The following is a 287,025-nucleotide window of genomic DNA, read 5'->3' as shown; positions in this document are numbered from 1 at the left end:
GCAGTGGTGCAATCTCAGCTCACTGCAACCTCCACCTCCTGGACTCAGGTGATCCTCCCACCTTAGCCTCCCAAGCAGCTGGGACTACAGGTGCGCACCACCATGCCTGGCTAATTTTCGTATTTTTTTGTAGAGATGGGGTTTCTTTTTTTTTTTTTTTTTTTTTGAGACGGAGTCTTGCTCTGCCGCCCAGGCTGGAGTGCAGTGGCCAGCTCTCAGCTCACTGCAAGCTCCGCCTCCCGGGTTCACGCCATTCTCCTGTCTCAGCCTCCCCAGTAGCTGGGACTACAGGCGCCCGCCTCGTCGCCCGGCTAGTTTTTTGTATTTTTTAGTAGAGACGGGGTTTCACCGTATTAGCCAGGATGGTCTCGATCTCCTGACCTCGTGATCCGCCCGTCTTGGCCTCCCAAAGTGCTGGGATTACAGGCTTGACCCACCGCGCCCGGCCGAGATGGGGTTTCACTATGTTTCCCAGGCTGGTCTTGAACTCCTGGGCTCAAGCGACTTGCCCACCTCGGCCTCCCAAAGCCCTGGGATTATAGGCATGAGCCGCTGCACCTGGCAAAACAATGTTTTTGATAGCTCACCTTCAAGCCCATTATTTGCATAGATTTGGTAAATATTAAGGAAATTCTCTTCTAGCCTTATGACACGGTTTGGTTCTGTGTCCCCACCCCAATCTCATGTTGGATTGGAGGAGGGACCTGGTGGCAGGTGACTGGATCATGGGGTGGATTTCCCTCTTGCTCTTCTCATGATAGATGAGTCCTCGGGAGATCTGATGGTTTAAAAGTGTGTGGGACTTCCCCCTTCGCACTCTCTCTCTCCTGCTTTGCCCTGGTAAGACGCGCCTGCTTCCCCTTCCCTTCCACCATGATTGTAAGTTTCCTGAGGCCTCCCAGTCATGTTTCCTGTTAAGACTGTGGAATTGTGAGTCAATTAACCTCTTTTCTTCATAAATTACCCAGTCTCAGGTAGTTCTTCATAGCAGTGTGAGAACAGACTACTATACCTTAGTTTGCTAAGTTGTTTTTTAAATGGTGAAAGAATACTTACAATGTTTGTGCTCACTACTTTATTGTTTCACAGTAACCCATGAAATGGGTGCAATTATCCTCACTTTATAGAAGAGGCATAGAGAGGTCACACCATGGGGGTGGCGAAGCCGGGGGTATTAACCACTGCACTGTGCTGTCTCTCTACAGAAGGAATAAAACGAACACAAAAGTAGCAGAAATGGCAACAAAATTCAAAATCTAGATCTCTGAAAATATTAATTAAAGAAGCTTTCACCAAGGCTTCTTTTTTTGAGATAGAGTCTCGCTCTTGTTGCCCAGGCTGGAGTGCAGTGGCACGACCTCGGTTCACTGCAACCTCCGCCTCCCGGGTTCAAGCGATTCTCCTGCCTCAGCCTCCTGAGTAGCTGGGATTACAGGTGCCCAGCACTAAGCCTGACTAATTTTTGTATTTTTAGTAGAGATGGGGTTTCACCATGTTGGTCAGGCTGGTCTCGAACTCCTGACCTCAGGTGATCCGATTGCCTTGGCCTCCCAAAGTGCTGGGATTACAGGTGTGAGCCACTGTGCCTGACCAGGCTTGTTAAGCAAAAACCAAAGGGACACCAAGAAGTAATGCTGGAAGGGTGGAGGGCAAGACCAAAAATACAATTGAGGCAGTGGCATTGTGAGAAGCTATTATGTTCCTGCTAGTGAAAGAGAAATTTAATAAAGAAAAAAATAGAGAGTATAGTAGAGGAGAAAGAAGAAACGTATAAAAAAGAAACTGCTATGAACAACTTCATACGACTGTACCTGGAAAATCAGAAGAAATAGATTTTTAAAGGAAAAATATGTTTTCAAAGTTTTATTTAAGGAGAAGCGGAATATCTACAACCATAAAAAAATAGCACAAGGCATTTTAGAGGTGAGTTTTAAAGCATCTTTAAGTAGCAGAAAATCTCCACCTCACTTAAACTTTCAGAGGACAGAAAACAAAGCTGCCGCCTCATTTGTGGAGGCCTATATACCCAGACATCAGACCTGCATTTGGTGCAAGAAAAGGCAAATTAGGACCAGATACACACACACACATGTATCAACTCTTTTTTTTTTTTTTTTTTTGGAGACAGAGTCTCGCTCTGTCGCCCAGGCTGGAGTGCAGTGGCCGGATCTTAGCTCACTGCAAGCTCCGCCTCCCGGGTTTACGCCATTCTCCTGCCTCAGCCTCCCAAGTAGCTGGGACTACAGGCGCCTGCCACCTCGCCTGGCTAGTTTTTTGTATTTTTTTAGTAGAGACGGGTTTTCACCGTGTTTGCCAGGATGGTCTCGATCTCCTGACCTCGTGATCCACCCGTCTCGGCCTCCCAAAGTGCTGGGATTACAGGCTTGAGCCACCGTGCCAGGCCCTCAACTCTTAAGTGAAGAATCAGCAAATTAAATCCAGCAGAATATACGAAAATATGTTATGTAAAATCAAGATTTACCCTAGGAATATAAAGTTGTTTTAGCGGCTGGGCGCGGTGGCTCATGCCTGTAATCCCAGCACTTTGGGAAGCTGAGGTAGGCGGATCACAAGGTCAGGAGATCGAGAACATCCTGGCTAATACGGTGAAACCCCATCTCTACTAAAAATACAAAACTTAGCCAGGCGTGGTGGCAGGCACCTGTAGTCCCAGCTACTTGGGAGGCTGAGGCAGGAGAATGGCGTGAACCCAGGAGGTGGAATTTGCAGTGAGCCGAGATGGTGCCACTGCACTCCAGTCAAAAAAAAAAAAAAAAAAAAGGTTGCTTTAGCAAAAATTACATCCATGCTGTACATGAAACTTCTAGATAGATCGAAAAAAAAATTTTTAATGTGGAAAACAGAATGATTAGAAGAAAACATATGAAACCCAGTCTGGAACCTCAGGGTAGGAAAATTCTGCATTGGGGTACAGACAGAATAACTCATACAAGACAGAGTAATGGATTTGATTACACCAAGCTTTAATTTGTGGAACAAAAGACACAATTGAAGATAAACATCAAGCCACAGACAGAAGAAGACATTTATAGCATATAGAACAGACAGAAGATTAATGTCCAGAACACAGCTTATAAATTACTGCTACAGCTCAGTGAGGAAAGAGGCTAATGACCCAGGAGGAAACAGAGAGAGGGTCCAGAGAGAAGAGTCTGAAGAGCCAGTGGACCTATAAATGCACAGAAAGATGTTCAGGCATCTTTTACATTGACTCAGCTGCCCTGGAGGGCAATGTGGCCTTCCCCAATGACACGGCAGGGTGTAGCGTCCCAGCTCTTCCCTCCCAGGTTGACTCAGCCGCCCTGGAGGGCAATGTGGCCTTCCGCAATGACACGGCAGGGTGTAGCGTCCCAGCTCTTCCCTCCCAGGGATCCACGCAGAGGGACCAGGGGACTTGTGCCAGCTCTGCTTCTTATGGTAAAACACTAGGGCTGGGTGCAGGGTTGCCCTGGGTGTAGGGGCTCTGTTTGCCATAACATAACTCCTTGTGAGGCCCAGGAGTATGCATTGCTTGAGCTCAGGAGTTCAAGACCAGCCTGGGCAACATGGTGAAACCCCATCTCTACCAAAAATACCAAAAATTATCTGGGCGTGGTGGTGTGCACCTGTGTTCCCAGCTACTTGGAAGGCTGAGGTGGGAGGATCACTTGAGCCTGGGAGGTAGGCTCAACATCAAGCCACAGACAGAAGAAGACTGAGATTGCACCACTGCAGTCCAGCCTGGGCAACAGAGTGAGACCTCATCTTAAAAAAAAAAAAAAAAAAGATTGAAACAAAAATATGTCTCTAAAAAAAAATAATAAAACCATTGGAAACAGCCCATGTGCCTATCAGATGGAATGGATAAATTAAAGGGAGTTGTTTTTACAGGAAGAAATGCTGCAGTGAAGTTAAAATGTTCATTTTACATAAAATTTTACACCTACAATGCAATACTGTTGATTATTTACAAATACCTACATATATAGAACAGAAAAGCAAACTGCAATGAGAAAGAGCAGTTAGAATACACAGCAGAGGCCTTGGGGGTGGACAGAGGAGAATGGGCAAGGGCCATTTTAACTTTACCTGTGACTTTTATTTCCTTCATTTCAAAACATGCAAATATAGCCAGGTGCAGTGGCTCGCTCCAGCAATCCCAGCACTTTGGGAGGCGAAGTGGGAGGATCATTTGAACTCAGCAGTTTGAGACCAGCCTGGGCAACATAGTAAGACCCCATCTCTACAAAAAATAAACAACTATTTTTTTTTATAAACAGCTGGGTGTTGTGGTACGTGCCTGTAGTTCCAGCTACTCGGGAGGCTGAGGTTGGAGGATCGCTTGAGGCCAGGAGGTAGAGGCTTCAGTGAGTCATGACTGTGCCATTGCACTGCAGCCTGGGTGACAGAGTGAGGCCTGTCTCAAGAAGAAGAAGAAAAAACCCAAACAAACAAAAACCCATGAAAATAAAAATGATAAAATGTGAACATTTGTTGAACCTGGAAGTTGGGAACCTGGGTGGAATTTTTTCTCCACACTCTTTTGTGTTTTTAAAATTAAAAATATATATACTGAAAGAGAAAAGGCAGCAGGGATGAGAACAGAGGTGGGGAGGAGAGGAGGGGGAGAGGGGCCGGCCTGCGAGGGCACCTGGGCTTCCCGCGCCCTCCTGGAGCCGTGACTCACCAGGCCGCCCAGCCAGTGGCTCCGTGCGGTTCTCGGGTATTGATCGGAGATTTCACTCTCTGGCCGCAAGCTCCCTGGGTGATATCTGCAGCAGTAGCTTGGATCATGAGAATTACCACAGCCTAGAGTAAGCCAGGCAGGCTGTGCAGAGATCAACGGCTGCGAGCCTGCTCCTGGGGCCAGCTGCACCTCAGACTTGTTCCCTGGCCTTTGTCACAGGCACTTTGTCACCCACGTGCTGGCAAGGAGGGTCTGGCTGACTCTCAGGACAATTCTGAGGCCCCTGGGTGACTTCATCACTGCATGCATCATTAGGAAGCTGAAGAAGACCTCCTGGGAAGGGCGCATCCGCTTGGGGTATTTAGGGATGAGTAGGAGTTTGCAAGACAAAGCAAAGAAGGTCGCTCCAATCTGAGGGAAAAGCATAGACAAGGAACATAGGCAAGAAAGGCCCAGCAAGTTCAGGAGGTTGTGAACACACCTCGTTGGCTTCCCCACCCTTGTAGGTGCTCATTACCTCCCACCTGTGATGCTGGCATCTGTTGCCTCTGGAGAGAACCCGCTTGGTAACTGTCAGGAAACCTCACCCAAGATGGCATCTACAGCCTCTATTTTTAACCATCTCCCCAGCCCCAAAGAGGTGGGGGGCATTTGGGATGGTGTAGACCCTTCTGAATCCTGCATGGTTTTCTCTCTGGGCTCCAGTATGAGAGAATAACAAAACCATCCACTTCCCAGAGATATACAGCTGCTGCCAATGACAGCCAAACCAATGCTGCCTCCTCCATTATCATTCTGGGCCAAATCAATATCAAAACAACCGAAGTCTAGACGCATAAATGTCAAACTATTTAACAAGAAGCAGTTAGTGCAGAAAAAACACTTAAATGGCAATTGAGGGGGTCTGATGAGCCTTAAAGTAACTTAGGAGGATTTATGGAAGATAAAAACAGTTTAACTAAGCCTGGAGCCGAGCCCCTGGTGGCCTAGCGCGGGAGGCCACGTTTTATCCTCCCTGCTAGGCTGCCGAACCGGCTGCTTAGTTGGAGAAAAGGGGCCCTTGTTTCTTCCGGTCATTTCTGCCCCAGTCTGGGCTTCAGGTTGTGTTTTTATTAATGATAGCATGACGTGATGTGTGGACCACACAGTGCCAGGCTGCAGAGAGAGAACCACAACTCTGTGTTTCAGTTACCGAGCACCCTCCCATCCATTCTGTTTAAATGTCACAATAGCTGTGATGTGTTGAGCGTGTTCCAGGCACACACACGACTGCATGCGACCTCCCCCGCCTGCCAGCGAGTTGGGGTTTTCATCTCTGAGTTGATGGAGAGGAAGTGAGCACCCCGAGTTGTTGCTGAAGGTCACTGCCGGGTTCGTGTCTGGACTCCTCTGCCCTGGAGCCTCTGCTCTGCCTGCCTGGCTGTGCCTCTGTGCCCAGACGAGGCCTGGTGCTAACCTGCTCCTTTAGCTCTGCTGATCCAGTCGGTCCCCAGGGATGGGGGGCGGGCTTTGACTGTCCCCAGAGAGGAAGGGAGGTGGGCTCCCATGAGGACCCATCTCAAGTGCCCTAAACTGCCCACTTGCTGTTTAGTGGGATCAATGGTGGCTTCTTAATTGTTGGTAATGACTTTGGGCCCGTCCAATTATTACCGCACTTAACAAGTCTGTAAATCACCTTCAGTCGCATAAGATCGGAATTTGAAAGTGACTCAGGTTTCCATGGGCTGCACGCCACCCCTCCTCCCACCTGCTCCTGTGGTAAATCAATGCTATCCTTCAGAAAGACCTCCTGCAAGCAATGCCACAATCTCCAGGATGCATCGGTGCCTTCCACAGTCACGACCGAAGTCCTCTCTAATGGAGCTAAGGCCAAGCGTGGCAGCTGTCCATGCAGTTCAGCCACAGCCTCCAACTGTGACCTGCTTGCTGCATCGTTTTTGGAGCGACCACAACCTCAGGTCCCTTCTGCCTGCTGCCAAAGCCTCAGACTGAAATCCAGGCTGCAGCTTCCATGGCTCACGGCCACCCTGTGAGTGTGTTGTGGCTCTGCCTGCTCCTCACTGGACTGGGGAGCCCTCTGGGGTAGGCACAACACCCCATATACAGTAGGTGCTCAATGAAGACATTCTGACGAATAAAGGGATTTTTCTTTCTTTGAAATTAAAGGACCTCCTTCTGGCAATATAACAATCTAGATGTCTGGAGAAAATAGCCCATTTCAGAACAACTCAAAAAGTTGGATGAAACAAATTTGCATTATACACCTATTTTATATGTTTCGTGTAAAAATTTTAAGATATGCATCTGACTAGCAGCAAAGAAAGAGAAACCCTCGGTGGCCAGAAATGATGAGAAATGGAATTCTGAGGATTGGACAGACACCAGAAGACGGGGCTCATGGGGAGCTCTCCCCTGTCTCTGGGGACCTAGAGCAGGGCTACAAGAGGCCCATGCAATTGGGGGACAGGAAACAGACTCAGGGCCAAGCCACTCATAGGTTGGGACAGAGACCCCTACATGAGCCAAGACCTCTGAAATGGCACAAGGAAGACATCCACCCCGCAGAGGGAGACAGTGAGCCCTGGGGAGAACGGAGAAAACCCTCCACTGGGAATTCCTCCCCACCCGGGTCAACCCCCATGAGGACCCCAAATCACACCGCTCAAGTGCCCATTCCTCAGCCCCCTTCACTCCAAGAAAAAGGAAAGGTGAAAAGCTGAAAGTGGTCCTAGGATACTGGTGGCTCCAGGTGAAGTAAAAGCACATCTATCCAGGAGACATGTAGACAGAGTCTGGCTCTGCCTCCAGGCTGGAGTGCAGTGGCGCGATCTCGGCTCTCTGCAGTCTCTGCCTCCCGGGTTTGAGTGATTCCCCTCCCTCAGCCTCCCGAGTAGGTGGGACTACAGGCATGCACCATTATGCCTGGCTAATTTTTGTATTTTTCTTTTCTTTTTCTTTTTTCTTTAGAGACAGAGTCTTGCTCTCTCAGGCTGGAGTGCGGTGGCATAATCTCAGCTCACTGCAACCTCTGCCTCCCAGGTTCAAGCAATTCTCCTGCCTCAGCCTCCCTAGTAGCTGGAATTACAGGCACCCGCCACCACACCCAACTGATTTTTGTATTTTTAATAGAGACAGGGTTTCACCATGTTGGCCAGGCTGGTCTTGAACTCCCGGCCTCAGGCAATCCACCCACCTTGGCCTCCCAAAGTGCTGGGATTACAGGTGTAAGCTACCGTGCCTGGATGGGAGAAACATTTACACCCAGGCCTTAAACAATTTCTGCAGAGTAACTTACAATTAAGATAAAATTACAATTAAAAATTAACATCTGTGGAGAAGTCACAAAATTTAAAATCGATAGAATTAGGTCCATGAAGACTGTGACAATCGAATTACCAGATAATGAATAAATATGTTTTACATATTTAAACAATTAAAAGGTGATGTTGACAGTTTAGCCAAGCAGAAGAACTATCAAAGTTGACTAATGTTACTATCACACTGGTCTTCAAGAAAAGAAGAAAATAAAAAATTGACTATACTGATTTATTATTTTTTGGAGACATGGTTTCACTTGGTTGCCAAGGCTGGAGTGCAGTGGTGTAATCATGGCTCACTGCAACCTCAAACTCCTGAGTTCAAGCAATCCTCACACCTCAGCCTCCTGAGTAGCTAGAACTCCAAGGAACATCACTATGACTGGCTATTTGTTTTAAGAGATTGAGTCTCACTATGTTGTCCAGGCTGGTCTCAAACTCTTGGACTCAAGCCATTCTTCTGCCTTAGCCTCCCAAAGTGCTGGGATTACATGCATGAGCTACCATGCTCAGTTATCTAATCTGATTTGAAAGAACAAATATGAAATTCTAGCAGTAAAAAATATAAAAATTGAACTTAGACAATTAACCAACGGAGTTGATATAGCTAAAGAGAAAGTTAGTGAAAGGCAAAAGAGACATGTAGAAATCATCCAGGCTGTGACACAGTAGAGAGTGACATAGAAAATATGAAAGAGAAGTCAAAAGTACAGAGAAAAGTGTGAGAGGCTCTATAGATGTCAGAGATTGGAGCCTCAAAAGAAGAGAATGGAGGGAGTGGGGAAGAGAACATCATTGAAATAATCAGACAAAGGTAAAATGCCCAATTAAAAGATAAAGATCAGATAGGATAAAAAAATCTGTGTTAATGAAAGACACATTTACAACATAAGAACAGAGAAGATTGAAAGAAACATGATGATAAAAGTCCCTAAGGAGATATTAGTTAAAAAAACCCTAGAATATCTATAATAGTATCAACTGAATATACTTAAAGTAAAAGCATGACTACAGATAGAATTATTGAATTTACGTAAAGGTTTCAATTGGACTGTGATTCTAAACTTGTTTACACCTAATAACTTCAAAATATATAAAGTAAACTTTGTCAGGTTACAAGAAGAACTACAAAAAAATTGAACAAATGCTGTCATAGAGGGATATTTTAAAATACATTTTGTAGTGACTGAAGTAAGGAGACAAACAATTATCATGATGGTGTAGAGTAGCTTTCCAACACAATGAACAAGCTTCATATAATAAGCGTGTAGTGAAAACTGTGCCCAGCAATGGGAGGGTTCATATACTTCTCAAATGCCCATGAAAACATTAAAAAATAATACTAGGTCATAAATCGAGCAAGCAACAATAGATTTCAAAGAATGGTTGTCAAAGAGACCACATTCTCTGACCACAATGCAAGTAAATTAACATCAATAAAACATCATACATGGGGAAACTTTAAAGCACACTTATAATTAGCTCATAAGTCAAAAAAGAGATTATGAAAATTGAGCATACTAGAAAAGAATGACAACAAAAATAATAAACATCAAAATTTGTAGGGAGCATCTATAGCAGTACTTAAGAAAAAATGTATAACCTGAAGCTCTTATGTTAGGAAAAAAAATGTTAAAATTAATTATCTAAGTAAACCCAAAGAAAAGAAGTCATGAAGATAAGAATAAAAATAATAAAAGAATAGAATGAGTAAATTTATAGCACAGAATAAGAAAATGTAGATGAGATGCCTAGATTTCTAGAAAAATATAAGTGCCAAACCTGAGTTAAGAAGAAATAGGACAATCAAATGATCTCATAAGCATCAAGGAAATTGAATCAATAATGTAAAATATTTCCAGAAAGAAAGCATAAGTCCCAGTGTTTACAGGTAAGTATAATCTAACATTCAAAGAACAAATAACCCCCATCTTTCACAAATTCTTTGAGATAATAGAAAAATAAACATATTCTAGCTCATTTTTGACCTAAAAATTAGATCCATTAAGGCAACCTCACTATTAGCATAGATGCAAAAATCCAACAAAAAACACAAACAAACCAAGTTCTGTAGTACATAAAAGATAAGAAGTCAAGATTACTTCGTGTTTATTCCAAGAATATAATATTCTTGACTTTTTAAAAATTTTGAGACCGAGTCTTACTCTATCATCCAGGCTGGAGTGCAGTGGTGCAATCTTGGCCCACCACAACCGCTACCTCCTGGTTTCAAGTGATTCTCGTGCCTCAGCCACCTGAGTAGCTGGAATTTCGTGGTGCACACCACCAGGCTCAGCTAATTTTTCTTTGTATGTTTTAGTAGACATGGGGTTTTGCCATATTGGCCAGGCTGGTCTCAATCTTGTGGCCTCAAGCGATCCACCCACCTTGGCTTCCCAAAGTTCAGGTGTGAGCCACTGCACCCGACCAACAACATTCTTACATTAGAAATGTTGTTAACATAATTCATTACATAGATAAGAAGAGAAAGTATTTGGTCATCTCAATAGATATGGCAAAAATTCCATGAAAATTTGTGATGAAAATCCATTAAGAAAACTTGCTGTATTAGTAACTAGGGTTAGAATGAAACTCCTATAACCTGATAAAGAATATCTACACAACAAAAACAAAGAAATTCTACTTCACACATTATACTTAATGATGAAGTAATAAAATAAATCACTTTAAAATCAGATTCAAAACAGATTCCCAAATGCTACTCACCTTGTACTGGAGCTATTAACCAATGGAATAAGACAAGACAATGAAATAAGCAGTATAACAATTTCAAAGGAAAAAGTAGAACTGTCATTATTTTCCTGTTTTTTTTTTTACACAGAAAAACCTAAAATAATCTACGAGAATCTTCCAGAATTGATGACGGAATCTAGCTGTTTTTAGATATAACATCAATAAACTAAAGTGAAACACATTTATATTTCAATAGTAGTTAGAATATGTAATTAAGATATTATTTATAATAGCAATGAAAACAAAGTATACAGGAATACATCTAACAAAAAATGTATGGACTCATCAGATGCAAAATTATAAAAATAAATACTACTGGAAAATAACTGCAAAGACCTAATGGAGAGCTGTATCATGTGTATGGATAAGAAGATTCAGTATCATGAAGAGGTCAATTAGTACCCAATTAATCTATAGCTTAAACACAACTCCAAATTCCTGACAGATTAAAAAAAAATAAAACCTAGTAAGCTAATTCTGGAATTTAAGTGCAATAACAAAAGGCCACGATTACTCAAGATACTGATATGGTTTTGCTGTGTCCCCACCCAAATCTCATCGTGAATTCCCACATGTTGTGGGAGGGATCCAGCAGGAGGTAATTGAATCATGGGGGCAGGTCTTTCTCATGCTGTTCTTGTGACAGTGAATAAGTCTCACAAGATCTGATGGTTTTAAAAAGGAGAGTTTTCCTGCACAAGCTCTCTTCTTTTGTCTACCACCATGTGAGACATGCCTTTTGCCTTCCACCGTGATTGTGAGGGCTCCCCCGTCAGGTGGCACTGTAAATCCATGAAACTTTTGTGTTTTGTAAATTGTCTAGTCTTGAGTATGTCTTTATCAGCAGAGGGAAATGGACTAATACAGACACTTATGAAGAAGAAGGTGAGGGTGGAAGGAATTCGCCTACTAGATATCAAGAACTATGAAAAATCTAGACTAATAATGGCAGTGTGATATTTGTGCATAGGTAGATGATAGTTAAATGCAGTGTTAAGATACAGATCACACAACATAAGTTGTGTGATAACAACTTATGATACTGTACTGGTGGGATGTATATGGACAGAACTACTTCTCAGCCTACTCCAGATCTATGGACTCAGAAACTCCAGAAGTGGGGCCCAGCAGCCTGTTGCTGCCCTTTCCAGAGCAGTCTCTTGGGCAATGGTAAAGCCAGGAGACCGGGGAGGAGGCTTTGGAATGGTCTCGCTGAGCGACTGTGATGGATCAGCTGGGGAAGAGCAGAGGGGAAGGTGGAAGGGGAAGGCTTTTGAAGGCCAAGCTCCAGGACTTACTGGCAGCTTGGATGTGGGATGGGAGGACAAGATAGACTTCGCGGTGACTCTGGGATTTATTCTGTACATCTGGAAGGATGGCAGAGGGCTGCAGGCTGAACAGGACTAGGGAGGCTAGGAGCTCAGTTTTGGACCCACGGGTGATAATGTCTGTTGGGAACGTGGACAACTGCCCTGGGGATTGGGAATCTTTGGCTAAAAATCAATGAGACCACCCAGAAATGCTCCTCCAGATAAGACCAAAGACAGAGGTCAGGAGAAGAGGCAGAGCCAGCAAGGAGCTGAGGCAGGAGGACTAGAGAGCTGGAACCTTGCACCAGGGCAGACAAGAGGCCACGTCACATGGATACGATGGGGGCTTGTCCAGGGCAGTTTCTGGTTGTGGCTGAGGGGATCCCACCCGGGCAGGAGAGAAATCAGAGGCAGAGACCTCAGATGTTGCTGTAAAGAGAAGTGGAGAAATGAAGTCAGAGGTAGGGCAGCAGGTGGGAGGAGGGGCTGCCCAGTGGGGAGAGGGGATAAAAGGAGGATGGTGCCATGATGCTGTGCTCTTTGATGCTGGGGACCAGGCTGGGTCTCAGCATTCACCAACAACTCCCAGCCACATTTCCAGCAGCTGGGGATGGGAGTGGGGGGAATGGGGGAGGGTGAAAGGGGTGGCTGCCACCAGGTGAGGAGATCTAGGGAACAGCTTGGTGGGGTCTCTGAAGCAGCAGAGCCAGGATCACCCAGGCACTTGTTGAAAATGAAAATTCTCAGGCTTGGGCCCCAGACCTGCTGACTTGGAAACTCCAGAGTTGGGGCCCAGCAGCTGGTATTTTATGCACTCTCCCAGTGAGGCTCCCCAAGTTTGAGAACCTCTGCACTGCAGGATTGATTGCCCAGGACCCCCTGTCACCCCTCAGCCTCGGTCACTTCACAGGTGGGTGTCAGAGGTCAGGGAGTCTCAGGCGGCCCTGCACGCTGCTCACCTGCCAGACGCTGCCTGCTCCACTGGCTCCTAGCCCAGGTGCGTTAGTGTCCTCAGCCCCTGTCACTAGGGACCGTACCCTGGAGGCTCAAATCCAGGTCAAGTCTCTCACGTTTCTAGAGGTCAGATGTTCAAAGTCAGGGTGTCGCCAGGACCTCATCCCCTCCAAAGGCTCTAGGGGAGGCTCCCTCCTGCCTATTCCAGCTTCTGGTGGCCCCAGGTGTTCCCTGGCCTGTGGCCACATTGCTCCCGCCTCCTCTTCTGTGTGTCTGTCTCTTCTCTTCTTATGAAGACACTAGTCATTGGATTTAGGGTTCACCTGCTTAGTCCAGGACAATCTCATCTCTTGACTCTGACCTTAATTATATCTGCAAAGACCCTATTTGCAAATAAGGTCAGATTCTGAGGTTCTGGGGGACATGAATTTGGGGGCCACTATTCAGTCCACCACCCCAGCTCTCCTCTTACCACGGCATTGATCTCATGAACATCCGTCAGAGGCATTCCCTCCCGCTGTGCCATGAGCCCTTGGAGGCAGGGGTGGCCTCTGACTCCTGACTGCACCCCTGGCCCTGTGAGAGGCTTTTCCCCACCGCCCGGGGTGGGTTACCTGGCAGGCACTCGCTAAACAGGGCGCAGGAGGGTTGGGTGTGGTGGCTCACACCTGTGATCCCAGCACTTTGGGAGGCTGAAGCAGGTAGGTTGCCTGAGGTCAGGAGTTTGAGACCAGCCTGGCTAGCACAGTGAAACCCCATCTCCACTAAAAATACAAAAAAATTAGCCAGGCATGGTGGCATGCACCTATAATATCAGCTACTCGGGAGGCTGAGGCAGGGGAGTTGCTTGAACCAGGGAGGTGGAGGTTGCAGTGAGTGGAGATCACGCCACTGCACTCTAGACTGAGCAACAGAGTGAGACTCCATCTCAAAAAAAAAAAAAAAAAAAAAAAAATGGAGGGAGCAGAGAAGAACAGACTTTGTATTCAAAGGGGCCTGGGTCTGACCCCAGCTCTGCCGTGTCCAGCCATGTCCCAGGGAAGCTGTGTCACCCTCTGGGCCTCCGTTGGCCCATCTCCAGACTGGCAACAGCATTTTAGGGTTTGTCTTGAATGCGAAGACAGAGCCGACCCCTCATATATGTGAGTTCTGCATTGCAGATTCAAGCAACTGTGGATCCAAAATACTTGATGAAATAATTAGGAATTATAATACAGTACAATATATAGATAAAAATTGAACAGCTGTCTACATAGCATTTACATTATATTAGGTAGTATAAGGCATCCAGAGATGATTTAAAGGTATGTGCATTCCATGCAAATACTATGCCATTTTACATCAGGAATTTGAGCATCCTTGGATTTGCAGGACCTTGTGAGTCCTGGAGTCCATCGCCAGGCATTCAGCGCATACCCACATAAATGCCAACTATCCCTCAAACCGCTCATGTTTCTTGATTGAGTCCAGCAGATAAGTGGAGGATCTTGGAGCCAGGGAGCCTAGAGCTGGAAGGGACATCAGATACCACAGGGTCCATACCCTGATGGGTGAGTGGGCACCGAGGTCTTCCCACCAAATCCCTGTGATGAAGGGAGATGCTTCTTGCAAGGAGAGGGGGCAGAGGCAGAAAGCAAGCTTGTTTCAGAGCACACTTTGCCCACCCATTCCAGGAACAACCTGTCAGAGATTGATTGTGGGGGTGATGCTGAGGAATTGGCTGCTCCCCGTCCTGCTCAGCTGCTACCTGGGCCACCCGTCCCACCCCTGCTCTGAGCTATTCTGGTCACCAGCATCACCTTTCTCGTCAGAAAGAAAAGACGCTTGCCTACATTTAGAAGCCTTTCTGGGAAGAGAGGGCACAGTGTGACAGTCAAGGGAGGATGACGGGAACGTCCCCAGACCCATCACCTCCCCAGCCACACCGCAGACACTCACACAGCTCATGCTGGAGAGATGGGAGGGCGGAGGCACAGTCTCCTCTGCCAGCTTCTTCTGGGAAAGGGGCGAGAACTCGTGGGGTGGGGCCCTGTGGGGGTGAAGCAGTGAGCCCAGCCTGAAGGAGGCCAGCACAGGCCCCCTGATGAGATGATGTGGGTGTGATTATGCCTGTTCTGTAACTGAATATCCCCAGCTCAGAGAGGGTGGGGACGCATCTACAGTCACACAATGGATGCAAGGAGGAACCTGGATGGCAACCAGGTCCCTGCTCAAGCCTCCATTTGCAGCCCCTCTTCTCTCTGCAAAAGAGTGAGGTTATTTCTCCTGTTGACTGCCTCAGGGCCCACGGCCAAGGCCTCTGCTCCACAGCCAGCCTGGGGTCCTCTCTCTCCCTCTGGAGGTGGATGGTCAGAGGAGGAGAAGAGGGGAGAAACCTGCCAGGCCACAGCTGGGCCTCAGCTTCCAGATTCGCCAAAGGAGCTTCCAGATTTGTCAAGGGAACTTCGGCCACAACAGGCATGATGGAGCTGTCTTCGGATCAGGTCTAAAGCTGAGCCCCTGTCCCCAGCCCCATGTTCTTCTCACGGTGCAGGGGCTCTTGCCTGGGATGGGGTCTGGTCTTGCAGTCCCTATGCAGTTACCTCTTCAATCAAACGACCTTGAGGTCCCTCTCTGCACTGCTGTTTTCAGATTCATCAAATGTATCCCATTCCATTTCCCTCCCACTGAGGGGGTCAGAACTTACTGCCTGAACCCCATATCCTCTGAGAAAAGAGAATGTCACTGTCTGATGGATCCTGAGACTGCCAGAGTACATCATGACACAGCAAGAACCAGGAAGGATCTTCCGCTCCCTGTTGAGGGCTGTTGAGGGCTGTTGAGGGCGCCCAGCTGGAGCGGGGGCTGCCGGGCTGAAGTCACTGGGAGCTGTCCCCGGTGCTGACCTCAGTCTGCTTCTCAGCCAACCAGGCACCACCGGCCCAAAGGCTGACCCAGTCTCTGTCCTAAGGAGGCACCGCCCGTCCCTAAGGCTGACCCAATCTCCATCCTAACCAGACACTGCCCACCCCTAAGGCTGACTCAATCTCTGTCCTAACCAGGCACGGTTCCTCCCTAAGGCTGACCCAGTCCTAACCAGGCACCCCTTGCCCCTAAGGCAGACCCATTCTCTGTCCTAACCAGACACTGCTCGCCCCTAAGGCTGACCCAGTCTCTGTCCTAGTCAGTCTTTCAGGCTTTCCCATGTCCCTCACCAGATCAGATTCCCATTTATAACTTCTCATTTCCCTTGTCCAACATGTATTCACCAACAAGTACTGTCACCAGGCACAGTGTTCGCTTGTGTAAAACATAGAGAAATTGGATTTGGCCCTGCCCTCAGAGAGCCTACAGTCAGTGGGGGAGACAGAGAGGTGTGGGAATCGCTGTCCTGGGCCGCCAAGGGTTTGGAGCTTTGAGGGAGTAGGAGGAGTAACTTATGCAGGTGCTCTGGCCCTGGCCACTCAACAGTAGTTGCCGTGCACTTGCTGCACCAGGCTTAATCCCTCTGTGGAGGCTGCTGAGGAACCATTGGCTGGCTTTACTTGATGCTACTTGTGAGTTTTTAAACATTTGAATTTCAGTGTTTGGTCTCAGGCCAAAGGTCCGTTTCCACCCCCAGATGTGCAGCTGATCTTGGGCCAGCTCCTCAAGCCTTGGCCTCCTTCTCTGTGGAGCAATAGACCCTGTTCTGACTACTTCAGAGGACTGTAGGAAGATCAAATACGATCCTACACAAGGAGCACTTGGAAAATAGTGGAGTCCTGTGTACGGGTTAATATTAGTTTTGAGTCAAGAAGTAAAACCTTGTGTACCAAATAATTCCAACAAAATCTATTGAACATGTGTGTAGTATACTGGTTCTTCCACTCCTTCATCCGGGTTCTCGGATCTGGTCCCATCAATGACCTCTCTGCCAATCACATCCCTCATAAGCCTTAGACTCCCATCTCTGGCCCTGGGAAAATAGCATATTCCCTGCAGAGGCACTGGAGAGATACATGGTGGAAATCACTGTCTGTTCCTGGGAACCCCTGCCTCACCTCTTAGGTGATTCCCACAGCCTCTGAACTCATCACCTGGCCTTTGTCCTCCCTCCCCTATGACCTACTCTGCACAGAATGGCTAAGGATGCCTCCTCCAACATAAGTCAGACCCTGTCCCCACCATTGAGCATCCAGCAGCTCCCATGGGACTCAGGGCAGGATTCACAGTCCTCGCCGCACCCACCTGCCAGGCCCCTGAGCTCCGAAGTGCCTCCTTCCAGACCCCGCCACCTCTCATTCTCCTCCCCTCTCAGGGCGCTGCACACACAGTCAAACCTGCTGGAAAGGAAGGTGTCACGGGCATGAAGGTCGCATCAGAAAGACTCAGGCCCTACCCCACACCCACGAGGATGGCTGCTATAAAAAACAGTCACAACAATAAATGTTGGCAAGGATGTGGAGAAATTGGAATCCCTGTGCACTGCTGGTGGGAAGGTCAAACGGTGTGGCTGCTGCAGAAGACAGACTGGTAGTTCCTCAAAAAATTAAAAATAGAATCAACATATGATCTAGCAATTCTACTTCTGTGTATACACTCAAAAGAATGGAAAGTGGGGACTCAAATGAATATAGGTACATTTGTGTTCATAGCAGTATTATTCCGAGTGGCCATAACGTAAAAACAACCCGGCATTCATTCATGAATGAATGGATATACCAAGTGTGGTCCATCTAGGCCTTGGAATATTATTCAGCCATAAAAAGATAAGAAGTTCTGACCCAGGCTACAACTTGGATGGACCTTGAAGACGTCACAGTAAATGAATAACACACAAGGGGACAAATGTGGTCAGATTCCATTTGTAGGAGGTCCCAAGAGTATTCAGATTCATAGAGACAGAAGACGGGTCTCAGGGGCTGGGGATGGGTAAATGGGGAGGGAGCGTTTAATGGGGACAGAGCCTCAGTTTGGGAAGATGAGACCATTCTAGAGACAGATGGTGGCTGTCCAACAATGTAAATGTACTTAATGCTACTATACTGTACACTTAAAAATTGTTACAAGGATAAATTTCATGTCATGTGTATTTTACGACACACACAAAAAGACATTGGAGAAAAAGAAAAAGACCCGGAAGCCAATATTGATGAGGCCCCTACTGGCCAAAGGGAGAGAATTTGGCTTCGCTAAGGATAACGCGGGTAATGACTGCCGTCCACTGAGATGCACTGGAGATGGTCACGTTCACGAGTCTATAAAGATGAAAACAGAAACCTAACTGACCACATCTAGGGGACACTGCTGTGAGCATTTGTGTGGACATATAATTTCTTTTCTCATATGTAGACAAACAGGAGTGGACAGTCACTGGCAAGGACCTGTTTAACTGCATAAGAAACTGCTGAACTGGTCTCCAGAGATGCCAGCCTCCCTGCCAGGCCTCCAGCAGGACATAAGCATTCCGGTTGGTCCACACCTTTGACAACATTTAGTATTGTCAGTCTTTTTAACTTTACCCATTCTCGAGGGAGTGCAGTGGTATCCCACTGTGGTTTTAATTTGCACTTTCCTAAAGACTAATAGTGTTGAGCTTATTTTCAGGCACTCGTTAGCTATTAATAATCTTCTTTAATGAAGTATCTGTTCAAATCTCCTGCCCATTTATTATTTTTTAAAGTTTTTAAATGTTTAATGTGCTATTATTATTTGAGACAGGTCTTGCTCTGTCACCCAGGCTGGAGTGCAGTGGCACAATCATAGCTCACTGCAGCCTCAATCTTTGGGCTCAAGTGATCCTCCCATCTTAACCCCCTGAGTAGCTGGGACCACAGGTGTGCGCCACCACAACAAGCTAATTTTTGTATTTTTTCTAGAGATATGGTCTCACTATGTTGCTCAGGCTGGTCTAAAACTCCTGGGCTCAAAAGATCCTCCCACCTCGGCCTCCCAAAGTGCTGGGATTACAGGTGTGAGCTGCTGTGACCTGCCTGCCCCCCATTTTTAAATTTGGTTATCTTATTATTGACTTGTCAGAAATTTTTTAAAAAATGTATATTTTGGACGTTTTTTTTTTTTTTTTTTTTTTTTTTTTTTTTTTTTTACCAGATACATATTTTTACAAATACTTTCTCCCAGGCTGTGATTTGTCTTTTCATTTTCTTTAAATGCTTGTTTTGCAAAAGCAAATCTTTTCATTTTGGTGGAGTCCGAGTGATCAATTCTTTTCTTTCGCGGTTTGTGCTCGTGCTTTTGTGTCCTGTGGAGAATTTGCCTATCCCAAGTTTATCTGCACTTTCTCCATTGTTCCTTCCAGAGGGTTTATGGTCTTAACTCTGTCATTGAGCTTTATGGTCCACTATGAGTGATTGATGGGTCCCAGGCTGAGAAGGGCCTGTGTGAATCCCATGAGCTCCTAATGGCATTTGGGGAGATTAGAAAGAGCCAGCATTCCAGGTCGGCCATGGACAATCATGAATCACGATGTCACTAATTCTCCCTTGCAGGATTTTACCATCCAGAAATCATTTTCTCATCTGACCTGCACAACATCCTGACACGGAAAGAAGATTGGACAGGACTTCTCCATTCTGTTGTGCAGGTAAAGAGGCTAAAACACAGAGACATTCAGACACCTGCCCAAGGTCACACAGCTGAGCTAGGATTTCTGTCCTGGTCTCTGCTTTTCTGCCCCAGGGCAGACCCCTCACCCCTCATTCACCACAGGTTTCTCACCTGCTTGGAGATTACTTGGTACCTGGGTCAACCCTGCTCTCTCAGCCTGCTGGGTAACCTGGCAAAGCTTGGACATTGCCCCACTTTTTCGTCCCTGTATTTGGTCATGTGATAAACATGGGGACCAATGGATTGGCTGTTGGGGGATGGGTGCAGACCACCTGGCTGAGTCTGGCTCACAGCAGGTCCTCGCCAAGGCCTGGCGAGCCTGCGTTTAACGTGGTACTTGGTCTCCATCAGGGTAGCAAGCCAAGCCAGGACCCTGCTGTCGGCCACACCAGGGCTTTCTGCTCACCCCCCTAACATGGCATTATCAAGGGACTTCCGGTTGTCAAGATACCAACAGGATCAGATGGGACACTTAACACAGGGTGGCAAGAGGAGGGTCTAGTCAGGATGGTGCAGTGTAAGGGGCACAAGGAAGGGTCTAGTGCCTGCGTTTGCTGCAACTGAGCTCTTACCACCTCTAGTCCTTGTGGGACAAGGTGGGCAGGCAATTATGGCAGACAGAGAGATTTAGAGAAACAGAGGAGAGAGGGAGATGGCGAGACAGAGACAGAGAGACAAAGAGAAAGAGGAGGGAGGGAGAGAGGAGGGAGGGAGAGACAGGGAGACACAGAGATAGGGGAGAGAGAGAGAGAGACAGCAGAGGGAGGGACCCTCAGCTGGATGACACTCCAGCTCCTGGCAACCTCGTGGGGAACAGCCAGGGCACTGAGGACCTGACCTTGCTCTTCTCCCTCCCGCTGCTCTCCACTGGGTTCCCTACTGGCCAAACCGGGCTGGAAGGCACAGGTTGCGGAAGTCCAGAGATGCACCCGTGCAGGTCAGCACAGTGGAGCCAGGGGCGGCAGAGGGAGGATGTGGAGAAACAGAAGTGGAAGTGGAGAACTCAAGATACCCTTGGGTTAAATGAGCTACGAGTCACCCCATGATCACTAGACGTATAAGTAAGCATATAGGGGAATCCCCCATTTCCTCCCCAAATGGAGGGGAATATAACTGAATTCCTACTTTGAGTGTGTGTGTGTTGAGGAGTGGAATGGGAGGATATCTGCACTGGGAAGCAGCCTGCCTCCACAGGCTTGCAGGCAGAAGCTAGAGGGAACTTTGGGGCTGGGAGAGACTGGACGCAAGGTGTGGGCTTTCCAGAGAGGCTGTATGGGATGGTGAAAGGTACCCAGCTTTGGATCAGAGAGATCTGGGTTGAAACAACAGCTCCCCAGCTGTGGGATCCAGAGCAAAGACGCACCCCCCTACCTGCATTGAGGCTTCCCTGCCACCTCTACAGAAGGGTAAAGCAGCCTGTCTTCAGAGGTAATTGGAGGGATTATGCTAAGTTGAATGAATGAAGTGCCTGAGAGTTGCTAGTCAGTGCTGTCAACTTGCAGATTCGTGAGAGGCACCGGAGAGGAGGGAGCCCCAGGAGAGCCATGTGACTGGAGCCGCCCAGGATTGGAGAGGCGACAGAGCCCCCAGCTGCGGTGGGGAGGCGTTCCTTAGCAACAGAGTTTTGGGGGCCCAGACATTTGAAAACCATTTCAAGGCATCTAAAGAGCTATGAAGACACGTGGCTTTGCTTAGGCCCTGACCGGAGCCGCCTTTCTTGTGGGATTCAGCTCCGTTCGCTCTCGGAGCCCAAGGAGCCAGGAGGAGAAAATGAAAAACGTTTTAAGGAACTATCGCAGCTTCACTCCTTCCTTGCTGCCTCTCCTTCCCTTTCAAGTTGACAGAAGAGAGCTTCTCCCCCTCCCAGCTTTTGTGCAAATGTGAAATGGAGCATTTTCGCCGTCTCGGGTACCACATTTGATTCCGATTTGCTCCTGGAGAGTGATGACAAGCGCCCTTGGCTGGTAATGGACGAGGCCAGGCTTGGGGCAGGGGAAGCCCCAGGCACCGGTGTTATTAGTCTTGCTGCTGTAGCTATCACCAAGCGGGCCAGCGGGTACTGGCAGAGCCCCAGCCCCGTGGGGGGTGGGGAAGCAGGAAGCCACGTGGCCAGTCCACCCTAGAGGGTCAGGGGTCACTGTGGGGGAGCAAGTGACCATGCCGGGCCAGGTATGGACACCCCTGTGAGTGGACACTGTGGGCATTTGGATGGACCAACAAGGGGGAGGTAAGGCAGCTGCTAGAGTGTCTCTAGCCAAGCTAGTCCGGGCAGTGTGGGGCTGGGAGTCTGGTGATGGTTGATGCACTTGCCTCTGTCCTAGGGAACAAAGTTACCCCATTGTGTTGTAGACCCTGAATCCAGTGCCATTCTTCTCCCCAGGTCTTTGCCCTGTAACCTGGAGGTGCCTTTCCACTCTGGCTCTTCTCAGCCTGTGACTTTCTTTTGCCAATAGAACAAGGCAGACATGAACAATGCCAGTCCTGAGTCCTGGCCTCTGGGAGCCTCATGTATTCCTGTGAGCTCTCTGGCTCCTCTGCCCTCCCCAGGAGCCTGTGCCCAAGCCAGTGGACTGGAGGATGAGAGCCCTCCAGCACAGAACCCCATGCTCCCATTGTCTCAGCTAAGACTTGCCAAATCTGCAGAGCCCCATGGCCCCTGGTTGGTCCCCCAGCTGACCATAGACACCTGAGCCATGAATGGTCATGGTCATACCCTACTGAGCGTGGGCTGGTTTTGTTACGCAGCAAAAGCTACCTGACACAGAGGCCTGCCACAGGCGAGTACCCTGGCGGTCACCTGCTACTCCTTTGTTACCTGTTCACCTTCTCCATCAGGCTGAGGATGCTGATTACCTCCAGGGCCCTTCTATCCCAGGACATCCAGACTTTCCTCACCCCAACTTGAATCCACCCCAACCACAACAGGGCAAGAAGCCACATTGAGAAGCAGCACTAGGGACCCACAAGCATACTACCTTTGGAGGTCCATATCCCAGCTCTGCCACGTGCCAGCCATGGGACTTGGGCAAGGGACTTAGGCTCCTGATGGATGACCTGTGGTGTTAACTAGCACCTGCTAGCCAAAGTTGCTGTGCAGGCTACACTTGCCACATATAAAGTGCTGGACCTACAGTTGGCACTCAGCAAGTGAGGGCCCCTGGCAGCAGCCCATTCAAGAGTCAGAAACAGCAGCAGGACCTCAGACGGGCTCTCGTCCAGCCTCTGTGCAGTGTGCTACCTGGCTGGGCCGGATCTTTCTTCCCTCCGGGAGAGTGAGCAGGAGACACATTGCCAAGTGCAAATTTGATAACCAGACACTGGGCTGGGGCTTGTGGACAGCCCCGCCTGCCTTTGATCCCAGGCTGTCTGGGCTGGCTGCTCTCTAGCCGCCAAGGGTCTGTTTTCCATTTTGAGTTCGACTGGGCCCGCCTGTATGGAAGATCGGTTTTCAGGCCCCAGCAGACACAGTCATGGGCAGGAAGGAAAGGCACACCCTTTTCCCTTTCTCTCTGGTGGTTCCCTCAGCTCCCCTGGCCCACAGGAGCAAGAGGAGAGCTGCTGGAAAATTTTCCCATGGGATGGAAATTTTCCCAGATGCTGGAAAATTTGCGTTGGGATGGAGACAAGGGTGCTCTGGGATGGGAGGAGCTCCCAGAGTGGCTCTGCAGGGCCTCAGCACAGTTGAGGTCATCAGCTGCATGGTAATATGCAGAGCCCAGGTGCCGGGTCTCCATTAGGTTTCTGAGAGGTTTGGCAGAGCAGAAAATGAGGATTCTGAGGGTGGGAATTAACTTGGTGGTTGCTCGGAGCATCTTTGTTGAATAAATCCATGGACAGGAAGAAAAATGGGTAGATGGGTGGATAGCTGAGTGGGTGGGTGGATGGATGGATGGGTAGGTAGATGGATTGGTTAATGGGTGAATAGATACGTGAGTGGGTGGATAGATGAAAGAGTGGATGGGTTAATGGATGGATAAGTGTGTGGATGGATAAGTGGATGGATGGATGAGTGAGTGGGTGGATGGGTGGATGGATGCATGAATAGGTGGATGGATAGATGAATGGGTGGGTGGATAGATGGATGGATGGGTAGATGGATGAGTAGGTGGATAGATGGGTAGATGGATGGATGAATGGGCGGGTGGATGAATGGATGGATGGATGGATAGATAGATGAATGGGTGGGTGGATAGATGGATGGATGGGTAGATGGATGAGTAGGTGGATAGATGGGTAGATGGATGGATGAATGGGCGGGTGGATGAATGGATGGATGGATGGATAGATAAATGAATGGGTGGACAGATGGGTGGATGGATGGGTGGGTAGATGGGTGGGTGGGTGAGTGAGTGGATGGATGCATGGATGGGTGGATGGATATGTAGGTGGATAGTTGAATAGACAGATGCTAGATGGATGAATTTCACCCTGCTTTGGCTCTAAAGAAGAGAAGATCATGATGTGCTCATCGACAGAAGGATAGTCATAAGCCTTGGTCTGCTCTCCTCTTGGGGTAAAACAAGGTAATGGTTTGAGAGTCATGTGGGATGACAATGTGTGTCATAAGAAGAAACAGAAACTTGGAATCAGACTTGGAATCTTGGCCAAACTACTTTCTCTCACTGTAGACTTGGGCAAGTCCCCAGATGTCAGCTTGGAGAATGAGGGGCCTTGTCCCCTTGCTCGCCTTTGTCCCTTTGCTCGCCTTTGTCCCTTTGCTCGCCTTTGTCCATGCATCGCTGCCACAGACTTAATTATGTCTTCCTCCCTCATCACCCCAATTCATATGTCAATGCTCTAACCTCCCATGTAACTATATTTGGAGCTAGGGCTTTGGGGAGATAACTGAGTTTCGACGAGGTCCTGAGGGTGAGGTCCTTGCGGTGGGCTTAATGCCTTTATGGGAAGAAAAGAGACAGCAGAGCATGCACTCTCTCTGCCATGTGCAGACACGGTGAGAAGGTGGCTTTCTACACACCAGAAAGACTCCTCGCCAGGAAATGAAGTGGCACCCTGACCTCAAACTCCCAGCCTCCAGTACTGTGAGAATAAAATGTTGTTGTTTGTCTAAGCTGTCCAGTCTGTGGAATTTTCTTATGGCAGCCTGAACTGACTAATCTGGCACACAGTAGCAATAAAACATGCATTCACCGACCAGCACAATCACTCTGAGCCTCCATTTGTTCAAGTGAAAAATGGGAACAGTAGCAGCCACCCCTCTCCTGGAGGGTGTTGTGAAGTCAGCCACGTGAGTGGAGCTGTAATGGCTGCACACAACGACAGTCTTTCATTTCTTTTTTTTTTTTTCATTAAAAAATTTAGAGATAAGGTCTCACTATGGTGCCCACACTGGTCTCAAACTCCCGGTGTCAAGCAACCCTTCCACCTCGGCCTCCCAAAGTGCTGAGATTACAGGCATGAGCCAAAGCGCCCAGCCAAGATGACACTCTTTTCAGCGGGTTATCCTATCATAATCATTAACTAAAGGACCTTAAGCAGCACACAGAGTCAGTAATAACATGCCCGTCTCATAATGGGAGGTACGTTTCAGGACAGGTCTTGCTTCCTTCACAGGATGACTGCAGGTTAGCCAGGTGGGTGGTCTCCGGGTGGGCTAGTCCACTCCATGCTGCATGGGGACCTAGTCTCTCTGATCGTAAGTGCAGCCACCATGTCTCTCCTCGTGGTTCCACGATGGCCACCCCTATGCCACCTATCTTGTCATGCCACAGCGACCGAACAGGAAGCAAGGGGGACGGCTGCTCTGGCCAAGGGGCCTCTCCCTTTCACTGATCAGGAGAGAAAACGTTCCCAGATGTCGCACATCTCATTGTCCTGCCTTGAATCACAAGCCCTTCCGGAAGGGATTGAATTGCCATGACCTGACATCAAGGATCGGTGAACTATTTCTGTGAAGGGCCTGATGGCTCACATGATCTCTGACTCAACTACGAGGTTGCAGCACAAAAGCAGCCACACACCGGTCACACCTGTGTCCACCTGTAGTCCCAGCTACTCCAGAGGCTGAGGTGGGAGGATTGCTTGAACCCAAGAGTTCAAGATCAGCCTGGGCAACATAGCAAGACCCTGTCTCTTAAAAAAAAACAACAAAAAACCAGTCACAGATCATGCATAAATAAATGGATGTGGCCCTGTTTCAATAAAGCTTTATTTACAAAAATTAGCAATGAGTGGGATTTGGTCCACAGGCTATAGTTTGCTGACCTCTGCCTTAGACCAAATGATACTTACCCCTTGGGGCTGGCCAAATTGCAACCAGTGAATCTGCCAGAAGCATTTAAGCCGACACTGCATCTCCTGGATGGGGAGGAGCAGTGGCCAGCGCTGCCTGACCCTCCAGCAGAGGACTTCCCATGCCTCCATTCTAGGAAGCAGAGAGGGATTGGCAGCTGAGTGTGGCCTGGGTGGACACAGAGGTTGCCTGGGTCGGCAGGGGGAGGCAGTTGCTGAGGACGAGCCTGTTGCGCATATTGGGAACAGCAGAACGGACCTGTAGGGCATATCTATGGAGACCCAGGGGCACCGCGTGACTGTTAGAATCACCCTGACGCTTGCCAGTGGAGGGGCGTCCCTGTCCCTCCTCTGGGGGCTGATGCCTGGGCCTACTGTGCATCTGACATCTGCATTTTCACATGCTGCCTCACCGGCTTTGAAAATCAAGTAAATCTGGAAACCCTGGTATGTTCTCCTTTTATTCTCCAAGGAATTATTTGGGACAGGCGACAGTCTCTCTCTCAAAGTTGGGGAATTGGAGGCACGGGGTTGTGAAGGTGCATTCGATCTGAGAATTCACCCCATATGAGTCTGCAGATGGCGGTGTCCACTACCAACCTGGGTGCAGAGTCGGCAGCCCAGCAGTCAACCAGAGCCCTTCTAGAGCACAGTATGGTGTGGTCTTGAGCACCCAGGCATGTTTCAAAGTTCTGGCCCTTAGACCTAGCAATTCTCTTCCAAGGAGCCATTCAGGAAACAGGGATGTGGAGCCAGAGACATCTACATGTTGTTCATGTTTTTATCATGATGTATTTATCATGATTTTAAAATCCTTTTTATTTTGAGATAATTGTTGACTCACATGCAGTGGTAACAAATGATTCAGAGAGACCTTATGTACGCTTCACCCAGTTCTCCCTGTGGTAACATCTTGCAGAGCTAGGAGGAGGTCCATCAACATGCTAGGAGACATTGCTAGGAGACAGTCCATCACCCTATTCCAGTACTCGGTTTTGCATGGCTGTGTGTGTGTGTGTGTGTGTGTGTGTGTGGTGTGTGAGGGGGTGTGGTGTGTGTGTGGTATGTGAGTGGGGGTTATGTGTGGTGTCTGTGTGTGGTGTGTGTGTGTGGTGTGTGTGTGGTGTGTGGGGAGGTGTGTGTGGTGTGTGCGTGGTGTGTGTAGTGTGTGTGTGTGGTGTGTGTGGGGTATGTGTGGTGTGTGTGTGGTGTGTGGGGAGGTGTGTGTGGTGTGTGCGTGGTGTGTGTATGTGTGTGTGGTGTGTGTGGGGGTGTGTGTGGTGTGTGGTGTGTGTGTGTGCGTGGTGTGTGTTTGTGGTGTGTGTGGTGTGTGAGTGGGGGGTGTGGTGTGTGTGGTGTGTGTGTGGTGTGTGTGTGGCGTGTGGGAAGGTGTGTGGTGTGTGTGGGGGTGTGTGTGGTGTGTGTGGGGGTGTGTGTGGTGTGTGTGTGGTGTGTGTGGGGGTGTGTGTGTGGTGTGTGTGGTGTGTGGTGTGTGGTGTGTGTGGTGTGTGTGGGGTGTGTGTGGGGTGTGTGTGGTGTGTGTGGGGTGTGTGTATGGTGTGTGTGTGGTGTGTGTGGTGTGTGTGTGTGGTGTGTGGGGAGGTGTGTGTGGTGTGTGCGTGGTGTGTGTGTGGTGTGTGTGGGTGTGTGTGTGGTGTGTGGTATGTGTAGTGTATGTGTGTGGTTTGTGTGTGTGTGGTATGTGTGTGTGGTTTGGTGTGTGTCGTGTGTGCTTGATCTTGTACAATTTTTTTCACATGTGTAGCTTCAAATGGCCACTGCCATGGTCAAGATACAGGGCACTGCTGTTGAAAACAACCATTTGTAATAACTTGAGTATTTGTCACAAGGGAAATTAATTTAAAAGATTCTGGTGCTCGCTGGGTGCGGTGGCTCACACCTGTAATACCAGCACTTTGAGAGGTTGAGGCAGGCTGATCACCTGAGGTCAGGAGTTCGAGACCAGCCTGACCAATATGGTGAAACCCCTGTCTCTACTAAAAATGCAGAAAAGCTGAGCGTGGTGGCGGGCTCCTGTAGTCCCAGCTACTTGGGAGGCTGAGGCAGGAGAATTGCTTGAACCCAGGAGACAGAGGCTGCAGTGAGCCAAGATCATGCCACTGCACTCCAGCCTGGGCAACGGAGTGAGACTCTGTCTCCAAACAAACAAACAAACAAACAAACAAAAAACCCAAAAAACCAGATTCTGGTGCTGTAATTCAGTTATGCCCAAGTTCCGTTTCTTCTGCTGCTTCTGTGGCTCCTGGCAGAGCAGAGACTCTTGCAACCATCTTACTGAGAAGGAAAAAGGCTCAGGGAGATGATGTCAGGGGCCCAGGGCCACATCCGCTTTTGTAGGGGAGGAGGAACCTGACTGGGGTGGGGTAAACGTCAGCGTGCACCTCCTCCCACGGTGCTGTCTTTCCTGGGGTGGGGTAAACGTCAGCGTGCACCTCCTCCCACGGTGCTGTCTTTCCTGGGGTGGGGGAAACGTCAGCGTGCACCTCCTCCCACGGTGCTGTCTTTCCTGGGGTGGGGGAAACGTCAGCGTGCACTTCCTCCCACGGTGCTGTCTTTCCTGGGAGGATGGCCCGCCAGCGGTGTGGGGAGACACAGGCCATCTCCAGCCGTCCCGCCCACCAGTGTGTTCTGTCTCTCCCGCCTCTGGATTGTAGAGTGTCTCTCTGTACAACACGCTCCCACGGAGGCACGGGAAAGGGCAGCAGCGAGAAAGAATTGCCGAGGAAGAGGCAGGGGATTCTGCGGGAGCGGTTCTGGGGGTCCCTCCTCTATGGCCCAGGTCCTCCTGGACACCGCTGCCTACAGTATTTGGTTCTTTTCCGTCCCTTCCCGGAGGCCTGGCCTGCAGCTCCCCGCAAGGCCACTGCGTGGCGCCCTGTCCCCCAGGCGGGACGGCCGGCGCCGAGCCCAGGATTCGTCCACGCCTGGCGCTGCGGAGCTGATGGGAGATGCGCCACCGTCACCTTTCCCCTCTGGTGACATCTTCCCAGGCCCTACTTTCAACACATTCTATAATTTCTCTAATTAAAAAAAGATTAACAATGGAAAAGCCCCTTAGGAAGAGATTATTAATGAAGAAATTATGTTCACTTTCCCATTCCAGCAATTGCATGAATGTTCGCGTGCTGTGTGGCCTCACGGGGAGGTGCTTTGTCTTTGAGGCACTGGGCCAGGGGTGGAACCCAGGGTCCATTCCTGCTCGGTTTACCACCAGCTGGGTGGCGCCGGGCAAGTCCTTCTCCCAGCTGTGCCCCTGGAGTGCACAGGCCCTTGCTCCGGCTCTCTGCGGCGACTCCCGGAAGGCAGTTTGAGACTGGAAGGAGGATGCAGGAGCCCGGCTCATCCCCAGAACAGTGGCAAGACCAAACCCAACCAGTGACATTAGTAAGGAAAGAGCTACTGCTGCTTCCTTCCCAGGAAGAGCTTGCAATCAAAGGCGGGGCTTCCTGTGCACATGTGTGCAGAGAAGGGAGGAGGCCTCAGAGGGCTGGGTTCATTGAGCTCATGAGTCCTTGAAATAAATTTGATTTTAAAAGACTGGTTCATTCCAAAACATTCGCTGAGGACACCCTATGTGCTGGGCCAGGGGCTGGCACTGGAGGCAGGATGACGAGACAGGCTTCTGCTCCCAAGGAGGTGTTCATCATGTGTAGGGGACAGACAGAAGAATCTGGGATGGCACCCCTGCTGGCAGCGCCGAGGTGGGAGAAAGCATGGTGGGGGTCATGAGAGGCCCCGACCCGTCCTCAGTAAGCCACGGAGGCAACCTGGATACAAGATGCAAATCTTAAAGGATGGCTGAGGGTAGAGAACCAAGCAGACATGGAAGGAAGAAAGAGCATCGGCGAAGGCTCAACAAAGGCTTGCTGGGTACACGGAGCAAGTGCGTGCATTTGGGGTGGAGGGTGGGCTTGGCTGGAGAGACGGGGGCTGACTGCGGGATGCCCTGTCGACTCCTCAGCTCATGGACCCTGGCTCCATCTTAAACAGCTGTGCAACCACAGATTTAATCCTTAATCACCTTGACCCTCAGTTTCCTTATCTGTAAAATAGGGATGATAATCGCTCCCTAAAGGGCTGGCATCTGGAGGGAATGTAAGCCATGGAGTGCTGGGCATGGGGTCAGAGGAGGCCCCAGCAGGGATGAGCCACCTCCTGCTCTCTCCCTGCCCCAAATAATTGTCTGATCTCACCTGAATGGGGAGCAAGATGGTACTATTCCTCTCACAGGCATGGCCCAGCCTACTTTCTCTCTGCCTGGTAGCTATAGCTTGCTTTGTGAATCAGACCTTCCATGGGGGTCACTCCCCTGACTACTATCCTGCCCACCTGTGATCTCCCTGAGTCACCAGCAAAGGCCTCATAGCCACACAGGACCCTGGGGCCCACAGTCTCTGTCCCCGTTTGGAACACTGAAGCGCGCGTGCCTGACCATCCCTTTGCACTGAGAGTGCCAGTGCTCTCCTGTTCTGGGCCCACTGGCTGCACAGGTCGAGTCTGGGGGTACGTTGGGTCACAGAACCAGAAGGCAGGACACCTGGGGACACCAGGCAAACAGTGTCCCTTCTTGATTTGGGCCGGGGTGCCCACATCTGCAAAATTAAGTGGTTGGAAGAGGCCAAGTCTGCAACCCCATGTTCTAGGTGTCAATGTTTGTGTTCAGGGTCAGGTGACACAGACAGACAGACAGACATTGAGAAAGAGAGAGAGAGAATGAGCCCAGATGTCAATCTTCTCAGGCCTGATTGAAAAAAAGAGTAGGAAGCAGGAAGACTTTGGGGTCAATACCTGCTGTGAGAGGAGGGGCTGCTGGCCCCCATGTCTGGAGCTGGACAACTCCCAGTGCTCTTTCTGGTCTCGCCTTCCATGCATTCGGTAAGCGCTGTTGCACCCCTGCTGGGCACTGAGCATGTGCCAGGAATAAGGACACTCTCAAGAACAGGACAGTAGGTTCTGCCTGTGCAGGGCTTGCCTCCTATCACAGGACAAGGGATTGATGAAAACTGCAGCTGCTGTAGATAGGATAGGAAGGGAGGGGATGATGGCAGGAGCCCAGCAGAGGAGTCGGGAGCTTGTGGGCCGGGCTGCAGGGCTGAGGCAGGCAGGCAGGGTGCAAGCTGAGCAAGGACTTCTGGTTGCCCAGGGAGCCACCTGGGGCCACGTGTTGCAGGCAGAAGCAGCAAAGGCCCTGGGGTAGGTGGTGCCCCGTGTTCTGGGCCATGCCAGGGTCTTGTGGCTGTGGGTGTTCTTGCGGGGGTTGAAGTTGAGTCACAGGAACCTGGGATTGGATCGTGCAGGGCTTCAGGCCAACGTGACTTTGGCTCTTTCTCCAAACTCAGGCATGGCAGGACCTTGAAGAGCAGGGATTACTCACCTGGCATTTAGTGACTGTGTGACTGTATTGACAGGAGAGGCTTCCGATGCCCTGCTACAGGGGCTGGAGCTCACAGCTCTGCCACAGCGTCTGACCCAGGCAGGGAGGATGGCCCTGGAACTCAGGCCTGTCAGCAGAAAAGGAACAGGTGGGGGTGAATTTTGGAACAAGCCCTGCCTTGGCATAGAGGACAGATTGGAAACTTTAGGAAAGCTCCATGTGCCCCTGAAGAGCACGAGGTCTGCCGCGCTGGGTGCAGCACTGCGCCGGCATCAATGTGAGGAGCACGGGGTCTGCTGCGTTGGGTGTAGCACTGCGCCCGCATCAATGTGAGGAGAACGAGGTCTGCTGCGTTGGGTGCAGCACTGCGCCCGCATCAATGTGAGGAGCAGGAGGTCTGACGCGCTGGGTGCGTCTCTGCGCCTGCATCAATGTGAGGAGCACAGGGTCTGCCGCGCTGGGTGCGGCGCTGCGCCCGCATCAATGAGTCAGCTTTATGAAGCAGCTGCTCTGCCCCTTCCTGTCCTGGTGACGTGTGCTCTGCTCATTGCGTTGAGTTTTGACAGAGCTGTGCCCAGACACCCCCTACGGTTGAGGCTGGGCTGTGGTTCCTCTCGGTTCTGTGAATTCTTGCTCTTTGTTTTGAAGCCACGTTGTGAAGCGCGCAAATGTCCCTGTATCCCGGGTGGAGCGTCCTGGCAATCGCTGTGCTACCAAATCTTAAAGCCCCAAAGGTTTCCGTCTGATACTAGTATAACTGCACCAGCTTTGGGGGCTAGTGTTTGTGTGGTATATCTTTGTCTATACTCTAACCTTTTCTGGATCTTTATATTTAAAGTGAGGCAGGAGAATAGGGAATTGGGGTAGCCAAAGGCTGGGGCATAAGCAAAGGAGTAGCAGGTGCAGCCAGTTCGTGTAAGCCAGAGAACTGCAGGGGCAGCCGGTTCTCCGCAGGACTGGGCGGCACCCGGGCCACGTCCTCACTCCTGCGATAACAAGACAGAAGTTTCCAGCAGCCTCTGATGGACCGCGGCCCAAGTCTCCACTTCTGCCTCTGATTGGTCACAAGCCAATCCTTCGTAGGGTATAACCAATTGGAGGCCTCTGAAGGGCACCTAGGTGTGTTGCCAAATTCTTTTGGCTTTATAAAAACCCTGGGGAGCATCACAATAGAAGAGGCCCTTGAGCTGCTTCTATTGAGCCCATTTCCACTCTGTGAATTGTACTTTCGCTTCTTTAATAAATCTGCACCTTCATTACTCATTCTTTTGTTGCTTTGTCTTTTGTTGCTTCATTCTCTTGTTGCTTTATTTGTGCATTTTATTCAATTCTTTGTTCAACACACCAAGAACCTGGACAACTCATAGTACAGAGCCATTTTGTTACCATTTGGTAACAAAAGTGTATCTCTCTTTTTTTAAAAAAAATTTTTGAGATGGAATCTCGTTCTATTACCCAGGCTGGAGTGCAGTGGCGTGATCTCAGCTCATTGCAACCTTCGCCTCCTGAGTTCAAGCAATTCTCCTGCCTCAGCCTCCCAAGTAGCTGGGATTACAGGCTCCTGCCACCACGCCCAGCTAATTTTTGCATTTTTAGTAGAGACCAGGTTTCACCACGTTGGCCAGTCTGGTCTCGAACTCCTGACCTCAGGTGATCCACCCGCCTCAGCCTCCTAAAGTGCTGGGATTATAGGCATGAACCACTGCACCCAGCCCAAAAGTGTGTCTCTTCAGGTGGTGTCTGTGTTTGAATATGGTCTGCTGATCCCTGTCTTTTGAGTATTAATCTATTCACATTTAATGTAATTATTGAGCTACTTAACGTCTACCACCTTCACATTTTGTTTTCTGTTTGTCCAACCTGTTTTGTTCCTTTTCCCCCACTTGTTTGTTGCCTTCTTTTAGAGTAATTATTTTAGGTCAATTTCCCACCTCCCATGTATTAGTTATTTAACTCACTGATTATCTTATGATTGGTATCATTCTTGGTTTATCAAAGTCAAATACAAACAAGTGCTTTCACCCCTTCCCTGTCTGCTAGGATTTCAGAACTGGCGACTCCATTTAACCTTTTCCTCCCTTTTTGTTATTGTTATTCATCTGAATTCAGCATGTATTTTAAAAGTAACGATTGTCTGTGCAATCCGTGTTAACTTAGATCCACCTACACATTTGCCCTCTCTGTTGCTTTCATTCATGGCTTTTTTTTCTTTGTTTCTATCTGAGGTTATCTCCTTTCTGTCTGAGGCCTCTGTTTGGTATTTTTTTTTTTTTTTTTAACTGGAGGTTGACTCACAGCGGAGTCTCTCCAACCTGGTTTACTAGGAAATGTCTTTATCTTGCTTTGTTTGTGACGATCTTTTGCTGGGTATAGAATTCTGAGCTTGCAGGGGTTTTTTTCTTCATCTCTTTAAAGCAGACCTTGTTTTTGTTGAAGTCAACTGTCGCCTTTTGGTTGCCCCTTTTGTTGCCCATGTGATATGCCTTCTGTTTGTTTGCTTGTTTGTTTGTTTGTTTGTTTGAGACGAGTCTCGCTCTGTTGCCCAGGCTGGAGTACAGTGGCATGATCTCGGCTCACGGCAACTTTCAGCTCCCGGGTTCAAGCAATTCTCCTGCCTCAACCTCCTGAATAGCTGGGATTACAGGTGTACACCACCATGCCCAGCTAAACTTTGTATTTTTAGTAGAGACGGGGTTTTACCATGTTGGCCAGACTGGTCTCGAACTCCTGACCTCATGATCTGCCCGCCTTGCCCTCCCAAAGGCGTGACATCACGACCAGCTGCTATGCCTTCCTTCTGGAATGGAATGTGTCTGCGTTTAACGTCCTCCCTGTCTTTCGTTATCAGCAGCTCCACTGCTAATGTTTGGCTTTCTTCGTATCCTTCTTAAGGTTTTTTATAGTTCTTGAATTGGTAGTTTGATATTTTTCCTTCCATTTTGGTAAACTCCCCACCATGGTTTCTTCAAATCCTGCTTCTGCGCCCTCTTCTCTTCTGAGACCACAGTCTATGTGTGTTTGGCCCTCGCATCCTGACTTATTATTTTTTTCTCTGGTCTGTATTTTCCATTCTTTTTGCTCTCCTCATTTTAGCCTCAGTATTTTCTTTTATTCTTAGTCCATTTATGCTGTTATTGCCTCAATATTTTCTTTTATTCTTAGTCCATTTATGCTGTTATTGCTTCAATATGTTCTACCCCCAGTGCCCACTCCATTATCGTTTCCTGCTGTGCCCACTGTGGGAACTGGTGAGTCCATCGATCGAGTCCTTTATTTCTGTTTCCAGACTTTTCAGTTCTGCCAGTGCTGCTGACCAGCCACTCTAGATTCCTGTTATCCCCCATCTTGTAGTGGGAACAGGAGCTACTGAAGGAGGAGTAGGACCCGGGGCCCAGATGGGAGTGTCAGGTGCTCTCGGGGGATGAGGAAGGGGAGAGGCGGGGCCAGTGACACCGTGCAGGAAGTTTGGAGTGTCGGCGAAGGGGTGATGCAGGCTGTCTCAGCCTTGATGAATTCGAGGGGCCAGTGGGACACCTGGGTGGAAGAGCCCTGGAGGCAGCTGGAGCGTGGAAGAATTCAGGAGGGAGGTGAAGTCTGGAGAGAGGGTGAGCTGGCCCCAGGTGAGCAGGAAGAGTAGGAGAAGCAGGGAGAGCAGGTGGAGGAAGGGAGAATGAGGAGGAGCAGCGGGGGAGGGAGACCAGGGCAAGGTGGTGCTTTGGGAAAGGGAGGGAGGAGAGCGTTTCCCAGCAGAGGTACGAACTGACAGTGTGAACTGCCACAGAGAGCTCCCCTGAGATGAGGGCTCCCCTCCCCAGGACATGGAATGGGGTGGGCCAAGCCAGGAGCCAGGTTTGAAGTTGGCAATGGTGTCACATGAGAAGGGAATGGCCAGAGGATGGGGGTGCCCCATAAATGAGAGAGCAGACCTGGGGCTGCCCGTGGGATCCCTGAGCCGAGACTACCCAGACAAGGACTCGAGCATAGCCGGCAACACCACAGAGCACTTGCTGTCAGCTCCTACAGATGCTGGTCCTCCAGGGTCCCCTCCTGGCCCAGAAATCCACCCTCTGAGCTGCAGGAGCAGCCCCAGGATCCTGGAAGGGAGATGGCAGTGGAGGCGGGTCACACCTGGTCAGGTTTCAAGGACCAACTTCAAAAGGGCTGAGGCTGGGTGGAGGAGCCGCAGCCCAGGAATGCTGCAGGCAGGAAAGGGGTGAGAGACCCCTCCCTGAGAGTGGCTTTGGCCTCTGGTTGTGAAGTGGTCCAGGGCCAAGGGAAGATTTACCCTGGATGGGGGCAGCCCAGGCGTCTGTGGTCTTACGGCTCCCGCCCGCCTTTCAGCTGCCTCCGTGGGACACCGGGAAGGTGATTTGCTCTCGCCGGGCCGTGGTTTTCTCTTCTCCAAAAAATTGGTGGAGGAAAATAATCTCCAGTTGATCTGCCTCGTGAAATGCCAAATGCAGGAGTCTCCGCCTCTGCTAAGGGCTGTGCTCACGTGCGAAGAGTTGCTGCCACCTGTGTGCAAAGAGTGCAAGAGGTATGGAGACATCAAGGATGGCCGCTCCTAGAGGAGGGAGGGTACGTGTGTTCAGGAGCTTTCTTCCCATCCACACACCACACACCACGCGCACAGGCACATGTGTACGCACATAGATAGCACAGACAACGCACACACTCACTCATACATTCATATGCACAGGTACACACATACACACATTTGCACACAGACCTATACCTGTGCACATGCACACATATGCACACGCCGACACACACATACATGCACACTCAGGAAAGTCTCCTTTCTTTGCAGACACCCTGACCCTGTTGCTGGTCCCTGGTAGCCTGGGCCTCTTCCCCAGTCCTCCTCTCCACTCTTAATGCAAACACTTTCAAAATGAAGGAAAGGAAACATTTTTTTCTAAACCACTTAAAATCCAATTTAAAAAAATCAATGGTCCACTTAATCAGCTGCAGCCCTGGGGTGGGCGGGGCAGGCGGGGGAGAACTTGCATTTCGTCCTGTGCAGCTCAGGCTCTGTGGCTTCCTCCCAAGGCAGAGCCACAAGCTTGGGTTCCTCCCAACACTGCCCTCCAATGGAGGCAGCAGGGGGTAAATGGCCTCCCTAGAGTCACAGGCCTTCTCCCTATTCCCTCTTATCAGGTGGATGACTCCAACATCCCCAGATCTGCTTCCCCAGGGAGCCCAGGTCGAGTACCTCCTCCACCAGGAAGTCCTCTTGGACGATTCCAGGGAAGTCCCCTCCCCTGCACTCCTGGCCAAGTGCTCCTTCCCGTCCCAGGATGACCACACATCCCCGTGCTCTCGGGGCAGGCCTGGTGGCCTGCAGCTGTCCCAGCCTATGTGTTAACAGCATCCCTGTTAGGATGACAGAGCCAATGAACACTCTGCTTCCTCACACTGCCACTTCCTCCTTCACTCTCCCAGGATGTGGTCACTATCAGTGCTGGGCCAGGCTCTGTGCTGGTCTCTGGGCCATGGGGAGGGACAAGACAGTCCTAGGAGACACTCAAGTCCATGGACGATGGCTCTCCCTGACTGGAGCATCTGCAGCAGCCACAGGTCCTGGGCCTGGAGAAGGAGGTTTTGCAGGAGGCCACCAGGAGGGACTCTGGTCTGTCCTTCCATGAGGCCTGCCCACCCCTCAGCCCATGCACCTCCCTGGCCCAGAAGCTCGCTCCCCAGCCAGCCCCATATCTTTGGCACTGAGCAGTAGTTCGGCTCCGCCCCTTCCCAGCTGTGGAACTTCAGTAAGTCACTGTCACCTGTCTGGGCCTCAGCCCCTCCAGCTGGAATGTGGAACGGATAGCAGTGTGCTCTTTAAAGTACAGCAGTCAGTGGTTTTTTTTTTTTTTTTGAGACGGAGTCTTGCTCTGTCTCCCAGGCTGGAGTGCAGTGGCCGGATCTCAGCTCACTGCAAGCTCCTCCTCCCAGGTTTACGCCATTCTCTCGCCTCAGCCTCCCGAGTAGCTGGGACTACAGGCGCCCGCCACATCGCCCGGCTAAGTTTTTGTATTTCTTTAGTAGAGACGGGGTTTCACCGTGTTAGCCAGGATGGTCTCGATCTGCTGACCTCGTGATCCGCCCGTCTCGGCCTCCCAAAGTGCTGGGATTACAGGCTTGAGCCACCGCGCCCGGCCAGTCAGTGGTTTTAGTATACAGCAGTCCCCCTTACCCACAGTTTTGTTTTCTGAGGTTTCAGTTACCCATGGTCAACCTCAGTCCTAAAATATTAAATGGAAAACTCCCCAAATAAACAGTTCACATGTCTTAAGTTGCATGCCATTCCATGCCGTGTGATGAAACCCAGTTCTGTTCTACCCAGTACGTCCTCCCTTTGTCCAGCATCTCCTCGCTGTACATGTTACTTCGCCCAGCCATCACCTAGAAGCCACCTCCATTATCAGATTGAAATCACAGTGTACGTAGGCTTCAGTACCATTCAAAGCTTCCACTGGGGGTCTCGGAATGCATCCCCCATGAATAAGGGTAACATCGCTATATTCACAAATGCCTGCCACCATCACTGCAGTCCATTTTAGAACATTTTCATCACCTCGAAGGGATCCCCCCACCCCTGAGCTATCACCTCACTACCCTCCCCAGCCCCAGCCTGAAGCAACCACTCATCTGCTTTCTGTCTCTGCAGAGCCCCCGTTCTGCTCCTGTCATACAAACAGACCCATATAGCGTGTGGTCTTTTGTGATTGCCCCTTTCCCTTTCCATGATGTTGTGAACTGCACCCGTGCTGGAGTAGGTGTCAGTGCTGCCCTCCTTTTGGGGTCAAATAGTCTTCCCCTCTGCACAGACTGCAATTTGTGTATCCATTCATTGGATGATGGACATTCGCGCCATTTCACTTCTTGACTATTATGGATGTTGTTATGAACATTCAGATACAAGTTTTGGTGTGGAAGTTGTTTTAACTTTACTTGGGTGCATGCCTAGAGCGGAATTGCTGGGTCATAGGGTAACTTTATGCTTTCCTAAGTGGCTGCACCTGTTCTCTTGTTTAAAAACAAAAGTTTTGCAATTAAGAAAGCAATGCTCATAGGAGAATCACTTGAACCTAGGAGACGGAGGATGCAGTGAGCCGAGATCGCGCCATGGCACTCTAGCCTGGGCAACAAGAACACAACTCTGTCTCAAAAAAAAAAAAAAAAAAAAAAAAAAGAAAGAAAGAAAGAAAAAGAAAGCAGAGCTGGAAGCCCTTGGCCTTGTACCCAGTGGGTAAGAGAGGTTAGCAGTTTGTTCCGATCCTTCCTGCTTCTCCCGTTCCTGGGTCCCCTGACCACTGCCCTGGCCTCTGTGAGGCACTTGCCACGGAGCAGGACCAGCTGCTCCTCGCCCCACCTCTCCACTCTCAGGCCTGACTGCCTTCAGGGTGCCTCCATCCCATGGGTGGAAGAGCCTTAGAGATGCATTGGACGCTGCCCTGGGGACCCAGGGAGGTGAAGTGGCTTGTCCAGGGCCACGCAGCAAGTTAGTGACAGGCCCGGGACATGGAGCCACATCCCTGGGCATGTCTGGATCCTTCCTGGGTCCATCTGTCCACACTGGCCTCTCTGCACCCCACAGACTGGCTCCTCCTCAGATAGCCTCTGCTCCAGAGGGTGGAGATGGCGTTTCCTGCTCCTGTCTCCCCTTTGGGGACAGTCCGGAGTCAGGCCTCTGCATGTTCCATACTTTCTGGTCTTCTGGAAGCAGAAACAAGCCTGTGGGGGCCCTTCTGTCTCTTCCAGCCTGAAAACATTGCTGGGTGGGAGAGGGGCACCCACATTGGTCTCCTCAGACTAGTGCCTGGGGAGCATCTCAGACACCTCTTCCTAGATGCCTGGCCAGGCACCGGGCAGTGCTCAGGGACAGCGTGTGCAGGGTGGGGGTGAGGGAAAGGCTAGGCTGAGGCATGTGTCGGGGGCAGGACGGTGGTAAGACTGAGAGGTAGAGGAGGGCAGGGGAGCTGTAGGCCTACTGAGGCAGACGGGGGATCAGTGGCCCTGGACTCCGTTTCCACTCTGGTCAGGAGGGTTGTGGCCATGGGTTAATCCTCCTGTCACTCTCCACATTCCCCCTTCTTCTGATGCCCCTGCCTGTCTCCCCAGCTCAGGGCTGCTGTCCTGCTCTGAGGACACAGATCTGACCACCACCCTCACAGCCCCACCAGCAGCTCCCCTGCGGGGGGGGCGGGCACCGGGAACGCCACTTACACCCCATGCGGGCCCCCAGTTCTCGGACACGTGGAAAGAGGCTGAGGTGGCCTGCATGCCTGCCCCCTGGAGTCCTTGCCCCCAGCCTGCATCCCCACCCCATGCTCCACAGGGTTCTGGTTTCAAGGCAGATCCAAGCTCACCCAAGGGCCCTGGCACATGCTCTGGCCTGCCTGTAGCATACTCCCCCACTGCTGCCTGGCTTCCCCCGAACCTGCTCCCCCTTGGCAGGTTTTGTGACCCCCAGCCCTGGATCAGGGCCCAGGAATGCTCATTTCTCAGCCGCCCCCTTCCAGATCAGGCCCAGGAGGGCTCCTGCCTGCCGACTCCCAGTGAGGGCATCTTTTCATCCATGAGGCCAGAGGTGGGTCTGCCCTAGCACCAGGGGCCCTGGGGCCTGACACAGGGTCCAGGCAGTGTCCAGCACAGAGTGGGCACTCAGAAGAGGGCTGCTGGGTGAAGAGATGGAGAAAGAAAAGGAGGGAAGAGTGTGGGAGGTGCAGATGGCTTGGAAGTTCATTACGCTGCCTCAAGGGGAGGTCTCCCTCCAGGCAGTTGTGGGGCAAGATAAAGGCAGCAAAGCTCTGCCCTAGGAGCCCCCAGCCCAGCAGAGGAGTGTATGACTCAGGAGGCCCCAGCACAGCCCGGGACCAGGGCACTGACCCTCCAAGAACCAGCAGATGTTTCTCAGGCAAGGAAGGTCCGGGCAGGGGGAACAGCAGGGATGAAGGCCCAGTTTCATGGCGCGTGGGCGTCAGTGCAGACCAGCCGGCACGAGCTGAGTGGGTTCCCCTCGCCCAGGGATGGCCTCACGCGGGCAGCTGGGCCTCGGCCCTGAGGAGAGGGTTTACACCACGGACAGTGGCAAGCGATACACGTCCAGGGTTCTCGTGTCCCCGGGTGTAGCTTCACCAGTGTGCTGCTGCCCAGAAATGGAAGGGAGGGCCAGCCAAATGCAGGGCAGGGGGCCACAAAGGGTGCCACTTCAGGGATCTGTGAACCTGCCAGAGAGGTTTTTAGGCTGGGTGCGCGCTCTGTCATTGTAAGGGGTGGGATCAGTTTCCATCAGATTCTCAGAGGCATCCTGACCCAGGGAAGGCGCAGTCGTCGCCCACTGCCAGGCAGTGAGCCCCTCGCTGAGCAGCAGTGACCCGCAGACCTGCCGCTGGGACCCCGTCTCCCTCCCTCCTCACCATTTGAAGCTGCTGGGCCTGAGCCCCTCTTTGGCTTTTCTCCGTTCTGCATCTGGTTGGCACTCCCAGCCTTCCCACCCTGAGAACTTTCCCAGCTGAACTTTGCTAGGGCTGAACTCAAAGTCACTTCAAGGTAGTTTTGATTAAAAAAAAAAAAAAAAAAAAAGCAAGGGTAGGGTGTTGGGGGAAGAACCTGAGCAGGCACTTTGCAATTATCCTTTGAAATTAGAATATTCAAGCAGATGTTTCTATTTTCACCCTGTCCTGCTCTCTTTCCAACCCAGCAAAATTAGTTCCAAAGTCATTATTCACCTAATCACACTAATAGTTTAACATCCGATCTGCCCTCTGTCCAGCCGGGGAGGGGGACGGCCAAAGCTCTATTTTGGCACTTCCTTCCCACTGATCCCTTAATTAACTGGCATCTGTTCTAATACAAGTTAAATATTGCAGTTGACTTTATTTTCTTTCTCCTGGTCCTCCAGGTCCCGGGACAGGGGAGATAAAGTGAAACACATTTGCTTCCCGGGCGGGAGGAAGGGACATGGAGCTGCCTCTCTGGAAACGCGGCCCATCAATCATAAACTGATTACAAATTCGTCACCTTGAATCAATTTCTGTTCACAAGTTCAAAAGGCACCCTGAGCTCGGGGCTATCTGGAACATTCTACATGTGGAGAGGATTAACATTTGGTCCAATGCCTCCTTCTGAGGAGGAGCCCAGTTTGGTGCTTGGGTGGGGGAGGCTGGTTTACGACACGGATCACATTAACCCCACAAAGCCGGCGCTCACTGCGGCTCCTACCCGGCAACCCCTCCATGGTGAGGGCATTGAGGCTGCCGGGAGGGGTCCTGGCACCTCTTTGTGGACCTAACTGGGGGTTGGGAGGAGAGGAAGAGGAAGAAATTATCTTGTCTGATGGCGCCAAAGCACGTTGCAGCATACATTCTTCTATACAGAATTTTCCTTAAAATGATTGTCTTGAAAGAGGCAACTCGTGTGTGTGTGTGTGTGTGTGTGTGTGTGTGTGTGTGTGTGACAGAGACAGGGAGAGAGAGAGAACGAGAAAGAGAGAGAAAGCGTTGCCAGATGAGCATTAGGGAAGGGCCGCTTCCCTGCCGACCTCCAAGTTTGCCCCAGAGTCTCTAACAGATGCCCTTGGGCTTCCTGCCCCCACTCCAGAACCTCAAGAGGAGGCATGTTTTGGGGGAACATCTTGAGGTTTGGTCAGAGAAGTTCGCTTCTGAAGGAGCCGGGCCTCTGGACCACCTCCCTTGACTTTGAGGGGATGGAGTGGAGATGAGGTGAGGTGGTGAGGGAGGGGGAGACACCCCACTTTAGCAGCCCCCCTCTTGACTTCAGGTCAAACACAGCTTTGAAGAACATCACCACGCTTTTCTTAGAAACAAAAGGTCCCTCCCTCCTCCCTCTCTCCCCACCCAAGTGGGGTCCCAGGCACAGGGAGCACCCAGTACGTGCCCCTTCTGCCCATGCGGTCCAGTACCTCCGGCAGCTCCGCTTAGGCCTGGGAAGGGAAAACGGGAGGAGCTGGGTGCAGATACCCTTCAGAGATGGGGACCAGATGCAGCCCCAGCTCTCCCACTCCCTGCAGGTGTGGCCTGGGCAGCTCTGACATGCTGTCAGCTTCTGGAGACAAGAAGCCTCTCTCGGGAGTAGGCTGAGCACTTAGACACCCCTGCAAAGTGCCCAAGGCATGGTGGTCATTGCCCAGGGTTGGAGGTCAGAGGTCAGAGGTCGCTGCAGTGGACTTAGTGCAGCCTTGTGGCACTGCCCAGCAGCACAGCCCCGGGACACATGAGTGATCCCTCACAAACCTCCCAGGGGCAACCCCTGCCCCGAGGGAGCCCGCTGCTGGCCTGGGAGTGGCCAGGGAGGAGCCTCTGCCTCTGAGTTTTGGTTCATTTTCACCTCTGCAGGTGCATTTGTTCTGTCCTCTTTTGGATGAACGTGAAGAAAAAGTTCTGGAGTTAAATCTATGCCTGCAAAAACACTGAAACCCTGCACCATCGTCCAGCATGGGCACTGCCACGCCTGGCTCCACAGGCACCATGAGCAGTCCCCGTGCTAGACCTGGGTTGGAGGAGCCCTGCTCTCACTCCGGGTCCTTATCGCTCAGGCCCAGGAAGGAGGGCTCTCGAACCGCTAAGGCTCATTCCTTGAGCAAGGGAGACAAGAGCTGGCCCCTGACCTCCAGCCAAGCCCCTTTCCTCCTGCCCCCTGCCTGTGGCTGCTGAATTGACAGCAGGCTTCTTGCCTTCTGTACCCCAGATCTCCTTGTCGGATGTAGGGATGTTCAGTACAGCCAGTCTTCCCATTTAACTCCAAGCAGAGCCAGGCAATTTTAGGAGCTAGAGCTCAGTGCTGGGGTCTGGGTCCCAGCTCAGGTGAAAGAGGAGAGGGCAGGAGGAACAGACAGGTAGGGACCCCAGGAGGTGGGAAGGGGCTGCAAAGAGAGGGGAGGTGGAAAGAGGTGGCCAGGAACTGGGAGGAGGCTGTCTTCCTCTGAGAGCAAGACAAGTGTGGGTGAACCCAGATAGGGCTTCAGGACAGGAAGCGCTTTCTGGTTAAGTCTCGCCTGCCAAGTTTCCTCACCAGACACCTGGCCTGCTCATCCCCAGAACACACAGTGCCCAACACACGCAGGTGCTGGGAGAGGGTATGCTGGGCCCACCATCGATGCCCTGGCATGGGCCACACCAGGGAAGCCGAGTGGTCTAGATGTGACCCCCAAGTTGAGACTCAGAAGGCAGCTGGACTTAACAGGCAGGCACCTCCCGCTGGAAGGTGGGGACAAGGAAGGGCAGAGGGAACAGAAAAGCTGGGCCAAGGGAGAGCATGCCCTCTTCCAGGAACTGAGATACGCCCACTGGCGTGCAGAGGCTGCGGGAACAGGTGTGTCACAGGGAGATCGTAGCACCTTCATTGCAGCTGCGGTGGGCAAGCTCCAGTCACCACCGTGTGAGAAGCGATGCTGGATGTTCGTGAGTTCTGGTCCTTTCTTCCTCCTGGGACACAGCCATAGGGAACACACACTGCCTGCCCTCAGCAGCTCACAGTCTGGGTCGGGGAGTCAGACTTGAGCCTGTGGGACAGAAAACTGGCCCCGGGGAGTTGAGATCAAGGGCTGTGTGTCCTCAGAGGAGGGAGGCTGGCGTTACTCATGGCAGAGTCCAAGTGATACCATTGCTCTGGGTGCCAGGCAGGTTCTGGTGGGTGCAGAATGCATTTATCATGGAGGTACTCTTGAGAGGATGACAGGGCCACCTTGGGGGTCTGGCAGTGCTGGTGACTGGAGCAGGTGGGAGAGACAGTCATCTTTGTTCTGCAAATGAGCAGAAAGCTGGGAAGGCGAGCAGGCAAGGAGGGGGTGTTCTGCTGGCTGTAGGGTCTCAGAAGAGGCAGAGAGGCTCCGGGAAGACAGCTCCAGTTACCACCCACAAGTGGGGATGCTGCAGACCCTAGAACACAGCAGGGATAGGCCCCTGGGAGGGGCCAGGTGCACTGAACTGCCCTAGACAGGCCTGGCCTGGCGGAGGGAGACCTGGTGAAGACACCCAGACTGCCTGCACACTTTTCTCGTCTCAGCGTTCGATTCCCTCTGGGTCGATTGGTTTTGTTTTCCCGGTGATGCCCAAGTACCTTTTTCTTCACCAAATATCCCAAATGCCGTCTCTGGAGCCAGCCAGCCAGACAGGGACTTTGGCCTAGTTATGGCGATGCCTCAGCCTTCTCATCTGTATAATGAGAATGAAACTCTCACACCAAATGACTGTCCTGAGAACTGTGTGGGGTAAATTCAGATGCCAGCCTGGCCCATCTCAAGTAAGCCCAAGTGTTTCAGGCCCCTGGGCCCCCGTCTGGGCGAAGCCTGTCTGTGGGGACGTCCCCGGTGAGGTCTGGCAGAGGAGAGGACCCACTGGCCTTGGTTCATCCTCCAGCTGGGAGGTGCGTGACCTCAGCCCAGGAGAGCACACGTGTGGCCGCCTGGCCAGCGCACAGCACCTGAGCCATGCTCCTCCCTGCTCCACACACCTCCTTTCCAACTCACGAAGCGACCTTCCCACCAAAGGACACAACCCCCAGCCCCCTTCCCGGCCCTCCGTTCATTTGCGGAGCCGAGACGGGTGACATTTTTCATGACCAGCGATGGTTCAGACTTTCCCTGCCCTGGTGGCCACCGCCTGGGTCCTGCACCACAGACAGGGGCCTCTGTGTCTCCCGTTTAGATGTCAGGGTCAGAAGAGGCTGAGCAGCTCCTGTTTCTCCTGTGGATGTATTGCCTCGGCTGCTGGGGACCTCAGAGCCACATTTTCAGTTCCCCACTAGCAGGAGTGCGAGGCCGAACAGAGCTTACTGGGGGCTGTTTCTCCTGGTCCTGTTCTTCCGTGGCCTCCACTCTTCCCCTAGCCTTTAGGACACCTCTCCCTACTGTCGTCCTTTGCTCCCTTGTTCTAAATGAGCCAAGTATAGATGTTTGTTGATAGATGGACACAGAGAAAGACGGAAGCAGCAGTGGCCAGCTGCCCGTGGCCCACAGCCACCGGTTAATTTCTTTACAAAACGACAGTAACAAAGCATCTGTGCCCTTCCCCTTGTGCCTTGCAGAGGGGGAAGCCTGGGCCTGGAGTCCACGCAGGGCTGGGCCTGGGACCAGTCAGTGGAGATGCAGTGAGGACCAGACTCAGCCCCTCTAAGATCTCGGCTGGCAGGAGACAGGGGCAATGCGGCAGGACAGGTCCTGTCGGTGAAGGACATGCAGCCAACTCAGGACTGGCATCCGACAGACCTGGCACCACTTGCTGCAGCCTGCCCGGGGCAGGGCGCTGCCTTGGCTACTCCATCTGGGCTGGGCAGAGGACGGGGGCTGGTGGGAGGGGGCCTGTGGGAGGAGTCAGTGGAGGCCATGCCTGGAAAGCCGGGCCAAGAAGCTTGAACCAAAGCACCTTTGGGTGATAGGGACTCTGATGGACATGACATTAAGCACTGACAAGTCTTGTGCCTCAGTTTCCCCATGTGCTCAGTGAGGGGGCCTGGCAGTTCTTTCTTGGCACCTCCCACCTTCCAACACCTCCCCAGTGTCCTCCCCAGACGCTACATCAGATGACATCAGCCTGTCTGTCCTCCCACGCAGCCAGGTTGGTTCTAACTTAATCTTATTTGCTGTTTCATAAAGCACAGACCCTGCCAGCGACTGGTCCCTAGGGTGCGGCGCTGACACATGTATCGGGAGGGGCTGAGGAAATGGCCTGAGCTCAGGCACCAGGGCCCAGTGTGCTGGGTAGAAACCAGGCTGGCCTGGGGCTCAGGGCCCATCCCAAGGTGGCCTGGGGAGAGAGGGGAGCTGGTTAGCAATGTTGGGTTGGGGAGAGGTGGCCCAGGATCCCTGGTAGTCAGAGCTAGGAGTGGCCCCACAGGATTCCCTGTCCACATGAGCGGCTCCAGGGCACTTGCTGGAGGTCTGCAGTGCAGGGAGCTCTCCGCTCTCCAAAGCCCCCCATCCCCATCCACAGATAACTCTGCTTGTTAAAATGTCCTTCAGGCAGAGCTAAAAGCTGCCTTGCCGTAGCTTTCCCCCAGGACCATGCAGGGAGTTCCTGGCCCCCGAGGTCTGCCTCTTTAGCCCCCGACCCTAGCCTCGGTTCCAGGTTCCCAGGCGCCTCTGAATGTGGCTCCCACACTGCATGGGTGGTGAGCTGGGTGCTGGATAAGCCAGGCGGTGCCCCCTCTGCAAAACTTCGGCCTGGCGGGAGGCTTCTTGCGACTTCCGAGGCTTGCCAACAATGTGTGGGGGTCGCCGGCTTTCTGCTGGATTTGCTTTGTAAAGAGGTCTTGGCTTGGGGTCAGCTGACCCCTGTTCCTGTCCAGCCTGCCACCAAGGACTCCGCGTGCCCTGGGGGAGCCACTTAACCCCTGGCCTGTGACGCTGCAGCTCAAAGGGTCTGAGGCCACCCACTTTGCACGCTGCCTGAGGAGTACGCCCAGGAGAGGGAGTCTCTGCAGTCGTGCCAGATGTCACCCAGGTCCAAAGCTGTAGCTTTGCCTCCTCCACCCCGGTCCTCAGTCCCAGACATGGGAAAGGAAGGACCCTAATGGCAGTGGAGCCCCCGAGGCTGCAGCAAGGGGCAGGAAGGTGGCGGGTTGCGGTGTGGGAAGCGTGTTTTATTCTCAGCACCCCTCACTGCCTTCCCCTTCTAAAGACAAGAACACACCCGGATTAAGTGATTTTCCCAGAAAGTTGGGGCATGAGACATGTCCAAGTCCTAAACCCCCATGCCTGTGATTGGAACCTTATTTGGAAATAGGGACTTTGCAGATGTCATTAAGACGAGGTCATCCTGGATTAGGGTGGGTCCCATGTCCAGTGATGGGTGTCCCGATGAGAGGAGGAAAATCTGGAAGCAGAGACCCAGGGAGAAGACCCTGCATTGAGAGAAGCAGAGACTGGAGGGAGGCCTAGGAGGGCTGGAAACCGCCAGGAGCTGGAGAAGAGTGGGAGGAGTCCACCCAGGGCCCCAGAGGGAGCGGGGTCCCAGCACATCCTGACTTTGGACTTGCAGCTTCCAGGATGCATTATTTGAAACCACCCAGTTTGGGGTGCTTTGTTCGGCAGCCCCAGGAAACGAATGCAGTCGGGTTCGGGATCCAAGCTCTGCCACGAAACCGGCTGTGTGTCCTTGCAGGACTCGCTGAACTTCTCTGAGCCTCAGTCCCTGGGTCAAAAACATGTGGATGCAGCACGTCCCCCACAGGGGGCCGTGGGGACAAAACAAAACGCGGAAGGGGCACACGGCTAATGGGTGAGACGCTTTAGGCCGTAGGAAGCCTCCTCCAGCCCCACCAGGGGCCTGGGGTGCTGCTCTGGCTGTGGGTGGGGGTGGGGCGTGCAAGGGAAACGGGGTATTAAGAGGCTTCCTCTGACTCCCTTTGATGTGTACGACTGCCTCTGAGGGCACGTGAAACACTTTGAGCCTAGGAGTGGGGGCAGGAGAACTCTGAGAAAGGCTGCCCCCAGCAATTAGCTGCAGATCAGGTTTCTGCCCGGGGTCCCATGGGCCCCCGTCAAAACAGGAGAAAGCCCGGAGTGGGGCTGCAGGTCCTCGGTCGGCGCGTCCCCCCTGGTTTCTCATGCCCGCCCCTCTCCATGAGACTCTGCTTAGTAAATATTAATTTACCTTCAATTACTGATGACAGGTCGAGGAAGGCCTTGCCCGAGTCACAGGACGAGGCTGTGTCCTTCAAAGCCAGCACCAAGCAATTAGGCCTAATGGTGTCTGCAGCAGGAGGTCCATGTGGCTGGCCCCGTGGCCCATCTCCTGGCAGCTACCATGGCAGTGGCCCTGCTTTCGGGTCTGGAGGGTCACCTCCTGCCTCTCTTCCCAGGGAGGACAAGAAAGCAATGCTGCCAAGTGCCCAGGAGGACCCAGAGCCGGGGGGCCTGAGGACCCTGCCAAGCTGGTGACCGCTGGCAACTAAGAAATGGGGTTCAGCTGTGCCCTGGGATTCTGGCAGCCCACATTTCTGAGGTTTGGCATTGGAACAGGGAGGAATGTAGGAGCCGATGGTGGCACACTGTCACCACAGACGCCAGCGTAGGGAGCTGAGCACAGAGGGCAGCACCGGCCTCACCACACCTTGCTGGCTGACAGCCGCAAATCACTGGGCCTGAGTCCCCTTGGCTGTTAAGTGGGGATAACAGTGCTTCCTTTGTGGGTGGTGGTGAGGACGGGATGAGACCATGGTCTGCTGTGACTCACGGTTGAGGTCCCTAAGTGTAAGCAGGTGGCCGTGTGTCCAAGGAGGCCCGTTCCCATGCCCTGAGAATTCATAGGGTTTTAGAAAAGGGAATCCCCTATCATACACTGAGGTCAGCTGAGAGGGAACCTGATTGAAAGCCTTGGAAAATGACTCCAGAATGAATGAACTTAGGAGGCAGGTGGTGTGGCCTTTGCGCACCTCAGCACCATGCAAAACCACCCAGTTCTTGCAAAGGTGTCAGCTCAGCCTGCTATAACAAAGTCCTACAGACTGGGTGGCTTAGAACCGGCAGACACTTATTTGTCACAGTTCTAGAGGCAGAAGTCTGAGACTGAGAGGCCGGCATGGCCGGGCTCTGGCGAGGACCCTCTTCTGGGTTGCAGACAGCTGCCTTCTCATAGTATCCTCATGTGGTAGGAAGAGAGCTCTCTGGGGTTTCTTTAAAAGGGCAGTGATCCCATTCATGAGGGCCCATCCTCACGACCTGATCATCTCCTAAAGGCTTCACAGCCTAATATATCACTGTGGGGCTTAGATTTTCATGGACGAATTGGGAGGGACACGAATCTTCAGTCCTAAGCAAAAGGGCTGTGCAAGACCTCAGAATTCACCCTGCAGAGGAAGAGCACAGCCCCGAGGTGGGAACCCTGGGATGGGGCGGGCACTGGGCCAGGTCCTGGCTGCTGGTCAGGGTGGCCTGCCCAGTGCATCTGCAGGTGACAGCACTGTCCTGAGGTCCTGTCCTCCCCTCCCACCCATGTCCCACCACGCCCTGCATCCTGGGACCTCAGTCTCCCACTCTCCCCACTGGAGTTCTGGAAAGTCAAGGTCACTGGGTGGGCTTGAGAACGCCCAACTCCTGCTCGGTTTGCACCTGGCCCCTGGGACAGGCATCACTCTCACACCCCTACTGCTGCCACTCTCTGCGCACTCAGCACCTGCGGGAACCTGAACATTCCACCTCCCAGGATGTGGCTGAGCCAGGGCTGGGACCCAGGAGGAGTGGACAGGATTCAGCTTCCCCAGGGGTTCAGGACCCCCAGGCTGAAGGCCAGGCCCTCAACCTCTCAGGCTGGGACAGAGCAGAGAAGGGAACATTCGCACAGGCTGTGTGAGTGCTGGGAGGTGTAGTGTGTTGAATGATGTCCCCCATATATCCATGTCCATCTGGAGCCTTAGAATGTGACCTTATTCGGAACTAGGGTCTTTGTGGCTGTGATGAAGGTGAAGATAGAGATGAAGCTGGCCGGAGTAGGGTGGGCCCAAGTCCAATGAGGGGCGTCCTTCTAAGAGGGGAGGAGGGATTGGGATACTGTGGCCACAGCCTGGGGACGCCTGGAGGTGACAGGAGCCACAGAGGCAGGGAGGAGCCTCCCTCAGCCATTCTGGGGGGCTCTGCCGACACCGTGGTCTGGACTTCTGGCTCCTGGGACTGGAGAGGATCAGTCTCTGATGTTTGAAGCCCTCCAGTTTGTGGTTGTTATGGCAACCCCAGGAAATGAATCCAGGAGATATTGAGGCTGGCATGGGCTCTGCCTCCCACAGAGAAGATTGCCCCAAGACAGAGTCCCCCCAAGATTGGGCCCCCCAGAGCCAGAGCCAAATCCAGAGGTCAAATTCCCGTGATTCCCATCTCCCGGGCTATGGGCACAGAGCCCCAGGTCTGGCACAGGGTCCTCACTCAACTCAGCCCCTCCGTTCCTTTTGGCAAATGGGAATAACTCAGTAAAAATGTAGTCTGGACCCGGCCGGACACAGGGGAATGTCTGTTGCTGGGTGCATGGTGGCTGACGTTCTACCTCAGCCCTTTAAAATGATTCATCAGTGGCATCCTCGCAGCCACTCTAAGAGACACTTTATTATTACACTGTTTCACAGATGAGGAAACCGAGGCACAAGGTGGTGAAGCAGCTTTCCCAGGCCACGCAACTACGTGTGGGGAGCGGTGCCCCAGAGCCCTCCCCTTCCACACTTTCCTAACCTCCTCTCAGCTGAGAAAGTGAATTCGTACTGATTAGAGTGTCAAGCTGTCCAGTTAACTGGCCTGCATTCGCGGAGCTCCTGTGTGGGACGCTGGGGAAAGACGCAGTGGAGAATCGCACAGTGGCCCCAGCAAACCTCAAGGAAACGTGCAGCCAGCGGGATGCCTTCTTCACAGGAAGAGGCAGGAGAGGAGTCAGGGGGCACCTCTAGCCCTCTACGCCTGTGCGGGGAGAATACGAAACGGGCCACAGGCTCACAGGAGGAAGTGGATGTCACTTCACACCCTCCCCAGCTGCCCTGTCCTCCTGGCCTTTCTAGCCCTAACGGGGCTAGCAATTCCACAACCTCTCCCCATTCCCCAGTGCCCAGGAACAGGGTGTGGCTCAGCACCCACCTGGCAGGTTCTCCCCCCAGAGACTGGGTCCTCCAGTGGGCTGGGGAGAGGGGCTGCCAATGCTGGGCTGAGTCTCCTTCCCAAGGCCTGGCAGCACGGCTTTCCTTCAGGTGTGCATGGTGCCCCAGCAGCTTGCAGGAAACTCCTTTTTGCCTAAGTTAATTGGAACCGCTTTCTCTTGCTTGCAGCCAAAATCCTGTCTAGTGCAGCAAGGCCTCCTGCAGGAAGCAGAACCTGAACTGGACGTTCCCTGGTGGTAGGACCTGTCCAGGTCCAGGTCGGGAGGAGAGGAGAGAGCCACCTGGCAAGGGCAGCTGCCCAAGTCAAGGCGTGGGGTGCAGGCATGGGGCACGGGCATGGGGTGTGGGCGTGGGATGCAGGGGCACTGACCGTGGCCACTCGGAGTGAGGAGACCATCTGGGAGGCAGGGCGGTGGGGGTGAAGAGACCCCTTCTGCCTCACCTCTTCCCCCGCAACCCATCAACTCCTGCTCAGTTCAGTGGCAGGAGCACCACACTCAAGAGTCACCCTCCCAGTATGGACCGCATGTCACGTGGATAGTGCGTTGTGGGCAGGAGCCTGGGCTCTCACATCTCTGCATCCTTCACACCAGAGCCCTGCCCAGAGTAGGTATGGGGCAATGCTGGGTGCATGAAAGAATTTCACTGCTGCAAACACAGGAATGATGCCACTGAGCCGTCACTCTCACAAATGTCCAAGACTAATTTACATGGAAGCACACGGCCCATCCCAGTTGATCATGGGATGGAAAGTTGGTCCTCTGTGCCCATGAGAAGTACCAATCCCACTCCTGCAGCCCAGGGGCATTCAGTCCCTGCCAGGAGCAGGGCAGAGCAGAGTAGACAGCTGGAGACCACGTGGACAGATGCGGAGCTTGGCCATTGTTGGAGTGAGGGGAGGTCCTCATAGGAAGCACATATAGACATCATGTGTCTGGGAAATGCCCTCGTCCCAGAGCCGTGTCGGGCCTGTGGTCTGCAGCAGTCAGAGATGAAAGCCAATCCAAACTGTGACCAATGTCCCACTCTAACCACTTGCAAGGTCAGGGCTGGGGCCTCCAGAAAGAGCAGACCCTAAGACCCCACCCTGCCCCCCAGAAGCAGGCAGTGCAACCGGAGAAGCAGGACCCAAGCACACGAAGGGTCAAACAAAGCAACAGATCTGAGAGGCAGCTCCAGGCAGCCACAGAGATGTTTCCAAGACAGGGCATGATGTCAGTGCCACAAAGCCCTCCTGTCCCTTCTGCTCCCTCTCTGGGGCTCCCTCTTCTATGTCCAGACCCTCTCCTCCCCACCGTGGTCTCTTCACCTCCCCGGAAGCATGGTGTTCTAGCCACCTGACCTCTCTGTAATCCAGTCCACACTGCTGCTGCAGGAACTGTTTTCAAAGGCCCCTGGAACATCCGGGTAAATGTTGTAGAGTGGAAAGGACCTGGGCTTCCCCTTCTTAACCAGAAAGCACAGAGAACAACAACAAAACATGAAAACTGGTGAGAGTCTGCCAGCAGCATCCAGGCAATGACTTAGAGGGATAGCTCCCTGCCATGCTTATATTTTCACTGAAGTAAGCAAGGGAAACCAGTCCCCGGGAGTCGTGGCATGGCTCCTGAACACACCTCTGCGTGGCAGAAGTCGTATTGTGGGGAGAGGGCAGGTTGACAGAATCCTGAACACATCCATTGAAGGCTTATCAGCTTTGGAAGTTTCTATTGTCATATCCTTAAGCTCAGAATTCTTTCCAAAGCCATGTCCAGCCTACTAATAAACACATCAAAGGCATTCTTTATTTCTGTGACAGTGTTTTTGATCTCTAGTATTTCTTTTAAATTCTTTCTCAGAATCTTTCATATCTCTGCTTGCATTACCCATGTGTTCTTGCAATTCTTGGTCTGATGGTTTCAACGTTCCTGTCATATCTAACTCTGAGTCTGATGCTAGTTTATTCTCTTCAAACTGTCTTTTGCCTTTTAGTATGCCTTGTAATTTTTATTGGACCTCCCCTTACCAACCAGTGAGTATAGCAAACAACAACAAAACATAAAAACTGGTGAAAGTATGCTGCTTTAAGGTACGGTGAAAAGGGTATGGGTGGACATCCTAGGAAAGACCCCCTTGGGAACAAGGTACACAGGGTTTCAAGAGACACGCAAAGTTTTTCAGGCCTTACCTTACCTTTTTAAATGTCTCTTGCTTATTTGAGAAAATGGCTAAAACCAAGGAATGAGAAACAAGTAAATCAGAGAAAAGAGGCAAAGATGTTGAAACAATCAGAAAGAGGGTAATAGAGGGACAAAACAATTCGAGAAAGGTATTTGGTAACCCTGAAGAGGAGAACTCAACAATGGAACAGAAATTGTATTTTAAGATGTAACAGAAGACAATTTCCTTGATATAAAGGAAAGACTAATTTGCCAAATGAGCAGCAAATAATTTTCCAGGGTAAGGTGATGGAGAATGAGCCACACTGATACAAATCCTGGTCAAATTATTGAACTTCGAAGATGAAGAGGCATTTTCAGCCATCCAGGCAGCAAAAAACAAGTTAGGCCATTATCAGATGACTCCACAGTTTCATTCAATATCACAACACAAACTGTGGGTGGAAAAGTATGACAATAAAAAACAGACAAGTTACTCAAGTATAAAGGCAACAGGCCAACATTCTCAAACATGAACTAATTCTGGGCATGCAGAAAAAATATTTGATGACAAAGTCCAGCTAACCAAAGATAAAAGAAAGAGAAGTTGTGATGAAAGGTAGCATTCAGTTTCAGGAGAGAGTAGAGCAATGACTACAATGGCTAAGGGAGAGAAAAATGTAGCCAAGAAATTCTATACCCCGCTAAGATGGCCATTGGGAATAAAGGCAAAGCACGAGTATTCTCAAGTATGCAAGAATTCACAAAATATAACCTTTATGATTCTTCTTGTGGTAAAGATAACTTTTTGAAAACAAAATTTAGTTAAAAAATGGAATCAACTGAAATGCTCATCAACAATAGACTGGACAAAGAAAATGTGGTACATATACACCATGGAATATTATGCAGCCATTAAAAGGGATGAGATCATGTCCTTTGCAGGGACATAGATGGAGCTGGAAGACATTATCCTCAGCAAACTAATGCAGGAACAGAAAATCAAACACCACATGTTCTCACTTATAAGTGGGAGATGAACAATTAGATCACATGGACACAGGGAGGGGAAAAACACACACCGGGGCCTGTCAGAGGATGGGTAGGGAGAGGGAGAGCATTAGGAAAAATAGCTAATGCATGCTGGGCTTAATGCCTAGGTGATGGGTTGATAGGTGCAACAAACAACCATAGCACATGTTTACCTATGTAACAAAACTGCACATCCTGCACATGTACCCCAGAACTGAAAATAAAAATTAAAAAAAAAGATTAAAGGTTTTAAAAGCATAAGATTAGAGAAGGTGTGGTTAAATAAAAGACTGAGGGTAAGCAATGAATTAAGATGTATACACTTTAATAACTATATGAATTAAGACTACAGAATTCATAAATGTTATAAACCTTGACAAAGTAAAACCAATGATACAATAGATAAAAAAATCCTGGATTTTGTTTGAGATTGCATTAAATCTATAGATTAGGACTAGGCAAACTTTTCCTTAAAGGACCATACAGTAAATATTTTAGTCTTTGAGAACTATATGATCTCTAGCACAAGTATTTAACTCTGCCATTGAAGTACAAAACAGTCATTGAAAATACATCAATGAATGGACATGGCTGTTTTCTGATAAAATTTTATTTACAAGAATAGGCAGTCAGCCTAAGGGTCATAGTTTACCAACCCATACTACGTATCAATTGGAGGAAAAGAGACACTTAACAACATTGAGCCTTCCAATCCATGAATATGGTATATCTCTCCATTTGTGTAGATCTTTAATTGCACTTAGCAATGTTTTGAGTTTTTATAGCTACATAACTTTTATTAAATTTGTTTTGAATTATTTTGTATTACTCTAAATGGTATTTACAATGTTTTAATTTCAATTTCCATTTTTTTAAGTCAACTTCCAAACTATTGTTAGTATGGAGAAATACTATTGAGTTTTTGTATACTGAACTTGTCAGTATATAAATTATATATTTATAATTCATTTATTATAGTCTAGAAGATTTTTGAAGATTCCTTATGGTTTTCTATATAGACAATCATGCTGCTGCAAATAAAGACAACATTTTTTTTTCCTTTCTAAAATGCATGCTTATTTTTTAGAAAAATTCTCTTTCTTGCTGTATTGAATTGGCTAGGACCTCCCATACAATCATAGATACATATGGTGAGAGCAGATCTCTTGTTTTATTCTCAATCATTGTAGGGGGTATGCATTCAGTCTATCACCATTAAGTATTATGTTGTCTATACGTTTTTCATGGACAGCCTTTATCAAGTTAAGGAATATCCTTTCTATTCTTAGTTTGCTGAGAGTTCTTATTATGAATTGAGTTTTGAAGAATGAGTATTGCAGAATGATTTTTCTGCCTTTGTTAAAATGATTATATGACTGTCTCCTTTCTCTGTTAATGTGGTAAAGTACATTGATTTATTTTTAAATCTTGAACCAACCTTGCATTCCTAGGATTAACCCCACTAGTCCTCACATACTATTCTTCTTATGTTTAGTTGAATTCAATTTGCTAATGTTTTGAGTGTTTACATATATGTACATATATATATATACACACACACATATATGTGTATATATACGTATATACATACTATATATATGTATTTATGAAAGATATTGGCAAAATATTTTCTTTTCTTGTAATTTATTTGTCTAGTTTTGTTATTGGGGTAATATTGGCCTCAAAAAATAAGCTTTAAGCATTCCCCCTTCCTCCTCCTCTATTTTCTGTATCTGTGTTACATTTGTATTATTTTCTCCTTATAATATAACTTAATAAAATTCACCAGTGAAACCATGTGAATCTGGAATTTTCTTTGTAGAAAGATAGTTGGTAACAAATTAAATTTTTTCAGTAGTTATCGAGTTTTTCAGAATTTCTATTTCTTCTTGAGTCAGTTTTGATAAATTACGGTTTTCAAGGAATCTGTCCATTTCATCTGTTATCACACGTATTGGTATAGATTATTTGTAATATTCCCTTATTATCTTTTAATCTCAGTGAGACAGAATTAAATTCAAAGTAGAAAAAGGAAGTAATATAGGTAAGAAGAAGTAAATTTAAAGTAAGTAGTAAAAGGAAATAATTACTATCACTCTAAATACCTACATTAGGGAAGGAAAATGGTTTAAAATTTAAAATCAGTGATCTGCTTTTAAACCATTTCCTTATCTAATATAGGTATTTAAAAAATTAATTCCATAGGAGGAATGTTTAGTTATATCCCACAAATTTTGAAATGTTTTCATGATAATTTATATTAAAATATTTTCTGGCCGGGCGCGGTGGCTCAAGCCTGTAATCCCAGCACTTTGGGAGGCCGAGACGGGCGGATCACGAGGTCAGGAGTTCGAGACTATCCTGGCTAACATGGTGAAACCCCGTCTCTACTAAAAAATTCAAAAAAAAAAAAAAAAAGCTAGCCGGGTGAGGTGGCGGGCGTCTGTAGTCCCAGCTACTCGGGAGGCTGAGGCAGGAGAATGGTGTGAACCCGGGAGGCAGAGCTTGCAGTGAGCTGAGATCCGGCCACTGCACTCCAGCCTGGGTGACAGAGCAAGACTCCGTCTCAAAAAAAAAAAAAAATTTTTTTCTAATTGGCTGGGCACGGGGTGGCTCATGTCTGTAATCCCAGCACTTTGGGAGGCCGAGGCAGGTGGATCATGAGGTCAGGAGTTCGAGACCAGCCTGACCAACATGGTGAAACCATCTACTAAAAATACAAAAATTAACTGGGCATGGTGGCACACACCTGTAAGTCCAGCTACTCGGGAGGCTGAAGCAGAAGAATCACTTGAACCCAGGAGGCAGAGGTTGCAGTGAGCCAAGATCGCACGACTGCACTCCAGCCTAGGTGGCAGAGCAAGATTCTGTATGAAAAAAATAAATAAATAAAATAAATAAATAAATAAAAAAGGCCGGGTGTGGTGGCTCACGCCTGTAATCCCAGCACTGGTGGGAGGCCAAGGCAGGTAGATCATAAGGTCAGGAGATTGAGACCATCCTGGCTAACATGGTGAAACCCCGTCTCTACTAAAAATACAAAAATATATATATATATATAAGCCGGGCGTGGTGGCAGGCACCTGTAGTCCCAGCTACTCTGGAGGCTGAGGCAGGAGAATGGCATGAACCCAGGAGGTGGAGCTTGCAGTGAGCTGAGATTGCGCCACTGCACTCCAGTCTGGGTGACAAAGCAAGACTTCGTCTCGGGAAAAAAAAAAAAAAAAAAAAAAAAGGATCTGGGTTGGGTACGGTGGTTCATGCCTGTAATCCTAGTACTTTGGAAGGCCAAGGTGGGTGGATCACCTGAGGTCAGGAGTTCGAAACCAGCCTGGCCAACATGGTGAAACCCCACCTCTACTAAAAATACAAAAAAACCCAGCCGGGCATGGTAGCAGACACCTGTAATCCCAGCTACTCAGGAGGCTGAGGCAGGAAAATCACTTGAACCCGGGAGGCAGAGGTTGCAGTGAGCCAAGATTGTGCCACTGCACTCTAGCCTGGGCAACAGAGTGAGACTCTGTCTCAAAAAAAAAACAAAAACAAAAACTAAATGAATCTTTTCTCCAGTTATTGATGGAAATACTATGATTAAAAGTATAATTATCCTGCATAAAAAGTTTAATAAATGGGATTAACAGCGGTGTGGAGACTGCAGAGAAAAAGTTTAGAGTACTTGAATACAGGTGGGGGAAACCTATCCAACTGTAAAAACAGAGACTGAAAGGATTGAAAAGAAGAACAAAGCATCAGTTCTAAGCAATAGAAATGGTTTAACATATATGCAATTGAAGTTACAGAGGGGAAAAGAGAAAAAAAAAAGAAACAGAAAAAAAAAATAAGGAAACAACAGTTGAAATTTTACCAAATTTAGTGAAGAACCTACAAATGAAGTGAGCTGAGATCTCAAAAGTCTACAGATTCCAAAAGCTTGGTAAGCCCAAGAGAATCACCCCTAAGCATGTTACAAGCAAACAGTAGAAAAATCCAAAAAATCAAAAGAAAACAAGAAAAGAAAAAGTCTTAAAAGCACCAAACAAAAAGTATACAACACTACAGGGAAGCAACGATAAGAATCAATGATGATCTCTCAGTAAATACTGTGGAGGCCAGAACATAAGGGCAACATCTTTAAGGAACTGAAAGAAAGAAGAGAGAGACAGAGGGAAGGGAAGGGAAGAGAAGGGAAGGGAGGCAAGGGGAGGGGAGGGGAGGGGAGGGAGGGAGGGGAGGGGAGGGGAGGGAGGGGAGGGAAGGGAAGGGAAGGGAAGGGAAGGGAAGGGAAGGGAAGGGAAGGGAAGGGAAGGGAAGGGAGAAAGAGAAAGAAAGAAAAGGAAAAAGAAAGAAAGAGAACGAAAAGAAAGAAAGAGAAAAAGAAGAGAGAGAGAAAGAAGAAAGAAAGAAAGAAAAAAGAAGAAGAAAGAAAGAAAGAAAGAAAGAAAGAAAGAAAGAAAGAAAGAAAGAAAAGAAAAGAAAAGAGCTGTGACTCCAGAATTACAGATCCATCAAAAATATCCTTTAGAAAGACATTTGCAGATCAAAAATACCCAAGAGAATTTGTTGCCAACAGAGCTGCACACCAAGGGATGTTACAGAAAGTTTTCTTTTCATTCTTTTTTTCTGGTTGAAGGGAAATTATAGTGGGTGACAATGTGGATCTATAGGAAGAAAGAAAGATCACTGGAAAGAGTACATTTGTGGATAAATAAGAAAGACTACCTTGTACTTATCAATGTCTTTGAAAGACAATGAACTATTTAAAGCAGATTGATCTATGGTAACTTTCTCCAATGATGGAAATGTTCCACATCTGTGCTGTCCCACAGGGCAGCCAATAGCCACAGGTGACCACTGGGCACTGAAAATGTGGCGAGAGTGATGGAAAAACTGAATATTTAATTTTACTTCATTTTGTTAATTTAAATTTAAATAACTACATGTGGTTAGTGGCTATCATATTGGGCAGTGAAGACTTAAAGCAACGAAAATAGTATTGTACTGGTGGGGGCATCACACTGTGTACAGAGTTGAGGTAATGGCAGCATTCCTACAAAGGAGAGGGAAGCTGAATGGACTCGGGCAATGATCAGATCCTTACATTGTACATGAAACAATATAACATCAACTCCAAGTAGATTCTGATTAAGTTAATGATGTATATTGTAATCCCCAGAGAAATCACTCAAAATAGTACAAAAGGACAATTTTCTAAAAGCCAAAATAAAGGCCCGACACTGTGGCTCACACCTATAATCCCAGCATTTTGGGAGGCCGAAGCAGGCAGATCATCTGAGGTCAGAAGTTTGAGACCAGCCTGGCCAGCATGGTAAACCTCGTCTCTACTAAAAACACAAAAATTAGCTGGGCACGGTGGCGGGCACCTGAAATCCCAGCTACTTGGGAGGCTGAGGCACAAGTCTTGCTTGAACCCAGGAGGTGGAGGTTGCTGTGAGCCGAGACTATGCCACTGTACTCCAGCCTGGGCAACAGAGCGAGATTCCATCTCAATAAATTTTTTAAAAAGCCAAGAGAAAAATTAAAACAGAATGCTAAACATGTTTAGTTAGCCCAAAGTAAAGGAAAAACAGAAGAACAACAGAGAAACAAAAAAATTCAATGTAACAAAGAAAAAAATATGACAGACTTAAATCTAACAATATCAATAATTATATTAAGTGTAAACACATTTATTAAATATAAATATAAAAGGTAGAGATAGACTGAAACATATCTATATTATCTGCTTTAGGTTTCTAACATCTGAACCATATCAGGATCTCTTTCTAGTAATGCTTTCTTTTAAATTATAGGTCATAGTTTCTCGCTTCTTTGTATGTCTAGTAATTTTTAATGTATGCTGGACATTATAAAATTGTAAATAATACGGATTATGTTATAAGGGTGTTGAGCATTGTTCTGGCAGGCAGCTAAATTACTGGTAAATCTTTTTTATTCCATGGGGCTTAGCTTTATTATTTGTTAGGGTGGGTGTACTTCAGTTTGATCTTAATTCTAAGGCATGGTCCTTCCTCTAGGGTGTGATCCTTACTCCTAAGGCTTGGCCTTTATGGGTATCAACTGAATGTCCAAGTGCTCAGTGAGTTCTTGGCACCCTAGCTGATCCAGAATCCCATGTCTCCCCGCACTTCACAGCCTCTGGAAACTCAGCATAGCACGCAGCTAAGCACTGGATGGATGATGACTGTGGTGGCTTATGAACACAAGTCCTGTACATGTGCAGCACAGCCCAAGATGAGGATCTGCACTGACCTCACGGGGCTGCTGGGGCTGCTCCTCTCTGTGTCTCCCTCGTCTGATACCCTGCCCCCCAAATTCAGCAGCTCAAGCTCCAGTCTCTGTCTCTTCAGCTCAGTGAGATTTGGAGCTCTGCATGGGCTCCAGGAGGGAGAGGGCAGACAAAGCTCATCTCCTTTGCTCCTCTTCTCTGGGGAACCACGAACATGCTCTGCCTGTTGTCCAATACCTGAGCACAGTGGCCTCATGTGCTCGCTACCATTTCATCATTGGGAGGGAAAATCCAGTACCTGTTATCCCAGAAGTGAAAATCCCAACAAATTCACTATTAACTAAGTTTGAAATTCCTTCTTCTTCTGGAAATGTGTATTTATGGGTCCAATCTGGCACATAGTAGGTGTTTGACAAATTGCATAAATTTCTATTATAATTAACTAATGCTCATCTCCCATATTTTATAATATTCAGTGTTTTCAAAGCATGTTTACATCCATGGCCTCATCCGCACATCGTGATAGCCCTGCAAGATATTTTGGTCCAATATTATTTTCTTAGATGAAGAAACTGAGATTTCAACAGATCAAGTGATTCATCCAAAGTTGCTGGGCGAGTGCAGTGGCTGATGCCTGTAATCCCAGCATTGGGAAGGCTGAGGCAGGTGGATTGCTTAAGCTTAGGACCAGCCTGGGTAACATGGCAAAACTCTTGTCTCTACTGAAAATGCAAAAAATTAGCCAGGCATAGTGGCGGGCGCCTGTAATCTCAGCTACCCAGGGAGGCTGAGGCAGGAGAATCACTTGAGCCTGGGTGGTGGAGGCTGCAGTGAGCTGTCATCGCACCACTGCACTCCAGCCTGGGTAGCAGAGTGAGGCCCTGTCTCAAAAATAAATGAATACATAAAAACAAAGTTGCTGACCTAGAAAAGGCATCTATACGTGAAGCCGCTAGTCCGGTGCCCTCTACGCAAGGGACTACAGCCTTTGACAGACACGCTCTCCTGCTCCATCTCTCTCCTCTCTTCTCCTTGGGAAAAACAAACAAGCAAACGTTCACCATACAGGTTTCTCTCCTGAGCAGTATGAGGGATCTATAAATTGGGAATAGTTAATTTCCCCATCAAGGCTGGTAATATGTGAGCCCACCACACCCCAGGAAGCTATGTCATTAGATTATTCAAAATCTATGCAAGTCGGTCTCCAGGTCAAAGCAAATTAAGGGAATGAAAACTTTGAACAAATATCTATGAATTTAAGTGAGGGGAGTGCAACAGATATTCCAGTTAGGTAAAGCAGGAAGGAAAAGAAATGCATTTACCCCGAACTCAAATACACAGATCCCCAAATAAGGCTAATTTCCTTCCACTTTGTGGACAGTTACCCAGAGCTTCTTGGATTGAGACAGCTGGAAACACCGCAGGAATGTCTCTTTAGTCTCTGGATCCAGTTGGGCAAGATACTGTATTGTTTCCGTGGCTCCAGCTCTTGTAAAAATTTTAGAGGAAGAACTCTTTAAAACGTCCAAAGGTGCCCCCGTCTTGGGGTGTTTCAGAACAGGCAGCACACGGCCCAGATGCTCTGGAGCTGTGCCGAATATTCACCGTCCATAAAATCAACCACTCATTTGTCTTTGTAGCTGGGAGGTTTCCAGAAAGAACCTTCACCAAGGATTCCAGCTTGGAAATTCAAGCCCAGAGACAGTGACTAGACACACAAGCTTTTTTAGCAGATAACACCAATTTGAAGCAGTTCTTTATTTGTATTGATATCTGTCATTCAACAGATATTTTTGAATGGGCAAATAAAGCAGGAAAGAATCAATGAATACATTGAATGTATACAATGAATATAACTCGACTGATTCCAAATGATTTTAAAAGCAGGATGATTCCTATTGCATTTTAAAAAAACAAAACAAGAACAGCTCTTACCTTATATTTCATAGGCTTTCCCTCAGTATTCTTTACCACCAGCTCAGAACTTCAGGGCCAAGATTGGTCCTGTCACCTGGCAGATAGCAGACCCTCAATAAACATTTGCTGAATAAATAGATGAGTGGATAACCTTCAAAACTGCAGATTCAGCAAGGGAGCCCAGAAAAGGAGTTTAGGTGCTTCCTGAAATGGAAATAAAGACTGAATTAAGCAAACCCACACCCAGCAAACTCTTCCCCGAGGAACCCCCTGCGCTGACCTGTCCCTGCCCCATCTCCACCGCTCTTTCCCACGGAAGTCAAAGGTCCCTGTGTCCTCTCACTGGACCTGCCCTATTCATGTTGAGGATGGGGATTTGACCAGGACTTGGCCTAAAAAGAGGCCTGGGGAAGGAGCTACTGAACACTTTAAATGAGACTGTAAAGCTTACTGTAAAGCTTACACTGCAGACAGTGTTACCCATTTCAATGGAAATGTGTCCTGTTTTACAAAATCTAGAGAAGTGAGTGAATAATTTTTTGTAAAGAGCTTTTTGGACCCAAATCTAATAACATACAACATATAGTAAAATGATATCTATATCTATATATAAAAGTATATAAAACAATTATATCAGTTCAAGTTTGTCATACATACATTTATTATTTAACAAATTATAGATTTATATATAATATATGACATATAAATATATAATATAATACATATATAAATATATAACATAGATGAATAGATATACACTATATAAATATATTATTTATTTATTTCCCTCCCTGCTGGGAAAAAGTCTGATAATTGTACCAGTTTCCATTGGTTTAACTTTACTGATTGGATTATCTCTTGTATGTAACTTGAAAATGTGGAACTTAAAAACATTTAACAAAAGACAGATAGTCTTCCTGGATATTACATGTATAGAGGCAAATTCAAAACAGAAAGCCAATACCGAATGGGTATTAGAAACGAATTGCCTGATTAAATCTTGTCTGAATTATCAGGTACATAATAAAGCAAGTGTTAGCTTTGCAGCAGAGCTGAGCCGTCAGTCTGTGTGGCTCGCCTTCATCTAAAAGAGACCAGATACTTCTCAGTGGCAACTGAGAACCAACATTTTTCTTACTTAAGATGATTGGAATGATGGATGCATAAATCAAAACATATGAAATTCCCCCCGTCACTTAGATCCCTTTAATACTAAACATTTGTTCCAATTTCTTGACCACCACTGCACGCGGAGCTACTCACCAGTTACGCCTGTGCCGATGCAGGCACTTTCTAAAATGCTCCATCACCTTGGCCCTCAAGGCGCTGTCTTGAAACTAGGAGGTCAGGATGTAAATGAAGGATGATTGAAAGGCACTGGCTTAATCAACGATAGATGGCATGTGGCAATCATTTCTGGACTTCTTCTAGATGTTTGTAAAGAAGCTACCATGGCTTGGTTGATCATCTGAATATGATTATTTTTGGTGGGCAGGTAGGGAGTTGTTGTTTTGCATTTGTTTACCTCACATTTTCTCAGGGTTGCAAACTGATCCATAACTCTCTTGAAAGACTCTAACTTTTAAGAATATAATTTTAAAAATACAAAAAAATTAGCCGGGTGTGGTGGTGTGCTCCTGTAATCCCAGCTACTTGGGAGGCAGGAGAATCACTTGAACCCAGGAGGCAGAGGTTGCAGTGAGCTGAGATCACACTGCTGCACTCAAGCCTGGGCAACAGAGAGAGACTCCGTCTCAGCCGGGGATACCCTTCCTGGATGGCTCAGCCACGCCCACCCACCTGTTCTCCAACCCTAAATGATGGGGTCACACTGAACTTTGAAGCTCATACCTTTCCACCAGCTGCACCCAAGAACCTGGGGACAGCCTAAAGCAGTCAGAGGAGGACTCACATAGGGGTGCTCAGAGGCAGCCGCTGTGCTGAAAGGAGGCTCGAACTGGTGAACAGTGGGGAAGGGGACAGACATAGGAAGCCAGGAGGCCCCAGGCAGGGCCTGCACCTCTTAATCAGGCCTTCAAGGAATCCAGGAGACAGACACTGTCTGGGGGTGTGTTCCCGATTCCTCTGGGGACTGGGCCTTCAGCTGTGCGGAGCAGGATGGATGATGCCCATTTCACAGGGGCAGAAACTGAGGCTGGGGCAGGGGCTGGCGTGGAAAGCCTTGGTTTGGGTCCCATGGGCGTAAGCTACAGAGCTTATGTGTGCTTTCCCCGTGCTGGGGAACTGGATCAGGTTGCTAAGGCCTTGCTCAGTGTGCGCTGGGCAGCCACTCTCGGGCAGCTGGCTGGAGCGGTGCTAAAGCCAATCTCGTGCCCTGATAGGTGTGGTCACTGCCCAAACCCCTCTCACAAGGGCACACTGACAGCAAAGCCGGGTCCAGCCCGAGATGCCCATCTGTGCCTCAGTTTCCTCCTTGGCAGTGGCCCTTCCTGTGAATGGCGTTCACCCTTCAGAGAAGAGGGGGCGGGGACAACGGGGTGCTACAGAGGAGAGGCCTCGCCGGTTCTCCTCCCTTCTGGTGCTGCAGCCGGTGGGGCCACCAAGCCTCCCTTTTTGTGTGAATCAGGCTGAAAAGAACCGTGGGGGAAGGAGGGACTGAGGCCCAACTCAAATTAGGACTGTGGATTTTCCTTAGCAAGTTGTTCTAGAATGTTCCCAGGACAGAGCGGAGAGATGGAGCAGAAAGACGAAGCAAAGGAGGAGGAAGAGAAGAAGAAATAGAAGGAGGAAAAGAGAGAGCCAGAGGAACAGAGAGAGAGAGAGAGACAGAGAGAGAGAGAGAAAGAGAGAGAGAGAGAGAGAGAGAGAGGAGGCCTGGAGAACAGAGAGAGGGAGAGACCAAGAGAGGGGAACAAAGAGACAGAGACCTGGAGAAAGGGACAGAGGCAGAGACAGAGACACAGAGAGATGGACTGGGAGTTTCGGTGGGGCTGGGTGTTGCGATCCTGTATGTCATTTGTCAGTGGAGGGTGCTGGCAGCACTAAACCCCGTGACGGGGCAGGCGGGAGGGCCGGGGATGGCAGGGGCAGGTGGGTGGCTGGCCCGAGGCTCCAGGCTTAGGGTAGACCCAGGTGGGAGCAGCGTGGAGGTGGTGTCCGCGAGCAGAGCTCCTGGTGACGCTGCCAAGAGAGGTTCCAGTCAGGAGACAGGAGGAGCCACTGGGGGACCGAGAGGCCACGGTCAAGGAGGAGAAAGGAAGACAAGAGGCCACATCTCAAACCCAAGCAACCAAGGGTGGGCGTCCCCCCTCGCCGGCCCCTCCTCTCTGGATGGGTCTTCTGGGATGCCCCTGCTTCCTTAGCACAAGCCCCCCTGCTAAGAGTACAGACAACACTCACATGGGGGACTCTACAGCTGGCAAATTTCCTCCCAATGTGGTTCTCACGGATGCACACTGTTCCAAAGCCCAGAGAGTCTGCGTCGCTTGCCCGAGGTCACACAGGAGGGCAAGCTGGGGTACGATCCTAAGACAAGTCCCACCACCCTCCTCACGCTGAAGCTCACCTGGAGAGTGTCTGGAAGAATGCGCTGTGGACGGGAGACCCCCCTCCCCCTCCTCGCAGGTTCCTGCCTCACCCTGGGGACGGTGCCCTGTGGATTCCAGGCCCTTGGGTTGCTGCGGGATCAATCTCTTTGCCTTCAGCTTCCACCAACGCCGGGTTTGCAGGGAGAGGCAGCCGGGCCTGGGCATGTGGCCATGTGCAGGGCTGCGGAGTCCACTCGCTGGTGCCTGGAGTGTGGTGAGTCCCTCTGCCAGGTGTGATGGCCAGGCTGCCACAGGGCAGCTGGTTTTGGGATGCCTGTGAACCAGAGCAGAGCTAGCAGGAACAAGGCTGTGGGCGCCTAATGAGGGCCAGGTGGGGCCACACCTCGCCTGTCGGCGGCACCTCCTGGCTTTGATCAGTGATAAGGGCCTAAGTGTTCCCAGGACCCCTGCCATCCCCCACAGCCGGCTCCTGGCCTGGCCACCGCTTCCCCTTCAAAGCCACCTCTCATCACCCGGCCACAGGGCAGACAGAGGCAGAGGCGGAGGGGCCCCCTCTGAAGGGGCCAGGGGCGGGGCAGAGGTCCTGCTTCCCTGGGATCCATTTCTGCAACATTACTGCAAAGCCCCACGTGCTCCACAAGCACACAGGCACACCCCAACACCACCCACTCCCAGCCCAGACCTAGAGGAACCTTCCCTCCTCCAGCCTTGGGCTCAGCCACCCACTTGTCCTCACAGGGCTGCCAGCCAGCAGGCCTCCTCCACGCTGAAGCTTGGAAACCCTTGCTCCACGGCCTCCCTAAGAGCTCAGGCATCCCTGTCCGGTCTGGGGAGGATCCTTCACAGCCCCTCCCTCCTCTCTATTTTGTTTTGGTGATTTTTTTTATTACTGAAAAAAATGGAGCTTCAAAGTCCACTTTGCCCCAAAACTGGAGCAAAGCAGTGTGGAGGGACAGCGACCTTGACCCTGGTGTGGGGCAGTGAGAGTGAGGAGGGAGGCCGCTGGCCAAGGCTGCTGAAGCCCCCATGGCCTCTGATCCTTCCCCGCCCTTCAAAGTCTCACGGACGACCCTGGTCCCGTGGACTCCAGGCAGGTGTGGGGTGTCTGCACTGTCACTTGGGGTCACACTCACAGCCCTGTGATGCCTGGGGTGTCTGTCCTTGTCTGCTTATGGACGGGGCTCCCTGCTCTGAGGACACAATATGGGGGTGGAATCCGCCTGTGTTTGGGGGGCAGGTGGGTGCAGGCACAGCTGCTGTGGGGGTGCTCGTGTGTATGGCAACCTCATTAGTAAAGCGGTCAGCACTTGGTCACCAGCAGGGCTTCAGAGCCAGCAACCTGGGGGTGGGCAGCCCCGCCCTGTTGCCCCCAGCTGTGGATCTCCCACTTGCTGACCTCTCCAGGTGGGAAGGAGAATCGAGAGAGTTGATACAAATGAAGCCCACGGAACAGAGCTGGGGCCCCACCACTCAGTTTCTCCTGCTATTATCATTACCATCACCACCCTCACGGCAGCTGCCCAGGAGAAGTGCCAGGCTCTGGCTGGCTGGAGCAGGCGGGTGTGTGTTGAATGACTAAGCAAATGCTCTGTTAACGGCCCCAGGAGGCCCAGAGGAAATAACAGCTTCCCCCAGTGTTCAGCTGTTTGCACCCAGAGGCTCCCTGTGCATATGACAGCCACTGGCAGGAGGCTCAGGGTGAAGCTATCCCCTCCCTCCGCTCACCCTGCACCATCCCAGTGGTCCCTCCACCAACAGTGTGATGGTGCCCAGAGCAGAGGCCACAGCTCCCCTGCCCACAACAGCCCCTATCTCGGGGGTGTTACTCTGAAGTTCTTCCTGGGGCCCAGCCTAGAGCTCATTCCTGCAGCAGCGCACTATGTGTACGTGCACCCTGCCAGTCACAGTCACGATCCCAACGTTTAGAGTAATTCCTGATAAATGATACGTGGCCTGATTAAGATCCAGTTACTATTTGTTGAATGAGTGAAGGAATGAATGAGTGATTGCAGGTTATTCTTACGCTTACTGTCTTACTTAATGTTTACCAAAAGAAAGATGCCTGTGCTGGCAGGTCTGCGATGAACAATCCCGTTTGTTAATTTCCCAGGCTGCCATAACACGGTACCACAAACTGGGTGGCTGAAAACAATAGGAATTTTGTCTCCAGTTCTAGAGTCCAGAAGTCTGAAGTCACGGTGTGCAGGGCTGGCTCCTCGGGGGGCTGTGGGGTGGGGGCGTCACTCCCTGACTCTTCCTGGCTTCTGATGGCTCTGGCATTCCTCAGCGTTTCTTGGGCAGGTGGACACATCACTCTGATCGCTGCCTTCACCTTCACACAGCCGGCTTCCCTCCGGGTCTGTCTCTCTCCTCTTCTTATAAGGACCCCAGTCATTGCATTTAGGGCCCACCCTGCTCCAGTGTGGCCTCATCTTAACATAAGTAATTGCACCTGTAGGGACCCTATTTCCAAATAAGGTCACTTTCACAGGTATTGGGGGGTAGGACTTAGATGTGTCCTTTTAGGGCGGCACTGCTCACCCCAGTGCACCCTGTTTTCTAGGCTCATACAGACAAAGCTGCAGAGTCAGAGGGCTCAGGGCCCTCCAACAGCCCAGGCTTTCGGGAGACAGGAACTGAGAGGTGGCCTGGCCGAGCCGCTTCCTGGAGGTGCTGAGGCCCTGACTATGGCTCTTCCTGCCTCCCTGGACTGCTGGGCAGACACTGGCATGAATTTACACATGGGTATTGCAGCAGGGGCCCCCACCAGCCCTGTTCCCCACCAACAGGTGCAGTTAGCTGCTGACTCGGCCCCCACTGGCCTCCTCTGGAGATTGGTCACTGCTCCCAAAGCAAAGCTTGTGTCCAGTTGCCCATACCGAGGTCAGAAAGGATTGTTCTCTGAACAATGGGTGGGGGCTGCAGGAGCACAGAAGGTGTGACCTCCTGGGTTAACCCCAAACCTGCAGCAGAGGAGGGGCTTTAACAAGGACCTGGTGGGAATGGTAAGCCCAGAAGGCTTCCTGGAGGAGGTGATGGGTGCACCAGTTGAGGCTGGAGGGAAAGGTTCTAGCAAAGACTTGCAGGGAAGAGGGTGGGGTGGTCTGTCCCATTCTGAACAAGGCTGGGTCACTGGAGACAGGCCTGGGAGAGAGGGTCTACACAGCATGGAGGCCTCTATGAAGGACAGAGGGTGCACTGGTTTGCTTTGCTGCTGATGGATCCAGTAGCCCCTGCCAGTGCTGGATTGAGAGGATGGACTTTGAGGGAGGAGGAGTTGGGGGGAGGCCCCCAGAGGCATGGGCTGGTTACTCCACAGCCATCTCTCCTCAGCGCTTCCCTCCTGCCCGGAGCTGAGCATCTACCATGGTGGCTGGAGAAGGAATTTGGGCCGCTTCCCCAGGCTTCGGCTTCCTGTGTGCAGTAGGTGCCTTTGGCTGGTACAGCCTGAGTCCTCAGTTTTGCTGTAGCTGAGAATTTCCCAGGGAGACCATGGAATCTGGGGTCTGTGAACCAGAGAGGGGCCTATGCCTTCACCTTGTGCTCCCCGCAAGAAAGTTTAGGATCCCCGTCCTCCTCTAGGGCAGAGGTGGGTGGAAATGGGCAGACCACAGCTTTTAAATCCATCTCTACCCCATGCCCCAGGTGGCCTCGGGCAGGAGGGCAGGAGATCTTGCGTCTCTGGGTCTCTGTTTTGTCATCCGTGAAGAGGGTGATGCTGGCGGCTGCCCCAGATGCTGTGAGATGGAAGGAGCGGATGCAGGAAAAGCCGCCAGAGTGGCGCTGCAGGCCAGAGACACCCCGGGACGTGCATGCTCCGCTTGGCCTGGCCTGGCCTGGCGGTCTTCATATTTGCTAACTGTATGGACAGATGGAGTTTTCTTTCTTTACAAGAATACAAATGAATTCACTCATTCTACAGAAACCAATCAAGCTCCATTGTGCAGGGTGCTTGGGATGTGTCAGTGAGTAAGGCGGCTGCATCTGCCTACCCATCGCACTTGCACTGGGAGGCGGTGTAGGGGAGGGAGATGGGTGATCAACTACAAAGACAGCAGGCGACTGTCTGCTAGACAGCCAGATGAACACTGGGGGACGGCAACAAACAGAGCCAGAAAAGGGGATGGGAAGGGCTGGGGCAGGGAGGGAGGCTGGGTGCAGCTTCAGACAGTGGCCCAGAGCTCATGGAAGGGGGTGTCATGGAGGGGGGGCCTTATGGAGAAGGGGGCCTTGCAGGGGGACCTCATGGAGAGGGGAGTCTCAGGTGGGGGGGCTTCATGGAGAGGAGGGCCTCATGGCGGGGCTGTGGAAGGGGACCTTGCAGGGGGCTTCATGGAGAGGGAGACCTCATGGAGAGGGGGGCCCTCATGGGAGGGCTCAAGTAGGGGGGCCTTGCACTGGGGCCTTATGGAGGGGGTTCCTGTGGAGAGGCAGCATGAGGGGGTGAGGAGTGAGCCTTGTAGAACCTGCCAGAAGGGCATTCCAGGCAGCGGGAGCAGCTGGCACAGAGGCCTAAGGGGTACACCAGTGCTGGGCTGGGGCAGTGTGAGTGGGGGAGGGAAAGGGAGCTGGAGCCAGGGCTACAGGTCCAGCTCATGGTATCTGGGTGACCACTGCCAACACCATGAGCTTTAACCCCGAGTGGGAGGAGGGGCCTGTGCAGCCTTCAGAGCAGAGGAGGAGTACGACCCGATGACACTGATCCTTTAAGAGGACAAGGTGCAGCACGCTCACTCACTGGGGCTGAGCAGGTCAGGGACCCTATTTCAGATGTCCCCCAAAGACAGATCTACGTTGTAACCCCTGGGACCTGTGAAGGGGACCCTATTTGGAAATAGAGTGGAGGCGGCATTGCTGGCGGCCTGGCTGGGGCATGAGGGCATGGGGGACAATGTTCAGGTTCAGGGCTGGATGGAGCAAGGGAAGGCTGGATACACCCCGCAACCAGACGCAGGCCTTGGGGCAGGTCTCAGCGGGATGACGGCAGCTCAGGTGTGGCTGAGCTGTTGAGTTTGCTATGCGGGCGAGACGTCTGATGGAGAGGTGGAGGGTGGTAGATAGAGACGCAGGAGGCTTGTGGGGGATGGGGCCTGGCCTGGAGACAGAGAGGGGTAAATATTTCGCAAGTCAACACACGAGGTGATGTAGGTGATGTGCCGAGGTCCTGCCCATTTCTAAAAGGAAGGTGTTGAGCAAGAAGCAGCTCTCACGTTGAGTCTGTGACCACAGCAGCACAAGAGGGAGCGGGGGTGGGGTCTTCACGGGTTCTGGAGGTGACTGGGCTGGTGGATGCTGCCGCCAAGCTCTGTGATGAAAGAGAGGCCGGCAAAGCTCCATCTCACACCTTCTCACCTGGTCATCTCCTCAGCTGGCGCACCTTCCCTGGGGTCGGCCTCTGATCTTAGACCAAGAAGAGTTGTGCTTCTTCCCAAAAGGCCTTTTCAAAAACCACAGAGTTTTTGCAAGGTGGATGTAGGAACTGATTCATTGTTCACCCTCTCCCTGGTTGCTAGAAGGCTCCGGGCAAACCCAGGGTCCCTTCATGCGGGTGGGAAGTTGTCAGGGACTATTTGGTAAACTGGGTCATATCTGGGCCAGGACAGGTCCCCTGACTTTATGTGATCTTTGCTCAGACTTCCTTGTTTCATTAAAATCATATATTCACTGTTTGGGTTCTATGACCCACCTACACTAGTAAATTCATTTATGTCTCCAAGTATTGGACTTAATTGCTATCTAACAATGGAGTGTTCCCCTGGCCAGCCCTTATAAGTCATCTGCCTTAGCCTTGTGCCCACGGTGGGTGGCCAGTTGCTGGAGAGAACTCCCAGGCTGCACCAGGCACATTCACCTGGAGCCCAGGGAGAAGGTTCCTGCAGGACCCCTCAGCATGTGGGGAGGGAGGGAACCTGGCGGCATCTCTTGACCATCTCCCATGAACATCACATACATGTTCTCCGTTAAACCTCAGCCAAGCCTGAGAAGTGGGTCTTTTTTTTTTTTTTTTTTTTTTTTTTTGAGATAGAGTCTCACTCTGTCACCCACGCTGGAGTGCAGTGGCGCAATCTTGGCTCACTGCAACCTCTGCCTCCTGGGTTCAAGCCATTCTCCTGCCTCAGTCTCCTGAGTAGCTGGGATTACAGGAACCCACCACCACGCCCGACTAATTCTTCTATTTTTAGTAAAGATGGAGTCTCACCATGTTGGCCAAGCTGGTCTCAAACTCCTAACCTCAAACGATCCACCCTTCTTGGCCTCCCAAAGTGCTGGGATTACAGGCGTGAGCCACCACATCTGGCCAGAATTGGATCTTTTGTCCCCATTTTACAGAAGAGGACACTGGGGCTTGGCCACAACAAGAAACCTGCTCAGGGTCATGCCTAGCACTGACCTCTGAGCCCAAGTCTGCCCAGGTTGAGGTCCATACTCTTGGCCGTGAACACATGAATAACTCACCTGGGAGACAGGTGTGTGTGTCCGAGCAGCACTCCACCAGGAGGCAGCATGGCTGGGCAAGACCCCTGAAGCCCTCCAGGGAGGAAGGCGTGGCCCCAGAGGAATAGCCCCTAAAGCAGTCCACATTGGAATCCAGGAATCTGTGACTGTCTTAGGCTTCATGGCCCCAAGACATCCAGACTTCAAGTCAGTTGGCGGGAGATGGAGAGATGATCCTGGATCATGACACAGGTCCTGCACTGCGGAGGAGGGAGGCAGGAGCAGGGGCCAGAGTGACTTGGTGCAGGAAGACCTCCACCCACTGTGGTTGGCTTTATGGTGGGAGCTCGGGGCCACGAGCCAAGGAATGCAGGCACCTCTAGGAGGTGGAAAAGGCAAGGGATGGCTTCTACCCTGGAGCCTCCAGAAGGAACACAGCCTCACTGACACCTTGACATTATCCCAGTGAGACCCATGCTGGACTCTGAGCTGTGGGACTGTGAGATAATTACTGAGCTGCCAAGTCCGTGGTGTTTATTAAGGCAGCCACAGGAGACGAACACCACAAATGGTTAAATGTTGTTTCCCAGAAGGCTGGGGGAGGCTGAGCTGCCACAAAGGATATGGAGTGTCATGGATGGAGGATGGAACGGGCCCTCTCTCCCTCCTCTTGGTCTGCCTTGGCCAGAGTGGGAGACCTAGGAGTTAGGCCAGGCAAGTGGAGGAAAACCTCAGAAACCAGGCAAAGGCTAAAGAAACTGAGGCCATTGTGTGCAGGGGGCAGGGGCACAGGTAGACCTAGTCACCTTCTCTATGTCTCAGAAGGGTTGTCACTGGCAGTGGAGGCCAAGGAAGGGTTGGCCTCCACATTGGAGGAGGGGTCTCGCGGGCAGTGCCCAATGTAGGGCGAACATTCATGGTAGCAAGCTCCCCAGCACTGGAGACGTACAAGTCAGGGTCAGTGTGCCACCAAGAAGCCAGATGGACAGCTGGCCCGGAGACACTGTCTAGCAAATATTCATGGAAACATCTGGATTGGAGGGTACGGTGGTCGTGTGGAGAAGTGAGGAGCCTGTGGCCACCGCCAGATGTGTCTGGCCTAAGAAGGCAGTCCTACCCAGCAAGCTCTGTCCTATGGTGACCAGAGGCAGCCTTGGGCCTCAGTGCTTGCTGCCTATTCTGACTGGGTGGCCATGGGCAAGCATCACAACCTCTCTGAGCCCATTTTTTTATCTGTGCAAAGGGAATGTTGACACAAGCCCTGCAGGGCTGTGACCTCTCATAGCACAGCTATAGGCTCATCATTAAAAGCCCACGAGTGTTGGGTGCCCCCAGGCCAGGGGATATGGTTTGACTCTGTCTCCCAACCCAAATCTCATGTTGAATTGTGATCCTGAGTGTTGGAGGAGGGGCCTGTTGGGAGGTGACTGGGCTGTGGGAGTGGTTTCTAATGGTTTAACAGCATCCCCCAGTCTGTCTCCTGATAGAGTTCTCACGAGATCTGATTGGTTGAAAGTGTGTAGCACCTCCCACTTCGCTCTCCTCCTGTTGCTCCAGCCAGGTGAGATGTGTCGGCTTCCCCTTCACCTTCCGCCATGACTGTAAGTTTCCTGAGGCCTCCCCAGTCATGCTTCCTGTACACACTGCAGAACCGTGAGCCACTTAAACCTCTTTTCCTTATAAATCACCCAGTCTCAGATAGTTCTTTGTAGCAGTATGAGAACAGACTCATACACCAGGGTTTCTCTTTCACTCCCTGACATCCATCCCATCTTGAGGCCTGAAAATGCCCAAGGGGAGGCTACAGGGATCTGGGATTGCCTGACGCTGGGGCAGCCTGTCCAAAGGAGAAGGGCTCAGCCTCAGCGGGCAGCTGACATCAGGGCATTACAGCCGCTGGCCTTGCAAGGACAGGGCATGGTCAGACCCTCCAGCTGTGAAGAGGAAGGGGACAATCTGTACTCTGCCTCTAGGAACCCATGGGGACCCAGCACCTCAGTTTACCCCAGAGATCTCCTTTGGGTAGTTTTGGGCCTATAGAGCAGGGGTCCCCAAACCCTGGGCCTGGACTGATACCAGTCCATGGCCTGTTGGGAACCAGGCCTCACAGCAGGAGGTGAGTGGCAGGCAAGTGAGCATTCCCGCCTGAGCGCCACCTCCTGTCAGATCAGTAGCAGCATTAGATTCTCAAAGGAGTTGAATCCCATTGTGAACTGTGCACGTGAGGGACCTAGGTTTCATGCTCCTTATGATAATCTAATGCCTGATGATCTGAGGTGGAACAGTTTCATTCCAAAATCATCCCTCCACCCAACCTGGTCTGTGGAAAAATTGTCTTCCACAGAACCAACCCCTGGTGCCAAAAAGATTGGGGACTGCTGCTATATAAGACAGATGTAGGTTTATCGGGGCCTGAAGTTTATATAATGGGATGAGGACTTTTAAGAAAAAGAATACAAGGCCAGGTGCAGTGGCTCACCCCTGTAATCCCAGCACTTTGGGAGGCTGAGGCAGGTGGATCACCTGAGGTCAGGAGTTCAAGACCAGCCTGGCTAACATGGTGAAACCCCGTTTCTACTAAAAATACAAAAAATTAGCCAGGTGTGGTGGCACGAGCCTGTAATCCCAGCTACTCAGGAGGCTGAGACAGGAGAATCGCTTGAACCTGGGAGGCAGAGGTTGCAGTGAGCTAAGATTGCGCCATTGCACTCCAGCTTGGGCAACAAGAGTGAAACTCCATCTTGGAAAAAAAAAAAAGAAAGAAAAAGAAAAAGAATACAAAATTACAAAATCGTAAATACAAATTTAGTTATAAAAGTGAACATTTACTCAGAATGAGGAAAGAAATAACAAATTTCAAGCTTAAAATAGCTTACAAATACAACAAACTTCAAAACTCCAGAAAAATTACATCAATTTTACTGAGGAACATTCTTGCGACAATTTATTTTACACCCACAAGTTTTGGCCACACGCTCGCTCCATCTCTCCATAAGATCCTAATTTGGCAGTATTTTCCATTGAGACAATCTCTCATGGTTGGTCAAAGCTTGTTTTCAAGTGTTGACATTTGAAAGAAGTTTCCCTTTTACTGTTCATTGTCATATTATATAAATTATGAAACAGTTGTCAAATTTGGGGAAACCTCATCAAATTACTTCTATACTTGAGATGTGCAATATCAAGGCATTTCCAGGGCTCTTGGACATAACTCATGTTGAACGCTCCTTGAATTGATGACATACTTCAACCAGTTGGTCATCATTGTCCTTGCTGTGTTGAATATTGTGAGCTTTCTACTCTCTTCAGTGATGTCAAATTGTTTTGGGTTAAATCAACAGGAAATTTAAGTATTTTCCTAGAGTATTCGTGTGACCCATTTATTAATGGAATATCTAATGATCCAAGAGTTTGTTTATTACTTTGATTTAACATTTATTTCTTTTACATATTGCTCGTCTGGTGGCTGAAGGTGCCACCAGACACCTGGGTGTGATCTGCTATGTGACTGCTGCATCTGCACAGCCTGTTGTGAAGCGGCCAGCAGGGAGCACATTACATTGCATTTCTGTGCATCCTTCCTTGGCCCCTTCCCTTTTTCCTCCATCCTCATCACCCTGGGTTTCTACCTCCCAAGTAACGTGTTAGTTCCTTAATTTGTGCTTCTTTCTGTGGGCCTGGGGCTGGGTCCAATGGGATGCCTTTCCCCTGTTCCTGGTTTTCATGAAGGAGAATGTGTCTGTGATGTATTCCTGCTTTTCACTGCTCCAGGAAGGTGGAGTGACTCCCATGATAGGCAGATTTGGTAAAAATAACAGACATCTTGGCCTAGCTGAGACCTTCCCCTTGAGAGAGGCTGCCAGCAGAGGCCAGATGGGGAGGCCTGGCCTGGCCAGGGCTGCTTGGAGCTGGGTAGGCACGTCTTCCTGGACCACCACTTCCTGCTCATTCTCAGCCACATTCACCACCCTGGCCTCCACCACTCCAGAGGTGAGGTTGAGGGATTCCACCTGTTGGCTCCTATTTTATTTCAAAAGTGTTGAGCCCTGGGCCAGCTCCCACTCTCTCCAGGGCCTAGTATGGAACCCAGGGTCTGGAGCAGAGGAGGAGTCCTGGGACAAGGACTGTTGTTGTTGTAACTTGATGACAGCCAAGGAGAGGCTGTTTTGCACAGCAACCCCCAATGCGCATTCTACCATCCCAGGGTCTAGAACCCCCCACCAGAAATCTTCAGCAGGTCCCAGGAAGCAAGAGACCTCAAAGAGCTGGCACACTTTTCGTCCCCTTTGGCCACACCAATCTGGAACCTTCAGAGTTGCTGTCAGAACCAGAGGCACCCCTTACCAGGCATGCTGAAAGAGCCCTTAAGGGCAATTCCACATTGGGCAGTCATGAAAGGGTCTGTCCTGGCAGGGGCCCAGGCCAGGAGTCACTGACAGCGGGGTGTGCATTGAGAAGCAGCCCCCTGGAATGTGCCTCTCGTGTTACCAGGGCCCCAAATGCATGGTGCTGGCCTCCATGGGGCCCCACTCACCTGACCTAGGACTTCGCCTATATACAGCCACGTACATTATTTGGGGGTGATCCCAGGAAGCACATCATGGGGGTAGGAAAGGGAGACAGAGAAGGCAGGAGAGCCAGGAAAAGTGCATTGATAAGGGAGTGGCCTCCATGGACAACTGGAGCTCAGCCTCACTGGGCACTGGGGGTCCTCAGAGAGATGGTGCAGATCCCTCCCCTGACCTGTTCCTACATGGGGCCTTCCTTCACCCAGTCCTCTCCAACACTGATTGAGGGTTGCTCTTGCAAGGACATTCGTCCTAGCTTTTCTGGCCTGCCCTGCAAGTGGGCCAGGCTGACTTCCATGACCAGAGTGAGCTCACAGGCAGGAGCCTCAGGGGTACAGGGGAACTGTTCAGCAACAGAAACTGAAGCCCTAGGCGGGCCAAGGGGCTGCGAGATACACAGACAGCCAGCGTTGTAGGGAGGACAAGAGTGCCAGGTCACCCAGGCCAGATTTCCCACTTCTGGGGGTGTCCCGGGCAAGGGCACTGCTCTTTCCGAAGCTGGTTTCCCCCTGAAAGGGCCACAGCCTGTCCCATTCACTCATTTAGAACCTGATGGTTGGTGTGGGGAAGAGGATGTGGATTTTTCTCCTCTTGCCCCAAAGACAGTTCCCAAGATAGAGCGACTTCTGAGCAGAGCTCTTCACCCGCTGCAAAACTTCATGGCTGTGCGATTCATAATTGGGACAGTCATCTCTGACCAATGCGATGAGGCTGCTTCCAAGAGCTTAACCAACCAATTCGTCCAGGGGGAAGGAAATGAATGCTTTCCTTAATGTGTGGCTATCTGGGAGCCGTGGCTGGGCACTGCCTGTGTTATTAATGGCAACCAGACTGTTATTAATTTATATTCCACCTCTTAAAGGAAAATCTATGTGTGCACAGACCATGAGGGAACACCTTGCTGCTCATTTGCTTTCCAAATCTATCTGAATTATTCAGGCCAACTAATGAATTTGTCTTGTCCAGGGCTCTTTCATATTGTCTAGACAGATTTCAGAGAGTTAATAGCAGAGTAAATCCTGCAGCCTGGCCGGCCAGACAAAAATAGTTGCACATAATTATGTCGTTTCCTAAAGAAGCAATTTCCTGGCTGAGACCTGGGGTGTGTGGCCAGGACGCGTGGACATTTGCATGTTTCTCACCGGAGCTGACACACTGGGCAGGGAAATTCTGACTGAAGTCATCTGCGTGGATTTTTTTTTTTTTTCGAGATGGAGTTTTGCTCTTGTCGCCCAGGCTGGGGTGCAGTGGCGCTATCTCAGCTCACTGCAACCTCTGCCTCCCAGATTCAAGTGATTCTCCTGCCTAAGTCTCCTGCATAGCTGGAACTACAGGCGCCTGCCACCATACCTGGCAAATTGTTTACATTTTTTTGATAGAGACAGGGTTTCGCCATATTGGCCAGGCTGGTCTCGATCTCCTGACCTCAAGTGATCCGCCCACCTCGGCCTCCCAAAGTTCTGGGAGACATCCCCGAGGAGCACAGAGGAGGATGAGAGCCATCAGGTGTCCAGAAACAACTGCAGCAGCCCGGGTTGAGGGTACTTCCAGCTTGGAAAGACGTCTGCTTGTCCTCAGTTTCCCCATCACATCAAACCGACAGGCATTCATTGTGCAGGCACTGGGCTGGATTCTGGGGACGCAGAGGCCATAAGGTGAAGACGCCATCACTGTATTGTCGCAGGAGGTTCCACTCAGGGCTGCCTCGGTATTGGGTGGTAGCCGCATCTCTGAGGTATCCGGAAGCTTGGAGGGGAGGTCAGGATGCAGGAGCCAGGAAGGGCTATTCTTGGCCTCAGGAGCAATGGGACCTGGAATGAGCTTGGGAGATGTGTCCAAAAGGCCCACAAATGTGGGTGTTTCAGGCTGAGCTGTGTCCCTCCAAACTATGCATGTGGAAGTCCTAACTCTCAGGACCTCAGGATGTGACCGTATTTGGAGAATGGGTTTTTAAAGAGGTGATTAAGTTAAAATGAGGTCACAAGGGTGGGCTCTGATCTAGCCTGCCTGAAGTCCTCATAAGAAGAGATTAGGACACAAGCACGCCCAGAAAAGATCGAGGGAGGACACAGGGAGACTGTGGCATCTGCAAGCCAGGAGACAGGCCTCGGAGGAACCAGCAGCTCTGCCTCCTGGCACCTGGACATCAGGCTTCCAGCCTCTAGACTGCAATGGTGCACTCTGTGGCGCAGGCCTCCCCATCTGCAGGACTGTGCCATGGCAGCCCTGGGAGATGCGTGCTGTGAGAATAGGAAGCCCAGCCCTGTGGCCTGGCCGGCACATTCCGCCTCCTCTGTCTCAGCCAGAGCCCTTCGGGCCCACCCAGACTGCAGTTCAAATCCAAGCGTGTCTCCACCTGGACTTATGCCCGCCCTCAGCCCAGATGACTTGGGGGCTCCAGGATGGCGAGACAGCTGAGCGTCTGCCTTCCTCTGCACAGTGTGGTGATTTCGCCCTGGTTGTTAAGTGGAGCGCTTAGCTCCTAATTGCTTAAATGGTGCTCCAGGAGGGCCCTCGTGGTGGGCGGATCAGGTGTGACCCAGAGTAGGCCCAGTGGGTGGAGTCAGTGGCCAGCTCCACCCCCTCCCCGCCCTGCCTGCAGCAGCAGATGAAATACAGCCTTGCCACAGGCCTGCAGGCAGGGCGGAGAGAGTGGGCTGGGCTGCCAGGCCAACGGTGGCCACCTGGCACCTCCACCCAGCAGCCAGGAGGCAGAGGGTCTCATTCACTCACTCGCTCATCCACCCATTCATTCAGGGAAGACACAGGCTGGGGCTGCTGTGAGCTCCACACGCTACAGACCACTTTGCACAGATTGACTCAGTTTATTTTTCTGATGGGCCATGGGGGCATTCACTTCATGTCACAGCTGATGCAAATCAGGCCAAGGGAAGCTAAGTCACTTGTCCAAGATCTCCTGGCAAGAGGAGCTGGGACTCAAGCACTGGCAGCCTGGGTGGCTCCAGACACTGTGCTCCCAATGACCAGGCAGCACAGCCTCAGCCGGGCAGGTGAGGCCCTCTGAGGGCCTGCAGCAGCCCGGCCTCTGTCCCGTGAGGCTGGATCTCAGGGAAGTAGGAAGCGAGGAGGCACCCAGGAGCCATGCCTAGAAGTTCCACCTTCCAGTTCACGGCCCACCTCCTGCATGTTCTCACCTGGGCCCGGGATCTACCGGCGTTCCCAGCCCCAGAGAGGAGCAGCTGTGGAGGGCTGGGCCCTGGGGCTGCACTGGGAGGCCTGGGTGCTGAGTCCCCCAGCGATGGTCCAGCCTCAGGGCCTTTGGCCACGCTGCTTCCCCTGGCGCTCTCCCTGACTGCCCGCTGCAGCACTGCTCCCTCCGAAACCACGCACCCAATGTACTGCTATGTATTTCTTTGCTTACTCATTGCTGTCTTTCTCCTTTCGAAAGCACGAAAGTTCTGCCAGAGCACAGCTGCTGCCTGCCTCGTTCTCTGGCATCATCCAGGCCAGGATGGCACCCGGACCAGGATGACACCCAGCACAGCTGCACGGTGCAGACTCCCGTCCCGTGTGAGTGGTGGCAATGGTCCTAGCTGTAGCACGTCCCACCTTATCCTGACTGACACGGGGTTGCTTCCTAAGGTGGGGAGCTGAAGGCGGTGTCATAGAGCAGAATCTGTACATCGAGAGACACAGTCAGGCTGTCGTCCCCAACACCTTCCCAGGGAGCCGGGCCCTCACCCTGAAGTCCGTTGAACAAAGCTTTCAGCCTCCCAATAGGTGTTTGCTGATCTCAAGCTCCATAGAGCGGTGCTTTCCCCTCCTGGCGAATCATAATTCCTTTCCTAGCACTGTGAAGGCCCTTTGTACAGAATTAAGTGAATAACATACGTGTTTTGAAATGTCTTGGACATCCTCGATGCCAGGCCTTCCATTGGCGTCTCCCTCTGCGCTTGCTGTTAATGAAGCCGGCGAAGTGGCCTTCCAGTGTGGCCCTGGTGGGGCACCCAGTCTCGGTGAATTAGCAGCAGCCGGCGGACACCGTGCCAGCTTCCTGAGCAGTCTCCAAACCGGCATCCGCCTGTTTTACCTCCTGCTGCTGGATTTAGGAGTTTAATCGAGGTTTTCTTTTTTCCAGGTTTTCAGTTACCTCTCCTCATTGTCTCGAGCCTCTAAACAAAATTTAGAGCTAAACAAATTACAAAGTTTTATAAAAAGCCCTTTTTGAACATTCCTAAGCATGAAAGGATGGAGGGAGAAAAGGAAGAAGCACAGGGAAAGATGTCTGCAGAAGGAAGAGGGACCTACGGCCCACAGCACCTCCTGGATGGGCCTGCGTGGGGAAGCCCAGGAAGACCCTGAGAAGGAACCCAGGGGAGCGGGAGTGTAGAACCACACATGTCACCCCCCTCTGAAGAGGCCCCAAGAGTGCACCTGAGCTGAAATTGATGGGGCATGGGCAGCAAGGGTGGGACAGGGGCCGGCAGAGCCCGAGTGACCAACTGCGGGGGCTGGATGGGCCCTATGAGTGCAGGCTGGGCAGGGGGAGGGTGGAGTGGGCTGGGGCCTTGGGGACTGGCAGATGTGGGCTGGGTTCTCCGGTCGCAGGAGCAGAGGGTGGTCCTGCAGTGAGGGCCGAGCCTTAGGAAGAGCCTGCAGCAAGTGCAGGTGGAGCTTCAGAAACAGGGGCACTGGCGGTGTCCTCTGGCCTCACCTCTCCCCAGCTCTACAACACCTTCCTTCCCAGCCAGGTACAGTGGTCCCCCTGCCCCCCACCCAGTCCCTGATTGGGCTGGAGTCCTTTGCAGGCCACGACTCTCGCTTATGTCTGCCTTCCTCCCAGGGGAAGGGAGCGAGCACGGGTCAGGCCCTCTGTGTGCTGTACCACCTGGTAGGCGCAGCCGGCCCCCACAGCTCACAGGGCTCGGGTCTCTTGCTGGAGCCACTGGATCCAAATCCAGGCCTGTGCATCCGTGCCTGAACTCCGACTCCCATCTCGCAGGCGCTCAGTAAAGGCTGAACGAATCAACAGATGCACCAGCAGCGTGTTTTCATGAGGGTCGTTGTGAAAAGCCGGTCTTCTTTAATTAATGACTCGCCCATAATTGCCATTCTAGTGCACTGCGTGCCGCCGTCTGTGATGGGCTTTCTAGACAATTTTGGCGCCAGCGGCCTAATGTGGGCACGCTGTGCCTGCGCACCCAGGGGCCCGAGTGCCCCATCCATCAGCCTGCCTCCTGCAGCCCCAGCCTCCCGGATCAATACCCTCTCCCACACCCAGGCCAGGCCTGCACCCTGAGTCTGCCCCTCATGGTGGGCCACCCTCCCTGTCACACGACGCTCCTAGCTTGTTCCCAAGGTGCTGGCATTTCCTTTGTGCTGGACTAGGGGTCTCAGAAAGGGCCCGCCCTTCGGCCCGTTCAGGGGCCAGGCACATGGCCCCTCTGCAATGTGGCTCTTCTGCGACCTGATCCCCGTGGACGTCCTGGGCCTGCTTTCCCCCAGCCCCCTCCCCTTTCCACTATGCACTCCACCTCCTGCTTGCTGGGCTGCCCCAGCCCCCACAGCTCAACGCTCTGCTCTGTCCCTGGGGAACTTGTTCTTCCACACTCGGCCCCTTTCATTGGAGGTGTCTCCCAGGGAAGCATCCTCTTGTCTCCAAGGTGAGCCCTGCCTTGCCAGCCCCGGAAAGCACTCAGCACTCCCCCAGATGCCTCTGCGGCTTCGGCCTGTCTGGGTCCCCAGTGCCTGGAACCAGGACTCAGTGTTCAGGAATGACTACAGCAAGCCAGTGTGGGCGGGGGTTGGGGTGGCCACAGTCAGAACCCACGGATTCGTCCTCCAGCAGCACACACTTGGCAGGTGAAGGGAGTCCCAGCAGACAGCTAACTGTGTTCTTGTCCCCAAAAGATAATTGTGTCTCCCCAGAAGAGATCTTTAACTCCCTATACGGAAGAATGTGATCTTATTTGGAATGATAGTCTCTGTAAATGTCGTCAAATTAAGATGAGGTCGCACTGGATGGTGTCCTTAGAAGAAGAGAAGAGAGACACACAGGAGACAAGTCCGAGTGAAGGCAGAGGCGAAGGCTGGAGTGGTGCCGCTGCCAGCCAAGGAGTGCCAAGGATGGACGACCACGCCCAGGTGGGTGACATAAAGGAGGAGCCCCCCCACAGCCCGCAGAGGGAGCATGGCACTGCCGACATGGTAATTTTGGACTTCAGACCCTCAGACAGTGAGAGAATCAACATCTGTGCTTTAAGCCATGCAGTTGGTGGTCCTTTGCGAGGGCAGCCCAAGCAGGCTAATCCCCTCCCAGTGCCCCGCCCCAGCCAGGCAGCCCCAGACCCCACACCAGTCCCCTTCCATCACCACCAGCATCACTATACCCCCTCCCAGTGCCCCACCCTGACCAGGCAGCCCTGGACCCCACACCAGTCCCTCTCCATCACCACCAGCATCACTATACCCCCTCCCAGTGCCCCACCCTGACCAGGCCACCCTGGACCCCACACTAATCTCTGTCTCTCAACATCAGCATTACCATACCCCCTGCCAGTGTCCCTGCCCCAGTCAGGCAGCCCCAGACCCCACACCAGTCCCTCTCCCTCACCACCACTGTCGCCCTACTCTGGGCTCTGGTTACTGGCTATAACATCCATCTCTTAACCCAGCAGTCCCCAACCTTTTTGGCACCAGGGACCATTTTCTGGAAGATAATTTTTCCATGGATGGTGGGGAGTCGGGGGGCGGGGGCATGGAGGATGGTTTTGGGATGATTCAAGCACATTCTATTTCTTGTGCACTTTATTGTAATATAGAATGAAATAATTATACAACTCACCATAATATAGAATCAGTGGGAGGCCTGAACTTGTTTTCCTGCAACTAGATAGATGGTCCCATCTGGGGTGATGGAAGGCAGTGACAGATCATCAGGCATTAGATTCTCATATGCTCAGCACAGATCCTTCACACGTGTGGTTCATAATAGGGTTCACATTTCTGAGAATCTAATGCCACACCGATCTATCTGACAGTAGGCAGAGCTCAGGCGGTAATGCAAGCAACGTGGAGTGGCTGTAAATACAGAGGAAACTTTGCTCACTTGCCTGCCACTCACCTCCTGCTGTGTGGCCCAGTCCTGGTCCATGGCCCTGGGGTTGGGGACCCCTGTCTTAACCACGCTCCTTGACTTCACACCTCCTTAAAACCAAAAGTATCTTCCATTCTCCAACTCCCTGGGTCATGAATGCACTGAGTCCCTCTCCAGCCCCATCTCCCCTCACATCTCTTCCTGTTCCTGCCATTTGGCTATGCTTCTTCTGGTATCCTCATCATGCTGTCCCCTCTGCCTGACACGTCCTTCCCATTTTCAACTGCAAACTCCTACTCATCCTTCAAAACCCAGCTCAGATGCCACCTCCTCTGAGTAGAGCTCACGAAGCAGGAGCACAGTCTTATCAGCTCTGTGAATGGGGTGTCATCTCATCATATAGTTTGACGTCCTAATGTCAAACCCAGCAAATTAGGACCAGTCCCTGTGCCCCACTAAGCCTCACAGTCTTCTTAACACCTGTTTAAGGAACAACTGGTTTGAACCACCTGCTGGAAGGTTTTGGATCTCTCTATACTAAACATCTTGATTTACTTCTCAGAGTCCTTCATCCCAGTAATGATTTTAAAAAAATTTAGCCCAACTTTTGAGGGAAAGAAAAGATATGAAAGAGTACATGTTAACATCAGGGGCGTAGTGAATGAGCAGAAACCTACTAGGAAGGATCCTAGGGTGGCCAAAGTCTGTCCAATCCCATTTCTCTAGTCTAAGATAGAAATCGCTGGTTTTGTTGCTGTGTAACTGATATAGTTTGGCTGTGTCCTCACCCAAATCTTATCTTGAATTGTAGCTCCCACAAATACCATGTGTTGTAGGAGGGACCCAGTTGGAGGTAACTGAATCGTGGGGATGGGTCTTTCCCACACGGGTCTCATCATAGTGAGTAAGTCTCATCAGACCTGATGGTTTCATAAATGTGAGTTCTCCTGCACAAGTGCTTTCTTGTCAGCAGCCATGTAAGACGTGCCTTTCACCTTCTGCCATGATTGTGAGGCCTCCCCAACCACGTGGAACTGTGAGTCCATTAAACCTCTTCTACTTTATAAGTTACCCAGTCTTGAGTATGTCTTTATTAGCAGCATAAAAATGAATTAATAAGTTGCAGTGATGATGTAAACTTGAACTTGGCTTCAGTTATTTAAAGTTGGCCCTTGTTTACTTCTTAAACAGGTTTAATAATACTCATTTGTTCAACAAGTATTTACTGGGCACCTATTATATACCCAGTCCTAACATTGGTCTGTTAGTCAGCCATGAACAAAACAGAACTTCCTGCCCTGTGGAACTTGTATTTACTCCAGGAGGGAGACACTGCACAAAGAAATAGGTACCATGTGTGTTCTGTTGGATGGTGACAGGCCAGGGGGAAGAAGAACGAGGCAGGAAAGGGAGGCAGGGCAGGGGCGGGCATGGAATTTTAAGTGGGGTCCTTAAGGAAGCCTCATGGAACAAGCAAGGGAATTTCAGGGAAGCCCCTGGATGAGCATCTCCAATGTCACTGAAGATTCAAGGAGGTCATTTTTGTGAAAGAGTGGTAAACCATGTAAATAAACCAAATTATTGCTAAGTGTGGTGGTTCCCGCCTGTAATCCCAGCACTTTGGGAGGCCGAGGCAGGAGGGTGGCTTGAGCCCAGAAGTTTGAGACCAGCCTGGGCAACACAGGGAGACCTTGTCTCAGAAAAAAGAAAGGGAACGGGAGGAGAGGTGAGGGGAGGGGAGGCAAGGGGAGGGGAGACGAGGGGAGGGGAGACGAGGGGAGGGGGAAAGGAAAGAAAGAAAAAGAAAGAAAGAAAAAAACCCAAATTGTCAGAAACAGTTGGCGCAATTCATTGGCTTAAGCCTATCTGCAGTTTCTGCATGGGGTGGAGGAGTCTGTGGCAGGCCCAGTGCACAGTCATCTGTCTGAAGGCACAGGAATGGCACAGAAGCAACAGGACCAGGAAGGCTGTGATCTCCAAAAGCAGAGGCCTGTGTAATGGACAGGTCACCACCTCCAGCACGTTTTCCCAGGGGAATTTGCTGATTCTCAGCAGAAGCAAGATACTGAGAAGATGTCCCAGGAGGGAGGCTCTGCTGCGGCGGATAGGGCCAAAAAGCCACAAGAGCTTCTGGTGTGTGTGCAGAGGCAGTGACAAAATCAAAAGCATTAGGGCTTCACCAGCACAGACAGTTCCCCAGTCAAACCATTTGCCAGGTTCCGAAGCTGCTTGGGGAGTGGGCAGACAGGCTGAAAAGCCAGGCCAAGGCCTCTGAAAAGCAAAATGGAATTTCCATCATTCTTGAGGTTAAGGAAGCAAAGATTGACCAGGATGAGTGAATCAGTGAACACAGCAAGCTCTCAGGTGAAGACCCAGAGGACTACTCCAGGAGAAAGGGGTGAAACAGAGGCAGACTGAACCTCACCAAATCTGGAACCCAGCCTAATACTTAGCCCCTAAGATGATCCGTTCCACGCTCTATCTGCCTATCAGAGGAAATGAGGAACTCTTTCTGGTAGAAAATAAAGCCCACATGGAACCTCTATAGTTTTTATATAAAATATCTGCCAATAAATAAAAAGTGGAATGATATGAATGAAAGCTGAGGAGGGAAATATAATAGAAACAGACACAACATTTATCCTGATACTGGTGCTGGCTGTCAAGGACTTTAAAGTAACTATCATTAATATATACTTGAAAAGAGTTCATTATGGAACAAAATAGATTTTTAAAGGGATATTTCAAAAGAGAATTGGAATCTATAAAAAAACAAATAAAAATTTAAAAATGAAAAGTCTAAAGTTAGTAATTTGATAGATGGATTAATAGCATGGTAGACACAGCAGAAGGCAGGATTAGAGAAATGGAAGACAAGTCAATAGAGAATACCTAAATTATTTCACACAGAGAAAAAATAACACAAAATGCATAAAAGAGCATAGGGGACATGGAGGACAATATACAGATGTCTCATATACTTGTAACTGGAGTTCCAGAAGGAGAAGAGACAGAGAATAGGTGCTACTGACTAGATTGTCTCCCTGCCCCAGTTCACATGCTAAAAGCCTTAAGCCCCAATGTGATGGTATTTGGAGATGGGGCCTTTGAGAGGTAATTAGATCTTAATGGTGGAGCCCTCATGATGGCATTAATGCCATTATAAGAAGAAACAAAATAAATCTGTCTCTCCCCACCATGTGGCAATGCAGCAAGAAATCAGCCATCTGCAAATCACAAGAAGGGCCCTTACCAGCAATCAAATTGGCCAGCATCTTGTCTTGGACCTCCCACCCTCCAGAACTGTGAGAAACAGATGTCTGTTAAGTTATCTAATTTGTGACACTTTTGTTACACCAGCCAAGCAAACTGAGACAATCATGGAGAGGAAAATTTGAAAAAACATTGGCATAAAATAGAAAGTTAGTTGTAAGAAATAAACTCACAAATTCAAAAGGCTCTGCAAATCCTAACCTTTTTGTTTTGGTATTTCCAGGAGAAATACAAAAGAACAAAATGAAACCAAATACACTTAGACACATCATAGTAAAACTGTTGAGGGGTGAAAAAGACAAAAAAGGCAGAGAAAAATCTTTTTAAAAAATACAATGAGAAAATCTTAAACACATCCAGGAGGGAAAACAATACATTACACACATTACCTTTAGGAAAACAGTTATGAAAAAACAAACTGATGTCTCATAGAAACTAGAAGACAACAGAATGACCTTTTAAAAGCACTGAAAGAAATGACATGTCAACCTTGAATTCGATACCCAAACTATCCTTTAAAATAAAAGTGCAATACTCTTTTAGACAAACAACAATTGTTGTTTTCTTTGTCACTGGCATATTTGCATCAAAAGAAATACCAAGACCAGGTGTGGTGGCTCACACCTGTAATCCCAGCACTTTGGGAGGCCAAGGCAGGCAGATCACCTGAGGTCAGGGGTTCGAGACCAGCCTGGCCAACATGGTGAAACCCCATCTCTACTAAAAGTACAAAAATTAGCCAGGCATGGTGGCAGGCACCTGTGATCCCAGCTACTCAGGAGGCTGAGGCAGGAGAATCACTTGAACCCAGGAGGTGGAGGCTGCAGTGAGCTGAGATGGCGCCACTGCACTCCAGCCTGGGTGACAGAGCGAGACTCTGTCCAAAAAAAAAAAAAAAAAAAAAAGCACCTAAAATAGGTTCTGTAGCCAAAAGAAAAATAAACTGGCTAAAGCACAGAAGTGTTGGAAGGAATGAAGAACTAAAAAAAAAAAAAAAAAAAAAAAAAGAGTGGGGTGGACTGAGCACAGCGTCTCATGCCTATAATCCCAGCTATAATCCCAGTACTTTGGGAGGCTGAGGCAGAAGGATCACTTGAGTTCAGGAGTTCAAGACCAGCCTGGGAAAGTTGGTGAGACCCTATCTCTTCAAAAAATTTAATAATTAGCCAGGCGTGGTGGTGCACATCTGTGGCCCCAGTTACACAATAGGCTGAGGCAAGAGGGTCTCTTGAGCTGGGGAAATTGAGGCTGCAGTGAGCCATGTTTGTGCCACCACACTCCAGCCTGGGTGACAGAACAAGATCCTGTCTCAAAAGAAAAGCATAATAAATATGCTTATGAATACTGACTGTTGAAACAATCATAATAGCCCGGGGACAGTGGCTCACGCCTGTATTCCCAGCACTCTGGGAGGCCGAGGTTGGCGGATCACTTGAGACCACAGGAGTTCGAGACTAGCCTGGCCAAATGGTGAAACTCCGTCTCTACCAAAAATGCAAAAAAAAATTAGCTGGGCATCATGGCTGGTGCCTATAATCCCAGCTACTCTGGAGGCTGAGGCAGGAGAGTTGCTTTAACCCGGGAGGTGGAGGCTGCAGTGATCCGAGATTGCACCACTGCACTCCAGCCTGGGTGACAGAGCAAGACTCTCTCAAAAGTAAACAAACAAATAAACAAAAAACCCAAAAGTAATCATAATAATTTAGTATAGAGTTTTAAACATATATAAATAAGAGGCAGAAAAGTGATCATGTAAAAGATGGGAAGGGTAAATAAAACTAAAGTGTTTCAAGGCTCTAACAGCATCAGGGAAGTAGTAAAAGGAATTATTTCTATTGGATTCTTATAAGTGAATAACATGTATCTTTATCTCTAGGTTACCACCAATACTAGCAAGTTAATAGAGGAAAACAATATAATATTTTTTAAAAGATTGATTCAAATAAGGCATGGAAAGAGAGAGAAGGGAGGGCAAATAGAAAACAAGTAGTAAGTTGGTAAATATAATCCAACTATATCAGAAATTACATACAATGTAAATGGACTAAATTTTCCAACTAAAAGTACAAGATTGTCAGACTGGATAAAACCCTTTACAAACCACATATCCTGTATATGACATAGGATATAGTTCCTCTTCTTTAGCAGAGATGTCAAGTTCCTGCTTATTATGGTCTCTTTCCACCTTAAGTCCTCCATAAGACCCTACCTTCCTTGCACCTTGTGCGCCAGAAACACCACAATGCTCACAACTATGTAGAACATCAGGCCTCTTTATCTTTACTCATACTGTTTCCTTTGCATGGAATATCCCCCTCCCTGACTTCCACCTGCCTCCAAATACATCCACATACACTCCCATATCCCTTGCCTGTTTCATGATTTAAGGCCCAGATGAGGAGAGCACACACCTCCACAAAGCTTTTTGTCTCCCTCCTCTGCTCCGCACCACCCCAGGCTTGCCTTCCCACAGCCATGACACTGTTGTCCTGGTCTGTTTGCTCTTCTCACTGTGAGGGCTGTGAGGGAGCTCCTCAAGAGAAGCGACCACAGTGGCAACTCCCTTCCTGGGATAGCACTGTGCAAACTCGACAGACACCATCTCTGCTAAGAACAGTACCAGTGACAACCGCTAACATCGGTGGGCCCTAGCTGGTGCCAGACACTTTACTATGGGCTTCTCATGCATGATTTTATTTAATCCTCACAAAGGCTCTGTGAGGTAGGGGCTATTCTCCTGCCATTTTACAGATAAGGAAACTGGGGCTTCCAGAAGTAGCCTGCCCTGGCCTCAAGGCTGGGCAGCCTTGGCAGGGGTGCACAGTCAGGTAAGAAAGACATGGGCAAATGAAGGGAAGGGGGATAAGCAAAGTGTGGAGGCTGCAAGGGACCACATGGGGACACCTAGTCCAGCCTTGGGAGTCAGGGGACTTCTCTGGAGAGCAGCATTGAAGCCGTGACCTACAGGAGGAATGAGCAGGAGCCAGAGAGATGAGGGTGCAGAGCTCCCAGGTGTCAGGAGTGATGTGTGTGGTCCCAGCACAGGTCATGCTGCAAGACCTATGCGGCCAAGTTCAGGAGGAAGCGAGGTGGTGCCCCCTCCCTGGAGTGGAGTCTCAAGTGGAGATGAGAGAGGAAGGCACCATGAGTGTCCTCGCACCCAGGTGCCTGGCACATGGTTGGTGCTCTGTAAATTATCTTTCAGCCAAATTGAACTCGCTAGCGAGTGACCTAGCAATTGAAAAGTGAGCTTTAGGTCGGATCAGAATCTTTGACCTCACTTCTGGGAATTTGGAATCATGCAGTAAGGCCAGACCATGGGAGGAGGGGGTGAGGGAGGCACTCCCAGGGCGCTAACCCCCTGTCATGCTCACTCCACTCCACCAGGCGACAGGCGCTGGGGCCCCGGACCAGCCTTCAGCTGAACCCCATGCCCAGCCTTCCGGACACACAGCCTGCACCTGCTCACCAGCAACATGGCTCCCCAGGTTCCAGGCCCACCCTGGCACTAATGTTCCCCACCTCCACGGTGAGGTTGTCTCTCCTTCTGGGCCTCAGTTTCCCTGGCTGTCAAGAGGATTCACTAAGATGGTCTCTCAGTGCCATCCAGCTCCCACAGGCCCTGATCTTCTGCGGGCGCCTTTTGCTCTTTCGGGACTTCTCTATGTGTCCTTTATTTAGAGCTTTGCTATGAGCCCGTTTGTATTTTCTGAAGCTGTTGTCTCCCCTGAGCAAACGTGCTTCCCTCCTGTGCCATCTCTCCCCTGCCTCCAACTCACGGTATTGATATTCAAACAAAAATAGCTCCTATCCCTCTGCCCACATCACCAGATGCACAGAAATGCAGTTACTTCCCGAGGCAATTAATCCCATTAACAAGCAATAATTCACAGCCTTCAACCAGGAGGCCGCCTTCATTACAGAGCGTTAACCAAGATCTTCCTTAATCCCATGCAAGGGGTGCAGGCTGCTGCTGGGACACCCAGACACCAGCAGTCCTGGGATTAACTGCTGCCCCCACCCCATCACAGCACCTCACATCCGCACACAGCCCTTCTAGCGTCCCTGGGCACCGACGCCAGGGCTGGGCACATGGCAGCTGTACGGAGGTCCCCTCAACATTCAGCGGATGTCAACAGCCCACTCCTGATTGGGAGTGATTGTTTTCAGCATGGAGTCAGCCCGGACTGGATTTATCAAACTGTTAACTGTGCTTATCGCAAATCACTTTAATGATGTGTTAACATTTAATTAGATCGCTACCGAATGCTTCAGATTACACGTACAGCCGGCGAACCTGACCATCAGAGCAAAAAGAGCCACAGAAAATGGGATCCTTGCCCCCAGCCCCAGCTGGACAGGCGGTCCTGGGCTTAGCAAGCCAGCCCGTTTGGGGGACGTTTCCTGGCATCTGCTTTACGTCTCTGATGAGGCCATCAGGCGTGCAGTGGGCACTGTCATGGACACCGTGCACATCCTGGAAAAGAGAGGTCTGCTCAGGTTCACGCTGCGTGGCTGTATTACGTGTCCGCTGTCTGCAAGGCATAGAGTTGATGCTGTGAGGGACGCTGAAATGGAGAAAGCATGGACCCACCCTTGAGAAGATGGGCTCACAGAGCAGAAGAAAGACACTTCCTGTTCCTGCACCCAGGCCCGGGCTGAGCAGGGTGCGGCCCCCAATCCTACTGCTCAGCTAGGAAGGCGTTGTATCTGCATTTTACAAACAGAGAGATCAAGGCTCAGAGAAGTCGTTGTTTACTCCGTGTGGAGGCTCCACGAGGGCAGGAGGAGAAAGGTCTTGGGTGAACAAATGCTCTCTCGGCCAGGCTGGGGCCAGCGCTGCAGGTCCGGGAAGCAGAACCAAGGAGCTTGAAGCTGTGCTGTAGGCAACCACAGAGGGGCTTTGAGGCTTTGATGACGCAGTCCAACTCACATTTTCAAGATCCTAAGAAACAAAATGTTCATAATCCTCACAATTTGGAAATAGGAAATCCAGGTCTGTGCTATGACCCCACGGTGTGTCTGACGCTCTGTGCAGCAGGTTGGGTGTTGGCCCGTGAGTGTCAAATGCCTCCCCTTCTTTGAGTTATTGGTTGATTGATAATTATTGAGTTATTGAATCATTGATTCACTCGCTGGGAATCTGCCTGGCATGGACGGTGCCCACGATAAGCTCTCTCTCCGTCTCAAACACATATGCACACCATGCACATATGCACATGTGGGTCCACACATGCATGTGTGCACATACATGTACAAATTCACACAATGCACACATTCACATACACCCACACACTTGTGCACACACATGCACACAATACTCCTGTGTACACATTCATTCACATGCACACCCACACATTCCACACGTGTGCACACATGCACATACATTCATACACATGCACATACTTTTATGCACATGCACACTCCACACACATGCACACAGATCCATGCACACACATATGTGCATGCACATGTACGTTCATGTACATGCACACTCCATGCCAGTGCACACACATTCATAAACACAGGTGCAGGCACACATGCATGTGCACACACATTCATACACACAGGTGCAGGCACACACATTCATAAACACAAGTACAGGCACACACATTCAGGCACACATGTGCACATATATTCAGAAACACAAGTACAGGCACACACATTCATACACACATGTGCACACACATTCACACACAGTTGCAGGCACACACATTCAGGCACACACGTCCACACACATTCATACATACGGGTGCAGGCACACACATTCATACACACGTGCACACATTCATACACACAGGTGCAGGCACACACATTCATACACACATGTGCACACATATTCATATGCACAGGTGCAGGCACACACATTCAGGCACACATGTGTACACATTCATACACACAGGTGCAGGCACACACATTCATACATACATGTGGGCACACATTCATACAGCTGCAGGCACACACATTCATACACACAAGTGCACACACATTCATACACACAGGTACAGGCACACACATTCAGGCACACATGTGTGCACACATTCATACACACAAGTGCAAGCACATACATTCATGCACACGTGTGCACACATTCATATAGGTGCAGGTGCACACATTAATGCACATGTGCACACACATTCATACACACAGGTGCAGGCGTAAACACGTTCCCCAACACACGCGTTCACACTCACAGTGCCAGCCTTTGTATGGTTCAGGCAATCATGAGCCATTCCCAGCTACTTTCCACGTTTCCATCTCTGGAAATGCAGAAGCCAGGGCAGTGTGGGGGGACCGGTGTCCCATTTGGCTTCGCTCTCCCCTCCACCTGAATGACTTGGGGAAATGCCCGTTTTCAAAGGACATGCCGATGGCCCCACAGATCTGCCCCCACGGGGCCGTGGCCCAGCACCTCCGCAGCAAGGCCTAGGCAGCAGCTGTGCTGCAAACACCACCCCGGCTGTGCTCAGAGTCGGCTGGCCGCCCCGAGAAACCCTCCATGATGTGACGCGACCAGACAGGCGCAAGGAACAGGCCCCGCAGTCATGGAAAATGCAGGAGCGCTCCCATCCCGGACGCCGGCTGACCAAGCGGCAGCGCAGCAGTAAGTGCATCCCAGTCCCCGTTTGGGGGCAATTTAACCCGGGCCCTTGCGTAACAACGGCCTCATTATTCGGAGGAAGCCAGAGGCTCAGGCGTGTTCTTTGAATGGCACAGCCCTTGTAGGGGGTGCGCGAAATCGTCTGGGGTGACGCCACGTGGCCTCCCAGAGCTAGCCCAGCCCACTACCCAGATGGAAGCTTCCAGATGAGTCAGTCCGTGGGAAGAGAACAGGAGTTTGTTCAGCAAGCTCCAAAGCCTCGGGCAGCCTGGGGGATGATTGACCTGGAGTAAAATCGTGCATCCTTAAACTGGCAAGCCCTGGGCTGCCCGACAGATTCCACGTACGGGTCACCTCCCAGAGACAGATTAAGCTCCATGGTACCCCTCTGTCCAGGCGGGGGGTGGGACGGCCGGCCTGCGCCTGGATGTGCTGTTGCCTCCCACATGGTGTGGACAAAGGAGAAGGTAGGAAAGGCCGAGGCATTGGGGCCAGGCTGGCAGGCTTGAGACGTGGCTGGTGCTGAGGCCCTCAGGGTGAATGCCTAAACCTCTCTGCACTTTGGTTCCTGCACCCCAAAAATGACCATAATAAGGGAGACCGCCATGCAGGCCCTGCATAGGAGGCTGTCACAAGGACCTCAGCATTGCTCTCTGGGCACTGGGCAGGTGCTGGAGCACCGTCCCAGGCAGGGTCCTTGGATCCAAGCCCACACCTGCTCAGAGAGGAGACTGAGCACACTCACTGGGAATTTACGACGGCACGTTGGTAAGAAGTGTCCAGCAGGAATGGCAGACAAACTGGTGAAGGCAGGTGCAGGCTGGCAGGACAAGGCAGATTCCTGCGGCTGGAGAATTTGGAGGATTCCCCATCGTCTAATGACTCTGTCTCTACAAACCCCACCGGATGCTCACAGAAAAGTCAGGAAAAGTCCCCAAGTTGTGTCCACTGTGATGGACCTCGGGGAGGGGTCAAGCAGTCACGTGGAAGGGGTGTGAAATTCCAGCCAGGCCCTTCTCCCCTCTGTCCATCAAGGTACAAGAGCCTGAACCTGAGCAGGACGTCAGTGAAAATGCATTGCAGCTAAAGGAGACTGGGGAAAGAGGGCTTTACTCCTCAGGGAAGATGACAGGATTGAGGACTGAGCCCACAACTGTGGCTAGAAAAAGAGCAGAAGATCTGAGAAGGCCACAATCCCAAGAACCAGGGCCAGAGCAAACCTAAGACTAAGGCTTATCTAGAGCCCTGGCAAGCACACTCACCTCCACCTCCTGCCACCAAGCTAACAAGATCTGCAACACCAGAAACAGCAGAACAGTGCTGAGAAAGGGCAAGGAGAGGGGAAGAAGCATAGGAAATCTCTCTGAAGCACAGCGCAAAAGGAAAACCTAGAATTCAGAGTCAGACATTGCTAAACACAAGCTATCTATACAGCCACTTGAAGCAGTTAGAGTGATCACAGTAACACATCTCAGACCTAGCCCAGCTCCTAATCAGATTAACTTAAACCCCCCACAAAGGGTCCAGTAGGAAGAGGGTGTGCCCATATAAGATGCCTGGCTTTTAACACAAAACTCTGATGCATACAAAAAGACAATGGAAAAAAATCACACTCATAAGAGATAAAAAATACATGTTGGAAATACCGGGCAGGGCATTTTAAATAACTATGATTATTATGTTGAAGGCTGTAATGAAGAAAGGGGACAGTGCATGATCAGATGGGTTATTTCAACAGAGAGATGGAAACTGTAAGGGAGAATCAAATGGAAATACTAGAAATGAAAAACAGAGACAGAGAGGAAGAGTGCCCTCGATGGGCTCACCAGTAGATGGTACACAGCTGAGAAAGAATCACTGACCTTGAATATGAGTCAAAAACAATTACCCAAACTGGAAAAAAGAGAAAAAAGAAAGAGCATCAGATGGAATAGAATATCCAAGAGTTATGAGACTATATCAAACTCCTAACATATGCATACCTGGAATCCTAGAAGTGGAAGAGGGAGAATGAGCAGAAGAAATATTTAAAGGAATAATGACCAGAAATTTATTGAAATGAACAACAGACAACAGAATACAGATCCAAGAAGCTCAGAGAACACCAGCTAGCATACACAACAAAACAAAAGCCACCAAAGAACCACACATAGGCATGTTATATTCAAGCTTCTAGAAGCCAAGGACAAAGAGATAACGCTGAAGCCAGCCAGACCAGGGCAGGGTTGGGGGAAGAATTACAGAAGAGTAAAGGTGCAATTTGCAAGAGTTCTCATCAGAAATCATGCAAAACAGAAAACAATGGAGTGAATTTTTGAAAGTGCTGAAGGACAAAAAAGAAAAGCACTGTTAACTCCAAGAAAAATATCTTCACAAAAATGAAGGAGACATAATAACTTTCTCAAAGAGAAAATGCATTTCCAGCAGACCTACTCTAAAAAGAACGCTAAAGAAGTTCTTCAGGTAGAGGGACTATGATAGTAACTGAAACTTAGTTCTACACAAAGAAATGAAGAGTGCTAGAAATGGAATAAATGAAGGTAAAATTAAATTTACTTTTTTCTAGTTTCTAATTGCTCTAAAAGAAAAAAACATTTAAAACAAAAATAGTTACACAGTATTGTGTGTTTATACCATATATAACAGTAAAGGTATGACAGCAACAGCACAAAGGCTGGGAAGGAGAAATTCGGAATGTGCTGCTTTAAGGTCCTTATACTATATACAAGGTGGTACAATATTATTTGAAGGTAGATGCTGATTAGTTAAAGACGTATATTTGAGCCAAAGGTCAACCACTAAAAGATTTTTGAAGAGGTATAAATAATAAGTCAGTAGAGGAGATAAAATGGAATCATAAAAATTGCTCAGTTGACAAAAGAGAAGGCCAAAAAAATGGGAAAAAGAAATGAAGAAAAAATAGAACAAATAGAAAATGGTATGTAAAATGATGGATTTTAATCAAATCATATCAATAATCACATTAATTGTGAATTGTATAAACATACCAAATAAAACATAGAGATTGTCAGATTTGATTGTTTTGACTGCATGCTGTACATAAGAAACCTGCTTGAAATATAAAGAGAGAATAAATGTGTTACAAAAAGTGAAGGAAAAGAAAATACAGACCATACACATACTAAGCAAAAGAAAACTGGAGTAACTATTAATATCAGACAAGGTAGACTTTAGAGAAAGGAATACTGTCAAAGATAAAGAGAAACATTACATAACGATGAAGGAGTCAGTTCTCCAAGAACTTATAACAATCTTAAATGTGTATGCAACTAGCAATAGATTCAAAATACATGAGCCAAAAACTGATGGAACTGGAATGAGAAACAGATGAATCCACACAATTATAGCTGGAGATGTCAACTCTGTCTCAGGAATGCACAGAAAAGTAAACAGACAATCAGTAAGAACAAAGACTTGAACAACACTATTAGGCCTAATTGACGTACACAGACTCCACCCAATAACAGAAGAATGCATCTGGACCGTAAAACAGATTTCAGCAAATCTAAAAGAATATAAACTTTTTAATCTTTTTTGTTTGTTTGTTTGTCTGTTTGTTTGAGACGGAGTCTCTGTTGCCCAGGCTGGGGTGCAGTGGCACAATCTCGGCTCACTGCAAACTCCGCCTTCCGGGTTCACTCCATTCTCCTGCCTCAGCCTCCCAAGTAGCTGGGACTACAGGCGCCCGCCACCACGTCCGGCTAATTTCTTGTACTTTTAGTAGAGATGGGGTTTCACCATGTTAGCCAAGATGTTCTCGATCTCTTGACCTTGTGATCTGCCCGCCTCAGCCTCCCAAAGTGCTGGGATTACAGGCGTGAGCCACCGTGCCCAGCCTAAACCTTTTAATTTTTAGCTATAACAGTAAACTACAAATCAATAAGAGAAAAGTAGAAGAAAAAAATACTTAGAAACTAAACAACATGCTTATAATAACCCATAAATAAAAGGGCAAGTGTCAAGAGCAATTTAAAAATATTTTAAAGTGAAATTAAAATGAAAATAAAATACGTCAACATTTGACGGATACAGTTAAAGCAGTGCTTAGAGGAAAAAAAGAAAACTTCAGTCCCAGATGGTTTTGCTGGAGAATTCTACCGAACATTTAAGAAAGACACAGTATCAATTCAACACAATCTCTCCCAGAAAATAAAATAGGAAAAACATTCCCCAATTCATTTTATGAGTCCAGCAATACCCCAATATCAGTCCACACAAATACACACAAATACAATATCAGTCCACACAAATAACGAACTAAATAAATAAACGAAGTAATAGATGGAGAAGTGACCATTCTTTCTTCCAGAAGAATTCCAAATACGAGATATAGAAAGAATTAGGAAAATAGACCATCACCATTAGAACATCACAGTCATAACTACTACAGGGGAGGTCCACTGCTGAATGCCAACAATGCCAATCACAAGAGAGAGAAAATTACAGATCAATATTTCTCATGAATAAAAGTGTGGAAACCCTCAATACAATATTAGCACAATCATGTTTTATCCCAGAAATACAAAGGAGGTTACAAAATTTTGACTTAACCTGATACATCATATTAATAGACTACAGAAGAAAAGTCACGTAATCTCAGTAAATGAAGGAAAAGTAATTGATAAAACTCAAAATCTATTGATGACAAAAAAAAATTCTCAACAAACTCTAAGTAATAGGGAGCTTCTTGACGTGAAAAAGAACATTGACAGCTAATATTAAACTTATAGGCGAATGTTTTTTCCCAATATCAGAAACAAGGCAAGGATGTCCTCTCTCACCATTCCTATTCAAGCATTTCTGCACTGGAATTACAGGTGCACAGCACCACGCCCAGCTAATTTTTGTATTTTTAGTAGAGAAGAGGTTTCACTATGTTGGTCAGGCTGATCTTGAACTCCTGATCTCAAATGATCCACCCACCTCAGCCTTCCAAAGTTCTGGGATTACAGGCATGAGCCACCGCGCCCAACCAAAGTATACATTTTTAAGTCTGCATGCTGAAAACTACAAACATTGATAAGAGAAATCAAACAAGAACGAAATAATGAGTGAGATTTATGGCAAGGAAGACTGAGAATTGTTAAGACGTCATTTCTATACAATATCATTTATAGGTTTAATGCAATGCCAGCAGGCTTGTTTTTTAGATAATACTTTGAATCAAAACTGTCTGTGGAAAAGCAAATTAACTAATAGAGCCACTAGAAGTTTGTGAAAGGAGAACAAAGTTGGAGAACTCACACCACCTGATTTGGAGACCTGCTGCAAAAGCTATAATAATCAAAACAGTGTGGTCTTAGTGTAAGGACAGACATACAGTCATCAGAACAGAATAAAGCTCACATATAGAACCAGAGAAATACTGTCACATGATTTTTGACAGAGGGGCCGAAGAAATTGAATACAAAACATGGCAATTTTTTCAACAAATAGTGCTGAAATGGTGCATTCACGTGAAATTAAATAGCTTAGTCATTAATCCTTATAACAAAATCAAAGTAAATTGGAACATTTGTAAAATGTATAAAACAATAAAACTTCTAGTAGAAAACATAGGAGAAAAGTCGGTGTGGCTCTGAATTGGACAGAGTGCCTAGAGAAGACCAAATAACATCATGCACCAAAGAACAGTGCTGATAAGTTCAATCTTATCCAAATCTGGAGCTTCTCTGTAAACAAATGAAAAAAAAAAAAAAACTATTAAGACATGAAAAAACAAGCCACAGGCCAAGAGACTATATTTTCAAATCACATTTCTGACAAAACACAATATCCAGAATACAGCAGTGCCCCCACCTTCTTATCTGAGGGGGATACATGCAAAGACCCTCAGTGAATGCCTGAAATCATGGACAGTACCAAACCCCATATATGCTATGCTTTTCCTCTACATGTGTATCTATGATATAGATTAATCTGTAAATTAGGGACAGTTAGAGATGAACAACGGTAAGTAGTAATAAAATAGAACAATTGTAACAATATACTGTAATAAAAATTATGTGGATGTGGTCTCTCTCTCTCTCCCCGCCCCCTTCCTCTACTACCCCTCCATCTCTCTCTCCTCTCTCTCTTTCTAAATATCTCACTGTACTATATAGCATGGGCAACTGAGACCACAGAAAGCAAAACCACAGATAACGGGAGACTACTGTAGTTTTTTTTAAAAAGCTCTCAAAGGTCAAAATGAAGACAACAAACAGAGCTTTTTAAAAGGGGGAAAGATTTCCACCAACAATTCATTGAAGAGGACGTACAGATGACAAATAAGCATATGAAAAAGTGCAGGAGAAAAAGAACAAGGTGAGCCTAGAACATCTTAGGGTGCTAGAATGTACAGAATGGGTCTGAAAAAAGAGACGGCACATGTTAAAAGAGAGCACAGGAGCGCTGGAACAATGTAAGCATCAAAATAGACAAAATACTGGATTTGAACCCAAAGAATAAAATGAACAACCCGAGTCCATAATGATATCAAGAATAACGAACTAAATAAATAAACGAAGTAATAGATGGAGAAGTGACCATTCTTTCTTCCAGAAGAATTCCAAATACGAGATATAGAAAGAATTAGGAAAATAGACCATCACCATTAGAACATCACAGTCATAACTACTACAGGGGAGGTCCACTGCTGAATGCCAACATTAGTAGGCAGAAGTGTTACTGGTGGAGGGTCTTGACTACAAGTTCTCCAGGTTCTTGGCGTGTTGAACAAAGAATTGGACAAAATACACCAACAAAGCAATGACAAAACAAAGCCACAAAAGCACAGATTTATTGAAGGGAAAGCAGACTCCACAGTGTGGGAGCAGACTCCAGCAAGTGGCTCAAAACCCCAGTAGCAAAATCTTCCGGGCTTTAAGTACCCTGTAGAGGTTTCCTATTGGTTACACCCTATGTAAATGAAGACTTGGCCCTTGACCAATCAGAAGCTGAAGTGATTACATCCTAGGCAACTGAACTTGGCCCACAACCAATTGGAGGCTGAAGTGAAAGGCTGCCTGTTTCCGGACCCTATTTTCCTGCCTCAGAAGTTTCAGGAGGAGCAGGACACTTGCATAGCCTCAGAATATCTCTTCCAACATATCAGAGAGTGACAAAGGAAAACAGTTAACTGTACAGAGGAGAAACCTGGTAGCCACCACCTTACTCAAGAATCACAGTGCGTATCACCAGTGATAATGAGGCAGGAGGTGGGGCTTGAACGCCGGACCAAATTGAGGACTAGCTAAAACAGGGAGGACAGGGAAGCAAGCCACTTACCATAAGACATGCCCACCAGTGCCATGTCAATTTATCATTGCCATGGCAACATCCAGAAGTTACCACCCCCTTCCATGGCAGCAACCTAAGGACGAGGAAGTTATCACCCTTTTCCTAGAATACTCTACATAATTCACCCCTTAATTTGCATATAATTAAAGGTGGTTATAAATATGAGTGCAGAGCCGGGCACAGTGGTTCATGCCTGTAATCCCAGCAGTTTGGGAGGCCAAGGCGGGTGGATTGCCTGAGTTCAGGAGTTCGAGACCAGCCTGGCCCACACAGTGAAACACCATCTCTACCAAAAATACAAAAATTAGCTGGCCATGGTGCCATTTGTAATCCCAGCTGCTTGGGAGGCTGAGGCAGGAGAATCATTTCAACCCGGGAAGCAGAGGTTGCAGTGAGTTGAGATCGTGCCATTACACTCCAGCCTGGGTGACAGAGCAAGACTCCGTCTCTAAAATAAAATGAAATAAAATAAAATAAGTAAACTAAAATAAAACAAAGGTGAGTGGAGACCTGCCTCTGAGCTGCTGCTCTGAGCACACGGCCTGTGGGGTAGCCCCGCTCTGCAAAGGAGCAGTACTTCTGCTGCTGCTGTGCACTGCTGCTTCAATAACTAACTGCTAACACCACCGGCTTGGCCTTTAATTCTTTCCTGGGTGAAGCTAAGGACCCTCCTGGGCCAAGCCCCAATTGTGGGAACCCCCTGCCTTGCATCATCAAGACACATGGGATGGCCCCGGCTGTAGGGTACACCTCTTCTGCAGCTCTTCCCAGTAATTCAAGGCGTCAACGTTACCATGAGAAAACGTCAGTCAAACCCAAGCTGAGAAATTGTCTACAAAATAACTTCCAAGTCTTTTCATAAAAGTCAAGGAAAGACTGAAGAACTGTCAGAGGTTGGAGGAGACGGAGGAGATTCAAAAGCTACATGTAATGTGGAATCATTCAATTCTTGAACAAAAAAGAACTTTGGTGGGAAAACTGTTGAAATCTGTACTTTAGTCATAGTAATGCATCAATGTTAATTTCTTAGTGTGATCATTATACTATGGTTACATAAGGTGTTAATGTTAGGGGAAACTGGATGAAAGGTGTCCAGGAAATACCTGTAGTATTCTCACAACTCTTCTGTAAATCTAAAACTATCTCTATACAAAAGGTTAAGAGTAGGAATTCATTGAGAAAAACAAAGGTGAGGTACACACACTACCTAATTTTTTTTCTTTTCTTCCTTTTTTTTTTTTTTTTTGAGACAGAGTTTTGCTCTTGTTGCTCACGCTGGAGTGCAATGGTGCAATCTCGGCTCACTGCAACCTCCACATCCCAGATTCAAGCAATTCTTCTGCCTCAGCCTCCCAAGCAGCTGGGATGACAGGCATGCGCCACCACGCCTGGCTAATTTTGTATTTTTAGTAGACACGGGGTTTCACTATGCTGGCCAGGCTGGTCTCGAACTCCTGACTTCAGGTGATCTACTTGCCTTGGCCTCCCAAAGTGCTGGGATTACAGGCATGAGCCACTGAGCCCAGCCTACACTACCTAATTTTATAGTAAGTAGTCACTGTAAAGTTACACAGTCAAATCAGTGTGGCCCAGAGTAGAAGGTTCGGGAAGACAGCCACTCGCACATATGGCCAACTGATTTTTGACAACAGTGCAAAGGCAATTCAATGGGAAAGGATTGTCTTTTCAACATATGGTGCTGGAACAATTAGAAAAGACACGCAAAACCAGGGGCTGCCACCACGCCTCACACCTCATACAAAATTCACTCAAATAGATGACATACCTAAATGTAAAATGTAAAACTATAAAAATTTTAGAGAGAGATAATTGGGAACCTTGAGTTAAGTGAACTTTTCTTATATACACCCACTGAAGCAGGGGTTCCCAACCCCCGGGCCACAGACCAGTACCTGCTCGTGGCCTGTTAGGAGCCAGGCCGCGCAGCAGGAGGTGAGTGGTGGGCCAGCGAGCATTACCACTTGAGCTCCACCTCCTGTCAGACCAGCGGCTGCATGAGATTCTCATAGGTGTGAACCCCGTTGTGAACCGCGCACGTGAGGGATCCAGGTTGTGCACTCCTTATGAGAATCTAACTAATACCTGATTATCTGAGGTGCAACAGCTACATCCGGAAACCATCCTCCTACTTTGGAAAACTGGTCTTCCATGAAACTAGTCCCTGCTGCCAAAAAGGTTGAGGACCACTGCACTAAAGCATGATCCATAATAGAAAACAATGATACATTTAATTTATTAATGTTTACCTGGCAAAAGGGCATTGTTATAGAGAACAGAAAGACAAACCATAGACTAGGAGAAAATATTTATAAACCACAAATCTGTAAAAGGACTTGTAACCAGAATATATAGAGAACTTTTTTTTTTTTAAACAGGATCTCACTCTATCTCCCAGGCTGGAGTGCAGTGGTGTGATTATGACTCACTGCAACCTTGACCTCCTGGGCTCCAGGAATCCTCCTGCCTTAACTTCCTGAGTATCTGGGACTACAGGTGTGCACCACTACGCCTGGCTAATTTTTGTATTTTTTTGTGGAGACAGGGTTTCACCATGTTGCCCAGGCTGGTCATGAACTCCTGGCCTCAAGCGATCCATTGTCTTGAACTTCCAAAGTGCTGGGGTTACAGGCGTGAGTCACCGCACCTGGCCATAAAGAACTCTTAAAGCCCAATAATAAATATATTATTAATTCAATAATAAAATAGGCAAAAGGTTTGAACAGACACTTCCCCAAAGAAGATAAAAGCACACTGGCAAATAAGCACCTGAAGATGTTGGAGTGGATGCGGTGAGTGGAGACACTTCCACGCTGCTGGTGGGAATGGAAACTAGTATACCCGCTACAGAAAACAGCGTGGTGACTCCTTAAGGAACTGAAAATGGAAAAACCACTTGATCCAGCCATCCCACGCCTGGGCATCTACCCGGAGGAAAAAAAGTCATTGTACAAAAAAGAGACTTGCCCACGCATGTTTATAGAAGCACAATTCACAGTTGCAAAATCGTGGAAACAACTCAAATGCCCATCCATCAATGAGTGGATAAAGAAACCGTGGCGTACATATATATATACACACAATAGAATACTGCTCAGCATAAAAAGGAATACATTAATGGCATTCGCAGCGACCTGGATGAGATTGGAGACTATTATTCAAAGTGAAATAACTCAGGAATGGAAAACTAAACATCTCATATTCTCACTCATAAGTGGGAGCTAAGCTATGAGGATGCAAAGGCATAAGAAAGGCACAGTGGACTTTGGGGACTCGGGGGGAAAGGGTGGGAAGCAGGTGTGGAGTGTATACCGCTTGAGTGATGGGTGCACCAAAATCTCACAAATCATTGCTAAAGAAGTTACTCATGTAACCAAACATCACCTGTTCCCCAGTAACCTATGGAAATATTTATTTATTTATTTATTTATTTATTTATTTATTTATTTGAGAAGGAGTCTCGCTCTGTCGCCCAGGCTGGAGTGCAATGACGTGATCTCGGCTCACTGCAACCTCCACCTCCTCAGTTCAAGTGATTCTCCTGCCTCAGCCTCCCAAATAGCTGGGATTACAGACATGCGCCACCACGCCCAGCTAATTTTGTTTTTTTGTTATTGTTTTGTTATGTTTTTTTTTTTTAGTAGAGATGGGGTTTCTTCATGTTTGTCAGGCTGGTCTCAAACTCCTGACCCAGGTGATCCGCCCACCTCAGCCTCCCAAAGTGCTGGGATTACAAGCGTGAGCCACTCCCGGCCAGAAATAAATTTTCTTTTAAAAAATAAGTACTTGAAAAGCCGCTCAGCATTACGCATTAGGAAAATGAACATTAAACCCCCAATGACGTACCACTCCACACGGGTGAGAAGAGTTAAAATTAAAAACGAAACAAAATCCCTGACAGTACCAAATGCCAGCAAGCCTGCAAAGCGACTGGAACTCTCCTGCGTTGCCGGTGAAAATGTGTGAAAAATGGTTGACGGTGTCCCATAGCATTCCGCACGCATTTGCCACAGGACCCAGCAGTCACCATCCTGGACACTTACCCAGGCGAAATGAAACCTGTGTTGCCACAGACACCCGAATGTCAATGGTTATAGAAGCTTTATTGACGACTTGATTGCTCAGACTGGAAGCAACCTGAATGTCCCTGAAGTGGAGAGTGGATTCATGGACTCCGACAGTCACGCGGTGAAGTGTCACTCAGCAAGAGGAAAAGAGGACGCACCAGTTCACACCACGGCATGGACACTTCTCAGAGGGATTACGCCAAGCGAAAGATGCCAGGTCAGAAACCGCCCACTGCGTCATCCTGTTCGTGTGACATGCCGGAGAATGTCATGGACACGATCGGGATGGAGCACAGATCCCGAGTGCCACGGGTTAACGGGCAGGGGCGGCTTTCACTGCACTGGAATTGGCGTGGGCAGGGGAAGGGATGGAATGGTTCTGCATTTCGATTGTGGTAATGGTTACATGACTATGCATTGGTCAAAACTCCATGCAAAAAAGTTAATTTTGCTGTATGCAAATTAGAAAATAAAGTTGTTTTTTCTTAATGTCAACACTAGCGCATGGTTAGGATCTGTCTCTCACTGTTTCCCTCTAACACAAGAGCCGTGTGTCCCAAATGGGGGCTGCTTCCTCAGCCTGGATCCGGGACGGAACCAGCGACTTCTGGAGACTTGGGATTGGTGTCCAGAGCTGGGGTGCTGCCCAGGAGCAGGAGAGACAGGGCCCACCCGGACCTCTTGCTCCCTCTGTCCTATCTCAGAGTCTGGCTGAGCCCCTCCCAGATGCCCCTGGAGCCACAGCCTGTGTTGGCCTGGACACTGCAGTTTGGTCTGCCCAGACCCCTCCCTGCTTCTCCCTGTGGTGAACGCGCTCACTCGACTTTGAGAACACCCTCTCCCCTCTGGGTGGTTCCACTGTGGCTGCCAGTCCTGCCTCCCATGCCCCTGCCAGAGAAGACGCGTCACCTGGCCAGGCCAATCAGAAGCCCCCTGTGGATGTTATGCTGGCATTGGAGAGAGAGAGGACGTCTCTTTTTCTGTGGATTTGAGCTGTCAGAGTGTGACCTTGAGTAGTTGGTGGCCACATCCTTTGCCATTTGAAAAAGTCCAAGTGACCACCAGAGATGACGAAGGCACTGGTTCCAATCTTAGGGGCATGCTCCATCCCCACGGCTGCTGGCCAGGGCAGCCAAAAGCCCTCCATTTGTCTTGACTCCTCCTGAGACTCTACCTGGAATCCTGAGTCCCTGCTGCTGCTCCTCTGGGCTCTGTGATGCTCCCAGGTCTGCAGCTCTCTCCTGGCAGCACCCCAGACTCAGAGCCCCAGCAAGCCTCTGTGCCCATATTGGCCTGGGCCAAGCCCACGGCCAGGGCCAGCAAGCAGAGAGCACCAGAATGGCCCGTGCTGTTGGCAAGAGCTGGCCTGGAGCACAGAGGCAGCTGCCACCCTCCCTAGAGCCCTACAACAACCCCCCTTCCCGACCGCATTAATTGGGCCACATCTGGTGATCACAGATCACTTCTGGCTTCCGGGTCACTCTAGAGGCCCCCACACGCCCATTCACCATCCGGGCTCCAGCCAATGAGGGCTGTGCATCTTGCAGCCAAATGGCTCTCCCCTCGCAATGACCAGCCTTGGTGCAGCTTGCCAACCTGCTCCCCTCTGTCCCAGCCCACGAAAGCCCAGCTGTGCAGGCTGCCCCACCCGTCCAGGCTGCCCGGCGAGGCACACACTTACCTGGATGGGCAGTGACTGCACACGCACACCCACACCCCTCGGGACAGACTCTAGAGCCACACTCTTCCCTCCAACTGCTCTCTCTTCCACCTCTCCCTGCACCAGCACCAACACCCAGTGCACGGAGTGCAGACCCCACGCCCGCCCACGCTGAGCTGGGGAGGAATCCATGCGGAGGAACCCGCTCTGCCCTGGAGGCTCACAGCCTGGTGGAGAGGAGGACGAGTTCATAGATCATTGCAACCCAGGGACACCACAAGGGCCTCAGTAAAACCAAGAAATAACCAAGAACTGGCCACAGGCTTTGCTCCAGTGAGCCCAGCAGAGTAAACCTCAAAGGGCAGGAGTCCTTCCAGGTGTCCAGAGAGGCATCTGGCAAGGAGGCGGTGCCTGGATTTTAGAGCTGAACTGGACTTTCAGGGAAAACCAGGGGAGATCCCCCCAACTTCGTCCAGGGAAACCTCGGTCAGGTTGGGCGGCAGCACAGATGAGCAGCTGGGAGGACCGAGGTCTCACCAAGGGAGCCACCATCAACCGGTCCTGGGGTCTGAGGCACTGTCATTTGCAGGGCAGAGCCATGGACAAGACCCACGGGGGTGACTGGGTATGCTGGGGAGGGGCTCCATGGACAAAGAAGAAGGGGTCCAGCAGGGGTGAGGTGGGGGATCGGGGTTCAAGGCACAGGGCTGGAGGAGCCGTGGGCAGGAGGCAATGTCTCTGAGGGACCTGGGCTGAACACCGAGGCCTGGGCCATAGTTGAGCTGGTGGCTCCCGCCCAGCACTGGACAGCACATACTGCCTCTCACTGAGGACTTGTCCCCCTCCTCACCCCCTCCCTGGCTTCACTCCCCATACAGTGAAATCACTGAATTGTTGCCACCCAAATATCATTTTCTGATACTTGGTTCAGACTGGAAAGAGCCTTCGCATCCATCCCTTGCAGCTGGCTTGCCGCGAGTCCCAGGCTCTCCCTCCGCCCTCCAGCCACAGACCCCTGGAGATGCCGCATTTCATCAGTGGGCCCGGGGGCCGGCACTGCCTGGCAAGGGATCTGCTGCATCTGGGAGCCAGGACGGGGCTCCAGGCTGCCCCTCGGACCCGGTCACAGGGTGCCGCTGCCCAGGCACTGGCTCAACAGTCACTAAACACCTCTTAGGGATGGCAGTTCTGCTCCGGGCATTGAGCCACAGACAGAAGAGGACCACACCCTCATGGAACATTCTAGAGGGGGATTCAGAGAACAAATGGGAAAACAGGAAGGGTGTGAGGACAGTAACCCATGGTGGCTACGGTGCGGCTTCCCAAGCTGTGCACTGGGCACATCGGGCTGTGTGTGTGTGAGGTCACCCGTCAAGGCAAGTCACCTGTACAAATAGGTCACCTATGCAGATGGCTCACCTGGGAATAAGGGTCACCTGTGAAGGAGGGTCACCCATGCAGGTGGGTTGCCTGTGAAGGAGGGTAGCCTGTGGAGATGAACCACCCGTAAAGGAGGGTCACCTGTGAAGGGGGGTGGTGAGGTATTGGTCTTCCCCACCCACTGCAGAGGCTCTGGGTCCTGGAGGAGGTGAAGCCCTAGGCTGGTGGCCTCCTGTCCACAGCAGCCTTGGCAGCGGCTCCTCAGAAGGTGCCTGAGTGGCAGGGTCAGAGGACAAGCCCTGTGTTCCCCGCAGATGATGACCACGACAGCCACATCAGCACTGGTGCTCAGGGACACGGGAGCCCCTCAGAGGCTCTGCCTCCCGTTACCAACTCCAGCAGCCCAAGCATCCACTTGCTTCGGGCACGGCCCATGCCTGGTGTCCCAGGGTCAGGGTGGGGCAGCAGAGTGAGTGGCCCCTTGAGGCTCTTGGGGCACAGCTGCAGGCAGTGTGCGTCACCAGCCCCTCATCACCGAGGCCAGCTGGGCCACTCAGGCTGGGGAGTTTGCATGTGCGGGCTTTGCCGTTGGCTTTGAAGTTTGTGAAGTGAGAGCAGCCAGTCACCTCCAGGTTCTCTGCGATCACAGGACATTGCAAGATTACATTTTTCAATGAAATAAAAATCACAGAGCCAGCCGCTGGCATCCCAAAACACAGAGCCTGCCGCTGCCAGCTTCTGACGGCTGCAACCCTCGCTGAAAATGTTTACCCCCGTCAGGTGGGCTGTTTGTCATCCCCGCGGTGACCTGCGTCTTACCCGTGAAGCGCTATGGAAAAATGTCTGTGTTTCTCATGAAGTGCTGCAAACTCCGGTTTCTCATTAAAATTTAGGGAAAGTTACTTGGAAGTTTTATACAAATTCAACATGAAAAATTGTCCTGATTATAAAATACAAAGAAAGCATAGCGCATTTCTTTTCTCCAAGTCCCCAGGCCGACTCCATTTTACTCATAGTGTCATGTAAATACCATTTCTTTGCATGGTGTGCCGAGGTAAAGGGTGGGCAGGCTGGGGAAGCCTCGCACAGGCTGCGAGGAGCCCTGGGGGAAAATGGGGTGCAGGGGTCGTGGTCAGAGCAGCAGGGAGGCCGTGGGGCCGGTGCAGTGGCCAAAGAGGTGGTGGTGGAAGCTGAGGCAAGAGGGTCCTGGGCCGCTCCTTGGAGACCAGGCTGAGCGGCTGCGTCTGACCCTAGGATGGGTGAGCAGGTGGGGGATTTCGCAGGGGGCCACAGTCTGTGAGATGCAAAGCCCCATGGGTGGGAGGCCAAACCTGCCGACCCCTCAGTCTCTGTACACTGAGATGAGACCTGCGTGCGATGGGGGCTGAGAGCTCCACGTTCCGCTGAGGGCAGGTTGGCAAACTTGTTGCTGGCGGCCCCGGGACCCTGCACGCTGGCCGCGGGACACTTAGCAGGGAAGCCAGAGCCCTTAGGGAGCCATTGAACACTTCTGAGCACTTTGCAGAGGCGACCCCCCACCGGCTTCAGAGACATGCCCCGTCCCCAAGATGAGCCCCTTCCCGGGGGGCTAGTGAGGAAGGCTCTGGGCACCTGGGGGGCGCAGCTGGGACGGGGAAATTAGCACAGCACATTAACACAAGGACATACGAGGCTAATGCGCTCTCAGGAAGGAGATCGATGGGCCCTCTCCGGGTGCCTGAAAGGAGTCCAAGGCCAAAGGGCTTCGGGCTGTGGGTTGCCAGCAGCCAGGCTTTCAGTGAAGCCGCACAGACCCCAAGGAAGGCAGTGCTGAAGTTGCAGGTGCCAGGCCAAGGCCTCCCTTCTTAGGCATACGCAGGGCTTCTCCACCCCCTCCCTCACCCCGTCATCCCCACCAATGCCCCAGGATCCACTCTCTTGGCCCACCCCACCTGTCTGGGAACTGTCACTTTGCCACATCCCATGCCCCCCAGCTCTGCCTTGGGTGAGCTCCCAGAGGGCCTCGATGGCACCCGGTGAGGTGGGCCTGCCTTAGATGGGACGCACACACTCTGCTAAACAGGAAAGCACCTTTGCCATGCGCCCCAAGAAGGAACGGATGGAGCTAATTTGTGCCCTCGAAAACACAAGACAAACCATTTGCCGGCGACTATCTGTGTGTCCAACGCCAGATCACAGGGTCACCCCCGGGGTCTTGCCCAATCCACGGCCACCTGGTCACTTCCATGGTGTCATCTCCATCTTGTTGACAAGGGAGAGGAAGCGCCCCCGCCCCGGATGGTGTAGCCAGTCGGGCCAATCCGTCTCCCCACAGCTGGGTTCTGATCGGATGTGACCCATGGACTTGGCCTCATGCTGCCAGACGGAGTGGCCCTCAAAGACAGCCCGTGCTTTGCTCTGCTGAGACGATGAGAGGCTGCCCCATTATGCTGTGGTCACACAGAGAGGCCCTTGGCTGCAAGGGCAGGTCTGCCGTGAGCAATGGCCCCCAAACACCGCCATCCCCAGCTATTTGCCCAAGTGGTTGTTAGGCAGAGGACGGCTGGTATGACAAGAGATGTACCTGTGTGCCCTGAGACAGCCCAGCAGGAGAAAGGCACAGGCCACAGCCAGATCGGGGACAAGAGTAGAAAAGGGCTTCAGGAGATAGTAGGGGGACTGACCTGTCCTGGGCTGGGGCAGACACATCACAGGAGGGTCATTTGATGAGAGCCAGAGAGAGAGAGAGTTACGGTGGGCCGGGGGATGGGGCAGGGAGAGGAAGAGGGAGAGGGAGCGGGAGATGGAACTGCCTTGTGTGCCATCCATGTGTCAGTGGGCCCTTGCCAGCCACACACACAGGAGCCAGCCCTTGCCAGCCATGCACACAAGCCCTACATGCTCCTGTTATTCACTCACTGACTCATTCACGCACTCACTCCTTTCATTTTTCAGACATTGACTGAGTCCCTGCGAGCTGGGACCTGGGAGTGGGTGCGGCCCTGTGTGAGAAAAGTGTGCTGCCCACGGGGCTCCCCGTCTAGCAGAGGGAGCAGAAATGAAGGAACCGGACAGCGTGAGGAGGAGCCTGGCCCCAGAGTCCAGAGGACTTGCTGTGAATGCAGCAGAGGAGGGGCAGGGCCTGCACAGTCCACACCTTTGTCCCCCTCCACTTGTACAGAAAGAGGTGACGTTGGTGAGGGCCAGGACATGTGGCCAGGCCTTTGGTGGCAGCATTACCTCCTCACCCTCATCAGCCCTGGCACCCTCGGTAGTGACCCCCCACCCCAGGCTCTCATGGTCCTTCCTATAGAACAGGATGTGCCTTGAACCTCCCAGGAGACAGTGGGTACTGAGAAAATATTCCTCCTGCTGGCCTCCCATGCCGGTCCCCGAGGCCACCAAGCTGACCCGGAGTTTCCTTCTGTGGGTGTGTTGAGGAAGCATGTCATGGCTGGATTCCACCTGCCTAAGTGCTCCGAGTACACATGTGGGGGTCTGAGATGTTCCTTGACCACAGGCGGGGTTCCGAGGTGCTCCCTGCCCAGAGGCGGGGTTCCGAGGTGCTCCCTGCGCTGCACACAGGTGGGGTTCTGAGGTGCTCCCTGCCCACAGGTGGGGTTCTGAGGTGCTCCCTGCCCACAGGTGGGGTTCTGAGGTGCTCCCTGCCCACAGGTGGGGTTCTGAGGTGCTCCCTGCCCACAGGCAGGGTTCCGAGGTGTTTCCTGCCCAGAGGCAGGGTTTCAAGGTGCTCCCGGCTCACAGGCGGGGTTCTGAGGTGCCCCTACCCACAGACAGGGCTCTGAGGTGCCCCCACCCACAGACAGGGTTCTGAGATGCCCCCACCCACAGACAGGGCTCTGAGGTCCTCCCACCCACAGACAGAGCTCTGAGGTGCTCCCGGCTCACAGACAGGGCTCTGAGGTGCCCACCCCCAGACAGGCCTCTGAGGTTTGTGGGTCTTGCTGCCACCCTCCCAGAAGACAGACAGGAACCCGGCTGGGTGAGTGATCTGGAAGAAGGAGGGAGCATCGCTGGCCCCTCTCAAACAAGAAGGGCAGGTTTGCTGAGCATTTTGCTAAATACCCTGCACTCTGTAGGCATGATCCTGCACAAAACGGATCAAAAGCCAGGTGATCGGGCCATGCCTGTGTGAGCCCCTCATGACCTCCCAGGGAAGGCCCTTGGCGCCCAGGACAGCGCCCCGTCCGTCCACATCCCCTCCCTGCTCCCCCGACCTGCCCACCTTCACCTTCCCCTTCGTCCTGTTCTGGCCACACAGGGTCTTTCCACTGGGGAGTCTCTGCTGACTCTCACCGGGACTTGCCCCAACTTCTCAGCTTGCTCCCCAGCTTACAGGTGGGGTTCTGAGGTGCTCCCTGCCCACAGGTGGGGTTCCGAGGTGCTCCCTGCCCACAGGTGGGGTTCCAAGGTGCTCCCTGCCCAGAGGCGGGGTTCCAAGGTCTGTGGGGTCCAATAATGCCTGTGGAGGACTTTATGGGCAAGAAGGGTTATTTACTATTTAATCAGGTTTTAACTTAATACACAGCTTATTAAAATAAACATTGAAGTTTCATATTCAAAAAGCCAAGTTCTCTTAAGCCTTAAAGCTTGACTTACAAATCTCATTGTACTGTTTATAAAGCTAGTTATTGTTGAATAAGAAAAGTATCTTTTACGTGTTCTTTCAGTAGTGTCTGAGTGCCTGAAAATAAAGACCTTCGCTCCCTATACTTCATGTGTACACTCCACACACCTAATTAATTACACCTTTTAGATTGCATTCATAAAATTAATATTTTTAGAGGTTTTTTTTCTTCCCCTAAGAACTTCAAAGGCTTGTCAGGGTATTCTTACAGACCTGACATAAAAACCTTGCCAAGCACTTGAATAGCCCTTGGGAATAAAATAAATTGTAGCCATTATTATGCTGAATAAGTTCATTCCAACCCTCTCCTTCATTCTGTTTAGAATCACTAACTCTCGGCCTTGCCTCTAGAGTGGATGTGGGTTTTTATTTTGTTTTGTTTTGAAATGGAATCTTACTCTGTCACCCAGGCTGGAGTGCAGTAGCACGATCTCGGCTGACTGCAACCTCCACCTCCTGGGTTCAAGCAATTCTCCTGCCTCAGCCTCCTGAGTAGCTGGAATTACAGGCACCTGCCACCACACCTGGCTAATTTTTGTATTTTTAATAGAGATGGGGTTTCACCATGTTGGTCAGGCTGGTCTCGAACTCCTGACCTCAAGTGATCCACCTGCCTCAGTCTACGAAACTGCTGGGATTACAGGCATGAGTCACCATGGCTGGCCAGATGTGGGTTTTTGTGCCGAGCTCATAGCCTCCTCCGGCTACCTTCCATCCTAACTCCACCCCCTGGCCTCTGGCTCAAAACTAACCCCCAGGCTGTAGGAGGGCCAAGGATGCTCCCCGCTCCCTCCATGCTTGTCACAAAACCTTCTGGGCACCTCCTGCCTCTGTGCCTTGCAGCGGCTGTTCCCTCTGCCTGAAATGCTCTTTCTCCTATGTCTGCTCAACCTCATGGCATTCAGACCTTGGCTGGAAGGTCCCCAGGCCAGGGAGGCTGTCAGGGCCCTGCCCTGAATTGAACCCAGCCACCCTCCCTGGCTTTACTTTCCCACATGGCATTTACCACCACCGGGCCCCACCCATGGGTCTGCTATGGGTTTGCTATCAGCCCTCCCTGGAGGTCAGCTCCTGGAGTGCAGCACCTTCTGCTGCTCACACCTCTGTCCCAGGCCACCCTGGAGAGTGTCTGGAACAGAGGAGGCATCAGCAAGTGTTGACTGGATGAATGAATGAATGAATGAATGAATGAATCAATCAATCAATCAATCAATCAACCAACCAGATCAATCGCCCTCACAAAGATGATCCCTTGCGAGATGGCCATGCTGCTCTGGCACTGTTCCACACAATGTTCCTTCCCGTTTCTTTCCTTTCCAAGATTAGAACATCACCACCGAATAGGGAGGGTGGGGACACGGTCTTCATGTCGGGCCAGCTAGGGTCGCTGCACCAATGCCCAGGTGGTCAGAGAGCCGTGGAACCAGGGCTATGTGCTTCGTGATGTCTGTCCCAGGTCACCAACTGCTGAGCCCTGGCCACCCTCGCAGCTGCCTCCACTCCAATCCTGGTTCAGGCCCTTGGACAGCCAACAGGACTCGCACTCCTTTCCTGGGTGGTGTTATCCTGGCCACAAGGCCGAGGTTGCCAAAGGGTACTGGTGACCCCCCCCGTTCCCCTCCTGCTCCACACACCCGCGCATTCACACCCCACAGCTGTCCCTGGGCCATGTCTGTCTCTGCCCCTGGGTTGCTGGAGACCTCTGACTCCCATCCCACCCTCACATTTGGGTAAACAGAGCCTCCTCTCTGGAAAAGGGGACAACGGCTGGGCTCCTGGTGGGGATGCATGGACGTGGAGGCCAAGGAGCCCGCAGGCCACCAGCACCACAGGGGAAGGGTGCTCTTGGTGCCTGGCCGTTTGGACCCGGTGTGGCCATCACAGCACTCCTTAGGAATGTGTCATCTATTGTATGACACTCTCTCCCCAGTGCAGTGTGTGACAGCATATTAAGGACTGCTATTTCAATTATTATGAATAATGGAGCAGCCTGGGGAACTGACTGCCTCTCAGGCCCTGGAACCAGGAAGCCACAGTGTTGACAGTCAGGCACCTTATGAAGCCAAGGACAGAGCTGGTTGAGGGTGAAGAGAGGTGGTGGGTGCTCCTTGGGTGAGGAGGTGGGTGCTCCTTGAGTTAGGATCTGGTGCTCCTCGAATGAGGACCTGGGTGCTCCTTGCATGAGGAGGCAGGTGCTCCTTGGGTGAGGACCTGGGTACTCCTCAGGTGAGGAGGTAGGTGCTCCCTCGGTGAAGAGGTAGGTGCTCCCTGGGTGAGGAGGTAGGTGCTCCCTGGGTAAGGAGGTAGGTGCTCCCTGGGTGAAGAAGTAGGTGCTCCCTGGGTGAGGAGGTGAGGACCCAGATGCTCTGTGCATGAGGATGTGGGTGCTCCCAGGGTGAGGATGCTGATGTGTTTGGGTGTGGCTGTCTCCTGCAGACATAGGCATTGTCCTCTGTGTGTTCTGGATCTATGCAGTGTTAATGGTTGTAAAGTCTGCCCATCCTTCAGTCTCTCTGGAGGCCAGCTCTGTGTGAGGCACATGTCACATTCAGACATGTGTGGGCCCTCGCTGGCCCAGGCCACTCCCTGAGGCAGGGGTGCTGAGAGTGGGCCCAGGCCTACAGATGGCAGAGGCCACTTAGGGCCGATGTGGGCTGCAGAGAGTGGGTGTGGACAGCGCCAGAAGGTGCATCTCCACTTTTTTTTTCTGAGACTTTCTGGGAGATTATCAGGCAGACTGCCAGGATGACATTCCTGCCTCCAGGATGGCATTCCCGCCGCCAGGGTGACATTCCCGCCTCCAGGGTCACATTCCCTCTGCCAGGGTGGCATTCCCGCCACCAGGATGGCATTCCCGCCGCCAGGGTGACATTCCCGTCTCCAGGGTCACATTCCCGCCGCCAGGATGACATTCCCGCCGCCAGGATGGCATTCCCGCCGCCAGGGTGACATTCCTGCCTCCAGGGTGGCATTCCCACCACCAGGATGGCATTTCTACCACCAGGGTGACATTTCCGCCGCCAGGATAGCATTCCTGCCTCCAGGGTGACATTCCCCCACCAGGGTGACATTCCCATCACTACTAGCACGTTTTCCATTTCTGTATTCCATTTTGTCATTTTTTCCCTCATTCTCCTCCTTAGGATCCTGCCAGACAATTTTGCCTTTGAAAGAAGGGCCATGTTCATAAACTGGGGAGAGCCTTCAGGCCTCTCGGATTCCTCCGCGCAGAAGAGGGACTGGGAGTGGAGTGCGCAGGGGTTGAGAGCAGGGGCTTTGTGGCCAGAGGGCTGTGGCAAAAGCCCAGATGGGCCCTCAGGGACGCGTGACTCCGGGCCTGTTACTTAACCTTGCTGTGCCTCGGTTTCCTCACTTGCAGAGCAGGGACGATGTATGCCAATTTGCTGTGAGATCTCATCAGTTTGCTGCGTGTGGCGCTCAGGTCGGGTGGCTCACAATGGGTGTCCAGAAAGCAGCAACGCTTTGGCTGTTTCCTCCTCTGTGCAAAGCTCCCTGAGTCAGCTTGCTCTCAGGGGCACAAGGGTGAGGCTGAAATAAACACCAGAGACCAGGGGAGGGACAGCAAGTCCATGGAGAGCAAGGCCCCACTCCGTGCTCAGATGGGGAAACTGAGGCAGAAGTGGGCCCTCGTATGCAACAACAGAAGAGAGTGATATGGAGGGACAGAGCAAATGGGAAGACTGCCTGCCAGGGCTCCTCACTCAGCTCCCTGGGCTGTCAGCTGCCCTGTAAAGGGGAATGATATTATAGTAACAATAGTCAGGAAGTGGCTTCTGTGAAATGCAAGCTTCTCCTTTCAGCAGAAATTGGCTGAACACCTAGTTGGGTCTGAGCCTGTGCTGGGCCCTGGCAACAAGCAGGGAAGAGTCTTTGACCTGGGGGAGCCCAGGGTCCCGCAGTACAGGTGGGCAGGAAGCAGGCAACGGTGGCCGCATGTGATTGGCACCAGGAGGCAGAGGGCAGGGGCCACAGGGAGGTCTATGACCTCCCCCACAAGGATGCTGGGACCCAGGCTGGGAGACAGGGCCACGTGAGTGACCACCACCATTGGCGGGAAGCAAGCGCCTTCCTGCTGCTCAGCCCAGAACACCCCGCCTTGTGTGTGCTGGGGTGAAATCTTCAGGGAGCTGCTCCTGGTCGGAGCTCCGGCTTCTCTACACCTTCCCGGCTGGGAGCACTTCCCTGCCTCCTGCGTTCCGCAACTGCCTCAGCTGTAAAGCAATGGAATAAGAGGACATCCACTCCATGGCGTGGTCGAAAGTTCTCCCTGAAGTCATAGGGACGATTCTAGGCAGGGGAGAGGGACTGAAGTTTGTCAGAGGTCTCAAGACATAGAGACCTTCCAGAAAGTCTCCTCCCTCTTATGCTGGTAAATGTCTGAGTGTCTGAATTGTGTTTGGTCCATGCCTGTGGGGGCACGGAGAGTTGGGCGGATGACTGCAATAACACCGCTGAGAGGTAGTGAGCTCCTGGTCAGGGGAGGCATTCGATGGGCGTGTGAGTAATCTCCAGCCCTGCCTGGCTCAAGCACAGACCAGATGGTCTCCAAGGGCCCCCTCACTCCATCGCTTCTGAGTCCACAGGTCTAAGATTTGGGAATTCTCAGGTACAAGACTGCTGATTCCCCACACGGATTAAACACCTCCTGTGTGCACCCCTGTGGGGGAAAGCAGAGATCCTTCCTGCTCAGCTGCAGGGACACCGAGAAGAGCGGCAGACCTGTGGGGAGGAGACCACTGACGCGTCTAAGATTCCGAGTCTGTGAGTTTAAGATTCTACAATGTGAATATCCTATTACCATTATGGTTCATAACAGTAGTTACTACTTATTGAGCACCTACTGTATGCTATGCTGTGTGGCCTGTTCTGGGGGCTGCCTCTAAATTATTTACTCAATCCTTTCAGAGTGAGAGGGGTGCTCATATTTCCCCATGTAGAGATGGGGAAACTGAGGCTCAGGAGGGGAGGGCCCAGGGGAACTAGAATAGAGGAAGGCAGAGCTGATTAGCAGCTCAGGCTGCAACCAAGTTCCTAGTTTTTAAATATAAGACGCTAAGACCCCTTAGGCGCAAAACTTTGTTAGTCCGTGATTCTCAACTTCTGACTATCTATTACTTTAAATTTCCATGACTTTAAGCTTACTTGGTCTGCGAGCCCAGGCTCCTGTGGTTTAAAAGTGCCAGCTCCCAGGCATTCAGGGCCTCGGTCTCTCTCCCCTGCCACTTCGCTCCTCGGGCCATCACAGGTCCCCCGGGCTATCACGCTTGGCTGTGGGAGTTGGCGAAATCCGGTTAATTGTTTATAAAGCACTTAGACACTCTCAGGCGACAAGAGCCATGTCTCACGAACATTATTTCATTACCATTCCTTAGAGACAGAGCCATCAGCGAAGGTCTGAAAACAGGACTCTGGGCCAGCAGCCTGGGCCTCATCCACCCAGGAGCAGCCCTCGGGGGCTGTGGGCAAGTCATTTAACTCCTTTTAAAACTCCCAGCTGGTTGCAGCTCAGGCTGCTAACCAGCTCCGCCTTCCTTATTCTAGTCCCCCTGGGTCCGCTTCTCCTGAGCCTCAGTTTCCCCATCTCTACATGGGGAAATACGAGCACCGTCTCACTCTGGGAGGGTTGAGTCGATAATTTAGAGGCAGCATCTAGTACAGGCCACACAATGGCATACAGTAGGTGCTCAATAAGTATAACTACCGTTATGAACCATATTGGTAGTAGGATATTCACATTATAGAATCTTGGATTCACAGGCTTGGATGTTCCTGAGAGCAGAGAGAAGCGGGGTGTTCCTAGGCCAAGGCCTATCCTGGAGCAGCTGGAGGCCACCAGGCCACCCCACACAGGTTGTCTGGGCGCTGCCGGGAGCAAGCTGTTCTCTGTGTGCCAGACGCCCTGGAGCATCTTCTGGCACAGGTGGCCTCTGCCCACGTAGGATGCTGAAGGGCTTTGCAGACACGCAATGGGCTTTTGTTAGTCTCATCCATGACTGTGCATCTAAAACTGTGTTCAAAGCCGCGGCACCCATGCGGTACCTGGCTAGACATGCATGGATCAGCTCCATTCATTCCTCCACGCCTTCATTCATCCATTCAGCAGATGCTACGGGCCAGCCTTGAGCCAGACCTCGGTGACAGTGGGGCAGGTGAATGAGTGAGAGCCCTGGTCCCCAGCACCAGCAGTCTCTCTGGGGAGTTTAGCCCAAGACCATGACCGTGGTCTTTGGAACAAGTGCTGGGATGGGGTGCAGGGAAGGTACCCAGCCCCGCCTGGTAAAGGCCAGAGGTGGCTCCCAGGGAAGAGGCCGTGTGCCGAACCCTGCAGATGAAGGGGTGCAGTCAGCGGAGGGGGACACGGGAGGACAGCATGCGCAAGGCCGGAGCCCAGGGACGCGTGGGTAGAGTGACATCCCGCCCACCCCCCGTGCCTCTGGGTAATGTGTGCGGAGCTCCTTGGAAAAGGTGTCTCCTGCCCACACCACCTCCCAGCGTCCGTACTCAACCTCACTCTCCCTCATACCTAAAGGACTGAGTCCCACCCTAGCTGCTTCTCACTTCCCCACTGAGGCCACAAAGCAAAGCAGATTCCCAAGCCTGAGAACAGGTCTGTGGTGGGCGGGGGGACGGCCCTGCAGCCCCCACCGCAGATCTTCCTTCCCCACTGCCCTGCCCCCTCCCTTCGGCCTCCAGGGAAGCAAAGCACTTTAGGATCATTTTCCTGCCGGTCTCCAGAGGCTCCTGCCTTCCTCTGGTCCTCTGCAGCTCCAGCATGGAGCCCCCCACTCCCTCCCCTTCTATTCCACGCCTGAAGGGGGCTTCAAAAGCCCTCCAGCACTCCACTATACACGGGATCTTCCCAGACCAGGGGCGATAGCCTGTGACCCCTGGAGGTGGGAATCCGAACACGGGGTTCCTTCGAGCTCAGTGCCCTTTGCTGGGGGGCATGGGGGCAGTCACTCTTCCTCCCCTCGGCTCTCCCAGAGTCTATTCCATTCCAGGCACCTGGAGATGCTGGGTGTGTCCTACAGAGGGGAGGGGATGAGGAAGGTAAAACTGTCACACAGGACAGTGTGACACAGCCTGGCCTTGTCCAGCACTTCTACTATATACACTAAACATAAAATCCGAGGTCCTGCACCTCCTGAACAGACCTCCTGGTAACCAAGGGGACCCCAGAAATGCCTGAAAACAGTTCTCGGCCATGATGGGATGGGTGGCCAACCTCGCCTCATTCTACTCCCCTCCCTTCTGCAGTGTAGACACAACTGCCCGGCATTCATGTTAAAATAGAGACCATGAGACCAGCAGAACAGACTCTTGGTGGCAATACGATGCCAAATGATAAACAGGACCTGGGGTCCTGTGGGGCACGGGTTAAGCCGTACACTCTTACACTTAAAGAATAAAAACGCCCTGGCTGCAAGGGTTTTCCTTTTCTCCAGCAGCTAAGCAAGCCCTGGCCTGAAGATAAGAAATGTAAAAACAATCACAGCTCATCCAGGTCCAGACGCCAGCTAGCTGACCCCCTTCTCCCGCAGCCTAACACCAGCTTTCACTGAGCGAGAGACCATTTCAGCAATGTTCCTGATGAAGGACCAGCGACCACGGACTGGCTCTGGCTGGTTTCCGGAAACCGCACTTGCGCACCTCTGTGTCCTAAAGAGACCTTTCAACATATAGGGCCTGATTGTAATACACTTATTTATTTTACTTTTTCATAAAATCAGCTCCTGCAGGAGTTGTAATATATTTAAATGTTAGGTCTCCACCTCAATGTGAACACGGTCATATGTTACACACGTTTCTTCAATATGCACGCATTAGGACCACGTTTGGCAATATCCATACCTCCTCCTATAACCTGCTCCACGTGTCTGTGTAGCCGGCCTGGTCAGCGGAAATCTCCTGCCCCAGCCCCTCCTCCCTCGAAGCACCTGTTTCTCCTGCTTCCTGGATGGCCACCTCGCAGCCTGTGGCCCTTCGGAAGAAAGAAAGTCTCCCTATCCTTTCCAAATTCATAGATATCATGGGTCTTTTTTTTTTTTTTTTTTGAGACAAGGTCTCTGTTGCTCAGGCTGGAGTGCAATGGTGCCATCTTGCCTCACTACAACCTCCTCCTCCCTGGTTCAACCCATTCTCCTGCCTCAGCCTCCCAAGTAGCTGGGATTACAGGTGTTGGCCACCACGCCCAGCTACTTTTTGTATTTTCAGTAGAGAAGAGTTTCACCATGTTGGCCAAGCTGGTCTTGAACTCCTGACCTCAAGTGATCCGCCCGCCTCAGCCTCCCAAACTGTTGGGATTACAGGCGTGAGCCACCTCACCGGCTGAGTTTTTTTTTTTTTTTTCAGTTAACAAGTAGATCATCTCATTTTGTCAAGATCCCCGGGAGTGGCACGTGCTGTGGCTCTGTGGGACCCTCTCCTCCCTCTCTGCCAGCTCTGTGCCCGAAGCCCACCTGCACAGCACCAACAGGCCTTCCCTGAGGCCAGGGGAGTGGAGGAGCCTGCTTGCCTGAGACCCTGGGTTCTGGGGAAAGCTGCTCAGCACCCACCCTTCTGCTGCTTGTAGCAATGGTGTCAGGAGCATGGGACCTGGTGCTGAGCATGTCCTCCTAAGCCTGCTGTCCTGGGTCCAGCCTCACCTCCACAGGCGGTTGTCCCTGCTTCCTGAACTGGGAACACGGGGCTGATGGGCGTGTCCAGGTGTCAGGCAGGCGTGTCTTCCCCCAGTGTGAGCTGAGCCCTGGGGAGGGCTTAGCATCCCCCCACCACCCACAGCTTCTGAGCAGGGCAGGGGTGCAGGAGTCAGCAGCTCCCATGAAGGCCCCCATCAAGGCCCCCTTGAGGATGTGGAAATCCTTGCACGGCCACCATCAAGCTCCAGCACTGGCAGAGGCCACACGAGTCCTTTGTCAGTGTGTTTGCAAGGAGGACGGGTCAGGTCACCCCAGACTCATTTGGGAGGACTCAGGTGAAAGAAGAACCCTCTGATGGCCGCGATGGCGGGTCTGCAATTGCATCCCTACTGCGTGCTGGTCGAAGAGGAGGCTGGTGCATTTGGTGCAAGGGCCATGGGGAGGAGTGATAGGAGGCAGCCACGGCAGCCGGGGCACCTACCCACGGCCATTCCTCTCCCGTGTCTCACTACAGTTCACTGAGGTTCCCTTTGTCCTATACATGTGTCAGATGAGGAACGGAAGCTCAGGGGCCGACGGCTCACTCCAGTGTTCCTCGGGCCAAGTACGTGGGGAGGAGAGCAAGGGAGGGGGATTTCCTGCCAGGGATGCTCCTGGGGAGCAGGGGAGGGGTCTGTCCTGAGGCTCTGCCAGGCTCTGGGTGGGTGGCTACTTTCATCACCCACACACAGACCCCACATCTCCAGGTGGGGTCTGGCTGGCTTCGTGAAGGACCCTGGTCTCCCCAGACCTGCTCCCTCTTCAAACTACTAATCTTAGGAAATGACAACTCTAGTTCTAGAAATGCTCACCTTTTTTTGGTACTAAAATCTGATTCCCTGGAATGCAGTGCTCTGCTGGTTTTCTCGAATGCCATGCATCGTGCTGGGGCTGCCAGCCTTTGGGCGCTGACTCTGTGCCAGGGGCCGCTGCAGGCTACACTCATTCCATTTGGGCTTTGCGATGACCCAGCACAGATGAAGAAACTGAGGCTCTGAGAGGTTGTGGGGGATGTGAGGCCTGGATCAGGGCAGGTGTGGAGACAAGGGGCTGGGGGCTGGAGGAAGAGAGGGCCGGGGGAGGTGACTTACATATAGGCACCAGGGGATGAGAGTGTCACTCATTCATTCATCCTGCATTCACTCATGCAGCAAATACTCACTAAGGACCTCCTGAGTACCAAGTGCTCACTGGGTGCTGCTAAGTACTGAGCACTCACTGGGTACCCCCGAGTACTTAGTGCTCACCAGGTACCCCCTGAGTACTGACTGAGTACTCACCGGGCACCGCCTGAGTACTGAGTGCTCACCGGGTACCCCCTGAGTACTGAGCGCTCACCGGGTACCGCCTGAGTACTGAGCGCTCACCGGGTACCCCCTGAGTACTGAGCGCTCACTGGATACCCCCTGAGTACTGACTGAGTGCTCACTGGGTACTGCCTGAGTACTGAGTGCTCACTGGGTATCCCCTGAGTACTGAGCACTCACTGGGTATCCCCTGAGTACTGACTGAGTGCTCACTGGGTACCCCCTGAGTACTGACTGAGTGCTCACTGGGTACCACCTGAGTACTGAGCGCTCACTGGATACCCCCTGAGTACTGACTGAGCACTCACTGGGTACCGCCTGAGTACTGAGCGCTCACTGGGTACCCCCTGAGTACTGAGCACTCACTGAGTATCCCCTGAGTACTGACTGAGCACTCACTGTGTACCCCCTGAGTACTGAGTGCTCACTGGGCACCCCTTGAGTACTGAGCACTTACTGGGTATCCCCTGAATACTTCGCACTCACCAGGCACTTGCTGTGTGCTGAGAACCAGCCCCCACAATGCAGAGGATGTGGCCCCGTCCTCAGGGCACTCAGTCTCCGTGGGTGGCATCTGACTAAACAAATCTGGCTGTGCCGTCTGGCTGTTCCGAGCATGGAACTTTTAGGAAGGTGGAGTGAGTCACTTGACCTGGAGAATGAGATCAGGGAGAATTCCCAGGACAGGCACAAGTCCATTTTCAGAGGGATTTGAGAACACCTATGGCCTCAAAGGAGGCCAGAGCAGGAGGTGGAAGTTGAGCATGTACAGCAGCAGAGGAGGGACCAGAGGCTGGAAAAATGGCAACTCATCCAGAATCTTCTACTGATGCCCTTGCCGCCAGTCCCAGGCCCTACCAGAGACTCTCCCTGGGCCCAGGCTGACTACTGACCATCTCCCTGTGTCCTGAGGCCCAAGGACACAGCCTGACCTCCATCGGCACGTCCACAGCCCACAGCCCCAACACCTGGTGGGGACTCGGGGACACACTTGAGCCTGGCAGCCCCCATGAAGGCCCCCTCCAAGGCCCCCTTGAGGACGTGGAAATCCTTGCACAGCCACCATCAAGCCTCTCCCCAGCTCCAGCGCTGGTGGAGATCACACGAGTCCTTTGTCAGCGTGACTGGAAAGTGAACTGGTCAGGTTGCCCCAGCCTCATTTCAGAGGACTCTGGTGAAAGAAGAACCCCCCAGTGGCTGTGATGCGTGGGCTGCAATTGCATCCCTATTGTGTGCCAGCAAAGGAGGAGGCCGGTGCAGTTGGTACGAGGGTCTTGAGGCTGAGTGGCAGGAAGTGCAGTACTAGCTATGCCACTGCATCCCACCCATTGGAACACACTGCACAGAGCAGACCTTTCATAATTTTTAAAAAATGATTGCCTTTCTAGAGTGGTGAGATGAGGTACCTGAGTTCACAGAATGCCCACGGCCTCACCAGCAGGCACTCAGCTGCCGGCTCAGCCCCAGCTCAGTCCTGACTGCCTACGACTAACCACCCTGCTCTTCAGCACAAACGGGAGCAGCTGCCATCACAGCTTTGCCCAGATGCGGATGTGAGCCACCTTGAATTAACATCGGGTTGGTCTGCGGCCTGAACCAGCTGTCAGTTGTCCTGGGCTCTGTGCTGATGCCTCCCTGACCAGCATCCACAGGGACAAGGTGGGGGGTGCGGCGAGAGGCAGGCCAGGTGAGCAGAAACCGGACTGTACCCCCAGTGGAAGCCACAGCTCAGAACCTTCACCCCTCTGACTCTCATCTGAAAAATGGGGAGCATCCTGCCTGCTCCCCGAGCGAAGTGAGGGGCAGGATATCATCAGTTTTGGGGGTAGAGCTGGGACTGCCCGACTGCGAGCTTCTAGGACTGTCAGCTCAGAGACCAGCAGGGCGGGAGGAATCGCTCGATGACATCAGCAAGTGCAGTGAGGAGCAGACTGGAAGGGAGGGTTTATTCCAAAAGAACCCTGTGTCCCACTGTGTGTCTCCAGCCCCACCCTTGCATTGTACAGTGAGCACCTGTACACGCACCGCCCAGGTGAAGGATGAAGCACCCACCCAGCCCAGGAGTGACCCTCCCCGTGCCCTCCCTGACCTCTGACCCTGCCCCCTGCCCCCTGTGCTCAGCTCTGGCCTCTGAGCGATGACAGCCACGGAGCCTCACTCTTGGGACCCTCCTCGCTGCTCCTCGGAGCAGAGGAGGTGGGGCCAGGATCTGTCCCCAGTGCCTTGGCCACCTGCATGCTGCCTGGCAAATCTCCTGTCTCTGCTGACTTTTCTCAGTGCTGTTCATTCGCTGTGTTCCGTAAACATTTATAGGACGACAATCCCAGCCCATGTCCTGGGCCCCCAAGGATGGGAGGGTCTCCCTCCACCCCTGCTGGGTTTGAGGGAAGGAGCCCACCACCAAATTCCCCGGGCAGAATGAACAGGGCACCCTGAGCAGGTGCTGCAGAGGTGAGGGCCACAGCTGGCTTCTCCTGCACCTTGGGCCAGGAGCCAGGGTGGGCTCCGGAGCCAGACTGACTCCAGCCAAAGTCCAGCCCCACCCCTGCAGGCACAGCCCAGGGAGTCAGCCCCAGTCCTGGCTTCCTTATCCACCCTACGGTGACCACAGCTGCTGAAATCTCACTGCGTGGCCACTGCCCTCACTGATCTGCTTCCTACCCAAGCCTTTGGGGATGCTGACCACGTGTGTGGCACTGGTCGTGGGCAGCATAGTCCCACGTGGAGTGCAGAGACAGTGGCAGGGGCAGCAGCTGGTGCCGAGGTACAGAGAAGCCTGGGAGCATTTGGGGCCGCTCCTCTGGCAGCTGGACACGCCTCCTGGCCAGCCCAGGGACAATAATTAAGAATCAGGTTTCCATCAAAAGGCTGTATTGCTGGGAGGGGTTATAAATCAAGATGACATTTTTATCACAGAGCAAAAATTAATTATTTAGCATGGGACATGTTTATGCTCTCTTAACTGCCAGCAGGGTGGCTTGACTCGGAGTGGCCAGACGGTTCCAGCACTGCAGGAATGGCTGCAGGAACGGCCCTCTCAGGGCTCTTGGTGCAAAGGGGAAACTGAGGCCCAGAGAGGGGAAGGGGCCTGTCTAGGGTCTCACTGCCATTCATAGCAACTCTTCCGGCCCTGGAGCTCTCTGCCGACTGTGCTGAAAGCCAGGTCCACCCAACCCCATCCACGAGGGACACATGCATTGTGCAGGCAGCAAAGCCAGTGGGTGGGTGGTGGTGGGGGCGCCGCTTGGTTTGGGGGAGGCCCCAGCCCTGTGCTCCACACCTGCGCCTGTGCCAGCCACAATGTGGCCATCCCTTTCTCTCCTTCGTCCCCACGGCCCCGCAGAAAGCCCAGCCAGCTGTGTCCTGCTGTGGGGCCCATCAGGAAGGGGCAGCCACGGCTCCCTCCAGCTGGCTCAGATCTGGCATTTCCCAGGAATGGGAGGTGGGCCTTGGGGGTGCGGGCCCGACGCGGGGTATTCAACGTCTCCTGGAGGACCGTGGGTCCCCATCCCATGAGCTTCCAGCCCTCCTTCCTCCAGGAACTCTGGCCTCCTTCTCCCAGCCACCCCTGCCCTGGCTGCAGAAACACTTGGAGCGTGGAGATGAATTCCTGTGTGAGTCACAGACTCAGGCCCCTGGTGGCTAACTGCAGAGGGAGCCCACCTGAGCATCATCCTGTGGTCGGAGGGACCCCAGGACCCTCTGAAAGGGGGATGGGAGGGGTCCCAGCACCTGCTGCTCGCTGAGTTATTCACTGGTAGGTGCTGTCAGAGTTCTCAGAGCCACCGGGGAGCAGAGTGGACGAGGGTCTCACTGCCAGCAGGACAGGCAGCTGAGCAGACGCTCTAGATGGGGACGCTGTCGCCCCCTGAATGGCTCCTCTGGCTCTCCGACGGTCCATCCCTTCCTCTCCTGCCCTTTCCTCTCCTGTGCCCATCCATTCCCAGCCTGACCCTGGGCTCTGAGCCTGTGTGTGGCCAGCCACAGGGCCATGGAGTACAGTGGGAACCAGGCGTAAGTTCCCCCTGAGGGGCTGCTGGGCTGGGTTTGGGGCCAGCAAAGATGTGGCAGGGTGACCAGGCTAGGGCCACTGAGGAGGTTTGGGGGGAAGGGCTGGTCTTTGGGCAGAAAGAGTGACAAGGACTCACTTGCCAGTGGGTCTGAGCTGCAGGATCCCCGACCTGGGTGAAGGTGGGGAGACCTGCATCCTGAGCGGGGCCCCAGCCCATCTTCCGCCTGGAAGCTTGTGTCCTCATCTGTTAAATGGGGGGTCACCCCTCCCTCATGGACACATTGTGGGTGTGGCCCATACAGTGGCCATGGACAGCTTCTGTGGGTGGGGGCCCTGAACCAGGCCGTGGGAGACGCTGGCTGACTAGCTTCCCATTCCCCGCATGCCAGGAGGAGGGAGCAGAGCTTCCAGAGGCCCAGGGCTCCGGGATGCAGCTGGCCTAGGGGTTCACAGAGCATGGCACCGGCCCCACAGCTGCTCTTGCCTGTAAGTAGGTACTGTGGGCAGCCTCTTAGGCCTGATCGTGGGCCCTGTCCCTTTCCACCAGCCCCATCCACAACCCCCAGACTCTCCACCCTTCACCCCACACTCAGGCCTCCCTAGGGACAAGGAAGCTGGGGCCACCCCTCAGCACTGCCCCCACAACTGAACCCCAGGGACCCTCAGGAAGACCCTCCACTTCCAGGAACAAGAAATGAAACCCCATGGGCAGCTCCACGAAAGGACAGCTGCAGGCTCCGGTGAGTCTGACATTCACACAGAGCAGACAGGAGGGAAGGCCCAGGGCTCCATGCATGCAGGAAGGGCAGCACCCTGCAGGGGGCAGCCAGGTGGGAGGCCACGGTCCTGCTCCTCAGGCTTGCTCGGGTGCTGCGGGGCAGAGGTGGGAGCTCAGGCTTCAGAGAGAGGTGGGGAGGTTCAGATGCCAGCACCTCCACTGCTGTGAAGGGATCCAAGGGGGTCACTGTGCTGGGTGGACCCAGGCAGGTCACTGGTCTCTCTGGGGCTGGGTCTCCTTCTCCACAAATGCAGGTTATCACAGTGCTCTGCAACCTGAGAGTCAGAAGAGGATGGGACAACCTAGCGCAGCACCCGGTACAGAAGAGGATGGGACAACCCAGCACAGCACCCGGTACAGAAGAGGATGGGATAACCCAGCGCAGCACCCGGTACAGAAGAGGACAGAGACAACCTAGCGCAGCACCTGGTACAGAAGAGGATGGGATAACCTAGTGCAGCATCTGGTACAGAAGAGGATGGGACAACCTAGCACAGCACCCGGTACAGAAGAGGACAGGGACAACCTAGTGCAGCACCTGGTACAGAAGAGGATGGGACAACCCAGTGCAGCACCCAGTACAGAAGAGGATGGGATAACCTAGCACAGCACCCAGTACAGAAGAGGATGGGATAACCTAGTGCAGCACCTGGTACAGAAGAGGACAGGATAGCCTAGCACAGCACCCGGTACAGAAGAGGACAGGATAGCCTAGCACAGCACCCAGTACAGAAGAGGATAGGATAATCTAGCACAGCACCCGGTACAGAAGAAGATGGGGACAACCTAGCACAGCACCCAGTACAGAAGAGGACGGGACAACCTAGCACAGCACCCAGTACAGAACAGGATGGGACAACCTAGCACAGTACCCGGTACAGAAGAGGATGGGATAACCTAGCACAGTACCCAGTACAGAAGAGGATGGGATAACCTAACGCAGCACCCAGTACAGAAGAGGACAGAGACAACCTAGCACAGCACCCAGTACAGAAGATGACGGGGACAACCTAGCACAGCACCCAGTACAGGGTGAGGTCCACAGATGCTGACTGTGGCCAGCAACCATGCCCCTGGCACCCCCAGCCCCCAGGCAGAGCAGCAAGGAAACAGGGCCACAGGCAGGGCTCTTGATCGTCGTCATGAGTGGCATCCTCGCCTCCTGTGGTGGGGGTAGGGTGGGACATGCGGCAGCAAGAGCACAGGCCTGGGATCGCAGTTCTGCAGTGTGGCCACAGCAGGCAGACGGGCAGGCACAAGAGGGAGTAAGGTGGACTGACCGGGTCAGCGGGGCCTGAGTGCCCAGCAGAATGGACTTTATCTGAAAGTCAGAGGTGGGATGTAGTCAGGTCTGATCTTCAGAAAGGCCACCCTGGCCAAGGGCGGGGACAGATCAGAGGGGGAATACGAGTAGGGAGGAGGGAGTGGAGGGGAGGCCTGGGGTGGGCAGAGGTCGGTGGTCAGGAGGGGAGAGCCAAAGCGGCTGTACGGGTGCAACCTGGAGGGTTGTGTGGAAGAAGTGCCATTTCCACCCTTGACTTGTGGGAGTCCTTGCCTTGTTCATTGCTGCCCCAAAGATGGGGGCCATGGTGGGCATGCAGGTGGGCAGAAGAGGCAGGGCCTGCCACCCACCAGGGCAGAGCAGACCACAGCTCCGGAACTGCACAGCTTTGAAGCTCCCTGTCCCTGGTGAGAGGGGCAAGTGGGACCCCTCTCCAAAGATGAGAAAACTGAGGCTCAGACCATCTCTGCCTCCCCGAAGTGGGGCTTCTGGAAGCCAGCATGGGAGCAGCCAGGCAGAATCTGCACACGGCGTGGCCTTGCCCTGTGGCTGGAAGTCCCCGAGTCAGTTTCTTCATCTTTAAAATGAGGTCACATCCTCACCTCCCTCCCTCCCTCCCGGGTGTGGGGGGTGTGATTGGAGGGTACAAACTGCACCCAGAGAGTGCCCTGCACCCAGGCAGTGGATGCCACCCACCTGGTGTCTACCGTGATGGATGCCAGCTGGCCTTTTCAAGTGACTTCAGACTCGAAAAGTGGCCTTTTCGAGTGACTGGCCTTTTCAAGTGACTTGAAGGGAAGACAGAACACCTGCGTTTGCCTGGCGCTCTGGTGTCTGAAGGCCCTGGCAGGGCCCAGGGCTCCCTGCCGTACGGACAGTCATGGGGGTGCTGAGATGGGCCCCTCACCATGTCGCAGAGGCCCCAGTTATAATCAGGTATTAATATTTCCAACACAGATATTTACAGACCTCTCCAGAGACTGCACTGATGGACTATTGGTGATCACGTTCAGCTAAAAAGAGTATATTGATCCAGGGGAAAAAAGAGGTCACTTCTTTTTAAACCCAAACCTATAAAACACTGAAATCCATCAACCCCCAGTTCCCAGGCTGCAGAGTGACATCGAACCTTGGCTGCGGTCTCCCTGGCCTGGTCAATACAGCTCCATTAGGGGCCACTTGCCTCATCCCCACCCAGGCCCTGTCCAACCCTGTGGCTGTCCAGATTAATATGTACCCCAGCTCTTTAATTCTCTGTCCATTAGTCTCACATTGCCAGCTGACCAGCTTGGCTATTGATCTTGAGGAAGGCCCGCTCAGAGGGTCCAGGCCCTGCGAGGTCAGTGGGGGACACTGTGACAGCTTTTGCCAGCCCGAGGGCAGAAGCTGCAAAGTTTCCGGGAGTCCATCCTTCTGTGCACAGAATCTGGTGCCTCCAGAGCTGGCTGCAGGAAGGCCAAGGGGCCTCACACATGAGCCGGACCGAGGTCCTCCAGGCCCGTGTTACTCACCGTAGCTCGGAGACACCGGCGGGCCCCAGGCTGCACCATCCAGGGCCTGGGTCTCACCTTGGGACATGGGGGCCCAGGAGGGGCTGGGGGCTCAATACGTTGGGCATCTTCTCATGCCAGGCACCAGACAGGCCCCTGGTCCCTGCCCCCTTTTCTGCTTGAGAGGCTGAAATTTCCGAGCATTTATGTCCCCATGAAGGTCACCCGACTGGTAAGTGAGCGAGGAGGGTTTCACTCCCCCCGCCAGCCTGTACGCTTCCCACCTCATGATGAACAGAATAAGAGAGGTGCAAAAGACAGGGCGAGGCCGCCAGGGATGGGCGGGCACCAGGGGCGAGGCCACCAGAGACGGGCACCCACACTGCACCAGGTGCCGCCCAGCAGGGCTCAGTGGAGAGGCGGGGCCAAGGGAGCCACGCGGCTGCTGTGTGGGGAAGATGATGAGGCTGCACACAGAGGAGCCCGGACCCGCTCTGGGAGCGAGAGGGGGCACGATGGTGCCTCTCAGGGGCTTCTAGCCTGGGTGTGAGGCAGAGGACAGCCTGGATGGAGGAAGGAGACCTCAGGACTGGCCAGGGCCATCCAGGGGAGACATGGCAGAGTCCAGACCACGGTCGTCCAGGGGAGACATGGTGGTGCCCAGACCAGAGCCTGGGGCCAGTGAGGGTGGAGCAAAATCGTCCTCAACAACCACGGAGCAGTGGACCTGCCGGTGACCCACAGGGGTGGCAGGTGCCATCCCCACACCCGCCCCCTCCCTGTTCTGCACTTTGCCCCTGATGTTACAAACCCCCAGCCAGCAGGGCAATGTCAGAGGCCATGAGAACTCCTCACGTGCACGCATTGGGGCTCCTCTGGGGCTCCTCTAGGAGCAGCAAGAGAGTTGGGAGGAGGCAGTGCGGGAGCCCACAGCCCAGGTGGGACCCAGGCTCAGCCTCCTGCCACTGCCAGAGCAGCCTTGGGCACGTGTACAGAGCTCTCTGAGCCTCAATTGCCTCATCTGTAAAATGGGGATAAGCACACTGACCCCTCCCAGGCAGGGAGGGCTACAAAGAGGCAAACAGACAGCAGGGACCCCACCAGAACTGCTCCCCCAGGCCCTCCACCTGCCCTCTCCACAGATGCTCTGGTGGGAATTTCTTGAAGGCATGGACACTTTGCATTTTTCTCCCAAAATGAAGTGAGTTCTAATCCCTGTGTCATTGTCCAACCGTCTCGAATTTTATCACATTTTCTTACCTGAAAATGATCTCAGCGCCGTGGCGTAGGTTGGAGGAAGCAATGGGGTTGACTGTGAGCAAGGGGGGCTGGCATCTCCAGCTGAAACCACTCCCTGCCCAGCACCCTGCCAGGGTCCAGCCCCCAGCCCCCACCAGGTAAAGGCTTACTGAGAAGTGAACTGAACCCCGAGAAGGAGCAGCAGGAGCTGGGGAGGAGAGGCTGGGCAGGGGGCCTCCACCTGGAGCGTGGACGCTATCTGCCAGCTCTGCCTTGGGGAAGAGGAAGGCACCGTGAGCCGGCACGTAGGCAGCTTGGCTTCCAAGAACACTGCTGTCACCTGTGGGGAGGACGTCCCCGTGGGTGCATAGTGTCCCCCAAACCCGTGTCCACCCAGAGCCTCAGAGTGTGCCCTCATTTGAGCACAGGGTCTTTGTCAATGTAGTTAGTTAGGTCGAGATGAGTTCACTCTGGATCAGGGTGGGCCTAAATCCAATGCCTGGTGTCCTCATGAGAAGAAGAGGGGACACAGGCACACGGGGACACAGAGGGCTGAATGAGCTGCGAGCACGGAGGCAGAGACCACAGGGATGCAGCCACAAGCCAAGGATGACAGAGGACCGCCGGAGCCTGCAGGAGCCGGAGAGAGGCCGGAATGATGCCCCTCCCAGCCGCAGGAGGAGCCTGCCCTGCCCACACCTGGATCTCGGGCTTCCAGCCTCTGGGTCTGTGAAGCAACAACATGCTGTGGTTTGAAGCCCCTTTGCTTTGGCAGCCGCAGGACACTAGTCCTAACCCCAGAGCTTGGGGCCTGCCCTTCCGGCCAGCCGTCTTGAGTGAAACCTAGGAGGGGCTAACCCCACTGCTTACGCTCGGAGCTGTGCCAAGTTCCAGGAGAAAACCAAGTGCAGCAGAGAGGTGACACATCCGCGGCCCCGCGGTGAAGAATCTGTTTAGCCGTTCCTGAAGCCAGCAGGGCCCTGGGAGCCCAGGCATCCCCCAACGAACCCCTCACGGGAGGCCCAGCAGACGCCACGGCCGGTCGCCTTGGGGTGTGAGTTCGCCACGTCCTCGCTCACATCCCTGGGGCTGGTAGAATGCAGGCAGCTTGCAGGGCCGTGCCCCTGCTCTGATCAGCCCAGGAAGATAGCAGCAAGGTTCCCACCACACTAGGTCACCTGGGCCTCGAAAGTGAATCCCAGCAGCGCCAGCCCCAGCCCACTCTGAGGCCAAGGCAGACAAGCACTCGAGAGATGGGTGCCAGCCAAAACATGCCCACTGCCTCAGCGCCTGCTGTCTGCAGCCCCTCAGGCGGCACGAGGCCAAGGCTGACACGGCCAAGGCAGGGACACCCCACCATGCAGAACTCGGCTCTTCAGCAGTCTCACTTATCCAGGGCTCTATTTTAAACTCAGAAGGGGTCAGAAAGGTTTTCTGGGTTGCCAACCTACACGTCTAAAGCTCCTGTGCTAACAGCTACTCAAAGTGCTCATGCAGATCCTGCCACCTGTTACCCCGGGGTTATAGTGACCTGTTTCAGAGCACAGAGTAGGTTAAACCTCTAAATGTGAAGAGGAAGAGGATCTCGCCCAAGATGCAGGTGAAAGAGTAGCCACCGCTTGCCAGCAAAGAAAATGCAGATGGAGGTGCAGGAACCCTGGCGTCCGCCGCCCAGCCCTCCGATGCAGAAACCAGTCTTCCACACACATCGGCAGCCCAGGCACCATCCTCCCCGGGAAGGATTTACCTACAGTTCTAGGCTGGAGGCTGCAGAAATGGAGATGATTCTGGAACATCTCCTGCCCTCAAGGGGTTCTCTGCTTATGTAATAAAACATTTGATGATGGTGTAAGGACTGAGGTACAAATTGGCTGTTGTTTCAGAGGCTTAAACACCGTAGGGCCAGGAGATCAGGGCTCGACAGGCAGCCCCTCCTTGACGTGGTCAAGTGCGTTGCCCCTCTGTGAGGTTTCTGGGACAGCCCTCATCCACTCCTCACTCCAGGGAGTTAAGGGAAGGAGAGAGGCTGACCTTCCCCCAGCAGGCCCAGCCCCGAAGTACTGCCCCCAGCACTCCCATCCCACACCTTGGCACGTGGTCTCCTGGACACACTCAGCTGTAAGGGAGGCTGGGAAATGCAGGCTTTCTTCGGGTGCCTGAGAGCTACAAATCAGAAGTTCTATCGCTGTCAAAGACAAGAGAACAAGTACCGGGGGTGGATCGGAGTTGCTACCACTGCAGTCCTACAAGATGCCAACTAAGGACAGATCTCTCTGGAGGGACACAGATGGCCTAAACCCATGCCTCTCCTCCAGGTTCCTGACCCCAAGAGCTGCCCTGCTGCCTGGTGCTCAGGGAACTGCGGACTCGAGGTGTGCAGTTGGTGACATCAAGACCTGTGCACATCTGCTCTACCTGCCCCAGCCCAGGGACCTGCAGTAAAGAGGCTGGCTTGGATGAGGTGGTGTGGGTACAGCTGGGGCCCAGAGACTGCACTGGGATGGCAATTGACCAACTCCATCGTGAAAGCGTTTGGGAAATAGATAGCCATGATGGCTTCACGTGGATGTAATCAATGCCACTGAAACATACACTTAAAAATGGTCGCTGGGTGCAGTGGCTCATGCCTGTAATCCCTACTTTGGGAGGCCAAGGCAGTTGGATTACCTGAGGTCAGGAGTTTGAGACCAGCCTGGCCAACATGGCGAAACCTCGTCTCTACTAAAAATACAAAACTTAGCTGGGTGTGGTGGCGGGTGCCTGTAATCCCAGCCACTTGGGAAGCTGAGGCAGGAGAATCGCTTGAACCAGGGAGGTAGAAGCTGCAGTGAGCTTAAATCACACTACTGAACTCCAGCCTGGGTGACAGAGCGAGACCCCGTCTCAAAAGAAAAAAAAAAAGGTGAAAACTGCAAACTATATAGATGTAATCACACACACACACACAAGTGTAAAACACCAGTAACACCCGTATGGTTGTCTGGTGGAGGGTACCTACCATCCCAGGAGAGGGCTGCTGGGAAAGGGTGTGGTGGGGTTTGTGGGTGGGGGTCTCTGTCCCTAGGGCGGAGCTGAAGTCATCAGGAGACAGGCAGCAGCTGGTGGCAGGAGGCCTGGGGAAGTGGCTCCAGCACCGGCAGGAGGCTGCAGAGGAGAGCAGGGAGGGGCCAGGGCTCTGAGTGCAACCGTGTGGGCACCAGGCCTGTGGGGGTATCTCCAGACCTTGCCTCATGCTTCCCTCTGGAGCTGGCACTGGCACTCCCATCCCACAGATGAGGAAACTGAGGCTCAGAGAGGCAGAGTGAGTTTGGCAAAGCTCCGCTGGCAGCAGGACTCATTTATTTCCTGGCTCCTCATGGGGCTCTTCCCTCTCCTTACAGCGTATCTGGGTCATCAGCCCAGGAATCCCATGAGACAGGACAACATCCTCCCAAAACGGAACTCAGTCTCCAAAGGAAGTCTCCTGTCTCCAAAGGAAGTTGTGGGGCCAGAGGAGCCCGGCCTCTCCAGATCTCGCCTGCCCTGGTCCTGCCACAAAGAGGACACTTGCCGGCCAAGCAGGCAGAGGTAGAGACAGAGACCCGCAGGCCAGGAGGAGGAAGAGACAGAGGTCCACAGGCCAGGAGGAGGGAGAGGCGGAAGCCCACAGACCGGGAGGAGGGAGAGATGGAGGCCCACAGACCGGGAGAAGGGAGAGGCAGAGGCCCACAGGCTGGGAGGAGGAAGAGGCCCACAGGCCGGGAGGAGGGAGAGATGGAGGCCCACAGGCCGGGAGGAAGGAGAGATAGAGGTCCACAGACTGGGAGAAGGGAGAGGAAGAGGCCCACAGGCCGGGAAGAGGGAGAGATGGAGGCCCACAGGCCGGGAGGAGGGAGAGATGGAGGCCCACAGGCCGGGAGGAGGGAGAGATGGAGGTCCACAGGCCGGGAGGAGGGAGAGATGGAGGCCCACAGGCCGGGAGGAGGGAGAGATGGAGGCCCACAGGCCGGGAGGAGGGAGAGATGGAGGTCCATAGGCCAGGAGGAGGGAGAGGCGGAAGCTTGCAGTCCAGGAGGCTTTTCTCCCGATCTTGGCATCTCCAGATAATGGTGATGATCATGGCTGTTTGCTGCAGAATTCCCGTGTTCCCACCTGGCCGTCCTGAGGACCGAGAATGGGATCGTGAGGAAGGAAGGGAGACTGGGCGGTGTGGAGGGGCTGCTGGGCCGGGAGCAGATTACAGCATCCACTGTGCTCACCTAGGGCTACAGTGGGGGCTGCCCGGTGCTCCACCCGGGCCTCACTTCCAGCGGGAGCCCACGTCCTCCTTACCTGAGAGCACAAATTATCTAATTAGCCTCCTAGAGCCACAGAGCATGGGGCTCTGGGCTTGGCAGTCACTGTTGTATGCACCTAAATGGCTCAACGTCAAACTTCTTTGACAAATTGAGAACAGAATGTCAGTCAACACTCCCTTTCTCTAGGGAGAATGTAAAGACACCCCCACTTCTCGCTTCTGAACCCCAGCATGTAATTGCCCCTCCCCGCTTCGTAGCACAGCCTTGGGGTCTTCCCCTGACAGACTGCCAGGCAGCTGAAGCCCCCTCACCCAGGATCACCGATGTTTGTAACCGATGGATCAATAAGTCGCCCGAGGCCCAGGGGAGGCCCGCATCCCTGCTGCCCCTCTCTAGTTGCAGAATTAAAAGGCAAGCTTGTTGTTGGCATTGTAATGAGCTATGTCCCAGGGCTCCTGTTACAAGTTGCTGAGAGCCCGTTCCTCCGTAGGCCGGGGTCAGAGGCCTCTTGCTCCTTCCTGAGATGAGTGGGTCTCAGGATGTGGTGGCAGCTGCCACGGGTCCCCTTCCTTCTGCTGGGGACCAGGGTCTAGACACCCAGGGCATCTGAGCTACAAGAGCCCCCTCACTCCTGGGCTTCACGTACAGATGGGAAACCAAGGCCCAGGTGAGGACAAAAGGTTTGCCCTGAGCCCGTAGCAGGCAGCTGAGTAGTTGTAATATTATTAACTTTTTTCAAAATTCTTAAAATTCCTAAGCTTAGCACATAGAGTCATTCATGTGGGAACTGTTGCTTTCCAAGCCATCAGGAATCACTAACTACACACACACAGCACACATGTACATATAGCACACAGGTGCACACACACACAGGTACACATGCACACATGCACAGATGGCACACATGCACACATATACACAGGTACACATACAGCACACAGCACACAGGTGCACACACACATACACACACAGGTACACGTGCACACACGGCACACAGGTGCATACACACAAACACACACAGGTACACATGCACACACAGCACACAGGTGCGCACACACACAGGTACACATGCATACACAGCACACAGGTGCACACACACACAGGTACACATGCACACTGCACACAGGTGCACACACAGATACACACAGGTATACGTGCACACACAGCACACAGGTGGACACACACATACACACACAGGTACACATGCACACACAGCACACAGGTGCACACACACACAGGTACACATGCACACACGGCACACAGGTGCGCACACACATACACATAGGTACACATGCCCACAGCACACAGCACACAGGTGCACACACACATAAACACACAGGTACAGCATGCAAACACAGCACACAGGTGCCCACACACACAGGTACACATGCACACACAGCACACAGGTGCACACACACATACACACACAGGTACACATGCACACACAGCACACAGGTGCACACACATGCACACACAGGTGCACACACACACAGGCGCACATGCACACACAGCACACAGGTGCACACACACACAGGTACACATGCACACACGGCACACAGGTGCGCACACACATACACACAAGTACACATGCACACTGCACACAGCACACAGGTGAACACACACATACACACACAGGTACACATCCACACACAGCACACAGGTGCACACACATGCACACACAGGTGCACACACACAGGCACACATGCACACACAGCACACAGGTGCACACACACACAGGTGCCCACACACACAGGTACACGTGCACACACGGCACACAGGTGCACACACACATACACACACAGGCACACATGCACACACAGCACACAGGTGCACACACACACAGGTGCCCACACACACAGGTACACATGCACACACAGCACACAGGTGCACACACATGCACACACAGGTACACATGCACACACAGCACACAGGTATACACACATGCACACACAGGGGCACACACACAGGCACACATGCACACACAGCACACAGGTGCACACACACACAGGTACACATGCACACACGGCACACAGGTGCGCACACACATACACACAAGTACACATGCACACTGCACCAAACAGCCACCACAGGTGAACACACACATACACAAACAGGCTAAACATGAAAACAAAGCACAACAGGTGCCACAAACTAGAACAAAAGGGGCAACACACAAAAAGTTAAAAATGCACTACACAGCACACAATTGTGCACAAACATGCACACACAGGTGCACACACACAGGGGTATACACACATGCACACACAGGTGCACACACACACAGGCGCACATGCACACAGCACACAGGTGCACACATACACATGCCTTCTTCATTCTCATGATTGGATCCCTCACTTCAGTTCTCCAAGGGCCTCTGCCCTGGCCTGTTCCCTGTGCCTTGAGTAGCCTCGCCACTCCCCTTATTTGTTCAGCCAATCCCTGCCCTTTCACAAAGCCCAGCTTGGGTGTCAACTTCTCTAAAAAGGATTTCCTCATCCCCCAACCTCGGGTGGGCGGGGGCCTCCTCTGGGATTCCACAGCGTCCATGCTTCCCTCTGTTCCGGTCCATGTGGGCCCGTGTGGACCCGTGTGGTCAGCGCCTCTGGCTACCCTGCAGAACTGTGACTGCCTCTGGGGCTTGGCGGAAGCTCTGTGGTCCCCAGCCCAGCACACCAGAGTAGCTGCTCAGTGAATACTAAAGTGGATACAAAATTCCTCCACTTCCAAAAAAAAAAAAAGAAAAGAAAAGAAAAAGAAAGAAAGAAAATAATAATAATTCCTCCATTTTCTAAATTAAAAAATATCCTCCAACTCCTGTCAATCAAACAGTGCTCTCCAACCCAGATGTGCTGACCATTGCCTCCTCCACGGGCTTCAACGGAATCACGCACTTTCGCTGACCCAGGAGGCTGGCCCCAAATCCGGTGTCTCAGGTGGGTCTGGGTGGGCTTCAAACTTGAAGTCTCTGAGTGCTTCGGGAAAATCCCACCAGGAAGGTGTGTGCTCCCTTCTCTTCTCACAGTCAGGGAAGGGCCTAGGGGTGGGGGGCAGGCTGGAGAGACCCATTTGGGGGACAAGTTGTTGCAGCGAGGACTTAGAGGAACCTCAGAACCCCTACCTGGGGCCCGCTTGGTGTTCGGGCTTGGGTCCAGCTTCTCAAAGAAGTTTCCAGGGACTGGGGAGGAAGGAGGTGTCTTTGTTTAGTGAGTGCAGAGCTCTACTGAGGATCATGTCAGTCCGGGGTTCTTCAGGGAAATGGAACCAATGGGAGACACACACACGCACACACACACACACAGAGGGAGACACACTCACGCGCACACACACAGAGGGAGACACACACGCACACACACACAGAAGGAGACACACACACGCACACACACACACAGAGGGAGACGCACGCACACACGCACACACACAGAGGGAGACGCACACACGCACACACACACAGAGGGAGACACACACACACACAGAGGGAGACACACACACGCACACACACACACAGAGGGAGACGCACGCACACACTCATACATACAGAGGGAGATGCACCCACATGCACACACACACACAGAGGGAGACGCACACACGCACACACATACACAGAGGGAGATGCACACACACACGCACACAGAGGGAGATGCACCCGCATGCACATATACACACAGAGGGAGATGCACACACACACACACAGAGGGAGACGCACACACACATGCACACACACAGAAGGAGACGCACACACACAGAGGGAGATGCACACACACGCGCACACACACACAGAGACGCACACGCCCACATGCACACACACACAGGAGACGCACATACACACATAGGGAGACACACACACACAGAGGGAAGCACACACACACGCACACACACACAGAGGGAGACGCATACACAAGCACGCACACACACAGAGGGAGACGCGCACACACACGCGCGTGCACACACACACACACACAGAGATGACATTATTATAAGGAGTTGGCTTTCTGGAGGCTGGCCAGCCCACACTCAGTAGAGTCAACGTTCCTGCTGGAGTCTGCGGCCAGGCGCTGCTGGAGAGCCATTGTGAGCTGGCCCGGCTCACACAGCCAGGCAAAGGAGTGCCCTCTGCCCAGGGAGAGGCAACCCTCTGTTCCGTGCCGGCCTTCGACGGGTCAGATGCGGCCCACACACTAGGGGAGGGCAACCTCCTTTACTCAGTTTGCAGGTTCAAATGTGACCCTCATCTGAAAACACCCTCCCAGAAACAGCCAGAATAATGTTTGGACCAAACATCTGGACATCCCGTGGCCCGGTCAAGTTGACACATAAAATTGACCAACACAGGAATAATGGAAAGGGCCTGGGGAGAGACAGTGGTGACGGGTACATGGCGTGGTGAATGTCTTTAATGCTATTGCTTGTGAATCGCAGTGATTAAATGATAAATATTATGTTAGGTATATATTACCACAATTGAGAAAATCACAAGGTAGATATTTAGAGATACCACATCTTACTAGATTTTCTTTTAAAGGCTATAATTAGCAAAACCCTTCCCATGAGGTTCAGAACCAGGGTGAGCAAACTTTGTAAAGGCCTAGAGAGTCCGTGTTTGCAGCTGTGGACCGGCCAGGAAAGCAGCCGAAGGTAACAAGTACAGGAAAATGTCATTTATGAACATGAAAATTTGAATTTCTTATCATTTTCATGTGTCACAAAATATTTGTCTTCCTCTGATTCTTTTCAGCCATTAAAAACATAAAAGCCCTTTTGAAATCACCAGTTGTATAAAAGCAGAGCAGATTCAGCCCAGGGGCTGTTGTTTCCCAACCCCTGATCTAGACAAACAGTATCTGCAGCCAAGAACGCCAAGGTGGGCGCCAACCGCAAGCAAGCACAGCCCCAAGGGCTCAGCCAGGCCGGGGCCAGCGGGCATCTGCAGTCCAGTCTCGCTGTGTGTGCTGCTTAGGAGCACACCGCAGGCTTCCCAGGGCTGGGTGGGGATGGGCAGAGGACAAATAGCGGAGGCAGGTACCCGGGGGACCCAGAAATGCCAACCGCCAGGCTGCTCCAAGCAGGGACACCCCAGCAACCCTGAGGCAGCGGGCATCTACCCTCTCAACGTCCACCCCCAGGTCCTCTCTGCCACCCCAGCAGCCCCACCTGAGCCCTGGCAGCGCCAGCGCCTGCTGGATCCTTGCCTGCTGCCATATCCAGGGAGACACCTTGCTGGAGGCCCACCCCTCCCAGGCCAGCTGCTCCAGAAAAGCCTGTGGGCAACAGACCACGGGGACCGCTGGGGGTGCCTGGGACTGAGGGCTGTCTCAGGGTCCATGACTTTCAGTGGTGCACCTGGTCACCCTCCATGCCACCCATATGGTCCCAAGGCCCCTGACTGGTCCAATCAGCAGAGGGAGGGCTGGGATGGGAGGGACAGAGGATGCCATCACCCAGTGCCCCTGCAGCCGGCATCGTGCCGGGCACACTTAGCAGCTCAAGAACTAGAAGGAACAGGTGAGGGGACCAGATGACTCTTATCGTTCAGATTCTCTTTTACAGTGTGTGGTCTATGCGCCCAACAGCAGGGAGCAGGGCAACCCGCGCCGCAGGCGGCACAGGAAGAATCTCCCTGACAGACGCGAGCGAAAGAGCCAAGCCTGGGTGATTCTGTTTCCCCAAAGTACAAAAGAAACAAGTAAAGCCAGCCCCCATTGTTACCTTCGGGGAGTGGCTGAGGGGTGCTTCGAATGGCCGTGCTCTGGTCCTGGCCCGGTATCGGTCCCCCAGCGGGGCTGAGAGGTCGCCCACTACGCACTTAGGGTCCATGCACCTCGCCACGTGTTCCTGTGTGCACCGAATCAAGTGCTTACGGAGGGAGAAGGTGCCTCCTTAGAAAGCATCTCCCTCTTGGCTCTGTTTGACCCACTAATGAGCCGCTTGACCAACCTGGGCCAAGTATCTCCACCAGTCTGGGCAAGTGCCGGGCCCTAGGAGGGGAAGCTCCCTACTTGTGTTCAGAGTCCCCCAAGGGCAAGGCATTCTTACCCCTCATTTTACAGATGAGAAAACTAAGGCCAAAGAGGTGGTCAGTGGCCCAAAGTCACCCTGCGTGCCAAGAGGCAACCCCCGTCTGCCAGAGCTCCGAGCACTCTGTCTTCCCTCTCTGTAACATCCTTTCCTGTCTTTCAGGAAAAGGAGTTCCCATACCTGCCTTCCTGACCAGAAATCCCAAACTCACAGCCCAGACCCCAGACCTAGGGGAATCCCCCCTCCCCTGCTGGAGGCGCTGCTGGCCAGGCATTTAGTCTGCAAATACCCTGACAAGACAGGTCATCAATGTGAAATTATCGCCATCAGCAGGGCCAGGCAGCCCGGCCTCCCATTATGACCAAATGAATAACTCCGTTTAGAGAAGTCGTTTAGGGCGCTGCCCCAGACAATGACTCCTGTCAAAAGATTTACCGAAGCTCAGGGGCAATGTGGCGGGAGGCCCCGTGGGCCTGGCCTCAGAGTTTATCAGCTCATGCAGAAAACAAAGATTGCAGCGTGGACCATTTCGCCGCTGAAATTCATGCCTTTTGACCCCAAATGAAGAGATAATCCTGGGGCTTGTTTCCACTTGAGCTTAGAGACATTGTAAACAGCTGGCTCTGAAGCAGAACCTCACATTGGCCTTGGGTGGAAAACAAGTCATCAACCACACTGTTGGGGAAAGCAGTTCATTACTTCATTTTACTCCACTCTCTTGGAAGCACCCCCTAGGAGAATTCTATTTTTAAATTGAGTGCTTGGTAGAACTCTCGGTAAAGGAACATGCTGGAGGATGTGCTTCCTCCAATCCCCTACTGAAGACTGTAAACTCAATCATGATGTAAACTTAACCATTTTCTCCTTGGCTACCAGGAAGCTCAAAGGCCAAGAGAAGCTTAAATCCGTCAGCAAGGCTGGTCATTTATATTATGACATGTGCATTCTCCTTTACTTTCCTGTTGTGGATTCTATTTAGATTTAATGATGTTTGTTTAAGGAGCTTCATGATGTAAACAGCTTCATATCCTTTGTTGAAAGAGTAAGGGCTATGAGTAAATGATGGTGCGTTTCCAAGAAGGTGGAGTGGACAGCCAGAGGCAATAACAGGATTCGCCAAGGGACACCAGGTTAGGAAGACCCATGCAAAGGCAGCTTGGGATGATCCACTCACCCAGCATGAGAGGGGTGCCTGGTTCTGCCTAGAAACTCAAGAAATACTACGTGAATGCACGAATGATGAACGGATAACTGAGCACTGAGTGAGTAGCCAGCAGGCCCCTGGACGCAGGCACTGTGCTCAGCCTCTGCTGCTTGGGAGTCCTCTCCTGCCTTGTGAGGCCAGCCAGCACCTCTCTCACAATGGGGAGATGAAACCACAGCGGCGACCTGGCGTGTGCATGGCGCAGTCTACGAGAGCTCCTCCGCCTTCTCCTCTTTTCAGGGTGAGGTCATGTTTGACCAGTGCAAGTCAGATGGCAGATGCCAAGACAGTGCGCATGCTGCGATTAGAAGCTGGAATATTACAAAGGATGATAACGGCAGCTCCAGAGCCTTTCCTGAACCCCAGGCGCTGCCCTAAGCAACCCATGTGGACTAACCCCTGTGATGCCCACACCCTCACAAGGTAGGAATTCTCATTGTCATTTTACAGATGACAAAATGGAGGTGTGGCAACTTTAAAATGTGTCTACAAATTCTTGGACCTCCTGGCATGGAGAGGCAGGTCACAGACCACACACACGCACATGCGTGCCTATGTTGAAACTGGTTGACTGGGATTGTGACTCTTTTGTAGCCAATATCGTGACAGTGAGGTTAGTTGAGACAATGTGGTGGTGCCAACAGTTCCAGTTTCTGTAGCCCAGGCACCAAAAATGTGAGCAAAGTGAGATAATCTCAGCCCCCAGGCACTGAGTCCCCCAGAGCCCCCAGTCTTCCCAGCAGGGGTCCCCCAGACTGTGTGGAGCAGACAAGTTATCCCCACTGGCTCCTTCCACAAAGAGGTTGTGGATTTATTTTTAAGTTTGAGGTGGCTTGTTATACATTGACAGGACAGAGATTTGGTGTCTGGGCAGATCCCAAGCATTAACTCTGGTCCTGGGCAGTGGATAGAAGCTAAAGGGGCCTTGAGAAGACTGCCAGTGAGGGCTTGAGGAAGACCAGGAAGAACATTATTGGAAACCAGAGAAAAAGGGAGGTCAGTAACCCAAAGGAGGCCAATACTGCCACAAGCTACAACGTGGAAAGCAGGAAATGTACCTAATTAACTCAGTGATGTAGCAAGCTTTATTCTGTAAAGGGCCAAATGGTAAATATTTCAGATATTGTGGAGAAGATGGTCTCTGTTGAAACTCCTCAAGTCTGTAGTTGTAGCTCAAAAGCAGCCATCAACAATACACCAATAAATGGGCATGGCTGCATTCCAATAACACTGTTTATGAAAACAGGCAATAGGCTGGATTGCTCACCCCTGATCTAGCTAAGATGTCCAGGAAAATATATTGAAAGTGTCACTTTCTTCTCCTTGCAGCCTATGATAAGATGCAAGAGGAAGGAGGTGAGCTGAAGAGCAAACTGCTGAATTTTGAAGATAAATTTTCAGAAAATTTAAAGGAACCAGAGTTTGCTGGGTGATTATGTTATAATGATGATGGTGATGGTTATGATGATGATGGTGATAGCAGTGATGATGATGGTGGTGGTGGGGGTGATGGTGGTGGTGAGGGTGATGGTTGTGGTGGTGAGGGTGATGGTGGTGATGGTGATGATGATCGTGGTGGTGGTGGTGATGGTGGTGGTGGTGATGATGATGGTGGTGGTGAAGGTGATGGTGATGGTGGTGGTGATGGTGGTGATGGTGGTGGTGATAATGATGATGGTGATGGTGATGATGGTGGTGGTGAGGGTGATGGTTGTGGTGGTGAGGGTGATGGTGGTGATGGTGATGATGATCGTGGTGGTGGTGGTGATGGTGGTGGTGGTGATGATGATGGTGGTGGTGAAGGTGATGGTGATGGTGGTGGTGATGGTGGTGATGGTGGTGGTGATAATGATGATGGTGATGGTGATGATGGTGGTGGTAAGGGTGATGGTTGTGGTGGTAAGGGTGATGGTGGTGATGATGATTGCAGTGGTGGTGGTGATGGTGATGGTGGTGGTGGTGGTGACAGTGATGGTGGTGATGGTGGGGGTGGTGATGGTGGTGGTGGTGATGGTGGTGATGGTGATGGTGGTGGTGATGGTGATGGTGGTGATGGTGGTGGTGATGATGGTGATGATGGTGATGATGAGGATGATGGTGGTGATGATCATGGTGGCGGTGATGATGATGGGGATGATAGCAGTGTTGGTGATGATGGTGGTGGTGATAGTGGTGATGGTAATCATGATAGTGATGATAGTGGTGATGATGGTGATGGTGATAATTATGATGGTGATAATGATAGTGGTGATGATGGTGGTGATGACAATGATAATTATGATGATTATGGTGATTACAGTGGTGATGGTGATAGTGATGATGGTGATGATGGTAATTGTGATGATGATGGTGACAGTGGTGATGATGGTGGTGATGGTGATGATGATAGTGGTGATGGTGGTGATGGTGATGATGATAGTGGTGATGATGGTGACAATGGTGATGGTGACAATGGTGATGGTGGCGATGGTGATGATGATAGCGGCAATGGTGATAATTATGATGATAGTGGTGATGGTGATAGTGATGACGATGATCATGATGATGGTGGTGATGATGGAAGTGATGGGGATGGTGGTGATGGTGATGACAATGGGGGTGATAATGGTGATAGTGGTGGTGATGATGATGACAGTGATGATAATTGTGATGATGGTGGTGATTATAGTGGTGATAACATTAATGATGGTGATGATCATTAGGGCAAAGGGGAGGGAATGCAGTGTTATATGTGGTACAGCTTAGAATTTCTCAGTGGCCAGAATTGTACACTGCATCCATCATTGCTATCTTCTGTCCCCGTCCAGCTATCCGTGCTTAGCAGTGTGAGCTCTTTGAAGGCAGGGTCATGCCTGATCCTTTCCCTCCCCATCCACCCCAAAGCTGGCCATACACTGGTGCTCCTTCAACAGGAGCTTAAGGATGGTGAGTGTGGCGGTGGGGGGGATCTCTTTGGAAGACATGAAACCACAAACTTTACATTTCCTCTCTCCTGTTCTATTATCCAAATGTATCTCCTGTGGCTCCCTTGCAGTAAATTATAACAGAATTTCTTTTTTAAAAAAACTCACTCACCTGGCTCCATGTTCCTCTAAGATATTATTTCATTTTCTGACTCCTTTTGCACTAGAAGCCCTTCAAAGAGGGGACATATCCTTCACATCACATTCTCTCTTGACCCAGCCCTACCCAACAGGCTGCTGGAGCAGGCTTACACTGACTTGCAAGAGTAGTTGTTAAGTTGTCAGGAAATTTCCCAACCAGTTGGTAAACTGTCATGCTCTGCCATGGTGGGATACACTTCAGAAATCAGCAAATGCTAGAAATTGGCTTTCTGTACCACAGAACCAGTTGTTAAACATTTACCAACATGCCTGTGTGGCCCCTCCACTGAGTCTGCTCTTGTCAAGGTCATGGCAAGGTCACTGGAGATCTCCAAGTGGCTGCAGTAGTGGCCAAGTCTCCATCTTTGTTCTCATTATCCTGGACCTCCCAAGGGCACGTCTTTCCCCATAGATCACTTCTATTTGTCTCTTGGCTTTTCCTCCCAGCTCCTCACCTAGGCGGACTCTTTCCCGCCTCCACCCACCTCTGCTTTTGGGGGTGGGCCCTCCACGTCCCTCTTTCCTTCTCCTTCCTATTGACACCTCTTGTGGGTGCTCTCCCACCCATGGCCTTAAATACCATTGGTTTACAATGAAGGCCAAGTTTCTGCCTACAGCCCCTTCCCACCCCCGCAGTGCCCGTATCTGGCTGTGCCTGTATCTGGCTGCCTCACCAGCAGTGTATCTAATGCGTATTCATATCCATCTCCTGGGCCAAATCTGTCCTTGTGTCTTCCAGCTGCTGGTGGCTGCTGGCAACCCATGGTGTTCCCTGGCTCGTAGATGCATCCTCCGCCCTCTGTCTGTGGTCACATGGCCTCCTCCCCGTGTGTCTCCGTGTCCCTGTGTCTCTGTCCAGATCTCTTCCCCCTTAGCTTATAAAGATACCAGTCACAGAATTAGGGTCCACCCTAGTTCATTACGACCTCATCTTACCTTCATTACAGCTGCAGAGATCCTATTTCCACGTAAGGCCATGTTTGCAGTACTGGAGGCTAAGATTTCAGCTTCTGTTTTTGGGGGGCACAGTGCAACCCAGAGAGCATTTCATGCTTCACACAAAGCAGAACTCTGATGTCCCCCCAGATGGGCTTCTTCTCCCTCCAATTCTGCATTTTCTCAAAAGACACCATCATTCTATTGTTCAGGCCACAAATGCCTCATCGTTGTACCTGGTTGCTTCCTCTCTATTCTCCACACCCTAAACCCTTCCAAGCACATGGGGTATCCTGCCCCTTAGCAGCCCCCACCCACCTGCTGGTCCAAGCCACCACCGTCTCCTGTGCACCTTTTCTTTTGAGAAAGTTGCCCCCTCAGTGCCCTCTTCCTCCCTGGACCCCGTAATCCCCTCTCCACAGTGAGAGGTCTCTGTCACCCCCGAGTCCCTGCTGGGACTTCCCATGAGTCCTTGTCCTGGTCTACCTAACTGGCCAACTTGCCTCTGTGGCTACATACGTGGCTGCCCAGAGGCTCCGCCTTGCTGTTCCACAGGCTCAGAAGCTCTTCCAGCAGATCTGCCCGGAGGCTCTGCCTTGCTGTTCCACAGGCTCAGAAGCTCTTCCACTAGGTCTGCTCAGAGACTCCGGCTTGCTGTTTCCCAGATTCAGAAGCTCTTCTACGGGGTCTTCCCCAGGCCAGCCCTGCTCCTTGTCCACTCGGGTCTCTGCTTAGGACTGTCACTGTCCCCGTGTCCAGAACAGGACTGGGTGCACAGTAGGTGCATAGATTGCTGGTAAGGATGGAATGACAGCCCTACAGTGTGGACCAACTGCCCCTTGACACAAAACTGCATGGACTTCCCGGCTGCAGAGTTGCTGGGCGGTCGATGCTTGGGGAGCAATGCCCATGGCAAGAAGCCAACTCAGCAGGAAGGCAAGGAGGCCCTGCTGAGTGCTGGAGGATTCCAAGGCTGTAGGGGCCTCAGGTTACAGTGCCTCCCCCAGGCCTCTCTCCAGAGGCAGCCCCAGGTGCCGAGGCAATCTGTCCTCTTACCCCACCCTGCAAGCCCCTGGAGGCGACACCTTTGAGCCCTCACTCCTGTAACCTGATCAGCAATGGGACAAGGCTCTGGGGCACAAAACAAGAGACATCTTAATTGGTGGCTCTTCCGGAGCAGCCAGAGCCCCAGACATCTCTTAATGTGTCAGGTGGGTGTGAGCTGGAAATCTGGGCTTCCCATGTGGCCATGGGAAATGCTGGCAGCTCGCCTGGGTGGCTCTACATGCAGAGGGATGCTGACCTCTCATGTGGGCTTGTGTCTCTGACGCCTCAATTCAGCCTGTGTCTGGTTTAAGACAAGCAGCACCTCCCTTCTTTGCATGCAGAATTGAGCTCTGGTCCCCAGAGGTGGTCCCTCCAGTAGGACACTTGGCAGGGAGGGCAGCCTGCAGCGTCACGCGGGGAGTTTCAGCAGTGTGGTTCCCACCCCTGCCAAAGATCAGAACCTCCTGGCAGCTTTGGGCAGCACCTATTCCTTGGGCCATGGCCCAAGGAATTGGCTTGGGGAGAGCAACTGGTTCTCAGCTGGTGACTGACTGGGTGAGGTGACCGACACAGCCCTTCCTAACCGTTTGTGATGGGCCTGGCAGGGGTGTTTCAGCCTGGCCTTAATGCCCAGGTGGGACTCGGGCAGGCAAGCAGAAGGAACAGCCTGAGGAGAGGCCTGGCCACAGGAGCACGTGGGCCTCAATCAGGGAGTTGTGAGTGCCTGGCAGGGCAGGGGTAAAGGTGACGGGAGGAGGGGAGCAGGCAAACAAGTGGCCCAGGTGGCTCGCTGCGGCTCAGGAAGCTCTGGACAGAGCTTGGGCTCAGCCAAGAAAGTGGATGGCAGGGCAGCCTCCCAGTAAGAAGGCAGAGGGCGGGGCAGCCTCCCCAGTAAGAAGGCGGAGAGCGAGGCAGCCTCCCCAGCAAGAAGGCGGAGGGGGAGGACACCCTCCCCAGCAAGAAGGCGGAGGGGGAGGACACCCTCCCCAGCAAGAAGGCGGAGGGGGAGGACACCCTCCCCAGCAAGAAGGCGGAGGGGGAGGACACCTTACCCAGCAAGAAGGCGGAAGGGGAGGACACCCTACACAGTAAGAAGGTGGAGCGGGGAAAGCCTCCACAGTAAGAAGGTGGGGGTGGGACAGCCTCCCTTTCAGGGGAACCACCTGTAGCCCAAGAGGGAAAAGGGGCAGGGTCTGCAGCCAGGCCCAGCCTTCAGGCCTTCAGGGCTGAGGTGGAGGTTCCAACAGAGAAGGGGCCTCAGCCCTGGAGGAAGTTCGTTGGGGCCTCAGCCCCGGAGGGAATCCTGGATGTTGCTGAGCGATCCACTATGGCCAGCCCGGGGGAGGTGGCGCTATGCACAGCTCACTCTTTCCCTGCTGGCTGCAGCCTTGTGTCCCAGTGATCCGGTGATCCAGTGACCTCAGGCAGAGTGCTTCTGAGCTTCGGGACTTTTGCCTCCTGTGAGGCCTGCGGAAGGCCCCCGATCCCAGACACATGGCCAGTGAGTGAGCTCCCGTGAAGATGAGCTCGTGGCCTCCATGCTCTGTGGATGCCCTGCTGGCACCAGCATCCCTGGCTGTTTCCATGGCCAGCGGAGGGCAGGTGAGGGGCTGAGGGCCCTCTTCTTGAGGAGCAGTGGGGAGTGGGGTGGAGTGGAGAAGAGGGGTGGGTGGGGGTGCAGTTGCTGTGGGTCCCGTCCCTGAAGGCTGTGCTCTGGCCAGCAGGCTAGGAGAACAAGTGCCAGAGATGAGGGAACTGTGTGGAAGGGAGATGTCCCCATTGCTGGGCACTCGACTGACCCTTGCCTTGGGGAAGCTGCGGAAGAGCGCCTCGTAGGGGTAGGGGGTGGTGAGGAGGGTGGAGGAGTTGGAACTGCCCCCTTGGACCCTAAAACATGTTCCCGGAGGGCCTGCCTCTCTCAGGACGCCATCTGTGCTCCCACCTCGCCAGCCTGGCTGCACCCCGGGGGGCTTGGTGGGACCTCTCGGGCATGCTGAAGTCATGCCCCTTGCCCTGTCCAGATGGGCCTGGGCCGGCTCCGTCCGCAGCAGGCGAGGACAATGGGCCCTGTTGTTGGCCAGCCGCCCTCGGCCACATTCTCCAGGGACCTAGTGACCCTGAACAGGACGGTGAAGAGGTCCCCGCTGACTCAGCGAGATGTCCACTCGCTAATGAAGGGCCGTTGGAAAGGGCGTTGACCTTGGTCAGCAGGCTGGGCTCTCCATCCAGGGGTCACTGCAAGGACACACAAGAGACAGTGATGCCATGCCCGCCCCCACCCCAAACACTTGCCAGCAGCTCAGAGGACAACTGTCCAGCGGTCAGCCTACGCCAAGACCCGTGGGGCAGAGCCCCAACGGACAACCAGGTTCAGAGGTTTAAACCAGGTGCCAGCCCTGCTGCCAAGTAAAATGGCAACAACCACACGGCACCATCCAAGCCCTGACTGAAGGAAGCCCCAGGTGCAGTGGAATGGTAGATGGTCCCTAATCCAGCATGGAGATCAAGGAAGGCTTCCTGGAGGAGGGGATATGGAGCCAGGTCTTGAAGGATGGGTAGCACTGGCCAGAAATTACTGAAGGAGAAGAGAGAGCTAGACAGGAAACAGCACTGGCGGTGATTTTGGGGCGGAGAGATGGAACTCTTTTGCATAACTGGAGCATGGGCTGCCAAGGGGAGGGAGGCTGGAAGTGAGCGAGGTGGTGGGAGGTGCCGAGGGGATGAGACAAGGAGAGGGGCGTCAAATTGGTTAGAAACACCCCCTGTGATCCTGTGATTGCAGCAGGCAGGCAAAGGCGTGGCCGGATAATGCCCTAGATTGAGAGAAGTCCAGGGGGGCTCAGGCTCCACAGAGTGCTGAGCAAAGTCACGCTGACTTTGCAGAAACCCCAGGGGAGGCTATTCCACCCCGAGCAAAGGCCCGGAGGCCAGAAAGCAAGGCCCATGTGGGAGTGGTGACAGGCCAGAGAGCAGGAAGCGTAAAGGGGGAGGAGGACCTTGGAGGGAAGGCTGGACGGGGCCAGGCCGAAATGATGTGGGCTGGAGAAGGCAGTTCCAGCAGGGGCCCAGCTTCAGCTAAGCGAGGGAGGCCAGAGGGGCGCGATGAGGGTCTGGGGTTGCAGATATGAGAATGTGCGGCAGCAGACATGGCACTGTGACTACTGGCCTGCCTCAGGACCAGGGCCCAGTGCTCATGGCAGGCAGAACCCACACACGCTCCCATGCTGTTCCATGGTGTTCAACACTGTTCCATTCGGCACCATCAAGGTGTCCCACAGCAACAGAAGGAAGGCGCTGTGCTCCTCCACAGGGACTCATCACCAGGAAGGAAGGCGCTGTGCTCCTCCACAGGGACTCATCACCGGGGAGCTGTGGAACGCAGGCTCATGGCTCTCCCTCTCCAGCCTGAATCCCTCTCCTATAAAATGGGGCTACTATCTGCCCTGCTGCCCTCCCAGGATTGTTTGGACCCACTTGTAAGGGTATAAAAAAGCCCCCTGTGCTGCCCAGCGCTGAACATGGTGAAAAGCAGTCTCCACGGTGATATGACGGCACTTCCTTCTGCAGGAAAGTCTGAGCTCTCTTTCAAACACAGGAGCTCCACTTACAAAACTTGACAACCTACAGGTCGAAAATTAAACCTCAACAAATTTCGAAGAATGATTTTCATACGGAGTGTATTCTCTGACCACAATGTGATTCATTTAGGAGGTAACATAAAAAGAAGATTAAAATGCACATCCATATAGGTTTAGAAGATTGACACATGCTCCTAAATAACCTGTGGGTTAAAGAGAAGATTGCAATGGAAATTACAAACGATTTAGTCCTGAATGGAAAAAAAAACGGGGGTGGGGGACATTATACAGCAGTTTTCTTGGTTATAGCAATTAGTTTTTAGAGGTATGTTTGTAAACTCTGCATTTATTACAAAAATAAGAAAACTTACAAATAAATAAGGTACAATCTTAACTAAAAATAGAAAACTGACAATAATTTCAAAGAACATAGAAGAAAAGAAGTAAAGCTATGAGAAGAAATGGATTAAACAGAAAATGAAGAAAAATATAAATTATCAACAAAAGCAAAATTCTACCCTCAGAGAAAATGAAATAGAAAAATTTCTAGTAAGACTAATCAAGAAAAAAGTGCTATCAACAAATCACATTAGGAATAAAGAAGGAGGCAGAAGAGATTTAGAAGAATTGTTAAAGGATACCGCAATCAACTTTATACCAATATATTTTAAATTTCAGTGTAATGAACATTTTTCCTGAAGAAAAATTAATTACTAAAAGTCACTCAAGTTGAAATAGAAGACACAAACAAAGCAATAACCAGTGAAAAAATAGAATTGATTAGCAAACATTTACACACCCAAAGAAAACAAACAAAAGTCACCAAACCTGGGTAGTATTACAGCAAGAGCCAGCAAATCTTCAAGAGACAAATGATCCCTACTATATGCACACTATTGCAGAGAATAAGGGAAAAAAATGGGAAACTAACCAATTCACTTTATGAAAATAGTGTAATCTAATGACTAAAGTTAAATGATCATTTATGAAAAGAAAATATGACGCCAATTTCAACTTTAAACATAGATTTTAAAAATCTTAGGGGAAAGTCTGGCAAATCAAATATTGCTGCATATTAAAATAATGACAGCTCATTTTAGTTTACCTCCGAAAGTCAAGGAGAGTACTTATTTCAAAAATTTAGGAATAAGCTGGATGCAGTGTCTCACACCTGTAATCCCAGCACTTTGGGAGGCCAAAGTGGGTGGATCACTTGAGGTCCGGAGTTCGAGACCAGCCTGGTGAACATGATGAAACCCCGTCTCTACTAAAAAAATACAAAAATTAGGCTGGGCGTGGTGGCTTGCCCCTGTAATCGCAGCACTTTGGGAGGCTGAGGTGGGTGGATCATGAGGTCAGTAGTTCAAAACCAACCTGGCCAAGATGGTGAAACCATGTCTCCACTAAAAATTAGCCGGGTGTGGTAGCAGGCGCCTGTAATCTCAGCTACTTGGGAGGCTGAGGCAGAGAATCGCTTGAACCCGGGAGGCAGAGGTTGCAGTGAGCCGAGATCACGTCACTGCACTCCAGCCAGGGCTATAGAGTGAGACTCTGTCTCAAAAAAAAAAAAAAAAAAAAGTTAGCCAGGTGTGGTGGCACGTGCCTGTGGTCCCACCTACACAGGAGGCTGAGGCATAAGAATTGTTTGAACCCAGGAGGCGAAGACTGCAGTGAGCAGAGATGGCGCCCCTGCATTCCAGCATGGGTGATAGGGCAAGGCTCCATCTGGGAAAAAAAAAATTAGGAATCAACAACGACACATTAAGAGAGGAGAAGATGAGAGAACCCAACGTTATCATCTTAATAGAAACTAAAAAAGCATTCAGTAGAATTCAGCGTTTATTCAAGATTGAGTTTTTCAAATTCTTAGTAAACTATGAATAGCATGAGGTTTTCTTATCTGGATACATTTAGACAAGGTAGACAGATGCTCAGCTGCTCAACAAAGGGACACCAAAACAGAGTGGCTGGGATGGAAGCGGAGTTTGTGAACAAAGGGACACCAAAACCGGGTGGCTGGGATGGGAGTGGAGTTTGTGTCTGTGAGATGTGACAGTGCAGAGGAGGTGGGAGACAGAGGCACTGGAGACACAGATGCCTCCTATCATGATGTTTTCCACATTCTAGAATGTTGTCCTCATCCACAGAGTCAAAGTGCATTCACTATTGTCATTTCCACAGAAAGACAAAGAGGAAATGTGATACATAATTTGCACACATCACTTCTCCCATGACTATTAATGAGAACCTAGTCATGCGGACACACCAGGCTATAAGGGAAGTGGAAATGTACTTTTCACCTAGGTAGACACGTGTCTGTCTACAATCCAAAGGAGATCTATTACTAAAATAAAAATAAATAAGGGAGAAAGAGTAAGAAGGGTCCATTTGCAGGCTCTGCTACACCGGATAAAGAGTGTCTATCTAAAATATAGAGTAAACGTTATACTTCATTATTAAAGTTTAAAAGTATTCGCACTAAAGTCAGGATCAAGACAAGGATGCATTCCTCATCACTATGTTCAACATTGTACTTGTAGATTTAGACAACGCAATAGGACAAGGAAAAATTCAAAGACGCAAACGTTGAAAAAGTCTATGATTGTCCATGTAGGAAATCTAAAATAATCTATGGACAAACTGGTATAAGTAGTATAAGTATAATACAGGTATAACTAACAACTAGTAAGTTTGCTGGATACAAAAGCAATAGAACTTATACATGCCACTAATCATCAATAATAAAATAGAGAAAAGATTTCCAATCATAAAGGCAATCAAGACTTTAATATTTAGAACTGTGTGATATGTTTACTGGGAAAAATTATGAAATATACCATATTCATGGATAGGAAGACTCAATATCAGAAACACATCAGTTTTTCCTAAATTAGTCTTTAGAGGCAATGTACTTTGAATCAAAAATTCTAACAGAGTTTTCCTCATAGGACATGGAAAGCTAATATAAAAGAATAATGGGAGGAAAAAATGACCAGAATAACATAAAATTTTAGAACATAAAAATATATAAAGGATTACTTTAAAATTAATTTGGGAAGACTTCAGAAAAAGGAAAGTTGTAAGGAATAAAGAGGGTCATTACATAATGATAAAAAATTCAGTTCACCAAGAAGACATAACCATTCTTAATATTTATGCACCTAATAAGAAAACATCAAACTATATTGAGGCAATAACTGATAGATCTGCCCAGTGAAACAGATAAGTCTGCTATCATAGTTGGAGACCTTAACACACCTCTATCAGAAATGGATAGATCCAGCAAGCAGAAAATAAGTAGGGACAAAGTTGAACTCAACAGCACTATCAATCAACTGGATATAATTAACATTTATAGACTACCTCATCCAACAGCAAATTACACATTCTTCTCAAGCTCTCATGGAACAACTACCAAGATAGATCACATTCTGGGGCATCAAACATACCTTAACAAACTGAAAGCATAGAAATCTCACAATATCTGCTCTCAGACCACAATGAAACTAAATCAGAAATCAATCATGAAAAGATGCCTAGAAAATTTTAAATCACTTAAATATTAAACAAAACACTTCTAAATAACACATGGGTCGAAGAATAAATCTCAAGAGAAATTTAAAAATATTTCCAACTAAATGAAAATGAAATACAACTTATAAAAATTTGTTGGATGAAGGAAAAGCAGTGCTCGGAGGGAAATTTATAACTTTGAATACATATATTAGAAAATAACAAAGATCTAAAATCAATAATCTAAGCTTCTACCTTATGAAACTAGAAAAAGAAGAGCAAATTAATTCCAAAATAAGAAGAAATCATAAAAAACAGAGCAGAAATCAATGAAATTGAAAACAGAAGATCAACAGAGAAAAATCAATGAAACCAGAAACTTCTTCTATGAAATGTCAACAAATCAATAAGCCTCTAGCCAGGCTGAGAAAAAAAGAGGACAATAATTGCTAATATCGAAAATGAAAGAGAGGACATCACTACAGATCTCATGGACGCGAAACGGATGTTACAGAAATACTACGAACAACTCTGTGCTCACAAATTTGATAATCTAGATGAAATGGGCCAATTCCTTGAAAGTCACAATCTGCCAAAACTCATGCAAGAACAAATAGGCAATTTAAACAGGCTTGTATCTATCAAATACATTGAATTAATACTTAATAACCTTCCAAAAGAGAAAGCCCAGATGGGTTCATTAGTAAATTTTACCAAACATTGAAGAAATAAATTATACTAATTCTTTACAATCTCTGTTAGAAGATAAAAGCAAAGAAAACACACCCCATCTCATTCTCTGAAGCCAGCATTTCCCTAATACCAAAACCAGACAAAAACATTACAAGAGGCTGGGCACGGTGGCTCAAGCTTATAATCCTAGCACTTTGGAAGGTTGAGGCAGCTGGATTGCTTGAGCCCAGCAGTTCAAGACCAGCTTGGGCAACGTAGTGAGACCCTATCATGGTGGCATGAGCCTGTAGTCCCAGCTACTCGGGTGGCTGAGATGAGAGGATCACTTGAGCCTGGGAGGCAGAGGTTGCAGTGAGCAGTAATCATGCTACTGCACTCCAGCCTGGGCAATAGAGCAAGACTCTGTCTCAAAACAAAATAAAACAAACAATAACATTATGAGAAAAGAAAACTACAGAACAATATGTGTCATGAACATAAACGCGAACATTAACAAAATATTAGCAAATAGAAATCAACAATGTATAAAAAAGAATTACACACCACAGGATTTATCCCAGGTATTCGAGGCTGGTTCAACTTTCAAAAATCAATTCATATAATACATTGCATCAATAGGCTAAAGAAGAAAAATCACAATTATATCAATAGACACAGAAAAAGCATTTGACAAACTCCAACATGCATTCATGATAAAAACTCTCAGTAAACTAAGAACAGAGAGGAACTTTCTCAACTTGATAAAGAATGTCTACAAAAATCTTATAATTAACTTCATACTTCATGATGAGAAATTCTAAACTTTCCCACTAAGATCAGGAACAAGGCAAGGATGTCCTCTCTCACCACTGCTTTTCAACATCATACTGGAAGTCCTGGCTAATGCAGTAAGACAAGAAGAGGAAACAAAACATATACAGAGTGGGAATGAAGCAACAAAACTGTCTTTGTTCACAGTTAACGTTATTCTTTATGCAAAAAATCCAAAAGAATCTACAAAAAAATACCCCTAGAACTAATAAGTAACTATAGCAAGATTGTGGGATACAAGGTTCCCATATAAAATTCAGTCACTTTCCTATACAGCAGCGGTGAACAACTGGAATTCAAACTTTAAAACACGATAAACACAATACTATTCACATTAGCACCCCCCCAAAATGAAATGCTTAAGTATACACTTAACAATATATGTATAAGATCTATAAAAAGAAAACTACAAAACTGATTTAAAAAAAAAACAAAGAAAAACTAAGTAAATGAAGATATATTCCACATTCAGGGATAAAAAGACTTAATATTATCAAGATGTCCATTCTTCCTCACTTGATCTGTAGACTCAATGCAATCCCAATCAAAATTCCAGCAAGCTACTTTATGAGCATCAACAAACTAATTCTAAAGTTTATATGGAGAGGCAGAAAACTCAGAATAGCCAACACAACATTGGAGAACAAAGTTAGAAGACCAACACTACTTGACTTCAAGACTTACCATAAAGAAAACTATAGTAATCAAGACAGTGTGGTATTGGCAAAAGAGAAGACAAATAGATCAACATAACAGAATAAAGGGCCCTGAAATAGACCCATATAGTCAATTGATTTTTGACAAAGGAGGATTGGCAATAGAATGGGGCAAAGATAGTCTTTTCAACAAATGGTGCCAGAATGACTGAATATCCACATGTGAAAAGAAGAAAAAGAAATGAATCTAGACACAGATCTTATACAGTTCACAAAAATGTAACTCAAAATGAATCATAGACCTAAATATAATACTCAAGACTATAAGATCCTAAAAGATAATATAGCGGAAAATCTAAACAATATTGAATTTGGTAATGATTTTTTAGATACAATACCGAAGGCAGGATCCAGGAAAGAATCGATAAGCTGAGCTTCATTAAAATTGAGATATTTCTGTTCCATGAAGGCACTGTTAAGAGAATGAAAAGGTAAGCCATAGACTGGAAGAAAATGTTTACAAAAGACATACATGATAAAGGATATGATCCAAAATGTACAAAGAACTCTCAAAACTTAACAGTAAGAAAATAAACCCAACTAAAAAATGGGCCAAAAACCTTAACAGATATATTACTAAAGAAGATATACAGATGGCAAATAAGCATAAAAAAGATGAATCACATCATATGCCATTAAGAAATTGCAAATTAAAACAGCAATGAGACACCATTATACACCTAGTAGAATGACCCAAATCCAGACTACTGACATCATTAAATGCTGGCAAGGATGTGGAGAAACAGGAACTCCCATTCTTGGGTGGTAGGAATGCCAAATGATATGCCTGCTTTGGAAGACAGCTTAGCGGTTTCTTACAACACTAAACATACTCTTACCAAAGATCCAGAAATTGTTCCCTTTGGTATTTATTTAACCAAGGGAGTTGAAAACTTATATCCATACAAAAACCTACTTATGAACATTTAGAGCAGTATTACTCATAATTGCCAAAAACTGGAAAAAGAAAACCAAGATATCCTTCAGTAACTGATTGGATAAATACATTGTAAAACTCCTAGGCAATGAAATATTATCCAGCACTAAAAAGATATGAGCTATCAAGCCATGAACAGACATGGAGGAAACTTAAACGTGCATTACTAAGTGAAAGAAGCCCATCTGGAAAAAGTACATATTATATGACCCCAACCATGTGGCATTCTGAAAAAGGCAAAACTATGGAGATGATTAACAAAAATCACTGGCTAACCCGGTGAAATCCCGTCTCTACTAAAAATACAAAAAATTAGCCGGGCATGGTGGCGGCGCCTGTAGTCCCAGCTACTCCAGAGGCTGAGGCAGGAGAATGGCGTGAACCCGGGAGGCAGAGCTTGCAGCGAGCTGAGATCGCGCCACCGCACTCCAGCCTGGGCAACAGAGTGAGACTCCGTAAAAAAAAAAAAAAAAAAAAAAAAAAAAATCAGTGGCTGCCAGGGATTTGGGGAGAGGGAAACATGAACAGATGAAGTACAGAGGAGCGTCAGACAGTGACACTATGCTGTATGACAGTAAAATGGAGATACCTGTCCTTGTACCTCTGTGTAAACCCATAGAACCCACAACACCCATAGTGAACTCTCATGCAAACTCCGCACTTTGAGTCCTAATGGTGTGTCTGTGGAGACTCACCAGTTGTGAGGAGTGTCCCACCCTGGTGGGGATGTTGGTACAGAGGAGGGCTATGCATGTGTCAGAACACGGGGAAAATGGGAAATCCCTGTACATATCTTCTACCCAATTGTGCTGTGAACCTAAAGTTGTTCTGAAAAATAAAGCCTACTAATTTAAAATTACAGTAATTAGGAAAGTGTGTGAGTGGGTCATGAAGAGACAGAAAGACAAAGGGAGCCGGCCAGAAAGCATGGAAACAACACGTAGGAGTGTGGGAATTCCATTTTCCACAGAAACAGCAACACGAATTGGCACCAAGAGGACAGACCAGCGCCTCGTGGTGCTGGGACAGTCAGTTTTCCACAAGGAAAAAGAGAAAGTTAAATCCCTACCTCCCTGTACAGAAAAATCAATTCCAGATGGATTAAAGACATAAATGTGAAAAGAACTACAGAACTTTTAGGAAAAAAATATACAATAATATTTGTATGACCCCAGAGTAGGAAGGAATTTCTAAACATAATGACAAAATATGCACACTGTGAAGGGAAACATTGATCCCGAGACTTCATGAAGATCCATGCCTTCTCTTTAGGCCTCGGCTTGCAGTGGCCACGCTGTGACTTCTGCCATGTTCTATTGGCCAAAGCAAGTCATGGGCCTCTGAGGCACAAGGCTGGCACCAACTCCACCCTGAAGAATCACCTGGCTAAGCTGCAGCTACAAAGAAGAGTGAAGGACTTGGTCACTCTCGCCACCAATCTTCCATGCCCCAGCCTGGTAGTCAGGGAAGACCATGGAGAGGAGCCCTATTTATGTAAGATGATGGAGAAAGTACAGAAGTCTGGGGAAAAATTAGGAAAAAAGAGTAACTCAGTGAGGTGTGACCCAAGGAGGGGGTCTGGGCGTCCCCACTGAAGCAGAAAGAGATTCATCACAACTCTTTCCAAAGTGACTGACGTTGGAAACCTTTTAAAATGCATGTGTTTGGTCCAGGAGGTCCAGCAAGTATCTGCCTGTCTCCCTCCCACTCTGGTCCCCCAGAACCTGGCACGTGGAGCACAGGGAGTAGTTTGAGAAGCGGACAGAGAGCTGGCACCGAGGCTGACCAGAAGAACACCAGTGGGCACTGGGAGGCAAGCCCAAGCATGGTAACTGTGGTCAAGAGAAGCCCGCAGGGAGCCACCTGTCACCTTTGACCAGCTGGTCTGCAGAGATGAGCTTCCTAGAATGAAACACAAGTGGGGATTTATCTCCAGAGCTTTGAGGACGGAGCATTCATTAATCATTCCCTGCAGTGGCTCTGCTGGGCACGGGGGCACATCTGGCCCAGATTCAGGTCTGACTTTCCTACACAGCCCTCCCTGGACTCAGGGGAGATGTGGGAGGTATGCAGGGGTGCCAGGGGCACTCTAGGGTGCAAAGTCTTTGGTCCCAGGTATCCAAAGGGCTTTTCAGAGTCAGCCAAGGAGCTGATGTGCTGCAGAGGGCCAGGCTAACCGCAGAGCAGTGGGCGTTCTCATCTTCAAAGACTCTGCCGGGGTCTTAGAGGTTAACTTGGGGGGACTGCAGTGTTTTTGATGATGCCTTTTTCTTGTCCCTGCAGCTTCCACATCAAATCTCTCTGAACTCCCAGACTAGGGACTAGGAAGTCAGCCTCGATGCCCGCCCGGGTTCCCCTACCCCCATCCAACGTCCCACCAGGCACCAAGCCCTCCAGAACCACCTTTCCTGTCTGTCCACCCCCCCGGGTCCACTGCCACTGCCTGGCAGGACTAACACTCCAGCCTACCTGGATCCCCAAGGACCTCTTTGTGGTCACCTGTCCCAGACTCACCCCCGGCTCTCCCTCACCGCTGACGGAGAGCTCACAACAGAGTAGGATCAGTTCCTTCCCTGCAGACAAAACCCCACAGGCTCACCATTGCCTCTGGACAAAGTTTTCTTCTGAACCAGAAAGTCACGGCTCTTGTAGACTCCTGACCACATCCTCTGTCTCAAAGGGGCCTGAGGCTGAGCCCCCTAGGTCCCTGAGGGCCACACCAGCTACTCCTTCCTGTTCCTCTGTTTTCACTGACCCCAGGACCTTGTGCATCTAGCAATTTTCACTTTAATCTTTATGAATCTCTGAAGTGACACCACCTCCAGGAAGCCTTCCTAGAGGCACCAAGCAGAGTTGACATCCTGCCTTTGTGCTGTAACTGGCAACAAGACAACCTCTGATTGAGGACGAACAGTTCCCCTGAGCCAGGTGCTCTCTGATGGCAGGACGATGTCCGATCCGTTTACATGGTCTGATCCGGTTCCATGGGGATGGACTAAAGGCTTATCCTAAAAGAACCCACGAAAGCTGGTGAAACAGACATCAACCCGGAGTCTGGCTTGGCTCTGACAACCTCCACACAGGCCCAGTGGCCTTGACCATTGAACAGAGAAGGCGAGGCATGGCGGCTGCTCTCCCTGGGCACCTCAGAGCTTTGCAGCTCAGGAAGCTACTCCAACCTCGGGCCTGACAGATCCGGACTGAGGCTGCTGAGGGCTGGATGGAGCTCAGCTCCCAGGCCGTAGAGGGTGGACGAACTGGCAGGGCCTCGGTGTCCCCTGGGCGAAATCCTTCACATCACAGGAGAGGAGGCAACAAGCCACACCGCCGGGGTATCCCTTGCTGGGTCCAGAACTTTCCTCTGCCTCCAGGATAAATTCAGAGTCACCCGCCCCCAGCTGCTACCTTAAAATCACCCCCTCTTCCTGTCTCTGTCTGCCCCTCCGCATGAGCCGGAGCCCTGAGAACTGAGCCCCAGGGGAAAACAGCGACCATCCCCATCACAAGCCGGATGGGCTCACCAGAGCGCGGGCTGGGGGCCGGGAGGATGAGGATCTGGGGCAAGAGAAAGGGCGCAGGAAGGGAAAACGGGGAAGCAAAGGCCCACAGGCCTGGGTTGGAGGGAGGCTGTCACAGAGAGGGAGGGGCTCCCACCAGCTCTGCCCAACCCTCTCTCCCCAAGGCCTGCATCCAGTGGGTGGGGCCTTTTTAGAGGTCCTTTCCTCCTCCTGTCACCCCTGCCAGGCAGACGGGGACACACCACCCACCCATCTGGCAGGCAAGGCACAGGCCGGGGAGGTTTACACACCCCAGAGCCCCAGAGCAGGACAGAAGACCCCATCCACCCTCTCTTTGCCCCTTAGTTTCAGCATTTGAGGAATGGAACTCCGGCAGCCCCTCTTGCCGGGAGTCTGAAGGATGATGCCACCGCACTGCCTTGGGTTTTTGGAGGCCAGGACTCTCCCACATGGTAACTCTAATCGTGACACCACACATGCCCTGCCCTGCCCCTGGCCCACCACGAATTGAGTTTTTCCGGAGGCCTTGAAGTGTTTTTTGAGCATTGCCCACTAAGTCACAGGTGATGAGCTGTGGTGTTTCAGCCACACACTACTGGCACCCCTAGCCAGAGCATAAGCATGTGCCTTACGGCTCAGTCCTGTCCGGGGCTCCATGAAACCGAGCTTACAATTAAGGAAATGTGATAGGAAAATTAGCTGATGTGTGAAACCAGAGCCTCGGTACAGTCACAAAAGACAATGTCTTCCAAGCCCTGATTAGCCACTCAGCCTGACATGAGGTTAAGCTAAAGAACGCCAGATTAATCCAGATGGACAATTATGACGCGTTCTTCTCCGGCGTCGAGCCTGTTGCGAAATTTCTGCTGTGGCTCCCTGCCAGGAAGGTATTGTGTTCTGAGACTAAAATACTTTTCATTTTTTCTACAATTTCTGCTTAAAAAGTTCCAAATGTTCAGCCATATGATGTGAAACTTAACTTCAAGAAAATCCTGGGGGGGGTTGACGGTGGGGAAAATATGGGGGTCTGATCTGCTGACCCCACGCCGGGGGAGGATACGGTTTCAAGCCTTTCTTCTGGCCCCACTCCTCTCTCCTAGCCCTAAGGAGACAAGTGAGCCGGGTCCTCCAGGAAGACGGGAGCGCCTCTGGTGAAGGCGGAATCCGCCAAGGCCCCCATCCTGCAAACTCCTTCCCAGTGCGTGGGTTTTCAAGGGCCGTGCGGCAAAGTCTGGAAGCCCAGGAACCTGGGTTCCAAGTTCTGCCTCTGTCAGCCTCGGTGTCCTGGGCTTCTGCAGCTCAAATTAAATTCCATCAATAATCCTGCAGGTTACTCTTCTAGAAGCAGAGTCACCTCATTTAAACGTCACAAAAACCCCACGTGGGAGGGCTCGTACCCCCACCTTACAGATGGGCACACTGAGGCCCACAGGGCTTAATAACTTGACGAGACAAGCGAGTGGTGGAGGAAGAATTCCAGCCCATGTGATGTGAATCTCACGGTTTGATTGACCAGGTGTCTGCAAGTGTCAGCTTGGTGTGAGGGGCTGCCCCAGACCCCTCTAGCTGGGACGGGTGACTTTCTATTATGAGAGTGTTGGCTCCTTCATCTGAGTTCTATACAGGGGAGGAGAGAAGGGGAATGGCCTCAATGCCTTGGTCCTTGAGGCTCTGTCTCTCATAGCCCCTCTAGGATGGTGCAGTCACCTCTACACCTCCAGTCCCAGGCCCAGTACCAGGCATGGAGAAGCTCAAGGCACAGCTGTCAAGCTGTCTAAAATTAATCACATGGGGCCATGGCGAGTGATCTATAAAGATGTGCATAGTGCATTGTTGGGTTTTAAAACCCAAGCAGGGCCTAGCAGTAGGGTATCCACTCTGTAGATGATACAGGAATTAGGTAAAGACCCAGGAAACTCAGATTGTGAGGCCTCATGAATTACTGCACGCCTAAGGATTACCAATCGTATCAATTAGGATCAATTACTGTGCCTAACACAGAGCCTAGCCCAGAGGAGGCAAGTGAATGAATGAATGAATGAATGAAGCCCTCCGGAGCCCACAGCCAGGAGCCTGCAGGGGCCGAGGCTGCCTGCTTTACCTCGGGGTCCACCGTGGCTGGGTGAGCAGCCTGGAGCAGGTGCAGAGTGGTTCTGATTTCCTTTGCAATCTGTCTCTGTGGCTTCCTTTTGTGCACTGCACAGGAGGCAGCATTTGTAATATCAACCAGGCAATAGAAGGGGTGATGGGACGTGACCGCACCATGAGGCACCCCCAGCAGGGACTCCCAGCCCGAGGGTCCCAAACTCCAAGGACAAGCCAGAGAAGCAGAAGCAGCCCCAGGCAGCCTGTGGTCTTGACTGTCTCCTGAAGCATCCCAACCCCAGGCACAGTGGCCAACCTACCTCCCCAGGAAAGGGGCACGTCACCTCGCCACAGCAGAACATTGGAGGCTGGGGGAGCCTTCGGGACGACGTAAAGGAGGAAGCAGGACTTGAACTCCCAGCCCCGGGCCCACGAGCTCAGATGGGCCGAGGTGTGCAGGTGGCCCCTGGCTGGGTGTGAACGCAGTTCCTTTTCCTCGGAGACTCCTCCCGCAGGCTTCTGCCCAGGGCACTTCCCAAAGCATGAGCTGCCGGCTAGACACAGGCCCCCCAAGCTTTTCCCCACCCCCATCAGGGCAGTCTCCTCTCTGCTTTTCATAGCAGTCGGAGGCCCCAGGGACTCCGTGGACTAGCGGCTCCTCTTCCATGAAGGCTCCAGGCCGCCAGTCAGCAGATCATTCAGGCTGCAGCCAGGCTCTTCCCTTCAACGTCGCTCTCACTAATTCAGACCAGGCCTGAGCTGCTGAACTCTACCTAGGGCGCCTCAAGGAGTCACGGATGCAATGCATCAAATGAGGAGCACGTTTCCAGTGCTTGGCCCCTGACAGACACATGGAATTCTAGACTCTCTGGGGTGGGAAAGATTTTAAAAGGCATCCTATCCAGCCACCCCCATCCACCACCACTGCTGCCATCCAGAGCCAGGAGCTCCCCACACGACCAAGAAAATTGAACACAACATCCAGCCTCTTACACACCTCCAGGGACGGAGAGCTCACTACTTCACTGAGTGACCTGCTCTTTCTGCCATCAGCTTCACCCTTCCTGAAATGCATGTGAAACAGCTGCTTCCCCTTGCAGTCCCCAGCACTGACCTCAGGACTGTGCAGGGCATGCGAGCCCCTCTTCCCAGAGACAGTGTTCTCAGGGTCTGATCCCCTCTCTTTCAGGTGTCACAGCTCAGTTTGTGCCATGACCTCACACTGTGTCCTGGGACCACCTCAGGCACTATCTAATTACCCTTAATGTAAGGTACCCAGCAGAGTCAGTGAACTGCCCCTGAGTGGGGACAATAGCCCCACACACTTCTGAACCTGACCCAACTGTGGGACGGCTCTTCATACTGGCCCTTCTGGGACTAGACGCCACACCCGTGAGGTCTCACTGAAGCTTCGTACTGAACCTAACAGGCCAACACTGTTATTCCCATCATACAGGTGAGGAAACTGAGGCTCAGAAAGGTCATGTGATTCACCCAAGTCCACATAGCCGTCTGTGACAGACCCAGGTCTGCCAGCTCCTCTGAACCGAAGGCTGAATGGGCTGCTGCTACCATGCTCAGGAGACAGGCCGTCCCCGCTACAGCAGCTGCTGTGACCCCAACTGCCTACAGGCTGCAGCTGCACCCTTCAGCCTGGGGCCTGTGTGGCTGGTAGGCCCTTCTCTGCTGTGTGCAGGGCAGGCAGCCAGAAGTGCCCAGGGAATGAATGGCCCATCCACCCGGAAGCAGGTGGGAGCCGGATAAACACCCCAGCGCCCACACCACTGGGTGTAACTCTCGGGCCCCTGTTCTACGCGGTACCCCACATCTTCCTGACAGGATGAAGGTCCAGGTGCTTGCTGTGGACCTTAGAGTGGCTGACTCTAAGCCACTCGCTGCTTCCTTTCCCTCCTTCCCACCCGTGTTTCCTGGGATCACCTCAAAAATAAGTCCTCGTCTCTGTGTCTGCACCTGGGGACCCAAACTAAGACACCAAGCACCTGAGATTGGAATACTCGGGGGTCCTCTGAAGATCGCCCCCGACTTCCTATTCTAAACGCCTGTGTGGTGTTTTCGTTTGCTTGTTTCTGTTTGTGTTTGGACTTTGATACTCAGAAAACACTTTGGGGTCTTCCTCAACTTCTGGAAATGCACAGAAATGTACCAAAACCAGTTTGGGATTGGATGTGATGACATGGCTAATGGGAAGCCTGCATTGGAGGCAGCGAATTCCAGGGTGCTCTGCAAGGTGACATTAAAGTAATAATGAGGTAACAGCTGCAGCACGGTCCGGCCTGGACATTGGTGTCTGTGACTCACTTTATCCTGCAAAACTCAAGTCCAGGATGTGCCCCGGTTTTGGGTTTGAGCTCTTCCACTCCCTGGGACTAGACACAGAAAGGCCTGGGGCAGCGCCCTGCTTCTAGAAGCTCCAGGACCCAGCGTTGGGAAACGGCAGTGGCGTTGTGAACACTGTAGGGCAGGAAGGGGTCTAGTCCAAGGCCATGTGGCCTCCCCAAGCCTCCGTATCCCTGTGGGATTCCCGGAGGGCTATGACGCAAAGCCCCTGTAGCACCTGACACCTGGTGTGTACTCAGCAGACAGTGGTGCGCAGAGAAGCAGATGGGGACCTGGAGGCAGGCAAAGAGGCCTTCGGAGATGAGCCGGGAAAGCCCAGGGAGCAGTCATGGATTGCGCAAACGAGGATGGACTGGAAGATGCTGGAGCCCACGTGAAGCTCTGGCTCTCTTCTGTTAGAACGTGGCCTCGGCTCCCACTAGTGGGGTGGTTTGGGGTCATGCAGCAGAGGTCTGGGACGGATCAGGAAAAGCCGCTTCACACACGTCTGCTCTGCCATTGCCCTCGTGCCGCGAACAGAGCTAACCAGCCAGGTGCCGCAGCTCTTGATGCCAACCATTCACGGACTCCACGGCCAGAAGCACCTACTATGTGCCTACTATGCACCAGGCACCATGCCCATGCAGGCCCAGCCAGCGCCCTGCCCTGTCCTCTCAGCCAACACTTCCCCGGGCGCATCTGCCAGAAAGGATTAAGAAGTTGCCTTAGGAAGGCCTGGCTTTGTTTGGGAAATGTCCCCCAGCTGAGAAGGAGAGGCCGGAGAAGGGAAGAATGACCAATTATACGCTGTGCTGTCTCCAGATGAAAGGGTCTTTTTGTGGCCCTCCTCCATCTCCTGTTTGGGCTGTCAACAGCAATTTGACGAGGAATGTTGCTCGGCCTGACCTGTTTTTTCAAGATGGTAACCTATATTGTGTATCATCTCAGCCCTGGAGATCACCAGCCGGCACCCTCCTCAGCACAGTTCCCCCAGTTGAACTTCACCTTTAAAACCAGGAAAATTGATTGGAAAAAAATTCAGGGAAATCTCCCACTAATGATATTTTGAGTTCAGGAACAAGGGGAGGGGGGGAAATTAAAGTGGCTTTAATCTGATTCTCAACATGGATTTCAGTGGTGAATGGTCAATTGTTACTAAATTCTAATTGGTTCTGGGTCACTCCCTTTGAAATAGTGGCTGTGTTCTGTTCATTTTTTCAATTAAATCTTAACAATTCACATCTGACAAAACTCAAAAATCTTGTCAAAAATTGTTCGGATTTGTATAGTAAGAATGTGCAAGAAGCAACGTGGAGCTTGGGCTGGGGGAAACTTTCATACGGAGGAACAGTTTAAGAGCTAATTACGAGAAGGCCGATTTATTGTTTACTGACTCGCTTCCTTAGAGTACAGAGAACAAACCTTTCTCATCAACTTGCAAAAACTATTTTGGAGGAAATCGAAGTGACCACAAATGGCTTTGCCTAAGCAATGATTGTTCTCTGGATGGAGAAATTCAAACCCTTTTCACGTCTCATCTCTCATTGTGAGAAAGTTTTATTTTATCCCCCAAGTGAAACAGGAGACCACTTCATGGAGAAAAAAACAAGGGCTTTGCAACCAGCCGACTCGGGTTCAAAGCGGGCCTCTGCCGCCGAAAAGCTGGGCAATAACTTCCCTGCCGGGACACTGTCTGAGCCTCAGTTTTCTCACCTGTGAAATGGGGGCGATGTTTTCTAGATTTGTGATCATGAGTCAGTTCTGTTTGACACCTGAGGTGCTCCATAAACCAAAGGTGGCACTTAGATTATAGAAGGGCTATGGCTTGGTCCCAGGCTTTGTTTTATCTCTGAAGACATTCCGCAGCAGAGAGGGCCATGACTATCCCAGCGTAACACAGCCAATCCGTTCTGGAGCCAGAAACAGAAGCCAATCCTTTTTCTCTCAAAGCTGCTTCCAGAAGGTTTCTGGGTGACATTTCAGGACGTGTGCGTGGCTGTCTGGAGCTCACACCTGGCTTCTCAGAGTGTGGTCGCTGGGCCAGCTGCCTGATATCACCTGGGAGCTTATTAGAATGCAGACTTTCAGGCCCTAGTCCAGGCCCTGAATCGGTGTTATCACAGGGGCCCAGCAGGATCCCGGGCACTGGGGGGTTGTAGGCCTGCTGGTTTGTGTCATTTCATCAGACTCTGAGGACCTGAACACTAGAGCTGCTGCCACGTCCACGACGGCCCTGTATGCCCTCCAATCTTACAGCCAGGCCTGCTCCTCATGCAGGACGGAGAAGGCCAGGGGGATGCTGGTGAAGAGGACTAGCCAGGAGGACCCCGGGCCATGCAGCATCCCTGAGGGACACGCAGCCACGGGGGCGTCCTCCATGACATCATCTACCCGTGGTCCTTGGTGGCAGCCTGCCCTGCTTAGCGCCTCTATGCATTACTGCCCTGACCCTATAACGCAGCACCCCTATCACCCACACTGTCCAGCCCTGCCCTGCAGCTCCTGGCTAATTTCCTCTCCGCATTGTCCACATCTCTTTGTCCGAGGGGGTGCCAGGGAAATGAACATCCCCTTCCAGCGGCCCTCAGCCAGCACCCTGCCCCACTGCGGGATCACTCAGGAGGAGTGCCTGGAGAGATGGGGTGGCCCCTGGGTGGTAACTGGCTGAACCCTCCCTTCCCTACTTTGCCTCCCCCTCCCCTTCTGGGGGCCTTGCATCTCCTAAACCAATTCTTTGCATGCAGCCCCTGTCTCCGTCCCTGCTTTTGGGACACGCGCCGGTCAGATAAGTCCTTATGTCCCACCAAGGCATAAGGCTGCAGGAGCCAGAGTGGTCAGGGAGCAGCCCAGCCAGATCTGTGTGAAACCTCGGAGCTGGTGGCCTTGCTGGCTGCTGTGTGGAGGATGAATGCAGGGCTGGACAGGCATGGGGAGGATGAGGCAGGGAGACTGGGTAGGGACGGGGCCAGGACATGACATGGGTGCACTGGAAGGGTGTGGGGCTGGAACAGGCAGGACCTGGGAATCAAGTGTGGAGAGAGGGGAAGTGGTGGGTTCCCCAGTCTACTCTGCATGGTTGATCCTGACTCTCCATCCAGTTCCAGGCTAGGTTTTGGTCTCACCGGCTCCAGAGAGCCCTCCCTCACTGCTCCACCATGGCCCCCAAGAGCACAACCACCTTGTTCACATTGGTCAACAGAGCCCCCTCCCACCAGGGCCTGCCTGAGCTCAGCACAGCCCAGGGGTTCCCACATCGCTCCTCCAAAGAGGTGCAAGCCCTGGTCACCCAGGTGTGGAGCCATCACGGTTCATTAACCAGAATCCAGAGGTTCAGGGACCAACCTGGGTCCTCCCGAGATGAGCTGCCTGGCCTCTCTGGTCTTGGTACCCTCACATCCCCCGTGGGAATGAGGCTCCTCTCCCAGAGACTCAAGATATGAGTGCCAGGGTTCCCAGGACAGCACCTCAGACCCAGAGCTGGGATCCCACCCACTGACCCCAGGGCAGAGGCTCCTGCAAGGGAGAGTCACCAGGAAGCAGCTGTGCAAAATCCTGTGTGTGGACATCCACGTGAGAAACCCGAACCCAGACCCCGACCTATACCGACAAAAGTTAACTCAAACTGGGCCATAGACAAACTAAAAAACTCCTAGAAGGTAACAGAGGGGAAATCTAAGTGACCTTGGATTTGGCGATGACTTTTTATGCACCAAAAGCATAATCGATGAAGAAAAACTTGACAAATTAGACTTCATTAAAATCAAGAACTTAGGCTCTGCAGAAGACACCGTTAAGTGAATAAGTACAACGAACACATAGAATTCAACGATAAAAAAACAACAACCCAAGTGAAAAGGGGCCAAAGATCTTAACAGGCACCAAAGATGACACCCAGAAAGTAATGAGCATACGGAAAGATGGTCCATGTCATATGTCATCAAGGAATTGCAAATTGAAACCACACCAAGGCTGGGCATGGTGGCTCATACCTGTAGTCTCGGCACTTTGGGAGGCCGAGGTAGGTGGATCACTTGAGCCTAGGAGTTTGAGACCAGCCTGGGCAACATGGTGAGATCTTGTCTCCACAAAAAACAAAACACAAAAATTAGCCAGGCGTGGTGGTGTGCACCTGTAGTCCTAGCTACTCAGGAGGCCGGGGCGGGAGAATCACCTGAGATTGGGAGGTCCAGGCTGCAGTGAGCTGTGATTGTACCACTGTATTCCAGCTTGGGCAACAGAGTGAGACCCGCTCTCGAAAAAAAAAGGAAGACAACACCAAGACACCACTACATACCTATTAATGGCCAAAATCCAGAACACAGACTATCCTGAATGCTGGTACGAAACAGGAGCGCTCACTCATGGCTCCTGTTGAATGCGTGAACACGATCGTATGAACAACACAGAACGCCAAGTGGCACAGCTGCTCTGGAAGGCGGTTCGGCAACTTCCTGCCAAACTAAATGTACTTAAAATCTAATCCAGCAATTGCACTCCTTGATATTTACTCAACTGAATTAAATACTTATAGCCACCCAAAAACCTGCACATGACATTTATGGTAGCTTTATTCATGGTCACCGGAAACTGGAAGCCACCAAGGTGTCCTTCAGTAGGCAAATGGATACATAAATTGTGGTACAGACAGTGGAATATGATTCAGCCCTCGAAAGGAACGAGCTATCCTGCCATGAAAAGCCATGAAGGGTCCCTGAGTTCATGTCACAAAGTGAAAGAAGCCTACACACGGTGAGTCCAGCTCAATGACATTCTGGACAAGGCAACACCACGGAGGCGGTGAGGAGCTCAGCGGTTGGTGGGGCTGGGGGAGGGAGGGATGAAGCGGCAAGGCTTGGAGGAATTTGAGGGCACCAGCGCTGCTCCGGATGGTGCTGCCGTGGGGGATCCATGTCATCGCGTATTTGTCCAAACCCGCATGTGTGCAACACCAAGAAGGAACCCTCGATGTGAACTGTGAGCTTTAGGTAATCGCGGATCACTGTTGGTCACCACTCTGCACCACACTAATGCAAGGTGATAGGAATCGGGGAAACTTGCGGGGGAGAAGATGGGAAGATGGGGATGTGGGGATATGAGAACATGGGAATATGGGGATATGCAAAGATGAGGATATGGGGATATGCAAATATGGGGATGTGGGGATATGTAAATGTGGGAATATGGTGATATAGGGATATGGGAATATGGGGATATGGGAAGATGGGAAGATGGGAATATGTGGATATTGGGATATGGGAATATGAGGATACGGGGATATTGGGATACTGGGATATTGGAATATGGGGATATGGGGGTGTGGGAAGATGGGACTATGTGAATATTGGGGTATGGGGATATGAGGATGTTGGAATATGGGGATATGGTGATATTGGAATATGGAGATATTGGGGTGTGGGAAGATGGGGCTATGTGGATATTGGGGATATGGGGATATGGGGATGTTGGAACAGGGGGATATGGGAATACGTGAACTCTTTGTGCTTTTTGCTGAATATTTCTGTGAGCCTAAAACTGCTCTAAAAGTAAAGTTCATTAAATTAAAAACAATAATAACAATCCTGTGCCTCAGCTGCCCAGAGCTGCTGCGTGAGGCTGTGGGACACGGATGGGCACAGTCGGACACCTTGGGAAGGCCAGCCCTGCCAGGGCTGCATGGGAGCCTCCTCTGTGCTCAGGGAGACAGAGAGAAGAGTCGAGCCTACCCAGGGTGGTGTGGGGGGTATGAAACATGACGCCTTCGGCCCAGAGCAGGAGACAGGGTCTGAGGGTGACAAGGGTGGGAACAGAGAAGGTGGCATTATGAGGCCCCAGGGACAGAGCAGGACGATTCCTGGAGGAGGGGCCAACAGCTGAAACTTAAGGGCGAGTGAAGAAAGCCTCTTCCCTTGAGCCAGTCCCAGGGGCTCATCTTCTGTCACCCAAGGTCCAGCACATCTGTACCTCCTCCCCACACCCGGCTTGGCTCGGGACAGGCCCTTCCACCCTAGCTCTTGCCCGTCCCCTTTGCAGCCCCTTTTTACAGACCCCACCAGGGACTGTTCTACAATGCAAAAGGGGCCCAAGGCACCCTGCTCAGAGCCTTTCAGTGGCTCCCCCTTGCCCTCAGGAGAAAGTCCCGTGCCTGGCCCAGCTTCCAGGTCCCTAGAGACCAGCCCCACTCCCCTGTCTTCCACCTGGCCCAGTCAGGTACGTGAAGGAGGGTGAAGAGACAGGAACCATTCTGGGTGGCTGGGACTCCACCATCCAATTCCACCAGTGGCCTGAGCCACCCCATGCGGCAGGTCTTGCAAGGAGCTTTCAGGAACATGGACCCCTCTTATCCCTGCAGAGAGGCAAGGCAGGCAAGTGGCCCCCCATCTACAGGGGGGGACCGAGATGCCAGGAAAGGGTGTTCTCTCCCCAGGTCCTGCTTGACCCAGTGCTTCCTGGAGAGGAGGGGCTGAAATTCCCAGACAGCCCACGTGTAGGGGGGGTTCTCGGCAGGGGGAGAGGGCCCCCCACACCCAGGGCCTGGATGAGGGACCTCAGGATGCTTGTGACCACAGTATTTGCCCACCTGGGTTGGCTTTTCTCAGTCCTGGGGAAAGGGCAGAGGCAAAGGAGGGGTGGTGTACAGCTGCAGAGGTCTGGGCTGTGCCCAGGAGAGGAAGCATCCCTGGAGCACTTGGCCTTGACCCTAGGAGGTGAAGGCCACCTCTGCTGTGGCCACAGCACTCAGCTAATCCATTATTGAGCACCTCAGCTGGTCACCAGGCAATTAGCGCCCAGGCCTCCGTCCTGACGCCTAATTGCACTAATTGATAGGGTTGGCCGTGTTCCCCCAACCCTTGCCCTTGTCCAGAATGGCTTCACGCCTGGGAGCCCAGCCTCTAGCCTCCCTCTCTCAGGACTTGCTGCAGCATCTTTTCCTGGAGGCCACAGTCTTGGGACCGCTTGGCCGGCCCTCCACGTTGGCCAGGATTTTACTCCAGTACCCGCCTCCCCTCACCTTCCCTTAGTCCCTAATACCAGGTCCTCCATTCACATATCTGTAAGATGGATGGGCAGGACTTGTTTAAGAGCGAAGGTCAGGTTCAATGGGTGCTATGGGGATGGGGGGTAAGTGACTGTTCCTTTTTGAGCCTCAGGCCCAGTTTGTAGGGCAGCCAGGATGACTAAATTAGATGACAGTTATAAAGTACAGAGTTCTGGGCCTGGCCCCAAGGGAGGGGCTCAGTACACCTTCTCAGTGCCACCACAGTGATGATTGTGATGGTGGTGATGGTGATGATGGTGGTGGCAATGATGATGGAAATAATGATGATGATGATGATGAAGATGGTGATGACAGTGGTGATGGTGATGACACTGGTGATGGTGATGGTGGTGAGGTTGATGATGGCGATGGTGATGATGGTGTTAGTGGTGGTGATGGTGATTATGGTGATGGGGATTATGGCAATGATAGTGATGTGGTGGTGGTGATGACAGTGGTGGTGATGATTGTGATGGTGATTATAGTGGTGATGATGGTGATGGTGATAATGGTGGTGATGGTGGTGGTGGTGATGGTGGTGGTGACTATGATGGTGATGATGGTGATGGTGATGATGGTGGTGATGATGGTGATTATGGTGGTGATGATGGTGATGGTGACTATGATGGTGATGATGGTGATTATGGTGGTGATTATGATGGTGATGGTGGTGGTGGTGATAGTGGTGGTAATGATGGTGGTGATGGTGATAGTGGTAATGATGGTGATGGTGATGGTGATTATGATGGTGATGCTGGTGGTGATTATGATGGTGATGATGGTGGTGGTGGTGACAGTGGTGGTAATGATGGTGGTGGTGGTGATAGTGGTGGTGATGATGGTGGTGGAGTTGATAGTGGTGGTAATGATGGTGGTGGTGATGATGATGTGGTAGAGATGATGCTGGTGGGGCATATGGCCTCTTTAATGAAGGAATGACAGCCATACATGAGCATCCAGGATGTAGTGAGGCCCAGCAACATCATTGTTTGCCGAGAGCCTGGGAGCCCATCCTCTGATGCTCCACTCCTGGAAGATAACTATCCCTCCCTTGAAGATCCCCGATGCTTGCAAGAGGCAATAATGCTTCTTGGTACAACTATAAGCCCCCCTTCCTGTCTCCTCTGAATGGTGAAGGCTTCAATGCAGAGCCCCAACAGTGTGGTGGTGAAGAGCCAGAGCTTGGAACCAGATGCCAGGTCCAGGCCCTGCTTCTGTCTGTATTAGGTTCACTGTCTGGAGCCTCTTACTTGATCTCTGCATTCCTGTTTCCTCGGCTATGGCCTGGAGACAATAGGAGTCCTGACTTCATGGGTTGATGTGCAGCTTAAATGGGCCAATACGTACACTACTCTGGCATGGGACAGTCACCATTGTTATTAATTACCTGAAAATTAATGTAAATTACTGTAAAGCTTTTTACTTCCAAGAACTCCATCCAAAAAGTAAAAAGATGACACAAAGAACAGAAGAAAATATTTGCAACACACATATATCATTTAGAACCTGTATCCAGAATATATAAAGAACTCTGACAACCCAACAATAAAAAGACAAATAACTCAATTTAAAAATAGCCCAAGGATTCAAATAGACATGTCTCTAAAAAGGATATAAAAATGGCAGATAAATAGATGGAAAGATATTCATTCTCATTAGTCATTAGGGAAATGCAAATCAAACTACAATTAGATATCACTTCACAGCCACGATCACAGCTGGAATAAAAAAAGGCGGATAATAACAAATGCTGGTGAAGATGTGGAGGAATGGGAACCCTCACACATTGCTGAAAGCAGAATGGTGCAGCCACTTTGGAAAATAGGCATCTCCTCAAAAACAGAGCGTTATGACATGAGCCAGCAATTCCACTCCTAGGTGTCTGCTCAAGGGCACTGAGAACATCATCAACTTAAAAAAGTGTGCATGTGTGTACATGGCAGCATCATTTATAATAGCCAAAAAAGTGGAAATAACCCAAATGTCCACCGACTGATGAATGGACAAAGAGGACTATCCACAGAGCAAAATATTATTTGGCCATAAAAAAGAATGAAATGCTGTTACATACCTTGACAACATTACGCAAAATGATAGAAGCCAGACACAAAAGGCCACTAAAGTGATTCAATTTACGTAAATGTCCAAAATAGGCAAATCCATAGAGATATAAGTAGATTAGTGGTTGCCAGGGCTGGGAGTAGAGAGAAAAGGTGGGTGACTGCTAAGGGGTATGGGATTTCTTTGGGGGGTAAAGTGGTCTAAGCCCGATGCAGTGGCTCATGCCTATAATCCCACCACTATGGAAGCCTGAGGTGGGAGGATCTCTTGAGTCCAGGAGCTCAAGACCAGCCGGGACAACATAGTGAGACCCCCATCTCTAAAAATTTAACCAAATGAGCTGAGCATAGTGATGTGTGCCTGTAGTCCCAGTTACTCGGGAGAATTGCTTGAGCCCAGGAGGTCAAGGCAGCAGTGAGCTGAGATCACATCACTGCACTCCAGCCTGGTGACAGAGCAAGACCCTGCCTCAAAACAGAAGACAAAAGAGGCCAGGTGTGGTGGCTCATGCTTGTAATCCCAGCATTCTGGGAGGCCAAGGCGAGCTGATCACTTGAGATCAGGAGTTTGAGACCAGCCTGGCCAACATGGTGAAACCCTGTCTCTACTAAAAAACAAACAAATAAAAAAAATTAGCTGGGCTGCCAGCAGACACCTGTAATTCCAGCTACTTGGGAGGCTGAGTCAGGAGAATCGCTTGAACCAGGGAGGTGGAGGTTGTGGTTAGCCTAGATTGCAACACTGCATTCCAGCCTGGGTGATAGGGCGAGCAATACTCCATCTCAAAAATAATAATAATAATAAAATAAAAGAAAGAAAGGAAAAAAAAGAAAATGCTCTAAAATTAGATACTAAAATTTAAAATTGGGGTGACGGTTACACCTCAATTCTATGAATATGCTTTAAAAACACTGAATTGTATAATTAAAAGCATGAATTTTACAGTATGTGAATTATATCTCAATAAAACTGTTATTAAAAAAGAAGCCCCCAATAAATGTTGGTGGATCAATGAAAGAATTTTTTCCCAACTGGGAAATGAGGAGGGTGGAGATGAGTCTGTGATGCTGAGGGGTCCTGCCGCCTTGTGCCTGGGCTGGCTGTGCAGGGTGCCCTTGGCTGCACCACGCCCTGGGCTGGATGTTCATCCTTATGATGCCAGGGACTGATGGGCACAGCAGATGTGGAGGTGGGTGGAGAGAAAGGGCCTTCTGAGGCCAAGACCCCAACCTCACAGTGTCCCCCTGGACAAATCCAAAAGTAATGCCCCCTAGGCAGCAGCAAATGCTGCTTAGCGCCTCTTAGCAGAGTCCAGAAGGTTCTAGCTATGATTTACCGTTATTATTCTCCTCGCCTCACCCCTTCCATCTGCTTGCTGGAGGTTCCACACGTCAGACATTGAACAGCCTGCCTCTCACAGTGTGTGCTGCCCCCGCCACCTCCCCTGGTCAGAGGCACCCTGACATCCCTCCCTCAGTGCTGACCAGAATGAGGGCTATTCTACGTCCTGTCTGCTTCCCCTAAAGGGAGCTCCTTGAGGCATACAGAGCATCCTATGCTCTCTGAATCTGCAGAGCCCAGCTCAGGGCCTGGGGATGGATGAATAGCTGGGTCACCCTGGGCTGTTGTGTGGGTTGTGCACTGCTCAAAAGTGCCTGGTCAAGGCAGCGGGTCAAGGCTGAAATTCAGCTCACTCTCTGCTCACTACTCATCAAGCTGAACAGCCCAAAACTGCATGGGCTTGGAGGCAAGCCTTTTCTTAATTTCCAGAAAGATTGGTAGAGAGGCTAGCTGCCACCCAGGAGGGAGGGAGGGGAAGGAGAGAGAGGGGAAAAGGCAAGGGAATGTGATCTATTTTAAGCGCTCAAAATTTGTGTCCACAAACATTTAACAGTGTGCCCCCTGGGTCAAACTTCCCATTTGAAAGGGAATGAGTGTGCATTCAGCATAATAGGCTAAGTTACACAATAGTAACAAACACAATCCAGGTAGGTGCACACACTAAGGTTTATTTCTTACTCACATTGAGTGCCCCCTGTGGGAACACTGCTCCACATGGTCACTCGGGGATCCAGGCTGACGAAGGCTCCACCATGTTGTGGCTGCACCATCCAGTCCCTGTGGCCTTCTCCACCATCCTGAGGCTCCCTCTGTCACTTCTGTTCACTTTGAATTTATCAGTGCCGGTCACCTACCCCTCCCTGCACCGCACAGGCTGAGGTGTAATCTTCTGTGTGCCTGCAGGGGAGGAAAACCAGGTATTGGGAGCACTAGTCATGTCTACACAAGGTGTCAGCTGATCTGGGATGCTCCACTGCCAGCCACATGGCTCAAAACCCAAACCTGGCCCACAGAGTGGTCTCCAAACTACAGGGACCTAGCACTCGCCTGGGAACTTGTCAACATAGGGGTTCCCACTCCCAGAAACTGGTGCAGTAGGACCAAGCTGGGAGCCCAGGTGTAACAGGCTCCCCTGGGATTCCAATGCAGTGGCTCTGGGGTGAGTGGCACTGACCACAGGGAGAAGTGCCACCTGCAGCCCCGTGAGTCCTGAGGAGGTCTCCTGCCTCTTCCACCTCTCACACTCCCCTGCCCACACCCCACACCCCAAACCTCTCACCCCTCACCCCAGCGGGCGTTGAACCATACACGGAGCTCCTCCTGGGCTTGTGAATGCCCCTTTCATGTACTCAGAACCCCTTACCCTGATCTCTAGGCCCATCCTTCATGCTCAGTTCCAATGTCTCCTCCTACAGGCAGTCGTCCTGGATCTGCTGATTGAAAATAATTGGCCATTCCCCTGATCTCCAGCATGTTGTTGTTTTAGTGCTTCTTTTTAGCCCACGTTTTAATCAGTGGCCACTGCCAGGCACCCCCTGAGGGTAGGGTGCCAGCTAGGGGTTCCCTGTGTGCAAAAGTGACATGGGACACAGGAATGAGTATGACTCAGCTCCTGTCTCAAAGTGCCAGGTCCAGGGTTGCTGACACACTGGCAAAGTGGGAATTCCCTGACCATTTGCATTATCACATCAAGGGTTCTGAGAAAGTCTGCAAACAAAAGCACAAAGCCACTGAGCCAGGCATGGTGAGAGATGCCTGGAATCTCAGCCACTCGGGAGGCTGAGGGGGGAGGACTGAGCCCAGGAGCTCCAGTCCAGCCAGAGCAACATAGCAAGACTCTGTCTTTAAAAATTTTTTAAATTAATTTAATTTAAAAAGCCACTGAGTTTCGTTTGATCTGATGTCTCCCAAGATTATCTTTGACTTAAGAATTCCTGGTTCACACTAGAAGGAGCAAGATGCTTCTGGGAATGTGGTTTGAGAAATGCTGTTCCCGGTGAAGCCACATCTGCAAAGAGCTATTTCTATAACGGGATGCGGCCAACAGACTGGAAGCCACTGAGCCCTGCTCCTCAGAAGGTGCTGGGCCCAGCAGAACTCCTGTCCTGAGAGCAGGCAGGCCTGAAGGAGCATCGGCCAGACACTGGACATGTGCACACTGCCCCTCTCTGTCCCCACAGAGATGCTTCTGTTCAGGGCCGAGGACTCCCAGGTCACAGATGTGGAAACAGGCTCCTGTGGAGCTGGCAGTGTTCAGATACGAACCTGGAACTGTGGTCTTTCCAGGATATGAGACCTGCCCTGACTATACTGCCTCCTACATTACATCCTGCATATAGTTGGTACTCTGTAATTGCTTTTTGGACACAAGAATAAAGAAACAGGTTTCAGAAACAGGGGAATGGGAAGGATAGGAAGAACTTCGGGGGAGGCTGGAGTGGCTCTGGAGAGGACCTGAGCTGAGAGTGACTGGATTAAGTTGACCTGGAATCAACGAGTTCCCTATACTCCAGATTTTACGGTAACTGGAGCAGGCTCCAACTCCCTGGAGCGCCAGGTCCAGGGTAACATCTGAGCTCAGCGAACCGAATTTTGAATCTAAAACTCGACACTCGATTCAGTTACTGGACAATATTGAAGTATGTTTGGAACAACTTTGGTCTAAGAATCTGCTTTTTCAACTGTAAATGTTACGATAGCTAAATTCAGATAAAGTATTTCCAGTAAAATTTCAGCATCTGAATTGAAATGTGCTGTAAGTAAAAAATGCACACTTTTGTGCTCTCCAAAGAGAGTCTGAAACATGTAAAGCATCTTAATATTTTTATATTGATTGCATACTGACATAATTTTGAACATGTTGGATGAAATGATTTACGCCTGTTTCTTCTTTAATGTAGCTACTAGAAAATTTATATCACATATGTGGTTCGCAGTCATAGTTTCTATTGGACAATGTCACCTTAAAGCCTACGATATTTTGATAAAATGAAATACAGAGTTTGTGGAAATTTTATGATTGTTTTTTACTTATCTGGGCAGAGTACTTGGAATGTCCTAATTCAATCCCTTTGTTTTACAAATGGGAAACCTGAGGCCAGAGAAGGCAAGTAAGTTGCCTGGGTCACACAGCATGTGAATGGAGCTGGGTCCATAGCTTGGCACTTGCTCCAGGCAGGCTTGGAGGTGCCAGCTGCTCTAGACCAACCTAAACCAGGCTCCCCAGTCCCCCTTTTCTCAGATATGCCTTGCAGGAACACGGATCTGCAGGCCACTAGAACCAAGCAAGATGCCAACACGCCTGACACCCAACCCAGGTCAGAAGATTACCCCAGGGCAAGTAGCAAGGAGACATCGTAAGGGCTTTTCCTGGTTGGCGAAGACCACAGGCTGCTGTCCGAGGGAAGGGCCTGGAGTCCCTGACACTTGGCCATCTGTGCACAGCGCCCAAAGCCTCACCTTCCAACTACGAAGAGAAAAATGTTCCCTCTGTGAAAAGGTGGGCTGTATCCAGCAGAGGGTCTCCTGTCCAGCTCATGTTACGGCAGGAGCAATTCCTCCTCTCTGAACAGAATGCAGCATTGTCGGGGTGGAGACCCGGCTGAGAGGGGTGGGCCTCGTCCCCCTGCCCGCTGCTCCATCGTGGACGTCTTCTCTCAGAGCCTGGATCTTCCCATCTGTGAAATGGGCGTATGAAGCACGGGACGAAGCCTTTTCATGAGGTTGTGAGACGGGTCCAACCATGGCAGCTGTCATGGGCTGCACTGTGTCCTCCCAAAATGTGTATGGGGGGTTCCTGACCGGCAGTACTTCAGAACAGGAGCTTATTTGGAAATAGGGTCTTCCTGAGGTAGGCAAACTGAAATGCAGGCAGGGCCCTACCCCAAGCTGAGTGGTGTATGAGGACAAATGGAACTTTGGACACAGACTCACTAGAGGAAGGGCAGTGTGAAGCCAAGGAGAAGACAGGCACTTGGCTGGCACCATGTGGCCTCCAGCCCCAGATTGCCGGCGACCATCAGAAGCTGGAGGGGCCAGGATGGGTTCTCCTCTAGAGCCTCCGGAAGGGCACAGCCCTGCTGACGCCTGGGGCTCAGACTTGTGGTCCCCAGAACTGCAGAGAAAACATTTCAATTGTCTGAAACCCGCCGCCTGTGGCCCTTGGTCCCGGCAGCCCCAGGACACTCACAGAGACACGCAGGGCAGCTCTCCTGGGGACTCCCGGCCCCAGCGTGTGGTCTTCAACTATCATCAGGCCCACACGGGTGCAACCCCCAGGGTTTTTCTCCCTCTCTTCCAAGCCTCTGCCCTTGCTGGGTGGGGCAAGAGGAAATGGGGACCCTCACAGGAGATCTCTGAGCTGGAACAGCCCCTACAGGCATCGGGTGTGGTCTACCATTTGTCACTTCACTCCACCCTCAGCCCGGAGTCCTCAGATGAGGGTTCTCTGCCCTTGCTTCCTGTCAGGGGGACCCGATAGGAGGGACACAGGTGGGCAGGTGACAAAGGAAGTGGCCATGGGTGTATCCCAAGCCCTGTAGGTATTGGTTTCTCTGGGCCTCCTTCTCCCACAGTCCCACAACCCGCTAAGCCCACCCATGTGCCAAAGAGTGTCTCACGTGGCAAGCCTGGCACCCGATGGGCACACAGTGAGTCTGTTGACCGAATGAGTGAAGGTAGACGACGAGGTGCTGGCTGGGGCTGGGTGAGGAGTGGAAGGGCGGGCCACCCAGGTTGCAGACTGCTGGGAAGACGGTGGGGGTTCCCAGAAGCCCCAAGCTCAGCCCAGCACTCTCCTGACCCTCACATTTCTACCCCTCAGAGCCAACCTCTGCCTGCACCCACCTGCCTGTGGGGAGCCTCTGCACAGTGTGGGAGTCCCGGGCACCACCTTGGGGTGGTCGGCTCTGCCCCGACTCCTCCTGGTGGGGTTCCTGGAGGTGCCGTCTCCATTCTGACCACCCCAGTCTCCACTGGCCCTGTTGAAGCCCATTGTGGCCCCTCCAAGCACTGTCCCTTACCCTGACCTCAGGTTGCAGGATTAAGCCCAGGCTCCTGGCTGGGGTGGAGGCTGTGCCCTCCTCCAGGCCTGGCCTCTGCTGCCCTCCCTGGTCAGTTGCCTGGACTCCAGGCCTCTCAGGCTCCCACAGCGTCTGCACCTCGCCCCACAACACATGACTCATCCAGGATCACCTCCACCACCCCCTATCCCACCTCCCACCTTTGTTCACACCATCCCTTCGGTTCAGAATATTCTTCCGGCTACCTGCCCCTCCGCCTCCCTGTAACACCAGTGTTAGCGCCTGCCCTTCCCCACGGGAGGGCGTCACCACTCCACTCACCCAGCCCTGTGACTCGGTCTCCGCTCCTGGTCTGGATCTGGCATCGCTCCTGCTGGACCCAGGCTCCTCAGAGGCTGGGACTGTTGCCGCCATTGTTGTCCGGAATTCCGGTCTCCAGGACGGTGCCCTCACGTGCTGGGTGCCCCAGAGAGTACACTGCCTCTCCAGACACAGCTGTCCCCTTGGCCGGACTGGGCACTCCCAGGGCAGGGACCCTGGAATCCACTTCTGGGCCCCCGTGCCTAGCGCGGGGCCCTGGCAGATATTCTCCAGGCTTCTGGAATTCTGAACGGCATTCCCATTTGCAAACACAAAGACAGAAGCTTGGAGCACCTTAGCCAGCTGCCCAAGGAGCCATCGTTACTGAGGATGGAGACCAGACCCTGTGTATCTGACCGAAGCCTGAGGGACCCCTTTGGTGTGGGGCCCTTACAACACGGGAAGGACAGGCTGGGATCTGAAGAGGGTTCGGGTCTTCATGGCAGAACAAAAGACCTGCAAATGGCCCCCACTCCCATTCCAGGCTTTCTTTCCCACAGCCTGAGCCCAGGGACCACCTAGATCCAGCTTGGGAGAGACCCAGGACCTTGACAGGACAGGACACAGAGGTGGACATTCCCACAGCTTCCCTCCATGGCTCCCAGTGGGGCACAACATGCCCCGAGGGGCAGCTGAGAAGCGAAGGCGGCCGGCACAGTACTGCCAGAAGGTCTCATGGTTCATCACCGGTCGGGACACCCTGTAAGCTCTGATGCCATCCAAGGGCCCTCTGTAGAACAAGCACAGACACATCAGCTGGATGCAAGACCCACTGAGGCCCACTCACGGATCACCAAAGGATCCGCGGGCCTCAGGCCAGGATGCCCTGGAAGAGAAAGAGGCGGCCTGGGACCCATGGTCATCTCAGGCACGAATCTGCCATGGGCCTGTGGGTCAGTCTCTGGGCCTCTCGGGGCCTCCATTTCGCCATCATAAAACAGGAGCCTGAACTCCAACCCCCAAGTCCAAGGATTCTCCCTCCTGCTTCCCAGTGGGGTGGGCCTCCCTGCCATCCTGGAAAGACCATCATTCCCACCAGCAGCCCAGGCCCGGGCACTGTGGGGACACATGTTCCTCCGCGCATGCCCCGAGGCCGGGCAACAGGCTGGAGACAGCTCCAGGCAGAGACAGGAGGGCCTTGAACCTGTGCCCTGTGTCAAGGAGGCACCAATAGGAAACCATAAAGGGTTCAAACTGGTTCCCAGGCAGGCAGCCCCTCTCGTCCCCAGACACTGTGGTGGGAGCGCAATCCAGGGTCTCCACCTCTCCTGACTCCTCCAAGCCCCGGCCCTGGCTCCAAGGGGCTGTGGTCAAGGAGAGCGTGATGAGTATTGACCCTGCATTTCGCTGGGCAATCACTCACGTTATTTTGGGTAACAGGCCTTGGGTGAAGCCAACTGAGTGCCAATTTGTAAGAAAAATAACAGATGGGCTCAGCCAGCAAGGCAGACATCCAGTGAATGCGGCTGCAGGGAGGCGTGGAACCCGCTGGAGCCGCCTGAAACCCAGGCCTTCACGCCCTGCATCTGCCCCATGGCACTTTGTCGCGGAGCAGCTGTAAAGACCTTGGCTATCGTTTTCTGAGCACCTGTGACAGATGAGGAAGTGGTGGATCAGAGAGGTTGGGAGCCTTGCCCAAAGCCACACAGCCAGGGAACCCCAGTCCTTTGCGCTGGGAGTTCCTCCAGGTTGGCCTGACTCCAATGCCCAGGCTCCCTGCTCTGCACCACACTGCCTCACAGGAGGCTGCACGCCCGGGGCCTGGGTGTGGGGGACAGCAAGCACCCCACCCCTGTGTCTGAGCTCAGGGGAGACGGTGAGTCAGCCTCCGGGGCTGGGGAAGAACCAGGGCACTGGTGCAACTGAAAGGCTTTATAAGTCCTGGTTTTGGTGCTTTGTGGCCAAAGCTAACAGCATTCTCTTTCGTGAATTTTCCCCTCTGTGCAGGGCTTCCAAGTTGCCTCCCAAGAAATACTGTCCCTTCTGCTTTAGCAACAAAACTCTTTGAAGATAGGGGTAGCCAGAAAGATGAAAGCAGAAATCAGTGAAAGAGGCTTTTGGGCTAGCTCTAAAAGCTGAGAGGAGGCCCACCTTTGCCTCTTGCCCTTCCCCTTATTCCTGAATAAAACAGGAATGTGAGGGCTGGTGCTTCAGCAGCCATTCTGTGACGTGGAGGATGAAACCTATCCACTAAAGATGGCAAAAAAAAAAAAAAAAAAAAGGCAAGATAGAAGGAGTCCCTGGGTTCCTGGCCACACTAGCCCGGGCTGCCCACCTCCCGCTGTGGCCAGTGCTCTGTCAGCAGCCAAACACAGATTCTGACTGACCCAGTTTACAAAGGCCTCCTGTATTAGGGTATTGACTCTATTTCTTAAATGGAAGCCAAGTCATGATAGCTCACCCAAGACAGAAAGTTTTTTTTGTTTCTCACAAACAAATGAGTGAAGCTGGTAAACCGTCCAGCGGGTAGGACAGCTCTGCCCCAGGTCACCAGGGACCTGGCTCCTTCTATGCAAGGCTCTGCTTTACTCTAAGTAAATTGTCTTCACCTGACTATCACAGTCCCGTTCCAGGTAGCCAGGAAGGAGAGTCTGAGGGTCACCCAACTTCCTGAGAAGACAAAGATCTATCCAGATGTTGCCCGCTGCACATCTCATGCCCACTGGTCAGAACCTCATCATGTGACCAGGCTGAGTTGCAAGGGAGCCTGGGAAATGTAGTCTTTAGCTAAGTGCCCAACTGAAATTCAGAAGGGTTCAATTAGTAAAAGGCAAAAGGGGAGAATGTGGCTGGGCGTGGTGGCTCACGCCTGTAATCCCAGCACTTTGGGAGGCCGAGGCAGGTGCATCACCTGAGGTCAAGAGTTCAAGACCAGCCTGACCAATATAATCAAACCCTGTCTCTACTAAAAATACAGAAATTAGCTGGGTGTGGTGGCAGGCACCTGTAATCTCAGCTACTTGGGAGGCTGAGACAGAATTGTTTGAACCCGGGAGGCAGAGGTTGCAGTGAGCCAAGATTGCACCACTGCACTCCAGCCTGGGCCACAAGAGTGAAACTCCATCTCAAAAAAAAAGAGGGGGGAAGAATGGATCTCCCCTTTCCTCACCCTGAGATCAGATTAAAATGTATGAGTATTTTTAATCTTTTTATAAAGCCTTTTGATTTTGCCTTTACATCTTGAACCAGCCTGAGAGGAAGTGTGTGCCCGGAGCCCACCCATGGCCCCACCCTGCCATCCCCTCCTGCCGATCCCTTCATGGTGTGGGAGAAACAGCTGTCCATCCCCGTCCACCACTTCTCCCTGTCTTACCCCGCCTCAAATGGGTCCTGGAGGCCTGATGTGAAGGGCATATATCCCTGCCCTCCAGGAGCTTGCAGCCTGGCAGTGGGGGGTTGGCAGATCCTGCTACACCTCCAGGGAAAGGCTCAGGGGCTGTCGGCCAGCCCTGGAGGGTAACAGCTGTGCCCAGGGCTGGGCTCTATCCGCCGACAGGGCCCAGGCCCCACACAGGCTGGTGCCGGGGGAAACCTGAATGGGATGAAGAGCCTGACACTCACAGAGACTGCTCAAATCAAGGTACACATTTGCCATAAGGCCAGTGAAAATATCCCTGCTGGGACATTCCTGTGTGTTTATATCAAGGAGGGGTGTTAAATTTCACACTGAGGCCTGGACACCTGTGGTGGTTACGCTGTGTGCCAACTTAGCTGGGCTGTGATGCCCAGCTGTTTGTCAAACTCCAGTCTAGACGTCGCTATGGAGGTATTTCTGAGGTGGGATTAATATCAATGTACTCTGAGGAAAGTGGATGACCGGCCATTGGATGGTGGGCCTCACCTAATCAATGGAAGGCCTGAAGCGCAAACACTGAGGCTCCCAGAAGCAGCAGGAATTCCCTTCCAGGCTGCAACACAAACACTGCCTGGGCTGCCAGCCTGCTCCCTGTGGAATCTGTCCTCAACACTGCCACATCAGCTCTTGCCTGAACTTCCAGCCTGCCAACCTGCACTACAAATTTTGGGCTTGCCAGGCCACACGATCATGTGGGCCAATTTCTTTAAGCTGCATATGCACTCCCTGTCTGTCTCTCTATCTAACTATTCTATTGATTCTCTTTCTTTGGAGAACCCTGTTTCCTAAGTACAATATAAAGAAAAACATTCAAAACATGAAGTCTAAAGTAACAGGTGTGAGTCCAACATCATCCAGCACACTTCAAACTATTTTGTAGCTATAATCACAGAGAGGGATACATTCTACCTCCTAAATTAAATCTGCAAATACAGAAGTGTGCAAAACAATTTCAGTGAACAACAGGAATCCTAGCACATGAGAAGCACTCAACTTCTTTCTTCCCTCACATCCTTCTTACGCACGAAACACAGGTGTCCTGCTAAGTACAGTGAGTCCCCACACAGCAGACACCAGCAGGCAACCATCCCTTAACCAAGAACAGGAGTGACACCCACACCCCACCGTGCACTTCCCCCAGTGCCTGGAGTCCCTCTCCCCCATGGACTCCATACGGGTGAGCCTGTCAGGTTCCCGCTGCAGCCTCATCACAGACCAGGAAAAAACACGCTGTTAGATTCACTTTACAGACCTGGATTCAAGCCGCAGCTAACTGGCCATGCAAGGCTGACCTCCACCGAGCGGCGGCGGTGAGGATGAAGCTGCTGTCGCATTCACCCGTTTATCAGTGATGATGCCTACCTCTGCAGCCCTGAGTAGCTTGCTGGGATGGCACAGCCTGAATCTCGTCCCCAAGGAGCTCACAGTCTCACAAGAAAGACGACAAACAGCCATGATGTCAGGGAATGCAAGGGAAGCAATGATGGGTGGACCCGAGATTGTTGGGGGCGGGGGGGCGGGGGTCTCCTAGCAGAGCCTGGGGGTCGGGGTGAGTGCCCTAGGCAGATGGCCAGCTGCCGGATGAGCCACCAGGTGCAGGAGTCCTGGCGGAGGTCCGGAAGGTTCTCTCACCTAGCACTTAGCAGGGCTTCATTCAGTGAGAGCCTCCTGGAGGCTGGTCAAGGATTCACCCTCCAGGACACTCTGCAGCCCGGTGATGTGGCCAGGACCCTTGGAGACTCACACCCTGTGCTCGGGAATGCATCACCCTCGCAGGTGTGAACTGGGAATGAAATGTGACCCAGAAGTCGCAAAGAAAGGCTCAAGTATCTTTGGGAATGTCACCCACCACAACTGAGGAGGTTCACGTAGGGGCAGGGAAGGGCCTGGGGAGTGTGGGAGGCTGGGAGTGAGAGCCAAACTGCCTGCTGATCCGCAGAAGCCTCTAGACTTGGTCTCTGAAAGCGGGATCCAGAGGAAGCTGGCAATAGGAGGTTCCTGTAGGGGGCCGGCCTGCCCTTCACCTCCCCACTCAATGTGGTGGTGTCCCTGGGGATCTACTCCCTCCAGCCGACAGCAGCATGCTGGAAGGGAGCTTGGGGACAGATGAATGACAGGACCATAGAAAACCAAGGGGAAAAGGCCACTAGTATAGAACAAATGTGTGCTCACAGTGCACGCCCAGCTGTGCAGGCTGTTCATGGGAAGCCGCTGTGAGCGCTGGGACCCGTCTCAGCTCAGTCCAAGGGAGAGAGGGAGGGAAGGGCCCTGAGTGCTTTTGAGTGGCATGTGACCAAGTGAACTTCCTACCTTCCAGACAGGCCATAGGCAGTTGATAGATTCCTTTTAAAAAAGAAAGAAAGAACCGAAAAAATGTGTCAAACAATCATGGCAGAAGCGTCCTATTTAGAAATACAGAGGCAGGTAGGAACAGAAAGAGCTGGCGGGGTTGACAGCTGTGTCCTTTGATGGGGGTGGAAGGAAGATTCTCTTCTGGTAGTGGTTTATGCTCTTTGTAGAAGTGGAGGACACTTTAAATTGTGTGCTGAGGAGCTCTGGTACAAATAAAGACTAGGAGGAGGAGAAGAGGCGGGGCAGGGGAAGGGGAGGAAGAAGGGGGCACTAGGTCTCTGAATTTAAATCGTTTAGGCGTCTATGTAGGCATTTTTCTTTCTTAAAAAATGGGGGATTCGGGTGGTGGCTACACAGGTGTGTACATTTATCAAAATTCCTCCGATTGCACTCTTAAATGTGCGCTTTTCTCCCTAAGTATATTCACCTCTCTTTTTTGGGGGGGGGGATGGAGTCTCGCTTTGTCGTCCAGGCTGGAGTGCAGTGGCCAGATCTTAGCTCACTGCAAGCTCCGCCTCCCGGGTTTACGCCATTCTCCTGCCTCAGCCTCCCGAGCAGCTGGGACTACAGGCGCCCGCCACCTCGCCCGGCTAGTTTTTTGTATTTTTTAGTAGAGACGGGGTTTCACCATGTTAGCCAGGATGGTCTTGATCTCCTGACCTCGTGATCCACCCGTCTCGGCCTCCCAAAGTGCTGGGATTACAGGCTTGAGCCACCGCGCCCGGCCTCTCACCTCCCATTTTTAAGAAGGAGGAGAGGGAGCGTTTCCATCTTCTACCGGTTATACGTTCGAATTTCGTGCCTTGGCGATGCATTGCCTGTTTAAAAAAATACATACATCATAGGGGAAAAACTTTATCAAAAACTCTGGTCGGGCGCAGTGGCTCAAGTCTGTAATCCCAACACTTTGGGAGGCCGAGGCAGAAGGACCACTTGAGTTTAGGAGTTCACGACGAGCCTGGAGTTCACGACGAGCCTCTACAAAAAAAAAAAAAAAAAAATTAGCCGGGCGTGGTGACCGCGCCTGAAGTCCCAGCTACTCGGAGAATGAGATGGGAGGATCACTCGAGCCCAGGAAATGGAGGCTGCAGTAAGCCCTGATCGCGCCACTGCACTCCAGCCTAGGCTACACAGCAGACCCTGTCTCAAAAACAAACTGAAACTCTGGCTTCTCCAGGTAGTCGAACTTGGGATGCCTTTTGTTTTCAGTGCTTGTATTTTCTGAATTTTTAAAATAACGAACAGTCTCCTTGCGACTTTAAACGCAGTGCAGCCGCCGAGGAGGCGTCGGGGGCAGATGGGGTTGGACACCGTCCCCACTTCCTCCCCTGCAGCCGCCTCCAGGCCGCCAGCCTCGCCCAGTCGGAGCCTCAGTCCTGGAGGGTCAGGGCGGCGGAGGCCTTCGCTGGGAGGGGCATTCCTTTTGCCAGTGGGACCCCCTACCCAGGTAGGAGGCAGGAGGCGGGGTCCGGGGCTGCCTCCCCTTCCTCCTTCCACCTTCTCCCGCGGCTTCCCTGTTGCACCGGGCCTCCCAGGTCTCACCCCGAGTTTCCGCAGCCGGCGGGGCGCGGCTTCAGGCCCAGCTTCGCTCGGAAGTGACGGCTGACCTTGAGCCCGTCCCTGGCCTCGGCCCCGCACCCCCTGCCCACCCTCCCCCGACCTGTGGAACCCAAAGTCCAGAAGCCTGGAGCCTCTTTGCTAGCACGAAGGGGTCTCCCAGCTTCCGGATCGTTCCGCGGTTCTGCCCTGGGTCTGAGTCTGGAGGTTCGAGAAAAAACTTTGGACTTTTCTGGTTGGATTGTGTCTAAATCGTGCATTCTACGCGGCAGGGGACTCGAGGTCTTTGAGGATCCCAAACTGCTGCAGCCCCTCCCCCCACCTTGCCCCTGCCCAGGGAAGTGCGCTCCTCCAGGGTCATCCACAGGCGTAGTGCCGAGCCCCGGGCCCCACTTCCAGAAGCCGCGCCTCTACGGGCCAGTGGGTCCTGAGAGAACAGGGCTTCGGGCGCTCGGGGAGAGGCGGCGGAGGAGGGGTGAAGCCGAGGGGTGGCTTTTAACGAAAAAGAAGTTGAAGCATCAGCTAAGCCATTAGGGCTAATGCGATGTACTGTAAGACGGGGATCAATGCCGGGCCTTGGGGACCGGCGTGGGGGAGGGGGCAGCAGGCCGACCGCCCCCCAGCCGGGCGAGGTCCCCGCCCATTTGGGGGAAATGGATTTTCACGATTTAAGAAACAAACCCAAATCAAATGAGCGAGGCCCGGATGTGCTGACGCTGCGGTTACGCGCGCGGAGCTGGAGCCCCGAGAGCGCTCTGGGAAGGGCGCAGCGGCGACCACGAGAGGGGCTGAGAAGCCGAGGCAGAGAGGTCCGGAGAAGCAGAAAGAGATGCCGACAGGCAGAGAAAGAGGGAGACGGACACACCGAGGGGTGAGGGGGCAAAAGGAAGGAGTCGCAGGAAATTTTCGCAGAAGAAAAGAGGCCGGGGCGGCTGGGGATGCGCTTCTGGACCAGGGGCGGCAAGACCCCAGGAACTCCCAGGACCCCAAGACCCAGGCGCCTATTTGAGCTCCTTTGAGTCTGGCAGGAGATCTAGGTCCATGCAGGACGGAGAGGCCCCGGCCCCTACCTTGACCAGTCCCCTCGCCTGGACGTCAGGCGGGGAGTGCTCCCTGAGCGCAGGGCCCCGGGCGTCCGGGCCCTCGCTTCTGGCGGCCGGGAGAGGTTGGCACCATGACACGCACACATACACCAATGCCCCGGGTCCGCTAGGGACGCTGAGTTCCAGGCAACGAAAAGCGAAGGTCCCGAAGTCGGTCTTGAGTGCATTCCTCCGCTGGGCCCCGCCAAGAATGAAACTCTCGGAGGATCGCCACTGGGAGGTCCTGGGGGGACACCGGGATGGGCGAGCTTCTTCAAAGACTCGGTTTCCACTGGGCCCTCCCATTCCCTCCTCTCTTTGTCACGCGGGGCAGGGCGGGGAGGGAATAACCCCTCTGGTTCCTGAGGCACCCGTTGTGGTGGGGTGCGCCCTCCTGGCTGGACCCACCCCTTGCTGGGTGCAGGAGCAGTGGGGAGTCAGGAGGCCGGTGGCTTTGGCTTCTGAGTAGCCCACCTCTGCCTCTCCTGGGGCCACACTGGGCTTAGCTGTAAAACGGGCACAGGTGAGATGGGGTTGGCCAAGGTCTCTTTTAGCAGGCTAAGGGTTTGCTGGGGAGGCGGGTTCACTCCAAGGCTGGCACCCCCCCATCCCCACACCTCTTGACAGTGCCACCCTCCAGGATGTGAGGAACCTCAGGCAAATATGGGGAACTCCTGTCTATATAAACAGTTTTAGTCATCCCAAATGTCAGCACCATCCCGTTAGCACGATCTCTCCAGTCCCGACTGACAGCCCTCCTGAAACCTGGGCCTTACAGGTAGGTCTAAGCTGGCTTGGAGCTTCCACCCCAGTCCCAGAAAAGGCCTGCGGGACTTAGAAAATTCCAAAAAATAAAAGGCACTCCATAGGATGGGGCCCTCTGAGGTGCAGCCTGGGGCCACAAGGGTACCGTCTCTGAGACCCCCAGGTAGAGAGCCCGCTGGAAGAGGGAGAGGAGGCTTGAGGAAGTGGGGAGGGTGCGGGACCTCCGGAGCTGACACCCTGCCCCACTCACCCAGACCAGGGGCTGAGCTGGGCTCAGCATCCTCACCTCCTCGCCCCGTCATTGCCCCCATGGACAAATGGGAACAGAACCTCTGCCTTCTCTACACACGTGCGTGGTCTGTGTGACGTGGAGTCGCACTGGGACCGAATGGGGACATCCCCTCGCCCCTCTGTCATCGTGGAAATACCATGGAGCAAGACGGGCTGATCAGCTCCCGGCCCGAAGAAAGCTTCCAGGGGAGGCTGAAGGGCCATTAGTCATTCCAGAGCAGGCGCGGGCAGTGGCCCACGGCTCTGGGCCTGGGTCTGTGTCCATCTCTGGATACCCAGTTACCGCGACCAACCGTGTGGTTGGGAGCAAAGAGGCACAACTGCCCGTGGTGGGAGTGGAGGGCTTGGGTCCCCATTAGGGACGTAGCAACCGGCAGAGCCCCAACGGGGCCGACTGCGGTGCCGATAGTGCGGATTGCGCCAGGGGCGCAGCGGAGTTCGTGGAGCGCCGTTGCGCACGCGTGTGCGGGCGAGCAGGGCTCTGGTGCCTGGACACCCCCGGGTGCGCGCGGTGTGGCTGCCCTGGTGCCCCAGTGAGAGGATGACTGCGCGCCGAACGGAAGTCGGGGCGTCCCCTGACCTTTCCTAGGCCCGGGGCCAAGACAGCTGGGACCGATATAATGCAGGGGTCCGGGTACCGGCTGAAAGGACCGACCCGTGCGTTGAGCGCCTCGGAGGTGCTGCGGGTCGTGGTGGGTACTGAGTGGGAACACGGAAGGTTATGTACACAGCAGCAAGCCACGAACCCTCGCTCCCGTCATTACATCGCTCCGCCTTCACCCCTGCTACGATGACCACTCCGCAGATGGGCAAGAGGAGCTCAGAGAAATGAAGTGACTTTCCCAAAGCCACACCGGGGCAGTGTAGGCACTGTACTGTCCAGGAATCTAACCCTTCCCGACGAAAAGTGGGGAGGGAAGATCTCGACCCGAAGGGGCCAGGCGGCAGAGAGACACGCGTCCCCCGCCAGGGGCTAAGACGCAAGGCTTCCCGCCTTGTCTCCACCTGCGCGCCTCGAACTTCGCTCCGCTCTAGCTTTCGGGTTAACACCGCTTCCTTCTAGAAGCCTAACGAGGCCCAAGCAGGTCAGACGCCTCACTTCTCCGCAGCCCCAGGCCCTGCCCGCAGCCTGAGCTCAACGCCCTTCTCGGGGTGGCGGTGGGAAGACCGGACAGATGCGCTTTGCAGAGCCCGAGGGGGGAAGGGGCCGAGTAGGGGAGGGAAGCGAGAAGGGGCGAGGTGAGAACCGAGGGGCGGGGCCGAAGGCTGAGCCAGACTTCCAGACGCCAGAGAGACGCCAGGTGAGCCGGGCGGGGGCGGGCGGGGGCTCGGGCGCCAGCGGGCAGGGCGGGGGCGGGGCCGGAACCGCGGGGAGGGGGCGGGGCGCCCCGGAGGGCCGCCAGCCGGGAAGGTCCCTGGCGGCCAGAGACTGGGAAGAGGAGGGGCCGCGCCGCGTCCGCGGGGTCCCGGGCACAGCGGAGCTGGCGCCACTGCCCGGGTTCCGCTCCATCTAGCTCAGGCAGCCCCGCGGGCCCGGGCGCCGCTGCTTTCCTCTACCTGCTGGGAAGCGCAGGCCGGGCAGGGATGAGCCTGGCAACAGGGCCCCAGCGCGGCAGGCAGGGCCCGGACCAGAAGCCGCGGCAGCGACTTCCCACTGCCCGACCGGGCGACGCGGGGCACAGGAGGGTCGGGCAGGTCGGAATCAGAGTGCCGCTGCGCTCCGGAGTCCGCGCTTCCCGCGTCTTATGCCAAGAAGCCTCTCCGCAAAGAAAGAAACACGCCCAGCCTCCCCGACCCCGACTCGGGCTGGTCGGAAGTAGGGAGAATCACGCCCGGGAAAGGAGGGATAGGGAACCACGGGAGAGCCGCGGCCACCAGGGCAGACGCACGCGCAGGCGGGATCCTCGAGCACCGAGAGGAGAGACCAGCAGAGGAGAATCGGGAGAAGATAGGCGAAGGGGACCGCGGAGCAGCGCAGGCGGAGCCCCGTGGACACGGCCGAGGCTGCACTTCAGGACTGTCCGCCAGGCGCCTTCCCTGGCGGCTGGCGAAACCCGAAGAGGCCCACAGGTCTGGCCTGGGGCGCCGTTGTTCCAGGGACCTCTGCGCCGCTCCCTGGCGGCTCTCTGGACCCCTAGAGCCCCGGGATCCAGGGCCCCAATCTCTTGCCAAGCGGGACGCACCTTTCGCGTGGATCGGGCGCTGCAGACCAGGCACGCCAAGTGCGTCAAGGAAGTGCCCGGAAACCAAAGACACGCACCCGGGACCAAGAGGAGGCCGCTGCGCGCAACCTCCCAAACCCTGCAGCGAAGTCGGAACCGCGTCCGCGTGGGTGACTCGGGCCGGGGAGCCGGGAGGCGGCGCCAAGTATCCGTCAGCCCTTGTCCGTCCTCCCTGGTCCGTCCTTGGCGCGGTCTGAGGCCCCCCCATCGGAGGAGATGCCCCGGCGCCAGGTGCCCTGGGTGGGGGAACCCGGAGTGGGCACCAGGACCAGTGGAGAAGAGGCAGAGGCCGGGAAAGCTGCGTGGAAAAGAGGAAGGGTTAAGACTGAAATCGTTCTACAGATAGCACATTAATGGGTTTAAATGCGAACATTCTAGCTAAGCAGAAAAACAATTTTAAAAGCAGAGTGCAAGCTGAACCAAAGTGAGCCCCGATTGGGCGGAAATAAACCTGTAACCAAAACAGCCCCCAGGCAGAGATTCAGCCGCGCGGAGCACACACCCCTAATGTTTCTTGGTAGTCACTTTTTGAAACATTTTATTATGGAAATTTTCAAATATAAAACAAAATCGAGGGAGCCTTCAAGTGAATTCCCATGTACTCACCCCTATCCCACAGTTCTTAACCCCTGACCAATCTAGTTCCCTCTGTTGGCCTCTTTTTATTTTTATTAATTTATTTTTGTTGCCTTATTATAAAGCAAACACAGACACATTTTCACTGGTGAATACATAAATGCATTTTCACTGATAATAACTTTCTCAAAAATAACAATACGGCTTAAGTCACAATTCCCAGTAAATCCACACTCAAAGGCAGTTGGCTTTTGATGTTGGACGTGCAGACGTATTTCCATTTGAACTTTGCTGCAATGTCCAGATAATAAAAAGCACTATTACTTTTGTAATAAGAAATAAACAAAATCTCAGCCCCACAGCTCCCGAACCTGGTGAGGGCCGTTTGCTCCCCAGGCGGTGAGGCTGGCTCCTCCACCACTTCACTGTTTTCGGGGCCCTCTTGGCGCCTGGTCCTGTGTGTCCTTCCGTGCATGACACGCAGAGATTAGCTCTGTGAGAACAGGGCTGTCCCCTCTCGGCCCACCTGTGAAGGGGTGTCCACCTCTCTGTTTCCCTCCAGGGCAGCCATTCATTGGGTGATCCGCCCTGGGGACCTGGTGATCGGCGGGTCCAGTAGACACTTCTGGCGAACGAATTTCCGGCGGCTGGGACCCCACTTCCTGGCGGGAGCCTGGATAGGCATGCCCACTCTGGCTACCGGAGGGGCAGGGTGGCCAAAGGGTATGAAGCATATGAGTACACAGGCGGGGAGGAACAGCAGCAGCACCGCACCTGCGCAGGCGGGTGGAGGAGGGCGCCGGGGAGCCTCAGTGCCACCCTGCCCCAGAATTCCTGCCCCTCGCAGAACCCCGGTTTCCCTTTCCAATAAGTTGCAAGGTGGGGCGGAAGGCCACGAAAGCCTCTGGGGGAGACGCACTGACAGAAAGGGAAAGAAACCCACCCGGCCTCTCCCATCTCCCTCCTGCTGCTCACCGCCAGGGTCCAGCGCCTTCTGCCTCCGCCCCGCTGGGTTGCCTTCGGAGTGGGCTCAGAGCCAAGGATCTGGGAAACCTCCCTGCACGCGGATGGGTAAGGGCACTGGGCACCCCTCCCCAGCACCTGATGAGGAGGATCTTCTCACGGTGCTCCCGGCTGAATGGGAGTCCATGGGCAGCGGAGTCCCATGAGGGCTCGGAGTGCAAAGGCCAAGCTGGGTGGAGCGCTGGGGGAATCCTCACCTCCCAGGGCAGTGCCTGGGTATCTGTCTGTCTCTCATTGTGGCTTTGGAGGAAGCCGGGAGGACAGAGCCCCGGTTGCTGCCTGCGCTCTCGGTCAAGGGCCTGGAGTGGCCAAGGGCAGTGCGACCACCTGGGGGAAATGGGGCAGGCCCAGGTCGGCTTTCAGGATTCCAGCAACTCCCATCCCTGTGGAATTTGAGCTAGGCTAGGAATCTCTGCTCGATAGTTCCCAAGGACAGGACCCTCAAGCCCAGACAGCACATCCCCCATGCCCAAACACCACCGTAGTGGCCTTTCCTGGTGCCCCAGGTATGGACTTCGCCTTCGGAGGTCCCAGATGCCCAACACTGGGGGGGGATGGGGAGCTGATTTCCTACCTCTCAGGCCAGCTCCAGTGGGGATTCAGCTTTTGTAGTCCTAGAGCACTGAGAGGCCCACAGGAGGTGGGTCACCCTCCAGTCCCACTACAGCGTGGGCCCTGGGAGCTGGGGAGGGATGTCCTGCTGGCCTCACTCAAATCACAGAAGGCCCAGCATTTACAAATTACAGACCCCAGTCCTCACCATAGGCGTGCGGTGGGGAAACCAAGGCCTGGAGAAGAGAAGGGGCATGACTACCGTCATGGGGAAGTCGGACTGGGTCCAGCAAAGGAGTGTGTCCAGGATGTCCAGAGCCCGCTGCACCCAGTGGTGCTTGGGGCTATGCAACTGGAAGCCCTGAGCAGCTCGGAGTGGCTGGAATCCAGCCTCTGGTGCGGAGAGGGTGAGGTGGTGGGTGGAACCCGCGAGGCGGGAGGGAGCATGGCGCATGTGGTGGAGACAGATCGAAGCCATTCATCTTCTGCCAGCGATGGAGCCAACGCGCGCGCCCGAGGTGTACCCATGATTGATGGCGCTGGAGCTTAGGATTCAGAGGGGCCAGGCTTACTCCCAATCTGGTCCTATGCACCCTCCAGGGCTCCGTGGGCTCCAAGTCCTACACTGCTTCTCTCTGGTTTGTTCTGCCTTTGGTGCCAGCCCCAAGACGCCAGAGCCCCACGGATAACAGGGCAGAGCCAGGTTCCCTGAGCCCAGTTGGCCTAATCCAGCTTGGGATCTGCTTTCTCTCTTACAGAGTTCCAGGCCCCAGCCCTTCCCTGAGCTCGGGAACCATCCACTCCTCCCACGCCGGCTCCTTCATGGCTTCCTCCTTCCCACCAGAGTGAGCCCTGAGCCGCAGCCCGTAAGACGCTCTCCAACCCGATTTTTAACTAATTCTATTGAAAGACACATCCACTCTCTGCGAATCTGCCCTGCATTTGAACTGTGTAGACCCTGCACCCTCTGATGCTGGCTGCCAAGACTAAGCTTCGTGACCGGTTCCATGGTTCCCCAGTGGCCAGAGTGGTCCATCTAAAACCAGCACCCACAGGGCCCTCACCCTTCCAGCTTCCTGGTGACCCGGAGTCAGGTAGCTCCTGGACTGCTTACAGCCACCTGTGCAGGGCTCCAGTGCTGACTGATCCGCCTGTAAGGGGATTTGCCCGCAGACCTTGGCGCCACCACTGCGCTCAGCGGTGCCCTGCAGTTGCCACGCGACCTTGGGACCACACCCATGTCGGTCAGAAGCAGTCAGATAAAACAGTTGCATCACAGCGATAACCTCTTTAGCCTGAGCTTCAATGACCCCCTTCAAATAGGGGGAGGAGGCAGGCATCCTCATGGTGCAAGGGCCCGAGACCTTGCCAGTCCCGAGCAGCATTGCCGACGGGAAGGCCGAGGTGGTGCCAAGGGCGTACAGTTCCTGGACCTCAAAAGGAGAGGCTGCTGCTGCCACTTCTGCTTGCCAGGCCTATGTGGGGCTCGGAGACTCTGCGGTGTCGCCGGCTGTGCCCTGGCCCCTTTCCTGGACTCACAGTGATGTGTCCGGTGACTGGGTGAGGCCAGCACAAAATCGACAGAAGCCCAGAGGGTGAGGGCCCCAGAAGCCTGAGTCAGGGGTGCAAGGCCTAGAGGGCCCAGTGGGGAGAGGAGTCGGAAGGGGCAGGGGGTTTGGACTTTGCCTGAGTAGCCACGAGGGGCCTCTTGTAACACCCCTTGCCCCTAATGGCCGCAGTCAGGAGCTTTCATTTCATTTTATTGAGGCCTAACCTGAGTCCCTCCCAGATGAAACCGAGTGAGAATGGACTTCCTGCTTTAGCTAGGAAAGCAGTTAGGGGGCAACCCCAAAGCAGGGAAGGAGCCCACACAATCCTGGGAAGGGCTGGAGAAGGCCCAAGCAGCAACAAGCCTGCAGGATGGGGACTGGGTTTTGGGGTAGGGCTGCTTCGAGGCCAAGGATGGCAGCCCCCTCTAAGAATCTCTCAAAATGCCCACCCCGTCATGACGCAGGGCCTGGAACCCACAGGTGTGGACCTGAGGGGCCCCTTGGGCTCGCCGGAACCCTGGCCTTACAGTAAGGAACCAACTAATGGGCCAGGGTGGGGGCAGGGACTTGGAGGACATGATTCTGGATCAGGAGCTGGATGGTAGAGACACACAGATGCACGGACCCCAGACCCACCACACCGTCTCCTCGGCCGTCTGGCGCTACCTTGATTGCCCCAGGCCCAGCGTATGGCCTGGCTGCTGCCCATCTCGCCTGGGGAGTGTCTGCACCCAAGTGAAGCAGGGGAGGGAGACAGGTTTTCTCAGGGGCTCAATTCTGCCATGGAAGTGACCTTTTCAGACCCGAACATTATCTTTCTCCTAAGCTCAAACACACATCAGTGTGTCTCCCCCACCCAAGGCAGGGCCCAAAAGCAGCCAGCTTGGGGCTGACAGAGGTAGGGTGGCCCCAGTGGCCCAGAACAGGGAACAAGCTCTCCTTCACAGCCTATCATCACCAGCCGTGAACAGCTTTGCCCACCGCCTGAGTCCTCCAGCCGACCAGAGACTGCAGGCCAGGAGGAAGGCCCGAGGCAAGAGCACAGTGGCCTGACCTTGAGTGGCACGGCTTTGTTTTGGCCCAAAGAAAAATTCCGTGCGAGATAGGAAAGGGCTGTGCACACACGGCGCCACACAGCGGAGCCGCTGTGACAAATGCCAGCGGCCTTCGGTCGGCTTCTCCCTTCACCTGCTCCTGCCTTTCGGTTTCAGTCAAGGCTCTAGAACTTCCTTCGGACACACCACTGTCACTTCTTTCTCCCTACTCCCGCCTGCTGGCCCTTCCCTGTGGCGTGTCATAGAAGACGGGCACAGCGCCCACCACCTCCGACTAGGATCTGTCTTGCCCACCTGCACCTGGCCCAGCCCTGGGCTCCAAGTGTCCCCAGTCAGCACTGAAAGGTGCTCCCAGGAGGGAAGGCACCTACCGCAGCTTCAGCTGTCCCTTCCCTCGTGATCACAAAGCAGTGAAACTGTCCAGAAAATGTCCCTTTTTATTCCATACGCAAATAAGTAGATTCATTTTAAAAAACAACCCAGAGGCCGCCACGTTTGCAGAGAGCCCCAGCCTGCCTGCTCCTGGAAGGGAAGATGGGACCCACAGGTCCAGGGTCCTTTCTCCACCAGCACCCGCGGGAGGGGCAGCACAGCCCTCCGCTGGCCTGCTGTCTGGGTCCCAGGAAAAGGACATTTAGTGTTGGGGGCAGTCTGTGGGGACAGTCACCGCGCAGCCTTGGACAGCCGGTTCCGAGTTTTCCTTTGCTGTGCTGGGCTTGGCCTGAGGGCAGCTGCCGCGGGTGGCCGTGGCCGACCGCTCCTTGCTGAGGCCGGGGGTGGCCGTGGCTGCGCAGCCCAGAGTCTCTGCATTGCCCCCTGTTGGAGTGGGGATCCAGCCTGGCAACTGGGTGGGGCGTCCCATTACATTCTAGAGGCGCTCCACCACAGGGGCTGAGGACCGCTCGGCCGCAGCCTGCGCTCCCGAGGTGTCTAGAAGGCCACAGGAGCGGCCATCCCTCCCCATAACGCTCCCTGCGCCCCGTGCCTGCCGCTGGATCGCGCGTCCACACAGGTCCACAGGGTCGCGGGGAGAGGGCCCGGCGGGCGGGGCTCACACCAGGCCGGGCATCTGCGCCCGCAGAAAGGGCACGGAGGCGGCGGCCGGGAAGGCGGCCAGCGGGTAGGCGAGGGCCCCAGAGAAGCCGAGCAGCGGTGGGGGCGGCGCGGGCGCGGCGGGAGCCAGCGGGAAGGGCAGAGTGGCCGGGGGCCCGGCGGCGGCCGCGGCAGGGGGACTTTCGTGGTAGAGCACGGGCACGCGGACCAGGCGCTGCGCTCCCGGCGGGGACAGGCTGGCCGCCTCCAGCTCGGCCGCCAGCTGTCGCTTCCACTTGTTGCGGCGGTTCTGGAACCAGATCTTAACCTGCGTCTCGGTGAGCTGCAGGGAGGCGGCCAGGCCGGCACGCTCTGCGCTGCTTAGGTAGCGCTTCAGGTCGAAGGTGGACTCCAGCTGGAAGACCTGGCTGCGGGAGAAGACTGTGCGCGTCTTCTTCTTTCGGCCGCCGCCCACGCCAACGCCGCCGCGTGTCTCTCCCGCCGCCGCAGGGACCTCGGCCAGCTCCGACGCCTCTTCCGCGCCGGCCGCCGGGCCCCGCGCCGCCAGCTCCGCTGCCTCCCGCTGCACCGCTCCCGGCCCGGGGCCTCGCGACCAGGCGCCCTCAGCACGGCCCATCTCCTCGCCCGTCTCCGGTGAGTCCCGGTCGCTGGCTGCAGGGGAGAGAGGGGCACCACCGTTGGTTCCAGGGCACTGATTACCAGACTCAGTCACTGAGGCCAGCCGTCCCCACCTTGAGGTCGCCCACAGCCACAAGCAGGGAGACTTTCCAGCACAGGGCTGGGCACCCAGCCGCTCTGGGGATGCACACAGAGGCAGAACCATAGGAGGCAGCTCAGAGACCAGGGAGCAGCTCCAAACCAACACCCCACAACACACACACAAATACAAACGCACACCCATGCCAGAGGACAACGAAGGATGCAGAGCAAAGAAAAGACACAAAAACACTACACACGAAAAGCAGGCTGACCCCGGTGAGCACTTCCCACTCCCAGCTGCACCACGGGTGGCCTGGAAAAACACACAAATCTCCGCAGAAGCCCCTGGACAAGAGGAAAGAAGTCCTTCCGAGAAATGTACACACCGAAAAACAAGCACAGGACACCCCCCTGCCACCTGGCACCCAAGGCCCCCAGACAGAGGAATGAAGAGCTCGCAGGCCTCTTCCCGCGCCCTCTGCCCGCTTGCACAGAAACATTCCATATTAGGAGGACAAACAATGCAAAGGATCCCCAAAAGAGAACTCCCATCAGGTGAGGCCGTCACCCCCACACCGCATATTCCTGTAGCCCTGACCCAGTGCCCACAAGGCAAGTCCACACCAGCCACAATCATGCTCAAAGGGAACACGGGCACATGCCACTCCAAGCAACATGCAGCAGCTGAGCCCTGCCCCAAACACCTTCTAGACTGGAGGTTCGGCCTCATGGGTTTGGGGGTAGAGAAGCTCACGGGGGGGGGGGGGGGGGGGTCTGAGTTCATGTTCCAAGTACCAAGCTCCCCTACTCATCTCCCAGAAACAAGAAGAGACCCACAGGGCTGGCAAGGGATGATGTCAAGTTACAGATGCCAGCTGGGACCCAGAAGCGCTTGCCCAGACTGAAGAGGGCAGCCACCTCCCACTGCAGGGCTCCGGAGGCTGACTCGGACCCACTGCTTTTCTGCCTTGGTCTGGAGCCTCCCGTGCAAAGGGCAGGCCCTGGTTGACAGGTTAGAGGTGGAGGCAGAGTTTGGCCTGGCCCTGGGCCCTTGGAACGCTGTGCACTTGGCCGGGTGTGTGCTTGCAGTGTATTTGCAGCGTTTGCACGCTCATGCAAGGGGAGTACACACTGGTGGGCTTCTGTGTGTGGTTCCAGCTCTGTGCCTCGTGCCCAAGGAGTGTGCACATCCCACTCATGCCTGTGGCCAATCCTCATGGTGTGTGCCCTCACAGCGCCCACAGAAGAGTCAGGTAGCAGGTTATGGTGCATGCTACTAGATCTGGGGAGTCCCTGCCTCCCCGCAATACCCCAAACTCACAGAGGCCATGTTATGTCACAAGGCACTAGGCTGACTTGTCAGCTCTGGTGAGGAAGCGGGACCCTAACCCGCATGGCACGAAATAAGCAGAAGCCGCCTCTGCAGAGGTGCGGGGTGCCACCTGGGCTGCAGGAGGGGATGCCCTCCAGGGATGAGTGGATAACAAATTTCACCCTGAGAAGCCCTTTCCAGAATCTCTCCCAGAAGGGCACTAGACAGAGTCCCTTGATTTCTGGGAAACCACGGAGGCCCTGCTCTAGTCCACGTGAAGGGGGTGGGGGCCTGGACTTCCTGAGTGTGAGTGTCGAGATGTGGGTCCTTTTGCAAGGGGACTCTCTACGACATGGAAAGGGTGGTCTAACGAGTGAGTGGGGGGTCATAGGCCACTTACTCCCCAGCACACATTGATATTCACACAGAGGACAGCATGGATCCCAGAGCCAGAGCTTGCAGAGGGACCACGTCCTCAGCTGGCCTCAAGGTCCGAAGGCTGTGTTAGGGGTGGGGGGCTGGCTAAGCCAGGGCTTGGGAGGTTGGACTGGCTTTCCTGGCCTTCCTCCCAGGGGTCTTCCTAAAGGGCAGGTCCAAAAGGGAGGCAGTGACCCTGGAACCCTGGGGAGGGGAAGCAGAACTAACGGGTCAGATACCCAAGCAAAGGGGCAGAGGGGTTCTGGGGTTGAGAAGTCCCCAGCCCCATTCTCCAGCCCTCAGCAGGGAACAAAGGCAGGGAGGGGGAGGGGCAGAAAAAGAAGAGAGAGGGGTTGGACTGGGGGCTTCAGAACAGGCTCCCTTCTTGCCTGGCACAGCCCGTGCCCCTCAAGGACTAAGAAGGAGGCCCAGGCCCCTGCCCCAGGCTGTCTGCAGCGGGCACAGGGTAAACGGGAGTCTGCGGGGGCACAGCTGCTGTGTTAAAAGGCTCCCCTTCCCAGCCCCACCCCCACAACATTGCGCCCTCTGCTCAATGCCCCCGTTTATTTTTCCACCTCTGACGCTACTTTGTCTCCCTTTCCCTCCATCTCTTCCTTCTCTTTTATCTCTCAGATCACCCTTGAGGTTCTTTTTCCTGCATCTTCCCTTCCCCCCACCCCACTCTCTCTCTCTCTCGAAGCACATTCCTTTCTTCCTCCATCCTCCCATTTTCTTTTTCAGCCTCTTTCACCTTCTCCTGTATCTTTCCCTGTCCTCTTTCACTCTCCTTTCTCTTTTCTTTGGCCGCCTGTTGTCCCCTGTGCCCAGCCTCCCTGGGACCAGAGGAGCCCGGCAATGGGTGAAGCTATGGCCTGCAAAATCTCCTCGTTAGCGGAGCTCCTGCCCCAGAGGGTGGGCCTCCAAACCAGCCCAACCAGGGCTCCGTGGGGGCCCCACACGGCCCAGACGCCGTTCCACAGAAGGGCGAGGATGGCCCAGAACGGGCGGCGGCAAGCCCGAAGTCCCTGAGCCAATGCTCAGGGAGGAAGTCGGGCCCCGCCGCCTGGCCCACCCCTCCTCGCGCCCTCACTCACTGTCAGGACTGAGGCCGCCTCCGTAGCCACCGTGCGCCCGTGGGTACCAGCGCGCTGCGCCGCCGCAGCCCAGAGCGAAAGGCGGACCGGGACCGGGGGGCGGACGAGGACCTAGGCCCAGCGCGCCCGGCCCGAGCAGCGCCCGGGCCCGCGCCTCCCCGCCCGGCCCGGTGACCGCGAGCAACTGTCGCCGCCGCTGTAGCCGTCGCCGCCGCGCCTGCTCGGCGTCCTCGTCCTCGGGGTCGTCGTCGTCGTCCTCCTCGTCCTCCCGGCCGCCGTCGCCCTGGGCCGCGCGCCCTGCGCCCTTGGCCTCGGCTGCGAGCAGGTTCTCGATGAGGAAGGAGGAGGCGCGGGCCGGCGTGGCGCGCCCGGGCTCCGTCAGCTCGTCAGGCATCACGGCCGCGGGCTTCTCGGGTTCTGCCGGGGCTGCTCGGTCCCCGCTGGGGATGGTGGCGCCCGGCTCCCGGGCGCACGCGCGGGCCAGCCCTGGAGCTGCTACCCGGAGCGCTGGCGTCGGGCCCCGCGGGGCAGGCGGCTGCCTCCGCGCCGGGCTGGGCTGGGCCTGGAGCGAGTGCGCGCCGACAGCCGATCGGGCAGCCGCCTGGCTCGCCTTTCAGGTCGCTGTCCTGGTCGCCGCCGGGGCGGCCTCACTGGGGGCGGGGAGGGGGAGGGGCCAGCAGGGCGGGGGGGTCGCGGGCTAGGCCGGGAGGGCGGCCCGCTGAATCCCGAGGACGCTGCGCGGGCCCCGAGCGCCGCTGCTGCCGGGAGACGCTGCCCAGACCTGAGCGCGCGGGCGGCAGCGCAGCCGAGGGCGGGCAGCCCCGGGCGCAGGCGGGGGGTCGCGCTGGGTCCGGACCCGCGTGATCAGTTCCCCCGTCCCGCGCCACCCGCTCCGGGGGGGCGGGGCCTGGGCTGAGCGGCCACCCATTGGCTGTGGGGCCCAGATGAGGAACTGGCTGGCCAATCACCGTCTGGCCAGAGCTGTAATTACCCCGCTGCGAGGAGGGTGTTGGACCGAGCGTGAGTAACTGTGTGTGCGCGCGCGTGGTGTGTGCTCGAGTGTGCGTTTGGCTGTGTATGTGTGGAGGGCGGCGTGGAGACCCCGGAGCTCCCAAGAAACTACCAGAGGCCGAGCCACATATTTTTATTAAAGACCTTGCGTGTAATTTAAAAATGGGAACACTGCCAAAACAGGACTGCGAAATGTGGCATATCTTAATATTTGCACTTAATGAAAGATGCTTTCAATGCCAACTGTAGTTCGGTAGAACTCTCCAGTTCCCGGGCTCAGTACCAGTATGTAAGGAAGTGCAACCACGGGGCTCCGCTGGCAGCCCGCTCGATGTTACGCAGGTCCTCCCCGAGCCGGCACCCCCACCGCCCGCTCCCGGGGAAGCCAGGGCCTTAGAAGAGGGTGGGAGCTTCTGGCCCAGGCTCTGCCCTGGGCGGAGGTCTTGGGGCCAGGCCCCATCCCTCGTTGTGCCTCCGTTTCTTCGCTCTAAAGGGGTGGGGAGTTCCTCCCATTTCTGCAGCGGGAAGTTCGGGAACAGAACGCACCCTGGAGCTGTCTCCGATCTGGGGTAAACTTCGGACTTACCTACATTAGGTCACTGCGAGGAAGTGCGGGTTAAGCTGGCTTCACCCGATGCGGGTTATTTCGGAGAGATACATCCATCCTCCCAGGGCCTGTCCACCCGAGTACCGCCCACGTTTCCGGAGGTGACCGCAGGCCTGGGGCTTCCGCTTTGCTTAATTCTGCCAAATAAGCACGGTAGAGGGAGCATCGCCCCCATTTTTCAGCGGAAAACACTGTCGGGGGAAGAAAGAAGAGACTCTCCCAAAGGGTAGGTGGCTCCGGCAAGCCTGGAATTCCTTCCTTCCCGGCCCGCCCCGCACCGATGCCCCGGAGTCCGGCTGCTTGGCGGGGCGGTGGGGCTCCAGGAGCAGCGGAGGCCTAGCCAGCAGGGCCCTCCCGGCCTGGGTTCGCAGAGACAAAATGGTGCGCCTCTTGGGAGCGCGTCCTGGGTGCGCTTTCTGGCGGGTGCCAGGAAGGACCTCTAGAGCTCCGTGGCTGCCGCGATCTCGAGTGGGAGGGCTTTTCCGGGGGCTCTAGGACAAGATGCTCAGCCCATCTCCTTTTCCCTGGCATCCTAGCCCAAGAGGGGCAAAAAAAATCAATGACAGGGACTCCGCGGGTTGTTTAGCCTGGAGGCAGCCACACAGATGGGGGCTCCTCCTTCCATTTTGTTGACGAGGCCACTAAGCCGAAGTGGAGCGAGTTGGGATCTTAGGGAGGAGCTGAGGTCTCCCAAGCCCTGTTCCCTGGGATGTCCAGGGTCAGAGAGACTCCAAGGAGCAGAGGTACCCCAGCCAGAGGGGGCTGGGCCAAGGAAATTGGGACAGAGCGCCTGATTCGATTCGTTTGGAGCGCTAGCCTTGGAGCAAACACCGTCTACACTAGGGCGCTTTTGACAGATAAGGAAACTGAGGCAGAGAGGGGCCAGATAAAAAGACAATGGCTGTGGGGAGGACTGTTTTTCCGATCGCCATCCAACGCATGCAGGCTCCCCTGGGTCTGTGAGCGGCGCTTGGACACTCCTGCCCCGCCCAGCGTCGCCTGCCCAGGTTGGTGGCGTTTCCGCTTCTCTCCCTCAGGCCTGGCGGGCTTCCTCTGAGTCTGAATTCTAATTCCCTCTGCTCTAGGGTTGTATGGCCCTGAAGGAGGCACCTCGCGTCTCTGATCCTATAACTGCGGACGATAAACGTCCCTACCGGTGCCAGGCTGTTGGGAGTAGAGGCTGGGCACGTCCAGGCGGGTGGTGGCTCTGAGCGCATAGCGCTCGCGGGTGTCCTGCCACTGCCTCTGGAGGGCGCGCCTGAGAGCGACGCTTCCACCCGCTGCAGTGTGGGGCCTGGACTGGGAGCGAAGCGGGGCGGTGGATCTGAAGCGAGGACCATGCGCCCTTTTCGTCTGGGCGCCCGCTATCTGGGGTTTGCGGAGAGAGCGGGCGCCGGACGCTGGGCAGAGGCTGGCGCGTCCACACTCTTGAGTCTCCCACACTGGGTCCCAGCTACCTTCCCAACTGCAGCAACGAAGCCTGGTCCGCAAGGCATGGGTGTGAGCAGTTGACGCTAAGAGGCAGAGTAGGACCGGGATGCGCGAACTGGCCGGACTGGTGCTCGCCCAGGCCGCTGCCTCTGTGCTCGGTGCTGGTGGTGGGGCCGGCCAGGAGCGAAATCCTGCGTCCAGGTGAGTGGCAAGGCCCAGTTTGGAGACAGAATTGCCGGCAGAGACGCAAACCGGAATCGCTGCCTTCGCGGCTTGACGCATTTCGATGCGCCGCAGGTCAGAGCGGCTCGCAGTTCACAGCCCAAGAACGGTCTCGGGCAGGGCAGGGGGAGGTCGGGATGCGCTCTCCTCTCGCTCGGGGGCTGACCCCGCAAAGTCGCCACCTTCATTCGGGGTTTCTGGCCCTGTCGGGACCACGGTTCAAGATTTCTGATCACTGTCGGGCACGTCCGAATTCTGGGACTGAAGGACTCCCCCATGCAGAAAAAGCAAAACGTCTCAAAGTGAATGAGTTGTCGCCTTCCTGTCTCCCCATCTCTGTGAGGGCACCCCGGACACACACACATCCCAACACACAGCCATCCTTCCATGCAGGCAGTGCGCCACCAAGCCCAACACCTCCCAGTCCACTATTGTCACTAGGCGTCCCTCCCCTCCTGCACCTGCGTGCCTCCTCTCTCTTGTATCCTGACCCACCTGGCAACTTCCAGCAAACGCCCTCCAGGGAACCCAGTGCCCTTCTCAACTGGACAGGGAGCTGCCTGACAGGGCCTAAGCCTTCCTCACCTGCGTCCCCAGTGCCTTCCTGGGGGCTGGGAGCCAGATGAGTGAGTGGGAATAATCCACAGAGCATAGATCTGGGAGGCAAACCACAGCCGCTGGCACAGGTTTTGTTTCCTTTTAATCAACTTTTTCTTTTGGAAGTTTTAGAGAATGTCCATTTTAAGTTCAAGTTTTCTCCTATTTTCTTGCTTCTTTCATCCCTCATCTCAGTCTTACCTGTCCTGACCTCACCTGTGCTGCCCCACGTACCTGCTCTTGTGTCTTGATTTATAGAAACAGGGTCACATTTCACACCTGCACTACTTGTCATTTTGAAAGTATATGTTTGAGGTCAATGGCGCGCCAGCCCATGCAGCAGTGCTTATTTCCTCTTTACACTCTCTGCACAGCCCAGCACTCGCATGTGCCACGGTTCCATTTCTATCACGTGTTTCCCCAAACCTTCGGGGTGTGGAACAGCCATGGATTCCATGCTCGCTCCTGGTCAGGGATGGCTTCTCTCCAATTCCTGAAATCTGGGTCTCCTCTGGAAGACTCAAAGCCAGAGGTCAGGATGGTGGACTCTTCTCAAAGCCCATTTGATCATTTATCCAAAAGCTGATGCTGGCTGTGCACTCAGGGGCCCTTGCTTAGGGATTCCCTATGTGACCTGGGCCTCCTCACAGCATGGGCTCCCAGGACAAGTAGAGGAGGTCAGACCAAGGGGGAGAGAAAGAGAGAGAGACAGAAGAGAAGAGAACCCTCTGCCATACTTATTGATTGGAGCAGTCACAGCTCCCATCAAGATTCAAGGGAAGGGACACAGACCCAGCTCTCAGTAGGAAGAATGTGGAAGTCACATTGTCAGATTGAACAATGAGAAATACCGTTGCGGTCATTCAGCTCAGGTGCCACAGGGCAGCTCATCTCCCGGTTGGGAGATCTACCTGTAGGCTGCTTCTGACTCTCCGCTTTTGCAAATAACATTGGAACGAACAGACCGGTCCATCTTCCTGTAAGAGCCTGAGTTTTTCTGGGGATGAATGCCCGAGAATGGGAATCCTGGGGTGATGGATCTATACAGAACGATCTTCGTGAAGCACTTCAGAATCATTCTCCACAAGAGCTGTAACCCCTTCTGTTTCCTCACATCTTCGCCAGCACTCGGTCTCATCTGATTTTTATATGCGTGACGCTGTGACGGGTATGAAGGGACACCTGGCTGTTTGGGGTGATGGGTCTCTGCTCGCTGAGAGGGTGCAGAGCTGAGCATGTCAGGAAGCTAGAGGGCTGGGTTTATATGAGACAGCTGCTGGGAAGGAGGGGAAAATGATGAACTGGGGTCTTGTTATGAAGATCCCTGCATGCCAAGCTGAAGAATACAGTTTGGTTCTTAATTTGCAAAGCAATGGGGAGCCACTGAAGGTTGTTGAGCTGGGGAGGCAGGGTTAAAGCTGGGCCCTAGGAAGAGTCATCTGAACGCCATACATATGCAGGGTGGACAGGAGATAAGGAGGTGCAAGCAGAGGTTCTTGACATGGTCCAGGGACAAGCAATAACGCCCCCTGAAGGCAGGGGCAAGCTGAGGCCCATCTCCGCTGTCTGTGAGGCCAGATCTGGTGTCAGTGGGTGTGGAGGGAGGGGGCCCCAGGCAACCCTTGGCTGTTGAACCTGGCTGTGTCTTATTTTCTCCCTTTAGCCCCTCACACCCAGGCCTGGGGAGCAGTACAGTCTCGAGACGTTCTTGTCTTAGTCTGATCCCCAGCAGGAAGTGTCCTTGCAGCTGTGGAGATGTGGATGGGAACTAGGGCGCCTCACTCCAGCTCAGCTGCTGGCCCATTAAGGAGTGAGCAAGTCACTGCCCTTGAGGGATCTTGGTGTACCCCACTGTCGAGCGGGAACAGCAGGAATGCCCACTCCTGGGCTGGGATGTGGGGAGTGCAGATCACCGCACACACAAGCCTTCTGCATATGCTGAAAGAGACCAAATGCTTTGAAAAAGATCAAAATGTTCAAAACCTACTGTGGCTGCCTTCTGGGGCTCTAGCCATTCCTTCCTTGTGAAAGACTCTCTTTAGAAACTGGAAAGAGAAGGAGAATTTTCATAAAGCACCACACCCAAAGGCTGGGGGAGAGGGGCGGAGCTGGGAGAGGAGGGGAGAGGGGAGGTGAGGGGAAGAAGAAAGGGGGAGAAGGAGGTGAAAAGAGAGGGAAGGACTGCACCTGAGGAGGAGGAGATGGGAGGAGGAAGGAAGAGGGGATGGAAGGGAAGAAGGAGTGGGAGAAATGGAGGGGGAAGGAGAGAGGAGGAAGAAGAAGGAGAAAAGAGGAGGTAGGAAGAAGGGGAGGAAGATGGAGGGAGAGAGGGAAGGGAAGGGGAAGTGTGCGGGAGGGATGGGGAGAAGGGGAGGGGAAGCATGGAGAAGGGGAGGGGAGGTATGGAGAGGAGGAGGGGAGGGATGAAAGGAGGGGGAGGGGAAAGATGTCGACCTCCGTGTTCCTGGTCGCACAGGTCTTGCAGCGACGGGGTTCAGCCCTCTCCCTGCCTGGACTCACTCATTGTCCCGGGGAGCTGTGGTGGCCATGGGCACCATTCTCCCAGGGAGGGCCCACCCGGGATGCAGCCTCATGTGCATGTCCCCCAAACCTGGCTCCCTGCAGGCTGGTGACTCCCCTGGAGCCTGGAACCGCTAGGGCGAGCTGAGAAGCCGCCTCCACCGCTGAAGTCCCTGGGAAGGGTCCCCTCCACCTGCCCATAGCCAGCCTGGGAGGCAGACGCGTCAACGTCTGGCCCCTCAGCAAGGACAGCAGCTCCAACAAAGCCACCCTGGGAGGGGACGCTGTGCCCACGGGGCTGCTCCTCCCCCAACCCCAGGGGCTGGCCCCAACACCTGCCCTGTGCTAGGGCCACCAAGCTGGGCTCCCTCACCCTCCATTCAGTGCAGGATTTCCCTTTTAACTTTCTTTCGATTTTGAAAACTTTCAAACACGGGCAACAATGAAAAGAACTGGGCAGAGAACACTTTCCAGCCTCCTCACCCAGGACCCCATTGTTCCCCCACCCCAATTTCATAGTGCATGGCAGGCCCTAGCACACCTGCAGGTAGACTGGCTTTGGAGAACCTTCTTCTCAGACCACCATACAAAGGGAGAAATTCGTGAGTTTGGGTCCCAGCTCTGCCATGGGAGCAGCAGGAAGACAGCACTATTCACCGTCCTGAGCACCGCTTCTTCCTCTGGAAATCGACGTAATAACGAGGCCCCATGGGAGTGGCTGTGGTGGCTGGGGGAGACAGTGACAGTGCACACCCAACTCACTCTGCCAGAGGGACCTCTGTCCCCAGGAAACCACCCAGAGGATGGATGCTCTGGTGATGACTTTCAGAGGTGTTATGCCAAAATCAGGCACTGGAGGTAGACGGTCTTGCACTCAGCCACAGCCTGCTGGACGCCAGCCTCTCCAGGTCTCTGTGAAGATACGTGAAGCTGTGGTCACTTTAAGGCTCCAGGTGTGGGAATATCTGGTTTTAATATCGAGAGCACCTCGAGGTGGGTAGGTTTTGCTTTCCACAATGGAGCACAGATTTGTGCTCTGAGTTCCCCAAATCACAGGGGACCTGCAGCCGGCTCGGGCTGCCTGTGACCTTGATTAGAAGTGACTTGGGGTTGGAGGAACAAGGCTGGAACACAGGGTTGGGGCAGCCACGGTGGAGGGAGCCTTTTCCCAAGGACCCGGAGGGAAGTTTCTGGAAACCACAGCCGGCCAGTACAGGAGCCCCACCAGTCTGGATGCTTGGCCCTGTTGGTCTTGGAATGGCCGCTGTGACCTAACGGCACTTCCTTGCAGCGGGGCAGCACACGCTCGGGGTGCTGGGGAAATGTTTGGTACAGGCATCTCTGGTTAAGTCTGGAGGAAAATTCCAGGCTTAGCAATCCTTTCCGTAGGAGGGGGCTTGGGAGGGCTGCAAGAGGTGGGCAGGGAACAAGCCCCCCACCCCGACATTGGAGGTGGACGGAAGTCAGAAGCTTCAACAGGTTTGGCAACCACTTTCCACCTGAGCCTGGCTGTAGACCCCATGCTGGCCTCCTCGTGAATGCTCACAAAACTCCATGAGGACTTGGGCCTGAAGATGTCCCCCTCACCACCCCCTCTCCCCCCACCCCCCCCCCCCCAAGCTTATTCCCTGCAGCAGGATTTGTAATTTCAAACAACGGAAAGAGCCTTCATGCGGATCGGCAGCTGTGACGCACACAGGCGTTCATCATCACACTGGCGTGTTATGCAGCTGGGAGAAAGAATGGTGTGCATTTGCTATGGGGCTGCCCCGAGGACCCATTGAGGTAATCAGACAAGTAGAGGACAGGAGGTGAGTAAAGGGTGGGGGCTAATGTCCATTGGCACCTCCATCAACATCAGAACCATGTGTCGACATGTGCATTTACGGTTGATAATGTGTGTATCTATCCTGGGTTGAGTTGTGTCTTAAAATTCACATGTTGAAGTCCTAAGCCCCAGGACCTCAGAAGGTGACCTTATTTGGAAATAGGGTGGTTGCAGATGTAATTAGTTCAGATGAGGTCATGCTGGAGATGGGTGGGCTCTGATCCAACATGACTGGTGTCCTTGTAACAAGGGAAAACGTGGACACAGACAGGCACCCAGGGAGATGCCATGGGAAGATGGAGGCGGAGGTGGGGACAGTGCTGCCACAGCCAGGGACCCACCAGAGGCTGCAGAGAGGCCTGGGCCTCATCCTTCCCTAGAGCCTCAGAGAGAGCCTGGCTCTGCTCACAGCTTGATCTTGGCTTCCAGAACCATGAGAGAATACAGCCCTGTGGCTCTAAAGCACCCGGCATTCCTTGGCTCCTGCAGCCCCCGGACATGGTTATCTGTGGGCAGGGATGACAGAACCTCCCTGCAGCAGAACCAGGTGCTGGAAACAGAGGTGGGACGACCTCTGCCTCTCTGCACTGTTCAGAACTTCATGGTTTGAGTTTTGTACCAAGTGCAAGTATTAATTTTTTAAAATGCTGCTGTTCTTGAAAAAAAAAATGGAATGGAAATACTAAAAAGTCACCAAAGAAATAACTTGGAGGTGATCAGGGGTGTCTGGCCCTTAGTAGAAGCTCACAGAGGCTTGGGGTACGAAGAGGCTGCCCAGCTGTGGAAGGAGAGTAGATGATGTGGAAGAGAGGCATGGGGGTCCTGAAAGACTGGGAGGGCCCTCCAGGTTCACATGTGCAGGTGCGTGGGGGCAGAGCAGGGCAGCAGTTTCACATCCCAGGGACCCACCGACGTGAAACTGAGGGAGAGTCAGGGCATGGCCATGGAGGCCCCGGGGTAACCCCCTTACCTACTGGAGGAGGCAGGAACGGTGGGCTCTGCACCAGGCCCACCAGACCCACCAAGTCTACTCTGCCACCCTGGGCCTCCACTTGGCCTCTCTGAGCCTCAATTTCTTCATCTGACAAAGGAATGAACACGTACCCACACCAGCAAAAAAGACAGTTCATGCAGCACCTTGACTTGGGCACCCCCCGCGTCCCCACAAGCTGAGGTGGGGCACAGGTCACCGGCACAGCCCCCCAAACCCGACGTGTGTGAACCTGGCCCATGCCTCATGGTGCCCAGGCTGCCCCCGTGGGCCGTCAGGGTCTCTGCCTTCACCTCAACCTTTTCCCACAACAAAAATGGCTTTTTATAGTATATAAATACATGCTCAACACAGACAACTGGACAGATCCTCCACGATGTGGAGATAACAGGCCATCTGGAAAGCACCGCTCTGAGACCCCCATCAGCATTCTGGGATGGTCTCTCCCAGCATCTCTTTAGGCAGACAAAGGCCTAAACACACACACACCCCACACTCACTGACACCCACAGACCCATCCCTTCGCACCCCCACACAGTCACATAAACACACCATCCACACCTGCACCCACACAGCCCCACCTGCACACACACCCACAACCCCATCCACACAACACACCCACACACACCCATCCACATCCACACACACCCATGCACACATACACAATCTACAAACCTATACACACAGACCCACACCCTTGCCTTAACACACACACATATGAAAACACATGCCTGCTCACACCAACACAACCCCTTATGCACACCTCACCCCATAAACCCCTCACACACTCCCCCATCTACACCGACACACATCCCTGTATACACACCTCACCCCATAAACCCCTCACAAATCCCCCCCCCAAAACACACACACACCGTGGGTCCACATAGATGCCCACACAGCCCTACCCCCTTGACATGCCCCCACAGCCATACATCTTGCCATGCCACCCAGATGGACACCAGGTCCCGCTCCCGCCCATGGGGTCATAGGCTCTATGTGGTCCATCAGGAACACATGCACTCCCATCCCATCCCCCCTCCAAAACCCACATCGCCAGCCCACAGTCTTTACGCATCGCTCTTCCTCTCCATGCTCAGCGAATCCAGCAGAGACGCAGAGCAATGCAGGCATGCGTGGCTGCAACGTACAGGGAGTTGGGTTTCGGGCTCACTGTTCTCCGTGCATTCTATCCATGACACCCATTCTTCTGCCTGTTTCTTTCCCACCCAGTGGACCCTGGAAACCCCTCTCTGTCTTCTGGTTCAGCCTCCACTCCCTGTTTAGTGGCTGCACTCATTTCCGTGGTGGTGGGGGGTGCATTTCTGCATCTCCCCATTCACGGGATTCACCCTGTCTCCAGTGCTGGTGACGGCAGAGCCCTGCAGCCGCATGCGCCTGGGAAGAAACCTGCTGCTGCCTCCTTAGGCGCGGGTGCTGCTGTTTCTATGGGAGAGATTCCTGGGTGTACTGCTGATGGACTTAATGGGCTGGGTGTGTGCAGTCACTGATGTTACTCCAATTTTCCAGATTGCTTTTCCAAAAGACTGACCCTCCTGGGCCTTCCACCAGCGCCGTAGAGGACATGTCTCCCCCCTCCTCTGCCTATAGGTAGCACAGCTCCCTCTTGAGGCTTTGCCAGACTGAGGAGTGTAAGCAGTGGCCACTCTCTAGGGTGTAAATTGGTCTTTACTCAAAGTCGGGGACTGGTGAGTTGCAGTGAATATGTCACTGGCACCCGCCCTTCTAGAGCCCAGTGTGGGTAGGTGGGCAACTCAGGATGGGAAGGGAGCCCTGCATCTGCAGTGGGTGTGGCAGGGAGGGTGGGGAAGGCACTGCTGAGCGTCAAACTGGACTCCTCCTCCTGCCTATCCACTCCTCCCTACCCCCCAGGCTCCTCTAAGCACCACACCATCTGCCGCACCCCCTGCTGGCTGCTGAGCTTGTCATCAGACAGAGGACAGAGATGACATCTGTCTGCACCCCAGCTCAGGGCTCTGCACACAGTAGGTGCCGGCGTTTGAGTGGGCAGAGGCAGTCGGCCCCGTCTCATGCCAGTGGCCTGTGGAGACCGTTACCTCTTCACTGCCAAGAGCTGGTCGTCCCAAACCAGTGAGCTTTTCAGCGGGTCCCAGAGGGGGTGAAATATTTGCCAGCTGGAGGGGTGAACTCAGGCCACATCATCGCCTACCCATCTATCATCATCTACGGGAATCTTTGCTCCTCCAGAGCTGCTGGAACGCAGAGGCTTGGCCTGGGGAAGACTGGAAATGGAATCGTCTGCACGCTACGGCACCCTCCCGCTGAGCCACTTCTCATTACGGGGCCCCGCAGAGCGCACCTATCCTGGCGTCTGCGGGACAAGTTTGATAACTGAAGTGTGAGAAGAATTTTGAAGGAGACAAGGCAAGAATCAAACTTTCTCTCCCTGCCCCACTCAAACTCTCTTACGGCTGTGTGTAGACAGGGTGGGAGGAGAAGCACCCTCCCCACCAACATTCCTGATGCAGGGCCCCCTAGACCTCAGGCAGAGAGTGGAGGCTCCCCAGACCTCAGGCAGAGAGTGGAGGCCCCCAGACCTCAGGCGGAGAGTGGAGAGGGTCCCTCAGACCTCAGGCAGAGTGTGGAGGCCCCTAGACCTCAGGTAGAGAGTGGAGGTCCCTGAGACCTCAGACGGAGAGTGGAGGCCCCTCAGACCTCAGACAGCAAGTCCTGCTGGGTGGCTCTGCAGCTGCAGCCTGGGCTCTGGGCCAGCTACGATGCTGAGTTTTGTCTGTGAAACAGCAAAGACCAACCCACATACACCTGGCCTTAGTCCACCTGTCCTTGTAGAGTTCCACAAACTTGGTGGCATAAAACAACAGAAAGGTATTCCCTCCCAGTCTGGAGGCCACAAGTCCAAAGTCAGTAATACCAGGTTGAAATGAGGAGTCAGCAGGGCCGTGCTCCACGGGAGGTCCTCAGGGGGACTCCTTCTTGCCCCTTCCAGCCCCTGGTGGCTCTGGGCGTTCCTTGACTTGTGGCCACATGGCTCCAAACTCTGTCTCTGCCTTCATGCGGACTTCTCCTCTATGTGTCTGTGGCCAGGTCTCCCTGCCTCCCACTCATAAGTATACACGTGATTCCTTTTAGGGCCTACCTGGATACTCCCTGTTAATCTCAAAATCCTTACCTAATCACATTAGCAAACACCCTTTCCTGCAAAAGGTAACATGTACAGGTTCTAGGTATTAGCATCCGATATCTTCAGGAAATATTACTATGGTTTGAATGTTTGTGTCCCTCCCAAATTCATGTTGAAACTTAATTCCTAGTGCAGGGATATGAAGAGCTAGGGCCTTGGGGAGGTAAGAAGTGCCCTTATAAAAGGGCTTGAGGGGGCGAGTTCACTATTTTTTTTGTCCTTCTGCCATGTGAGGATGTTGCAAGAAGATGCCATATTAGAAGCAGAGAACAAGCCCTCCTTAGACACCAGATTTGCTGGCACCTTGATCTTGGACTTCCCAGCCTCCAGAACTATGAGAAATACATTTATGTTCTTTATCACTTACCCAGTCTATTTTGCTATAGAAGCAAAAAGGGATGACAGCAGATAGTATTCAGCTCTAAATGCTCATTAGCCTCCAGTGCAGTAGCTTGGGCCGGGGCCCCTCCAAAGTTATGTAGCGTAGCAGCTGTTTGCTCCTTTGGCCTGGGTGACACTACCCCAGGGACTGCAGAAAGTGCAATTTTGAGCCAGAGAACAGAAATGTTGACTCATCTAGGAATCAGCCTGGAAAACTAGTTCAAAGGGAGGTTCCCAAACAATGGCCCAATGTAGAAAACTCCTAACAGGCATCATTTTGCTGCCGCTCACATACCTGTCCTGACAGGGAACTCACTACTATACAAGGTTACTCATCTTTTTTGCTCCTACTACCCCCTTGACCTAAGCCTGTAATGATGTGCAGAAAGACTGTGCTTCTGAGAGGCTAGAAAGGGACCCCAGGAGTGCAGAGGCCGGCTGTTCGAGAAAATGTGAGAGCTGACTGGGTGTGAGGAAGAGGCAAGTTCCAGGCTAGTGCCCACCCTTCAGGCTGAAGCCGGCTGGACCCAGGCTGACCAATTATAAGGACAAGAAGGTGAGTGGGGATCTTCCATGACAAGGGCCAGCAGAGAGCCTTGGGAAGAGACGTGACGTGTCTAATGGGGTCTCAAGCTGTGCATTGGGGTCCTTACCTTTGACAAGACAACCTCCTCCCGCCATCTTCAGTGCATCAGAGAAGCCGCGGTGTGGCAGCATGGCTGGGTTTCTCAGAAGCCAACAGGGGCGGGCTCAGGGGATGGGAAGGAGGTGGTCTGAGTGTCCTCTAACCCTGACCTTCAGTCTCCCTGTAGGCTGGGGGCCTAGCCCGAGCCCCTGTGGAGGTATCTGGGGTGGGGGATAATCACGTCTCCCACATCTCGACTTCCTTGGCCTCTTCTCCCTGTGCCCCCTCTTGGTGGTAAGCCCACTTGGGGCTGGCTACAGCCCTCCTTGGGGACAACTGCTTGCATTGGCGGGAGGCAGGCAGGACAGGGGACCCCTTAGTGGGGGCAACAGCTGGATGGATGACTGGGCTCCCATCAAATCTGAGACACTCATCACCCAACTCCACAGAAGACCCAAAGCCTGTGCTGCCAGAGAGGACAGGGTGGCAGCAGCTCTCTGAACACTCCAGGCCTGAGAAGGAGTGGGTGAGTGGGGGTCTGGCTGCCAGGCCCCAGTCCAGTCGGGACTCCCGTTAGATTCCTCTAGCCCCTACGACAAGCCTGGAGACCTGCGCCACCTTTAGGGGAATGTGTCTGTTGCACTGCGGTCTCTGACTGCCCTCAGCTCTACACGGCCGGCATGAATCCCTGTGCTTGTGATTCTTAGCAACCGACGAAGTTTCATTTTGTCCCCACCAGTCTGTTCTGAGCACCGCAAAAGGGATCATTTGGACGGGGCTGGGGTGGGAAGGGCAACCACCGCATGGGACATTTGCAAGGTGGCGCCTGGTCTTCAGTCCACGGTGCCCCCACCAAGATGAAGATGGGGACAGACACCAGCTTTAAAATAACCCCAAATAAATTTGCCCACAAACCTTAATGTCCAAATCACCCTACATTACATTCTCAGGACCAGTGGAGGACGTGCTAAAACAACACAGCTCCTTGGACCTGAATTGTCCGGGCCAACCGTCTGTCAATGAACTAGATTTTGCTGGAATTCTCTCGCTTCTTTAGCACAGTGGAAGTATTCATCTAAGGTTAATTTATTCTGAAGGCTTAAAAAGGCAAAGTAGAGCCGCTCTGGGATGAACGTCCTGTCCCAAGGCCGCCACCTCCAGGAAGTTTGTGGAACTGACTTGAAATAACAACACCCTCCTTGGACAGAGATGCGGAAATGTGCATTTTCCCTCTTAAAACTCCCCTGTGCCTGTAAACCCAGCACTTTGGGAGGCCGAGGCGGGCAGATCACATGGTTAGGAGTTCGAGACCAGCCTGATCAACATGGTGAAACCCCATCTCTACTAAAAATACAAAAATTAGCCGGGTGTGGTGGTGGACGCCTGTAGTCCCAGCTACTTGGGAGGCTGAGGCAGGAGAATCGCTTGAACCTGGGAGGTGGAGGTTGCAGTGAGCTGAGATCGCACCACTGCACTCCAGCTTGGGCAACAGAGCGAGACTCCATCTCAAAACAACAAAACAAAACTCCCCTGCACCTCCACACCCACACCGTTTCTATGATACACATGATATCTTAAAGTTTCCGATGGGCCTACGAAGGAGAGGAACTGAAGTGAGCTTTAAAAATGCTTCTTCCTCATTCCTAAAAATGCTAATCAGACCATCTCAAGGGGAATCCTACATGCACAGCCGCCCCCCTTCCTGCCCCCAAATATGCAACCTGAATCTGACAGCAATGACCCAGGGCTCCTGGCAGGCCCGGCAAGCAGGTGAGGTCGGGGGTGGCGGGGCGGGCAATACAGCACAGGGTCCTGTGCTGTTCACATAGTCCTCCCAGCCAGGAATGTATCATCCCCACGGAGGCAGTGCCTCTTCTATCCTCATTTCATAGACTACAAATTCAGGCCTGGAGGAATGAAGTCACTTCATTTATTTGCTCAGTCATTTGTCTGACAACTACTGATGTAATGTAGTCAACAGGCGAGGCCCTGTTCTGGCCCCAAGAGAGATCCCAGAAGGAGCACAGCCCTGTCCTTGCCCACATGGGAAGACAGGCCAGGCACTCTTTAGGGTCCAATCACACACAAATGACAGGAGTGCAGGGCACAGGAGCAGACTTGGGCCCCAAGTCTCCTTCTGGCTCATGCTTTGTAGTTCTACACAGCAGGGAAGGAAGAGGGTCCCTGACCCCCTTTAGAATCCATCAAAGACCTTATTATTACCACTTCTGTGTTCAAGTCAGGCAGCCGCAAAATTTCAGTAGCTGCAAGGCTGCTTGTCCTCTGTTGTTTCTTTGCCTGCAATTAGTGCAGAAAGCCAACAGAGGGCAGCGACTAGCCTGGCTATCTCATGGGGACATCTGAAGTGGAAAATAGCTCACTTCCATTTAATCTTCGTCTAAAAACATAAGCTGATGTGAAGTTTAGAGAACTAACCTAATTAGGAATCATTTGCAGGGTCTCTGGAGCACCAACTTCCTGAACTTCACTCTTCCCCACATATGCAAAGGGAGCACCACTTAATGAAACGGCAATTGAGGAGGCAAGGACTGGAGGAGGTTCACAATCAGCGAATGGAGATTCAGGGGTTGCTGAGACTTCAGTCCAACAGGGTGCCTCTACAGGAGGGGGAAACTGGGGTCCATGAAGGGCAGAGGATGATCTCAGTGCCCTCTGAGGGGCAGCCCAGGCAGGGAAGAACCCACTCCCTGGTCAACACCTGTAGAGTTCACATAGATGCTCTGACTGAATAAAGCTTTAAAGTGTAATTCCAAGACAAGGCTGTGATAGCCCCTTGACGGCAGCATCATGTCGGGGGAGCAGGTTTCTCTGGTCCACAGAGGCAGGACTTTCACCAGGAGGGGAGCTTCTTCAGGAGGGACAGGAAGAGATTTTGCCTGCCTCTTATTCATTTAATGCCTGGGGAGGGGCCTCAGCCCTGCCCATCATCACAATTCTAACTCAAAGTCTCCAAAAACAACCGCAGCCTCCCGCCTTTACCAGAAGGCAGATGTATGGTTGCTGGGAGATACTGATGCCATAAGTCTGCCAACAGCCACCTACAGCTTGGTCCTGGCTCCCCAGGCTGCGTGCAGGTCTCAGGCCTTGGTGCCACCCCCACCTCCAGATTGGTAAATGCCAAGCCAAGCTCTGAGGTCCATTGTCTCTCTGATCCTCAGTTTTCTCAACAGAAAAATAGACATAGTCACGCCGTAGTGAGGGTGACAGGAACCAAGACGACAGAGCCGTTCCCTCCCCTGCAGCATTGGTGCACAGGCCAGTGGTCCCAGACTGTCCATGCTACTCAGGTCCTCCCACCTCCGCACCCCACAGCTCACCCCCAGCCCTTGAGGCTGTGCCGCAGCAACTGACGCGTTTCCCAGTGAGAGGCGGCTGCCCCTTCCCCAATAACAAAGGGAGAAGTCTGGGGTGGCCCGGCCATCCCAATGCAGAGAGCGCACCCAGTCTTGCTGCACCCAGCCCAGGAGGAACTGAATGCCCCAGGTGCGTGCTGTGCCAGGTACTGGGTGCCAGGTGCTGGGTACTGGGTGCGTGTTGTGCCGGGTGCTAGGTGCCAGGCCAAATGGTCTCCCTGCACCACCAGGCTGGATGCTTGGCGACCCCAACTGCTTCCAGGGCCTTTTCTTGGCTAAGCTGATGCAAAATGATTGAAGTCAAAAACCTCCTGAAAGCAGGCGGAGAGCTGGCACTGAAGGATGGATGGGAGCCAGTCAACTCCTGGTTACCCACACCCAGCCCTCATGGTCCCTTAGAGCCTGCCACCCAACTCCACTGTGGAGGAAAATTGAGCCCCAGAAAAGAAGGAGTTGGCCCGATTTCCCAGTGCTGAGGCCGAGCTGGGCGGGAACTCCCAGCTGCAAACCCGGCCTCTTCCATTGCGCAGGGAGATTGGCACCTGCAAGAAGGGGACTGGGCAGGTGCCTGAGGGCCGTGCGTGGAGTCCACCTTTCTTGCAGGGGATTTCGTTTAGATCTCCGGAGGATGTGATGTGCTGCGCAGGAGTAAACGCGGTGGAGAGAAGGAAAAAATAAACCAGAAAGGCGAGGCCAGCAGGGGCCCTGGACTGCCACGCTCAGGGGCCACCCAGTAACTGTGCCCCGACCACATGCTATCCCACGGAAGTAGCTGTCTTTTGTTAAATTGCTACGAATTATCTCCGCCTCTTGCCTCTCTGGGATCTCAAAGACCCTCCCCCAACTTCTCAGAAGGACATTTCGCTGCTGCTCCAGGGCCTCATAGACCCCGACAAGACTCGGTCCTGAGCCACTGCCGAACAAGGTTGGCGCAGGGAGGGAAATGGCGGGTGCAGTGCCTGCCCCGCAGGGCCCAGAACCTCCAGCATCCAGCGGTGATGTGCGCCCTTGCTGAACTTGGCTTCCCTTGAAATCCTCCGTTGGGTCTAGTAAATGGTGGGGTCCCTCCTGCACTCATTCATTTGTTCCTTCATTCCCAATCTGTCTGTGCTGGGCAAAGTTTGATGAGTGAGGCTGTAGCTGTGAACAAGTCAGAACAGTTTGCGGACGTGATACGAACGAGCAAAGCAACGTGCAAGATTACGATCTATCGTGACGGGTAACCCTGGAGCCAGGCTCACACCCAGGCTTTGCCAGGAGAAAGCAGAGGTCCTGGGAGGTGGTGGCACTCACCCAGGGCCACCAACCAGAAGAGGCGGAGGCTGGATTTACCGTAGGGGGCTCTAAAACCATCCTAACAGCTCCCAGGGCCAGAAATTCCTGTTCACTCCCCTGAAATTTATCCAGGGTCAACCCCCGGGGGAAGGAAGGGTTGAGGCCAAGAGGACAGAGGCATCCCCAAGCCAATTATCTTCCAAAATGGGTGACACTCGTTTTGGGTCATTTTGGGTCAACATGGGTGACCCCAAGCCGATTATCTTCCAAAATGGGTAACACTCAGCCCTGCCTGGTGCTGTCTGAGTGCTCTCAGACACGACATCCTGCCTTGCTTTTCCCAAGCGTGGCTGCCCATTTTCCAGAAGCAGCCCAGGCAGAGCCAGGGAGTCCAGAGACAGCGGATTATCAGTACTCCAGGGGACGTAAACTGTCTTCATGTCACCGGGTGGGGCTGCTCGGACCCATACTTAGTGAGCCAATTCTGTATCTAATCGCTTGCAGCAGCAAACCAAGCAAATCTGACAACTGCTCCAGCTGGCAGAGGCTCTCCCAGGTGCCCCTGCAAGCTCCACTCCCCAGGACCTGATCTGGCATTTTCACGAATTGAAGTAGGCCAGACAGTGCTCCCTGGAGAGTGGAGGAGGTGTGGGGGGACTTGGTTTTCCTCTACCCAGCCCTGGCACCATCCTCCCCAACCAGGTTGTTCTTTGGGGCTGGACCTGCAGCAGAGGTGGGGGCATTGCTGCACCTCCTCCTCCTCCCCAGCCTGGCTGTGCAGAGACTTGTTCACTCCGGGGAACCCAGTGCTCCCCACGCCGGCCTTCAAGCTTGTTCAGCCTCGAATATGACCTACCGCTCTTTGAGCCAGTCCTGGCTCCAGGAGGGGTTCCATTTCCCCACTGTCCAGCTATCCCTTGGACTGGGAGGTGCATCCCAAATGGCTGACTGGCCTCCGAGTGAAGCGCACCCGCTTCACTGTGTTTAGTGGATTTTGCTGAGTGACCTGAGCCTCAGGTTCCTCTTCTGGAGAATGGGTATAATGATGATGATCCCTAGCCGTCTCTGGTGGTGTGCACCTGTAGTCCCAGCTACTCAGGAGGCTGAGGCTGGAGGATCGCTTGAGCCCAGGAGGTCGAGGCTGCACGGATCTGTGATGGAACCGCTGCAGTCCAGTCTGGGTGACAGAGCGAGGCCTCATCTTAAAAAAAAAAAAAAGTACTAAAGAGCTCTATCTACCTCAGCGCTGCTGCTGGACCAACACTGTCCTCCCCACCCATCCCAGGTCGTGGTGGTTGCCGGCAAGGCCTGGCTGGCCCAGGCACAGACTCAGCCCCGCAGGCATCTCTGAACCCCTCCGCCAACGGGGAGTAGGGAGAGCAGGCCTGAGGAGGCCTTACTGGCCCTGAAGCGCCTGCACTGCCCATTCCGGGTCCCGGCTCCCCTCCCAACACCGATCCCATGTGCACCAAGTCCCAATGCTGTCCCGTCGCTGGGGCCGCAGGGACCGCTCTCTCCTTGTCTCCTCCTAGGAGCTCTAACCCTAAACTCCGGTCCTAGACTCCATCCTCCAAACTCCAGGCGCTGCCTTAAAGCGCAGGCATCTCCACTGGTCCCAGCACCGGGGAAGTGGCTTTCGTGTCGCTCACACCCAGTTCAGATGCTCAGTCCCCTCCCTGACCTCAGACCATACGGGAGCGTTCACTGTGCGCTTTAGGCCACCCCACCGCAAAAGCTCCCTGGGAGAGCCACTGTTTGCTTCACTGCTTCGTCTAAAACCGAAAACCCGCGGCTCCCAGACCCTGCATCCCATCCGCCGACTGAGAAACGAATCCGAGCCTGCGGCTGCACGTTTGAATCCCGCAAAGCGTTTGAATCCCGCAAGTCCACTGTGAGCCGGTCCTGAGACCCCAGGGAAAGTCGGGGTTTAGGGGAGGGATCCTTGCCCTGTGTGGGTTGGAAAAAGACGGTGGGAACCTCCGGGACTCTGGAGTGGTGGAATGACGGTAGAGGACACTCAACACCTCCGACTCACGCCCTTCAGAGCAAAGCTCTGACCTGGCCTCCTCCAGGCAGTCTTCCTGGCTGCGTCCTGCCCTATCTCCTCCTCCCCAGCTCCGCGTTTGCAGCCGCGCTGGGCTGCGCGCAACTGGAGCGCCAAGTTGCGTCCCCTGAGCGCTGTGCCCGCCGCGCCCGGTCTGACCGCGTGTGCTAACCCAGGCGTCTGCCACCGCGAAGCTGCGCGTTGTCTCGGGCCCTCCTGGAGCTGCGGACGACTCCTCGAGAAACTCAGAGAGCCCAGGCGCACCGCGGGCCACACGGCTCATCCCCAGGAGTCCCTGTTAGCCCCATTTTATGGAGGAAGACTGAGGCTTTGGGGTGCATGGGACCCGCGCGCCGAACAGTCTGGAGGAACCACATTCACTGCAGCTCCTCCACTGGGTTTCCGCATCCTCGCTGGCCTAACTGCGTAAATACGCCCTCCTCGGACGCAGGTCGGGTTCGCCGAGAAGTCCTGGCGGCGAAAGAGCGCAGGCAGCCAGCCCAGCACGGCCCCCATCTGCCTCCCCAGCCACGCCATCCCCTCCCTATCCCCACGCCACCCCTCCCCTCCCCCCACGCCACCCTTCCCTCACCCTACACCACCCCTCCCCCCACGCCACCCCCTCCCTCACCCTACACCACCCCCCTCTCCCCACGCCCCTCCCCGGCTGCAGCCCGCGTGGAGGCGCCCCGGGCCCCGGGTTCCCGAGAGCAGCGGGGGGTCCAAAAGCTCCAGCACCGAGGGCGGGCGGCTTCCCCCGCGGGGTCCTCCTGGGTCCTCCGCCCGTCGCCACCCCTCGGCCCACCCCGCCCACAGCATCTGAGCATTTTAAGCCGGATAAGGCTCTTCCTTCCCTGTTTGTCTGGGTTTCTTTCTCGGTTGCTCAAGGCTGTGGTGTAACCTCTCCAGGAAAGGACACCGATGGCCGCGCCTCCGCCCCACGACGCTGCGGATGGCGAGCCGACTCCCCCTACCCAGCCGCCTGCCCCTACCGGCGTCGGTGCGCGCTTTGGCTCCGGGAAACGCCTGCCTCCGGTCCGTCTAGCGGGGCGTGTGCGAGTGCAGCCCCCGCGGGGACGTGGGCGCCGACAGCTGGCGAGTGACTGCCGCAGCACAGTTCCCGAGGACCCATCGCCTGTCCCGAGGCCATTCTCCCAGGCAGGAATTACTGTCTGCCGGCCCGAAGCCCCCGCCCCACCCGCCTCCCCGTTACAAAGTTGGGGAGAGTCCACGCAGCGACAGAGCGAGCAGATTTGGACATGGCCGAGTGCCAGGTGCGCACGATTGGTCTTAAGAGTTTAGGGAAAAAAAGAACGGGAGAAACCACGCGGGGCCTGGCGCGCTCTCGTTTCCCATCACTGCCCCCCTTCCCGGGCACCCTGGGCCGTCTCTGTCGCCCGTCCCGCTTTCTTCTCGTCTTAGGGCCGGCCTCGGAGCACCGGGTTCCCCAGAATGACCTGCCGCAGCCTAGCCCCGGCGGTCGCCGGCTTGAGCTGGGTTTTGGGACGCGGTCTCTGACGCTTGGCCTTGCGGCCCTACCCGTCGGTTCCGGTCCCAAGAACGGTGCCCTCCTGTGCCTCGGGCCTTTCCCGGGGCGCAGGGCCGCGGTGGGAGCGACCTCCCCTCCTGCATCGTGGCCTACCTGGGTCCCCCTTGCACCTCTGCTCGGGGCAGCCCTGAGCCTCGGTTTCCCAGACGGTGCAACTGAGGCTCTCGAGGTAAGGGGAGACTGTGGGAATGAGGTCGCAGCCCGGCTCCCTCCTCAGTTCCGCCACCCACCCCTCCGGTAGTAACGCTGTTCTCAAAATGGGACCAAACACAGCCTGGACTCCTGGGCAGAACCCCAGCGCAGCAGAGGTGGCCGGAAGGCCGGGTTGCTGGGGATCCCGGCCTCTGCCCAACTGCCCCGGAATCTGGGCTTGGGGCAGACGGGCTGCGCCACTGGGGACCATGCTACCCCGCTGAGCTGGCGCTCCCCCTTGGCCAAGGACCAGGTGGCGAGATGCCCCCTGTAGTGTGGCCCAGCGCGTTACCAGCAAGAACAAAGTCCAATCGTAACTGCTCTAGGCGCGGCTTTTGACCTTGGGTCAGGGCTGCGTCTCAGCGCTCAACAGCCCCGCTTCTCCCCACGGTTTTAAATTACCGGAACGAAGCCACTGCCAGCGGCGCCTGCACAGAGAGGGCAGGGAGCGCTCGGCGAGCATCGGGACCTCGAGTGCCTTCACCCTAGGGAGTGCCCGTCCCCACCCCGGCCTCTGTGACCGCCCGGGCCCAGCCTGGGTTGTCTTCGTCTTACCGCGGGCGGCCCGGCCCTGCGATCCCGCCGCTCCGCAGCCATGTTTCTCCACTGCTGTCCTCTTCCGGGGCCAAGAGGCCGTGGCAGACCCGGAGCCTCCCGGAGGCGCTTCTGCCGGGGCGGATTATCTCCCCTCCCCCACCAGGCCCCTGCGGGGGGCACCGACTCTCCCCCAAAGCCGAGAGGCGCTGGAACTCCCCCGACTGGCCCCCTCCTCCGCTTCTGCTTGTTTAACCTTCCCGCCGGCGGTGACCCTGCGCCCCGCTAGGCGCTGCCATGGGGTCAGGTGGGGGTGGTAGGCGCCTCAGGGGTCCGGCGGCGGTTGGGAGTCCCCCGAGCAGCAGAGACCTTTCCCTGGCCTCCTGTTCTGCCCAGCGTGGGAAGTGTCCCAGCCCTGGTTGTGCCAGAGGCCCTGGGCGACCTTAAGCAGCGTCTTAACCTCCCTGGACTTTGACATCTGGGGACAAAACGCCCCGTCCCCAGGGGAGGTCCTGCTCTAGGCAGGTGCCCCTACAAAATCCGTGTGGCCCAGTGCGAAATGAAAGATGGCCCTTGTTCAAAAACTCAAGAAACATTGTGACTTTAAAGACAGCAAACACAGAGGAGGTGCCCTTCTGAACCGGTGCCTGTGCGAATGTGCAGGTTCCCCGAGCCCAAGGAGCTAACCCTGACTTCTGGACTAAGACCCCCACGAAGAGCCCCCACCCGCACCAGCCTCAGGCCTTTCTTCCCTTGTGCACCCTGAGTGCTCAGTCCTGGGCCCTGGGCAAGATGGGGCTGGTCTCAGAGGGGCTCAGGGAGATCCCTGCAAGTCAGGGCTGTCCTTGTCCTGCTGCCCCCAAGGCAGCTGCCTGTGGGCTGTCCTCTCCCCTTGCGCTGGGGAGTCTAGGGGCACTGATGGGGCTAATGCTGCAGCCTCACTCTTGGCCCAGCCCTCTGCAGGAATGTTGAAGGTCTACCCTGGAGATCTGACCTAGCTACTCTCAGGGGGTAACAGGTAGGGGTGGGAGGAGGGCGGGGCAGGAAGAGGACTGGGAGGATGATGGTGACTGTGACTTAGAGGAGTCAGGGCCCAGGTTTCTGGAGCTGGGTCTGCCAAGGGCCGGGTCTTGGGGGCCACATTCTGCGTGGGTTTCTCAGGTGCTAGTTTTGCCTTCTGAATGGTGGGGATAATAACTCCCCCTCCCAGTGCGGGGCAGGGGAGGGGAGGAGAGGAGCAGGGAACGGGGTGCTGTGCGCACCTCGCACCTTGGGTGGGTTTTCCTGTCACCCCCGTCTGGAGGACAAAGACAAGGAGGCCCAGGGCAGCTGGGTAAGAGGTCCAGAGTCATGCAGCCCACAGGCCCCAGGTCCACAGCAGCGCAGGGTGGGTGCCAGTGTGTTCAGGCCAGAGAGAGCAGATTCTGGGCCACAGGCTTGGCAGTGGGTGGGAGCCTCTGCCCTCCGCAGTCCCACAGCCAGGCGCCCTTACCAAGCTCAGGCAGAGATCAAGAAGCTCAGGGACTCTAGGGGTACTGATGGGGCTAATGGCCCATATCAAACTTGGCCCAGCCCTGGGTCTCAGAGCCCTCCCAGTGACAAACCTGCCCCAAAAGCTGAGCAAATGGCCTGCGACAGCCGCCCAAGGAGGCCCTGGCTCGGCCCCAAGACCTCTCACTGCTCTGGCCCCAGAGAACGCTTCTGGGTTCTGAGGATTAGGCTCTGGAAGGAACCCAAGCCCTGTGGGAGAAACTTGGGCAAGGCGCTGGCCCCATGGGCCTCAGTTTACCTAGCTGTAAGGAGTGGGTGGGGTCTGGGTAGGGGCAGACAGGCAGGTAGAGCCACAAGATGAAGCCGACCTGGAGATAATTCCCCAGCCCCTCCTGGGAACGGTGGCCAGGCAAGCGCTCCTGGGCCTCTACACCCCATGCCCTGACTTGGGTGCCACTCCCTTGTACGCAGCCGATGTATGACAAGCATGTGAGCACCGGAGACCCCTGGGCTCTCAGGGGCTCCGGGAAGCACACTAGGACTTTGACAGTGGCGTGTTCCAGGGACGGAGTCCTGGGAATCTGCAGGTGTGGCAGTGCCCAAGATCAACGGTTCTTTCCCGGCTCTGGAGATTGAACAGGTGGGGAGTGCTGAGAAGAGGTGCTGTTGAGAGACAGACATCTCTGCTTCCTGGTGATTCCCTCAACAGGCCAACCTCAGTTCACTGAAGAGGAAACAGAGGCCCAGAGAGGTTAGGGAACTCACTTAAGGCCACACAGCAGCAGGAAGAGGTGGATTTGAATTTGGAACATGGCTGCTCTCTGCCATCTAGCCTCTGCACACACAAGTGCATGCACACATGCTCACACATGCACACGTATACAATCAGTGATTGAAACACAGATTTAGATCTCCGGCATGTAGGGCACAAGGTTCACCTGAGAAGCCGTGAACACAAATCCATTTCCTTCACGTGTTGATTGATTTCTCTTCAAGAATGCCTGCATTATGCAGGGGTCTGAAGGTCAGCCGATTTAAATGGAAATGAGTTCGGGAAAAACAAATCAACACAGCTCCAGGTTCAATTCACTGGAAAAGCACATCGCCTTGAGTTACTCAAGGAATGACAGGGCCATTGTAGAGACAGCTGGAGAGCCTGCTCACCATGCTCCCGGGGTCTCAGCTTTGGAAGATCACTGTGCTCCCCGGGGTCTCAGCTTTGGAAGATCACCGTGCTCCCTGGGGTCTCAGGCTTGGAAGATCACCGTGCTCCCCGGGGTCTCAGCCTTGGAAGGTCACCATGCTCCCCGGGGTCTCAGGCTTGGAAGATCACTGTGCTCCCTGGGGTCTCAGGCTTGGAAGATCACCGTGTTCCCCGGGGTCTCAGCTTTGGAAGATTACTGTGCTCCCAGGGGTTCTCAGGCTTGGAAGATGTCTCTAAAGTTGCTGGATCCTCCATGAGTTCACTTATCCTGGCCGGAACGGAGGGTTACCATGGAAACCTGGAGGGATTTTTTTCCCTAACAAGTCTTCTTCTTTTTTCAAATGAACACTTTTTGGAAGAGTTTACCGAGAAGCGTGGCCTGGGTTTTGTATCTCACGTGGTCTAAGCAGCTCTATAGTCTCTGCAAAAGAACAACACATATTTCCTCCCTCTGTTGTTCCCTCCTTCTCACCCTCCCCTCCTCCTTCTCTCCTGTCTGCCTTCCTTCCTTTTCTCCCTTTTCCTCCTTCCTCCCTCTCTTCCTTCTACTGGCCAGTTATCAGGCTGGTTTCTGGAACGGGGCAGGTAGCAGACAGCCAGGGCCATTCCCATGTGGCACGCATGGCCGTGACCTCACTCGTGTTCTTCAACTGGCCCGTGAGGCCACCCTGCTGTCTTCAGTTAGAAGTGCAGACACAGAGTCCCAGAGAGGTGGAGTGATTTGCCCAAGATGGCCCAGCAAATGGATTCCTGAACCTGGCGGCAGCCCCTCCGCCTCAGGCCTTCCCTCCTCTCCACCTCTTCTTGCATGCCGCTCCCTACCTGCTTTGTGGCCTGCAGCTAATCTGGGCTGGCTGACACCCCCAAGCCTCGGTCCCTCCTCCCTGCCACGCTGGGACTTCCCTGCACCCTAGGGCACCGACTCTTTGTTAAATGATCTCTTAAACATTGTGGGCAGTGTGCACATCTCACTTGGAGATTCTCTGGCCTCCTTGGGCAAAATCAGCCACCCCTGCTCTGTCCCATCATGGTCTTTGGCACGAGTCCCCTCTGATCACCAGTCCCTGGCTCCCACCCCCACTCACCTGCCCCACTCACCTGCACTAGCCTGAAGGCTGACCTAATTCAGGCTGCGCCCCAGCCTCCAGAGCACAGAGCCAGGCACATGCAGCTGCTGTCTTCCTAGATGGACCCAGGGAAGTAAAAGCATCTCAAGCCAGAAGGGCTGGGAAAAGAATGACAAGGGAGAGGAAGGGTCTCTGCTGTATTGTGAAAGACGGAGGTGATAAGAGTGGAGGAACATCCTCGAGAGAAGAGAATACCGGGAAGTTAGCGGAGGATCCCCTGAGGCAGGAAAGGTCACAGGCAGAGGAAGGAGGAAATCGAGGCAGGAGGAGCCAAACCCAGAGTTTGCCCAGAAGAGCGGAATTCCTCCCGATCCACATCATGTGTAGCCTGTGGTTTTGATTACTTCCTAGCACTCTTAGGAAGCGCCCCTTAGGAGTGAAGCACTTGCCTTTGCATATGCTGATCAGACATGGGGGGAAACTAAGAAGAATATAGCGTCCACATCGTGGCTGGAGCACGCTTTTGGCTCTAGATTTGAAATTAGCATAATATTTGTCTAAAGCTAACAACAGTAAATTCTTCCTGTCTGGAAATGTGTGAATGATCTTTATATTTAGGAGAAAGTGTCTTCAGATAGAAAGCTGGCTCCCTGCACCAAGATGCAGTTTGCTTAGAGCGATTTTACTGTCATGTGTTTTCTTGGAGGAACCAGAGGGAGACATCTGGGTACTTTATCATCATTTCTTTGAAATATCTTTAAAATACGTGCTTCCCACCCCCAGGGCTGTTGGATCATGAGGACATAGAGGCCACACCTGAAGGCTGCGGACATCCTTCTCGGGTCGTTGGTGGCTTAGCTCTTTGCTCTCTAACAGGCGAGAAATTATTCAGCCCATTTTACAGTCGTGAAGACTGAGCCTGAGGCAGAGTGACCTGCAGACCCAGGGTTACATAGCCCTGGCGGGGACTCGGGTGGGGCACAACTCACCTTGATTTTACTTTTTTTTGGGACAGAGTCTTGCTCTGTCACCCAGGCTGGAGTACAATGGCATGATCTCGGCTCACTGCAACTTCTGTCTCCTGAGTTCAAGCCTCAGTCTCCTGAGTAGCTGAGATTACAGGCACACACACTACTAGCCTGACTAATTTTTGTATTTTTAGTAGAGACAGGTTTCACCATGTTGGCCAGGCTGCCCTCGAACTCCTGACCTCAGGTGATCTGCCTGCCTCGGCCTCCCAAAGTGCTGGGATTAAAGGCATGAGCCACCGCACCCGGCCTGAGTTTGCTTTTGTAAGCAGCCTCGAGCATTTTTTCGAGGCTGCCCCTGGAAGGGGGCCCAGCTCTGCTCGGCAGTTGTCCAGGGCCGGCTGCGCTAACAAACACCAGATCCAGAGCTGGGGGTCTCATCTTCAGTGAAATCAGCCACAACGAAAGGTGTTGGTGGGTACAGGTTTCCTGAAAGCCCAGGGTTGATAGGGAAGCAATTGCCTCTTGCTGAAAGCATTTTCTCTTGGAAATCTCAACCTGTCCACTCTCCTCCAGAGAAGTGGGGAGCGGAGGCCATCCAGCCATAACCAGATCTTGTCCTTCCCTGCTTCACCCCAGAAGGCATCCTGGGCTGGGAACCGAGCTTGGACTCCATCCCTTTCCCTGTTTCCATCTCATCTCGAGGCAGCCCTCTTGCTGGCCCGAGGCTTGCGTAGCTGTCAAATGGAGCCTCAAAGTGGCAGAGAGTCACAACAAACATCTGTGATGCTGCTGACTGCAGTGTGGGTTCAGTCACTCAGCCCTATGGGGTCCTCGTGGCCCCAGGCACAGGCTTCCTCACTTGAGAGAGAAAGGGCTTTGAAAGCTTCCCTGGCTCACAGATCCTCGGGGCCTCACCACTTGAGCAGAAAAACACTGAATGGCTTCAAAGCTGAGTATTTGGTGCTGATCTAACCCATCTCTTCTTGATGATCTGAGTTCCAACATGTTCTCTGGAACATCATTCCTGCAAGCCTTCTCAGAAAAAAGGATCCTGTGGCCGCTGAAACCTGGGTGATGCCGTACACTGGGCCCACCCCCACCACTAGAGATCTGTGTCAACCCTAAGCAAACGAACCTCCCTGACCTCCCTGCAGAGAAGGCCTTCCCTACAGTGAGCCCAGCCTGGCATGTTCTGAACTCACGGGACTCAGACCCCTTTCCCCATCACTTTTCTTGGTCAGGGTTCACTCAGGAGACAGAAACCACCCGTGGTTCTAGCAGAGAGTCCCATGTAGAGAAGGGGTAGCTTGGTATTGAGGGATGGAAAGGCAGAGGGACTCTGAGGTGCCATGGAGTAGCAACCTTGGGAAGCAGCTGTTCCAGGAAGGGCTGTAAGATTTCCAGTTTATCTATTGTTCCTTGTACTTACCATAAATCTTGCCCTTAAAGCAACTGTCCTACACATCCCTTGTGGAGCACGTCTATCCTTTCTCTGTGGCATATAACCCCTGGATCTGAGGTCACGGTTCCGGGAGCCACCATCTTGTCTTGCGGCCCCCACTGAGACACGGATGTGGCTTCTGTTGATAAGTCTCTGTTAAACGTTCCTTTCTGAGAAACTGGGTATGTCACCCTCTCTGCTTTCTTGGATTTTGGGGTAGATTTGCATAACTTGCCCACTGCAGAACAAGTTCCAAGAGGTAAATCTATCAGGTTGGGCAGTAATTTATTGCTGCAAGGTTTCTGACTTCTGGCATCCAGAACTATGAGACAATCAAATTCTGTTCTTTGAGCCACCTAGTTTGTGGTATTTGTTATGGCAGCCATAGGAGGCGAATACAGGAAAATTACAGTGATTGAGGACAGATAAAGACCTGGATTATTGGTTTGCCTGTTGGGAGTTCCAACTATTGAAGAAACGGTTGTTAGACAAAAGTGTGAGAGAGGTTTCCACTCCAGCAGATTCACAGAGGAGCTATTCAGAGGACTGTCATTGCAGAGTTCCCAAAGGTAGGTGAATCACAGTAGATATGCTTTTAAATGCATTGCTGAATTTCTAGCAAAAGTATACATACACTCACCCTTTCACTCAGCAATGCCACTTCCAGAAATGTACTCCAAAGACACACTGGCAAGGTCACAAAGCAATTTCTGTGCAAGGCTACTCATGACAGGATTATTTGTCTGAGTTCCAGCATTGTGAATGATTGACACATCCTCCTGAGTAGATTCAGGTTTTCACATCATTGGCAGGAACATCGCAGGCAGGATGCTGTGTTGTTCTCATTGCACCTGACCATGTGGCTCACCATTGGGATTTGTCCCATGACTGGGGATATTAACTTTGATCACTAGATCAATTAAGGTAGAGTCTGCCAGCCATCCCCACTATACACTTTTTCCTTTTTTGTAATTTACAAGTAACTTGTAGGGAGGTGGACTGGGACTATGTGAATGTCCCATTCCTCATCCTACTTACAAGTAACCATTCATTAATTTAGGAAAGTAGGGTCCCCTGGATTCCTATTTCCCCCATCAGTGCTAATCCATCACCAGCATCTTTTTCCTGCTTAAGTTGTCCTCCATCGGGTCAGCAGGAACCCCTTCATGGTGGCCTCTGTGTCACATGTGGCACATTCCTCTCATTCCTTGAGCATGTCTTTATTATCTGTCTCTCTTTTTTTTTTTTTTTTTTTTTTTTGAGGCAGAGTTTTGCACCCAGGCTGGAGTGCATTGGCACAATCTCGGCTCACTGCAGCCTCCGCCTCCCAGGTTCAACCGATTCTCCTGCCTCAGCCTCCCAAGTAGCTGGGACTACAGGCATGTGCCACCACACCCGGTTCATTTTGTATTTCTAGTAGAGACGGGGTTTCTCCAGTTGGTCAGGTTGGTCTCAAACTCCCAACCTCAGGTGATCCGCCCTCCTTGGCCTCGCAAAGTGCTGGGATTACAGGCGTGAGCCACTGCGCCCGGTCTGTCTTTATTACCTTTATTGTTGTTGTTGAGACAGGGTCTCCCTCTGTCTCCCAGGCTGGAGTACAGTGGTGCAATCTCTCTCACTGCAGTTTCTACCTCCCGGGTTCAAGTGATCCTCCCATCTCAGCCTCCTGAGTAGTTGGGATCACAGGTGAACACCATCATGCCTGGATAATTTTTCTATTTTTGTGTGGAGTCATGGTTTTGCTATGTTGCCCAGGCTGGTCTCAAACTCCTAGGCCCAAGGGATCTGCCTGCCTTGACCTCCCAACGTGCCAGGATCACAGGCATGAGCCGCCTCGCTGGGCCTGCGTCTTTACTTTCTAACACAGCAGGGCAAGTCCAATTTACCTTTGCCCTATCCCTGGCCCAGTGTCAGGATCAGACATTTCTCCAAGGCTCCTGGTTCTTTTTAAGGGAGGGCAGGTGATTAGAAACCAAGATCTGGGGGCTAAACATGCTCATGGCTGTTGGGGTGTTGCTGCTCCAGGGCCTCTCCCTGAGCAGAGGTAGGAAACGTACATGTGTTTACTTACATAAGGACAAGTACACACATACATGCATTTGTGTGCACATGCATCTCTGTGTGTTTCAGCATCTATCTGTATTACAATCGTGACTTCACACCTAGGACCCTATTCAAATCCAACACTGCAGGGTGGTTCTTGTTTTCTTAACACTGCAGGGTGGTTCTTGTTTTCTCAGCACTGCAGGGTGGTTCTTGTTTTCTCAGCACTGCAGGGTGGTTCTTGTTTTCTCAACACTGCAGGGTGGTTCTTGTTTTCTCAGCACTGCAGGGTGGTTCTTGTTTTCTCAACACTGCAGGGGTGGTTCTTGTTTTCTCCCTTTCTCTGTGTCTGTAACTTCCTTTCCAGCAGGAAACCTGGCTTTCATTGTCCTCAACATATTTACTTATTTGGAACCAGCAGGAAGGAGCCTCAGGAGGGAGCACAGCCTTGCCACCCCTGGATTTTAGATTTCTGGCCACCAGAACTGTGAGAATCAAGTTCTTGTTGAAAGTCCCCTGGCTTGTGATACTTTGCTGTGGCATCCCCAGGGTACTAATACATCCTTAAACTTCTCCTCCCTGTTTCCCATTCTGGGCCCCTCCCACATAGGGCCAGGGCCAGCAGAGGTCCAGTCTGGGACTGGGGCAGCAGAAACCTGGGGGTGAAGTGAAGCATTAGGGTCAAGGGAGCTGGGTGAGCCCTTCATGTTGCTGGGTCTCGGTTTTCTCTCCTGTATAATGGACACACTCCTTCTTCTCTCCACCTGGACAGATGCTGTGAGGCCATGGCTGTGTCAGCCTCTGTGCACCCCCAAGAAGAGGTCAAGCTGCCATCTGTGGAGTTCAGATCCCACCTCCCTGTATCTCAAGGCTTTCCTGGCCCTAGGGTCTTTCTGGGTGGAACCGCAGTCTCCCTGGGAAGGTCTGTACTCTACCTCTTCCAGCTGAACTCCTATTCTGCTCCCCATTCCCCAGCCCCACTCCTAGACTTCCAGATGCCCCAGCTATGTTGTGGGGAAACAGACTGCAAAAGAAAACCAGAGCACGTTTCCCAGAACAATGGGAAGGCCAGAGAAAGGCGCTTCCTTAGACAAACCTGGATGACTGTTTCAATTCCCAATTAATTCCAGGGTGGAGACGGCTCATGGCGCTGGGTGACGCTGCATGACACTAAGTGTGTTGCTTTAGTCACCTCCTCCGTACAGCGGTGGTTGGGGTAGGTGTTTGCATGCAGCATGTGTGGTGCTGGCAGGATGACACCTGACCCCGTCAGGTACGTAACAAATATCTATTCCGGTCCCTGCCACATAGCCTTTGAGCTTTGGTTTCTGCACAAGAATTGCAGAGGTGGTAATGCCCATGGGCAGTGGGTGGCTGGGAAGATGGAACAAAATGAAGAGGGTTTGTATAGAGGAAGCTGTCAGCAAATCAGCCATTCACAGCAATGGTGCTGACTCCCACCGTGGAGTGGACGCTTCATACGTGCTTAAGATTCTACAGGGATTTGTTTAATTCTTATGGCAACTCCCTGGGGGTGGATGCTGTCATGATTCCCACTGTATAGACAAGGAAACTGAGGCACAGAGAGGGCAAGTCACTTGCCCAAGGCCACACAGCCAGCAAGAGGCCCAGGCTGGATGAAAGCCAGGCAGCCTGGCTGCGAAGCTCGAGCTCAGGACCACCGTGCTCGTCACGGAGATGTGCAGAGAGAGAACTGCAGAGTGGGGTTTTGTACAGCTGCCCCTGGCCACAGGCATCCGAGAGCCCCACAACGCAGTACCCACTTGTCCTCTCGAAGTCAGGGGTCAGACCTTCCTTTCAGAAAGACCATCAAGCACCTCAACCACCACATCTCCCACCGGCTCTCCCCGCCTCGAATCTCTGAGAGCCCTGCCAGGACTTGTGGCCTGGTGCAAGCTTTGGAGACAGGTAGGCGGGATTTGCCGCTGGGTCACTGTCTGGAACGCTGGGGACCACAGAGGCCAAGGAAGCAAGGCTCAGGTGGTCCGGAGGTCAGGCCCCTCATAGTTGCAGCCCCCCAACACAGCTTTGTGCTCTGACCCACGCTCTGTGGTCTCCAGCCCAGCCTCTCCCTCTGCCCACCCTTCCAGGACCTTCCAGGATCCTGCAGCTCCTCAGACAGGTGGACCCATCTTGTGCCAATCTGCGCCTGGCCGCCCTTGGGGCCCACCTGCGTCTTTGAAGGCCTCTATCCTCGGGCGGGTCGTGGCCCGGGCCTACGCTCTCTGAAGCACCTGGGGTTCTGTGGTGTGTCTCTGGTGGGCTGTGTTTGTTCTTTGATGCTGAGAGGAGTTTGGGGTGAGGGGCCGGGGCCGTCTGACTCACGGTGGACACCTGAGGGCCAACCGCTAATCATTCCCACATCCCTGCATTCCAAGTCAGAGGCTCCAAAAGCCCAGCCCACAGGGGTTCCAAAGGAACCTGCTAGAACTGGACAGGTCCACACTTGGCAGCAGTCTCTCCCCTCACCCTGGGCAGATGCTGGCCAGGCACCCTCCGGCCCCGTGCCTCGGCTCCCCGCCATGGTCACCCGAATTTACCGCAGACTCCATCCCCCCCAAATGTGCAACACACCCGCTTTCCTCTCTCCCATCCCCCTTCCTTCTTCCCTCCCTCCCTCCCTCCCTTCCTCTCTTCCTTCCTTCCTTCCTTCCTGTTTTGCTTTAAACACTGTATCTGTATCACAGGACTGCATGTGCCTGGTTCAATATTGGTATTAAGGCTCATAACGAAACACAGGCACCTGGCCCTGCCCCCGCCCGCACATCTGTGGTGGGCTTCCCTGTGGAATATTTCCCCCATGGCCCTTCTCACCTTAGTCTTCCAAGCCTTCTGACTTCTGCTTAGGGGTCACCACCTCCAGGAAGCCTTCCTGCACCCTTCTCCTAGCCTCGAGAGCACTTGTCCTGATGCAGCTTCACATCCCAATGGCTGGGGAGGGGTGAGGGCACAGAGCCTGGTGATTGCTGGGCCGTCTGGATAACCCAGGACCATGTCCTCACCTCATGTCCGAATTCGCTTTGCAAAGTTCCTTTTGCCATGGGAGGCACCAGGTTCCAGGGATTAGGACACGGACGTCATTGCTGGGAGGGCTTTATTGAGCCTACCGAGGCTGCACGAATAGATAAGTGGTTGAGCAAATGAGGGATGAAAGGCGACATTTAGGGCCTGTTTTCTCCCTCCTTCCTGTCTTCCCATTCTGGAGCCTGGCTTTGCGCCTGGGGCTGCCGAGGAGCCCTCCTCGCGGACAGGGCTGGGAGGCAGACAGCGAGTGTCTTCCAGCTGTGGCCTCCACAGGCTTAAATTTCCAACCGCTAGATGACCTGCAGCCAGATGTCTCGAGGCCACTGGATTCTCCCCAGGGTGGCAGGCCTGGCCCTCGGGCCATGAAGGTGGGATTGTGTCCAGCCCTGCCCTGCCTTCCCCTTTGTGTCCAGGGAACAGCCAAGCCAAGGGAGGCCAAGGGCACATAGTGGACTCACCCCAGGTGTTGGCCGCATGCCTCGGTGCTCCCGAGAAGCCCAGCAGAGCTGTGGATTGTGGCATCTTCACGCACTTGTGGGCAAGGAACGGAGCTGCTGGTCCCAGCCCCTCCAGGCTGCCAGGAGGGTAGCTTCCTCATATGACCCCCAGACCTGGGCTGGAGGGCAGGCTGCACCATTTGGGTGGAAGGCAAGGAACCAGCCACTGCTCTGTGATCTGTGCTAGGATTCTGGGACCCAAAACAGCAGCCTCCAGTTTGCAGCCAAGCCTGTAGGAGTGCCAGCCACTGGACCTGCCTCCTTACCTGGCTGTACCTTGCTGAGCTCATGCTCTGAGCTACATTTCACGCCGGAGGACGATAAGAACAGAGAGGCGAGGGGAGTTGCCTGGGGTGACCAGGCTGGGCGGCAGTACGGCTGGGATTAGCACCCACGCCTGTTTTCCTCATGCCCGTGCTCCTTCATCATGCCGGGGACATCTCCCTCCTTCTTCCTTAGAGATCCCCAGTTCAGCATGTGCCATGCCCCCAAGGTGTTCCTCCAGAACGAGGTCCCCTGCTTGAGATCCCTTCCCGTGGCAGAAATGTAGCCGCCAGTCCCTCCACCCAGGGAGCAGGGTGCCCATGAACCCCAGTTGTTCCTCCTGGGAAGGGGGCCAGACCCCTGCCTGATGCCTGGCAGAACTTGTCACCTGGGTGGGACTGACACGGACGGGGCAGTGACGGTTACTGTGTGCCTCTGTCCTGCAGAAGGTATGAGTGTCCATGCCCTGCCGATGAAAACCATCAGATTTATTCAGCAAAGCGAAGCTGTTGAGGTCGGGCAGATGGCTGTGGACAGAGGTGAGGACCGAGGCTGCATCCTCCTGAGAAGCTGCCGCAGCGAGGAGAGGAGTCCGGCCCTGGAGAGGCTGCCAGCCGCTCTGGACCAGGCCCTGTGCTGGGCGGGGGCCTGGACCCCGCTCCTGCAGAACTGCTCTCCCACAGGGTGGAGCACTTGGCCAACTCGGGTTCTTCTAGACAACTTGATGGATGGGATGGGACGCTCCACTCCCCACAGCTGCTCAGGCCGTGATGCTGCACGTGCTAGAGTTCCTTGGTAGGTGCTCCGACACCTGGGAGCCACAGATGGATGGACAGGATGAGGCAAGAGGCGTTGCTTCACACAGCAGGTAGAGCGCCAGCGAGCCCTCTGCACTCTCATTCGCCCAGACAGTTTGGAGCGTTTCAGGGAATCAGGTGAGGAATCACAGACCCACGGCTTCAGTTCACATCAAAGGGGCTGCATTGTCAGCTTTCAATTTCTCTCTTAAGGAGCCAAGAAAAAAGTCAGATAAAATGGCAAGAATGCACAAGAAAGGCAAGAAAAGGTGCTGGAGGAAGCTAAAAGAAGCCATTCCCACTCAGAGAAGGGAGCGGCCATGGAAAGAATGCGCTCAGATGGCACCTGGCTCAGCCGCTCTTCCATGGATGGTTCTGTTTTGCTTTGTTTCTGTTTTCGTTTTTTTGAGATGGAGTCTGGCTCTGCCGCCCAGGCTGGAGTGCGGCGGCGCCATCTCGGCTCACTGCAACCTCTGCCTCCTGGGTTCAAGCCATTCTCCTGCCTCAGCCTCCCGGGTAGCTGGGATTATAGGCGCCCACCACCACATCCGGCTACTTTTTGCATTTTTAGTAGAGATGGGGTTTCACCATGTTGGCCAGGCTGGTCTTGAACTCCTGACCTCAGGTGATCTGCCCACTTTGGCCTCCCAAAGTGCTGGGAAGACAGGCGTGAGCCACCGCTCCGGGCCCAGGGGACAGGTTTTGAACAGCAGTGAAGAACAGCTCCTGGCTTATGGAAGGAAGCAATTAGTAGACAGGATGAACCAAGTGAATATACTGGAAAACACAGAACAGTTTTCATGGCATTATTGGTAATGAGTTGTGAAGTCAAAACAAAAAGAAAACATCTTTAAAAACCCATCAGGAGTCAAAAAAAAAAAAACAGCTTTCAGCCTCACAGTAAGGGAAGCTGGAACTAATAATATCTTTCCAGTCTTTACACAGAGAATGATGTCGCAGCACTGTCTCGTGAGGGCAGACAGAGGCACACAGGGCAGAGCACTGAGAAACCCGCTTTACCACCTGCCAGGCAGGTAAGAAGCAGCATGTTGCATTTTCAGTATCCACACTGTTGATTTTTATAAATGTGTGACATTTTGTGATTCTTTCTACTTGTAAGTAAATGCTCACCTTTGTTCTCAATTCTGCACTCATAATTTTGTATTGTTTTCTTAAAGGGTGCCCCGAATGATATCTGAGTCGGTCTGCATGATGCCCCGCCAGCCTGTCTGCACTTCGGGTGTTGGTGTTGGTGGGGGCAGAATAGAAAGGACCCCTGGGAAGCGTGGCTGAGATGCCCATGGGGGGGTGGAATGGAAAGGACCCATGGGAAGTGTGGCTGAGATGCCCATGCTGGGGGGGTGGAATGGAAAGGACCCATGGGAAGCATGGCTGAGATGCCCACGCAAGGCATCCACTGCCTTCCATGATGGTTGCTTTCCTCACGCTTGCAATACGGTCCCGGGCAATGGGACCTGACTCCTGCTCATGCCCTTGGCATCGAGTCCCGCCGTGGCCTGGCTGGGAATGCTCTGCTGCCCGGAACCGTCTGGCTCACTCCAAGGGACTTGGCCAACGACACTCCCATCTTAGTATCTTGTAGAGACGAAGAAAGGGGCGCAGAGAGGAGAAATGGCCCTCGTGCCACACAGCAGGGTGGGCCCCGGGCTGTGCATGGTGATCCCCTGCCCGAGAGTGGGCAGCCTACCAGCATAGGCAGTGGCAGGGCCGGGGGGAGCTGTATGGAGACCAGGGCTCTGAGCGCTTCTGTGCTGGCCATAAGCTGGCTGTAAGCTGGCTGTGTCGTGCTCATCCCTTCACCCTTCTCCTCTCCAGAGCTTACTGGGCACCTGCTGTGGCCGTGTTGGGACTCGGCACTGGGGAGACAGCCCCTCCCCGCAGGGGGCTTGTCATCCGAAAAATGGTTGCCCTAAAGATATCCTCGGCAGAATCCCTGGAACTTGCAAATACTGCCTGGTGTGGAGAGAGAATCTTTGTGATTAAGTGAAGGCTGTTGAGTTGGGGAGATTATCCAGGATTATCCAGATGGGTCCAAAAATGCAATCTCCAGTGTCCCTGTGAGAGGGAGGCAGAGGAAGAGGGACTCCTGCAGGAGAGAAAGCTGTGTGGCCACAGAGGCAGAGATGAGTGATGCGGCCATGAGCCAAGGAACGCCTGGGGCCACTGGGGGATTTTTCCACCAGAGCCTCTGGAGGGGGCGTAGCCCAGAGGTTTCAGCCCAGTGATGCCTATGTCAGACCTCGGGCTCGAGAACGGTGGGAGGACACATTTCTGTTGTTTGAAGCCATCCAGGAATAGGGCTGTCACGGTACCCACGGGAAACCAATACACCCCCAGTTGTCTGGGCTCCCAGCTGGGGAGGGAACCTATTGCCTGCTGTTCCTGAAACAGATCCCAGGTCTCCTGCGGCAGGGCCTTGGCATCAGCTGTGCCCTCTGCCCAAGACTCTTGGCTCAGCCCCCACAGTGGGGTCCACCTCTCACTTAGGCCTTTGTCCCGATGTCCCCTACCTTGATCGCCCACCACACCCACCCCCATCTTCTCCCTAGCGATTTTCTCCTGCCTCTGTCCCACACCGCTGGCTCATTCCTCACGGTGGCCTGCTGTGCTCCCTGCCTCGCCCGGCACAGGGCGCCTGGCACACAGTCAATGCTTGTGAGACGCACTGACTTGGGAAGTGGGTTCCTCGTTCCAAGAAGACCCACCAGAGGTCTGCGTCTCTGGTGCTGTGGTAGCTATTCAGACCCGTGACAGGGAATGCCGCTGTGACAGGAAGAAAGGAGAAAGGAAGCTGCCATCAGATGCCTGGGAATCCCAGCTGGGCATCAGTCCCTCTGATCTAGCCAGGATGGGGCAGGGCCAGGCCTTGTGTTTCAGGAGCTGCGTCATCGAGTCAGGGTGTCAGGTCTGAGCCGGCACGTGTCACCAGGAGGAACGTGTCTAAGGGCCACGAGAGTAGTGCGTGCTGTGGCCTTACACACCCTGGACGCGAGCGTGATTGTTCCCTCTCTCCTAGCATCTGCATGCTGGCCAACTGCCTGTCCTCTCCAAAAGCCCGGTCGCTGGTCTACAATGGAGATGTCATCCCCTTTGCTAGGCTTCTGTGGAGGCCCTGCAGGGAGTTGGCATATGGAAGCTTCTAGTAGCTGGCAGAATCGTCTTGTGTAAGGATCCATGTTCACCCACAAGTGCCCGTGGGCAACTGAACTGGGCAGCTGCAGCCACATGCTCTCCCACTTGGGCTCCTGGGGACCATCTATTCCCCATTATATTTGGGGAGCTGACAGGACGTATGGATGAGCCTCATGATCTCACCGCTGCTGGGAGGGTGGAGGCCGGCAGCCAATCAGCAGCCCAGACCCATCCGCCCCATGGCACTGGGAGGAGCAGAGCAGGCGGGAGCATAGTCAGGCTTTGCAGTCCAGACAGACTGAAGCAATCATCATTCCCGGGATTTTTACACCTGGCCTCCCACAGACCTGGGCATCCCACGGCTGGCTGGGCTGGCCTGGCCACAGGCCTGGCTGGGGAGGCCATGCGGGCACCTCTGGCCTCTGGGTTCCTGCCCAGGCTCTCTGACTGGGGACACAGAAGGCAGGAGTGGACAGGGTGCTGGGTGTCTCAACGGGGCCTTTGCCCAGTGCTCCCGGGAATGCAGCTTTCTCTTCCATGAAACAGAAGTGATGCCTGCCAGGCTGTGGCACGTGGCTGTGAACTTCCAGTGGGGCAATGAAGGGAGCAGTGTGATCAGAGGGCTGAGCTTCCCCACGGGGGCTCAGAGCAACGGACTCCCAGCAGCTGCCCTCCTCAGCCTTGCACCATTTGGCTGTGACTTTACATGGTCCCGAATCCAACTTTGCTCCCATTAGGGCTTTACACAAATTCCTAGTTGTTGGCTGATCAGATTGAGCTTACACGCCTCTGGGGATGGAGGGCTCACTACCTCCTGAGGACTCTCTTCCATATCTGCACGACTCTGACTGTTGTCTGCCTTCCCAGGACATCCATGCACCAGTCCTGGTTGTGTCCTGAGAGAGAGCCACAGGTGATGTCCCGGGGTCCCCGTCCCCACATGGCCGCCCTTCAGCTTTGTGCAGGCAGCAGCCTGGCCCCCAGACCTTCTTTCTCCCATCCCTCTGGTGACGGGCATTTGGGCCTCTTTACTATCACCTCCCTCTGGCTGTGCTCTGGTCCCACAGAAGATGTTGCTGGAAACGGCAGAACACAGGGTCCAGCACTTCCGGTGGTGCTAGTGCAAAGGTGCAGCAAGCCCCCACCCTCCCCCACATCGGCCCCCACCCTCCCCCACATCGGCCCCCACCCTCCCCCACGTCGGCCCCCACCCTCCCCCACGTCGGCCCCCACCCTCCCCCACATCGGCCCCCACCCTCCCCCATGCCAGTCCTCCACCCTCCCCCACGTTGGCCCCCACCCTCCCCCATGCCAGTCCTCCACTCTCCCCCACGTCGGCCCCCACCCTTCCCCATGCCAGTCCTCCACCCTCCCCCCACGTCGGCCCCCACCCTCCCCCACACCACTGTTGTCCAGTGTCCCAGAACCCTCTGGCTCCCAGAACGAACCGCGTGGGGGCTGAGCCTGTCTACACCTCACAGCTTCATTCATTCATTCATTCATGCAACAAATATTGTTCAGAGTCCTGCTATGGGCCAGGCAGTGGCCTGTCCTGGGTGTCATTCTCGACATGACAAAATGCCATGGGGAGCCCCGGATGGAACTGCATTCTTGGTGGGGTGTCGTCATCTCAGCCGAGTGGGCGGGCCTGAGCAGGAAACGCCATGAAAATCATTTTTTCTATTTCTGAGCACACTTGTCAGCTTAATGGGAATTTTAAGTGGTTTGCTGAACTTGCACTGTGCGAAGAACAGAACTTAAAAAGCCACACGTTCACTCTACATCGATTCTTTATCTCTCTCTTTTGTGTTTTCCCCCAAAAAGAAATCCATTGCTCACCGCACAATTTACCAAGCTTCCCGCTAAGACCCTTTCTCCTCACGCACTGGTGCGTCTCGGGGGCCCTCCCTACTGCTGGCAGTAGTCTCCAGGAAAACCCACGGGCTTTGCTTGGACAGCTCCAGGTCCAGGAGTGCCCCAAGGATGCCAGGTGTGTGTGGACGTGTCACTTACAGGAGGCACTGCTTCCCCTTGTAATGCGTACACTGAAGTCCTAACCCCCAAGGCCTTAGAATGTGACCTGACTTGGAAGTAGGGTCATTGCAGGGGTAATTAGTTCAGATGAGGTCAATCAGAGTCAGGCGGGCCCTTAATCCAACATGACTGGTATCCCCGTAAAAGGTGGGCGTTTGGACCCAGCCACGTCCACAGAGAGAATGTCGTGGGAAGGTTACCGTCATGCTCCCCCAAGCCAAGGGACCACCAGGGCCCGGAGAGAGGCCTGGAACAGACCTTGTCCTTGTGCCTGCAGGGGAGTCGCCTGGCTCTGCCAACACCTTGATTTTAGACTTCCAGCCTTCGGAGCAATTCCTTGTGTCTGCTGCTCCACACCCCAGCCTGTGGGGCTGGTCATGGCAACCCTAGGAATCCAGCACACCCACTCATCCAACAAACGCCAGCCAACAAATGCCTGGAAAATGGAGCTATCTGATGAAGGTTTACACTCCAGAGTGTCCACCAGGGAGACTATTATGGGGAGACTCAATGGTGGTTACCGACAATCACCGTAGAACCCGTGAAGGCATGTGCTGCTGCGATGGGGGAAGGCGTGAAGGCTGGCATGTGCGCTGTGGGCAGGGGACCCAAGCTAACCCGGAGACTCCTTAGACAACAGGAATGAAATGTGCTGAAGATCATCTCACAGAAAACCAGCCCCAGATGTCGCTCTCCACCTATTGCTGCCTTAGGAAGGTAGAGTCCCCCTGGGGCAGGCCCCAGCCTTGTCCCCAGGACTGACGGGAACCGCTGGGGGCGGGGCAGGGGCGGGGACGGGGCAGGGGCAGCCGCAGGGCAGCTCCTGATTCCTCCTTGCACAGGCTCACCGGACCCTAACCTCATTTGCTTCTTGGCTCCCCAAGTGCTGGGGTCCTACACCCCTCACCTGTGCCCCGGCCACCGCCTGCCGAGGCCTCCGAGGTCAGTTTCAAGGTGTGTGTGTGGCCCCCAGCGGGTGACCGGGCCCCCAGTGGGCTCCAGAGCCCCTCTGCCTTCTTCACCCTCACCCTCATTTGTGTTCCGGGAGTCCTGGGTATCCTCAGGTGCAGCTTCAGGGGGTTCTGCTGTGGGAAGCCGGTGTGCTGTGGGAGGCCGTGTGCTGTGGGAGGCCGTGTGCTGTGGGCTGTGGGCCGTGGGCTGTGGGCCGTGGGCTGTGGGCCGTGTGCTGTGGGAGGCCGTGTGCTGTGGGCTGTGGGCCGTGGGAGGCCGTGGGCCGTGGGAGGCCGGTGTGCTGTGGGAGGCCGTGTGCTGTGGGCTGTGGGCCGTGGGAGGCCGGTGTGCTGTGGGAGGCCGTGTGCTGTGGGCTGTGGGCCGTGGGAGGCCGGTGTGCTGTGGGAGGCCGTGTGCTGTGGGCTGTGGGCCGTGGGAGGCCGGTGTGCTGTGGGAGGCCGTGTGCTGTGGGCTGTGGGCCGTGGGAGGCCGGTGTGCTGTGGGAGGCCGTGTGCTGTGGGCTGTGGACCGTGGGAGGCCAGTGTGCCGTGGGGGGCCGTGTGCCAAGTGCCGTGGGCCTCCTCTGAGAGCAGCCATTGTTTGTAACAAAATCGCCCTGTGTGGACGTCTTTGTCACAGCGCACGCTCACCCGCAGCATCATGGGAAGCAGGCCTCGCCTCGGTGACGCCTCACTGGGTCCAGGTTCGGGAGCCCCAGAGCCCTGAGAGGCAGAATCGTCAGTGCCCACGCATCGAGGGCTAGGCTAGGGTCCAAATCTCTGCCCGGCCACTTCCTGGCCCTGTGACCTCGGGCAAGGCACACAGCGCTCTGGGCCTCAGCTCCCTGCATCTGTAACACGAGGACAGTCTTGCCAGTCTCACCAAGCACAGGACTTGGGGAGATCATGTGAGGGGTTTCCGGCAGTCACCACTACCACAGGCAAAGCCATGGTGCCCTCCTTGCTGCGCTGGAGGGTGTCGGGGCCAGAGGATGGACTGCAGCGGCGCCAGCTCAGGGGCTGGACAGGGACAGGGCAGGCTGGGGGCTACTGGCGTTGCCATACAGTCTTCCTCTGCTCGCAGAATCTCACGGCCATTTGCTGTTACAGGACACTGACGCGAGAGACTCGAGAGACACCAGAACGACACCCACAATTGCTCCTTCCATCTGTTCAGAGAACTTGGGGGCGCCTGCTGAGTGCTGCGCCCTTGTCGGGTGCTGGGGATGCTGTGACAAGGACCCCCCCCAGGAGGGACAGGGATGCAGCCCTGGGCACAAGCCACCCCAAGGAAGCAGGTGGTCACCCCCACACAGCCTGGAGCTGGCAGAGGAGGAGACCAGGGTCCATGGGGAAGGGAGTTGGGGGCTCAGCAGGCTTCGTGTCCGTGACTGGTAAGTGGGATTTGGACACCCAGGATGGGAAGGCACAGAGGGTGAGGAACAGGAGAAGGGGGACTGGGCTCGGAAGTGGTGAGCAGAACCGTTGGGTGCACAGAGCCAGCTGTCGGATGCCCACCTGGCGCTATCAGGGAACCGTTGGGTGCACAGAGCCAGCTGTCAGGTGCCCACCTGGCGCTATCAGGGTCCTCACTTGGATTATGCCTGGTGGGTGGACTCTGGAGATGGCAGCTGTGCTGTCTACAGCGCCCTGTGTCCTAAGACCTACAGCTAGCTGACAAGGCTGCGATGACGTCCTAGAGCATCTCAGGACAGAGGGGGCCTGTGGAGCTCACTCCCTCCCCTCTAGTCCAGGCCTGGCCATGCCCATCTTCATGCTGCCTTGCTGTTTCCTGGTCATCCCCTGGGTCTCTGCCCAAGCTGTGACCAGGTGCAGGCCCCCGGCTATCAGCGTGGGAAGAGCAGCTTCCAAGGGGTCTTCCTAGGACCTGGAGAGCTGTAGCTGGGTGGGAGGGTGCAGGGAGCAAGTGTCCTCTTAGGGTCAGGAGCCCCCTCTGATGCTTGTCGCTGTCCAGTCATCAAGTGGGCTGCCTGGGCTGGTGAGCTGCCTGTCCTTGAAGGTGCGGGCCAGGACCATATGCTCGGCTCAGACAGCCAAGTTTTCTCAACCCAGGACTGCCCTGAGCACTCCTCCAAGTGGTCCCCACCCCTGTGCCAGCCTCACTGTGGTGCGCAGGTCCAGTTCCATCACAGCAGTGCTTCCTCTGGATGGGGACGGACAGCCCAGCCCAGAATTATTCATGCTGACTCTTGAAGTCTCCAATCTTGACACCCTATTAAGGAAATGCGTGGTAAATGCAGTGATTTATGCAGGTACTTAAGGCCACAGTGGCTCTGCCCGACCGCCTGGAGGTGATCCAGGCCCTCCCCCTCCCCACACAGGCTTCCTGGAGGTTCCTGGAGGGCTGGCAGTGCAGGTGGGCAGGACCTTTCCACTTGGGTATCAGGGAGGGCTGTGGCCTCTGCGGGGTGCCGCAAAGGGATCCCTCACCTGGAGTGCACTCAGAGCCCCCCTCTTCTGCCATCTGGGCCTGGGCTGAGCTCAAGGGTCCCAAGCAGAGGGAAGGTCAAGGGGAACACTGCAGAGGGATGCTGGGAAACCCTCTCATCAGCTTCTGTTCACTGCACTTCACAGTGACCGAGCCTGGGAAACAGCTCAGCCCACTGCAGTTGGGCAGAGAGGAAAACTGAGTCATGGGGTCATTTGCTCAGGCCACATGATCAGCCTTTTGCCCATCACCTCTAGGGTCAAGGCTAGTGGGGATCATATCTATATCCAGGCATCTCTCTGCCCAGGCTGAGCAATATGGACAATATCATTCATTCATTCATTCATCTGTTCCCAGCTCAGCCACCTACTGGCCTGAGGTCTTGGGGTTAGGAACTCATCTCCTACATGCCTGGTTTCCACGTGCAGAATGGAGACGACAGCTCCTGCCTCGCATCTGTGGGGAGAATGACGTGAGTTCGTGCAGGTAAAGGGCTGAGAACTGTCGGGTGCACACAGCCAGCTGTTAGGTTCACACCTGGTACTATCAGGGTCCCCATTCTGATTATGCCTGGTGGCTGGACTCTGGAGATGGCAGCTGGTGCTGTCTACACGGCCGTGTGTCCTAAGACGTACAGCTCACTGACAAGGCTGCGGCGATGCCCTAGATCTTCTCAGGAGGGAGGGGGCCTGAGGAGCATCCCCTGGGACGCAGTACGCGCTGGTCGGTGCTTTTAGCAGGGCCTTTGGGTGGAGAGAGGGGTCTCCCTGCCACACTCCAGCTCCTGACCCCTGTGCCCCAGGCCCAGGCCCAGTCCTACCGATGAATATTGACAGGGCATTGCTGTGTGCAGGCCCCCAGGCTCAGGGCTGGGCTAAGTCACCGCAAGAAAGCCATCGGCAGCCCCTCCGCTGGGCGCTCTCCTGGGTTCCCTTGAATGGGGAGGGACCAGGACAGTTCCAGTCACAGCCTGGGGGAGCCATAGGGCAGGTGCCAGGTGGACCGAGGCTGAATGGAGAGGGAGAGAGAGAGAGAGAGAGACCCTCCTCCCCCAGGCAGGCCGACCTGGGGACAGCTGAGCAGGGGCACAGAAAGGCAGGGACGGATGGGGAGGAGGGCAGAGACTGTGCCCTCCCCTAGGTCCTCAGCGGCTTGGGTTACTCTGGCACTGACTTGACCTGGGAGGAGACGATGTCTTCCCCAGGAGGGCCCCCTGCTCAGGTGAGGTGCCCTGCAGCAGGGAATCCCAGGCGGCCGCGCAGAAGCAGCCTGGGAGCACAGCCCACCCACCCGCGGTGCCCGGAGAAGCAGGCAGGGCCCGTCTGCAGCACAATGGTGCCACCCAGTGGCCACATCCCCAAATCACATCTGTGCCAGGACCAAAGCTGGGCTGGCAACCCGTGAGAGGTGGAGGCACCCTGCCGCCTGAATATTTAGTAAATAAAAACTCCACAGGACACCCAGCTAAAGGAAGATTTCAGATGAACGTTGAGTAATTTCTTTAGAATGTGTCCTAAATATTGCAAGGACAAACTCACACTAAACAGCATTTGTCGTTTATCTGAAATTCATCTTTACCTGGGCTTCCTGTATTTTATCTGTACTTATTTACCTTAGCCCCAAGTGACTTCTAGGACACCAAAAGTTTACTTGGGGTAAATACCATTGGGCTGTTGGGCCTTGGGGTATAAAGGGACGGTTCTGCTGCCTCCTGCTTATTTCCTGGGGCTTAGAGCAAACTGAAATAGACAGTGGCGCTTCCTTCAGGGCAGGCACCCTGCTAAGCAGTCAGGTATTTAATCCTCATGCACAACCCAGGTGGGTAACAACATTGTGTCTTCACTTTGCAGATGGGGAAACTGAAGCTCAGAGAAGCAAATCGACTTGCTCCTAGTTAGAAGATGACCTGCTGTGCACTGAATGTTTGTGGACTCCCAATTCCTTCCTTCCTTCCTTCCTTCCTTCCTTCCTTCCTTCCTTCCTTCCTTCCTTCCTTCCTTCCTTCCTTCCTCCCTCCCTCCCTCCCTCCCTCCCTCCCTCCCTTCCTTCCTTTCTCTCTCTCTCTCTCTGTCTCTCTCTTTCTTCCTTTCTTTCTTTCTTTCCTTTTTTCTTTCTTTCTTTTTCTTTCTTTCAAGATGGAGTCTTGCTGTGTCATCCAGGCTGGAGTGCAGTGGCACAATCTCTGCTCACTGCAACCTCCACCTCCTGGACTCAAAGATTCTCCTGTCTCAGCCTCCTGAGTAGCTGGGATTACAGGCGCACACCACTGCATCCGGCTAATTTTTGTATTTTTAGTAGAGACGGGGTTTCTCCATGGTGGTCAGGCTGGTATCAAACGCCTGACCTCAAGTGACACCCCCGTTTCAGCCTCCCAAAGTGCTGGGACTATAGACATGAGCCACCATGCCCTGCCTGCTGCCCACCCCCATTTCTGTGTTGAAGCCCCGATCCCCAGCGTTAGGAGGGGACTGCAGGAAGTGATTAGCTTATCCCAGGGAAGCCCTCAGGGAAGGACTGGTGCCTTTATAAGAATAGAACAGAGTGTGTGCTCTCTTCCCTGCCTCCCACCACACGGGGACACAGCATGGACCGAGCAGGACAGCAGAGAGCCTCATCAGACACCACCATGCGGGCACCTTGACCTGGGCCTTCCAGCCTCTGGAACCATGAGGATGTCCACGCCTGCTGCTTCAGCCCTGCAGTCTGTGTTACTTTTATTACAGCAGCTCGAACACACAAAGACACTCTCTAAGGGCTCTGTTTGAGACACTGCCCCTCCCCTGCACAGAGACCATTGGGGGTGACCGGTACGTTGTACCAATCAGGAGGCCGGGAGAGTGAGATGATACTGCGAACAGTGCCAGAGCTGAGACTGGCTCCAACATCAGATGGGCCCTGCCCGAGGTCGGCAGAGAACACGGCTTGTCTTTCAGGGGAGAACAAGCCATGGAGGAGAAGTGGGGGACATGCAGCTCCTGGGCCACCGAACCCAGGCCGGGCCACTGCACTTCCCAGCAATGCTGTCCCCAGGAGGGTGTGCTATGGAGTCCCCCAAAGAGCAGAGACCGGCAGGAGCAGCTGGCCTGGCTGCAGAGAGCCCACGGTCATCACAAGGGCAGGTGCAGCCCAGGGCCAAGTCTCAGCTCCGGGATGGCTCCAAGGGTATGGGGAGAGGTCACCTGGTGCGTGGGCTCCCTCGCCCTTCCCGCCGTTCCAAGAGGGCTTGGTGAACACCCACTGTTCCAAGTGCCAGGGCTACAGAAGGGTCCAGGCAGGCACAGCCCCAGCCCCTGTGAGTTAGCATTCAGACCAGGGGGACTGGGGACAGATGATTCTGTGGTTCTCACGAGTAGGTTCTGGGGATTCTTAGGGGAAGAGGCTCCAACTCTCTGTGGGGGTCAGAAGAGACCTCGGGATGAAGTGCATAGGAAGGCGGGAGTCCGCCTGGCTGGGGAGGAGAGCTCTGGGGCAAAGAGCACAGTGAGCACCAAGATCCGGGGTAGAAGTGAGTTTGGGTATCCTAGGAACAGCGAGGTAGCCCGGGCAGCCAGGTGGCCTCAGGGAGGGGACACAACGTGGAGAGATGAGTCAGAGGTGTCCAGACAGATGTCACCAGCAAGACCACCAGGAGCCACAGCTACTTGAGAGGCTGAGGCAGGAGAAGCACTTGAACTGGTGAGGCAGAGGTCACAGTGAGCTGCGACCACACCCTGGGCAACAGAATGAGACTCCATTCAAAAAAAAAAAAAAAAAAATTGTAAGGAGAAATTAAGACCAGTTTGTTGTTAAACTTTAGCAAAGACAAAACTCCAATTCAGTGGAGACTTGTTTACATCCAAACAAGTTTTATCTCAGTAAAAAAGTAACAGTAGGCAGAAAAGAAAATAGAGAAAAAAGAGAACTTTGGAACTCTAGAGTGTGCAGGTCAACCTTAGGGCCCCTTTTTCTTAATGTAAATGTGCACAGAGACCATCTTACTTTCATTTTCCATAAACTCTGACAAGTAGAGGTGACATAAAACCTATGGAGTGGCCGGACACGGTGAACGCGGTGGCTCATGCCTGTAATTCCAGCACTTTGGGAGGCCAAAGAGGGTGGATCACCTGAGTTCGGGAGTTCGAGTACAGGCGGCACATGCCTGTAATCCCAGCTACTGGGGAGGCTGAGGTAGGAGAATCACTTGAACCCAGGAGGTGGTGGTTGTGGTGAGCCGAGATCGGACCACTGCACTCCAGCCTGGGCAACAGAGCGAGACTCCATCTCAAATTCTCCTTGTTTTCTCCTCATTCTTAGATTGTTTGTTTCCCACTTTTTTTTCTTTAAAGGAGGAGGTGAGCTGTGGCCTGGGTTCTTGTGTGTTAAATCGACGTGTGCTGCTTGTGGGCAGGACTCCACGGTGTTTCACCACTGAGTCACTTCCACCCTCTTCTGTGTCTCAGTTTGTGTTTCCAGAGGTACCAGAAAACCTAGAGAAAGTGTCTAATGACTCAAACCTCTTTAAAGAATTCAGAACAAAGTCACCACTCACCCCTTTTGGGGTGTTCTGTTTTCTTTATGAAGCTTCCAAAGTCATGGGCAGATTCTTCTTAGGTCTAAAGCTCTGTTTTCCTGTATTGCATGACCTGACCTGTTTGGAAGTCTCCAAAACAAAACTCCAATTCAGATAAAACGAACCTTTAACTGGACTATGAAAAACAGACAGAAAACCCAAATAAATAAAATCAGAGGCAAAAAAAAAAAAAAAAAAGGAAATATTACAACTGATACCACAAAAGAATCATTAGAGAGTACTATGAACAACTATACACCAAAAAACTGGAAAACCTATGTGGAAGGAAAGGACGTCTTGGGGCCCCCAAATCACCAAGTTAAAGGGAGAAGTCCAGCTGGGAGCTGCTTAGGGCAAACCTGCCTCCCGTTCTATTCAAAGTCACCACTCTGCTCACTGAGATCAGTGCATCCCTCTTTCACGGTGAAGGACCCTGTGATGACACTGGGCCACCTGCAAGTACAGAATAACCTCCCAATTGTAAGAAGGGCTGATTCTCAGCCTGAATTCCACTGCAGCCTGAATTCCCCTTTGCCTTGCAGCCTAAGCTATTCACAGCTTCAGGATCAGGACTCCTGCTCTCTGGGGACCCTTATTCTGCTGACCACAGTCTCCAAGCTCAGACCAAGTCAGGGCTGTTGCACCAGCTGCACCCTTTCCCTGCAGTGCTCTTTTCCCTGAACTTCCCCAGGCTCTCTTCCCCCACGCTAGTCTCCGTGCTCAGACATCACCTTCTCCGAAAGGCCTCTGGCTAAGTCACCCCATCCCTGTTATCCTCTCCCTTGCCTGGTTTTCCCCTTAGCACTGATCACTGCCTGGAATTAGGAAATACTTGTATATTACAGGTGACATCATTAAGATGGTGGAACATAAGATAACCTGCTCATATTCCTCCAAAAAAACAATTCTGCATCCAACCACAGCCAAAGTTTCTCTTTGAGAACCTCAGGATTCAAGCAGGAGTTTGTGAAACCCCAGTGGAACCCAAGACTGGGAGGGTTGTTTTGAGAGTGCAGACCCTACCTATCAATCATAATGTTGAAAGTAATGGACTAAATTCTCCAATTAAAAGACACAGAGTGGCCGAATGGATTTAAAAACAAGACCCAACTATACGCTGCCTACAGAAAACTCACTTCATATATAAAGACACACATACACTGAAAATGAAGGGCTGGAAAAATACATTTCATGCAACTGAAAATTAAAAAGAGCAAGAATAGCTATAGTTTCATCAGATAAAATAGACTTTAAGCCAAAAAAAATTGTCAAAGAGACAAAGAGGGTCATTATGCAACAATAAAGGGGTAAATTCAGTACGAGGATATAACAGCAGTAAATATATCTGCACCAACACCAGAGCACCACAATTTATAAAGTGAATATTAATAGATCTAAGGGGAGAAACAGCTCAGAATATAATAGTAGAGGACTTCAACATCCCACTTTTGGCAACAGGTAGATCATCCAGGCAGAAAATAAACAAAGAAACATTGGAGTTAAACTATACTCTGGACCAAATGGGCCTAATGGACATTTGCAGAATGTTTCATCCAACTGAGAAAAATACACATTTTTCTCATCAATACATGGAACATTCCCCAGGATAGACCATATGTTAGGCCACAGAACAAGTCTCAACAAATTCAAAAATGTTGAAATCATATTAAGTATTTTTTTTCTGACCACACGGAACAAAACTAGGAAACAATACCAAAAGGAACTTCAGAAATTGTATGAATAGATGGAAATGAGCATGCTCTTGAATGACCAATGGGTCAATAAAGAAATTAAGAAGAAAAATTTTAAATTTCTTAAAACAGATGAAAATGCAACATGCCAGAACCTATGGGCTACAGCAAAAGCAGTAGCAAGAGGGAGGTTTGTAGTAGTAAACACCTGCATTAAAAATAACAGGCCAGTCACAGTGGCTCACGCCTGTAGTCCCAGGACTTTGGGAGGCCGAGGCGGATGGATCATGAGGTCAGGCGTTCAAGACCAGCCTGGGCAACATGGTGAAACCCCGTCTCTACTAAAACTACAAAAAAAAATGAGCCTGGCATGGTGGCAGGTGCCTGTAGTGCCGGCTACTCAGGAGGCTGAGGCGGGAGAATCGCTTGAACCTGGGAGGCAGAGGTTGCAGTGAGCCAAGATTGCGCCACTGCACTCCAGCCTGGGTGACAGAGTGAGATTCCATCTCAAAAAAAAAAAAAAAAAAAAAAATAGACTTCAAATGAGCAATCTAATGATACACCTCATGGAAATAGAAAATCAAGAACAAATCCAACCCCAAATTAGTCGAAGGAAAGAAATAATAAAGATCAGAGGAGAAATAAATTGAGACTAAAAAAATACAAAAGATTAATGCAACAAAAAGTTGGGGGTTTTTTTTGAAAAGATAAATAAAATCAACGAACCTTTAACTGGACTATGAAAAACAGACAGAAAACCCAAATAAATAAAATCAGAGGCAAAAAAAAAAAAAAAAAAAAAAGGAAATATTACAACTGATACCACAAAAGAATCATTAGAGAGTACTATGAACAACTATACACCAAAAAATTGGAAAACCTATATGGAAGGAAAGGACGTCTTGGGGCCCCCAAATCACTAAGTTAAAGGGAGAAGTCCAGCTGGGAGCTGCTTAGGGCAAACCTGCCTCCCGTTCTATTCAAAGTCACCCCTCTGCTCACTGAGATCAGTGCATCTCTGATTGCCTTCTTTGGAGAGGCTCATCAGAAACTCAAAAGAATGCATCCATTTGTCTCTTATCTACCTAGGACCTGGAAGCCCCCTCCCAGCTTAGAGTTGTCCCGCCTTTGCTTTGAGTCGCCTTTGTGGACCAAATCCATGTTCATCTTACATAAGTTGATGGATGTCTCATGTCTCCCTAAAATGTGTAAAACCAAACTGTGCTCTGACCACCTTGGACACATGTCATGAAGACCTCCTGAGGCTGTGTCACAGGTGTGCATCGTCAACCTTGGCAAAACAAACTTTCTGAATTAACTGAGACCTGTCTCAAATATTCGGGGTTCACATTTTGGTAACCACGAAGGGATTCTGAGTGGAGATGCCTCTGACCTTTGACAAATCTCTATTGGTGCTTGTCACCAGCATGAGCTCACTTTATGCCTCAAGCCAATAGGATAATTTGCTGAGGTCCGAGAGCACCCCCTCCAGAGAATCCCTCATCTCCCCAAATTTGGTCAAGATCTAAAGTTTATTTTGCTGTACAACTCCCCTTTTTTTTGGAGTTTTACTTCCTTCCAACAAGGAAGGCAAGATTTCCTGCTTCCATGATGACAGAGGCAGGCAATTCTTTTTTTTTTTTTTTTTTTTTTTTTGAGGCGGAGTCTCGCTCTGTCGCCCGGACTGGAGTGCAGTGGCCAGATCTCAGCTCACTGCAAGCTCCGCCTCCCGAGTTTACGCCATTCTCCTGCCTCAGCCTCCCGAGTAGCTGGGACTACAGGCGCCCGCCACTTCGCCCGGCTAGTTTTTGTATTTTTAGTAGAGACGGGGTTTCACCGTGTTAGCCAGGATGGTCTCGATCTCCTGACCTCGTGATCTGCCCGTCTCGGCCTCCCAAAGTGCTGGGATTACAGGCTTGAGCCACCGCGCCCGGCCACTAGGCAGGCAATTCTTTTATGGAGTTTGAGCTCACTCCCAGCAGGGAAGATGATTTTGAGGTGTTTTTTTGTCTTTTGTTTTTTAATTTTTTTTGTTTTTTGTTTGTTTGTTTGTTTGTTTGTTTTGCTTTTAGGATGGCAGAAAGCAGTCTTCAGTTTGAGACCCATCCGTAGGTAAGTAGCTGAATTGGAGTTTTGTCTTTGCTAAAGTTTAACAACAAACTGGTCTTAATTTCTCCTTACAATTTTTTTTTTTTTTTTTTTTTTGAATGGAGTCTCATTCTGTTGCCCAGGGTGTGGTCGCAGCTCACTGTGACCTCTGCCTCACCAGTTCAAGTGCTTCTCCTGCCTCAGCCTCTCAAGTAGCTGGGATTACAGGCACCTACCACCACGCCCGGGCAATTTTTTTTTTTTTGTATTAGTAGAGATGGGGTTTCACCATGTTGGCCAGGCTAGTCTTGGTCAAATCTGAGCGAGAATTCCAAATTATGGGTAACAAACTCTCTCTAATTTGGCTAAAATTCCTTGCAGCTGCAAAAGAGGAAAAAACAAAAACAAAAGCCCAAAACCAAAAACCATGGACTTGGTTTCTGTGTTTGCTTCCTGTTTTTTAAAACACACACACACACACACACACACACACAAATGTTCTTTTGTTTACTTCTCTTCCACCCTATACCTCCTTCCCCCTTTGCTATCTGCAGTACCAGAAAACCTAGAGAAAGTGTCTAATGACTCAAACCTCTTTAAAGAATTCAGAACAAAGTCACCACTCACCCCTTTTGGGGTGTTCTGTTTTCTTTATGAAGCTTCCAAAGTCATGGGCAGATTCTTCTTAGGTCTAAAGCTCTGTTTTCCTGTATTGCATGACCTGACCTCTTTGGTTTTCGGGATACCAGAGATGACCTTGTACTGTGAGAGGACTTGACCTTGGCCTGTGTAATGGTGCACAAGGGCTACAGACTTAGGGGTGGCTGAGCACAGTTTACAGGAATGGTCTTGGTTGTTTTTTTATTTTATTTTATTTTTTTCTCCTAGGAAGTTGTTTAAGGATCTTAATTCTAGTTGGGAGATGCATTCTAAAGCGTCTTCTCTTTTGCCTTTTCTCCCCAAGTTAATCTTGATTCAGCTTGTCTGTGCACATTTGCATGAGGAACTGAGAACTGTTGCTTTCATAGGTAGATGAGAGGCTGAGTTTTCTCAGCTCCAAAGAGAAAGGGCATTTGCTTTTGGCAGCCAAAGCGTACCCCTGAGTGATCAGGGGCCTCTTGGGAGTGTCTGAGGTGTTTACCCGCTACGACTTGCCGTGGCCCTACAGGGAAATCCCCAATACAAATTAATGTTTAAAAAGGCTCTTCCAGGAAACGCATGTAAGGGCTGATCACCCAGTTTTCTGAGCCCTCTTAGAGGTCACAGACCTCTGGAAACACAAACTGAGACACAGAAGAGGGTGGAAGTGACTCAGTGGTGAAACACTGTGGAGTCCTGCCCACAAGCAGCACACGTTGATTTAACACACAAGAACCCAGGCCACAGCTCAGCTCCTCCTTTAAAGAAAAAAAAGTGGGAAACAAACAATCTAAGAATGAGGAGAAAACAAGGAGAATTTGAGATGGAGTCTCGCTCTGTTGCCCAGGCTGGAGTGCAGTGGTCCGATCTCGGCTCACCACAACCACCACCTCCTGGGTTCAAGTGATTCTCCTACCTCAGCCTCCCCAGTAGCTGGGATTACAGGCATGTGCCGCCTGTACTCGAACTCCCGAACTCAGGTGATCCACCCTCTTTGGCCTCCCAAAGTGCTGGAATTACAGGCATGAGCCACCGCGTTCACTGTGTCCGGCCACTCCATAGGTTTTATGTCACCTCTACTTGTCAGAGTTTATGGAAAATGAAAGTAAGATGGTCTCTGTGCACATTTACATTAAGAAAAAGGGGCCCTAAGGTTGACCTGCACACTCTAGAGTTCCAAAGTTCTCTTTTTTCTCTATTTTCTTTTCTGCCTATCGTTACTTTTTTACTGAGATAAAACTTGTTTGGATCTAACAGGTTTTTTGTTTGCAGGCTGGTGAATTTGTATTTATCTCATGGTTAAAGTTCTGAAGTAAAAGCTATAGGATCTTTGTCTGTGTGTATATATATATATATATATTTAAAACACCTTTATCATTTCTATACTTTTATGTTTAATTGGCAGCTAAATCCATTTTTATTTCCCTCTAGCACACCAGACATTTTCTCTCTGTACCTCATGATGTAAATTTCGCTATTTGATTTTCACCTGAGTTGTTTCCTTTAATATGCAAATTTAAGGCTATTTAGCTGACAACTGCCTAGCATAGTGAAACAGGTTATCAAGAATTTGAAAGTCTAAGATGGGAAACCAACGCTGTTTATGAATCTGTAAGACGTACCTCTATCGGCATGCCTAATACATGTGTGTATTTATCTGTTCTGTACACAATGCTTCACCACTGAAAATATATAAAAAGAGCTCTAGTTAATTGGCTTAAGAAAATAAATGTGCTTGAATCAAATACTTTATCAGGAAAAAAGAAAAGACTAGTCAAATGCTGTTTCAAGTTTATGTAACTTAAGTAAAATCTTCAATAAATAAGCTGGCTGTAAATTTATTGGTAAAGTACATTAAAAATGTCTTAAGAATTTCCAGCATACATTTTTGTTTGCATTTATTAATCAACACATTTCATACTTATCCCTGCCAAATACTATAAGTTGTCAAAATTTGGCACAGAGGCTACAAAACTATAAACCCAGCCCAAGACAGAATGATCTTTGCTTATGTAATTTTTAGTAACTAGGACATTGGTATTGGTTTGATGAAGATAGCTACATCTTGAATTTAGTAAGATTACCATAACTTCTAATCTAATGGCTTTAGGTGGTCTAGTCCACAGTCAATAAGGGTTGTTTTGGGCAAGGACTGTTATCATCTTTGTTTCAAAGGTGAACTATAAACTAAGTTCCTCCCGAAGTTAGTTCTGCCTTCACCCGGGAATGAACAAAGACAGCTTGGTGGTTAGAAGCAAGATGAAGTCAGTTAGGTGAGATCTTTTTCACTGTCTCACTTATAGTTTTGCAATGGCAGTTCCATAACTTTAAATAATGACTATTGCAGTTTTCATAAATAACCTAGGTAAATGATTAAAATAAAGTAATTCGGCAAATGTAATGGGATAAATACTTGTAGACAAACTTGTCATAATTTAGAATCTAAAGTTATGTTAAATAACAGATATTTCATTATTTGTGTATTTTCCAATGAAAATCTATTGTAGGAAAACATTCTTTCTATTTAAAAGTGTGCCATTTTTAAAAAGGTGAACAATTTTTGTTGAATTCAAAGTTTATTTAGAGGTTATGTATAAAGGTAAAAGGAGCCAGGAAATAAGAGTGATGTAAAGAAAGTTATAAAAATAAAGAGACTTTTTGGTAAAAAAAAAAAAAAAAAAAATTAACAGAAAAATAATTTTGTATGAGAAAGAATCTTTTATGGCAAATTTAATCCTAGAATAAAATGACTGGTTGCTTAAGAAACAGGGATGTTCAGGACAAACCAGAAAATCCAAGCATATCATGAATAGATTGTTTAAATCACAATAAGAGGATTTATTTTAAAAATACTTTATATGATCATCTATAATTAAAAGGAAATCATAATGGTTTTTCTAGAGATTGGGTTTGATGTAAAAAAAAAACTACTTATACACTAAATAATTGGTTAGAACAATAAAATTTTCTTAAGAGATTGATTTACTTTTAATAAATTATGAGGTTTTAATTTTTTTTACCCAAAGCTCAACTTTTATTACATCTTGCCATTTTCAGTTTTCTCTCCCCTTTTAAAGGATGCTCTTAAATGCAGGTTTCTGATAACTGTGGAAATTGTTACATCAGAATATAGGAAAATCTTTCAGGACTCATGGAGAGTTGAAATGTTCATGAATATCAAGAAAAACAGAAATTAACTGCATGGACTGAACTAATAGAAAACTAAGTAATCCTTCTGACTTTTTACTTAAAACATTGCCAATCTTTTGTTTTGTTTTTCAGAGTCAAGAAAACTTTTACTTTGTGCTATTGACAGATTTTACCAATTTAGTATACTCCTATCAACAAAACTTGGAGCATATTTGTTTCTCTCTACCTGATTTCTCCAGAATTTGGAAACTATCTGTGAGTAGTCCAAACTTATGCTAATACAGTTATTTGCATAAATACAATAACAATCTGTTTTCTTTTGTAAAAAGACACAACTGGGGAAACTAGTTACTTTACCAAGGCTTTGACTGGAATGGTGTGCTTTCCTTTAAGGAATCAAACTTGACTTATGGAGCCAATAAAAGCCCCTTGGGAAAACTGGCCTCATACCTTGTCTACACAGTCCCTGTACAGGGTTCCTGATCTGTGGTAAAGAATTCCTCTACTCTTGGGGCTCCTGGGCCTATCAGGAAGTGATAGAGGAATTCTCCCAACTCAACAGGTATTTGATGGTACAAATCCATGGCTGGGCTCAGCTTTAAAAGAGTCTTATCTAAGATTTCTTCTTCAGAATAAAGTTCCATCAAAGCCAATTTAAAAGCCTATGTAAAAAAATAATTATTCTTGTTGCACTGCATACAAATAATCAGGCCAAGTATAATAAAGCAAATCAATCCTACAATGATTTGTGTTTAGTAAAAGTGGGAAACTGGAGAGAGAAGAATTATGTTTCAAAAACTATGATATACCTGTTGTTAGATTCTAGTTTTGCCTAATGTTTTTCAATTTTTATTATTTTCTACAGTTTGGACCAAACTCTAATTTTTATTGGTTACAAGTCTTCAAAATAGTGTTTTAAATTTTGTTTCCTTCTTTTTTCCTGTTTCCTAATTTGGAGTCACTGAAAACTAAACTGTGCTTTTGTAAAGCCATGGGAACTGAAGCTGGACAACTTAAACTTCAGAAGAAAATAACAGCAACCTATTTACATACATAAGTGACTTACGTACCTGCCTGCTGATGTGTGAACTTCAGAGTAATATCGGCCTATATTAATTTTCCAGCATCGTTCTTTTATTTATTGTTGTTTTCTCCCTTCCTCCACCTATTTTCCCTTCACAGGACATCAGACCTCACAATCTGCTAAAAATGAGCTTTCCTAATAACTTGGGACCCATCTGTCTAGGAATAAGCCATCCTAGCCATGAGAGATCAGATGAAACCTGAGACCAGAGACTCATTGTCTTCTAAAATGCTTTCTCCAAAATTTTTTTAAAAGAAAAGGGAGAAAGACCGGGTGCAGTGGCTCACACTTGTAATCCCAGCACTTTGGGAGGTCAAGGTGGACAGATCACCTGAAGTCAGAAGTTCAAGACTAGCCTGGACAACGTGGTGAAACCCCATCTCTACTAAAAATACAAAAATTATCCAGGTGCAGTGGCATGTGACTGCAATCCCAGCTACTCAGGAGGCTGAGGCATGGGAATTGCTTGAACCAGGGAGGTAGAGGTTGTGATGAGCTGAGATCATGCCACTGCACTCCAGCCTGGGTGACAGAGCGAGACTCCATCTCAGAAAAAAAAAAGAGAGAAGCAAAGAAAGAAAAGGGGGAAATGGGTAAGGAAAATAAATCTTGGGGCCCCCAAATCACTAAGCTAAAGGGAAGAGTCAAGCTGGGAACTGCTTAGGGTAAACCTGCCTCCCATTCTATTCCTAGTCACCCCTCTGCTCACTGAGATAAATGCAGATCTGATTGCTTCCTTTGGAGAGGCTAATCAGAAACTCAAATGAAGACAATCATTTATCTCTTATCTACCAACGACCTGGAAACCCCCTGCCCACTTCAACTTGTCCCGGCTTTGATTCTAGTTGTCCTGCCTTTCCAGACCAAACACCAGTGTTCATCTTCCATATGTTGATTGATGTCTCATGTCTCCTTAAAATGTATAAAACCAAACTGTGCTCTGACCACCTTGGACACATGTCATCAGGGCCTCCAGAGGCTGTCTTATGGGCATGCATCCTCAACCTTGGCAAAATAAACTTTCTAAATCAACTGAGACATGTCTCAGATATTCAAGGTTCACACCTAGAAGAAATGGATAAATTCCTAGAGACATACAACCTACCAAGGTTGAACCATGGAAAAACAGAGAACCTGAACAGACCAAAAATGAGTAATGAGGTCAAATGAGTAATAAAAAGTTTCTCTTGAAAGAAAAGCCCAGGATCTGATATATTCACTGCTGAATTCTATGAAACATTTAAGTAGAACTAACACCAATTCTACCCAAACTATTTCAAAACCCGGAAAAGAAAGGAATATTTCCAAAGTCATTCGACAAGGTCAGCATTATCCTGACACCAAAACTAGACAAGGATGCAACAAAAAAAGAAAATTACGGGCCTGTATTCCTGATAAAAATAGATGCAAAAATCCTCAAAAAAGTATTAACAATCTGAATTCAACAATATATTTAAAAATTCATCCACCACAATCAAGTGAGATTTATTCAATGGATGCAAGGATGGTTCAACATATGTGAGTCAATAAACATGATACATCACATTAACAGTACAAATACCACATGATCATTTCAATAAATGCTGGAAAAACATTTGATAAAATTCAACATCACTTCAGGATAAAAACTCTCAACAAACTGGGCATATAAGGAACATACCTTAACATGACAAAGGCCATATATGACAAACTGCAGCTAATATTGTACTGAACAGGGAAAAACTGAAAGCCTTTATAGTAAGGTCTGGAATAAGACAAGGCCTTTCCACTTTCACCACTTCTATTCAACATAGCACTGGACATCCTAGCCAGGGCAATTAGGCAAGAGAAAGAAATAAAGGGCATCCAAACTGGAAAGGAAGAAGTCAAATTTTCTTAATTCACCAAAAACTTGACATGATCTTAATTCACCAAAAAACTTAGAACTTATAGACAAATTCAGTAAAGGTGCAGGATACAACATCAACATGCAATAGCCAACAGCATTTATATATGCTAATAGTGATCAGTCTGAAAAAGAAATCAAGAAAGCAATCCCATTTACAAAAGCTACAAAAAATATTTAGGAATAAATTTAGCCAAAGAAGTGAAAGATTTCTACAAGAAAAACCATAAAATACCAATGAAAGAAATGGAAGAAGATACCAAAAAAAGAGAAAGGTATACCATGCTCATGGATTGGAAAAACTGATATTGTTAAAATGTCTATACTACTCAAAGTGATCTACAGACTCAATGCAATAACTATCAAAATACCAATGGTATTCTTCACATAAACAGAAAAAAAAACTGTAGTTCATACAGAACCACAAAAGACCTTAAATAGCTAAAGCAATCCTGAGCAAAAATAACAAAGCCAGAGGCATTATACTACAAAGTACTAGTAATGAAAACAGCACAATGCTGGCATAGAAACAGGCACATAAACCGATGGAACGGAATAGAGAACCCAGAAATAAATCCACATACTTGCACCAACTTATTTTTGACAAAGATGCCAAGAAAAATACATAGAAGGAATAACTGTCTCTTTAAATAAAGAACTCAAACAATAGTAAACAAATAATTCAATTTAAAAAAAATGGGCAAAAGACCTGAATAGACATTTCTCAAAAGAAGACATAAAAATGGCCAACAGACACATGAAAAAATACTCAACATCACTAATTGTCAGGGAAATGCAAATAAAAAGCATAATGAGATATCATCTCACCCTGGTTAGAATGGCTATTATCAAAGAGACAGAAATAACAAATGATGATGAAGATGCAGAGAAAGGGGAATGCTTGCACACTGTTGGTGGAAATGTGAAGTCATTATGGAAAACAGTGTGGAGGTACCTCAAAAAACTAAAAATAGAACTACCACATGATCCAGCAATCCCACTGCTGGATATATACCACCACCCCAAAAGGAAATCAGTACATCAGAGAAATATCTTGACTTCTATATTTATTGCAGCACCATTCACAATAGCCGAGCTATGGAATCAGTCCACGTGTCCATCAATGATGAATGGATAAAATGGAAATGTACCCATACACAATGGAATATATTATTCAGCCTTGAAAAAGAATACAATCCTGTCATTTGCAGCAACATGGATGGAACTGGAGAACATTATGTTAAGTGAAATAAGCCAGGCATAAAAAGACAAATATGTGTTCTCATTCACATGTGGGAGCTAGAAAAGTGGATGTCATGGAGGGAGAGAGAACAATGGTGGTTACCAGAGAATGAGAGGGGAAGGGAGAAGGGAGATGAAGAGAAGTTGGTTAAGGGGTCAGTACAAAATTTCAGCTAGATAGAAGGAATATGTTCTAGGATTCAATAGCATAGTAGGGAAATTGGAGTTAACAATAATTTATTGTATATTTCAAAGTAGCTAGACGAGAAGAATTGTAATGTTTCTAACTCAACAAAAAGACAAATGTTGGAGGTGACAGACATCCCAAGTACTCTGATTTTGTCATCCCACATTGTAGCAAAATATCACATGGACTCCCAACAGATGTAGAAAAAATTAAGTTGTAAAAAAAAAAGAGAGAGAGAGAAAACATATTTGCATATGGCATTATATTTCTTTACGGTTGATCTCTGGCCCAGAGTGCAGGTACCAGAAAGATGAGAATTTTCGTTTTGTGCACTGCTACATCCCAAGCATCCAGAATCATGTCTGGTGCATCGAGTGATCCCGTGGACGAATGCGCCTCTATGAGTGATACAGGCATGACTCTCAAACACGAAGGAGATTCTTCAGCAGGCAGAGGGGTGAGGCTTTGGGCCCTGTCAGATGTTGTCTGAACTGCAATATGGGTTGTGAATGTGACATTGAGCTGCAGACCCTGATGGAGAGATTGGCGTGTGCAGAGTTACAAGGGGATGTGCTTGGTATCCACATCCTGGGAAGGAGGGGAGGAAACCAGAGAGAAACTGGAACTGCAATGAAGTCCCAATGAAGCCCCCACTGACCCCATGGCAACTCCGGAGCTGGGCGGCTCTTCTGAGTTGAATGGAATCAGGCTGAGCGGAGTTGGACTGTTGTACCTCCAGCTCACCAGCCATCAGCTGCCCCGGGGCGAGCAGTGACTGTGAGAGGCAAATAAGGCAGACAGTGAGGGCGTATTCCTGCAGTACTTTGGTGGCCTCACTCCTAAAGGGGAATTTGGGCAGCACAGTAGGTGGTCCCTACAGTGTCCAAATCCACAGAAGGGCAGAGGGGCAGGAAAGGATTCCAGAAACCTGTTTGGAAGCACTCGGGGTGGGGGCGAGAGGGAGGGCATGTGGCAGGACAGGGTGAGTGGCACCCCTCCAATGCCACTCCCAGCTGTGCCTGGCCTGGGCACAGGTGACGTACCCAGCTCCGACCGGCTCCCTGGATGGCTGAGGGCAAGTTGCCATGCATCTTTGGGTCTCAGTTTGACTACATCTGAGGTACAGAATCTGTTGTTTCTAAAATGTGTCACAAAACGTCCAGATGTCCCCCTAAAATGTGTCACAAAATGCCACAGATGTTCCCCTAAATCTGTTTTTTCTAAAATATGTCACAAAACCCCCAAATATTTGCTGTTCCCACTCATTCTGGCATTTGAGTCTTGAAATAAATTTTTATTCTCTTGTTGAATTGTGATGATCTGATTAATCCCAAAGGCGCATTGGACATCTGCCTCGAGGGACAGGATGCAGCCATGGCGCCCCCACCCCATGAGAAGTTCAGGTGTCCAGAAACAGGCAGACATGAAGCAGAGGGAAGCAGGCGTGTGGGGGCAGCAGTAGAGGGGGCAAAGCGGGGTCTTCCTGAGGAGGGCCAGGAGGAATTAGGAGTTCCAGGGGCGCTGTTCTTCTCGGGGATAAAAGTCTCACATCCTTGGGGCTTCTGCAATGTGGCCCCAGCTGGGACCCCTCCCTCTAGCCTCCGGATTCCATTTTGGGGCTGCACAGATGGAAGGCAGGCCCCAGACGGCACCTGCAGCTGTCACCTGACCTCTCATTGCTCATCTGTAGGATGGGCCGGGGACCCCCCCCTGTGAGCCCCCTCCCACCTCACTGATGGTCCTGTCCTCTAAGGGAACTCCACCAGGCAGAGAAGGGTGGCTGCACTTCCATCCCACCCAGGTCCCCCAAGGCATGCCATCCCCCTCTTCTCGCACCAGCTGCTCTGTCTCCTCCCTGCTGGCCTGGGCGAGACAGAGCCTAGGGGCTGCCTTTCTGTCCCACACAGGCCCTCAGCCCCCTGGTCCCCAAAGCTCAGCTGGACACAGGCAGCAGCAATGAGACAAAACTCAAAGGGCCCAGAAATAACAGCAGGAAAAGAGCACAGAGAGACCCCTGGCTGACAGAGGACCTCCCCACCACGCCCTAGCCCAAGTACCCTACTGGGTCAGGGCGGTCCCTGGCTCTCAGCCTTGGTGGCTGTCCTTCCTCCAACTCCCATGGAGAGAAGCAGGTCCCCTTTCATTCTGGGCATGCCCTGGGACCCGCCTCTCCTGGGGGCTGTCCAAGGGCCTCACCCCCGCCAGCCCACACTGCCCAGCTTCCTCGAGAGAGTTACATGGACGGAGCACTGACCCGAGGTGTGGGGAGGAGGGGTCCGTGATGCTCCCGAGCAGCCCCCACGCACCTGCGACTCCTGTCCCAGTCTCACCCTCCCCATCTCCTGAATCCTAAGGATTGTTCAGCACGGAGCTGTGAGCCTAACATTGTGCTGGTGCTTGGGGCCTCCCTGCTGGACAAGACAATCACTCCTCCACTCATTCACTCTCCGGGCTAGAGTGTCCTGTGCGCAGCGAGTGCGCATGGCCGTAGCCCTGAAGGAACCAGCTGTCCTGAAAGAAACGCCTGGCTCCCTCCTGTGGGAGGCCTCCAAGAAGCCAGGATGCTCCGGGCTCGGGGCCTCCAAGAAGCCAGGATGGCATCTGACGGGATTTCCTGGGGCCCTGGGGAGGGCACAGGAGAGAACCAGAGTGGGCAGGGGCGTCGGACCCTCTGTGCAGGGAGGCAGGGAGGGAGCGGTGGGCAGAGACCCAGTTCCTGAGCAGCACTGTGGAAGTTTCCACTGGCCCCAGGCCACTAGGAAGTCCTGGAGCTGGAACCCCCTCCTCTGGGAGCCTCCCGCTGTACTCAGCCACCCAGGTGTGGGCGCAGCGATGGGAAGGCTCTGCAGACAGCAGATCCCGGGGGCTCAAGTCCATGGCCCAGAAACAACTTGGAATATATTTTGGCAACTGTCCAAACTGGAAGCCTCATAGGAGGAAGGGCTTTGTGTTATTCTCCAAACAGCCGCACTGGGTTTGATGGGCATGCGGTCTGCTGCAGGCCTCGCGCCTGCAGTGTGACCATGCGGCCGCACACATCGTGAAGCCGGCACCATGTACAATGCTGACCATGTCCTCCTGGAGAACCCGGGGGCTGCCAGCCTCGAACTCTGTGGGTGCAGCAGGTGCTGTGGCTGGGCCTACCCCGTGTGGCCTCAGCAGACCCAGAGCCCTGGGAGTCCTCGGTTTACCCATCTGTGAAATGGGCTGCTCCCAGCATCACCGCTCTGTCTCTGACCCTCTTGGTGACCCTGGGGTCACATTGGTCTCCACTCTGCCCTCATGTCATCCTCAACTGTGACTAGCTCGGGCAGAGGAGCTGGCGAGCATCTGTCTGTCCCGGGGAGCAGTTGCATCTCACCTCCTTCCCCCCCTGCAGATAAGAAGGACCCACGTGGTCCCGTCAGCTGGGAACAGGAGGACAGCCCTGGCCTGTGCACGGGCTGACTTTCTATCTGACACAGAGAGCCTGTGCTGCCATCTTTGGTTCAATGTAACGCCAGGGGTGAGAAACGGACAACTTCTAGCCTCCAAGGAGACCCTGGGGCATGGCGGCAGATCCTTGCTGCACGGAAGGGGCTCCGGGTCTCCAGGACTCGGGCAGCCATCAGTCGGCCCCACCTCTCCACCTTCTGCCTCTGGGAGCCTCGGTTTCCTCAGCAGGGATCCTGACACTTCAGGACTGCTCTCATTCAGGGGGAGGCTTTGTCATCGCCACTTTGTAGATAAGGAAAATGAGGCCCAGAGACATTGATTAACCACCCAAGTTCACACAGCCAGAATCTAAGCCCAGGTCTGTCCAAGGCCTATCCAGCTCTTTCTTCCAGGAAGGCCCTCCCTCTTCCTTCCCTTCTCCCCATCACCCATCTCTCTCTTCCTCCTGTCCTCTTGCCTCTTCTTGCCTCCCCTCCCTCTTTCCTCCCCTCTTCCCCTCTCCTCCCTCAATTTCTCCTTCCTTCCTCTCTCCTCCCCAAGCTCTCAGGTGAACGTGCATCCCACCTCTTATGGCAAATGGTCGGCAGATGGCAGCAAACCCCGCCTTCCCGCACGGGAGCCGGCCTCAGCCTGCGAAACCGTGAGAACTGGGCTGTGGAGCCTGGGCTGGGCGGGCGTGAGTTTGCAAATCTGCGGGAGGAATCTCGTGCAGGCGCCTCCGGCAGGGGTGGAGGTTGGGGTGCTCAGGCCTGGTGGAGGGGCGGGGCGGTGCCGGGGCGTGGGGGGGGGGGCACCTGCAGGCATGTGGCCGGGGCAGGGAGGGCTTCCAGCTCAGCATCTGGGCAGAAGAGCCCCTTGGGGGTTGGGAAGGTTCCCCGCAGCGCCTCCTCCTTCTAAGTGGATATGCAAATCCCCTCCTCCCCCTCGAGAGGGAACTTCTGCGGACCCTCCTCAGGCAGCCCCCGGGCAGCAGCCTTTCCTCTGGGCGCCATCCTCACAGCTCCCTGGCAGCCCAGCAGACACTTAGTGCGCACCTGTTCTGGACAGGGCCTCCTGCCAGGGGTGGGAGACAGCCGGATGGTGGCCACGGGTCCCTACCCAACATGGCAACTTGGTGAACAGAGCGCAGCCTGCCCACACAAGGGGCTGGGCCCTTCCTGCACCGGGGTCACCTTGCTTGGGTGCATCTTGAAGGAAGGTCAGAGAGACCCAAAAGGACTAGGCTGAGGGAGCACCGTCCGGGTCCAGGGCACAGCCTGGGCAGAGGCCAGAGGGCAGCAGGCCTGAGTGTGGGATGCCGGTCTGGAGGTGGAGGCCAGCTCCACGCAGGGAGGCCCCTCCCGCCGGTGGGTGGTCATGGCTGATTTGAGCCTGTTGTTATTGTTGGCAAATTAACAATACACTGTTAATTGGATGTGGCTGAAAGTAAAAATTAATAACAAGGAAACAAGTGGGCCCTGCTGAGCTGCTCCGGCTGGGGCTGTGGTTCTCACGCCGGGGCTGTGGTTCTCACGCCGGGGCTGTGGCTCTCGCGCCAGGGCTGGCTCTCAGGCGATCCTCCTCGGTTTCCAAACCAGAACACAGTTGTAGCCTCTTTGGATTCCTTCCCTGGTACTTCAGTGCTCAGCCCTAGCAGACTCCTCCTGGCCAGACTTTCCTGGGCTCCTCTGATACCTCATTGCCACCGGGCCTCCACCCTGGGCTTTGTGTTCATCTCTGCTGGTTTAGGGAGAACCTCTGACCTCTGGTATCTGCTCCCTGCCATGAATGATCAGGTTCCTCATCCCCCACCTGTGAGGTCCGACGCCTCGGCTGCCTTCAGCAAGAATCTCCTGCCCTTAACTTCTCGTCTCAGTGTTTTGCCATCCACTGAGGCCCTTGGCTACCAGCCCCCACTCTCCTTGTGGCAGGGGCTATGAACCCCCTCCTCCTTGACTAGAGACTCCCATTTGTGCTTGTGGTCTTCAGCGCTGAGCTCAATCTCTCCCTCTTATGGTCTTGCTGACCACTGCTGCAATAGTCCTGAATAGAGTCTTCCTCACTAAGTGTCAGGATCGAGTTCTATGTACTCCCACCCCCGGCTTCTCCTGCCCCCTCAGCTGGCCTGGCATTCTCCCTGGGAGGCTTCATCACAGGTCAGTGGATGCCATATGTTTCTGAGCCAGGGTGTGAACTCTGTATCCATTCTTAGATCACTTGTTCTCCCCGTGACTTAAGTATGACCTTATAGTTTAATTTTCTTCCTCTATGGGGGACCTATTTGTGAGTGTAACAAGGGTTTTCTGCATCCCTGTATTCCAGGATGTATATTTCCAGGATACCGGGCTGCTTTTAAGTACCAAAATATTCATATTTTTGTTGCTATCATACCAATACTTCAGTATGTTTAAAGTTCTGAGACCTGATTCCATTTGCACAAAGTAGAACAGACAAAAGTAACCTGCGCTGTGAGAGTCAGAACTGGTGGCACCCGTGGGAAGGAGGGGCCCGAGGGAGCTCCTGAAGTGTTGGTTCCCTAGCGTGGGCACTGGTTACTCAGGAATCTTCCCTTTGTGCATTTCCCCAAGCTGCAGCCTTAGGGGAAGAATGTCTGACCTGTTTTGTAATCCTCTCCCTATCCCCATTTTTCTGCCCCCAAATGCTTTACAGACTTGACACTCACCCAGCAGTGCTTTTTTCCAATGCCCAAGCATAGCTCCCAAACCTCTGTCCCATGCATTTTCCTTTTGAGATGCTCCCCGGCCCCCTATGCCACACCATACTCAGGCTGCACCGGGCTCTCCAAGCCTGGGCACCATGTATGTCACCACACTCCCCAAGAACTGGTTCCTGGGTGAGAGCCACTAGCTCCCAAATTGTGAGCCTCCTCTCTGAGGACCCTCCCTCGCTGACTGAGTTACACCTTCTAGAGAAAGCTTGTCCAGCTGTGGCCCATGGACTGCATGTGGCCTACAGCTTTGAATGCAGTCCAACACAAATTTGTAAACTTTCCTAAAACACGAGGGTTTTTTGCAATTTCTCTTTTTTTTTTTTTTTTTTTTTAGCTCACCAGCTATCATTAGTGTTCTTTTATGTGTGGCCCAAGATCATTCTTCTTTTTCAGTGTGGCCCAGAGAAGCCAAAAGATTGGACACCCCTGCTCTAAGTCTCTCAAGGAAAGGAGTATGGAATGGAACTTGTAAATTCCACTTATTTTGATAATGTCTTGATTCATCCCTCAAACCTGATTGATAGTTTGGCTGGGTATCAAATTCTGGGCTGAAAATCCTTTTTCATTTGGCCCATCCAAGGCCTTGTACACTGACTCACAGCCTCCAGTGCTGCCCTCCAGGAGTCTGAAGACCTTGGGGTCTCTCCTCCAGGGGTGACCCTTTCTTTTCTCTGTCCCTGAAGTGCTTGGCTCTTTTCTTTGTTCCTTCTGTTTTGAACTTTTACAATACCAGCGCTGGGGCCTTGGTAGGACCTTCAATCTGGCAACTTATATTCTTTAGTTCTGAGAAATTTTATTGAAATAATCATGTAGAAATTGTTTTCACTTTGGTTTTCCTTTTTCTCTTTCAGGCACTCCTGTTAGCTGTGTGTTTGGTCTCCATGGAGTCTCCATTTTTAACATGTTTATCTTTTCCATTTTCTATTACTTTGGGGATTTTCTTTTTGTCCTATGTTCTAAGATAGCCCCACAGGTTTTATTTCTGTTAAATTTGTTTTCCTTCTGAAGTCCTCCTCAACTTTAGATAGAATAGGTATTAATATATGTAATACATAAATATATATATAATAGATATTGATAGATATACATTTTCAACAGCTCATGTGTATTCTCTGCTCTTTCCTTTTGCAGAGCACACTGTTCTTGTTCTATGGAGGCAACATATTCTCTCTCTGAGGTTCTCTTTTGCTCCCTGTGTTTATCTATTCTGGGCTCCATTCCTCATGATATAGACATTCCTTGACGGTGCAGCAATCCTTGGTTATCTGTATTAGTCAGAGTTCTTTGGAGATTACATGTGCCTATATAAAATAAGATTTATTATAAGGAAGTAGCTCATGCAGTTATGGAGGCTAAATCCCACAATCTGCATTCTGCAAACTGTGGACCAAGGAAAGCCAGTGGTGTAATTCAAAGGTCTAAGAGTTGAGAGCCAATGGTGTAGTATCCCATCTGAGTTTAAAGGCCTGTGAACCAGCAGCATCAGGAGCAGGTTCTTCTGCCCAGCTCAAACATTCAGGCAGAGTAACAGCGAACTCAACCTTCCGCTGCCTTGCTGTTTTGTTCTATGCAGACCCTCAACAGATAGGACGGTGCCTGCCCACACTGGGGAGTGCAGTATGCTCACTCAGTCACTGTGCTAACCTCTTCCACAGTCAACCCAGAAATAATGTTTCACCAGTGAACTGGGCATCCCATGGCCCAATCAAGTTGACACACAAAATTAACCATCACACCATTCACAAATCCCTGCCTGAGGACAAGGCACCTGAAGGCAGAGAGAAGGTGGGTGAAGAAGGACATTTGAGTAAAGGTAGGAAGACAGCGAGTGAGTGAGTCAATAGCTCTCTGGTGGTACCTGTGAGGCAAGCACTGCTGTTCCCCATTTTACAAATGCTCAAGGTCACGCAGTCAGTAGAGAGTAGATCTGGTCATCTCTGTTAGTTCTAAGGTGCAGCCCTGGGGTGCCTCCTTTCACACCCTTGTCCGGCCAGAGCTTTGCAGTGTGCTTCACATGCTGTGGTCACCCCACAGGGTTCTGAGAGCTCTGCAGAGCATGTCACATGCTGCAGTCACCCCACAGGGTCCCAAGAGCTCTGCAGTACGCTCCATGTGCTGTGGTCACCCTGAAGGGTTCTGAGAGCTCTGGGGTCACATCAGCTCTTACTTAGGAGTAAACGTTTTTTTTGTTTGTTTTGTTTTGTTCCCCTGGAATTCACAGGACATTCCAGGGTCTACAAAGGGCAGAGAAGCTGGCTCAGGGCTATAGCTGGCTTCAGTCTCTTTGTGTCCCACCCTATCTAGTGGGATCTGTTGCGTCTCGGTGGCAGAGCTGTACTTTCCATCCTCCAGCAGCCAGGTTCCCGCAGGAGAGGCGCCAGCATGCTTCCACTCACTGTGGCTGCACACTGCAAAGCGGAGGCCACTCCAACAGCAAGACCACCAGAACGGAGCCCACATGTAGAGGTCTCTGTCTTCACATCATGGCCATTCTGGGCGGTGCCTTTTCTCACCATACTCTGGGTTCACAGCTTTCTCTACTCTACTCCTACTCCCCATCCTATGCAAATGCTAAACCCCTCCTTGCAGAGACCCTGGGGACCAGGGTAGGGCAGACGGGATAAGCAGCTGCTTCTACTGTGGCCTGATATGGCAGAGGCTGGCAGAAGAGGAGCTGCTTGGTCTCAGCAAGGAGGAGGGCAGCAAAGGGGTGATGACTCCCACTGTGCCCAGTCCTGTGCAAAGTCTACAGAATCACCTTAAACATGAATTATCGTGTGCCCAGATCTTGGGTTCTAAAACCATTCTCCAATAAGAAAAAGGAACCAAGGCTGCTTGGAGAAATGGCTGATTCTAGAACTGGAGCAAGGGGAAATACAAGAGGGGCCTGGGGCGTCCTTTAACCCCAAAAAGCAAGGAGGTAGGAGGTGCTCAAATGAAACCAAAACACCCAAATCACACTGATGGGGCCTGTCAAAGGGACGGGAGCCAGCCCAAAGAGCTCCCAAGGGCTGAAGCTGGGGCTACTGAGCAACGGAAGGAAGCTGTACTGGATTATCAGGAAAAGCACACGATGGGTGTCCACGAACCCACATTGGCAGAAACAAATGGCCGAATAAATAACTAAATGGGGGCCGGGCGCGGTGGCTCAAGCCTGTAATCCCAGCACTTTGGGAGGCCGAGACGGGCGGATCATGAGGTCAGGAGTTCGAGACCATCCTGGCTAACACGGTGAAACCCCGTCTCTACTAAAAAATACAAAAAGCTAGCCAGGCGAGGTGGCTGGCGCCTGTAGTCCCAGCTACTCCGGAGGCTGAGGCAGGAGAATGGCGTAAACCCGGGAGGCGGAGCTTGCAGTGAGCTGAGATCTGGCCACTGCACTCCAGCCCAGGCGACAGAGCGAGACTCCGTCTCAAAAAAAAAAAAAAAAAAAAATAACTAAATGGGGGTGGGGGGCGAGGGGACAAACCTCCATGCACAAGGATGCCACATAATACAGGTAGATGCGCCACCCTCAAAGAGCTGTGGCATAGCTCCCCACACCTTAAGCCTCGGCTGTACAGTGACTTCCTGCCACAGAGGACAGTGTGGAAACGGGCAGAAAGAAACTTCACAGTGGAGAAACCTGACTGACACCCCTCAGCCAGGTGACCAGGGTCACAGTCCACAGTCCACAGTCCTAAGTGTTCCCTTGGTACAAGGTGATGAGGATGGCACTGTACCTCTCTGGTTTTCCCCACCAAGAACCCATCATAACCCCAGTCTAATCACAGAAAACACATCACACCAGTCCCTACTGAGGGACAGTCTACAAAATCCGTGACCAGTCCTCCTCAAAACTGTCAAGGTCATCAGACACCAGGAACATCTGAGAAATGGCCCCAGCCAGGCAGAGCCTACGGAGATGCGACCAAGAGTCATGCGGGGCCCTGGGTGGGATCCTGGGACAGGTAAGGGCATTGGGTAAGAACCGAGGCAATCAGGATATGGGACTCTGGTTAGTAACGACAATGTGTCAACATTGGTTCACTGATTGTAACAAACGACCACGCTGCTGCCAGATGTTAGTGATGGGGAACAGTGGGGGATATATGGAAAACCTGTGCTATTATCTCAATTTGTCTATAAATATAAAACTGTTTTAAAAAATAAACATTATTTTAAAAAGTAATTCTAATGACAGCACTAATGGTCGGGTGGGATGTTCTCATTTCACAGGCAAAGAAGCAGAGTCTCTGAGAGGTGAACGCTTCCCCCACCCCAGGTACAGCCCTGAGGTGCTGGAGGCTGTGGCTGGAGGCTGGTGTCATAAAGGCTGGCATCCCAAGGCTGGCATTATGAAGGCTGTGGTGCTGAGGCTGGCGTCCTGAGGCTGGTATCATGAAGGTTGGTGTCCTGAGGCTGGCCTCCCAGGGCTGGTGGCCTGAGGCTGGCACCACAAAGGCTCTTTCTGTGCCTTGGGCAGCATCTTCAGGAGCAACCAGATCAGATCTGGGCGGCAGGTTTGGGCCCACACTTCACCCCTATCCTTGGGCTGCTCAACCAGACGCTAGGTCCCCCATCTTCTTCTTGGCTTCTCAGGGTTTCATCTCCCCAGACTGTATGTCCTTCTGCTTTTCCATCCTGTCTCCCGCCCAGCCCTCCCTCTCTCCCCTTTCCCTGATCGGCTCCTCCCTGCCCCTGCCCCCCTGCCCGGCCCCACCCTGACCATCCCCAGAGCTGATCCTGCTCTGGCCAGTTTCTGGGAAGCACCTGGCCTCTAGTGAAATATTTAAACCAAATGCATCTGCTGCCAGGTAGCAGGATCTGGGGTGGAGGTGGTTGGCTCCGCCCCTGTGCCTGGCTGGCTCAGAACACAGAGAAGCCCAGGGCTGGGGAAGGGCGGGGAGTGCACGCAGGGACTGGGACTCCAGCCATACAAGGGAGTGGCCTCCCCTCTTCACACAAGAGGGCGGGGCATGGTCTGGTGGGGAGGGACCTTCTGGGGGAGGGACCCTGACTGTCCCAGAGTGACCCTCCTCTGGGGTGGCTCTTGGATTCTGCTGCCCCTATCTGCCTAGACTATGGGGGATGTTCCAGCACATTCCCCAGAGAGGGCACAGGCCCTCCCTACTCCCCTCAATAGGGCTCCCAACCCCTGGGGAAGCAGCAGGGCAGTGGAGAAACAGGAACTCAGATGGTCTCCCCATCTGCTGCCTAGCAAAGCCCTACCTGTCCTTTGATTCAGCGTTTGTTTTTGTGTTGCCTCTTCCAGGAAGCCCTCTCTGATAGACCTCAGTTGGGCTATGGCCTCTTTGGCAGCTGCCACAGCCTTTAGGGTCACTGTGCAAATTAGGAAGAAGCGTTCCCTCCTCCAATCATCTCATGCCTCCGCTGCGTCCTCTCCTCCAATCATCTCTTGCCTCTGCTGGGAACCTGGTGAGAAGCATGCATCTGATTTTGACTATGCACACAGCATCCTTCAGGGTGCCCCTCTTCCCCCAACCCCTGCTCTTCCCACCACCCTGATCCCACCACCACCAAAGAGCCAGCTACTCCAGGCCTCAGGCTGTGTCTGACCCATCTCTGTGTCCACAGGACAGGGCGGGCACGCAGTAGGTATAGTGGGGTATCCTGGGAACACCCAAGCTCACCAGGCGGAGCTCTGGCTCTGGCTCTGGCTCAGCAGGGAGGGTGTTGGGCTGGGGCTGGACAGGGTGGCATGGCACTCCCCAGAGACTGCAGACAAGCGTGCCGGGCAGGCCTTCCCTGCAGCTCTCCTCTCACCCATCCACTCATCCACCCTCTGTCTCTCTGCCCACCTCTGCGCAGAGGGGCCACAGGGCAGGCCCGCTGAGCTCAGGTTTTCAAAACACAGCAATAGGAGGGCAGGTGACAGGGTTGGTGACAGCAGTGTAGGGTGCTTGGAGATGTCCGCGGGTAGGGCTCCCCCAACCCTGCAGTACCTCTTTCCAAGTCAGCAGCCTCCTTCTCCATTAGAGCGGAGGAAACGAGGCAGGAGGTCAGCTCTTCCCCCTCGTGCAGCCGGCAGGGCCACCAGGACGGGCTGCCTTGTACCCTGCGTGAAGGCCGTCCCACCCAGGCTCGCAGCCCGCGCTCCGCGTCTCCAGACAGAAGGCCGGGCTAGGAGCTGCGCCCACCTCGGAGGCCTAGGCGACTTGGAACCGGCGCCGTCTGTGCCTCCGCTTCCTCATCAATAAAAGGGACCATAATTCCTCACCAGGACATGACCTCGAGTCCACCGAGAACCCCCCAGGGCATGGAAGTACTGGGTTCCCCTGTCTCCCCCACGCTGCCGGGCGCAGGGTTGGCGCACAGTAGGTGCTTTCTTTGTGAGTGCTCTAGCCGCGCCGCGAGGGCCTGGATGGCAGTGGGGGCGCGTACTTGCCCAGCGACGCCCTGTCCCTCCTCCGCCTCCAGCCCCTCCCCCGCCTCCAGCCCCTCCCGCCTCTTCCCCGCGGCTCCACCCTGCACCTCCCCCGCCCCCGCCGCCGTCCTTCCCTTCCCCCTCACCCCTCCACCGCCCCGCCACGCCCCCGCCAGCCCCGCGAACCCCGCACCCTCTGGACACCGGCTCCTGAGAGGGCCTATTAAAGTGCAAGTCGAGTCTCCCGCTCTGCGTTCGGCTTCCTGTCCGGGTGCGCACCTGGGGCTCCGCGGGGCTGGGCTCTCGGTCTCCAGGGCAACCCAGACGTCCCGCCCACAGAAACTGCCACTCAGGAGGGCGGATGCTCCACCGCGGTAGGCGCAGGTGCGGCGCCTTCTCTTCAGCAGGGTGACCACTAGAGAGGTGGGGCGGCGTAGACCCAGATCCGGGCCTCCACCACCTGCCGAAGGGATGGGTTCCTCGAGGCTCCTTCCTGTTGCTCACCCGCGTGATGCCCCGTGGAGCCCACCCCGGCGCACCCCAGGGCAGGTGCGGGCCATTGGAGCCGGGGTGGGGATTTTACGTCAAGGCACACAGCTGCTTCCTCCCGGTGGAGCCCGCGGTCGCCCTCCCGTCTACTGCACAGGGTCCTAACTCCCACTCCGGGACAGTGACTTCCCTGCGGTTGAGGCCGGTCCGTCGCCCACCCTAGACCTCCTTCCAGGGACCCCTGGGGTGTTCCAGCCTCACCTCCTGTCCTCTGCGGCGCGGCCCTGGACCGGTGTGGACCAGGCAGGCTCCGCTCCTTGATGACCAAGTGCCTCCTGTCTCTGGCTCTTGTCCCCTCCCTCTCTTTCTGTCTCTCTCTCAGCACCTCTATCTTTATCTCTGTCTCTTTGTCTCTATCTCTCCGTGCATCAGTATGTGTGTCTGTCAGTCCCTGGAGCTCATGTGTCTCCTGGTCTCTGCCTTTCTCTGTCTCCTCCTGTCTCTGTGTCTCTTTGTCTCCTCCTGTCTCTCTGTGTCTCTGTCTCCTCCTGTCTCTGTGTCTCTCTGTCTCCTGTTGTCTCTGTGTCTCTGTCTTCTCCTGTCTCTGAATAGATGGCACCCAGAAGAGTGCTTGTGTCACCAGAGGGCAAGGAAGACCCTCCCCACAGCACCTGTCCCTCCCCACCCCCACCCTTGCTGGGGCTCCTCTGCCCCCGCAGCGTCCCGCTGTCCCCACCATCCCTGCCTTGCCCCCCTTAGTCCTGCTGCCACCACCACTGCCTCTCCAGAAAGCTCACCAGGTTAGGAGTCCCATGCGACTCCCTCTAGGTTAAGAAGTGAAACTTCCCTCTGTTGGAAAGTCTTGAGCATCAATTTAAAAAGTTAATGTCGGCCGGGCGCGGTGGCTCAAGCCTGTAATCCCAGCGCTTTGGGAGGCCGAGATGGGCGGATCACGAGGTCAGAAGATCGAGACCATCCTGGCTAACATGGTGAAACCCCGTCTCTACTAAAAAATACAAAAAACTAGCCGGGTGAGGTGGCGGGCGCCTGTAGTCCCAGCTACTCGGGAGGCTGAGGCAGGAGAATGGCGTAAACCCGGGAGGCGGAGCTTGCAGTGAGCTGAGATCCGGCCACTGCACTCCAGCCCGGGTGACAGAGCGAGACTCCGTCTCAAAAAAAAAAAAAAAAAAAAAAAAAAAAAAAAAAAAAAAGTTAATGTCATCGAAATAGGCCAAGAAACTGCTGATAAAATCTTCAATATTTTCTCTCCATCAACTGCTTTAATGTTTTGTGACCTTTCCACATTTGGTGGTTGTACCCTGACGTGTCGAAAATCCATGCCAGTGTCCAGGCCCACTTTGTTTGCTGGGTCCCCAGTGTGTGAGCATCGCAGCTGACGTTCCTATGTGACTGATGGGATAGTCCCATGGAGCTGGGGTGCTCCTGCAGAGCCCTGTCCTGGGTCGCTTGCCTTGGGCCGCATCGCCTCCTTTTCAGCACTGGGGAGGAGTGGAGGGCCTGATGCCAGCAAGTCCCCTAGCACCAGGTGACCACACATTATCTCCTGAAGCTGCCCAGCGTGGTGCCAGGGCAGCCCCAGGCATTTCTGAGGCAGGAAGCCTGGCTCCAGGGGATAAAGGACAGGCCCATCCCTTCTGCTCCATTCTGCTCCCGGAGAGCTGGGGTCTGGGACCTCCGCCTTTTGCTCCTGAGGTCTGCTTTTCAGTTGCCTGCCCATACTATGGAGAGGAGGGCAGCCAGGGCTCACAGGGCAACAAGATGGCTCCTGGCTTACCACATGGGAGGCCCACAAGGCTATCCAGCACAACGGCAGCGACAGCCGGCCCCAGCTTCAGCCTGCCAGGCCGAAGGACCCTGGTGGCACATCAGGAAGCCCTCCCCGGGGCTGGCAGAGCAATGTTGGGGACAGGGAGCTTCTGGGGCAGGCCGACCTGCCATGATTTTGGGAGGGGGCCTGGAGTTGTGGTGAGGACCAGGTGAGGAGAGTCTGTGGACAGCAGAGCCCCTGGACGTGAGTTTTCCAGGTGAGATGGGGACCAAAGGTAGGGTGGGGACCACGGCCTCAGCTGTGCAGCTCCCAGTTGGCTCTCACCTGGGCTGGGTGGGGACAAAGGGGGATTGCTGTGGGTGGAATTGTGTCCCCCCGAAATACATGTTCAAGTCCTAACCAGCTGCAGCTGTGAATGTGACCGTATTTGGAAATAGGGTCTTTGCAGATGTCAGTAAGTTACGATGAAGTAATCCTGGATCTAGGGTGGCTTCATCCAATGGCCAATGTCCTTATTAGAAGACACAGGCACCTGGGGAGAATGTGACAACTAAGGCAGGGATTGGAGCGATGTAGCCACAAGCCCAGGAACACCTGGGGCCCCCGGAAGCTGGACAAGGCCAAGAGGGAGCTTCCCCAAGGCCTCCTGAGGGAGCATGGCCCACTGGCACCTTGGTCTGGCATTTCTGGCCTCCAGGACAGTGAGAGGATAAACCTCTGTCTGAGGTCACCGGCTTTATTGTGCCTTGTCAGCGACTGTGGGAAATTAAAGGCATGATGTCGAGTGGACCCACAAGGACCAGGCCACCGCAGGGAGGCCGTCTGAGAAGCTGCAGGTCTCTCCCACTTAGTGGCTGCCTCTCCTCCCTCCCCACTGCCCTTGACACTGCTCTTTTCGCCGCCCAAGGACACATTAGCCCTCAGATCCCTATCTCTGGTCAGCTCTGGGGAGACACAAACCCAGACACGTCATTTGCTTGCACTGAGAGGCAGTCAGAGATGGATGCCCGTGTTTGGTCTGCTGCAGTGGGTCATCTGGGAAGCAGGGGTGCATGGTCGTGAGGTCTGCATTCCTTGTTTCCAGAGAACCTCTGTGATGTGGCATTCCCAGGTCACAGGGGCCCAGGCCAGGTTCCTATAGCAGGGGTGAAGTGCGTCGGACCGTTGGGCCCTGCCTCTAGGCGGCTGCTGTCCATCTACTTGCCACCGGTGTGAGCGCCTGCTTATGGTGAGAAAGTGAACTCTTCAGGGTCCTTGGGGAGCGAATCTGGGGACCCCAAGAAGGAGGAGACAGGCTGGGGCATTCCAGGTTCACATCTGGGCCTGGAGACTGACCTGGCATGCACAGGTCTCAGCTGCCCAGGCCTGGGAAGAGCTGGCGTGATGACACCCACTGGCACAGCCTCGGTGGGCGAGCCTGGCACACAGTGGATACTTGGAGAGTGTCTGCAAATGCTCCACTGACCCTATCAGGAGGCACACCTGGCGGTTAGGCCGCTGTCCTTGGTACTGAGAGTGCTGAGTCCCTGAGGGTGGCAGCTGTCTCTAGGACTGAGAGGGACGCATATTCCTTGGCGATATCCAGGAGTAGTGCTGGCAGGCACAGTTGGGCCTCCAAACCTCAGTCGCAATTTGATCCCAGAGTGTTGGAGGTGGGGCCTCATGGAAGGTGTTTTCCTCATGGGGTGGATCCCTGTGAGTAGATGAATGCCCTGGGCCAGGGGTGGGGCGTGAGTTCTGCTGTATGAGTTGCTGAGAAAGAGGCTGGTGAAAACAGCCCGCACCCACCTCCCTCTCTGACTTCCTCTCCCGCCATGTGAGCTCCACACACGCAGCCCCTCCCCCTCCACGGTCAGTGGAAGCTTCCTGAGGCCTCCCCAGAAGCCAAGGAGATGCCAGAGCCATGCTTCCTGAGCAGCATGCAGAACCGTGAGCAAGTAAGCTTCTGTTCTTTACAAATCACCCAGCCTCAGGCATCCTTTGTAGCGGTACAAGTGGACTGAGATAGGCAGCTGTCATTCAGCAGCATTTACTTTGTGAAGGCACTGGATGCCTTTCCACTTCAGCACAGAAGACTTCCCAGGGGCCACGAGAGGTGCACGCTTGTGCAGCCAACAGCGGAAAGGCAGAGATGAGCTGGGCTAGTCACTGGGTGTCTTCCCCATGACGCTAGAGGCTTCTGGAAGGCAGGGCCAGCACCTTGTCATCTCTGTACCCAGTGCCTTTTCCAGAGGAAAGGGACGATGTTAGAGGTTCGATGTTTTCCAAAGCAGAAAGTTCCCGAATGTGTTGCAGGAGGCTTGGACTCTGCTCCTTAACAGTCAGTGTGTCTGGAGCAGCAGCTGCCCACAGGGCGGGATATGTCCCAGCCAAGGGCTGCAGAGTCCTCACAGCAGTGCTTCCTCGCCTCCAAGGCCTGGCTGGCAGGTCAACCCGAAGAGGCTTCTGGACTTCCCCGGGCAGGACGGACGGCACTGCCTGTATCCATGCCCCTCTCACCTGGTACCTTGCATCCTGGTGCTATGGCCATCGTCACAGCCAGGCTCACCCCCGGAGGGTAAGGGCCACAGCCCTTATGGAATCATCTGCACATTTGTGGAGCCTGGCTCTGAAGGTCCTGGGCCGCTCACCTCCACAGGGACCAAGCCTCCCTCCCACCCTGAGGCTCTGAAGGCCCTGGACCTCTCACCTCCACGGGGACCGAGCCTCCCTCCCACCCTGAGGCTCTGAAGGCCCTGGGTCTCTCACCTCCATGGGGACCGAGCCTCCCTCCCACCCTGAGGCTCTGAAGGCCCTGGGTCTCTCACCTCCACAGGGACCAAGCCTCCCTCCCACCCTGAGGCCAGCGCAGGAGGCCCTCAGGCCTCCAGCCAGTGTACTGGGTTGATAGGGTCCCCCTCATTTCATGTCTCTCCTGGAACCCCAGAATTCGACCTTCTCCGGAAACAGGGAACTGCAGGTGTCATTGGTTCAGTTAAATGAGGCCCTGTTTGATTAGGGTGGGCCCTGAACCGACACAACTGGTGTCCTTAGAAGAGGGGAAGAGGCATGGACAGGCAGGGAGTGTGCGGGGCCAATGGAGGCAGAGACCAGAGTCCTGCTGTAGCCTGCAGAGGCTGGAAGAGGCAGGAAGGAACCTCCCTGGGGACTGCAGAGTCACCATGGTCCTGCCGGCACCTGGATCTAGGGCTTCTGGCCTCCACAGCTGGGGAAGAAGTAGTGTCTGCTTTCTGAAGCTCCAGTTTGTGGGATTTGGTTTTGGCGGCCCCAGGACAGGAAGCTGGCTGGCATCCGTCAGAACAAGTCTATATGAGCAGACAGAGTGACCCCAGCCTTGCTGCCGTCCCGTTCCCAAAGCCCATTCTGTGTTCTGCCTCCTCACTCTTCCGCCGTTTTTCTTCCCATCCCTGCTGTCTCTCACACGGGGGCCGCCACGCTGGACCACCGCCTTACCCTCCTATATCCACATCCATGGTGATAGAGGTGGTTTACAGTGAGTCCCCATCTCGGGGAATGCAAGCTAGGCTGGAAGGGGGATGACTGAAGGCCCTTTGCAGCCTGCCAAGAGGGCTCTGAGAAGTCAGGCCCCGCCCTGGGCTCCCCATGGAGCTGCCCACTCCCCTTGGGGCTACCCTCCTCCTCACTGGGGAAGATAAGGCCTTGATCTCAGAGTGCCAGGGGCCCATCTGGACTCCACAGTGGGAATAATTGTCACCTGAGTTGGAATCTTCTAGCCAGGATTCAGCCTTCCCCTTGCCTGTCCAGTTCAGCAGCCCTGCCTTCAGCCCATGCTGGGCCTGCATCACCCCCACCTCTGGGTCAGCCCAAGATGTTCCTGGCCCTCCTGATAAAATCTCCCTCTCTCAGCCTGGCATGGCTCTTGCCCGCCTGGGTGTCCGTGACTTCCATTTGGGCTGCAGGCATCACACTGCTTTCTCCACCTGCAGCACACCTGCCACCTGTGTCCACCTGCATCACACTTACCACCTTCGTCCACCTGGGTCACCCCTCCCACCCATGACCACCCCAATCACACCTGCCACCTATGTCCACCTGGATCACACCTCCCACCTTCATCCACCCGGGTCACCCCTCCCACCAGCGTCCACCCAGATTGCCCCTCCCGCCCAAGTCAACCAGGGTCACCTCTACCACCTGTGTCCACCTGGCCAGCTTTCGAAACTTTCTTTCAGCTTGGGAGCTGTCATATGTAAAATGCCTTCCTGTCTAAATGAGCCCTGACTTGCCCTTAACACAGTGGCCTGCAACTTGGGGAAACGACTCTAGGTGACCACGCTGGTGGGTGTTGGGCATCGGAGTGGCACTGTCTGCTTGGGGATAAGGCAAGCATCAGGGCAGGATGGGCCTCAGGAGAGGGATTTGAAGGACAGGCAGGCTACCTCCTGTGGAGCATGATGCTTATTCTGTGTTGCCCGGACTGGATGCAGAGGACAGTGCCCTGGGTGGAACACCTGGACCTGCTACCCAGCAGTCACAGCCACAGCCACGGCTCCAGCCACCACAGCCACGACTCCAGCCACCACAGCCATGGCTCCAGCCACCACAGCCACAGCTCCAGCTGTGTTCCCCCAGGGGAATGGCAGGCAAAGTCACTCCCTCCTTTCTCTTGTGGGCAGATGGAGCCCTGTATTCCTGCAGCCTCAGTGAGTACCTGCACAGGAAGGCTTGTGAAGACCTCCCCGAGGTGGTGGGGGTACTTCCAGAGCTGGCACAGGCTGCCCTGGAGGGAGAGGGGTGTCTTCAGGACCTGGAGCCTGCCCTGGCGAGGGTGGCCTCTGGGCCATGGGCTGCAGGAGCTGAGAGCCATGACGGCCCTCTCCCCACACCGGCACAGCCAGCACGGCCAGCACAACACAACACTGCCCGGCAGCAGGGAGGCTGGAACCCCAACGCTCGTCTGGGCTGCTCCTGGACCGTGGCTACCTGGGCCCGGGCAGGGAGGCGGGAGGCAGAGACGGAGTGCAGACCCCTCCACAGGGTGGGCCCGGCACTCAGCTGTGATCTCCCTGGAGCTCAGGAGGCCACATCAACCCTAGAACAGGGACCCCAGAAAAGGAGAACCACCTGCACCCCACGCCTTGCAGAGTCCCGGCCGGGCCTCTTCCTGCTCCAGCTCGGGTTCCCGGAGATGGCCGCTATAAAACCCAGGCTGTTCCCATCCTGCAAACAAGCAAACAAGCAGCACTCGGGTTTAGTCCCATTTTAGAGACCTGGAAACAGAGCTGGAGAGGTGAGGGACTTTGGAACAGTGCCCCCCGGGGAGGGGTAAGGGGTGACTCTGGTCAGAAGTGGGGTCAGGAAGGTGGGAGGGGAGACCTGTGACCTTTGGGAACATGTGTCACCTGCTTCCTGGGAGGCCAGCAGGGCTCATGCTCTTTTTGGTTTTCAGGAGAAGCCATAAGGACCAGAGGGGTTGAACGGCTTGCCAGGGTCGCACATCAAGGAGGTGTGGGAGTGGGCAGCTCTCCTTGTTAAGGTTGTTCCCGGGCGCTCTGTCACACCCCTGTCACCCAGCCCAGAACCGCAGATGCCCATAGCCTCGGCCTCCCGGGGGGCATCCCTGTGCAGTCACAGCCAAGTGCAGACTGCTCCCTGAGTGGCCTGTGGGACAGGTGTCAATGGGGGTGGGGGACGGGGCTGACCCTCTTGGGAGAGCAGAATCAGCTTCGTCCAATCCGGTGGATTAATCACAGAAATGAGGGTCAATCTCCAATGTGCCCGGCCTTATTACTCATGTTGGACCTTGCAGATGGGAGGCTTCTGGCTCCACATGGAGGTGTGACCCCCAGGGCAGGAATGGTTCCCACTCTCTCCCATCTCAAGTGCAAAACCAGGAAGGCTGCATACCAGGCAGAGGGACCCCTGGGGACCTTGACACATGAGGACTCTGGGTCCTGTGTCCCCTTCCTGCCCCACACAGAGGCGGCCTCCGCTTAGTCACAGCTGCCTGTGCCCCTCCAGCCTCATCCCCAAACCCTGCCCGCTGGGGCCCTGCCACTCTGGTGTAACTCTAACAGTGCGAGCTTTCTGGGGGTTGTGGCAAGGCTGTGAGGTGTGGACCCCCTAGAGATAGCTGCATTTAAGAAAAATCAGCTGGTCGCTTGTTAGGACAGCTACCATGAAAAAGACAGGAGATACGGGTGGTGAGGGTGTGCAGAAAAGGGGCGTCTTGGACACTTCGGCTGGGAATGTGGAATGCTGCAGCTGCTATGGCAAACAGAGCAGGGGTCCTAAAGAAATCAAAAAGATGACCACCCTGGAGCCCAGCAATCCATCTTCCGGGTGTATACCTCCCAAATGAAATCGCCACCTCGTAAACATGTCTGCACTCCCAGGTTCACTGCAGCACTGTTCACAATGGTAAGTGTCCATCGACGGATGGATGGTAAACTGAGGCGTATATTCACAATAGAGTGTGATTCGGCCTTAGAGAGGAGGAGACCCTCCCATTTGCCACCCTGTGGATGGACCTGCATGCCTACAGCTCTGCACCCTGCACCCCTGAAGCTCCTGCTTCAGCCTTTTTTTATACTCGCCCAGGAAGGCACCCCCACAGGCACGTAGCCATCCAATCTGCGAGGGGGGCTGGGAGCAGCAGAGGAGTGTGCACTGCCCCTTCGTCTCTCCTCCACTTGAGAAAATCCTTGACCTAACTTGGCAGAATGACTTGGATAGACGTTACCCTCTGGTCATAGCCTGCCCAGTGGCCTCTCCTGCTCTCAGACGGGCCCTTCCTGAAGTCACTGGCAGGGGATGGAGGACACCCAACTAAATCTGGCCCTGCTATAAGAAAGAGGGGTGGGGCCTGCTGGGACCTAGATGCCCAGGGAGAGTGCTGGCTGTGCCTGGGACACTGGCATTGGTGGAGGAGAGGGGAGCAGGGCGAGAGTGCTGGCTGTGCCTGGGACTCTGGCATTGGTGGAGGAGAGGGGAGCAGGGCGAGAGTGCTGGCTGTGCCTGGGACACTGGCATTGGTGGAGGAGAGGGGAGCAGAACCTGTCAGCCCTGCTGGCTGGGCCAAGGTGGGCCGCAGTTCCCAGGCCACCCAAGCGGGGTGGGGTGTGGGGACAGGGGGAGACTGTGCCAGCTTCAACCCCCATTGCACCCTCCCCACCCCCACCTTTTGCAACCTCCCATGGTCTTGGGTTCCTCGGAGAGCCACAGTCTGGGCTGTTCTCCAAAACCAGACTCATTAAAGGAAGTGTTCTCACCCGCACTTTTCCAGCCCAGACGGTGGCAGCTTTAATATCCAGCAGCACAGTCCAGGGGCGGGCCTGCTCCTGCGGCTGTGAAGGGCCTGCGTCCTACAATGGAGAGGAAATGAAACGCGAAGATGTTTCCCCCTCGGAACAATGGCCCAGCAAATCAACCATCAGCAGGGCAGGGGTGCACTGGCCGAGGCAGGTGGGGCGGGTGGGCAGACCCAGGCAGGCAGCAGCTCAGCCCAACCCGCGTCCTCCTCTGGGAAATGGGAGCAACACTGGGGGAGGAGGCGATGGCCCAGCCCCCAGCTGCACATCAGCTCCGAGTGCTCGAACACAGAACACATCGTCAGGGTGACTCCAGGCCCCAGGCCCAGGCCCAGGCTCTGCAAAGGGCAGTTGGGTGCCGGCTTCTCCTGGAAATTGTCCTGGCTGCCCTCTTGGTGGAGGAGGGTGCAGCTGGGAATGTGTCCCTGTCCTTTCCAGGAAGGACGTGATTTCAAAGCTTCCCCCCACCCCGGGAGTACTGAGTCTCGAAAGGCACATGGTGGCAGTTCAGGCCAGCTGAAGTGGCTGACATAGCAGGCCTGGCACCCCGTGGTTGGCTTCCTCGGGATCTAGACCAGAGGGACTGTTCTAAGCCACAGTCTTCAGTCAGCCTTGTCAGAAGCAGGGCTGCAGGCCCTGTGTCCGACTTCTCCATGGCTCCCCTCTCCCACGGATCTGTGTCAGCTCACTGTTCAGACACCCTGCTCAGGCCCCGGGCCACTCCTGAATCAGCCTATGGGACAGGACAGACAGACCAGGTCTGCTTTTGGAGGATGTGGAGGACAGGAGCTTGCCATGTGGTGGAGAGCGGGGTCAGCATAGCTACCCCATCCCACCTCTCCACACCCACCTCCAGCTTCCACGCAAGTCCCTGCAGGGTGATGGGGACACAGGGAGGGGAGAATCTACTGTGCATCCATCCGGCCCAGCCCTGCACATGCAGGGGAGGCCACACCAGGACCGTGCTGGGTTCTCAGTAGGCGGGGAGGAAGAGGAAGAGGGAGAACGGGGAGAAGGGAGGAGGATGCAGGGAGAAGCGAGGAGGATGCAGGGAGCAGGGAGGAGGGAACGGGTAGAAGGAGGCAGGAGGGAAGAGGAGGGAGGATGAGGGAACAGAGGAGCGAGCAGGGAGGAAGAAGGAGAGGAAGAAAGAGGAAAGAGGAGGGAGGAGGAGGGAGAAGAGGTGGAGGGAGGAAGGGGGAGGAGAAGCAGGGAGGAGAGGGAGGGGAGGAGGGAGAGGAGAGTAGCAGAACAGGGGAACATCCCCTTGTGGCTGGAATTGGATGCCTTCCTGTGGCACCCTCCCTTGTGCTGGCCAAAGCCCAGGTGGGCAGGTGCGTGGCTCATCACTGATGGAGAAGGAAGGCATGAGTGAGTGATGATCACCAGGGCTGTTGGGGTCAGGAATGGCCAGGATTTCTGGAGCCAGCTCTGTGTCTGCTTCAACACTGAGGGGTGCACGGGCAGCAGTGGGGGCAGAAGGAGGAGGAACACTGGGTGGGCATCTGTCCAGAGGAAACTCCAGCCACCGTGGATCAGACAAGGGTTTCTGACCTGCAGGAGAATGTGTGGCCCAATGGCAGGGGCCTGAGGTCGGAGCCCCAACTCAGTAGCCACTGGGGCCCTGGGAGCCTGCTGGTGCTCGGGCA

General features: G+C 52.7%; 1 protein-coding gene and 1 long non-coding RNA gene across 2 annotated transcripts; both read right to left on the bottom strand.

Moving 5' to 3' along the window:
* Positions 1–198,873: 198,873 nt before the first annotated feature.
* HMX1 (H6 family homeobox 1) lies at positions 198,874–203,638 on the bottom strand. The gene is made up of 2 exons (XM_010384410.2): positions 203,030–203,638; positions 198,874–200,158 (listed from the first exon to the last, which is right to left on the bottom strand). The coding sequence occupies exons 1-2, from the start codon at positions 203,421–203,423 to the stop codon at positions 199,506–199,508; spliced, it is 1,047 nt and encodes a 348-aa protein (XP_010382712.2). The 5' UTR covers positions 203,424–203,638; the 3' UTR covers positions 198,874–199,505.
* Positions 203,639–273,646: 70,008 nt separating this feature from the next.
* Positions 273,647–275,814, bottom strand: LOC115894623. Its single transcript, XR_004054759.1, has 3 exons — positions 275,406–275,814; positions 274,672–274,875; positions 273,647–273,928 (listed from the first exon to the last, which is right to left on the bottom strand). It is a non-coding gene; the product is annotated as an uncharacterized LOC115894623 (long non-coding RNA).
* Between the last annotated feature and the right edge of the window lie 11,211 nt (positions 275,815–287,025).

Source organism: Rhinopithecus roxellana, chromosome 2 (assembly GCF_007565055.1).
Source record: "Rhinopithecus roxellana isolate Shanxi Qingling chromosome 2, ASM756505v1, whole genome shotgun sequence".
Lineage (NCBI taxonomy): Eukaryota > Metazoa > Chordata > Mammalia > Primates > Cercopithecidae > Rhinopithecus > Rhinopithecus roxellana.
Note: the sequence above shows the minus strand (reverse complement) of the source record. Positions and strands in the feature narration are given on the sequence as shown.

Excerpts from the sequence above, each read along its gene's own strand:
- HMX1 (XM_010384410.2), bottom strand. The coding sequence starts at position 203,423 with ATGCCTGACGAGCTGACGGAGCCCGGGCGCGCCACGCCGGCCCGCGCC. Across the intron at positions 200,159-203,029 it reads AGGCGGCCTCAGTCCTGACA|CCAGCGACCGGGACTCACCG; the intron begins GTGAGTGAGGGC and ends TCTCCCCTGCAG.